At 38.9% G+C, this 250519-nt stretch overlaps 8 protein-coding genes and 1 pseudogene across 8 annotated transcripts; 2 read left to right on the top strand and 7 right to left on the bottom strand.

Moving 5' to 3' along the window:
* Nucleotides 1-1901: 1901 nt before the first annotated feature.
* Nucleotides 1902-5026, top strand: rep15 (RAB15 effector protein). Its single transcript, XM_042495719.1, has 3 exons — nt 1902-2457; nt 2987-3316; nt 3990-5026. Exons 2-3 carry the CDS (start codon nt 3038-3040, stop codon nt 4533-4535), a joined length of 825 nt encoding a protein of 274 aa, XP_042351653.1. The 5' UTR covers nt 1902-2457; nt 2987-3037; the 3' UTR covers nt 4536-5026.
* A 2195-nt stretch (nt 5027-7221) lies between these two features.
* Nucleotides 7222-15932, bottom strand: poglut3 (protein O-glucosyltransferase 3). The gene is made up of 6 exons (XM_042496274.1): nt 15597-15932; nt 14311-14508; nt 12226-12509; nt 11901-12105; nt 8758-8954; nt 7222-8078 (listed from the first exon to the last, which is right to left on the bottom strand). The coding sequence occupies exons 1-6, from the start codon at nt 15832-15834 to the stop codon at nt 7638-7640; spliced, it is 1563 nt and encodes a 520-aa protein (XP_042352208.1). The 5' UTR covers nt 15835-15932; the 3' UTR covers nt 7222-7637.
* A 928-nt stretch (nt 15933-16860) lies between these two features.
* LOC121949702 (NADH-cytochrome b5 reductase 2) lies at nt 16861-24282 on the bottom strand. The gene is made up of 9 exons (XM_042495430.1): nt 24210-24282; nt 23855-23995; nt 23158-23230; nt 22282-22388; nt 21443-21572; nt 21173-21256; nt 20312-20397; nt 20102-20201; nt 16861-17331 (listed from the first exon to the last, which is right to left on the bottom strand). The coding sequence occupies exons 1-9, from the start codon at nt 24222-24224 to the stop codon at nt 17159-17161; spliced, it is 909 nt and encodes a 302-aa protein (XP_042351364.1). The 5' UTR covers nt 24225-24282; the 3' UTR covers nt 16861-17158.
* A 39669-nt stretch (nt 24283-63951) lies between these two features.
* Nucleotides 63952-102800, bottom strand: far1 (fatty acyl CoA reductase 1). The gene is given in 14 exon segments (XM_042495964.1): nt 63952-64600; nt 66837-66964; nt 69606-69735; nt 73121-73292; nt 74823-74890; nt 75017-75144; nt 80805-80849; nt 82599-82776; nt 84866-85015; nt 85017-85043; nt 86052-86227; nt 88452-88568; nt 90465-90580; nt 102524-102800. Coding segments are annotated over 13 exon segments (1551 nt in total). The 5' UTR covers nt 90537-90580; nt 102524-102800; the 3' UTR covers nt 63952-64440.
* A 2539-nt stretch (nt 102801-105339) lies between these two features.
* dkk3b (dickkopf WNT signaling pathway inhibitor 3b) lies at nt 105340-116392 on the bottom strand. Its single transcript, XM_042495420.1, is given in 8 exon segments — nt 105340-105585; nt 105767-105917; nt 106694-106838; nt 108660-108752; nt 112771-112851; nt 114316-114414; nt 115924-115982; nt 115985-116392. Coding segments are annotated over 8 exon segments (984 nt in total). The 5' UTR covers nt 116316-116392; the 3' UTR covers nt 105340-105560.
* A 6185-nt stretch (nt 116393-122577) lies between these two features.
* On the bottom strand, nt 122578-160776 carry LOC121950786 (synaptic vesicle glycoprotein 2B-like). The gene is made up of 16 exons (XM_042496896.1): nt 160635-160776; nt 145256-145326; nt 144671-144930; nt 143304-143530; nt 136875-137055; nt 135391-135542; nt 134584-134717; nt 134384-134473; nt 133541-133654; nt 131943-132031; nt 131630-131705; nt 131381-131469; nt 127999-128132; nt 126021-126221; nt 124750-124909; nt 122578-123549 (listed from the first exon to the last, which is right to left on the bottom strand). The coding sequence occupies exons 3-16, from the start codon at nt 144904-144906 to the stop codon at nt 123366-123368; spliced, it is 2067 nt and encodes a 688-aa protein (XP_042352830.1). The 5' UTR covers nt 144907-144930; nt 145256-145326; nt 160635-160776; the 3' UTR covers nt 122578-123365.
* Nucleotides 160777-173768: 12992 nt separating this feature from the next.
* LOC121950389 lies at nt 173769-190184 on the bottom strand (annotated as a pseudogene).
* Nucleotides 190185-191076: 892 nt separating this feature from the next.
* Nucleotides 191077-206090, bottom strand: LOC121950388 (aminopeptidase N-like). Its single transcript, XM_042496371.1, has 21 exons — nt 205796-206090; nt 204400-204703; nt 202772-202914; nt 202406-202533; nt 200907-201033; nt 199893-200047; nt 198763-198876; nt 198510-198653; nt 197727-197792; nt 197473-197538; nt 197207-197379; nt 196834-196910; nt 196454-196587; nt 196277-196332; nt 194793-194940; nt 194572-194663; nt 194249-194356; nt 193980-194147; nt 193410-193550; nt 192571-192652; nt 191077-191961 (listed from the first exon to the last, which is right to left on the bottom strand). Exons 1-21 carry the CDS (start codon nt 206088-206090, stop codon nt 191803-191805), a joined length of 2880 nt encoding a protein of 959 aa, XP_042352305.1. The 3' UTR covers nt 191077-191802.
* A 7868-nt stretch (nt 206091-213958) lies between these two features.
* dnaaf4 (dynein axonemal assembly factor 4) lies at nt 213959-220219 on the top strand. Its single transcript, XM_042496136.1, has 9 exons — nt 213959-214166; nt 215472-215619; nt 216167-216300; nt 216466-216673; nt 216755-216900; nt 217149-217258; nt 217819-217972; nt 219115-219220; nt 220101-220219. Exons 1-9 carry the CDS (start codon nt 214044-214046, stop codon nt 220217-220219), a joined length of 1248 nt encoding a protein of 415 aa, XP_042352070.1. The 5' UTR covers nt 213959-214043.
* Nucleotides 220220-250519: the final 30300 nt, after the last annotated feature.

Genomic DNA, 250519 nt, shown 5'->3' with positions numbered 1-250519 from the left:
ATTTTTGACATAAGTGACATCATTTCCAATAAAAAAATAAGCTGTTTGTTGAAAGAATTGGACGTCTTTCATAATGGTGCTGCCCTTAAAATCATCACTACACTTTCCATAAATCCAGGTCATAAACCTCATGTTGGCTCAAAAGTCAAAGTCGAATCTGTCACTAAATAAGAGCCTCTGATGGTCGTACTTGTTTACAAAATCCTCATTGTGTTAACTGATCCCAGCTCAGCGGCAAACACTGACTCCCAAGCTCTCTAACCCATTACCGCTCCCATGATGCTTTGCTTCCAGTACCTGCTCAGCCGAGACGAGCTGCGGAAGGAGCTGAGGCGGTCTCAGACGGCGCTAGTTTGAAGGACAGTGACGCTGCCGGCGCACTAATGCTGTCAGTCAACCACAGAGACTTTGTAGCAACCATCTGACACGTGTACTGCGCTCGAGCCCCGGCCTAACACAGCGTGGACGTCTTTATCCGCTGATACCTCATTAACACCTGCAGTGAGTCAGAGGTCACACTGTGGACGCAGGAACACCAGTCGACTTAATGTGTGATTTTTTCTACACTAATGAACTGAACTGTTACTTATTAGCTCTTAGGGGCATTTTTTTTTTACCACTTTCTTTGTTTCTCTATGCAACATACCCTAAATGATCATACTGTGTACTGTATATACTGTACTGGTATGTCTAAGGGGAGAACAAGGTCACATTAACCATTTCTTGTGTCATCAGTCGTAAGATATGCAGAGTATCGTTTGGATTCTGTGATGAAGGAGCGGATAAGACTGTATGTACGGAGGCCGAGACGTGTTGGAACGAAATGCATTTCCAAAACACTCCAAAAACAAGTACATTTACAGACAAATCAGTTGCAAAAGCAACCACAGAAGCGAGTGTCAACAGTCGAGATCACGCTATAAAGCTGCAAAGAAGTCCCGTCTTTATGCCTCCTTTGCATTTTTATACAACAAAGAAGGCATCATGCTGATCCAGCGTGTGATTTTAGGCAGCATGTCAGCATCGCTGAAGCAGAAGAGGTGTGGCAGGTGTGACGTTTGACACAGTAGCTTCAGCCTCTGGTGTGACATAACATACGTGTCTGCTTTCCAAACAATAACGTGGCGTAACATGTTAATAACAATCATATCTTCTCTGTTGTACGACAGCTGATCTCGTCCTCTGCTCGGAGAGTAAGGAGCACCCGAGTCTCATTGTTTTCCCAATTTGTGGACATTTACGTCCGATTTTCTTCTTTGAGTTAGCAGCTAACTTCTATTAGCGGGATTTTAAATCTCCAGCAGTGGGTCGCACATTTAACACGTCATTAAATCATCCCGCCCATGATCCCGTCCTGCCGGCCGTCCCTTTTACATAAACCTTTTACACAGATTTGGCGCTGATAATACCTCCACTGCCAGTCCAATTAAAACCTACTTTTACAAGGTTCATGTATTAAAACAAAAGAATAGTAAGGAAGGGATTAGTATGTTTGGTCAGCAAAATAAAAGCACTTTGACAGGCCGAGGTGTCAGTCCACACATCAATACCAACCTTTATTCAGAAACATTGTCTGAAATTGCCCCAAAAGAACTTGTGCTGGTAAACTATTTAAAATGATGGTAATATTTTGTGTGGCCTCAACAAAAATTGTGGTTAATTGGACCCTGTTCTCTCCTTTTTTAGTGTACATGATCGGTTTCTGCGTAACTGTCCCTTTCCACTTAGGGAAGAATTTAAAATTAAAACCTACTTTTACAAGGTATATGTGTAACAGCAACAGAATAGTACGGAGGGGATTTGTTATGTTTGGTCGTCAAAATAAAAGCACATTGACAGGCCGAGTCCTGTGGTTGGTAAACAGCTGATGTTATGGGATTTGGAAAGTGACCTCAGGCGACAGAAGCACACACATCATGTGTGCTTAACTCTCTGGTATAGTAAAGCCATTAAAAAGTCTTACTGGTTTAAAATTGGGTTTTCAACAAGAACAATAAATGTCGGATGAGACTCTTAAGTCCCGTCTAACCATCTAGCGTATGAATTTAAAGTGAAACTCCCCTCTTTGTCTCTAATGTGACATTACAACAGAGAGCTGAACCAAAGACCCACATGACCTCATCTGCGCTTCCTCCTGAAAAGAGACAGTTAAGCAGTTAAGTTTGTTTATCCATCAAACCCCTCCAGCTTACCCCAGTTAACTGGTGAGGTAAGTCTTTTGTTGACTTACCTAAAATTTCACAAGTTACAAACACCACGCCCGTGCTTACACTGTCGGCAAGAACTCCCCCTCGAAACCCGGGACAGAAAATCCTCTTTATTCTGCTGAAAGTTCGGCACACGTCAGGAGCTTCACATACAGCACTGTGCGCACACTGTGTGTCTCAGCAGGACAGTGGACAGGAGCGGAGGGCAGGTAGTGTACTTGGAACTGCGGCGACTTCCAGACCCATCCTGGTGAGTAATCGTTTATCGAGCTTTTTCGATAAAATAGATATCAGACCACGTTATTCCCACTTAATTAGTGCATTGCATAGGTAGACAAAAAATGGTAGTTTTTGTACGAAATGGACAAAATACTCATGAATTCACTGTTAAATGAAAGACTGGACAAAAAGCAGTTGTCCCATATGGCGGGACAGCATCAGCATGGGTGACAGTTTTCTTTGTGCCTCAAAAACACAATTATCAAAAGATTTTGGTCGTAGTAATTTCTACGTGCTAATTGCAGGTAACTGGACTTGCTTGAGTTTCTTGAAGATGTTTCATCTCTTATTCAAGAGGCGTCTTCAGTTCTGGTCAGTTCAGTTCAGCCAGAACTGAAAAGCCTCTTTGGACGAGAGATGAAACGTCTTCAAGAGACTCAAGCAAGTCCAGTTGCCTCAGTTTAACACCTAGAATAACTAAATAAAACATAACTAGACCCAACTTTTACCAACCACATCGTCATTTCAGATACCCTCATGGTTCAAATTTTATTTTCCAGTGTATCAGAGAGACCACCCTCTGATCTCCCGCCCTCCATCGTCAGTCCACCATGGGCCAGGTCATCAGCAAACCCAACTCTCCCTTCCAGAACTCCAAGTTCTTCTCCTCTTTTAAGCGTGGCTCCCCCAGCAGCACCTCAGACGACCAGAACTTAGCCCCTCGACCGAGCATCTTCGCCACGCTGAAGAGGCCCCCGGCCCCCAAACCCAACGATTTCATACCTCTGTTCAACGACTGCATCGCCGCCGCCTCATCCAGGACTCAAGAATACATGATCTTCAAAGACCCAGAGGACAAGTTCCGCCCGAGCCCGGAGACGCTCACTCAGGTAACCTTATATTTACAAAAAAACTGAAGACAGCAACCCTTAAGTACTGTGATACTCAACGTAAAGCCTGTGGGCCAAATCTGGACCCCCAACCATTTTCTAATGTATAATAAAATTGTTTTTGTGCTTTTAGCAAATGTAAGTGCCTGAAACAGCATCAAAATAGAGCTTGTTTATCAAAACATGCCATTGGAGAAACATCCTAAAATCCTAGAAATGTCTTGAAATCTTAGAAATGTCTTAAAATCCTAGGAATATCCTAAAATTCTAGAAACATCCCTAAAATCCCAGAAATGTCCTAAAATTCGAGAAACATCTTAAAATCCTAGAATCGTCATCCTTAAAGTCCTAGAAATGTCCTAAAATCCTAAAAACTTCAACCTCATACAATCCTTATTTCCTTAAGTTCCAGGAACATCCTAAAATCCTTTAAATGTCCAAAAATCCTAGAAACGTCTTGAAATCTGAGAAATGTCCTTACATTTTATAAACATCCTAAAATTCTAGAAATGTGCTAACATCTGAGAAACATCTTCAAATCCTACAAATACCCTAAAATCCTAGAAACGTGTATGGGGCTGCTCCGATTGGTCCCCCGCCTCGTCATTTTGCAAAAGTGGCCCCCAAACAAAGCATATTGAAGTGGTCTTCATGACATCTTGTCCTCCATCAGGTCTTCCTGATGACCTACATCACTCAGAGCGTCAACCTCAACATGACGGACACCTTCAACTGCACGGCCATGACGCCCGAGCAGCGCATCCTCCTGGGGGCCGACTGGGTCTGGGCCGTGCTGGAGAAACCCACCAAGAACCCTCGGATCCAGATAGCCGTGCAGGTCCTACACCTTCCCGACAAGGAGGACGCCGAGGAGGTCAGCACCCCGACGGAGTCCTGCAGCGAGTCCGTCCAGATGGCCCAGAAAGAAGCCAGCAACAAGAACATGTACGAGAAGATGGTGGACTTCTGCACCTCCATCGGCAAGGACTGCTACGCCCTCTTCCTGTTTTTGGGGAAGAAAAACGACAAGGGGAATATCTACGGAGTCCTCAGCAACAACTTTGATGCGGCCATCGGGAAGTGCGACACCATTGACAGAGCTTTTATCGAGAACTTCTTCAAAGGCTCGAGGTACCTGCACACACCTTCAGGAATGATGCAGGCCATTGTCACTAAGAAAGAGGGAGACCCGCTCACTCTCATGATTAAATTCAGCTGAACCAAAGGGACTCGTAGTGTCCTAACGGCCAATAACACGACGCAGTGATACAGTAATAAACTTTATGTGGTAGAAATGTGGGGTTTAATGATGCGTCTCCTGAGAAATAACCTCAAGACCTACAAAGATGCAGAGTTTAATGAGGAAGACGGCCTTAGAGAGAAAATTCTTTATCGTTATTAGTCTATCCCAGGTGTTAATCATGTTTCTTACATGTCAGTTCACTTGTAAAATTTCCTGCTTTTTTACTTTAAATCTTATTTTCTAAAATCTTTAATCTAGTGACTCATTAAAACTAGGGTTCATACACATTTTTACCAAAACATTTCCACGACTTTGAGATAAATTTTCAAGACCAAATTATTTTCAAGCACTGGGGAGGGGCGCATGTTTTTGTTTTTTTGTTTTTTTTGGCTTAGGGAAGTGGCAAACAGCTTTAAATGACTCTGTTTTGTATTTATCTATTTTGTATTTTTAAGGAAAACATGCCTTCCAAACCCAAAGGCCCACAGCTTTAGGCATCTTTCTTTTTTTTTTTATTTTTTTTTTTTTTTTTTTCTTTTATTTTTTTTTGGCTAATTTTTAAAGAAAGAAATTTGGCCCTTTTTTTCCTTTAAAAATATTTTGTCAGTTTTTGTTATAATTTTGGGGCATTTTTTAAAAAGAAACAAAAATCTTGAAAATTTTGGCTTAATTCAAAATTGTTGGTGATTTTTAAAGAAAACATTTAAGACATTGGCCTTTTTCACCAAAACTGTTGGGTTTCCAAATTTCAGATGGTCCTTGAACACATCGTTTGTTATTATACACGTTTGTGAAACAAAATTCAATTTTTTTCCAAAACTTTCTGACTATATATAGTTTTCATAAATGTTTCCAAGCCTGGAAATTGCTTTTTACAAATTCCATGACTTTTCCAGGTTTTTCATGCACGTATGAACCCGAAAAAACACGTCATTTAAAAACATGACTGAACGTACTGCGTCTTTAAGATACTATAAGGTTCAATTGCACCATTTCACTAATTCTGATTCAAAAATAGCATAACATGGTGCTCAGGTTTTAGAGGAAAGGTAGCCAGGTCTCATTCAGTGTGTGAATGCAGCCTGTTCTCATTACCAGGTCATCAAATATTTGGGCACCCTTAAGCGTGTGTATGAAACACACCGGGCTTTCAGCTAACTCCGACGCAAACTGATCCTCGGCAATACCTGACACTGAGAGCAACTGACATGAAGAGTGAGAAAGTCGGATTAGGGCAGACTGGAGGGGAGCTGGATGGGTCAAACAAAATAGGACTTTCACCCAAAAGAGTAAAGTTCATGTGCCAAACCAAAATCAAAAGTTAATATTGTTAAATGGGACGTTATGCAATTTAAACACAGTCACCGCACATGCATCATGTTGTAATAAATGTACTTAACTCAAAACCTTTTTATTTTATTTTATCCTATTTTATTTTATTTATTTATTTTTTTATTTTATTTTTTGCGTCAACCTAACCTTGACTATTTTACAACATAAACTTGCATGTGCATGTCAGAGAGACGAGTGTGCGACAGCATCAGTATTTGATAACCTGGTGTTGAGGATGAGGATCAGAACGTGTTGAAACTCGATGTCTTTATTTGCCTGTGATACTTTCAGTGTGTATTTGACTGTGCTTGTCTGCAAAACAAAGAAAAATGACACCAAAAGTTGAAAAGTGGTACAATTATCTTTTAAGTAGCAGCCTCAGGATTTGTTTGGCCAAGGATCATCCCTGAAACCAGTTTGTGTAAAGAAGCGTTCTCACGGTTGACGTCTTGACTTGTCAAACACGGGCGTAACCGATAACACGAATGATGGCTGCATCCCATTTACATGTTTAACTAAACACCAAAGCAAGCATTTCCACTAATTACAGAATGAAAAGCACAAATAAAACTTTGAACATTAAATAAAATGACTCTTTTCTATCCCATTTGATGTGATTTACAAACAAACTTCAGACCTGTCTTATTCTAAGACGCCTTTTACACACATTTAAACCTTTGAAATATGAGCAAATTCATTGTTTGTTTGTTTTAAAACATGGGAAGAGGCAATCAGCACCTTGTTATGCCCCATCCCAAAAATTACAACAAACAGTAAAAGGTGACGAGCTTAAATAAAAAACAGGAGAGAATCATTTGAAAACTATCAAATAACTAAAGTAAAATATCAAGAAAATGTATTTGTAATTACTATTATTATATATTTAAGTTAGGTTACAAATATATAATATATATATATATATATATATATACACACACATATATATATATATATATATATATATATATAAAATGTGGGTTTTATTTATTTTTTATATTTATTATTTTATTTTATTCCTGTTTTTATTCTTTTACTTTTCTTTTATGCTAATTGTAATAGGTATTTTTCTTGTATTTGTTTATTTTATTTTTACTAATTTCTTGCTAATTTTTGGCTAATTCCTTGTTAAGTTTATTGCCTTTTTATGTTTTCGATAGAAATCAATCAGGTTTCAAAGGGTTAAAGTGGAAGAGAATAGAGTGCCCCGCGTACGACATTTTTCCGTAGGCGGATTGGGAAGCTGACGTTGTCCTCGTCAAAAAGTCGACGGGATTTTTCCATTGGATTTTGGATCACTGCAGAAAATAAGCTCTGAGGCAAAACTAAACTTTCAAAAATAGGATTTATTTAGGGTGTATTTATTTCATGACAATACTGTAAACAGATATCCAAGGCAAAGGCACGTTTACAAAACAGTAATGTTTCCTCAGATTCCTGCAATACTACCAGAACTTTACAAAAAGTACAAAAACACTGTATACTGTAACACTGTATTCAAAACTGAGACTACCGTTATCATTTTGAGGGCAATGTCCTGCAGCCTCAACTTGAAATGTCTGAGTTTTTATTGCAAATAATTCCAAAATCTTTATTTAATATCCAAAATAAAAGCAACAATTATTACTGTAATACTTGACTGTAAACTTCAAAAATCCACATTTTCTTTCAGCGTCGGGAACATTCGATCATCTCGGGAATGTTTCACAGAAAAATAAGACAATACGTAAAGACTACAGGCCGGCGTCATCATAGTTCATCCTTCATACTGGTTTCTTCTTTGTGGGTTTTACGCTCGCACACGCACACGGCGGTGTGGTCGTCTGGCTGAGGCACCGGCTCCATGTTCGGGTGCAGCGTTGGCCGTCCGCTCTGCCGCTCTGAGTACGTGAGCAGCACGCTGTAGTAGTAACAGTAGAGTCTGCTGGGCTGCAGCAGCTCTCGCGCCGCCGTCTGACCCGCTCGGGCCATCTTTTGTGCTTCGGCGTCGTTTTCTTTGGCCCATTTGATTTTCTCCACGAGGTCCGACAGATTTCTCTTCACGGGGACGTAGTGCGTGCCCGCTTTCAGGTGGCTGTAGAAAAATTCATAATACTGCGAGTCCTGCTTCAGGACCAGACTGTTCCCGAGCATCAAGTAAGGAAACCGGTACGCTGCCACTGTTCCGTCCACGTTCACCTGGTACTTGTACTGAGAGGAAAATCAGAAAAAACAACATTTAACACTTCTGGATCAGTTTTTTGTGCTTTAGGGAACTTTAAATGCTGTATTTTGTATTTATTTAAATTTAAGAAAATTTGCCCTGCAACTCTGAAGACCATTTTTTTCTTCTTTTTTCTTTTTTAAACTTTTTGGTGATTTTTGAATTAAAAAAAAAAAAAGTATTTTTCCTTTACAAATTGCTGGTGATTTGTAAAGATTTTTTGTGGCCATTTTGGTTTTTTTTCTGATTTTTAATGAAAAAAAAAGACTTTTTTTTTCTTTGAGAAATCACCAAAAAATGACACCATTTATCACAGCCAGAAACAATAAAAACATATATTTTTTACATTTCTGAGATCCTTAAACACCTCATGTGTTATTATACAGATTTGTGAAACTGAATTCAATAATTCTTCCAAAACTTTAAGGCATACTTAGTTTTTCAAAACTTTTCCAGGCCTTGAAATTACTATTTGCAAATTACATGACTTTTCCAAGTTTTTCATGACGGTATGAACCCTGGACCATAGAGGAGAAATACCAATAAAAAGAGGAAAGTAATAAAAAAAATAGGAAAAAACACCTGTTTCAGGGAGCAAAGCTGCACATTGCAGCTTTAAGGTACAAGGTAACAGAAAATTTAAATATTAATTCTTTTTTTCCTCACCTTGAAGAAGTCAAAAAATCCAACGAGCGGTGTTTTGCCCACATGTTTCTCTCTGTCTCTGAAGAAGAACCATCCTGTGATGCCGGCGTCCAGCAGCTCGGGGTTCTTCTTGGACAGAGAGACCAGGTGGAGACGCTCCTCTCGACTGTCCCGGCCACGGAAAAACGCCCGCTCGGTTTTGTTAATCCACGGAGGCCCTGGAGAAAGCGATGAAAATGTTCAACTTCAATATCACACACACTACATGCACTTTTAAAAATCAAGCCTAAAAAAAAAATTAGATATTAATATGATTTTCTATTTTCTTTGACTTCATTTTTAACCAACATCAGTCCTAATCATTAATATTAATATTAATTTTCAGAGTTTTAACCATTTAAAAGTCAGGTTTTTGTCATGTTGCCTGAATGTTTTACCTATTATGAATTATTTTCAGTATACTACAAACAAAGCAGTTTTTTTTTATTATCTCAGCCTGGGATATGTCAGTGCTTTGACGGTGATTGTGACAGTGCACCTGGTGGAAACAGCATTTATTTTCTCCACATGCCAAATAAAAAATGAAAATGAAAAATGACATCATCAGGTGAGAGCAGTCAAAATGACAAATTTCAGGGCAAAAGCCCAGAATGACACCCAGAAATAAAACAAGGCATGTTTGTATGCTTTGATGGCTGTGGGATCAAAAATGTCAGTTTGAATGTTGAATTGCACTTAACAGTCAAAATGTAACAATTTATTTTAAAATGATAAAAAAAAAAATGAAAAGTGCGTAAAATGCACCAAACTGTCTCTAAAGGTTAAGCCTTTGTTGTTGTTTTTTGTTATTATTTGTTTACGCTGCACGCATTTTTTTTTTTTTTTTTTTTTTTTGTTACTTTCACTTCCGGTGGTCGCAGAGGGGCGGAGGGGGCGTGGTTTTACGTCATTCACCTGTTCGCTCACCGGCGCGGCGGCAAACATGGCGACTCCGAAATCAACATCACGTTTCATTTTGGTTTTTTTTACTTTATTTACTCCAGTTTCCGTTTTTCTTCAATAAATCGCCATAAAAACGCGTCTCTGCGCTTCAGTCACGAGCCGAAGAAGCTTCTCGGCGGATTTTTATCGATAAAATATCGACACAGCAGCGTGGAGGGACGAATGGACAATGTCTCGGTATGTGGGACTTTTGGACTCTTTGGGACCTGACAGTTTGTCCTCGGCTTGGACCGGAGGCTGCAGCGTGGAGACAGCCGTCAGAGCCGGTAGGCAGCTGCTGTTAACCCTTTCTGTGTTTGTCGGAAAATAGTTTGACAGTTTTTGTTTGTGCCGCGGCGTGTTGTCGGGCGCGTGCTGTGCGCGTGCTGTGCGCGTGCTGGAGTTGGCGGAGGTTTTTGGGAGGTTTTTGGGAGGTTTTTGGCTGCTGTTTGTTCTGTTGCATTTGAAAAACAAAGTTGAGGTTTTGCTCCAGATAAAGTGGTTCAGCAGCTGCAGGCGTTATCTGCTGCTGTGTCTTTGAGATGACTCGTGCGAGCTGAAAAATGACAAAATGAGCGAAAGAAATGGAGTGAATGAAAGAGAGGACACTTTTTTCTTTTTACCAATACACTTCCAGGACTTTTCCATGACTTTGGGGCACATTTTTAAGACCATTCATTCTCTAAAATGACCGCCGAATACTCCAGATCGGTTATTTTTCATCATTACATTGAAGCATTTATTTTTGTTTGTTTTGTTTTTTAGAAAAATAAATATATAGAATTTATTTATTTATGCATCATATATTTATTTGATAGGGACAATGTGAATACACATAGTGTAACTGTCAGGCAGAAGCTGTAGTAACTGATATTTCACATATAGACATTATAACTATCACTCCTGTCCCTAATCAGGCTTTTAATAAAGAAAAAGAAGAGGAAAAAGATATTAGAGTTACATATATTCAATAACAGCTATGGTAAAAATAAGAACAAATAAGAAGTGAATATTTACATTAAGATACAACATAGTTGCAGTAAAAAGATAAAATAAAACAAACAAAAATATATAATTAAAAGACACAAATATCAGTGTTACATACATTTACAACACTCAATGGTTTAAAAAGGACTTAATTTTAAAATAAAATGGGAACTGAATAAGGAAATATGCTTTAGGGACTGTTTGCTATTTATGAGACAGAAGTGAGCGGTGCAAAAAGGTGGAGGCATGTCGAATCATTTTTTAAGCACTGAGGAGGGACTTGTGTTTTTTATTTCAGCTTTGGAAATTATTTTATATGGCTTTATTTTGTATTTATTTTACCAGCAATTTTAAAATCAGTAAAAGTGCTTAAAAGACAGTAAATAAAATGTTGGTCTTCATTTCTTTAATTATTATTATTTATTTATTTTTAGATTTTTGGTGAACTTCCTGGCAACACTTTGGTGGTAAACACATCAGATCAAAACACGTAAACTATTGTGGTGCAAAATATTAAAGGCTTCAAATACATCATTAAAAAGTGTGACACAAAGTCGACCTTAACATGATTCACAGCTTCACGGCTGCAGATACAACTTTGTGAAATTAATTAAAAATGAGAAATATAAGAAGTCACAGTGACTGATGAGTGCTGACGGACTCGATTTAAGGTAGAACAGAGACAAATGGACGGACTTTGTCCAGATAAACTTCGGGTTAGATAAACTAGTTAATTAAACTAGTTAGTTAAACTAACGGTTCTGGCATGAAACTGACTGTAGTTTGGCTTTTCTTCACTAAACAACGGCATTTTGGGAGCCTGAAAACACAGACTTTTGAAACCAGGATCCAGAGTGTAATTTTTGAAAAGAACGATGACGTCACGACCGAACTTCGTGCATGCACATCGGTTTTTCTTCTATGACGTGTCAACAAAGTTACACCGCCAGCTCCTGGCTTGGCATGAGTACTGCAGCGTTTTGGGTTGTTTTTGCGTTCTCATAATGTTCCCATATGAACGCAGATTTTTTTAAATGCAAAGGAAAGACTGTTTTTAGCGCGGTCGTTCTCGTCTAAACGTAAAGAGACGGATATGAAACTCTGTCTGAGCTTAACTCCTCAAACACAACAGGCCTCGCAGAGTTAAAGGAGTGAGTGTGTGTGTGTGTGTGTGTGTGTGTGTGTGTGTGTGTTACCCGTGTTGCCCTGGACGGACAGCAGGTCATTGGTGACGCCTCTCATGGTCTCCAGTGTGGAGTGTGTGACCTCGTAAGTGGGGAGGACGATGTCCCGCGTGTCTGTGGAGCCACACCACGACAAGACTGGAACGGCATCCGTCCTCTTCGTCTCTAACGGCCAGTCGCCAACGTTGATGTAAAACTCCACATCGGGCAACTTCACCTTCAACGAGAAAAAATTAAAGCAACTTCGTGATGTCATATTAAGATACAAGTACTGCAGTAAAAGTGCCGAAAACGTGCAGAAACGCAGTATGATCCTGGAACTCGAACACAACCTCACCTTCCTCATCAGAGACAGCAGCATTTCATCAGAGAACATCTTGAAGTCGGTGTATTTTCCCAGAGTGCGGCGGTACAACTGGTTGTCGATGATGGCGTAGTGAATGAGGCCGCCTCTGTGGGCGAATCTCTGCGGCACTTCCTGTCTCAGGCGCTGCAGGTCGACCGATGGGAAACTTTTGAAGTCGGCCAGAATCTGAGGCTCCTCTGCGGGACAGCGCATGATGCTCCGCCAGGCGGAGGCTTCGGGCTCGGGACAGTCGCAGTATTCGTGATAGACTGGACCTGAACGTTAGAAATACAAAATCAGAGTTAGACAAGGCAGCTGAGGAGGAAAATAAATTAGTTCATTTATTCTGCATCATATTTTACAGCTGGCACCCTCAGAATTAAAGAAACACGTCACCCACAAAGTGACCGTTTTTTTCACGAATTACTCGCCGCATGTTACATTGAATTATTAGAGAAAACTTTTGTTTTTCTTGAATTGCTGAATCCAAAAAAAGGCGGACACCGTTCATAAAACGATCAGCGTCCAACTTTAACAACAGCAACCGTAGGCGGTTTAACATTGACCCTGAAATTGCAAATATAAATACACCTAATGGAAATACGTAAAAAAACGTTTTTACACTCACAAGGTGGTATTTCAGGCGATTTGAAAAATTCATATTTCGCAAAACTGCGATGGAAACACTTTTTTGTCTTTTCTAGGTCACATGATGCTGTGGCTACGAGCTTCAGGAGGAACTGGCTCCCTCATGATGCAGCAAAAGCTGTTACTGCATCACATGACTGTTCAAAAGTTGAGCAATTCATCCGAAAGTTTTGAATCCACAATTCCTCCGTGAAATCGTGGCCCATCAGCTCCCAGAAATCCCTCATACGTGATCGCTCCCACGTATAAGAGGCTCGCCTTTCCATTATCGCTCACACAACGCGCCTACGTCACCTTGGATTGGAATAATGACGGCTAGTGCGGCGGCTGCAATAGAAATAAAGCTGCTAATGTTTTGAACATCCATCGCCGTGCTTCTTGAAATGTTGTCACCAGAGGAAAAGTCGCAGAACGTCACTCAATAGAAACGCAGTCATCTCGCAATTTTGTTCAATCAACATTTGGAAAAATATTGCTTAAGTTTTGCGCAAATCTTTAACGGAAACCTGCCAACTGCATCAAAACATTGTTTATAAACGTTTACATTTAGTAAATATAGACCGAACGTGAACCTGTGAACAGTCACTGCAGGGCGAACAACTTTAATTTATTTATTTAGCCTTAATTTAAACTGATTTTTCTCCACTGAGATTAAAGATTTTCGTTAGAGGGAGACCTGTTTCTGTTTCTACAACAAATTAAATTCACATAAAAAAATCATGAGACTGTTTCTGCTGATGTGTTATCTTTCTTAATATTTTAGCAAAAATGCATGTGTTTGTAAAGTAATGAGCGTATGACTGGACAACAGCAGCTTGTACTGCAGGACTGTGTGACAGTAGTTTTGCTGTTGATAATTGATATACGTATACGTAAATGTTGATTTGGGGGATAAAACATTCCTAAATAATGCATTTTCTAGATATATTCAGTATAAAGGAGCTGGCCTCAAACTCATGTTGATATGAATTACATTAAATGTTGACCATGAAACAGCAGTGATGTCTAACTTTTGAGACAAGATGGACACATGTTGCATAATTTGTCCATTTCTGTGTGTGTGAAGTGAAGCGCAGCTGCAAATTAGCCACATTATTAGGATAATAATTGAATTTGCGGAAACATGCCTGTTAGAGGCTGAATGAGGTTGTGTAAGCAGCAAAGTCATAGTGGAGATCGAGCGTGGGTGGATATTTTTTTGCAACACGAGTCTGCACGCCCTGAAATAGATAACCGTCCTTCCTTCCTTCCCTTTTTTCTGTTAAAGATCTTTTATTTTCTTAATTTCTTATTAATTTCTTACATTTATTTATTTATTTTTAGTGTAAAAGGACAGACACTGGTGTGTGCTGTGCAGATTAAGAAGCCCTTTTTGTGATTGCAGCCAATGCAAATAAAAATAATAATAACGCATGACACAGCACAAACCTTGGATGATGTAGGGTGACTTGGCAACATCAGCATCTCGGTGGAGGACTTGAACCATCAGGCCCTTCAGCACGGAGCCGTAGAGCCGATATCTGACCAAGAAGGAGCCGTCTCCTCTGTCCAGTGGTGGAGGGACGTGGATACGGATGTGCTCCTTCTTGTCCAGCGGACTTATCTTCACTTTAAATGTGTCTTTACCTAAACAAAACACATAAGGGACATTTTAATTTTGTCCTTGATTCTGATATGTGACCGTCTGTTGTTAGCCAGAGACTTTTTTTAAGGACGACTATAACGAGCACTAAAACAGTTTTGGAGGATTCGTAAGACATTTGTCGGGATCAGTGGCGTCGTTGAGTCTGGGCGTCCGAGGCTTCAGCTCAAATGTTTTAAAAACAAAACTACAAATATTTTTCCCTGAGCTTCCCAGACTGACTCGAGAAAAGTGCATGAAGCATTCGTCCCACATGATGTGTTCACAGTCTGTTGGAAATTTGTAAATCCAACAATAATTTCTGTTTTACAGTTTCTGGCTGTGATAAACGGTGTCATTTTGGTGATTTTTGACTTTGGTGGCCCCACAGGTTTGGGAGGGAAGTTTTCTTTAAAAAATCCCCAATAATGTTAATGAAGAAAAGAACAACTTGACAAAATGTTTCAGATAATCATTGTTTTTAAATAACTATAAATTTTGAAAGAAAACAAAAAATGTAAACAAAAACATCGTCCAAAAAAATTTAAAGAAAAAAAGGTCTCCATTAAAAAAAATCACCAAACATTTAAAAGAAAAAAAAAAATTAAAAGACAAAAGCCCCTCTTAAAAAAAAAAAAAAACGAAAAAAAATGTTATGAATACTACTCATAATTAAAGTTTTATTTTATTTTACTTATTTACTTTTTTTTTTTTTTTAACGAATCGACATAAATGAGGTACCAGTGCACAAAAAAACTATCAAAATAGAGCCTGTTCATCCACAATAGTGGCCCCCCACGGAGGTCTAGGCTGGGGGCCCCAGTGTCCTCAAATCTCAGGAACGCCCCTGGCTGTGATTATTTAACCACAGTGTGTAACCTTATGAGGTTTTATTTGTAATAACGCGCTCTAAACATTGTTGAACGAAGTCTTCACGTGTTGATTATATAAACATAATAACGTAATTTTGTTCGGTTTACCGTGAAAAATGATGCGCGAGGGAATGAGCTAGCTTAGCCTTTTGGGAGAAACCGCTCGCGGGTTTCATTGATCACTGACACTGTGGGCACAGACGCTGTTTGTGCCGGTTTACCTGGAGATAACGTCAGGTTTAGTCCGTCCGGGCTGACCGCCTGGATGAAGAAGTAGCGGACAGGTAGGACCGGGTCGGGGCTCAGTCCCGGACCCCAGATGAGACATCTGTCTGAGTTGATTCCTCCACAGTCACAAACCGGGAAGTTTATGCAGATAAATACCATTAAAGCTGCAAACCTGCAGAATAAAACATCGTGAAAAGGCTTAACTAAGTCTGCGCCGCTCCCACACACCATATTCACCCGCCTGCGGACCGCTAGAGGTCCAAATTTATTAAATATTGAGTGCAAAGTTTGGATAAAAACTCCTATGCCGACATGTTGGTGAAAAGAAACACGCCCACCGCCCGCTGATGCCTTCACGGGATGTCGGAAATGCCGATTACTCATTGTGATGCCCATTTACACCCATTTACTTTAGAGTATCTGAAACAGTGATACTCAATGTATGGCCCGCGGGGCAAATCTGGCCACCGATAAAAGTGGGTCACACTGGGAACTGTTTTTTGTAATTTTATAAGGTGTCAGAGAGCATAAAACGGCATCAGATTGGTGTTTTTTTGTATAGGAAAAAAATCACCTGGAAATATCTCAAATCCTAGAAATGTTGTGAAATCGTAGAAATGTTCTTTAATCCGGGAAATATCCTTAAATCTCAGAAACGTCCTAAAAAAGTCCTTAAAACCTAGAAACATGCTAAAATCCAAGAAATGTCCTAAATCCGAGGAAAAGTTCTATAATCCTTGAAATGTCCTAAAATACTAAAAATGTCCTAAAATCTGAGAAAAATCCTAAAATCCTGGGAAAAGTTCTATAATCCTAGAAATGTCCTAAAATACTGAAAATGTCTGAAAATCCAAGAAATGTCCTAAAATCCTGGCAACGTGTAACAATTCTGGCAACATCTTAAAATCCTAGAAACTTTCTAAAATCATAAACAGTCCTTAAATCCTATAAACATGCTAAAATCCTGGGAATGTCCTAAAATCCTAAATGTCTTAAAATCTTATCAACGTTGTAAAGTCCTCGACATGTCCTAAAATCCGAGATAATGTTCTAAAATCTGAGAAAGGTCTAAAGAAATGTCATAAATACTAGAAACGTTGTAAAATCCTTGAAACTTCTTAAAATCCAAAAAATGTCATAAAATCCTCAAAACTTTCTAAAATCTTAGAATGCCTCAAAATCCCAGAAATGTTCTAAAATCCAGAAACATGTATGTAAATCTAGCACATGCTTTGATCTGAAAAATGTAATCCCTCATTGTACTTGTTACATCTTTATTCCATGAATTCACATTTTTGCCTGAAAAAAAAGCTTCATTGTAAAAGCGACTCTTGTACAAAAGGTAATCACAGATATGACGTTAGATTAAATACTGCACAGTGAGGTGCACCTGAGATGAAACGTTCACAGTGAAATTGCATGTTTTAGGGCAGTTTTGCACTCGTGTTACTGACATTAAAAATCACGCAGGCCTCCGTGAGAAGCATGACTGTGGTGTTTGGCTCACTGATCGGATGATTACGGGGAATAAACAAGACGTGTTTCAGTCAGAAAACTAGTATGCAAAAACATTGTCCGTTTCGTGTCCCAGCTTGTCCAGATTTGGCAGACAGGCGTATTGGATCATCGGTGGAGGTCCACACAGGACAACAAGGACGTCGTTAGAGGGAGCAGGGAGGTGGTCCTTGATCATGTCGTGGGTCACAAAGCCTGAACTGTAGCTCCAGTCTGGAAGGCGAGACACAAAAAAAAGATGAAAACATCAATTTTTTTAAAAAATTGGTGTGAAAATTCAAAATGGAAACACAAATTTTTCCTAAAACTTTCACTCTGTGACACAGCGGTTTGTTGTATGCCCTTAATGTGGCTTATTTGCCAGAAAAGCCCGTCTTTTCACTTAAAGTAGCAATCTTAAAATCTCGGTCCTGGTGGATTTAGTGACACCTGTGGTTTCTGGTTGTAACAGCAAATGCAAACAGGTCAAAAGTTTGGCAGCAAAATTAAATACTGTTGTGTTAATATGGAGGCCAGTCGAAAATCCAATCCGATTTTGGGCTGCACACGGCATGATTCAGCATTATTTACTACTATTATCTAAAGCCCACTGTGGCTGCTGCTGACTGTTTCATTTCTCCTTACATCACATAATTCACATAATCCACAAAAGTTACTGAATGCAGGCGTGTCAAATAATTTTTTTAAGCATTGGGGAGGGACTATTTTACTGCAGATGTTAAAGGGGCACTTAAAAAAAATCTTTTAACATTTTTGGTTATTTTTTTTTAAAGCTTTTAAATTTTTGTTTGGACGGCATGTTGTCAAGAATGTATGTCAATTTTTTAAAGAAGAATTTTTTAAAGAAAAAGAAAATGTGCTTTAAAATTCTGTCGGGTGTTTTCTTTAAAAAAAATCATCCTTCTTTTTTATTGTTTTTTTAATTTTTGGTGATTTTTAAAGGAAAAAAATGAGCCAATATACATATTTTTTACAAAGATTACGCCATTTATCACAGCCAGAAACAGGAAAAAAACAAATGATCTTTGGATTTTCAAATTTTCCAACAGTCTTTGAACACGTCATGTTATTATATAGGTTTGTGAAACAAAATTTCACTTCAACTTTTACAAAACTTTTAAGGTATATATTTGAAAATTCCATGACTTTTCCAGGTTTTTCATGATTGTACGAACCCTTTGAAAATGACTGTGGCAGTAGTTTAATGCTTAAATGTGAAGCTGCAGCAGGAAATGTTTGCATCAGCAGCAACTTAATACATCTTTTTTTCTGCAAATGTTGACCCCAACGACCTGTTCATAAAACTGCAGATAAATAATGCAATACTTGAGAGGGCTCAAGTGCCTTTGTGTAGTTTGTGGACAGATGGAGACTTAAAAGACATTTATTTAAATTAAAATATTTGAGGTAATTGCTTTAATATTGAACACCTGCTGTTGCTATCATTTGAAGATCTTTCTTTCCTTTGTGTCACCGCGGAGGGATGCCAAATGGTGAAGGATAAGCAAAACCAAAAAGAGGATCACTTCTTCTCAAATAAAAGAAATGGGCCAATCAAAGAGAAAAAAGAAGTTATTTGTTTTCTCTCCCCGCACAGATAAAGATTTAAGCTGTTGGTCAGTGATGCCACTTTTAACAAGAAACGTGACGAGGTTTGTTCAACTTGTGCTTTCATCCACAAAGCAAGCGCACTTCTTTCAATGAATAATGATCAAGGGCCGCCGCGCTTCTCTTCTGTGTGGAACTAATGAAAGACGAGACCGAACACGAGCAGCATTCAAGGCCTTCGCAGCAGAGATTATGTAACAATATTATGCTCATTAATTTCTTCTCGCTTTAAGGATTATGGAAAGAAGACATGAGCGTTTTGCTAAGCAACTCCAACACCTTGTTGGAAGTATCTCCCTCCTCAGCCGGCAGAGATTTTCCTTCAGCTGAGGCGTCTTTGTTTGGTTTCCCACTCTGAATATTCAGCAGTGAACCGAACGGCTTTAAGACTCATTTATTTAGATTCATGAAGCCTGACGCTGCGACGCTGCACTCATGCTCATACAGTATAACGTATGTTTCGTAATGTTTTGCTCTCTTTAAAGCAAGAATGCTCAACCTGCTTTGCTTGGGGGCCTCTTTAACAAAATGACAGGGGCCAGTTACAGCTGCTTCATATTCGATGATTTATGATAATTTTTAAAAACGTTTCTCAGATTTTAGGACATTTCCACGATTTAAGAATGTTTCGCAGCAACCCCACAAATATTTTGAGGATTTTACGACATTTTAGGACATTTCCAGGATATCTGGACGTTTCATGGACTTTAGGACGTTTCATGGACTTTAGATGACTTGAAGGATTTTAGGACATTTCTCAGATTTTATGGTGTGTAGGATTTCAGGATGTTTTGAAGATTTAAAGACATTTCTAGGACTTTTGGACGTTTCTGGGATTTTACGATGTTTTAAGAATTTTAGGACTTAACAGCACTATATATATATAATTCTAAATAATTCATCCAAAGTCTGGTTAAACCTGAAACTAACACAAAGTAGTTTGTAGAAGTCTAAAGAAGTCACTTTCCACCTCTGCAAATGTGTCTGTTTCAGACACTTTGGTGCTTTGAGGAGAAACTGCGCTCTGTTTGTCTGTCTCACTGCTCTGCTGTCGGACCATCAGCTGTTTGATCCGCAATGATGAAACGCTGTGGCTGTCAAACACTCATCTGTTCTAGAGTCAAAGTGGTTCACTGCATTTGGTTCCCCGCGCTGCTATTCTTATTATCATTGGCTTTTCCTGTTGTCTGTCAAAACATGACTAGAATGCGTTCTATCGACATTCTATCGACATTCTATCGACTACATCTCATATTTCAATCGGAGGAAAAGTTCTATCGCGATTGAAATGGTTATCGTTTTATCGCCCAGCCCTAAGTCGGGGCTCACTGGGGACGCTGTTATAAGATACATAGATACATTGGTGCTGTCTTACCCTGCGGAGGTTTGTCCAGCGTGAACCACAGCTTGACTTTCTCAGGGTGGTTTTTCTTCACCTCCTCCAGCTCGTCTCTGAGGAGGATATCTTTCTCAGTCTGAGAGACAGACAGTGAAAGAGATTTTATTTCTCCAGAGTGTTTTCCATTTATGAACAGCAATACATTTCACAATGAGACAAAAGCGAGGATTTCCCAAAAGAGCTGACCTGGTTGGCAAATATGAGGGAGCACGTGGTGTTGTCACTGGGGTCTGCTGTGATGCTGCGGATTAACTGCAGCATAGGAGTGATACCTGCGGCGTCAAAGACATTAAAATTAGTCTCTGAGGATGAAAAATGTAGAAGACTTTATATTTATAGTTTAACGGTGAAGCTGCAACACTGTAAACAGAAACTTTTTTTTATTGAAAAATTGATTTTTTGTTCTTTTGAGATGATAAGTTGAGAAAATTTTGTAATGATTTAACTTGTCTTAAATTCAGCCAACTTAAAAAAAAAAAATAAGTTGAGCAAACTGGCTTGGTTTCAAAAAAAAAAAAAAAACATAGAAAGAAGCCAACGAGCAACTTAACCGGACATGACCCAAAAAAGTGCAAGAAATTAGCAAAAACATGCACGAAAATTACCAAGAGTATGAAATAAATAATTAAAATTAAAACAAATATAAAGTTTCAATAATTCTTCTTCTCTGGACATCTATTTTTGTTTTTGTTAATTTAAAAAAAACAAAACACTTCTCTCTCCTAAATAAGGCAAATTTTCGGGTCATTTTCTTGTCAACTTTTGCTCATTTCAGTCAATTTGTGGGAAATTAATTGCCAAGTTGCTCATGCCTCTTTATTTTCAGGTTTTTGAAGAAATCAACCAATTCACTCAGGTTTTAAAGATTTCAGTGCTATTAAAAGGTGCCTGAATGCAGCACAAGAAAAATTATGTCTATCCTGGTTGCAAAGGGTTAAAACAAATAGTGTCTTTTTTTAAAGTGAAAGAGGACACCGTCAAATGGTCCCGACAGTCAAACTACATTACAGCTTTGGGTGCAGCTTTTGTGCTATAAAAAAAACAAACCTGTTCCACCGGCGATCATCCCAATGTGCTTGAACTTCCGAACTTTTGGCTCCGACTTCTTGTCTGGTCGGATGGAAAACTGACCTGAGCAGCAGACAGGAAGTGTCAGATTAGATTGTGTTTGTTTGTTTTGCAGCAGTGACATCTGCTGGTGGCTGCAGATCAACACATACTAAAGTGTTATTATTAGGATTACCATTATTACTTTTTATATTTTTCATATTTATAATTTTTTTTGCGTATTTCCACACATGCACACTCACTCCATACCATTCCCCTTGTACACAAGCAGTCCATTGGGTCCTCTGAAGTCAATGGCGTCTCCAATAGCCATGTTGTCCAGATACTGGGACATCTTCCCTCCGTCTGGGAAGGATGGGTGGCAGTTCTTGTAGTACACCTGTTTTTACCAAAAAGGACAAAACTGTTTGGTTTGGTCTCATTATTGCCTCTCCGGGGCATTAAAATTCACTTCTTGGCATTCATTACATCTTTTAAAGTCTTTCTAAAGTGATAATATAAAGTGCTGTGCTTTGATTTGATTCAAACATGTAAAAAAGGAGACACAGACAAAGAAAGGACAGACAAAAAAGTAATATTTACAGACAATAAAAAACATAGATCAAAAGAAATAGTCATAACTTAATTTATATATTAGAAAAAGGAGTGAGAGGAAGTAAAAACATATTTAATCCGACCCCTTCTCCATAAATCATTGACTTTTAATTAACCAGCTTCCTTATTAATTTAAACCTGTACTGTAATTAATTAAATATATATCCACACACTCAAAGTCTAAAATCTACAATTTCACATTATTATTTACAGAAAAAAAGAGGAAGATAAACTAGGAAAAAATAAATAAGTAACCAAATAAATAAACAGTAACCTCTGGTGATCGTCAACCTGCTCCTCATCCACGCGCCTCATGAAAATCATGTTTTTATACATTATTTTAAACTGATTTATGTCTGGACATTGTTTTAGTTCCACATTAAAACTGTTCTAACTCCACAGACTGATAAACAAAAACTGTCTCTGGTGGTACAAACGCTATACATTTTGAAATTTAATTTTCCCCTAAAATTGTGATCCCTCCTCTCGATCACCTTGACCACGAGGTCGACGTATCCCTGGTGCTCGTCACTGGATACCGGAGTGTAGGCTCTGACCACCAGACTGCCGTTCACTCTGGCTGACAGGTACACGTGCTGACCTGGTGCAGGGGACAGAGGACAGAGGACAGAGGACAGAGGGGAGGACGGGTGAGGTGGTGGATCAGACGGGGTAATGTGGGAAAATATTGAAGCATGAGAGAAGCGTGAGGACTGTCTTGGGAATAAAACAACCTGCATTTAAGATTTGTTTTAAGTTCTTCGCTCACCTCTTCAGTGACCTTTTTTTAACTTTCCATACCACATAACTCGCCTCTATATCACCTCGTATCATTCAGTTTATTCACAGAGTCGGTAAAAATAAAGATACAAACATGATTTTGAGTCAGATTAAACGTGTGAAATGGGACGCCCTGATATTCTGTTCCAAGCTTGTAAATATGGGCCCAGACATTAAATGACATGAAGTTTACCAAAATAAATTTCATCCTGCAACGAAACTCTAATCTAAAACATCAAAAACATTCAAAAATTACTCTAAAAGTATAGTAGTACTAATACAATACATGTAGACAAATGACACATGGAGAGTATAAATTACCTACAGCAAGTATTTCATTTCATGTGTTGCAGTTCAATTAGTGAAATCGTTTTACAAACATTAATTTGAGTTATTGACGTATTTCAGAGACTTTCAGGCCAGCGTGCAGCACGTTTAAGGCCTGATGTGCATAAATGATGCTCAGATACGAGTGTGTAAACACTTATACTTCCCACCAAAGAAACTTCTTAAAACACGGCCAAAAAAACTTTCTAGCTGTGAGGAATTTTATCTGAGGAGAGAAAAGACAACGAGAGCTGTTTCAGTACCTACTGGCAGTCCAAGGATGTGATTGGTGGATGGAAGGCCAAACCGAAATTTCTTTGTGTCATGGCTGATTTCCTGCACAAGGACACAGTCAGACAAAAAAAGAACAAAAACAAGGTCATCCTGGATAACTTTGAAAATAAATGTCCTGAGACTTTATTTAAGACTGGGTGATCTTTATACAGTATATTTGGTTTATATATGTGCTTAATGTGCATAATTTTAACAGCCAGGGAGACCTATATATTTAACATAATTATATATTTAAAATTATTTTAAAGAATGATTTTAATTTTTAAGCATTTTTTTTTTTTTTACTTTACGTTTTTTGTGTGGGTGTATGTATGTTTGTGTGCTAATTTTCAGGTAATTTTACTGTACTTTTTCCTGATAGTTTGCTAATTTCTGGCTCAGTTCTTCCTAAGTTGCTTATTACCTTTTTTTCCTGTTTTTGAAAATTTTGAAATCAAACCAATTTTCCCAAGTTTTTAAAGGTTACATGAGATAAATAAAAGTGCTCCCTGTCAGACATGAGGTAATGACACATGCAGAACAGACAAATATAAGTTTCACAGCTCTTTGGTGGTGGATTTCATTTGTATTTCTCACTTTGTGACAGTTTGTATGCGGATAACTGAAATAAGGGTCCAATGATTAACCATGTTTTAGTGGCTTTTTAGTTAATGTTTGTGTGTGTACCTGTTTGTCTATGAGGGGAAGAGCATATTTGAGCGTTGGGTCCTGCAGAGTGACGGGCAGCTTCTTCTTCTTCTCTCCTCCGAGCAGGAAGTACAGCACGGTCACTATCACCACAGAAACAGCCGCTACCACAGGAACTATCTGCAGAAAAAATAAAAAAACATATTTTAAACATGCATTATCAACAAGCTGCACTGAACTACAGTTAAAACAACAGAAATGAATAAAAGAGAAATGCTACACTGGTGAATAAAATCTCAAAATCTGACTGAGGCAGCAGTTTTTCAATGATTATGTTAACTTTCAAGCACTGAAAAAGATAAATAAGTGGAATAATTGAAGGTTTAATTCTCACCAAGTTCTGGTCCATAGTTGAAACATGTGCAAAGTGCCAGAGTTTCCTTCTCCTCACACAACCTGAGAGACCAGAGTCCACACACAGCTGAGGCAGTGATACTGCAGCCTTCACACACTCTCTCTCTCCACACACACACACACACACACACACACACACACACACACACACACACACACACACACACACACAAAGGGGGACGTGGCTTTCCTCTGGGGGAAGGGTGGCACTGGTCTAGAGCACCAATAGGAAGTTGTGTCCCACCATGACACTATATAGCACCGCAGAGCGACGGAGCTCAGGCAGTGAGGAGCAGAGGTCTGAAATCACACCACTGACAGAGGGGAGGAGAGACGCACACACAGGTTACATAACAGACACCGAGAGAAAAGACTTTTTATTTTAACCGAAAAGCTGACAATACTCAGATTTCAAACCTGACAATCATGGTTGAAAAGCATAAAACTTGCACTACATTTCTTTTTCTTTTTTTTTTTTTTTAACAATTTGCATCTTTATTTAATAGACGATAGAGGTCTGTCTTTAAGTTAAAGAGTAACTTAAGCCCCAAATCACTTTAAAAAAAAAGTTAATTCACGTCCAACTTTGGACATCTGATAGCAAAGTATTAAAGTTCTACAATTTATGTTATAATCCTTAATCTCATTTCCCCTTTTAACTTTTTCCACTGATTTATCTTTTTCAGTGCCTGAGAGTTGCTATAAATCTTAAACAACTGCTCAGTCTTAGTCAGATTTTGGGATTTTATTTACCTACGTAGCATCTCTCTTTGGTTCCTTTCTGTCATTTAACTGTAGTTTAGTGCAGCTCATTGATAATATATGTTTAGGTGCAGTACTTCCTGTTAGGAGCCTCTACAGGAGGGAAGAAGAAGAAGAAGAACACAAAACAACATTGTTTTATATTGCTTTATTATAATTTATGATTTTTTAACGATTATTTTATATTTTATTTACAGTGATTGATATTGTACATTTGTCTTCATTATCTGCTCAGGCCTCTTTTGAGAATAATATCTTGATCTCAATGGGATTTCACTGATGAAATAAAGGTTTATATAATCTAGTTAGCAAGTGAGCAGAGAACTGGAAATAACTAAAACTAACAAATAAATGCTTAAAACACTCAGCTTCTGCCACTTAAAGTGGTAGGAGAACAAATTTACCAAATCTGCTGATAAAATAGGAAAGAGACAAAGCTTAAAAAAGGGTGTCATTGTTATTTAATACACCAATAAAACCAGTGTAACTCCACATTTTACACACTTACAAGTCTTTTTTTCCCTTTTTTAAATTCTTTTAGTCGGTCCCCGAGGACTCTCGGCTGTCGTCATCATCATCTGAGTCCATGTCCATATACAGTCTGGGACTCTCTGAGGTCTTTTGGTCCACATCAGAGAGGGCTCTGCTGCTGGACCGCTGCACAGCTGCTCACGAAATAACACAAGTAAGTAGAATTATGAAAGAAATACTGTAAAAAGATTATTAAGTGGAGATATGATGTGCATTATTCCTCTTATGACACATGTATCATAATAAATGAATAACAAACAAGGCGCTTTATCACACAAGTATCAAAAGTCTCTTTCATACTGTCTTACACTGTTAAAAATTGTCATTGTTAAGTGGAATCCAAATTTCTCTGAACCCAGAATCAAAGTCTGTATGGTCATAAAAACCCTGGAAAAGTCATGGAGTTTGCAAATAGCAATTTTCCGGCCTGGAAATGTTATGGAAAACTAAATATACCCTTAAGTTTTGGAAAGGTCATGGAATTTTAATTAATTATAATGTCTGTTTTTTACAGTTTCTGGTTGTGATAAATGGTATCATTTACTAGGATTTTAAAAGAAAACAAGCAGCAGGAGTAGAAGTCATGTTTTCTTTAAAGATCACAAAAAAATTATAAAATAATTTTAAAATAGTCATTTAAAGCTGTATGCCCCTCCTCTAAAGCTATAATAGAAAATATAAATCCCTCCCCATTCCTAAACAAATATTTGACATGCCTCCCCTGTTTTGCACCACCACCTCCCATCTCATAAATAACAAACAATACCTAATATTTAAATATTCAGTTTTAATATGTTTTTTTTTTTTTTTTATTTAAATAATATATATTTTAAACAGTTATTATTTGGCAATAGAAAAAAATGATGGCTGTTTCAGAGAATGGATGGTCTTTTAAATTGCCTCAAAGTTGGAAAAGTCATGGAAATTTATTGCCAAATTCTGCCCCTCTCGCCCCACACTCTTCATCTCTAACACATTTTTATTTACAAAGTCAGTTTTCTTTCTTTTTCTTTTTTCTCTTTCTTTTCTTTTTTGGAACTGTGATTTCCCTTTTTTTAGGCAAAGACAAGACTTAATATTTGTGCTCCAGGAGCATAAGCAGTCAGTTATTAAAGAGCCAATCTCACATCGATGAGATCATATTTTTAACTTTGCTGTGTTCCAGCACTGGTTTTATTTTCTATAAAGTACCACTAGAGGGTACTCTGTTCCTGTAAACATGCACGGCCTCCTACAGTACGTCAGTCCAGCAGCTTCCTTTCATGTGGTTTTCATGAGAAAGATGGAAGTTTGACTCCTGTGGCATATGAAATGGATGTTTATATCACAAACATCCGTTGTTGCTCTGTGTTTGGGATGGCGGTGACGGGGACGGGCGCTCCAGGACACTAATGTGTCCTCAACGGTCCCATCTGACTCCTGACTGAGTGGAAAACACTGATCTCAAAAAATAATAAACAATGCATCAGAAACCAAAAGCATGTGATAAATGACTAATAGTATCAAAGTTAACCCTTTGAAACCTGGATTGACGTCAGTGTTTGTGCTGTGTTGAGATGCCTCTCACAAGTATTTAAAACTTAAAACTGTGAAACGATTTCTTTTTGAAATATGGAAAAAAAGGCAAAGGGCAACTTGGCTAGAAATGTCCTGCAAACTTAAAGAAATAAGAAGATTTAGAATTTTTTTAAAAAAGAAAAAGCTAGGGGAAAATGGCCATTCAACTATATTCATAATTATCGTGATTATGTAAAACTTAAAATTATGTCACAGAATTATTATTATTATTTCTTAGAATGTTTTCCTTTGATTTTTATTATTAATAATAGTAATAATATTATTATTATTATTATTGTTGCTAATTTGCATAATTTTCTTGTTTTTTTAAATTTTGCTATGCTTTGTTTGGACCCCTTTAACCCTTTGAAACCTGGCCAAATTGCCCTGATTTCTTAGCAAACAAACAAAAGTACAAAAAGAGACATTAAAATGAACAAAAACAACAACAAACAAATACAAAAAACAACAACAAGGATCTGACTCGAAGAAAGTGCTTAAAAATCACAATGATTCTCTGAAACAATTTTTAATGTGTAATTATGTTACTTAAAAATATAATTTTCTAGACATTTTTTACCTAGCTTTAAAAAAAACAACTTTTTAAAATATGCAGGACATTTCTTGCCAAGTTGCTTGTTGCATGCTGTTGAAAGATTTTTTTTTTTTGAAAGATTTTTTTTTTTGGGGGGGGGGGGTAATTAGTCATTATGTTATTCTCATTTGCATATCAGAGGTAAAACACTGTGGGCCTTTAGGCATCACAAGCCAAAGAGTTTGGGAACCACAGACACTTGAGAAATGATTAATCATCTGGCAGTGAAAGCAAATACTTTTCTACAGTTGGATATGTTGATACAGAGGAATTTGGGTGAAATAATGGTTTGTTTGGAGGAAACACGCACACTTTGTGGCCATAACACTGGGCATGTTGCTGCGTCATGTGATATTCATCTCTACCTGCTGTTTGTCTGGTGTGTGTTGTGTTCACTGGCACGCTGGTAAATCACAGAAAGATTGTGTTTCTTTGGCCTTTTTTATTAAAGCCCTGTTGTCTTACACAAAGTGAATTTAGGAAAAACCAAACCAAAGCATTGTGTATTGCATTTCTATTATATTATTATTTATTCTGACTGCAGCAGTGTGAACAGTTTGTGTGTTTGAAGCAGGTTGACAGCAGGTATTTCATGCTTTACTGGACCTTTTTTTATATTGTGAGCATTAAACATGTGCGGAGGATTTCGGTGCGTTTGACCCACGCTGCCTGTTGACAATTTTCACTTCTTTTTATGAGCTAACTTTGTGTGTTGTCACTGTAACTGGAATTCCATGTTTGCTAAACTAATGAGGCTAAACAGTTTTATTTTTTGTGAGGATTAATGAAAAATATAAATCCAGTCCACCTGTGTTACATTTGATACATATTATAGTATCAACATTTCTAAAGTGACATAGCATAAAATTTAAACAGCAGTACAGTGTTTGAGTGTTTGAAAACTGGATGTTTTTTAGTACATTATTTCTGTGTTTCAAGCAGCTTTTTAGATACCAAACCTGAGCGGTTTATAAGAATCCTTCGCCGCTTCACTAGTGTTACTATTTTTTAATTTAACATGTTATTGATACACACCTGTATATTTACAGGTCACCATTCTGAGTCATTGCACACCTGGATGGGCGGAGCTTTCCCTCACAGCGTTTATAAAGAAGCGGCACAGTGGGGACAAAGCAACACAGCAGCATCACAGTCCCAAAGGAACCAGGTAAGGAGGGGGTGAACTCTGGAGATATGATGCCAGTGAAAGACACATGCACACACACACACACACACAAGCTGGTTTCCAACAGGAGAGAAACTGGTGGAGAAAACAAGTTATGAAAAAGCAGGAAGGAGCAAGTCTGATGAAGGATGCTGAAGCTCACAGAGTATATAACCCAGATTGTGTCCTAATTCAAAGTGTAACCATCCAAGAATATAAAGAAATTCAGATCAATAATAAACCAAAGTACGGATGTGGAAAGAAGTGCAAAATAAAAGATAAGTAATGAGTGTGTGAGAAAGGAGTTCGGAGAGCAAATGATAGAAAACAAAAGAGAAGCCTCTGTCTTTCTCTAGAGGATACACACACTCACACACACACACACACACACACACACACAGCCATATGTACCCTTGCTGTTTTAAAATCCTAGAAACATCCTAATATTCCAGAAATGTAATATATTCTAGAAATTTCCTAAAATCCCCAAAATGTGCTAAAACCCAGAAAAGTCAAAAAAATCTAAAAACATCCTAAAATCCTTGAAATGTCCTAATATCCGAAAAATGTCCTAAAGTCCTAGAAACATGCATGGGGCTGCTGCGACTGGCTCCTGGCCTCCTGTCATTTTGCAGAAGTGTCCCCCAGGCAAAGCAAGTTAAGTGTCTGCTGTGGTCTTTCTGTCTGTCCACCAGCTGTTTCATGGTCTCAACTAAGCCGTGAGCATCTCTGGCATTTTGAATGGAAACGGGACATTTCACACGGGAGTGACAGTGAGGCATCAGAAGCAAAGTGACACACAGAGTTACAAACAGTATGAGGGTGAGATTATTCAGTGCTATTTTTGTTTTAATTCTAATTACAGTGTTGCTGCTCTTATCTCTTTATCTCAATGCTTTCTGCGAAATAAGTCCCCATCTAAATACTGAAGTGCAAGTCATTCCAAAAATGATACAAAAATAATAAAAAAAACTTCCATCACTGAACAAAGACAATGTATAGGTGTGAGTTTTGGGATTTTTTTAGCTTCCTTTTCAACTTCTTAATAAAATAAGAAAAATAAGAGCTTCAGAATTAAGACGAGCACATTAAAGCAGTTCAGTCTCCCACTGATCGACTTTAAGTATTTAATGCAGGGACACTGAACTTGTTTTGTTCAGAGGGCACTTTTACAAAATGACATACATACAAGTTCCGGGAAATTTAGAAAATTTCTAGGATTTTTAGTTAGGACCTCTGATGGGGCGGGCTGGGGATCCTCCAACGGTGCCTTTTTTTGATGAACAAGCTTTATTTTGATGCTGTTTTATGCACTTTTTATTGTGAATTAGACAATGGTTGGGGGGCCACTTGGCACTTTCTGAGTGGCCAGATTTGGCCCACGGCCCACGGATTTGAGTATCACTACACTGTCTAAAAGCAACCATTTTCATGTTTAATCACTTTTGCCGTTCTGTGCATGTAGGAAGCAGGAGAAAAAGAGGATTATTTTCTTTAATATAAACTGAGGTTACTCTGAGTTAGATGAATCGTTTGCTTGCGTCTTGGAGCTTTCTAACACCATTTATTTCCACTGTTGACCACGACGGTTCCAGTGCAGCAGCTGAGAGTTCAGCGCCTCGCTTAACAGGTTACGCATTCTCTTTCTGTTCTGCATTGTGTTCTCCTGGGGCCGTGAATTTTGTTAAAGCCTTCTTTCTAAATCCACAAATCTTAAGTCAACACATTTAAATGCAAAAGAGGCCAAAGACAAAGCAAAGACACCACTGACCATATGATGTTCTGTGTTGCTGGTTAGCTGCAAAGTCATCTTGGTGATCTTTCGGACTGTCTCTTCGACTCTCGGCTCCTGTGCCCGCCTGATCATGAAGGTCTGCAGAAAACACAGACGGCAGCTTGTTTAGAGGGACTGCATTTCTACACAGTTTTCTATTTTATCTTCGTATAATTTTAATGTTTAGTGTGCAGTGATTTACACTGGGCATTGCTTTACGGCAGTGCATGTAGATGCAGCAGATTTTTTCAACACCTTGATCCCTTCTGCTGAAGCACGACTTTTCTACGATAGAAAAGCACTTATTAACATCGGGAAAAGTTGTATGGGGTTTTGGACTGAATGCAGCAGACTGCGATAGGATCCCCACCGGTGGAAAATCAGACCAGCGGAGAGAAACAGAACTGAAAGCGCCGGACAAAGAGAGGAAGGAGAGCCGGCATCAAGGCGAGGCTGACCCAACTTGGACCGAGAACTGTCACTCTACCAAGCCTTCCTCTGGCTACTGTTTGGGCACAGAAAAGTGACGTGGCTGAGATGCGATTGAGGCTCACTGGGACTGCTCTGCGGACATCTTTACAGAGACATGGTTAACCCTTAACATCCCGGATCAAGCTATTGCTCTGGATGGACTGACCTTGTGGGAGCCATGTGGACACAAGACTCTGATGCAAATTCAAATTCAAATTCATTGAATGATGCCACCAGCAGCAACGTGCTCAAAGAACCAGATGGAATTTTCAAAGTAGCTGCTGATTTTAATAAACTCATCCTTCAACTCCAAAGATGTAGCAGGATCAAGGACAAATGTGATTTTGTTTTTTTAACTTGGTTTAAAAAATAACCAATAACCTTCTACCTCCTACCTTCTTCTACCTCCATGTACTTACACACAGTGGACACACTCACCTGCATGGCTGATGAAAGTCAGTGTAGCGCTGAAACCCCTGTGTGTGATGCTGCTGTCTGACGTGAACTGAAGCACCATGACGCTGTGGTAGGACAGGACAGGAGGGGGAATACTGCCACCACACAGCACCGCTACACAAAACATGACAAAAAAACCTTTAATTGCAGATTTTTTAAATTGAAAACTAGAAACTGACCTGCACTTCATCATTATATCCTGTTATACATTTGTGTGAAATTTAAGGTCACAGTGGTCTTGACCTTAAAACACCAAAATCTAATCAGTCCATTGCTGAGTCCAAGTGGATGTTTATGCTAAATTTGAAAAATTTCCTCAAGGTGTTCTTGAAATATCATGTTCACAAGACTGAAATAGACAGAGTCATGCTGACCTTGACTTTTGACCCATGACCGTTAAGATATGGTTAATATATCCTTGAGTCCAAGTGGATGTTTGTGCTAAACTTAAAGAAAATCCCTCAAGGCTTTTTTGAGATATTGTGTTCACAAAATTGGGCCAGACGGACGGCCAACCCAAAAACAAACCCTGTGCTGTCGCCAACACGGAGGCATAAAGCTGTCATAAAGACAGAGAGAGAAGGCACACAGAGAATAAGATGCAAATGAATCAAGGCAAAAAGAGTAAGAGAAAAGGATGGGTCCTACCAATCTCCTCTGCTCCTTCCAAATCTCCCAGGACAGTGAGGGAATCATACGAGCATGTGTCCGACTCCTCCAGGTCGAAATCTGCAAAGTCCAGCTGAAACACAAGACAAGACAAGTGATCAAATGCTGTATTATAAAGAGATTCAGTCTTTTAAGCCTGTTCTCATTCCAAAGTCATCAAATACAGCTGCTTCTGCAGTGCTTTCAAGTTAAGATCCTGATGTCAAAGCTACCTTTCGCATCAGCGTGATACGCCGCTGGAAAGTGTCAGCTGACAACGTTGCCAGGCAGAAATGTTCGAGTTGTTATTAGTAGGCGGTTTTCCATTACAGATTTGCGCAAAACGTGAGTGATATTTTTGAATTGTGAGATAATGCGACTTCTCTTCTTGCAATAACATTTCAAGAAGCATGGTGATGAATGTTCAAAACATTAGCAGCTTTATTTCTATTGCAGCCACCGCACTAGCCGTCATTATTTCCATTCAAAGGAGACGTAGGCGTGTTATGCGAGCGATAATGGAAAGGTGAGCCCCGCGTATCAGGGATTTCTTGGATGTTTAAAGTCCATGATTTCACAAAGGAACTGTAGATTCAAAATTCCCGGATGATCCTCTCAGCTTTCTCAGAGTTATGTGATGCAGTAACAGCTCTTGTAGCGCCTGCTGCATCATGAGGGAGCCAGTTCCTACCGACAAGTGTGTAGTCACAGCATCATCATGTGACTTTTGTTTCCATTGCAGTTTTGCGGAAAATGGCTGCAGGTAAATAGGATTTTTTTCAAAATTGACGTATTTCCATTAGGCGTATTTCATATTCACAATTTTAATTTGCCAATTTTGAGGGTTAATGGAAACCTGCCTATTGGCTGACATACATCGCCTGGAAGGCACCTCCTGCAGGAGCATGATGTGTGACTGATCGGCGTCAGTTGAGAACACGGCTGTATGGAACCTGTTGCGTCCACGTGATACGCAGCTGGATGGCGTCAGTTTGAACCGCTGCCTGTAACGAGGTAGTTTAAGGAGAAAGGTCCTTACAGGTCGGGCAGGAGGTGCGTGACCTCTGGACTTTCATTCAGGAGTATTGTGTTTGCTTTTCATCCAAATGTGATGTTTATTTTCATGCATGTGCGTTTGTTGACGTCTTGGCATTGGTTGCCATGTGCTTTTGTTGCCTAAACATAACCACATGCAGCGTAATCCCACCGCATGCTTGTGCTGACATCACAGTAGCTGCATCCCAGAACGTCAACAGCAGACACAGAAGGATACCTAGAGCGTGATATGTAGACGCAGAAGTCCACTGCAAAGTGGTGATATGTGACGACTTGGGATGAGAACATTTTGGTCGTTTACTTTGATCAGGAGAGGAGAGTTTGTGCATCACCTTCACAATGTGACCCTGTGGAGCATAGACAACCCAGCGGAGGACACTGTCATTGTTGTAGAATTGTGGGTAATTTGGGCTGTGGACGACAGTCGGATCCTCAACTAGAACTGTCCCGCATCCTGATTGGGCGCGCACACACACACAAAGGGGAAACACAAACACAGGCACACCCAGGAGACAGACCAGTTTAGCACGAATACACACACTCATCCTCCCCACAGCGACTCTACTAATACCACACAGTGTGTTTGTGTGAGTCTTGTGCAGCTCGTTATTGTGTCACGGGACGTCTGCTTTCATGCGAGTCGCTATGAGACCTGCAGTCAGGAGACGTAGCAGCGGGTACAGCAGAGTGTGTGTAGACTGATCTAATTAAAGGACACAGAAACTGTACTGTGCGCTGGTGTTACATGCAGAGATTTATGTGCATGTGTGCTATATCTGTGTGTTTATTGTGTGTAGCGTTTCCCACCGGGATCAGAGTGTCCTTGGACGGCACGGTGCCTAACGGCAAATCCACTTCCTGCCCTGTTAATGTCAGAGGAGAAGAGAAGTGTTGCAAACTGGGAATTATTCAGGAGCACTGGGCCAGGAAGGAGACTTCCACAGAAAATCCCTGCAAAAACAGACGGTCACTAAGGAGATAAAAAGTATATCCCAGGTGACTTTGCTGCCTCTGATGAATGTTCGTGTTTGTGTCTGAAACTCACCGACGGGCCTGTGGGTCGCCGCTGAGACAGTCAGCCGATCGTAGCGACAGTGAGGGTCATTTTCCAGATCAAAATAATCAAACTCTAGTAGAATACTGTGACCTGGAGGAACAGTGATGCTCCACACACACAACCTGAAGACAAGCAAAGACAGACTTTACCCATGGTACATTTGTTTGTTTTTTTATTTGCATTCTTTAAAAGTTAAACAAATACCCATAAACCCATAACACACGAAGAGTGATTAACAAAGTAAATATATATTTGTACATTAGGGGTCGACAGATTATCAGGGCTGATTTTTTGTATTTTGACGATTAACTGTATAGTTGTTTTTTTTAAATGAGAGTGCAAAAAAAAAGCCTAAATATTGCAAAGAACGCGTGAATTTGGGAGGACCTTTTACTTTGTAAAATCCCAGGGAGCTGTTTCTGTTTATGAATTTTTTTTGTCACTTGACTTTATTAAAAAAAAGTTGTGGAGAACTTGATAAAACTTGATTAAACATTTGCAAAGGCGTTTGTTGTATCCTGAATTCTAAATATTGAGAGAAAAATTTTAATTTCCATTGTTTATGGATGTCAGTTCCATATATAAATATAATTTTTAAAGGGTGAGTGATTAGCATGATGCATTAACATTTTAAAATGGCTTCTAATGTCATAAAGGTTGCCTGCTGTAACAGATGTTGGTTTTATGGCGGTCAGCTAAGGGTTAAAAGTTAAAACTATTTGTTTTCAAGTCCTTCTCAGGAGTGTCACTCACTGGTTGTTGTCATAGTGATCACTAGGGAGGGCGGGGTTTCTGATTAACCCCTCACTGTCAGCCACAGGCCCATCCCTCACGCTGCAGAGCTCTGACACACACACACACACGCACACACACACACACACACACAGTACTGCATACATCAAAGAAGCATCATGAAATGTAGATGAATAAGAGTTGCTGTGGTGAGAGAGAAAACGACTCACTTGATGAAGTTGTTTCCTGCTGCTCATCAGCTGAAGCAAACAAACATAAAAAGGAGAAAATGTAAGAAAACATGCTTATTAATGTCATCTAGGATTCTTGGATCGAAAGACGTTTCTAGGATTTCAGATCATTTCTAGGATTTTAGCAGATTTCTAGAATTTTTAGGATGTTTGTAAGATTTTAGGACATTTCTAGGATATGAGGACGTTTCTGGGATTTTAGGATGTCACTTGGATTTTAGCAGATTTGCAGGATTTTAGAATGTTTCTACGATTTCAGCGCATTTTTGGGATTTTATGAACATTTCTAGGATTTAGATCATTTCTTGGATATGAGGATGTTTCTTAGATTTTAGGGTAGTAGACATTTAGGATTTTGGCCAGATTAGCTGTCAATTAGAAACACAACAGTTGTCAACAGAGTGTCAGGTTTCTACATGTTGCTTAATCTAACACAAGACGCAGACATCCAATACTTTTCAAGGGTCATGTAAAAGTCATTGGACACACAATACTCACACTTGATAGTCATTTCAGCGCTGGATTAATAATAAATAATAAAATAATAAATTGGGATCATGTAATCCAGTATCTAGCATTTTATGAACTACACAGACCCAAGATAAATAATAAATAAAATTAAATGTAGTCATCATCTTGTGATGTGCTGGTGAATCTTGATTCTGACCTCTGAGAGATAATAAGCATGACGTCTTTTATGATAACCGTATTTCAACCTACCCTCTCTCAGTTTCAGCTTAATCCAGGGCAGCAGCAGCCTGACATCAGTGAAAACCCCCGGAGATCCTCTTCTGGAAGGGGGGCGGCTGCTGTTGTTTCCCCAGCTCCGACCACATCCCTTCCCCCAGGAAGTTACACCCAGCGCTACCCAGTGACCGCCACCTGAACCTGCCGGACAAGCCAGAGGACCCCCTGAGTCCCCCTGCAGAGAGGATGAAGGGATGAATGATGGGAGGAGTAAAAACACTGCGAAATCTTAAAAGATACTAAATAATGAGATTTCCTCAAACGCAAAGACTGAATCAGAATTCCCAGGTAGTTTTGAAGCATCAGTTGAACTAAATGGAGTGAAGAGTGATGAGAAAAACATGTTGCAGACGCTACATTTCTTTTTTCTACCTGGCAGGCATCTTTCCCTCCTTTCTCTGGCCCGGCACACACAACCGTCATGGCTGGCGGAGGCCTCGCTGGTCTCTGTTTTGGTATTGAACTTTTGACAGTCTGGAGGACATATTTGCATTTGGCTGGATCCACCAAGTCTAACTGGACTTCTCTCAGCACGGCAGGAAGACGACCCTCTGGAAAACAGGAGCAGAGAGTATATGGAAAAACAAGCACAAGTCTGCTTTAACAGTGTTTGGTGGGAGTGAGCGGACTACTTACTTTCCTTTATCCTGCCCCATCCACCCACAATGCAGCTGGTTTCAGGTGGGGTGCTCTCATCAGGCAAAGGCAGACATATTGGCTGGACACGGGCTCCTGTACGAAAATCCAGTTCAGATGTCCGAAGACAATGCTGGCATTTTACTTTGCTGCAAACCACGAATATGTTACATTTGTGCATTTCATATGTATCACACATATCAAGGTTGCTAAAGAGATGTAAAGATGCGGAGTATGAGCAGACGTTATCGGGAGGTAAAGGGGGATAGTGGACAGTTTGACACCTGCCAAACTGCATCCCACTGCAGACCGCTTGGACCAGCAAATAACCAAACCAATTGTGATTTGGTAAGTCATTGACGTGTTTCCAGCGGTTTTTCAGACACCACACATGGGTGTTTAGGAGAACTTCTCGTTTACTTGCAGCTTTTTAGACAAACAAACAACAAATGTGGGTTTTTTGTAGGATTCTGTCAAGGATGTTGACAGACAAGGATATTTGTAGCAACCTTTCACTATTTTGCCAGTTGCTTTTAGGGCACCAAATGTTTTGTAGTGCCCTGTCGCTGTTTTAATAGCAGCTTTTTCAGGCACCAAACATGGGTGTTTTGGAGCAACCCCTCATTGTTTTACCAGCGTCTTTTTAGGGACCACGGGTGGATGTCTTGTAGTAACCTGTCACTGTTTCTCCACAGCTGTGTAGGTACCAAATGTGAACGTTATGTAGCGACCTGTCACTGTTTGTGGGTGTTTACAGTGACCTATCACTGATTTACTAACATCATTTTAGGGACCAAAGGTGTATGTTTTATAGCGACCTGTCACTGTTTTACCAACAGCTTTTTAGGCACCAAACATGAAGGTTTTGTAGCAACCCATCACTGTTGCATGAGCAGCTTTTTAGGCACCAAATATGGATCCAGTAGGGCTAGTGCCACAAATAGCGTTTTTTTTTTGTTTGTTTGTTTTTTTAGCTGCTTTTCCAACAGTGATTGTGCCCTCAAAACACTAATTTAGCCACAACAACAAGTGGTTTTTGACCAAAAAATAAACCACCAAATATAAAGTTTAGATGTATCTGTTACATAATAGCATACAAATGTAATGTATATGTAGTTTGCAGAAACGGACAATACATTTTTTCTGGTGACTGGGTAGAACAAATAGATCACACAGTGTAGTGACTTCACAAAACATTATCAGCGCTGCAATAACTTTACTAATTGTCAAAAATTGAAACCTGCCCAGTAGAATGTGCTGATCCAACTCCACCAGAGCGATGTCATAGCTCATAGGTGAAGCGTGATGGTACTTCTCGTGGACTGAGACAGACTTGATGTGAAGGACTTGCTCCTCTTCATCATCAACTCTCTGGTCAAACTCTCCAACCAAGACTGTAACACCACTGAGAAACTCTCTAGACAGAGGGGAACAGTATTACATGTTGGACAATCTATTGTTTTGTTCATACAGTAACATCAGCATGCAGATCAGGAATAAGCATGTTTGAAATTGTAGCACAAAAGAGGCGACGGGACGCTCAGGTGGGTGATAACAGTACTTTGAGAGTGATGCAAAGCAGTGTGCAGCGGTCATTATCCAGCGATCAGTCAGGATGGCCCCTCCACAGAAATGAGAGCCCCTGTTCTGCAGGGAAACCTGAGCACAGATATCACAAGCATGGCTAAAATTCAGAAATTAAACACACACACACACTGAATAAGGTAAATACTGATATACGGCTGATGCTAAAAGAGTATCTACATGCGGATCTATGTTTTTCTCTCAGTTCAACAATAGTTAAAATAATAATAATAATCTACAGCTGGCAATTTTTATTAAAATGAATAACCCTTCGAAACCTGAGCAAATTGGCTTGATTTCTTGAAAAACATGGGAATAAAGACGATGAGCAACCTAACAAGAAATGGCTAAAAATTGTATTGTATGGTATTGTATTGAATTCTATTGCATTATAGTATAGTTCAGCTTAATTTAGTTTAGTTAAGATAGTATTGTATTATTTGAATCATAATTTTAAATGTATAATAAGATTTAAAAGTAATCTCCCCATAACCTTACTTTGACGGGATTTTTTTTTGCCACCTTCTACTGATTTTTCCTGCATTTTCGGGACAGTTCTTGCCATGTTGGTCATGGCCTTTTTCCCCATAATTTCAAAATACAACAAACAATTTTTCTCTGGTTCCGTAGTTTTAAATGCTTATAAAAGGCGTCTGAATGCAGCACAACAAAACTGATTTCAATGCAAGTTCCAAAGGGTTAAGTAATGAATGCAATATTTTAATGCAACAAAATGCCCTTTTTTAAAGTACTTCATGTGACTGTCAAGAAGTCATTTGATGAAAAAGTGATGATTTTGTTGGGACACACTGTGGCTGCATCCTCTTTACAGGAAATTACAGCGGTTAGTTTGCAACTAACGATCAGAGCTAAACAAAGAAATCAAAACTTCTGCAACAGAGAATTCAGAGGAAAAGATGTTGCTGTTAAAGTATTTTTTTACAAGTGAGCAAAAACACTACAGCCAATGACTGCTCGGCAAAATATCAACCAAAAAATGTTCAGAAAAGACAATCACCGACCAGCCATGGATGTGATCCGTATGTGGCCTCGGCCCCTCCGACCACCCTCAGAGAGTAAACCATCGGGCTCTGCACCTGAGAAATCCCACACTTTGAACCTAACAGACAGGATAACATCTTCTTAGCGTTCCCACATTCGCTCCAGTCAGTGTCTGGACTGCATAAAAGTCTTTTCCTGTTTGGTCCCCCCTTTATCACTCACCTGTTTGAGCAGCATTGGTGCCAGTGTTTACCCAAAACCAGAGAGAGAGCAGAGTGGCAGTGGTCCTCATCACTAACACACACATTAAGAATGGGTCCTACTGTGGAAGCAAACGTTTACAGGCAGTGTGTGTTCAAGTGTGTGTGTTTGTGAGGGGATACTCAGTTGCAAGCCAGTAAAATCTTGCAGTGGGTGGTTGCGTTTAACAACAAAATGAACTGCAGAAATCTACTGAGTGAAACTCAAGGTCACCCGTGTGGCGTGTGGAGTTTTGTTCTTACTGGAACACAAACAGCTGCTGTGAAACACTGAAAAGAGGAGAAACGGCTATAAAACGCAGACAAAGATCGAGAGGAGGCGAGCTGTTGCTGTCGCATGCATGCTGACGTGGATGCAGATAGAAAATAATCCTCTAAAACCTGGAGCGACAAAGATTTTCTAATGCTGCTTTCAGATGCCTTTTACTTTTGAACTTTTAAATTGGTGCAATTTCGTTCAAAAAGATATGGACAAAAGGCAATGAGTAACCTGGTATGAAATATTGCACATTGTCAGAAATTTTAGATGTAGAAAATCATTTTAAAAAGTTAGGGGGAAGTTTCTTGGGGGGAAAAAAGAAAAAAAATCCAGGAAAAAAATTCTTATTTATAGCTAAATAAATCAATTACATATTTAAAAAAAACCCAAAACTTTTCCCTGTCCATTTTCTTCATTATTTATACTAATTTTCATGCAGTGTCCCCATACTCTTTACTAATTTCTTGATTTTTCTTGATTTTTCGGTCATTTCCTCTTTCGTTGCTCAGTGCCTTCTTCCCATGTTTTTGAAATAAATCAAAGTTTGCTTACATTTCAAAGGGTTAAAAGATCAAAATTTCTGATTTAATTGTTTTTGCCTTCTCTGTGCGCTTGGCATATGGGCTTAAAAAAAGGGAAAGTTTTATTTCTAGTCCAGAGAAGAATTGCATTGCTGATGCTTTTGTGTCTCCCTGAGTCAGAGCTCATTGTGAAAGCCTGACCTTTGAGGGAGAGCTTTTCCAGAGCAGTTACAGGAAACAGATCCCGTACCACGCTCACTTTATGTTTCACGTGTGGCGGTGTGTCTTTGTAAAGAAAACAGCAGAGTCAGACGTGCGGCTGAAGCAGTTACAGAGTTTTTTTAGAAAACGTTGGTTTTCAGTGCTTTGTTTTCTGTCACAGTTACAGTTTTTATCACGTGACCGTGTGATGTAGAAGTCATTTGTTGGTACTGGACAGCAGCTCTGTGTGAAGCAGTGGTGTGACAGTCTTGCAAGGAGGATAAAATGTTTCTTTTTTAAGATAATGCCCCAGTCAGCAAACTGCATTGACAAATGACCAAGTGGAGTGAAGATAGATATGAAGTGAGGAGTACAGGGAATGTATTCTGCTTTTTTAACAAAACAAAAAGATGAGGCCCTGATACTGTGTGTATGATCATTTAGGACAAAAAACAGTCCAGGGACAGCACAGTCACCGGAAGAAAATATTGGCATTATTCGTTTCTGCAAAACAACAGATACGTAATGATTGTAGGTTTCATATGAATCATATCAACGTTACTAAATTTATGTAACTCTGTATGTAATAAAGCTGACTTTCTCAGTAACCCTCTAATCTATTTTTTGAGATAACAGCTAAGCACACAATAATGTAACAAGAAATCCAAGATCAAAGAATCAAAGCAAAGTAAAAAAAAAAAAAAAAAGTTACCCACTGTGCCGTCACGCTGCTCTCGTCTGAAGGAGAAATAACTCACAAAACATCAAAACAGCACAGGAGCTATAAATTAGGGCAATAGAGTCCAGTTTTTTGAAGCACTACAACCCTGAACAGGGTGTAGAACGTATGTACATGACGTGTGTGTGTGTGATACTTACGGTCTGTATGTACGAGGAGACATTAGAGGCCAATTTTCAGAAGCCCCATTTCGGGTCAGGGATGTGTCTGGTGACTGCTGCTCGTCTCTGGAGCTCAGAGTCAGTTTTCACGGCCTGCGCATTTGACCTTATTCTGCTTTTTATTGTTGTAGCCTGAATGTCAGTTTTCATGTAAATGGGATTTTACCTTCTCTTTAATTTAGAGAAAGGGTCGGTTATAATGCCTGGCCAAATGTGCTGAAAGGAAAAACTTGTTTTTACTTTGAGCTGACTTGAAGAAACGTTCTTTTGGAGAAGCGTTTCTGATGAGCTGACACATGTACGTCGAATATTCACTCTGCTTTTAGCTGTGTTTTGGTCTCTACCACAGACTGTATAAAGACGGTTGACACGCCCCCACTTACCTCTGCTATGCTTAAGTAAAGCTAAAATATCCCCGATACAGCTGCTGTCATCTTGCGCTGGTGATGTCATTGAGAGCCAGAGTCTGCGCAGTAGCGATAGCTGCGTTGGGGGAGTTCCCGCCAAAACACCCATCCCACCAATTGCGAGCAGCTCCATTTCATGAGAGTGCATGGATTGGCTGTCACAGTGGAAAATCCCCTTTTTTGTAGAATTTAACTTATTAAAACCAAACTTATCATAAAAACAAACACTTGAACAAATATCAGAGTGATAAGCGCTACCTTCAATGATATAAATCATCTTTGGGAAAAGTTTATTTGGCGCGTTCCTTGATTTTAAATTGGTCTATTTCCCATTCACCAACATGGAGGGACGGGCTTTATGAGCTATACTGCAGACAGACACCAGGGGGCGATCCAGATTGAAAAGCTGTCATGTTGTCCATCTTTTTATGCAGTTTATGGTCTTTACCTGCTTCTGAGGAAAATTTGTTGCATTTTAACAAGATGTTTGACTTTCCTCACAAGCTCGCTGCCAACTTTGTCTGCTTGTTTGTGCTGTGTAGGTGCTTACTGCATCATTTTATCTGAAGAAACTGCCTGGTGTGTGTAAAAGGTGTGTGGAAAAAGGTTAATGTGAGCCAAAGTAGTAACACTGCAGGCTGAGGAACAAAAACATTTAGCTCAAAGACAAGAACGTTAAACTGAGAAGAAACAGAGTTTGTCATTATGAGTCAACCTTTTTCATATCACGTTTATTTGATCTGATGTTACTGTGAAAATAGTGAAAGGTGCTGTAAATCATTACTTTGAATGTCTGCTCATACTTACTTTCCACAACTACCATGCATTGTATTTGATTGCATCACTTCCTTCCAGTTAAGACTCACCAGACAGAAAATCTTAAAGCTTTTCTAAACTGGTTTCTGATTGAATTACAATAAAGAAGCAACATGGACAGCTATAAATATCCTAGAGTATTACTTTAAGTACTAAAATGCCCTCTCATTGACAATACAGACGATCAGAGAGAGCCTGTGGGAGTCTGTGTGTGTGTGTGTGTGTGTGTGTGTGTGTGTGTGTGTGTGTGTGTGTGTGTGTGTGTGTGTGTGTGTGTGTGTTTTTGCCTTTGGTCTGCCACTCTAAGCCCTGTAAGCTCCTGGTTCCTGTTTATGCAGCCCAGCGGACCACGCCCCGCTGGGTGTGCGCGGCTGGTTGTGACTCAGCGCTTGGCATGGTTGCTGGGCCACAGTTGCCATGCGGCTGTTGCCAGGTGTTGCAGAGGAGAAAATACAATACCGAGGGCTCCCGTCACTGGAGGGCTGTTTTCAGCGTCTGATGACATGAAACTTGAAAAGAGGCCAGCTGTCAGGAGTGACTGTCCATTGTGTTGATTTTTCAGTGTGTGTGCTATAAAGCTGCACAAGAGGAAATCTCAGTAATGTTCAAACAGTCCCTCCTCACTCACTCTGTGGACTCTGTGATTTTGGTCTCTCTGACTCTGACTGTTGTGAAAGAAATGTGAGGATATCTGTGGTCATGGCTCTAAAATGGCAGTTATGCCACATTTTGTCTTTTTTGGCCGTTTTTTTTAAACTTTCTATGTTATGGCAAGTCTTGGCACGTTATTTAATGCATTTTGAAGGTGTTTTAAAACTGTTTTTGGGACATGTCATTTTTTGAAGTTTTTGCCATACTATAGCCTTGCTGTTTGTGTCATTTTTTCGACAATCAATATTTTGGCTTTTTTGGTCGTTTTTGCAACTGTCTATGCTATGACATGTCTTGGCACGCTATTTAATGCATTTTGAAAGTGTTTTAAACTTTTTTTGGGACGTCATTTTTTGACGTTTTTGCCATACTATAGCCTTGCTTTTTGGGTCGTTTTTTGGACATACCATATTATGGTGTTTTTTGGCCGTTTTTTTTTTTTTTTTGGCCGTTTTTTTTGAAATTTCTATGCTATGACATGTCTTGGCACGCTATTTAATGCATTTTTGAAGGTGTTTTAAACTGTTTTTGGGACAGGTCATTTTTTGACGTTTTTGCCATACTGTAGCCTTGCTGTTTGTGTCATTTTTTGGACATGCCATAATTTGGCTTTTTTGTCTGTGTTTGCATTTTTCTATGCTATGGCATGTCTTCGCACGCTATTTAATGCACTTTGAAGGTGTTTTAAATTGTTTTTGGGACATGTCATTTTTTGACGTTTTTGCCATACTATAGCCTTGCTTTTTGGTTCATTTTTTTGGACATGTCCATATAACGTTTTTTTTGGCCGTTTTTGCAACTTTCTATGCTATGGTGTGTCTCGGCACGCTGTTTAATGCTGTTTTAAACTATTTTTAGCTGTTTTTTGGACATGTCACTTTTTGACATCTTTGACTTACTATAGCCTTGCTTTTTGGGTCGTTTTTTGGACATACCATATTATGGTGTTTTTTGGCCGTTTTTTTCAAATTTCTATGCTATGACATGTCTTGGTACGCTATTTAATGCATTTTGAAGGTGTTTTAAACTGTTTTTGGGACATGTCATTTTTTGACGTTTTTGCCATACTATAGCCTTGCTGTTTGTGTCATTTTTTGGACATGCCATATAACGGTTTTTTTTTTTTGACGTTTTTGCAACTTTCTATGCTATGGCGTGTCTCAGCACGCTATCTAATGCTGTTTTCAACTATTTTTAGCAGTTTTTGGGACATGTCATTTTTTGACGTTTTTGCCATACTATAGCCTTGCTGTTTGTGTCATTTTCTTCGACATGCCATATTTTGGCTTTTTTTTGTCTGTTTTTGCAACTTTCTATGCTATGGCATGTGTCTCAGCACGCTATTTAATGCTGTTTTCAACTATTTGTAGCAGTTTTTGGGACATGTCATTTTTTGACGTTTTTGCCATACTATAGCCTTGCTTTTTGTTTCATTTTTTGGACATACCATATTATGGTGTTTTTTGACCGTTTTTTTGAAATTTCTATGCTATGACATGTCTTGGCACGCTATTTAATGCATTTTGAAGGTGTTTTAAACTGTTTTTGGGACAGGTCATTTTTTGACGTTTTTGCCATACTATACTATAGCCTTGCTGTTTGTGTCATTTTTTGGACATGCCATATTTTGGCTTTTTTGGCCGTTTTTGCAACTTTCTATGCTATGGCGTGTCTCGGCACGCTATCTAATGCTGTTTTCAACTATTTTTAGCAGTTTTTGGGACATGTCATTTTTTGACGTTTTTGCCATACTATAGCCTTGCTTTTTGTTTCATTTTTTGGACATACCATATTATGGTGTTTTTTTTGGCCGTCTTTTGAAATTTCTATGCTATGACATGTCTTGGCACGCTATTTAATGCATTTTGAAGGTGTTTTAAACTGTTTTTGGGACAGGTCATTTTTTGACGTTTTTTGCCATACTATAGCCTTGCTGTTTGTGTCATTTTTTGGACATGCCATATTTTGGCTTTTTTTTGGCCGTTTTTGCAACTTTCTATGCTATGGCGTGTCTCGGCACGCTATCTCTAATGCTGTTTTCAACTATTTTTAGCAGTTTTTGGGACATGTCATTTTTTGACGTTTTTGCCATACTATAGCCTTGCTTTTTGTTTCATTTTTTGGACATACCATATTTATGGTGTTTTTTGGCCGTCTTTTGAAATTTCTATGCTATGACATGTCTTGGCACGCTATTTAATGCATTTTGAAGGGGTTTTAAACCAAACCGTTTTTTTTGGGACAGGTCATTTTTTGACGTTTTTGCCATACTATAGCCTTGCTGTTTGTGTCATTTTCTTCGACATGCCATATTTGGCTTTTTTGTCTGTTTTTGCAACTTTCTATAGTATGGCGTGTCTCGGCACGCTATCTAATGCTGTTTTCAACTATTTTTAGCAGTTTTTGGGACATGTCATTTTTTGACGTTTTTGCCATACTATAGCCTTGCTTTTTGTTTCATTTTTTGGACATACCATATTATGGTTTTTTTGGCCGTCTTTTGAAATTTTCTATGCTATGACATGTCTTGGCACGCTATTTAATGCATTTTGAAGGTGTTTTAAACTGTTTTTGGGACAGGTCATTTTTTGACGTTTTTGCCATACTATAGCCTTGCTGTTTGTGTCATTTTTTGGACATGCCATATTTTGGCTTTTTTTGGCCGTTTTTGCAACTTTCTATGCTATGGCGTGTCTCGGGCACGCTATCTAATGCTGTTTTCAACTATTATTAGATGTTTTTGGGACATGTCATTTTTTGACGTTTTTGCCATACTATAGCCTTGCTGTTTGTGTCATTTTTTTCGACATGCCATTTATTTGGCTTTTTTGTCTGTTTTTTGCAACTTTCTATATATGGCGTGTCTCGGCACGCTATCTAATGCTGTTTTCAACTATTTTTTAGCAGTTTTTGGGACATGTCATTTTTTGACGTTTTTGCCATACTATAGCCTTGCTTTTTGTTTCATTTTTTGGACATACCATATTATGGTGTTTTTTGGCCGTCTTTTGAAATTTCTATGCTATGACATGTCTTGGCACGCTATTTAATGCATTTTGAAGGTGTTTTAAAACTGTTTTTTGGGACAGGTCATTTTTTGACGTTTTTGCCATACTATAGCCTTGCTGTTTGTGTCATTTTTTGGACATGCCATATTTTGGCTTTTTTGGCCGTTTTTGCAACTTTCTATGCTATGGCGTCTCTCGGCACGCTATCTAATGCTGTTTTCAACTATTTTTAGATGTTTTTGGGACATGTCATTTTTTGACGTTTTTGCCATACTATAGCCTTGCTTTTTTTTTGTTTCATTTTTTGGACATACCATATTATGGTGTTTTTTTTTGCCGTTTTTGCAACTTTCTATGCTATGGCATGTCTTGGCACTATTTTTATGCATTTTTCAAGGTGTTTTTAAACTGTTTTTGGGACATGTCATTTTTTGACGTTTTTGCCATACTATAGCCTTGCTGTTTGTGTCATTTTTTGGACATGCCATATTTTGGCTTTTTTGGCCGTTTTTGCAACTTTCTATGCTATGGCGTGTCTCGGCACGCTATCTAATGCTGTTTTCAACTATTTTTAGATGTTTTTGGGACATGTCATTTTTTGACGTTTTTGCCATACTATAGCCTTGCTGTTTGTGTCATTTTTTTCGACATGCCATATTTTGGCTTTTTTGTCTGTTTTTGCAACTTTCTATAGTATGGCGTGTCTCGGCACGCTATCTAATGCTGTTTTCAACTATTTTTAGCAGTTTTTGGGACATGTCATTTTTTGACGTTTTTGCCATACTATAGCCTTGCTTTTTGTTTCATTTTTTGGACATACCATATTATGGTGTTTTTTGGCCGTCTTTTGAAATTTCTATGCTATGACATGTCTTGGCACGCTATTTAATGCATTTTGAAGGTGTTTTAAACTGTTTTTGGGACAGGTCATTTTTTGACGTTTTTGCCATACTATAGCCTTGCTGTTTGTGTCATTTTTTGGACATGCCATATTTTGCTTTTTTTTGGCCGTTTTTGCAACTTTCTATGCTATGGCGTGTCTCGGCACGCTATCTAATGCTGTTTTCAACTATTTTTAGATGTTTTTGGGACATGTCATTTTTTGACGTTTTTGCCATACTATAGCCTTGCTTTTTTGTGTCATTTTTTCGACATGCCATATTTTGGCTTTTTTGTCTGTTTTTGCAACTTTCTATGCTATGGCGTGTCTCGGCACGCTATCTAATGCTGTTTTCAACTATTTTTAGCAGTTTTTGGGACATGTCATTTTTTGACGTTTTTGCCATACTATAGCCTTGCTTTTTGTTTCATTTTTTGGACATACCATATTTTGGTGTTTTTTGGCCGTTTTTGCAACTTTCTATGCTATGACATGTCTTGGCACGCTATTTAATGCATTTTGAAGGTGTTTTAAACTGTTTTTGGGACATGTCATTTTTTGACGTTTTTGCCATACTATAGCCTTGCTTTTTGTTTCATTTTTTGGACATACATATTATGGCTTTTTTTGGCCGTTTTTTGCAATTTCTATGCTATGACATGTCTTGGCACGCTATTTAATGCATTTTGAATGTTTTAAAACTGTTTTTGGGACATGTCATTTTTTGACGTTTTTGCCATACTATAGCCTTGCTTGCTTTTGTGTCATTTTTTTCGACATGCCATATTTTGGCTTTTTTGTCTGTTTTTGCAACTTTCTATGCTATGGCGTGTCTCGGCACGCTATCTAATGCTGTTTTCAACTATTTTTAGCAGTTTTTGGGACATGTCATTTTTTGACGTTTTTGCCATACTATAGCCTTGCTTTTTGTTTCATTTTTTGGACATACCATTTTATGGTGTTTTTTGGCCGTTTTTGCAATTTCTATGCTATGACATGTCTTGGCACGCTATTTAATGCATTTTGAAGGTGTTTTAAACTGTTTTTGGGACAGGTCATTTTTTGACGTTTTTGCCATACTATAGCCTTGCTGTTTGTGTCATTTTTTCGACATGCCATATTTTGGCTTTTTTGTCTGTTTTTGCAACTTTCTATAGTATGGCGTGTCTCGGCACGCTATCTAATGCTGTTTTCAACTATTTTTAGCAGTTTTTGGGACATGTCATTTTTTGACGTTTTTGCCATACTATAGCCTTGCTTTTTGTTTCATTTTTTGGACATACCATATTTGGTTTTTTTTGGCCGTCTTTTGCAACTTTCTATGCTATGGCATGTCTTGGCGCTATTTAATGCATTTTTTTTTGAAGGTGTTTTTAAACTGTTTTTGGGACAGGTCATTTTTTGACGTTTTTGCCATACTATAGCCTTGCTGTTTGTGTCATTTTTTGGACATGCCATATTTTGGCTTTTTTTTGGCCGTTTTTGCAACTTTCTATGCTATGGCGTGTCTCGGCACGCTATCTAATGCTGTTTTCAACTATTTTATTAGATTTTTTGGGACATGTCATTTTTTGACGTTTTTGCCATACTATAGCCTTGCTGTTTGTGTCATTTTTTCGACATGCCATATTTTGGCTTTTTTGTCTGTTTTTGCAACTTTCTATGCTATGGCGTGTCTCGGCACGCTATCTAATGCTGTTTTCAACTATTTTTAGCAGTTTTTGGGACATGTCATTTTTTGACGTTTTTGCCATACTATAGCCTTGCTTTTTGTTTCATTTTTTGGACATACCATATTATGGTGTTTTTTGGCCGTTTTTTGCAACTTTCTATGCTATGACATGTCTTGGCACGCTATTTAATGCATTTTGAAGGTGTTTTAAACTGTTTTTGGGACATGTCATTTTTTGACGTTTTTGCCATACTATAGCCTTGCTTTTTGTTTCATTTTTTGGACATGCCATATTTGGCTTTTTTTGGCCGTTTTTTGCAACTTTCTATGCTATGGCATGTCTCGGCACGCTATTTAATGCTGTTTTTCAGGTATTTTTAACTGTTTTTGGGACATGTCATTTTTTGACGTTTTTGCCATACTATAGCCTTGCTGTTTGTGTCATTTTTTTCGACATGCCATTTTTTGGCTTTTTTGTCTGTTTTTGCAACTTTCTATGCTATGGCGTGTCTCGGCACGCTATCTAATGCTGTTTTCAACTATTTTTAGCAGTTTTTGGGACATGTCATTTTTTGACGTTTTTGCCATACTATAGCCTTGCTTTTTGTTTCATTTTTTGGACATACCATATTTGGTGTTTTTTTTGGCCGTTTTTGCAACTTTCTATGCTATGGCATGTCTTGGCACGCTATTAATGCATTTTGAAGGTGTTTTAAACTGTTTTTGGGACATGTCATTTTTTGACGTTTTTGCCATACTATAGCCTTGCTGTTTGTGTCATTTTTTCGACATGCCATTATTTTGGCTTTTTTGTCTGTTTTTGCAACTTTCTATGCTATGGCGTGTCTCGGCACGCTATCTAATGCTGTTTTCAACTATTTTTAGCAGTTTTTTTGGGACATGTCATTTTTTGACGTTTTTGCCATACTATAGCCTTGCTTTTTGTTTCATTTTTTTTTCGACATACCATATTATGGTGTTTTTTTTGCCGTTTTTTTGCAACTTTCTATGCTATGACATGTCTTGGCACGCTATTTAATGCATTTTTCAAGGTGTTTTTAAACTGTTTTTGGGACAGGTCATTTTTTGACGTTTTTGCCATACTATAGCCTTGCTGTTTGTGTCATTTTTTGGACATGCCATATTTTGGCTTTTTTGGCCGTTTTTGCAACTTTCTATGCTATGGCGTGTCTCGGCACGCTATCTAATGCTGTTTTCAACTATTTTTAGATGTTTTTGGGACATGTCATTTTTTGACGTTTTTGCCATACTATAGCCTTGCTGTTTGTGTCATTTTTTCGACATGCCATATTTTGGCTTTTTTGGCTGTTTTTTGCAACTTTCTATGCTATGGCGTGTCTCGGCACGCTATTTAATGCTGTTTTCAACTATTTTTAGCAGTTTTTGGGACATGTCATTTTTTGACGTTTTTGCCATACTATAGCCTTGCTTTTTGTTTCATTTTTTCGACATGCCATATTTTGGCTTTTTTTTTGGCCGTTTTTTTTTTGCAACTTTCTATGCTATGGCGTGTCTCGGCACGCTATCTAATGCTGTTTTCAACTATTTTTAGATGTTTTTGGGACATGTCATTTTTTGACGTTTTTGCCATACTATAGCCTTGCTTTTTGTTTCATTTTTTGGACATGCCATATTATGGTGTTTTTTGGCCGTTTTTGCAACTTTCTATGCTATGGCATGTCTTGGCACGCTATTTAATGCATTTTCAAGGTGTTTTTAACTGTTTTTTGGGACAGGTCATTTTTTGACGTTTTTGCCATACTATAGCCTTGCTGTTTGTGTCATTTTTTGGACATGCCATATTTTGGCTTTTTTTGGCCGTTTTTGCAACTTTCTATGCTATGGCGTGTCTCGGCACGCTATCTAATGCTGTTTTCAACTATTTTTAGATGTTTTTGGGACATGTCATTTTTTGACGTTTTTGCCATACTATAGCCTTGCTGTTTGTGTCATTTTTTTCGACATGCCATTATTTTGGCTTTTTTTTGTCTGTTTTTGCAACTTTCTATATGTATGGCGTGTCTCGGCACGCTATTAATGCTGTTTTCAACTATTTTTAGCAGTTTTTGGGACATGTCATTTTTTGACGTTTTTGCCATACTATAGCCTTGCTGTTTGTGTCATTTTTTGGACATGCCATATTTTGGCTTTTTTTTTGGCCGTTTTTGCAACTTTCTATGCTATGGCGTGTCTCGGCACGCTATCTAATGCTGTTTTCAACTATTTTTAGCAGTTTTTGGGACATGTCATTTTTTGACGTTTTTGCCATACTATAGCCTTGCTTTTTGTTTCATTTTTTGGACATACCATTTTATGGTGTTTTTTGGCCGTCTTTGCAACTTTCTTGCTATGACATGTCTTGGCACGCTATTTAATGCATTTTGAAGGTGTTTTTAGCTGTTTTTTTGGACAGGTCATTTTTTGACGTTTTTGCCATACTATAGCCTTGCTGTTTGTGTCATTTTTTCGACATGCCATTATTTGGCTTTTTTGTCTGTTTTTGCAACTTTCTATGTATGGCGTGTCTCGGCACGCTATCTAATGCTGTTTTCAACTATTTTTAGCAGTTTTTGGGACATGTCATTTTTTGACGTTTTTGCCATACTATAGCCTTGCTTTTTGTTTCATTTTTTGGACATACCATTTTATGGTGTTTTTTTGGCCATCTTTTGCAACTTTCTATGCTATGACATGTCTTGGCACACTATTTAATGCATTTTTGAAGGTGTTTTTAAAACTGTTTTTGGGACAGGTCATTTTTTGACGTTTTTGCCATACTATAGCCTTGCTGTTTGTGTCATTTTTTGGACATGCCATATTTTGGCTTTTTTTGGCCGTTTTTGCAACTTTCTATGCTATGGCGTGTCTCGGCACGCTATCTAATGCTGTTTTCAACTATTTTTAGATGTTTTTGGGACATGTCATTTTTTGACGTTTTTGCCATACTATAGCCTTGCTGTTTGTGTCATTTTTTTCGACATGCCATATTTTGGCTTTTTTGTCTGTTTTTTGCAACTTTCTATGCTATGGCGTGTCTCGGCACGCTATCTAATGCTGTTTTCAACTATTTTTAGCTGTTTTTGGGACATGTGTCATTTTTTGACGTTTTTGCCATACTATAGCCTTGCTTTTTGTTTCATTTTTTGGACATACCATATTATGGTGTTTTTTGGCCGTCTTTTGAAACTTTCTATGCTATGACATGTCTTGGCACGCTATTTAATGCATTTTGAAAGTGTTTTAAACTGTTTTTGGGACATGTCATTTTTTGACGTTTTTGCCATACTATAGCCTTGCTGTTTGTGTCATTTTTTCGACATGCCATATTTTGGCTTTTTTGTCTGTTTTTGCAACTTTCTATGCTATGGCGTGTCTCGGCACGCTATCTAATGCTGTTTTCAACTATTTTTAGAGTTTTTGGGACATGTCATTTTTTGACGTTTTTGCCATACTATAGCCTTGCTTTTTGTTTCATTTTTTGGACATACCATATTATGGTGTTTTTTGGCCGTCTTTTGAAATTTCTATGCTATGACATGTCTTGGCACGCTATTTAATGCATTTTGAAGGTGTTTTAAACTGTTTTTGGGACAGGTCATTTTTTGACGTTTTTGCCATACTATAGCCTTGCTGTTTGTGTCATTTTTTCGACATGCCATATTTTGGCTTTTTTGTCTGTTTTTGCAACTTTCTATGCTATGGCGTGTCTCGGCACGCTATCTAATGCTGTTTTCAACTATTTTTAGCAGTTTTTTGGGACATGTCATTTTTTGACGTTTTTGCCATACTATAGCCTTGCTTTTTGTTTCATTTTTTGACATGCCATATTTTGGTGTTTTTTGGCCATCTTTTGAAATTTCTATGCTATGACATGTCTTGGCACGCTATTTAATGCTGTTTTGAACTGTTTTTAAACTGTTTTTGGGACATGTCATTTTTTGACGTTTTTGCCATACTATAGCCTTGCTGTTTGTGTCATTTTTTGGACATGCCATATTTTGGCTTTTTTTGGCCGTTTTTGCAACTTTCTATGCTATGGCGTGTCTCGGCACGCTATCTAATGCTGTTTTCAACTATTTTAGATGTTTTTGGGACATGTCATTTTTTGACGTTTTTGCCATACTATAGCCTTGCTGTTTGTGTCATTTTTTTCGACATGCCATTATTTTGGCTTTTTTGTCTGTTTTTGCAACTTTCTATAGCTATGGCGTGTCTCGGCACGCTATCTAATGCTGTTTTCAACTATTTTTAGCAGTTTTTGGGACATGTCATTTTTTGACGTTTTTGCCATACTATACTTGCTTTTTGTTTCATTTTTTGGACATACCATATTATGGTGTTTTTTGGCCGTTTTTGCAACTTTCTATGCTATGACATGTCTTGGCACGCTATTTAATGCATTTTGAAGGTGTTTTAAACTGTTTTTGGGACAGGTCATTTTTTGACGTTTTTGCCATACTATAGCCTTGCTGTTTGTGTCATTTTTTGGACATGCCATATTTTGGCTTTTTTGGACGTTTTTGCAACTTTCCATGCTATGGCATGTCTCGGCACGCTATCTAATGCTGTTTTCAACTATCTTTAGATGTTTTTGGGACATGTCATTTTTTGCCGTTTTTGCCATACTATAGCCTTGCTGTTTGTGTCATTTTTTGGACATGCCATATTTTGGCTTTTTTGTCTGTTTTTGCAACTTTCTATGCTATTGCGTGTCTCGGCACGCTGTTTAATGCTGCTTTCAACTATTTTTAGCAGTTTTTGGGACATGTCATTTTTTCACGTTTTTGCCATACTATAGCCTTGCTGTTTTTGTCATTTTTTGGACATGCCATATTTTGGCTTTTTTGGCCGTTTTTGCAACTTTCTATGCTATGACATGTCTCAGCATGCTATTTCATGCTGTTTTCAACTATTTTTACCAGTTTTTGGGACATGTCATTTTTTGACGTTATTGCCATACTAGCCTTACTGTTTGTGCTATTTTTTCGACATGCCACATTTTGGCTTTTTTGGCCATTTTTGCAACGGTCAATGCTATAGCGTATCTCAACATGCTATTGAATGTTGTTTTCAACTATTTTTAGCTGTTTTTGGGACATGTCATTTTTAGACATTTTTACCATACTATAGCCTTGCTTTTTAGCTCATTTTTTGCAACTTTTTATGCTATGGCATGTCTTGGCACGCTATTGAATGCAGTTTGAAGGTGTTCCAACCTGTTTTTGGGATATGTCATTTTTTGACGTTTTTGCCATACTATAGCCTTGCTTTTTAGCTTATTGTTTCGACATGCCATATTTTGGCTTTTTTGGCCGTTTTTGCAACTGTCTATGCTATGGTCTGTCTCATGCTATTGAATGTTGTTTTCAACTTTTTTTAGCTGTTTTTGGGACATGTCATTTTTTGATGTTTTTGCTGTTTGTGTCATTTTTTCGACATGCCACATTTTGGCTTTTTTGGTCGTTGGTTTGGTCGCAACTTTCTATGCTATGGCATGTCTTGGCACGCTATTTAATGTAGTTTAAAGGTGTTCTAAGCTGTTTTTGGGATATGTCATTTTTTGACGTTTTCTCCACCAGAGAGGTCAGGTGGGGAGGGAGATTCGGTTCGACTGCGGCCCAACTCCCATTGCACCCGACCCTTTTGGCCCCTCCTATGGGTTGTGAGCCCACGGAAAGGAGGTCTCACATTGCCTCTTCAGGCTGTGCCCAGCTGAGCCCCATGGGTAAAGGCCGAACCACCAGGCGCTCGCCATCGAGCCCCACCCCCATGCCTAGCTCCAGTGGGGGCCCAAGTGACCGGTCTCTAGGCGAGGGAAACTTTGGACCATTTATGTGTTTCATCATAAGGGGTCTGGTGAGCTACGCTTTGTCTGGTCCTTCCCCTAGGACCCTTTTGCCATGGGTGACCCTACCAGGGGCATAAAGCCCCCGACAACTGAGCTCCTAGGATCATAACGATAAGGTGGTAGCTCAGGAAGGGGACCAAAAAAAAGCAACAAGAGCAACCAGAGCAATACCAACAACTGCAAGTAGAGCAACAACAACCAGAGCAACATCAGCAGCAGCAGAGTGTGGACAGCATGGTCCAGCTCCTCCTCTGGTATCATCAATCACAACAACAGAAAATGACAAATATTCATGTTACAAACTGTCAGACAGGAAATCTACACTCAGTGGCCACTTTTAGGTACACCTGTACAATCTGATGCAATTCAGTGCAACAACTGAGCCATAAACTCTACCTTCACAAAGTGTATGATGGTGTTTTTTGGCAAAACTGGCAAAAACACAACAAAATATATCATGTTGAAAAACCCAAACACCCAAAACACCAATGCTATAGTATGGTGAAAAACATTCAAATTTCACATGTCCAAAAAACACTTGAAAACCGCTTAAAATAGCATGCTGAGACATGTCATAGCAAAGAGAATTGCAAGAATTGCCAAAAAACCCCCCAAATTTGTCGAAAAAACACTCAAAACACCAATGCTATAGTATGGCGAACATCAAATTTTGACATGTCATACAAAATGCCTGAAAAGGACATATAATAGCTTGAAGAGACAGAAGACCTAAAACAACATAATTTAGCATGTTGGAAAAATGGCACCAATAAGGCAATAGTATAGTGTTTGAAAAATGTGAAATTTTGACACGTCATAAAAGTGCCTGAAAATGACATATAATAGTTTGTATAGACGCGTCATAATAAACAAAGGCGAAATAAAGGCCTAAAAAAGGCCAAAACATCTTAATTTAGCATGTCGAAAAAATGGCACACACACACACACACATAACTGTCAAGGGAGTCTAAGGGATGTATAATCCCCTCCCGTCATCTTTCCAGACTCATGCTAGGCTGCATCGTGCTATGTTCCTGACTTTCCAACCTTAATACTCTCAACTGACTTTCCTACTCCAGTCCCTTACTTTCTACTTTCTGACCCTTTCTTATAACTATTTCACCTTTTACACTCTCGTCCTCTACCTCCATTTTCTACCTTACTCAACTTCCTGTCTCTCAACCCAACTTCCTGTCTCTCGATTTAACCTGTTGTAACTTGACTAACCTTCCTGTCTCTCATCCCAACTTCCTGTTGCTTGACTGTCCTTCCTGTTACACAACCCAACTGCATGTGACTTGACCGACTTTCCTGTCTCTTAACCAAACTTCTTGTCTTCCCCCCAACTTCCTTTCTCTTGACTGTCCTTCCTGTCTCTCAGCCCAACTTCACGTATTCAGCGTTCTCTTTAGCTCTGTGCTTGCTTTGGGTTTAAATCAGTCCTCAAAATTCACCTGCTCCAGATAAGACTTGAACCACCAACCTCAGGAACACTAACCACCTGATTTACCCTCTGAGCTAAACCTCCTGACATGTTGCATGGTTTCAACGTTTCCTTAACTCAGTATTGAAAGTGACATCTGTCGAAAACTGATATGAGTCAGGCCGATAATCAACTAAGTTCTTGGCAGGGAAAATTCTGTATTCGATATATGAAAATTCAGGAGACAAGAAGACAATTTATATCAGCAGAGCAGAGAGATCAGCCGATATTTTGTTTTATTTATGCCACAAAAGTCAAATGTCACCTGTCCCAGATTAGACTTGAACCAACAACCTCAGGCATACTAAGCATCAGCCATACCCACTGAGCTAAACCTCCTGGCATTTTACAAACTTTCGACGTTCCCTTTAACTCAGTATTGGCAGTGATGTTTGTCAAATACTCAACTGATATATGAGTCAGGTTCTTGGCAGCAATCTTGGCATATATACACAAGTCATGTGAAGACACATTTAAGTGAACCAGTTATCCATTACATGTCCCTGTCTCGGGTATACACAGTCACACACATCAAATGATCTTTCATAGCATTTATGTGACACACGCAAGACACAAACTACACCTATCTGCACTCACAAATTAAAGCTTTAAACCTGACACCAGTAACCATCACAGAGTGCTGATAACAGGTTTCTAGAAAATGAAAACTGAGCCATCGGAAACTAGGAAAGGCCAATCCTTTCATTCATGGAGTCAAGTATAATCCTGAATGACACCATTAAATCTTAATGGAGTGGTTCAATAGCTCCCACTTTAGTCAGGCTTCCACATACAGTGTGTGAAGTGGAGGACGTGTCTCTTACACACCACAGTAGTTAGGTCAGCTGGACAGATTGAGACCAATGCAGGGATACTCAGTTTGCTTTGCTTAGGGGCCACTTCTGCAGGCCAGGGGCCAGTGGCAACAGCCATATACTGTACATGTTTTTAGGATATTCAGACATTTCATGATGTTTCTTGTATTTCAGAACATTTCCAGGATTTTAGGCCATTTCAAGGATTTCAGGACATTAGGGGCTTAGTTAGGACCTCTATCAGGGGGTGCAGGGGGTTCTTTTTTTGATACAAGCTTTATTTTGGTGTATAATGCACCCCCGCACCTAAGTATACTACAGTACAAGGCTGTAAGTTGCGCATCAGTTTTTTTTAATCTAAAAAAAAAAAATTATCTTTGCACTTTGTATTTTAGAGAGATCAGAGATTTTGCAAAACTGCAATAGAAACACTTTTTGGCTTTTATAAGTCACATGATGCTATAGCAATAACAAGGTGTTACTGCATCACATAACTCTTCAAAAGTTGAGCGGATCATCTGTAAGTTTTGAATCCACGATTCCTCTGAAATCGTAGACTACCACCTCTGCTTGACTTTTTTTTATCACTCATAACACACCTACGTTGCTTTCTACTGTAAACACTGACGCATAGTGCGGTGGCTGCAACAGAAATAAAGGTAGAAGGTAGATTTATTACATTTGTCCTTGATCCTGCTACATCTTTGGAGCTGAGAGATGAGTTGATTAAAATCAGCAGCTGCTATGAAGATTCCATCTGCTTGTTTGGTATGTTGCTGCTGGTGGCATCATTCAGTTCCTGCAGAGCATTTTTTAAATTTGCATTAGAGTCTTGAGTCCTTATGGCTCCCAACAAGGTCAGTCTATCCAGTACAACAGCTTGATAAAGGATTTTTGAGGTTAGCCATGTCTCTGTGAAGATGTGAGCAGAGCAGTCCCTAATCTCCCGTTGCTGATTGAGCCTCAATCACATCTCATCCAGTTTATTTTCCTGCGACCGGACATTAGCCAGAAGGCTTGGTGGAGGAACAGCTCTTGGTCCAAGTTGGGTCAGCCTCACCCTGACGCTGGCTCTCTTCCCTCTCTTTGTCTGCCGCTTTCCCCTCTGGTCTGACCTGCCACTCAGCATATTATGCTCGTGGGGATCCTCTCACAGCTTGCTGCCTTCAGTCCAAGCCCCAAACAACTTTTCCAAATGTTGATAAGTACTTCTCGATGGTGGAAATGTTGTGCTTCAGCAGTAAGGGCCATAGTGTGGAAAAAAATAGAAAAATGTAGTAAAAAAGAGCAAAAAAGTTGCAAGGATTTGAGGAGCTCCAGGCTGTTGCATCAACATGCGTTGTTGTCGTCATAATATAAAGCTGCTAATGTTCCGAACATCAATCACAATGCTTCTTGAAATGCCAGAGGCAACGTCGCATAACTTCATTCAATGGAAACGCAGTCATCTCGCAATTGTGTTATATCGATATTTCGAAAATACTGCTTAAGTTTTGCGCGCATTTGTAATGAAAAGCCGCCTACTGTCAGTCATGCTGTCATATCGCAGATAGTGATGACTCTTCTACCAAAACTACAGAATCCACAGAAAAAGACATCTTAATCAGGAGGAGGATTAAACAAAGTTTATTCCTTCTTTTGGTTTACAAACAAAAAGGCACCCATTGATTTGTTTTTGGAGTTTCACATTGACAATGACTGTGGCAAGAACTTCCTAGCCTCTTTTCTGAATGTGAACACAGTGATCTGTGCTCGACATGCTGCTCAAAGCCGTTAAACAAGTCGCCTCCAGAACCACATGAACATATTTAGAAATGAATGTTGACACTGTAACCAGTCTGAATGCATCACAACCTCAGAAGAAAAGCTTATCAGCACTCTAGTACAGCCGATATGGACCTATGATATGTTGAAAGGAGCAAATGTATTCTTAAAGCCATGGAAACAAAAAGCTGAAAAAAAATAAAAATCACTCGCACTTTTGAAACATGCAGGAGAAAAAAAAGTGTGGTAACATTTATACCTGAAAACGTTTTAGCAGGAAAAAACAATGTTAATTTTTAAAATCATTAATTAATGAGCATCAATCCTACAAAAGCCCAATGGGAAAATAAATAAATATAGATATAAACCAGTTTAAGCAATAGTACAACTTAAGAGTTCTACAAATGGTGATCCATTAATCAAACTGACTCGTTTCCTAAAGTATTTTCTCAATCAGCTTTTGTACTTTGAGTCTTAAGGTCCCAAATGACCACAATTGTTTTTTGCCGTTAGAACAATTTTAGTTCTTTCATGTAAGATTTCTGTGTCTGTTTTTAGTTTGTGTCCCTACTGACTGGAGATGGGCGGAAGCAAGATAGGAAAGGGCGATGCTACTTGTTATTTCCAGATTTAGCAAAAAAAAATGTGATGACATCATGCCAATGTTGATTAAATCTGAGCCAACCCGACTAACACAGTGCAGCAGGAAGACCTCTCTATAAGCTTTTTTTTCATGTCATACAGGAATATCTAACACCATGTTTTTAGTGGCTTCCAACAATTTAAAAAATGGATCAATGTGACTCTATTCTGGATATGTTCCAAGTGGAGTTAATGCTGATGTGTAAAATGCCCTGTTTGATGAACCCACTGTCGTTTCAGTAGTTTCTGACGTGGAAACGTAAAAAAGGACCCATTAGTTGTTCTCACTTCTTAAACCACGAGCTATACGAAAACCCTGAATTAGACACGCTGCTGTTTTTTTCCCACCACAACACTAAACAAGAGCGTGAAAGTCATACACCATCACAAAACCGACCTACTCACTCACACCGTCACAAGGAAATGGAATTACAACAGTAAAAATGTTTCACACAGCACTCCAATAAACAAACACTTGCTTAATATTGAAATGACAGCCAGTTACAGTGTTGTTATTATCTTGTTTCAGGAGGAAGATTCAGGCTGTGTTATGCTATTACATTCAGAGAGAAAAAAAGAACATCACAAGCAACTTATAACATTTAAACTGAGCTCTGGACATACTGCACATCTGTTTACATATTTAGTTTTTTTTAAGTATTATTTACAGCAGCTGGAGTTGTTTCAGTAAGCTTCTTGTCAGTAAAATAGCCACGCAATGTAATTAGCATAAAAATACATCTGTATTTTCAAGTCTACCTAAATAGAGCTGTACACAAAATAATTAGAAAACATAGATCTGATTGCTCTCTTTCACATTGTTAGAATATTGAAAAAAGTTCAGGCACATTTCACACTTGCACACGTCTTTCCAAAAGAGTGCATCTTTCCACCAAGTCACATGATCCTCTGTAAAATGGCTCATGCTGTGTGAGTGAAAAATCACATTCGTTAATGAGTCCGGGACATTCACAGAACGTACATGGAGGTGTCTGAAGCTGCTAAGACACTTTGAGAAGACACATGCAAGCACAAGCAAAGACAAGCACATGGTCACACCCTGATGTTTGAAACATTGTAGTGTGCTTGAGAAATCAGTTAAAGGCGAGACAAATGTGCACCGGTAAACCTCAGGTGTGTTGATAGAAGACTTAATATGGCAATGAGGGTTAATTCCTATAACAACCCAGAGAAATTCAATTCAACGCAACGCTGTCTCGGCTCACACTGCCAATTCTGTAACAAGCCAACGTTACTTGTCTGAAAATTTCCTATATAACACAACACAACCATGAAGGCAACAGAATGGTCCGAGAGTTAAACAGCAGGTTATAAACAACACGAGTACATGACAAACCCTGCAAACATCTCACAACGCAAGCAACTAACTAAATGAACTATAAACATGAGAAAATGACCCATAAAATGTACTCATAAACTTCAATATTTTTCAGCCTGGACCCTATTTTTCCACGTTATTGTGTTCAAGTGACTAATGTGAACAACAATTTTTGAACTTGGTCCAGTACTGAGAGAGAGCGCTGCAGGCAGCAGCATGAAACAGGCTGCAATATAATCCCTGCAGGTAACTGCTCGCCAATTTTTGGTTTTTGCCATTACCAGTGCTGGATTTTCCCACTAACACGCCCAGATTGCTACTAGAAATGTCTGACAACAGCACTGTAAGGACACTCCGGAGAAATCAAACATTTTTCCTCACCTTGTCACTGGTCTGTATGTTATTGTGACAAAGTCTCATTATGGAAAATGATGCAGCCTTTTCCCCGAATCTTCTGACCAAATTTACCTCTTTATTTATATGCCTGTGCCATTGTTTACTGATATTTTTACACATTTTCATTTATTTACTTATTTATTTCATCATCTGTTTACCTATTTAATTTTTGTAATGTATATTCTTCTTACATACTACAATATTAACAACAACAACAACAACTAATCGTTTTTTTCAAACCGGTAGGAATCTGTTTGTTTTTGGTGATTCCAATATTGCACTTTAAAGCCAATACTGATGATGTGCTGATATTATTGATTTCAGGGGGGAGTTTTCTGCTTTAGCAAGACTTGGTTACACACACAACAAACAGACCATAACAAGCAAAGTTAAAAAAGTATTTTTTCTGCAGGAGCCTTCCATGATCAGTTCCTCTGGGGTTTTTGGGGGCTGTTTTTGTGATTGTTGCAGCTTTAAATACCTGATTTGCAGCAGCTTCTCTAAAAAATTGCGTTGAATGTTGCAATATTTTTAGGCGTTTTATTAAATAATTGATAGGGCAAGTGAAAAAGTAGTTGTCTCAGATTTGTAACTCATTATATTGATCATGTAGTGTTTCTTACAGAGTTATAATCTGTACGATTTTAAGGGGGATAGATGCGACAGGATAGCAGCAGATAATCGTTGGCCATCAGCTGTTGCTTATAGCGCTTAAGTAAGGTCTCTGTGAGCCGCTCTCCACCAACACAGCAGCAGCAGAGATCACTGGACACTGTGCCGTCTAATGGCCCCGTCTGTCTCACACTGAGAGTGACACGCTTCGACAGTGTCATCACACCCCCGGATAAACGCCGGGTAATGTTAGCTGTGATGCTAAGAGTCATTCCTGTCAGTTCGTTACTCTGTCACAGGTGCATCGTTAGTTTCATGATAAACAGAGAGCGAGAGAGAGAGAGAGAGACAGAGAGACAGAGAGAGAGAGAGGCTGAGCGGATCAATACGCTGCTCGTAATTACAAAAAAAAGAGATTTTACTTGTTTTAAATAGTCCAATTTTTGGTGATTGGACAAACTGCGGAATCCTGGAGGGACTGAATCATTTTCTCAGACACTTATAACAATCTGGAGCTGTCAGTGGCAAACACAAACACTTTAAGTAGATATAAATTGACAGTGCTCAATTGCCTGCAAAGATTTCTGTGGCCTATTTTGCCGCTGGTCCAAGTTAAAAAAAGACAAAAAAAACCCAACCTACCCAAGTTAACCTTAAAACACACAAAGGAAAAACAACAAAACTTTTCACAAAGATAATGAGCTACAGTTGGAGCTACCTGAAAAGTAGTGTGCTAACAACGACCAATGAATTAGAGTCATCACCCAGAGTTAATATGGATGACTCAATATATCAACCAGGACCGAAAGAGTTTGAATTCTCGAGCATAATAGCGAAAAAGAAGCCAAAAGTGACCATATTTCTCATCTTAACTCCACCAGTCTCATCCTCTACTGAGCTACGAGTCTGTTAGCTAAGAGGTATTTTTGGCAAAAATAGCTTTAAGACCATCACAAATGACTTTTAGACATGACAAAAAAAAACCTGTAGTAAAAGAAGAAGCTTGATTTGCAAGATCTGCTGATGCAAGAACAATCAGTTTGTAGGCACTGGATAAAGCCGTTATATTACAATCTACATTGTGCTTGGTCATAATTAGGGAACTAGTTACTGCAGTTCAATGTGCAATGCTGCCAAGCAGAAGAGTATACTAAATACAAGTACTAAGACAGCCATTAACAACTCTTGGTGGGGCATGGGTCAGCGAGCCCCCATAAGCCCTTGCTATGTAAACTTTCTCTTCACACCAAGCTGTCAGTGTAACTGTCAAACATGGGTTGAAATGGCTTTGGTCTTGGGGATGGGGAGCACGGGGCAAGACAGAGTTTAAAAAATGATTCCTAGGCTAACCCTTTGAAACCTGAGGAAAATTAGCTAGATTTCTTTCAAAAACATGGGTATAAGGTAACGAGCAACAAAAGAAGAAATGACTCGAAAATTTGGCTAAATAAGTAGTACAAGAAAATGACCTGGAAATTACAGCAAAAGAGCAAAAAAAGAAAACGAAATTACGACAAACAAACAAGGCAAACAAGACTTGGAAAAAGTGCTTTAAAAAATTATAATAATTCTGTAACATAGTTAGAGATTATGATGATAATAAATATAGTGTTCCCTAGCTTTTTTCTCTTTTCTTCTAAATCATTTTCTAAATCCACAGATTTGTTGCAATCTGTTGGACATTTCTTCGTAAATTGCTCATTTTCCTCATGTTTTTGAAAAAACTGCACCAATATTCTCGGAGTTCAAATGTTTAAATATTGTGAAAGGCGCCTAAAAGCATCACAAGGAAGGCGATGTCCCTCCAGGTTTCAAAGGGCCAGCCTGTCCCTGAATGAGTCTTCACTGAGTCAGAACAGAATCATCCTTCAAGCAAATGTGCAAAACCGACTTCGATGCCCCAGAAGCCGAGATTAACTCATGCTTTGCCGAGCAAAAGCTCCTGTCATCTGAAAAACCCCGCTTATCATACATTTTTGTAACTAGCTTTTTAAAACATTCCAATAGGCCTTACTAACAGAAAACTGACAAGAACCACAAACAAACTTCAAGGGAGAACAAAAAAAAAGAAAAATTTGGAGTTTTGTTTTTAGGTGATAGAAGTGAAATATAACTCACGCAGCAGTTGGAGCGGCTCCTCTTCAATGACAGATTACATATACAGAAGAGGAAGCCTGGACTGACCCAAAATCAGCTGAGGATCTTTGCGGCGAGCATCATCCAATGCATAGCTTTATTTTGCAGGCAGCCAGGCGAACAGACAGGTGGTGGAGCAAGTTTGCCCCGGAGCTTAGAGACTGTAGGAGTAAAGCTGGTGCCAGAGGAGACCAGACTGACCGGAAATGAGCAGAATAAGGACGTGGGGTCCTCCTTCTTTAACGAGTCCGAGTGCTGTTAGTCTGAGCATTGTACATTTTGAGATAAATCCACGCCCTCTGTGTTTTATGAAATGCTTGAGATCAGGTAAGAGCCATCCGAGATATGCAACATTTAGACCGCTGTGGACTCCAGGATCCTCCGTTGGCTCTGTCTTTGTTCACGGGTTTTATCGGTTCCATTTAATCCTTGAGTGTCAGGGCAAACACGGGGCAAGAGACAGACAGCTCAGGAACCTCCCATCACCCACAGCCAACGTTTTCTTCAATTCTTCGCCCCCTCTGCCTCGCCACCCGCCACCCTGTGCCCAGGCTCATTATCTCATGGTGGAGGAAGCTCTGAAGTAGGAGAGGAACTTGAAGCAGAGGCTCACCACGAAGTACCAGATGTTTCGGGCCATCTGGGATCGGGCGATGAAGACGCGCCAGATGAGCACCACCAGGATGGTGTTGAAGGTGTAGCGGATGTTCCTCAGCCTGAAACAGACACATAATTTAGGGAAATCTTCAACTTCAAGAGGAGCAGTCCACTTTTAGATCTGCAAAGGTGAAGATGTGAAGAGTGAGACAGTTTATTCTGAACAAGGGCTGTTAATGGTAAATCAATAATTTAATGGTTAATCGCTGACTGACCTATGGCTAAACCCCGCCCCCCCTTGCTCACTCGGACAAACGATCGCTGCCTAAACGAACAATGGCCGCTGACAGATCCAAAGATGCTATCCACAACTTTTGGGGACAGAAGCTCCTTAATTCACACAGAAACCATGAAAGGGTCTTCGCCATGCCATGGAGGTCGAGTTAATGCTGATGTCCAACTGTCGATGATCTTACATCACAACGCTGGAGTTGGCCATTGCGTTAGCAGGTAACAGCTAACTTTGTTGACGTTACACAAGATGTTGACGACATACTGTGTGAGGTTATATATACTTGTGACTTTACAGTAAAGTTTGCTATCGCTATGTTGCCTTACCTCAGGACAAATGTAGACATCCTTGTTTATCTTCTTTACGTTGAGCTAACTGTGCGGTCTGCCACACAGCTTAATCCAAAGGAGGCACTTTGCTCCGTTTATGGGAGGTTTCGGGAGCAGGATGAAATACACTCCATCCATCATCCTGCTCATCCATCTCTAACCTCTCAGGATACCTCGTATCTGTGTTGCATTTACTCCGTGCACATCGATTGACCATTTTTTAAGTTATTAGTGCAGAAATTTAAATAAACCCCAAAGAAAATCAAAATGATGCTTTTCTATGGAGGTCTACGAGCAGCACTCAGCTGGACCTGAACTGGCCAAGGCATTCTATGTATGTCACTTAGTCTCTGCATCGGGTTTTTATCCGGAAGTCAAACAGCTTAAATCCGCAAAAGAAAGCCGAAAAAAAACAACAACAAAGAAGAGAACAAAACAAAACCAAGTAAAGGTACCAAGTAAAGTACAGAGTACGAACGAAATGTACAGCACCGAGAAGTTCTCCATGTTTTCACCTTTCGACATGCAGCCAGCCTAAATTGTTTGGTATGTGATGTAATTGGTCAACTGGAAGACGGTCCAATAGCAACTAGCTGAGAGGGGGCGGCGCCACCTACCGATGCGGAGGTGAACAAACTTCTGTGCTCACCCGTACAGTACGAGTTGGAATTCACAACATTTCTAAAATTGTGCAGCGTGTGCCGGCTTTACTCATCAGGGTAGCTATCATGTTTCTGCAGCAACGCCACCCTGCCACCAGGATGGTTTTACCAGGTTCACCGCGCTGTTAGCCGGCTCCCACCCAACCTGTAGTGCGGTAATGCGCAGCAGCCAAGGCTAACACGAACTCGCCAGTGGAGACTAAAGCGTGGGGAGTGAACACGATGTTTCTGCATGATAAAGCTAGACAGCTGTCTGTTAGCAAATAGAAAATAAAATAAAAGGACATTTACATCACAAACATTCAAATTTCACCAACTCTGAAGAGAAAGCACTTTTAAATTTCCCACTAAAGCTCACTGAGTCAACTGAACACCAGACTAAAACCAAAGGCCGTTTCTATTTCATGTCTTTTTTTTTCTTAAAAAGTGACCCGAGTTCTGAGGATGATGATGAGGATGAATAATTACAAAAGTACAAAATGCCCTTAATTATAATATGCATTTAAGATTTAAGCACAAAGTGTCTGAGGAGCTGCTCTCCGTACTCTTATGCCAGTGTAAGTATACATGTGTATATAAATAACATTTTCAATCAACATATTGTTTCAAAACTAAAAATTAACCTGCGAGTTGCCAGTTCAATGGTGTCGCACAATCAAAAACAGAATTAACCTAAACTGACATCCCTATTCTAAACGCACACATCGAATCCCAGTCCAGTTTTCTTTACGCAGATGTTAGATGTGCCGTATTTTATTCACAGCCTCTCCTTTTAATTCATTCAAAGTTTTCATTCGCTTGAGCTTTGTTAAAGCTGAGAGGATTACTACCACTCTGACTGTATGATGATAATCTGAAGAACAATTTGGCTAAAAACCCTCATATACCTAACAAATGTAGGAATATATGGTTCATGGAAGGATGAACTTAAGTAAAGTAGAGTTATTTAAAGTATGGTGACCCAGATGACTCCTGTACGGAGAATGGCAGCTATGTATCGGGTCTCATCACTCACAGTAAGTCCCGGTGTGTCTAAGTGTTGACAGACTTGCAGATAAGATTTCACGCTTACTTGTTGAGGTGTTTGCGTGCAGCAGGCAGGCCCGACAGCTCTTCATTGAGGACATATTTTTTGGTGCCCATGCAGTAACTTTCCATGTACTCTGCCCAGTGCAGCTGTCGCACGTCAAAATTAAACACCTACAGAAACAAGAACACAAAAAACACTCTTTTTTAACTTTTAAACGCCAACTTTCAATGACTAACAAGATGTGCAGTCTTCAGCAGTGACATTTATTACCTGAGATGTAAACGATGCTTACATTTTCTTGATTTTGATTTTAGTGATTTTTGGGTTTTTTTCTTGTTTTTGTGGTTTCTACCAACATATGTGTAAAAAATAACTCGATATACTGCCACAGGGTTGTATACCTCCGTGCACCAGTCGAGTTACACTAAGTTTACGTTAAAGGTGGCTCTTGAAGGTTCTTATGGCCAAAACCATGCTGTATGAGGTCACCGTGAGTTTGACCTTTTACCTATAACCACCGGATCCAAATCGGTTCAATCTTGAGACCAAGAGGACGTTTGTGCCAAATTTGAGGGACTTCTCTCGAAGCCATCTTCACATATTGAGACAGATGCACATTCACAGTGACCTAGACCTTTGAAAACCAAATTTTAATCAGCTCATTACTGAGTCCAAGTGAATGTTTGTGCCAAATTTGAAGACATTTCCTCACGGACTTCTTGCGATATCGTGTTCACAAGAATGAGACAGACGATGTCACGTGAAGAATGATACGTACGTATGTATGTATGAACGGACAACCCAAAAACATGATAACGCTGGCCGTGGCTATCGCCGGCGCTGGGGCATAAATAATAAAGACAAAAACTAACAACGTGTTAAAAATATCAGCAAACGTATCATACACTGGGGGATGATTTCCAAGAGACATCTGTGCACTGTTGTTGTGTGTCTGCTAACATGTACACTGATGTAACTGTGTTAGACAATACTGGCCTCCCAGTACATCTGCTCTGCAGTTATTTAAAGAATAAAAGCCAAGAGATTGTAACTATGATTGTTATGCAGGCGCCACAGGCCTTTTGCACAGCAGACATTTTGACTTGTCAAAGTAGGAAACGCACAGGTGTTAATAACACCAACAATGTGTCGGCAGCTAAAAGGAATTCAGCCATCACCGATTTTATCATTTACACAGGTGATTTTCCTGCTGCGACATGTCAAATGTTAACTTTTGAGTTGAAAAATTCGGGGTAGGAAATGGGCAAACTGAGAGTGTGAGGTGTGTGTTTCTACCTCATAAGAGAGAATATGTTATCACAGCAGGGAGCGAGTACTGAGCTCCAGCTGGCTTCTGTCTGATTTAACCCCCAGTGGTGCCTTTCAGCATGAGGGGACAATAAGATCAGATCACTGGCTGAGAGACGAGGAAGGCAGAGGGAGACGGTTCGTGGTTGGATCAGTGAACAGTGAGGTGGAGTTTCTGCTGCAGCCCTGGAGGCAGAGACTGCCTTTCAGTCAGCACTCAGGGAATTAAGAAGTCTCCAGGCAGCGTGTAGGTTGTTTTGTTTGGAGAAAGACGCCACAGATTTAAAAACCAGGGTTTACACACATTTTAACCAACAAATTCTCAAAAAGTGTCCATAACTTTTACCCCATTAATGACTTTTAAGTCTTTTAAAACAGCCTGTCTGGACACTGCTCCGACACCAGGCAATATGAAATAAGGCACATTTCAAAATGTGGAAAGATAAGCACATTTTGTTTCCCTGCAACTAAACTTGGACCCTTTTCCGCTCTGCACCAAAAAAAATCTGAAGTATGGTTACGGTCTACCTCTTTTTAGCTATAGATTATATTTGTCATTCAAAGCTATAAATTATTAAACACGCACTTCCTGGACATTTGTGGATAAGAAACTGATAGTGCTAACTACCTTTGCCTGCACGTTATACAGAAAAAAAAAAATTAGCAGAAAATTAGTCAAAACTTAAAAATAAAATTACCTGAAATATAGCAACAAAACAAAAAAAGAAGTAAAAAATGAAAAAGAAAATAACTTGGGGTGGAAAAAAGTGGGGAAAAAATGCAATAAAATATAGATTCTTTTTTTTCCAACATAATTTTTAATATATAATTATAGTAATTAGAAGTATAGTTTCAGTATAGTTTAAAATAAGTTGCACTTTAAGGGACATCATCAAAGTCCTGATTGCCTGTTTGGTCACTTTTCTGAGGTTTAAATGATTGTGAAAGGAGTCTGAATGCGGCACAAGAAAGCTGATGTCGATCCAGGTTTCAAAGGGTTCATTTCTATCCATTTCCAGGCCTGGAAAACAGTTTTTCCTAATTTCACAACCTCTCCAGGAATTTCATGACTGTGGGAATCCTGTAAAACTTATTACAAAAGAAATATTTAAAATGAGAACTTTTAAGCACTTTTCTAGTCTAATAATACACTTCGATTATTTTTCTTTCTGATCTCGACCGAGAGAACGAAGGTCAGCGTGTCACGGTGTGGGAACAATAACTCTAATGTGCGATGAGTCAATAAAAACTGCAGATTCCTCCAGACAGTTATCCTGAAAAACGTCTCTGTTCACTACAAACTGACGTCACCACTGAATGAATGACTCGCTCTGTTGTGGCCGGCCTACTATCAGACATTAACGCACTGAGCGGCTAATCCGTCTGCCTTCTCCTCCGAGTGTGTCGGTCTGTGTTGTTTATGAGGTCAACAGAGGGACAAAGTGTGAGGGATGTGAGGGGGACCACTGTTTTCCATATTACATCATTATTGTGCTCTCTTACCTTCTTATCCTCCGCGCTCATCTGGGCCATCAGCATGGCCACGTTGTCGTTGTTCCACACCCAGGAGTGACTGGTGAAATACTCCAGGACCATCATGGCTTTGTGGAGGCGTGTGATTGTCTTCATCATCCTGTGACGAATAAGCGGCGAAGGCGAGATGGAAGAGGAAGGAAGAGAAACGGACAGAGAGGGAAGGGAGGGCGGGGGAAATGGGAGGAATCGAGCGTGCGAAAGAGTCACGGACGACGACAGAGAGGTGGAGTAATGGACGAAGAGCAGGACAGGGTTCATGGTGTTGGAGGAGGGGACAGCAGACGCAAAGTTAACCTTTTAAACCTGGATCAACGTTATTTTCTTGTGCTGCGTTCAGACACCGATCACAAGCTACCTGACTCTTTGAAATCTGAGCAAATGACTTTGATTTCTTTTGAAAATACGGCAACGAGCAACTTGGAAAGAAATATTCCACAAATTGCAAGAAATTAGTAACGTGACAAAAAATAGATAAATAAATAGTTTTAAAATAGAGGGGGGGACGTTATAAGACTATATTATATTAATAACATTGATAAATTGATTTTATATTGAAATTATATTAAAGAAAAGAATGTTATTACTTATATATATATAATTTATTTGCTCATATTCAGGTAATTGTCTTTGAACTTTTCTTTTACTAAATTTCTGCTCACTTTTGGGCCATGTGTTTTGCTCAGGTTTCAAAGGGTTAATAAAAACTTTCAGTGCAAAGATAAACACCAGTAACTCAGAGGTCCCTTTGTAGAATAAAGCTTTTTTACAATGCACGTTCCTTATAGTGTAATTTAATCTCAAAAGTGATCTTTTGACTCAGGTATCGATGTGCATAAACAGTTTATGTCACTGGTTCCAAAATAATCACTTCATGATTCACATTATATGCTCTGGGCATGACTTCACGGATTTACAAAAGATCCCGTTAAACAGATTTTGGATTGTAATTATTGTGATATAAGCGGGGAATAATTTGAACTGCTCTGTGATTGTTCACCCTTCACCTTGAATGATCTAAACTTGGGCCTAAAACTTAAATCACTTTTACCAATTTTCTTAGTTATCCAAATGCAAGACAGCAGATCCAAAAATGACAGACTATTCTTCAAATTCAAATTAACAAATTTGGAAATAAGCGTTTTTCATTGGACAGCAACAATATGAAATTGTTTAGTGCCATGACATTTTTAAAAAGCAGCTTTAAACAGTAACTTACATATTTTCTAACCTGGACCCTATTTTCCTCACGTTCTTGTGTCCAAACTGATAATGAGAGCAAAACTTTTGGAAATCCAGTTGAGCAAGTGTAACCTTCAATTTTTTCATTTTTTTATTTTTACCACTGAGAGGCTCAGGTTGTTTTTGGAGTCTTACAGCATCACAGAAAGGACCCTGCAGAGAAATGAGATATTTATCTGTACCTTTTGCACGTTCCCAATTCTGCTAATGAAAAAGTCTCGTTTTTAAACTTCACAAAAGATTACTTGTATCAGAAAAAAACAGCAACAATGGTGGGAACATGAAAGCTGGAAAGAGGAGTTTTTTTGTCTTGGGAGTACAGAAAGCAAATCTAACTCTCATCTATTTTTTTTTTTTTTTTACTGTCATGGCTGAATATGTGGCCAGTTTTGTCAATGTAAAAAAGTCTGCAAAACTCAGAAAGACTTTTTTCAGTGAGACTTGGACACTAAACGTACTACAACAAACAAAAGGTAAAGGAAAAAAATGTTTTTTTTCTCTGTAGGGTTCTTTCCGTAATATTTTCAAACATATACATCTCATCATACAAATATCTGAGCCTGTCAGCGACAAAAACACTTTGAGTGAACCCAGTGCTGATGCTGAATTTCCTGCAGGGACTGCACTGAAGCCTGTTTTGCAGCTGCCAGTTGAAGTGGTCTCTCTAAGTACTGGATCTTGCTTGTTTAAAAAGGACTTTGTTCTTATCAGTCACTTAAAAACGTAAAAATAGGGTACAAGTTGAAAAATATTGGTTTCCCTTTAACATTTGGGGTTGTTCATACTTTGGTACATCAGTTTGTATTATTGAATAAAAGGATGATTCACAGAGCTGGTTAAGAAATTTTTAAATCCTACATTAATTCACTTAACAAATTTCCCAAATGATCAAAAGGGTTTTCCAAAAATCATCACAGCACTGTAATTAGTCAGGTGTGTGATTCTTCCCCTGAGGACAACGAGTGATTCAAATCAGCTGAGCACTAACTGGATTTGGCCTGTGTGCAGGAGGACAGACAATACGCTGTCAAATGGACCAATGGACTAAAATGTATCTATATTTAGGTCAATATCTTCCCAAAAATAATTAAAATGTGAGACAAAATTAACATCTGCTTTGTCGCCAAAGTGGCACTGACTTAAGATAAATACATTGATAAATATTTTCTGCGTGTACAATATTGTCCTCCTGTTCACACGAGTGAATCCAGTTAATAAACGTATATTTCTGCATTAGTTCAGATTTAGGGGATTATAATTTAAGTGACAATCATTCAAAACCAGTAACCAGTGTTGTGGTAATTGGGGTGAGAATCGGTGGTGGGAATGTGATTATAGTGAGGATTTAAGGAGGGTCTCTGAGTCTTCAATCTGCACTGTTTTCAGTGAATTTTAAAGCGTCTGAGTAAACATGAAGCAGTACTCGACTTGGTTGCAGCTATTTCAATTTGTTCTGTTTAGAAAGACGTCAATCCAATGATTGGATGGTCCGTTCCATGTGGATAAATTCTGTCACTTGATACGTTTCCACTAATGACGGCAGATTGAGATGACTCAGATTCCTCCTGTGTGAGTGATTCAGAGGATGTGACAAACATGCATATGGTCGATCAGCACACGGAGATAATCATTACTTACATTACAGCTGGAGACACACCCCATCAAATCAAATCACAACCAAAGAATGTGACTTAGCTACGAAGCCAAATTAATTTCAGACAGCCAAACGTCACGTGAAATTCAGCTGAAAAGGATGTTGAGTGGCGCTGCATCATGTCTAATGTCTGAAATACATCTGGCTTGTAGCGAAAACAGAGCACATAAATGTGGATATTAATGGATTAGTGTGCACTTTAAAAAGACCAGGAAGTCCCATGGTGCCTCTGCATTTCCTTGATTGGGTGAGAAGTGGGGGGTGGCAGTAATGGATGTCATGTTCACAGCATGGCTTGTTCACAAAAAGGACTCAAAAATAAAAAAAATCCCACAAAAACGAGCAAAGCTGCTCAGATAGATGCCAGATCTTGTTGTCATGACACTCAGTGCAGCTGGTGCCATGAGGTCAAATAAAGACACGGCAAACATTTTGTTTCTTCTGCCCCCGGGACCGTTCCCTGTGCCCACCGTCCCACAGAACCGTCAGTGAAAAAACAAAACCACACAGGAGGGAGGGTGGGTTTGTGGGAAAGGTGAGGGCTGACTGGCAGGGGTAGAGTGCGAAGGGGGGGCAGTTGCAACCTTACCGGGGCTTGCGGCCCGTCAGCCAGAGATAGCCGTCATAGAGCAGGGCCGGCAGCGTGTGGCTGACCGTGGTCCAGTACTGATTAGTAAAGGGGTTGGAGCGCAGATTGACATTGGGCCTTCTGAAGGCCTGCTCTAAGGGATTGGTCTTGAAGGTCATGTTTATACAGTACTCTGTAGAAGAGAGATACACGACAGGACAAGGAGGACACAGAGAGGACGAGATGAAGAAGAATGTGCGTTTCCTCCTGCTGATACTAGATGCAGGCCCTGTGGGATGGTTTGACCACTGCTAGCCTTTTTTTTTTAAACTAATAGATATTCCTACAGTCTCAGACAGTCCAAAAATATTAGTAAACATTAACAGCTCTCCCAAATCCAAAAAACAGCATGCTAAAACTCAAGTATGAGATGACATCGAGTTAGGGCTGGGCAAAATGGCTTTGTAATAATATTGCAACATTTTAAGGTGATATTACGATACATGATATATATATCTAAATATATTTTTAAATGTCCCTTAAACTAATGTTAACTACTAAAATACAAAGATAATGAGTGAAAATTGATTATAAAGGCAACAGATCCGGTTCACATCACATATAGTTCAGCAGCTAGCAGAGGTTTTTCAAAGGGCCAACACCTGGGTTGGGTTCCCAAACCATCTTCAGACTGAAGTCCACCTTAGTCCATTTATCAGCTGGACTGAGACGACCTCAGTGCCGACTTTTTTGGGAACCCAACTGAGAATACAAACATTGCAAGTAGCAAAATGTAAAGAGTGCAGAACCCATCGGTAATCGCCTCCGAGTGCAGGAGACCAGCTGGGTTATACTCTCTTCAGCTCCCAACAAGACTGCACACAAGCATCATGTGACACATTAGCATCGCAGCTACGACGTTAGGCTACTGAACTGAAAGAAAAGTGACAGGACTAAAGCAGCAGAGGTGTTTGTGCACGTGAGAGGGGTTTTGGCGTTAAAACAGCAGAGGTGCGGCACGTCCGAGTCGGCGATGATGAGGTTACCTGGGCTCTCGTCCAATCAGCCTGAGGTACAGATCATAGAGGAAGGCCGGAGCCTTGTGGCTCACGGCGATCCAGTACTGATTGATTAGGTGATTGGATGTGAGATTAACATTGGGCCGACGGAAGGCCTGCTCAAGGGGGTTCCTCTTGAATGTGGATATTACATGGTACTCTAAGAGACAGAAGGTTGTTCAACACAAGTCATCAATCAGCAGTTCAGTACAGTTATTTATTCCCTGACTAAAAGCCTACTGGCAAAAACTTCATCGGATGAATTTTACCTTGATTTATTGCAGCTAACCCAAATGTTAGTATATTTCTTTGATTGTTCAAGTGTATAAAAAACAATACTATATAATTACCTCACAAGAAATAACCTGTAACTACCTTTTTATGTCTATCTAATGTCCATAATCACCTGCCATGTGAGCAACAACCTGTTACCTTTGTTTAAGGGTGGGATTTACTCTGGGAAAACTCCATACTGATCCTTCTACAAACCAGGATCCACAAGGAACAGGTGACCAAAATCTCTGAGTTTGGGCGTGGCAGGCAGTGGATCAGATTACAGTCAGAGCACGACATTAGACGCCACGTTTAAACATACAAGCTGAAGCTTTGGTTGCAAGGGGCCTTTACAGAGGCTGTGTTTAAGCGAGACAAAAGAGGCATCATACCAACTTCCCCCCAGTGAAACGGGTTGATCCCACCGGTCGTGCAGTTGTAAACCAGGATGCTTTTAGACCTGTAAAAAGAGTGAAAACTTCAAAGTAAATCCACTGAGTTCTACTTTTAAAGTAGCATCAACATTTCAATACAACTAGACTTGAAGATGTGCGTGAGAACACGAGTGTTCAGGTGTTTCTCAGACCTGTTGAGTGCCTGTGATCCAGTGTACCAGGCTGCAGCCAGCGTGGCGTTGATGACCACGTCGACAGGCACCAGGTCAGCCACAGCATCGTTAGACGCTCTCATTGTACGCAGAATCCCTTTTCCAGCCTAAAGGAAGTGAAAGAACGTTACAGAAAGTTCCCGAGCATTCAGATTAAAGAGACGCAACCTGAACGCTGTACTCCCTAAGTGTCCCGTGGGAACAACAATTTAGAGAAGCACTCAAAATTCTTGTTTTTGACACCGACAGGCTCACATTGTCCTTTTGCCAGCGACAGGCTTACAGTTATTTTGCCATCAACGAGGTTTATATAGTTATGCCATCCGCAGGCTTCGATAGTTATTTTGACCCCGACAGGCTCACATCGTTATTTTGACCCCGACAGGCTCACATCGTTATTTTGACCCCGACAGGCTCACATACCTACTTGCTAAGATAGTTGTTTTTCCATTAACAGGCTCAGATTGGTTTTTTTGCCAGACCAAGTCTTTTTTAATGTCCAAGTCTTGCTCACAAAAAGTCACGCTCTGCAATCTCACAAAAGGTGACTAGTTTCAGGAAGAAAACTGAGTTAACTTGAGAGTTGCAGAGAAGAGTGCCAGGAACAGTTTGTTGTGTTGGAGTTCAGAAAGCAAACCTTACTCTCCTAAAAGATGTTCAGTCATTGCTGAATATTTAGCCCATTTTCACAATGTGAAAAGTCTGAGTAATTTCAGAATGAGACTTGTCCTTCAGATGGGGACATGAAACATACAACAACAAATCAAAGGTACGGAAAAAAAACATTTCTTCTCTTTTAGGGTTCGTAAAATAAGAATCTGAGTGGCAAAAACAAGCACTTGACACAAGCTGATGGTGCCTAATAGCCTGTGGGGATTACGTTGCATCCTGTATCGCCATCGCTGGCTGCAGAGCTTGTTGTTGTTGTTCCCAAGAGACACAAATACTGTACATGGGAAAACAGGGTCCAGGTTAAAAAATGACAAAATGAGCAATACTAGTATATTATAGTCAGTAAAGAAAAAGCCGGTCACACAGATCCTAACTTCAAGTGCCAGAGTAATGATACATTTAGAAGAATTTGTTCGAGTTGTTTCTATGTAAAATGAGACACGTTTGCTTCTGGTTGCAAATTGATCTGCCTCCTTTGCTTCGCACAAACTATAAAACTTTTGTTTTATAACTGCACTGTGAAGTTATGTGAGCCGCAGATTTTTTTTTTTTTAAAGGCAGTTTGGCTTCAGTGAGTGTAACGGCAGTGATAGATGTTTATGACAGTGAAGTGTTTGACAAAACTCTGTATAATCTACAGTTTGTGGACTGCCATTATTAGGCCGCGAGCTCTAGAGTTTTTGTTTACAACCATACCCACACCACTTCCTGCTTCACTGCGAGTACATTTCTCTTGGTGGATTTTGAACAGAGGCTTAGAGTACAAGATGAACTATATGAGCCAGCACGCTGTGTAATGCTACATGGAAACATAAAACAGGCTAATAAAAAAACACTCCCACAAACAAGGAGAAGATTCCTCATTAAATCATGGGTGTGTCTGACCCGTCAAATCTGTTAACTACAGAGTTTAATTATTGATCTGCCAATGGAGCAACTGCAAGTCATAAATTTGTCATTTTAAGAAGTTCAAGCTGCAGTAGTCAATGCATCTCAGGACTGCAGCTGCATTTGTACATAACCTTTCCTGATGCAGCTTTGTGTCATACATGGATGACAACAGGGTGCAAAGCAATGTTTCATACAACAAACACAGAGCGACAAAAACAGCAACAGTTTATTGAGGACAATAACCATTCTTGTGCCGGGCCATATATTTCTTCAGTGACATTTAGCAGAGTGGTTGCCAAGCAACACACAGATGCAGTGGAAAGTGCCAGCTGCTTTACAAATCCATGGCAACATGGAGACAAAGAACTTCAACCACATGGGCTCGAGTATACCTGACGTTAAAAGAAAGAAAGAAAAGGTTCTTATGTTGCTTTTACTTTATAATCACATATGTATCAACCATCTGCAACAATTGCTCATTTCTAAAGTGTTATTTTATCTTATTCTCCAAACCTGTGAGTGGCAGCAACAAGGCATCCCGTCCACCGGAAAGCCAACAGAAGAAGAAGTGGGCCACTTCCATTCGTTACAGACTGACAGTGCATCCAGTCAGTGAGAAGGAGTTGTTGACCAGTGGTACCGACCTTTCGCAGTTTAAGTCTCACCAAATGTTTTGTTTTGTAAAATATAGTATTTTGTGAAATGCTGTAGTGTTTTGGAAATTGCACAGTGTTTTGGGAAAGATTGCAGTATCTTGTGAGATGTAGTATTTTGGAAAATGATTTGTGTGGGGAAGTTTGTTTTCTGAAATGTTGTACTGTTTTAGGAAATATGGTGTTCTAAATCTATCCGAATCAAAAAGCATTTCCATCACCAAAGGAAGGCTGAGAAACCCATTAAAAACCTGGGGAGATGCTATGATGCAAGCCTCAGTGATGGTGAACAGATCAAACAGCTGAAGCCTTGAAAACATCGACCAATCCTTGCTCCCTGGCAACCTAAAGCTCTGGTGCCTACAGTTTGGCCTGTTACCACGACTAACGTGGCCACTGACAGTAATAATATTTCTATCACAGCAGCAGAGACGATGGAGAGGAAATAACAGCTCCTATGTGAGGAAGTGGCTGCGAGTCCCAAGATATCTGAGTAACATCAGCCTGTATGGTCGATCACGGCATGCCTGAGCTGCCTCTCTTGAAGAGGAGTTTAAATGCTCCAACGCAAGACTGGAGTTAACCCTCTCAGAGTCCCGAGATCCCTTAACAACAGGATGGAAATGGTCACCAAAGGAAGCTATACAATAGGCAAAATCAGCACTCCAGCATGCTGAGATCGTGGGCTATATCCAACTAGGTAGAGGAGGGCTGGGACTATGTCACGGCAGACCCTTGTGGACCAAGGCAACACCACCAGAGCGCCAAAAGGTGGTGGTCATGGAAGTTCGGAGCCAGGAGGAGGCAGTAAGATGCACCAAGGTGGTCTCACAGGCCCGGGAGGGACATTGGATAAATTGTGAGAGCATCGAAAAAAGGAAGATCAGCTGGAAAGACTTATGGGAAATGGAGTCAAGCAGAATCAGCTTCTTAGTTAAGGCAACGTATGACATCCTGACTTCGCCCAAAAATCTCAACCAGTGGCTGGGTGGTGATCCTTCATGTCCCCCGTGTTCAACTCCAGCCACCCTCAGACACATCCAGGCAGATACATGTGGAGGCAAAACCAAGTGCTGAAATGCCTGGCAGCAGCAGCTGAAACCAAGAGAACAGCAGCCAATGCCCTTCCCTGCAGACCATCAGGCACAGTTCCAAAAATACCATTTGTCCGAGAAGGGGAGCAGCCACAAAAAAAGCCTCATCCAAACACCAGGACTGGACACCTGGAAGGCCTGGGAAATGCCGGTTGATGTTGGCCAGCGGCTTTCAATCCTGCACTCTGCAAACTGTCTACTTTGTAGAGCTGACAGTACCGTGGGAGGATGCTGTTGATGAGGCAAATGAGACGAAGAGGGTGCGGTATGCTGCAAAAAGGGTGGAGAGCAACAGTCCGCCCAGTGGAGGTGGGCTGATGGGGCTTTATTGCAACATCGACCGTCAGGCTGCTTAAAGAGCTGGGAATCCATGGCCTAGTCCTACGCCAGACAGTCAGGGAAACATCAGAGACTGCAGAACGCTGCAGCCAGTGCTTATTGACGAGGAGGAAAGACCCCAGTTGGGCCCCAAGAAGACAGGGACACACATCCAGGTCTGATCAGCCCGTGGTGGGCCTGCCTCAGCAGAGGGTGTGTTGTGTTTAAAGGCCAAAACACCCAATGACGCTGAGGTACACAACTGATGATGTGACCCTAACATCAGTTGGAGGTTGGAAAACATCAATCGAGTGCAGAAGGCCTTCCAAGGCTTAAGGGATAAAAACCATCTCAACCTATGCTTTGAAATGTTTGTAGCTGCATGCAAGGGAAAGACCTTGTGACGGCGAGGAGAGACAGATGACCGGAGGGAATAGACCCCACTTGGGGTTGACATGGGTTAGCTACCCATGTCTGCAGGATCAAATACGAAGCAGTATTTTTAGACTCTCACCTGTAGCTACGAACAGAACCAAAGGCAAAATACCCCCCAAAGTCGGCGAGAGTGGGGGCGGACGACGACTCACTGACCGCACGGCTACTGACCCAGGAATGGATAAGAAGAAGGCAAGCATCGTATGAGAAGCCAATACAGAAAAATAATCTGACAAGGAGCTCCAGGTGTGTTCCTGTGGCTGGAAGAAAATAACATCTGCAAAGGGCCTGAAAATACACCCAGGAAAGAAAAGGTGCTTGATGGTGGTCAAGCGGTGACCTCGGATTGATCAGTACTTTTTAAGAAGTTATTTAAGTCAGTCGAGTGAAGTCCAGCGAATGGTGGACAGTGAACTCAAGCACAGAGGAAGACTCTGAGGGGCTTTCAGAGCCAGTCGAGCCAAGAAAATCAGCAAAGGAGAAAGAGCCTTGCCAAATCAACCCAAAGGGACCTGGCCTGGAGCCTCAGAAAAATCAAAATGGGAGGCCATAAATGCAGACCAGCATCCTCGAAAGGTTGAGGGGCACAGTGAAGAAGGAGCTTCAGACAATGGGGTAAATTATTTACAACTACGGGGCAAATTGTGGAATAACAACAAAAAGGCAGAAAGCACAAACAACAGAGAGCGCCTGGTACAACAGAGGAGGAAGCTGAAAAAGCTGTGGAGCAAAGCCTTAGAGGACACGAAGGCTGCATAAGAAGCCTAACAGACCACAAATAAAAACAGTCAAGCTAGCTAAATTAACATTAACGTCAACTTACCATGGATGGTTGGTTAGCCGAATGATTTGGCGGCAACAACGATAAGAATTTTTCCATCGAAAAAAAATTGCTTGCATCTTTGTGTTTTCTTTTTAAATTCATCCATTGAATGACGTCGTACCGAATTTCTGACTCTTCTCGTCCAAGTGGATGATAAAAAATTTGGGTCGTCTTCTTTACCTCTCCGTCCGATGCAGCTTCACACTGAACTGGACTTTGCTTACAAGACCATCAGCTGTGTTTGGGTCAGTGCCTGAGAGTGTTTGTTTGCCTTTTTTGAAGGATGAATTCGGGATCTTTCAGCAGACATCAGGATAGGCTGACAGGTGTATCATTGATGTAGAGCCTTCTTTTCTTTCTTTCTCTTTTTCAGCTCTTCAGTTTGTCTCAGTCATTTCAGCACATCTCCTTTTTTTTTCATCTCCTCTATCACGTCTTTCTTTTTCTTTTATTTTGGGCGTTTTTGCCTTTAATTGATAGGACAGCAAAAGTGTGAAGGGGGGAGAGAGGTGGGGTGACATGCAGCAAAGGGCCGAGGCTGGAATCGAACCCGCGGCCGCTGCAGTGAGGACACAGCCTCTGTACATGGGGCGCCCGCTCTACCCACTGACCCACCAGGCACCCCGACATCTTTCTTTTTCAACCATTTATCCACAATCAGCCCATCCAGTAAATCAAAATTCATGACAAAAAATGACTTTTTGAATCAACAGTAAATTGGCGCAGTTATACTGTGGTCATGCAGTTACAGATGTGTGATTATTGAGTATTTTACAGCAGCTCTGAACGCAGCTCAGCAGATCATAATCAAGGACCGGAACTTTCCATTTTTTTAATACTGTATATAGACAAACTAAAACGTGTTTTCTCTCGTTACTTACTGCGATGAATATTCCACTGGGCCCGTTGAAGTTATCAATCCAACCCTGAAAGAGCAGAGAGAGGAAAGAAGTACAAATTAGTGCTGGAACGAGCTGACTATTTGACAGAAAATACAGTTGTCCTTTTTCTTGATAAACAACTTTTTAATTATTGACCAGCTGTTCAGAGTTGTTCAAACACTGTGCTGGTTATAGCAGGGGCTCATACAGACGGGAGAAGTCAAATTAAGTCACTCTAAAGTATTTTTTTTTAGCACTATTTACAAGGATGAAATTGTTTTCTCCACATAACCATCTGTTGCAAAAGAATTTTGCAAATTTGCTGGTGGAGCAAATATGCTACCACGGCCTAAAACTGACAAATTATCAATGAGCTGGTTATGAATATTCAGCCATGTGATTGATAAAACTCAACCTCGCGCCAACAGCTGACACTGCTGAGTGTTTCAGAGTCAATTATCCTCTGCAGTTTATAAACCTGCTGACGCTCTGAACTCATACTGCTTTATGCAACATTAGAAAAAAATTGAAAGCACTGCCGTCTTTGACTCTCGTTTAAAACATTTATGCAATACACTTCATAAAATAATTTATCCTTCGTTTCTTCTCTGAATAACACACAAGTACTTTTTCTGAGTGCGAGATTCGAGCACTTCAAGCACCTTGTTACAGTTACTGAAATGCTGCTGGATCTGCTTGCTTCTCTACAGTTCACATGATGACAGATTTAACCCTTTGATACCTGGAGTGACCATCACTTTTCCTGTGCTGCTTTCGGACTCCTTTTACAAGTATTTAATTCTTTAACCCTGAGAAAATTGGTTTGATTTTATTCGAAAACATTTCAAAAAAAGGCAACTTGATAAAAAATGTTACAGCAAATGGCAAAAAATAAATACTTTTTTAAAAATTATTTTTAAAAAGCAAGGGAAGATGTCTTGGAAAAAGTATATGTATAATTATCACAGCATTTTTTGTTCATTGTTTTTTAAGCACCATTTCTAGGTCATGTCCTTGTTTTTTGGGGGTTTTTTTTTTTAGGTAATTTACTTGTACTTTTAACTATTTTCTTGCTGTTTTTTGGGGTCATTTTTTCTTAAGTTGCTTATCACCTTTTTCCCATGTTTTAGAAGGAAATAGATCCAACTGGCTCATCTTTCAAAGGGTTAATATGTTGGTATTTTTTATTAAAAAAATAGCCTTTTCAATATGGTTCAGCATACGATTGTTACCAGTACAAAGGATCTTATAGGTGCAACTTTGCAAGAGCGATTCTGTCTGAAACAGTGAAACGCCCCTTTTAGGAGTCCAGACAGGAGCTGTCTGTGTCCGCCATGGTCTCTCTTAAATTTTCCTAAACCAGACATGCAGCAGCCCCCCTGCTTTCCGAAGTGATCGGCCAGGAGCAAAGGTGTGCAGAGCTTCTTCACTCCACATTCCTCACATTCCTGCATATTCACTGCTGAACTGCTCCCAGCGTCTCTGTGTTGGCGGCAAAAGAAGCCGAGTACTTTCAGAGACTGATTTCAACTGATAGCTCTGTTTTGAACATTTTTGAATCCATAAAAATCCTTCTGCAGCATTCAGCAGGCTCACATATCAAAAAACAGAACAAACCCACGGAGCAGCTGTGATTCTTGGTACGCTTTGCTCTTTTTCTTGGTGCATTTTTAAACAGCATCCAAAATTAATCTGAGTACCGTTAATGTTTTCTATTCAACAGAAATTCTCTCCCTGATCTAAGGAAAAAAATGTGAAAAAAGCAATTCGATACTACTAGTGTGAGTCACTCACTGGGAAGGGCTCCTTCCAGCTGGCTCCAACTATCGAAGGTCTGACGATGGCTACGTTGAGGTCTCCGGCCTCCTGCTGCACCAGATACTCAGCCAGGGCTTTGGTGAAGGTGTAAGTGTTGGGACGCTCCCCGAGCAGCTTGGGAGTCAGAGCAGACACCAGCTCGTCATCCATCCAGCTGGAGCAAAAAAAAGAAAAGAAACAAGGTTAGTCTTAAATACAGACAGAGCTGATATAGAGCAGTGAAATGTGCTCTACAGCCACACTAACATGCTACAGGCTGCAAGATAGAAATAACAGAAATCCAACGAGTGCACTTATAAAACAGTGTTTTCCATGAAGACATCCGTCAGAGATTAATAATAATAATAATAATAATAATAATAATTTATTTACACAGCACTTTCAATCCAAGAAATGCAGCACAAAGTGCTTTAAATAGGAGCATCATTAGCACAGAGTGCTTCACATGAAAACAGGCCAGAAAGGCAATTCAGCATAAAAGGACATTTTTATGAAAAATGAAGTGCTTAAAATCATAAGAGGACACCATAAGTCACACAATCAAGTAAGAGACAACACTGTAAAAGAATTGCAGCAGCGTGAAGCGTAAAAAACGTTTTATAGTCGGAGGTATTTAAAGGCGAGGGTGAACAGACGTGTTTTTAGCTTTCTTTTAAAAAATATTCAGTCTGATGTCTTTATCGGTTTCTTGTGCACAAACAATATTTTAGACCTCTGCAGGGGAAAAAGCACTTTGGTTGCTGATTATGGTCAACATTTTAATCCGCTAGGTTTTGCATTAAATCTCACTGACTCAGTAATTACAGGTCGGCTGTGAGATGTCGCTGCTACCTGCTTGCAGGCGTCAGGTGCGCTTTCGGACGAGCTCCAGAGAGAAGATTGATGCAAACGAGGGGTTACCGATATTGTTTTTTTAGGACCGATACTGATACCGATTATTGGTACTTAAAGAAACCAAAAACTGATATTTGAACAAATATCCATTTACAATAAAAATGAAAATATCTCTGTTGAAATATAGAATTTGGATTAAAACCAACTCCAACAAAAGACTTTGTTTTAAAGCTTTTTGAAACTTTTAACATCACATTAAGCAAGCGCCATCTTTTTTTTTAATTACGTTCAGTGAACAAAAAAGAGAAGAAATTAAAATAGGTCCCTGAAGTTTTACAAAGTCAAAGTTGCACGTATTACAGACTGCCTCCCCTGCTGTTAGTGCAATACGCACACTTTTTAATTAAGTAATTTTATCAGTGATTTTTTGGGTAAAATTGACCTTTAGTTTAAACGTTTTGTTCGACTGTTTTAGTTCTTTCTCTGTTTGGCATGTTCGTGGATGTTTATTTTATTCTTCCCTGAGTTTCTGCCTTTGCTTTTTTCAGAGCACTTTTTTTAAATAACTGTTTTTTGTTGTTTTTTTAAAGACTGTTTTTTGGGCTTCTATTGCCTTTAATGAACAAGACAGTTTTTTAAAGAGGGAGAGAGAGGGGGCAACATGCACAAAAGGGTCTAGGCCGGAATCGAACCCACGGTCGCTGCAGCGATACAACAGCGATAGTCCGCAAAATGTAGAATATCAGCATCAGATAATCGGCCGATAATCTGTCGACCCCGAATGTAAACACACATCAGTGTGGCCAAAAGTGGGAAAAACAGAACTAGTGGAAATCTAATGTTCTGGTCCTGTCTGGTGTTTGGCTTCGTACCAAACTGGTTTGTAAATGTTTACACCGACACAAACTCTCTACACAAAAAACAACATAAAGAAAATCACAAATCAGTCCATGATTTTCTGATTTTACATCTGATCAAGCAACTTTTCTCCCACCGAAAGGTCAATTTGTTCAAAGTCCACAGTCAAACGCAGCACGCCGTCTCTCTGCACGCATCCATCCAAGTTCCCTCAAAAGCTTGACGCTGCAATCCCTGAGAATCACGCCTCTAATCTGGACTCTCTCTGCAGGCTTCTAATGCTTCACTAATCTATCTGAGCAGCTGAGACTGGCAGCCTCTACAACATTAGTGCTGTAAGCAGCTGTTTACTCTGCAGCCACGGCTAAGCTGCCCCGCTCAGAGTATCACTGACATTAATCTTAATTCCTGCGTTTTTTTATGCATCCAGCAAGAAACTAAGAATCCTTTTAAAAACCTCAATCCCACGCTGCTGCGTACTAATGACACAAAAAGGCCGTCGACAAACTAACCGTCACCACGACTGCGCACGTTTTCTGAAAAGAACTTACTCCAGAGAATCGATGAGTCTGCGGTAGTCTATGGCGGGAGGGTACACGATTTCTTCAATGAGCTCTCGGTCACAGTTGGCGTAGGCCGTGGAGACGTGAATGAAGACCTCCAGGTGCTTCATCCTGTGGGCCAGAGCCAGCATCTTCTGGTGCCAGGACATTCAGCTGCATTGCATCTCTGAGAGGAAGAAAAGGAAGACGGTAAAGATTATTCAATGGATGAAATGAAGTGCAGGAGGCGAGAAACGTGCCAACAAACATCCCGAAATAAATCACGTTTCCCGCAGATGAAGTGATTTGTTGGTGTGAAGTATCTCTGTGTACAGTGCGTATTATAAACACCAACAATATATTACACATCCTCCTGCCCAACTATTATTTGACTGTTTTAAACACAACAGACCATAAAGTGACACCAAATCATACACAAGATCAAGAAGGAAGTCATAACCATGGTTAACCCTTTGACACCTGGATCGCCATCAGCTTTCTTGTGCTGCATTCAGGCGCCTTTTTACTAGAATTCAAACCTCTAAAACCGGAGAAAACTGGTTTGATTTCTTGCAAAAACACAGAAAAAAAAACATAGTGAGTGACTTGGAAACTGTAAAAATTCATAAAAGTGACAAGGAAAATTAGCTGGGCAGGAAAGATGATATTTATTATCACAAACAAGACAAAAAAATCTCCCAAAAACTATAGTAATAATTGTCTTCATATTTTTAAAATTATGTAACAGAAAAAGGAAAAATGCATTTCTTGTTTTAACACTTTCTTTGGGTCATTTTCTTTTTTTTAATTTGTCTTTTTCTTTTGTAGATAGATATGACCAAAAGAATGAGGGGAAAATGTACTCTGTTTTTAGGATTCTCTTACTTTTATTTTTAAAATTATTTCACAGGAAAAAATACACATTTTCCTTTTTTAACACTTTCTGGGGGTCATTTTCTTTTTGTTTGCTTTATACTTTTTTCTGGCTTATTTCCTTGTAATTAATTACTTATTTATTGCACTTTTTCTGGCCATTTCTGGTTCAGTTCTTCGTCATCATCTTTCCATGCCATCTTGCTCAGGTCTGTGCATCAGAGAGAGACCGGCAGGAAAATGATGTTCTGTTCATATTCCCAAAAAACTCATCAAAACATTAAGACCAAGAAACTAAATAAAAAACAAAAAGACGGCTCACTTGAGAGGCTCATTGAAGCGGATGGTGGCGGCGCAGTGGAAAACGATGTTAATGTTTTCAGCCAGGACGCTCTGATCCTCTTTACTGAGATCCAGCTCCGGCTGCGTGAGGTCGCTGTTCACCGCGATGATCTTCTCTGCAAAGTCCGGCTGCTCGTCCTGCAATCTTTCAAACAACTGTGTGGAGAAAAGACGAAGTCACAATGATGCACAAAATACAGCGTTTTGTAAACTTGAAGTCAGGGACACTCAAAAGGTTTTACTTAGGGGCCACTTTTGCAAAATGACAGGGGGCCAGGGGCCAGTCGCAGCAGCCCCATATATATTTGTAGGACTTTAGGATGTTTCCAGGATTTTGGACATTTTAGGACATAAGGACATTTCTCAGATTTTTAGAATTTTAGGACATTTCTAGGATGTAGGACATTTCTCCAATTTTAGGAAATTTCTAGGATTTTAGGATGTTTCAAGGATTTTTGGCCGTTTTTAGGAAATAAGGACATTTCTCAGATTTTTTTTTTTTTCAATTTTAGGACATTTTTGGATTTTAATAAATTTCTAGGATTTAGGACATTTCTCCAATTTTAGGGCATTTTTTAGGACTTCAGGATATTTCTAGGATTTAGGACAGTACTCCGATTTTAAGACATTTCTAGGATTTTGGGCAATTTTTTTGCATTTTAGGACATTTCTAGGATTTTAGGACGTTTCAAGGATTTTAAGATGTTTTTAGGACATACGGAAATTTTAAGGATTTTAGGATATTAGGGTCTTAGCTAGGACCTCTGTCAGGGGGTGCAGAGGATCCTCCAGTGGAACCTTATTTATACACTAAGAGTACAAAAATAGTTCCCAGTGTGAATCGGTTTATTTTCACTGTGAATTAGAAAATGGTTGGAGGGCCACTCAGCAGCCTATGGGGGTCCAGATTTGGGCTGCGAGCCGTAAGCTGGCTGTCACTGCTTTAGGCACATTTGTATAATTAAGAATAATTCATTGGACTGTTATTCGGTGCTGTCAGTAGAATATATTTAAGTCGAAGTACAGCATATTTTCCCCAGCTTCCTGTTGGTAGTGTTGGTGGTGCATGGCTGATGGCAGAATGCCCTACTTTACATCGACTCCTGCGACAGATCGCAGCTCCGCTCTGCGTATCCCTCCTCTCTCATCTACAGGAGAGACTGTAGGCAGTGACAGTGTGAGCTTTGCCAGCATGCAGCAGATTCCTGCAGCAGCAGAACCAAAGCAATGTGTGTGTGACACAGAGCAGTAAACACTGTGAGTTTGTGTTATTTTAATGTTTTATATTGTTTAATATATTGTTTTTATATATTTTATGTTGTGTTGGAGTTGTGTTTTGTACTTTTGTTCGATGCTGTCTGTAACAGTTGCTGCCTGTCTTCACCAGGACACTGCTAAAAAAGATTTTTAATCTCGAGAGGGTTTTCTTAAATAAAGGTTAAATAAATGAAATGCTGGAGTGTGTGTGTATGTGTGTGTGTATGTGTGTGTGTGTGTGTGTGTGTGTGTGTGTGTGTGTGTGTGTGTGTGTGTCAAAGAGGAAAAAATAGTTGAGTAAATCAACACTACATGCCGTGTATGCCGGAGTCATCGTAAACGCAGGGTCCCACGAGTTCGGAGGGCGCGTTTTCTTCAGAGAATTTTGGCCTCTCTCTTTTTCTTTTTTTTGGTTTGCTTGCTTGTTTTCTTGTATTTTGGGGTTGTTTTTTTTTGAAAGAAAAAAATCAGTGATTTTTAAAGAAAGAATTTCTGCAATTTTTTGTCTTAAAGTTTATTTGGAAATTGTTTTTTTTTCCAATTAAAAAAAATCTTGGCTTTTTTTTTTTCTTTAAAAAACTAAAGGTACCCCATGAATGAAGGCAGGGTCCTTGCTGCAGCAGCCTCGGGTTCGACTCCCGCTCGGGGCCGTTTGCTGCATGTCGTCCCTCTCTCTCTCTCTCCAAATTTCACGCTTTTGATCTGTCTGATCTAATAAAGGCTAAAATGCCAAAAAATAATCTTAATTATTTAATTAAAAAATAAAATTACATCATTTATCACGGCCAGAAAATGTGAAAACATAATTTGTGAAACTTAATTCCATGACTTTTTTAGTTTTTCCATGACCGTACAAACCCTGTACATGTTTCAGGGTGTAGTCAGTCACATCTGCTCTCCTGGAGAAAATACTGAAAAACATATCTGCTCAGTAGAGGAAAAAATTTAAAGTTGCATCTTAACTCTGTGTTACAACAAACCTGTGTGGTGCAAGCTGTGTTTTTAAATTGTAAATTGGCCGACGTTGGAGTTCACACAGAGCGCTGCGACAGGCCTCTCCCTCCCCCCCTTTACCCTCTCCACGCACCAATCAGATCGTGCCACCTCATCTCCCACTTCTCACCTTGGAGTTGATCATGTCAGCGATGCGGGTCTGTGGGCTCTGACCGGCTTTTGACCTGACCATCACATAGACACCTTTGACCTCTGGGCAGGACCTCAGCAGCTTCTCCAGCAGCACCTTTAACAGCGAGGAAGCGAGAGGTACAAAGTCATCTTTTCCTCTTCGGACCGTTGACTTGATGCACATTAATTATAACTAAACTCTTTTTGTCCGTTGCAGAAGCTGAGAGAAATAAACTAACGTGTTAAACTGAGAGCGTTTCTTCCTCCACAACATCTGAACAGAGACTCAAACGCATGAAAGCAAACGAAGGCTGCAGCGTTTTGGCAGAATTAGGCAGCAAAAGGACGTCCACATAAATGCTTTGCCACATTTATTGTTCAACAGAAACGTATTTATGAATCTGCTGTTTAACTATGAACGTTCTCCGTCTTCACAGCCACAATTCAGCACAACACAAGTGTCACATTGTTGTGACCGGTGGACAATCTTCATTAATCCTGCTTCACTTTGTGGTGTGAAAGGAAGTGAAGCAACAATGGTGTGAAATCTTCCTGCAGTGGACTGAAACTGCTCTGATGAAACTCTTAAAGGTAACTTTGGTATTTTCTGGCATTGAGCCTATTTTACCATTTTGTGTTTAAGTGACCAATGGGAATGGCAACTTTTGAAATTGGTCCAGTATGAAAGGCAATGTAATCCCTGCAGACAATCAAGTACCGTCAATTTATGTCCATTAACCCTTTTAAACCTGAGAAAATTGGCTTGATTTCTTCCAAAAACATGGAAAGAAAGCAAAAAGAAACTTCAGAAATAATAATAAATAATAAGAAGCCACGAAATGCACAAAAAAGTAAAAAAAAAAACAAAGAAAAGCGTAAAAAAAAAAAAAAAGCCACGAAAAATGCAAAAAGAGAAAGAAAATTAGAAACAAAAAAAAGTTTTAAAAAGCAAGGAAATTACTTTAAAAGCAAAAAAAACCCCATCAAAAAAAATGAAAGTAAAAAAAAAAAAAAAAAAAAAAAAAATCACCCTAGAAAATTGCCTGAGCATTAATCACAGTCCTTTTTCCTCCATATTCTTCGGTCATTTAGCAACAATTAATTAATAATAATAATTTTTATTCAATAGGTGCCTTTTAGAACACCAAAGGTCATCTTATATAAAATGTGACCTTTTTATTTTGTAAAAATAACTATTAAATAAATATAAATTATCAATCATTTATTTTATAAAAATAAAAAATCAAGTACAATTTCAAAAGTTTAAGTAATTTTTTTTTTTTGCGTATTTCTGCTGCACAGACGGCCTTGTGTTATAATCTTTCCAGCAGTGAAATACTTCTGTAAAGAGTGAGATCATTTTTGTTTAAACAGAGAGAAACCTGGAAACACCATCGCCAAACAAACCAGACTCCATTTAAATAAACACTCATTGAATATGTATCAAGTCAGCATATTTTCACATCAAACAGGCGAATTTAGGGTTTATTTTAACCAAAACCAGACTTGTTGATTGTCAGAACAGTGGAAATATGAACCGAGACGGTTTTTGTGGTTTTTATTTTGTTTCTGTTGGCTCTGAATGAAGTGGGTTTTAAAACAATAAAATTACTGCTTATTTAAATGGAGTCTGGTGGGTTTGATGGTAGCAATTTGGGGCGTTGCTGGTTAAACAAAAAAGAGATCTTTCTCTTTAACAAAATTGTTTATATCTTCAAGGATCATTTCCATAATGTTGTCAGACGCTTAGAATAACAATCGGAGATTTTGAGTGGAAAAACAAACACTTTTAGTGGACGTAAGTAAAGGGTGCTCAGTTGCCTGCAGCTTGTTGCTGTAATAAAGCAACAAAACGTAGAGTTTGTCACTCATTCGCTCGTCTCTCTCTGTTGTTTCTGGAGTGAAAAGAAACCACCATCCCAACTGGTTTCCTCTCCTCGCGCTCTGTGGCTCATTTTATTAGGTTCGTTCACGTCCTACTGGTTATTTGCCAGTTCAGCTGCTACGTTACCTTTCCCATGAAGCCTGTTGCTCCGGTTATCAGCACACATTTCCCCGCATAGTATTCTGGGATGTTCACCATGATGTCTGTCGTCCCGTTCAATGAGCTCCTCAACACCACTCCACCTGCACAGACAGGACAGAAAACAAAAAAAGACAAAAGGGAGGATTTTAACGGTGAGACCGACGTCATGCCTGAGCTTGTTTCATGAGGAGTTTCTGCTGTGGAGGCTGAAAAAAAACTGAAACAAAGATCCAGTGAGAGAACAGGCCAGGAGACCGAGTCTGTGGAGACTCCAGCAGTTTTTATCAGGTTGATTATGTCGGGGCAAAAAAGCAAAGTCAAGTCACTTTATTAAAAAGGCCATAAAACACATTTTATGTCAGTATTTAACCCCTGATGCACTTTTCATTCTTCATTTTTTGAACTTTTTTGTCTATTCTAAGACTTTCCAGTTCAGCTCCTACAATAAATCTAAAATACACTGTGTAAACTAAACTACATTCAGACTGTTAAATGCAAAAACATTGCACCACTGAAGCCCATTCAAACTGACATTTTTGATCTCACCGCCATTAAAACATAAAAACATGCACTGTATCATTTCTGGGTGTCATTCTGTGCTTTTACGTTGAAAGTTGTAATTTTTTACTGTTTTTTACCTGATGATGTGTAATTTTTTTACCTTATATTGCATATAGAGAAAATACCTGCTATTTTCACCAGGTGCACTGTCACAATAAATGCTGCTGCTAATTATTGACATATCCCAGACTGTGATCATGAAAAAATCTACTTAGCATGTAGTATATTGAAAATAATGTTTGTTTGTGTTTTTTTCATCTAAAACATGGCAAAAACCTGGCATTTAAATGATTAATACTCTGAAAACTAATGACTAATTGATATTTATGAATAGGACTGATGTCGGTTAAAAAATGAACTCAATGAAAATAGAATAAAACATTAATTTATCGTATTTTTTAAAGCTCGATTATGAAAAGCCTATGCAGTGTGATGTGGCCCTCTCTGTGATCACTAAATTCTTCTGTTTTTTGATTTTACTGTATTTTCACCTGATTTCATGAAAAGTGATGCCACAAACTTCCACGCACCGAACAGTTTTTAGAAATATTGAAATGGAAATGGAGCTTCTCCTGATGGAGATCAGCTGAGTTTTAATCCTTTTTTTTTTTATCAAGTCTTGATATTTCAGTCTTTAACATTTAATTTAAAAATTCACGTAACAATGGAAAATGCCCTATGTCATTTTCAAAAGCCGAATGTGATATTTTTACTTATAAAGTGACAAACAAAAGCACAGCAGCATGTCACATGAAGTAAACTCCTCACTGCTAAACTTGCACCTCGTCACCTTCACCAGAGCGTCAAAATAAAGAGGGAAAAGTCCTCCAGCGGGCCGCACTGGACCCTTTGACGGGCCGGTTCTGACTCATGAGCCACATGTTGAACCCCCCAACTCTTTGCACTACTGTTTGTGGCGTTATCAGTCAGATTATGTTTATTTTTAAGTGAATGATTCTGCAGAGCTGATAACAGGCCATTCAGGAGATAACGCGTCGAATCATTAACTACGAGGATTTTCTGTGTGCTTTTTTTACATCAGTCGGCTCTTCAGAGTGACACCGCCAGTGATTTAATACTGATTTAACCCTTTCAAACCTGAGCCAATTTGAAAACATGAGAAGAAGGCAATAAGAAAAAAAAAAAATGAGAGGTACAAGATAACACAAACAAATAACCTAAAAAATATTTCAATATTCACACAAAAAAAAAAAAGAAAGTAAAACAAAAAAACGAACATGTAAATTACCCGAAAAAAGTGCTTAAAAATTATAATAATTCTGTAGCATAATTTTTGATTAAAAAAAAAGATGATGTTATAAATCTAGTTTTTCCCTAACTTTTTTCTTTTTCCCTAGACATTTTTAAAATATTTTTTTAGTAAAAATAAAAAAATGTGAAAAATAGTTTAAAAATAAAAAAAAAAAAAAAAAAAAATGAAATGATCTGGGGAAAATGCTTTAAAAAGTATAATAAATTTCTATCATAATTTTAAATATATAATTATGAAAATTAGCTTCTTCAGAGATATTTTCCCCCAATTTTTTACAATGATTTTCTAAATCTAGTTATTTCTTGCAATTCGTGGAACTTTTTTTACCAAGCTCCTCATTTCTTTGCTTCTCATGTTTCTGAAGGAATTGCACAAATCTGCAGAGTTCAAAGGTTTAAATATTTGCAACATGCGTCTGAAAGCAGCATAATAAAAGGGATGTCTACCCGGGTTTCAAAGGGTTAACTTGTGTAATGATAACCTTTCAACATTGCTATAGTGTTTTTAAAAAACCTGAATGTCAACCAAATAATTTTAGATCTTCACTATAATTGTAGTTTGTTGGAACAAACTGCAGTAATTTAAAATTGTGATAAAAACCTGCCAAAAAACTCAAACTAATCTATCCACAGTCCTTTTATCTCCTCAACGACAACATGCAGAATTACATTTTCCATAGGTTTGAAATATACCGGGAATATCTCCGCTCTGTGAGCAGGTGCAGATAAATCTTGAATGCAGGGCCGTATCTGCTGCTGCGGCTGCAGTCACACTTGGGACTGAAATTATTCTTTGGGAACATAAATCATTTTGTTCTGCGCAACTAACTCTCGACTCATTTCTCTGCAAACAGAAAGTCTGTTCTTGTGAAAACAGATTTCAGAAAGTCCTCTGCACAACCCAAATATTTCAATCAATCTGAAAGCACCAGTTTACAATTAGCCATCTGGGACTATTTAAGTTACACTGGAAATAGGATTTTAAAAAAAGGGCAGAAGAGACGAAAAACCATGTTTGGGACTGATTTTGAAACCATGACAATAATCCATACAGCGTTGCCTGCAGAGCTTACAACATAATATATGTTTTTTTCCATAAGTGCACAAATGGTCCAGCTGGGGGAAATTGTGCCAAACACATAAATGAAACTGGCAGTTATTTTTCTTTCCTTGACATTTTCATAGATTAAGCTAAATTATAGACGGAGCACGGATAATTCCAAGTGCATCTCCAAACGGTTGGAGGAGATTTTCCTGCTTTGTTTGTGCTACTGAATCACCCGCAGAGGTCTTGGAGCATCCAATAATGTAATAATCTTCTGAAAATGTCATAAAATGTGCACTTAACTTGATTAAATATGTTATTAAAACTCTATAATGTAATAAAATGTCCTGGCTGATAAAGACATTTTTACCAAAATACTTTTTTTTACCAAAGTAACCCGGAAAAAAAGCGTTAAAGCAGCAGTTTGCAACTTTTTTGTCACCCCGGGCCGCTGTAAAAACTAGCAGTTTTGGTTTACTACATCTAATAACAACATATCACTTGCCATATTTCGTAAATTTCAAATTCAACTTAAAGACTTGCATTTACGTATTCAAAACATGAAATCAGAGTCGGATATTAGTTTCATGTTTTCCTTCTGAAAAACTACCTGTAAAATAAACTGTATATCTGTACACGTTACAATTATGAGTACAAAATAATACTAAAAAAAAACACTATATTATATTACATCCCAAGTTTTGAAAAAAGTACTTCCTAAAAAACATTTTTTCATGATCAGTAAAACATGTTATTATAATATCAATCAGGACATTTTATGGCATTATTGGTTAAGTTACTGCAGGTGAGCTCAAAGTTTTATTGCATTTTCAGGTAATTAACATTATTGGTTGCTACAGGTGTCCTCTCCAAAAAAACACACCCAGTGATTCAATCCAGGAAAAACACTGAATTATACAGTCTAACTTTATTTTTTTTTTAATCAGTGTCCAGTAAAAAGACACAGATCAAACAAACAAGATCTAAAAAGTAACGCTGACTTGACCTTAAACGGTAAGAAAGCGGCCGGCTGGAAACGCTTCAGTGCGGCTGAGAGGCGGCGCTGATGGAAACCTGCAGGATCCGTTCCACTTGTTTGAGCTTTAACAGCGTCACTGCTCACGCAGTTACAGTTAAACCAGTTGTTCTGCTTTGCATACAGTCAGGCGCAGGAGTGCACCACAGTACTGCATGTGCAGTGTTCACTGGGAGTCTCATTAAAAACTGGAGGTTGAGTTAAGTTCACATTTTAACCTTCGTTCTTGTGATTCTGAGAACAAGCAGCTCGAGAAGAGCGGAGACATTTCTCAGTTCCCATTTCTGAGCAACGTGTCGGCCTGCGTGAGAGCGCAGACAGGATGTTGAAAGCAAACATGGCTCATTACCAGCAGCCTGAATACAAATTCAATACAAATACAACGTTAAAATACTGCCAGTGAATTCTGCCATCGTACAGCAGCACAAACATATTACATAACTCTAAAAACAGGAATTCGGAGTGAAAGAGGACATTAACGGAGTCTGCAGTGACACTGTGAGCCACGCTCCGGCCAACGCTGCAGATGAAGTCTGCTGCAACACATCCTGTGCCAAGTGGCCAGCTCCAGCATGTCGCCCCCGACCACGGCCGAGCGACGAGCGCCTCAAACTTCTTCTCACGTACGAGAAACAAAAAGTCCCAAGACAAATCCAACGTCAACATTTTAAATAGTCTCCAATAAGGACGGTTTTTGACAATATGACTACAGTATGGGACTGCATGCAGGAGTGCAGAAAAACACTATCCCACTGTCCCAAACATGATAATCAACTTATGGCCCGCAGGACAAATCTGGCCCCTGATAAGGTGCCAGGTGGCCCCACAACCAGTTTCTAATGAAATTAGTGATCACTGGGAATTGTTTATGCACTTTTAGTGTTCATAAGGTGCCATAAGTGCATAAACAGCATCAAAAGAGCTTGTTTATCAAAAAAAGTCCCGGGGAGGATCCCCCACAGCCCCCGACAGAGGTCCAAGCTGAGCCCCATATGTCCGAAAATCCTAGAAACTTCCTAAAGTCCTGGAAAAGTTCTGAAATCAGAGAAATGTCCGAAAATAGAAACATCCTTAAGTCCTACAAATGTCCTAAAATCCAAGAAACATGTACGGAGCTGTTGCGACTGGCCCCTGGCCTTTTGTAACCAAATTATTTAAAAAGGTAATAAATCAGGTTTTTGATATTTATTTTGGGTAAAGTAATTGTTCTCAAAATTAAAATCTATTTTCAACAAATTAAATTGAAAGAGAACTACAATTAAGGACAACTATGACTCAAAAAGACTCCACTTTAAGCATTTTAGCAGATTCTCTATTTATTACCAAAGCATTTATCAGTAACACAATAAAGAGGAAAAAATATGAATGTGTTGTGTTGCATGTTGATTTATGTTGAATTGTACTGGTTTTTTTTTTTAAACACACTGTCTACTGGACCCACTATCGACTGCAAACTTACTTTTAAACCAAAAAAAATCTTTTTATCTTTGCACCTCTTGTCTGCACTTTTGCTGTTTTGAGTGACTTTTATTTGAAAAAATTGAATCTTATCTCATCACTCTTATTATAAATCTGTATATTTTTATTGCCTGTTGAACTGAAATGTTCAATACAAATAAAGCTGCTTTGTCTGGCGGAGAAAGCTCGTTCTGCTAATGTCAAACTGCTGGTTTACACCAAACACGGCATAAAGCATAATAATCAGAATCTTAACTTTGGTTTAATCAGAGACGTCCGACGTCTGTAGTTTCTTTCATAGTCTCACATGCTTCCTCACAACACTAGTAGTGTTTCCTCTTTTTTGTTTTTTTTTCTGACCTGGACTACAGACGGGTCCTGAGGACACTGAACCGTCCTGATGACCCTCTGCAGGAAGAGTATGAGCGTCAACCTTCAGGACGCAGATACAGAGTTCCTGCTCAGAGGACATAAAGACACAAAGTGTCTTTTGTTTGCACAGCCTGAAATGCAGAAGCCTGAATTTCCACATGATCTCAGCACCTCAGCACTTCAGCGCTCTGCTGTGTCTTTTCTTCATTTGAACTGATCTTGAATTTGTTCTGTTTGTCCTTGTTTTTTGTCTTAATAGTTTCATTATGTGATTTTTCTCTTTTTTATGATAAATATGTTTGGACGCCTGTCTGCGACCAGATTTCCCCCAGTGGGATAATAAAATCTGACTTGACTTTCCTGCTATTTAAAGGGCACACGGAGCGTCCCAGGGAAGAGATTATTCTGTTGGCTGACACCAAAGTTAACTTCGCACTGGTTCCTTCACCAAAAAACATATGGGATGTTTCCATTGGATTTTGGATTCACTGCAAAAAAAAAAGAGACGAGGTAACCGGAGCCGCTGGAATAGTAACTGATTTCTGGGTTTCAGGACTCATTGCTGGGGTTCCCTTTTATTTCAGACAGTAAGATTCATCTCCTTAAGCAGTTCACAATGCACATGCACTCTCAGGATTTTCTAAAATATGAACATAGCAGAGATCAGAGCAGAGCTGCTGCACGACTCTACATTCAGGCCACGTTTAAACGAGAACGGCCCTACTAAAAACGGAGTCTTTCCTTTGTGTTTTTGAACATATCTGTGTTCATATGATAATACTGTGAAAATGATCCTCGTGTACACGGATCCGCAAACACAACTGAAAACGCTGTGGTGCACGACAGGCCAGTAGTTGGCGGTGTAACTTTGTAATGACGCATCATAGAAGAACAACATGCGCAAAGTGACGTCACCGTTCTCACAGGATTCGCTCATTGACAGTTTACATGGCGAGAGACAGGCTGCATTTTACGATACGATACACTTTATTGTCCCTGCAGGGGAAATTTGTCTCGGACTCAGTTCTGCACAGATAAAGTCTCCACACTTACAACAGAAACCATTTTCACACCATGATATCAAAAACACAACAGCTTGAGCAGAAACAACACCAGATATGCAACTGCACAGTCACACTTTCACCCGGTACACACCGCACACACGACACCTATCGCACTCACACAGCAATAAAATAACATATTGCACCTATTTTCCCAAGATTACACTCTGTAACATGGTTTCAAAAGTTTGCATTTTCAGGCTCACAAAATGCAGTTGTGCAAACTAAAGGCCAAACCAACCAAAGTTTAATGTTTCATGCAAGACTTGCTGCTGCGTAAACTCCCCTCAGAGAGACTCTGTGCACATTTCAACAATTATTTCAGCAGCCAACATTGTAGTTAACTTTCCTCCGCTGAGTTTTTACTTTTGCTGCTATAACGTCCAACAATATTTGCTGCAGTCACATTTACTCCCAGCAGAAAACCGCCGCTCACTTCAACAATGTGCTGAATTCACACTGTAAAAAGCAGTGCAGCAGGTGCAGGGAACAGGAAGTGACATCTGACTGGTTAAATTCACCTCACACCCAAAACACACCTTTGATTAAATAAAGGACTAAATACAACCGCTTTGCTCTTTGCACCCTGTTCTGCACACACATAGTACAGTTCAGCCGAGGACTGCCAGGGTCCACCTTAGTCAGGTGTGAAGTTGCTTGTTTGAGCAGTTCAAAAAAAGCTGCAAACAATGCCACAGGCCAAGAAATCAGCTCATTCCAAACAAGCATACTCTGAAAAGAAACTGCACCAGATTTCTACAACAGAAGCTTCTCAAATGCCAGAAACCAGTCCAGAGCGACAACAAGGCTGCACAAACAAAACCTCAATACAGCCGAGGGCCGACGACAGATTTTACAGGCATCAAGAAATTAGTGCACGCCGCTGAGGTAACACTACATTTACTGACAGAGCTCGCGTTTCCTCCGGCTGCCTCGTCTACAAATCGAGTGTGCTCATGTGTGAGAAAACAAGCAAGATGTGGTCATGAACCAACGAGAGGGAAACTTCTGGATTTTGTCTTGAGGAAGTTCAAAAGAGAGAAATCTGTGTGAACCAAGCTGGTGTCCTGTTTCTGTCACTGCATTCATGTCGGTGTGAACAATGCAGAACTGGGACAAACAGGTAAAAGCTGCTCTCCCTCTGCGGCAGAGAGCCTGGCTCTCTCCCGCACGTGCACGTCTTCGAAAGCTAAAATCTCGTCTTATCTGGTTGCTGACGAACAGAGCGCTCTGTAATCTTCGGCCTGAGCCCGGCAGAGACCTGCTGCGGCCTTTGATCGTGTGTCTGCCGGAGAGCTACTGTAGCTTACAGTCAGACGGACAGGCAGCAAGTTGATCCCTGATGCCACATCTTCACTTTGAATAATTGATCGATGCATTAAAAAGCTTAAACGGGGCACCTGAGGCCGAGGTTAACCGTTTACACACTGATGAAACTTCAAGGTTTAACCCTCAGGGACTGTTCAGTGTGTATTATGAACTTTTCATTCTTTATTTTTTTGATAATTTTGAACTGTGTTCATGCATATGGCATACATTTTCGGCAAGATTGTGCATTTTTGATTAATCTTGTAATTTCCAGCTCAGCTTCTACAATAAGTCTAACATACACAGTTTGAACAAAATTATTACATTCATTTTGTTAAGTGCACAAAATTTGCTGCTGAAACCAAATCAAAGTGCCATTTTTGATCCCACAGCTGTCCAAGCATAAAAACAAGCAGTACATTATTTCTGGGTGTCATTCTGGGATTTTGTCTCAGAAATTGTAATTTTTACTAGTTTTTTTTACAGTATTTAGCAAATGGAGAAAATACATGGTCTTTTCATTAGGTGCACTGTCACAATCAATGTTTCTGTAACATATCCTTAAATAGCATAACGACAACAAAACACAACCAACAGGCTGCAAACGTTCATGAACAGCTGCCTCGGGGGAATACTGAGACAAAGACAGCAATGTGGACCTGTGGACGAGAGCCAACCAGGATCCCTCTGATTTACAAACTGTGAGGAGAAAGTGGAGTCGGATTGAACACATCCTCAGAAAACCGGTCGCAAACATCACCTGAAAAGCCCTGAAAGGGAACCCACAAGGAACAAGGAAAAAAGCTCCCCAAGAACAGCTGGAGAAGAGGGTCCACGAAGACATGACGAGGAGCGGGCTCAAGCGGAGAGACGCAGAAAAAACTGCAAACAGCCGAGCGAAATGGAAGTCATTTGTTAATGACGTACGCTCCTTACAGGGAAAAACGCCTAAAGTCAAATGCACAACCTTAAATAACCTCCATGACTTTAGTAACGTCATTAAGTCCCCCAAAATCTGAGAATTGTACTAAATTAAGAGAAACATCCTAAAATACTATAAAATGTCCTAAAATCCTAAAAATCCTAAAATCCTACAAATGTCCTAAAATACTATCAATGTCCTTAAAACCTAAAAATATTCTAAAATCTGAGGAATGTCCTCAAACCTGAGAAATCCTAAAATCCTAAATATGAGAATGTCTCAAAATCCAAGAAATGTGTGAAGTCCTACAAACGTCCTAAAATCCTAGAAACACATGCAGGGCTGCTGCGATTGGCCCCTGACCTTATTTTGCCAAAGTGGCCCCCAGAGCAGAGCCAGGTGAGCGTCCCTCAGAGAGTTAACGGCGGTTACAAAGACATTCACCGAAAATCTCTCAACAACAAACAAACAGAACTTCGTTTTCATCGTTTCTGCTCTGCAAACAAAATGTGTTGACTCAAAGGCAACAAGGTCAGACCGCGGTGATGGATGTGAGCTCCAGAAACGCCAACATCGAGGTTTACGTCCAAAAAACCCGCTCACTCAGAAACGACAACTTCACAAAACGCCATCTCTGCGAGTGGCTTGTACTGACTCGCATCCGACGACAGGTCCAATCACCCGAAACATATATTTAACATATAATATATATATTTAACTTTTAGCACTTTTTTGGGTCATTTTCTTGTTTGTTTTACTTTTTAAATTTTACTTTTCTATTTCACTTATTTTAAGGTAATTTCCTTATAACCTTTCTGCTCATTTCTTGCTGCTTGTTGCGTTCACATGTTTTTAAAATAAATCACACGTATTTGTCCGAGCTTTAAAGGTTCATACATATTTGCATCTGGATGATTCTTTGTAAGGGACTGTTTGTTATTTATAAGGGGGGGGCTGCAAAATGAGGGAAAGGCACTTTGATTGATTTTGATTTGGCTTATGGATATTCAACTTTAATCCTTGCAGTCCATTTGATACTCAACTTACGGCCCGCAGGCCAAATCTGGCCCTCGACAGGGTGCCAAGTGGCCCGCCAAACTTCTCTACATCAAAACTGATTCACACTGGGCTTTTTTTGTTTTATTAGTATATATTAGGTGCCAAAGTGCATAAAACAGCATCAAGTCCTAAAAACAGCCTGAAACTGTGAAAATGTCCTAAAATCCAAAAGTCATCCTGAAGTCCTAGTAACATGTATGTAACATGCATGTGCATGATCTTATCTCATTTTTTTCATTTGTTTTTTTTAAAAAATTTTTTAATGTCTTTTTGTCTTCTTTGTCTTTTCATGTGAAGCACTCGGTGCACATAATTTCTTTGTTGTAAAGCGCGTTGGGCTGCATTTCTTGCATGAAAGGTGCTATGCAAATAAAATTTATTATTATTATTATTATTATTAGTTCCGCAATGGGGAAATTTGCAATGTTACAGCAGCAAACAGACTTCGAATCAGGTCAGTTCAAGATAAATAAAGCAAAAGCAAAACAAGAATATAAATAGCAAAACAAAAACAAGACTCAAAATTCATCAGTTAAAAAATTATAATATTTAAAAAAATTGCAGATGGAAATAATAACAAGAATGCATATTGTCAGAATGAGATTGCACAGGTTTTGAGTCCACTTTGGTGTGTGGAAGTATTTTCCCGACGTCGGTTTTCCCAAGTTTTTAAAATAAGTCTGATCAATTTACGCTACTCAAAAAAGGCTGTAAAGAGAAATAAAAATAACAAAAAGTACACTACAAGAAAATTACCTGAACATTAGCAACAAAAAGGAAAGTAAATAAACAAGGAAATGGTCTAGAAAAAAAAAAATGCCAAAAAAAGTGTTTTTTGTGCAGTTTGTGGCACATTTCTTGGAAAGTTGCTTATTGTCGGTTTCTAACCAAAAACCAGGGATAGAAGAGACAGGGAATTCACTTTCAAAAGGTGGCCCCAAAAAATGCAAGAAATTAGCAAAACATTAAAAGTTAAAATTATCTAAAAAAAAAAAAAAAAAAAAAAGTTGAGAAAAATTTGCAAGAAAGGAGTTCAAAGTTACGGAACATTAAAATAAGAAACAAAAACAATATATTAACATAGTTTACGCTACATTTTTTTGCTGTTTTGGATAACATGAAATAATCACAGCTATTTTTCTGGTCACTTTTGTTTTTTTTCCACGTTTTCAAAACAAATCCATCAGTGTCCTCAGGTTTTAGGGTGTTACATGCTTGTGAAAGGTGTCTGAGTGCAGTACAAGAAAAAAATGATCCGGGTCTCAAAAGGGTTAAGTCAGAGTGTTAAACCTGATGAGGGCACCATTTCCCCCCACGAACCCCCCAAAACTGCTGCAATGAGCTACACCTTCACAATGCTGGAGCAAAGCAGATGTTCAGAGGAGTCACGCCACACACGGACACCGACTGCAACAGGCAAACGCTGGATCCCGTGATTCACACACACACACACACACACACACACACACACACACACACACACACACACACACACAGCTGTCTGACATCATTACCTCTCACCACTCTGCGTCCATTTGCACAGCAGGCACCGCTTACAGTAAAACCGCACCGACTCTTTGGCTTTGGCAGCGTTTAATGTGATTACTGCAGAGCCCGGGAGTAAATTAAAAAGTGAGGCCGCTCAGCTCGCCGTCGCCTCGGATTTAAAAGTCGGAGCAGTCCCTCGTCTGAGTGCTTTAAACAAACTGGGGGGAAACTGATTTTTGACAGAGGGGGGGCCGCTCTGGTGAAGTTGGCCCCTCTATCTGCGCAGATCTTGGAGCAGCTCTCCGGTGAGTGTGGAGCCGCTTCCCTCCCTCCTCTCTGCATCTCTTCCTGTGTCACACGCTGTCACACCGCGCTGAAAACCCGCCAACCAGCGCCGCGCGCCGCTGAGCACGGGCCACACACACACGCGGCTCGTGGACGTAATTTGAAGGGTGTACGTACCCGAAATGTCGATGTTCCCCCGGTTTGCAGAAGTTGAGAGTGTGCAGTGTGGCGGAGCGGCGGCGACAGAGTGGAGACTCAGCAGGAAGCGGCAGCCTGGGCGGATAAACGTGCCGCCGTGACGTCAGAGGGACGCACAGACAGGAGGGAGAGGAGGTCTCACTCCGCCGGGTTTTTACTGCGTCTGCAAAAAAAAGATTCAAGGTGAAACGCCACAGGTAGCCAGCTGCTTAGCCAGATTCTTTACAGGCATTGTAACCACACAGCAGACGTTTTTTTGCAATCATTTGATACTCAACTTACGGCCCGCAAAAAAAAGCAAAAAAAAGCAATGAAAAAAGTAGTGGTGAACACTTGACTTTTTTTTTTTTTTTTTTTTTTTGAAACACAGGAAAAATCACTGTGAGCAACTTGGCAAAAAATGTCCCAAAAAATACCAAAAAAATGTCAAAGTTGGCAAAAAATGTTAGAAAATAATGTCTTGTGTATTTCCTGTTTGTTTGTTTTTCATCCTGTTTGTTGTATCTGTTGTATTTTTGTGTATTGACTATTATCTGTTTCTATGTAGTATGCTATGGACCTTTTTTGTGTCCTTAATAAAGTCATTATTATTATTATTATTATTATTAATCTCAAACCAATGAAAATGATTGTTTCTTGCAGGCTAAATCACATTTGTAGCAACAAGTCAAGGACATAACCTCAAACCTTTAATACCTAAACAGACGAGTTTTCTTGTGCTCCGTTAAGTTGCCTTTCACAAGCATTTAAACCTCTGAAACCTGAAAATAATACTTTGATTTCTTTTAAAGAACACGGGAAAAATTATCATGAGCAACTTGGCAAGACGTCTGGAAAAAATAGCAAAACATTAGCAGAAGGTGACAAAAAAGACTGAAAAATGTGTTGCAGGGAATTATTAGATATAAAAAAACTAGGGAAAATTTCCAGAAAACTCATCACCTTCTTCACATTTTTACAGTGAAGTATTAGTACTTACTTACTTAACCCTTTAAAAGCTGGGGTGACATCACTTTTCTTCTGCTGCTTTCAAACGCCTTTCAAAATTATATAAATAAAACTCAATAATAATAATAATAATAAAAATATATCATCCAAGACAATATATTGACAATAGTCAATATACAAAAATACAACTCATATGATGAAAAAAAACAGGAAATACACAACATGACATTATTAAAGTTCACATAAGAAACTGACAAAAATCAAGTGACTGCACCCATAAACGAACTGGAGCGTCAGCGGCTCCACAGTCTGGATGAAAACCAGACTGAGCTCATAATTTTAGGAGTGTCACAATCTGCTGTGAAATCAATTTTTATTCTCACACTCTCAGAGACACAGAAGGGACACAGTTCGCTCTGTTATGGTTGTTGCTGTGTTTTACTGTTATTTCTCCTCCATCTCATCAGCAGGACCGGCTCTATACGGCTGAACGGTGCATGAGCAGTATGCCGATCTGTGGCCATACTGTTATATGTGTGAATTCCTGGATGTTCAGTCGAGGACGTCACTGAGGACAGTTTGTGCAGTGTTTCCAGTGAGGTTTTTTGAAGTAACACACAAGGGGAGATAAACTCCTCCTGCCCGTCATATAAGGTGCACGCTGCCAACAAAGCACAATGTACATTTCCATCTGTTCGGTTAACTAAATTCAGAAATATAATGCTCTTTTCAACACTTTGTTTCTCTACATATTTTGTAGTAAACATAATTGCCACAAGATGGCAGTAGATGTATTTGAAGTATGCCAGCAGGGATACTTAACTTGCTTCGCTTAGGGGTCACTTTGGCAAAATGTCAAGAGGCCAGGGGCCAGTCGGTCCGGCCCCACACGTTTCTAGGATTTTTCGACATTTCTTGGATTTTAGGACATTTGGGGCTTAGCACAGACCTCTGGGGGGGGGGGTCTTCCACTGCCAGTTTTTTGATACACAAGCTAAATATTTATGCTGTTTTATGCACTCTGGTACTTTATTTTTAGGACATCTCTAGGATTTTAAGACATTTGCAGGATTTTTGGACATTTCAAAGATTTTAGGAAATCTCTAGGATTTTAGGATATTTCCAGTATTTTAGGACATTTCTAGGATTTTAAGATATTTCTCAGATTTTAGGACATTTCTAAGATTTTAGTATGTTTCTTGTATTTTAGTATGTTTCTAGGATTTTAGGACATTTCTAGATTTTAGAATGTTTGTAGAATTTTGGGACATTTGTAGGACTAGGATATTTCTGAGATTTTAGAAGATTTCTCGGGATTATGGGACATTTTTCAAATTTCAGTAGTTTCTAGGATTTTAGGACATTTCCAGGATTTTAGGAGGTTTCTTGAATTTTATGATGTTTCTAGGATTTTAGGACATTAGAGGCTTGGCTCGGACCTCTGTCGGGGGTGCGGGGGATCCTCCACTGGCACAATTTTTGATAAACAACCTAAATCTTGATGCTGTTTTATGCACTCTGGCACCTTATGTATACTAAAAGCACAAAAACAATTCCCAGCGTGAATCACTTTTTTATTGTGACTTAGAAAATGGTTGGGGGCCCACCCAGCACCCTATCAGGGCCCTCATCTGGCCCACGGGCCGTATGTTGAGTATCACTGTTCTAAGGTAAGGAAAAAACAACTGTTCAGGTGATTATACATGAAAGAAAACATACTTACCGCAATATATCCCCCTAAATCCCACACACTGTACCTCTAAATTAGAGTAAAAAGACATAAAAAAAGAAATTGAGCCCACCGTGTCCATACTGACTCAGTGAATAAATCTTTTCCTGATTCTCAGTAAAAACTAAAAATGAGTCTTTTATTTGCTTGATGATAGTACACACTGGAAGTAAGGCATAAATAAAACAGTGCAAGTCCTGTCCTGAAGCAACATCCTATTCTTTAAAAAGTGTTGCTCAGCAGACGGGCCGTTTTTCGGGGGACTGCTCAGTCAGGGTGTGAGTATAACTCCTGGACAGCGTCATGAATATCGTCCTCGCGTTCCCTCCATCTCCTGGATCACTCTCCGCAAACAGATCCACGTCTGTGTGAGAGGAAAAATAAAGGAATAAAAAATGCAGTATTGCTTACTTTTATTTCATATATAACAGGTCTGCTATTATAAGTTGTAGAATGTATGTTACAAATTTACAAAAATGATATTTCACTTCAGTCTAACAAACATTTTGTGGGATTTTTGGTGTAACTGTGTGGTTTGCGCTCACCCATGAGGCTGGCACTGGAGGTCGTCGGCACAGGGGCAGTGGTCCCGGGGACCCTCCTGGTCCCAGGCCAGCATGTCCATCAGCAGGTTGGGGTGGCTCAGACAGGACTCCCCCTTCTCTGGTCTGGGACTACACACCGGAAACAACAACTCTGGAGGGAGCAGAAGAGTCCAAAACTGTCTCCACTTTGCCTGTTCAGCCACAGTGGCCTCGTCATAAAAAACTGATCATATAAAAACCGCATCAGTTTCACAGGCTCGTCTCAAACAGTAGTTTTGAGACGGATATCTGCATTAAGTTACGTTTCGGTCTTCTTGGATCATATTTGAAGAGTTTAGACTGATTCCTTAAATTGTTGAGAAAGCAGCAACTGAGGAATTTATTCATATAAAACAACACAAATTATCATTTTAGTTAAAATCAGAGCTACTGTATGTATGCTATTTAGTCTGAGTGTCACAAATGGAAACAATAACAATCAATATGAGAGCGTGCACATTCTCACTGCTTCCATGTCAGTCCTTCAGAGAAACGGCCTAATGTCTCGAAATTTCCTAAAATCTGAGAATTTTTTGGTTATTTAAAAATGATTGGGGTGATTTTCATTTTTTTCTTAAGATATTTTTGATGATTTAAAAACATATGTGGGATTTTTTTTTTCTGTAAAACTTATTGGCAAATTTTTTTTCTTTAAACATTTTTGGTGATTTTTATTTAAAATTCGTTCATTTTTGAAGAAGGAAATTTTGTTCTTTAATGAATATTATTATTATTATTATCTTTTACATGTTTTGGTGATTTTTTTTCCAAACCCACAGGCTGACCAAAAAAAAACCCACCAAAATCACACCTCACATCACAGTGAGGAACTGTAAAAATGTAATTTGGCCTGGGACGTCCCGGCCAAATGATGCCGCTGGGTCTCACCTTGTAGAAAGGCGCAGCAGAGGTGCGGCCTGCAGTCGCTCTGACCCTGACAGATGGTCCCCTCTGTTCCTCTGGTGGCGTTGACTGTACACTGGCCCCACACACACATCTGGTCTGAGCAGCACTCCTCATCCTTAGTGCAGGGCTGGAGACACATTCAGAGGAGCAAACTAGTCAAAAAGGCGTCATCTGCAGCTGCATACATTGTGAATCTTATGTGTACCATCATTATTTCTCTCACGGGTCCTCTTTGGTAATTTTTGGTATTTAATTTATTATTGCTGCTTTACTGTGCAGGATACACACCTCAGTTTGCATCGTTTTTATTTTATTTTTTGCATCGTGTTAACAGTGCTTGTATACAGATGCAGCAGTGGATCAGATTATGTGCAAAATCAGCTGCTGTTTTTTTTGTAGAATAAAGCAAATTCCTGTATGTCACTAAACAGAAGGAGGGTGATGTTCATACGGGTGAACAGAGATGAAATCTTATACCGTTATGCTGTTTGTGATTAAATAAAAATGATTTACGAGGAATGTGACACAAAATGTTGAAGCAGCCAACCACCAGGGGGCGACTGAGATGTTTTGGCTTCATTTTTGGGGAGCTGTCATTTCATCCATCCTTATTATATTTGCACTTTTCTTTCATGGATCCTTTTTGGTTATTTTATTTCTTATCACTTCTCTCCTAATATGTAAACAAAGTCATAAAGTGTATGATAATTTCTTTCGCTTTATGTTTTTCATTGTCTGTAAATATTACTTTTTTCTGTCTGATCGTTTCTCTTTTTTAAATCTTTTTTACAGGGATATGAAACAGTTTGCATCTGCAGATGATGTTGCTTTTCCAAGAACTTCACCTCAAGAAAAGAATAAAATTCACATAGATTTGAAAATACAACATGAAGCAAAGTAAAATATCAACATGAATCAACAAAGACATAATATCTGTTAAAAAGTTCAAGTTCATGTTCCATAATTTGAGTCCACAATATTTCAAAGAGAACTGTCCTCTTAATGTCCAATTTTTCTAATTGGATAACAACTAATCTGAGAATTGTAAATAAAAAATTCATTTAAGTTTTCTGGTAAGTCAGTTTTTATACGCAGCACTTTGAAAGTAAAAATACATGCAGCGCATAGTTTGGAGCAAGATGCTATTCTAATAAAAACGTTTTTGGGCAAAAAGATTTTATGAAGATATGTGGGGTGAGTGCTAAACTGTAATATAATGTTTTTAAAAAGCAGGATGGATACAATAACACACTTTTTTTCTAACCTTCTTGCAAACAAAACGGACATTATCTTTCCAAGTGAGTTTCTCGTTGATTAAGATCCACAAAACCTTTTCTTTACCATCAACATATAATTTTATTAATTCCAAGTCATATTTCATATTTCCAGCAAATATCACACAAATTTATTTTTTATTCATTTATATTTAATGTCAATATATTTGTTTAAAACCATTCTGAGGATTCACGAAGGTCACTGTTTACTTCTTTTAAAACTACTCCCAAATATGAGATCATCAAATGAGTATCATCTGTAAAAAATATTAGCATTTTAGTGTTTGACAGTGCTGCAAGATTGTTTATTTAGATGAGAAACACTAGAGGTCCTAAAACGGACCCTTGTGGTACCCCGCACTGTATGACAGCTCACTCAGACTCTGTTGATGTGAACACGCTGCCGTCTATTCTAAACATAATTACTAAGCCACTTCAGGATATGACTGTAAAAAACCGCATCAATGCAAATATGCAAGTAATATTTCATGGCTGACAGCATCAAACGCTTCAGAGAGATTCAGGAAAATACCACATTAAAGCTCTTTCTTTTTCTAAAGCAATATGGATCCTATTTATCATTTGTAAATTATAAATCATAAAGTCTACGGTTACCCAAAACATTGCAGTGCAAAAAAACAACAACACAGAAACAGGAGTGACTGAATGCCCACCATGTCTGTAGGAATGCAGGGGAGGCACTTTGAGTTTTCGATCTCATAGAGGCAGTATTTCATCTCCCCGCAGTCCTCGTCCACCATGCATTCCTGAAGCGAGAGATCACAAGAGATTGTCAGTAACAGAGCGCAGAATTAAAGTGCAAAATGATAAAGTGGGTCAGACTAGACTGCAGAGTGGGAGGAATTAAGTTCAGTGTCACTGCATAAACTTCATCTGTCTAGCTGTTGTATAAATACAAAAATCACCATTGAAAGCTTTTGATTCAATTTATTATAGTTTAAAAGTTCGAGCAAATTGGTTTGATTTCTTTAAAAAAAAAAACATGGGGATACTGCAACAAACAACTTAACAAGACACAGCCAAAATAATTAGTTGTTTTTTTTTTTTTAAGTAACAAAATTACCTAAAAATAAGCTATATAAGTTAAAAAAATGCTTTAATTACCTAAAAATGTGCATATGATTAAAAAAAACACACAGCTATGTATATGTTTTTCTGTAACATAGTTGTCAATGTAAAATTAATATAATCTATCAATGGATATTTTCATTTTTTTGGATCATTTTCTAATAATTCTTCCCCCCTTTTTCAAGGATTTTAGGAACTTTCTAGTATTTTAGGGTGTTTTAAGGATTGCAGCACATTAGGATTTAAGAACATTTCTAGGATTTTAGGACATCAGGGGCTTAGCTAGGACCTCTGCCAGAGGAATCCTCCACTTGCACTTTTTTTGATAAACAAGCTGTGTTTTGATGCTGTTTAATGCACTCTGGCACCTTATGTATACTAAAGGTACAAAAATGTTTGGGGTGCCAGATTTGGCTGCGGGCCGTAAATTGAGTATCCCTGCTGATGCTGTGAAACTCCACTGTAGCTGAGCTGTAAATATGTGATGCTGAATGATGTTTGTTTGGTCTGCAGCAACACCAAACACAGCGTGCAACAAAAAGGGTAACCACATACGGAGTACACTGCATACAGCTCTTCAAAGAATTTAATGTTCGTATTTTGGACTTTTCCAGTAGCAGCAAGCTGATTAGTTCAGTCTGGCTTTCTTTGTCAAATGTTAGAATGCTAATGAGATATCTGAGACATAGTTCAACTCTTTTCCAATGGTCAGAGGAAACAGCGTCTGCCAAAAACAGCACTGGCTCGCTGTGAACTCACCACTTTTTTTCAGTCTTTATCTTTGTGTGTGCTGTCTCTGGAAAATCAGCACAGAAACACGGCCAAGTCCCTGAAAGCGTGCGTTATAGAGGCTGACTGGACTGTGACTGAGTCAGAGAGCCATCTCTCATCATTACTCGTCTTTAGAAGATAAAATAACTGTATCTCTGATGTTAAAACAACTTTACCCTCCTGTTAACACACTGCTGGGAAGCCTCTGAACTGTATAAACATATTTGCAAAAGTATACATGCTCTTTCTGTAGCATTTGCTATAAAATAAGATACTATTAAGAGAGCAGAGACACACTGGAAGCTACATATATGGACCACACTGTGCATCATACCCTGCAATTATCTTGATAAATGCCAGATGACTTTTATTATTCTCATGGGCCATGTTATACCTTACTATGAAAATAGTTTCCATCAGTTACTTTTCAGAAAAAAAGAGAAAGAACAATAACACAGTCAACTCACTGAGCAAAAGACCCAATTAAAGCGTCTAAGCCTGTGTGATTTCCGGTGAAACTGCAGCTGGCCGAGTCCTAAATTAGCTGTAAAATAAACTGTAACTGGTGGCTGTAACTAATCGTTGAAGGTCTAAATGCAGGAAATAGTCAGGACCATTATAAAGAACTCCTGACAGCATCCAGCAAGCTACTAACCATGGGCGGATAATGAGGCCATGGGCACCGGGGCACAGATATGCAGAGGGGCCCCACCACCTCTCCTAAACAGGAGCAAGACATGCAGGATTTTCAGGTGGTTTTGCATCTGTTTGTAGTCATTATGCATGTTTTTGTGATTTTAGCTCTCTTTGTGGTTACTGCGTGTCTTCTTGTGGTTGCTTTGTGACCTTTTGCAGTCATTTGGGTCTCTCAGTGAATTCTGTCTCTTATTGTGGTTGTTTTTTTCCTGTTTCTGTAGTTATTTTGGATCTCTTTTCTGTTCCGTTGCACCTCTTTGAGGTGATTTTACAACTCCCCTACACTGTAAAAAAAAAAAAAAGATTTAACTTTAAGAAGTTAGTGTTGGGGGTGTTTTAAGCTTTTAAGTTGACTGAATTTGAGAAGACAAGTTGAATCATTACAACATTACCTCAATTTGTTTATTAAAATTCAGTCAACAAGACAGCATGTTCACTAAAAGGAACTACTTAAAACAAATAGTTTCTTTTTACAGTGCACTGAAAAAAAAACTTAATTCATCTACTAACCAAATTAATTACAATTAATTACAATTCTCTTTCTGTAGTGAAGGATATGCATGACATATATTGCAGAAAAAATAAATAAGAAATAAGTAAATAAGTAAAAAAAATAAATAAATAAGATAAAACAAAATAAACAAAATGAATGGCGATGACCCACCCCTTTAGATCTCTATTTTAATTAACAGGAGGATATGTGTCTAGAAAAATTTTTAAAAAAAAACAAAAAAAAAAAAACAAGAAAACTATTAACATGTTGTAGGAGTGTCCTGGTTCACATGCTTCCCAGCAAGTGTAACGTGTTTTTGTGCTCGTCCAGCTGATAGCCTGTTGACTCAGGATCTTAGAAATGTGTTTTTGTTTTCAGGCAGAAACATAATCCCAAATGTTTCTGTTTTTTTTTTAGTAGTGACGAGACAAACTTTAACTCATCTCCATGGAAACACAGATGAAGGCTCGAGTCATCATTTTTTATCACCAGTCACGTTATTATATAATTTTAACCAACCTCAGAGCACTTAATTTAGACTTACATTAACATTTCACCTCAGTTTTTAAATGTTCACTACGAGAAGAGACAGAGAGGCTTTCTGAAACTGTGGCTGCTGTCTCGACTCGTTTTATAAAGAATGAGATCATCCAGGAAACAGACCAAACATATACTTTTCACCGTTTCAGCCAACAGCAGGCCAGCTTGGATTGAGGTCATTATTGCTGCTCGCCGCCTGTTGGGCCATTTAACTTTACAACAGGAGTTTTGATCTTTTGCTTTCCTGGCAGCTGTACAGAAAGTGGTTATGTTAATAGAGGCTGCCGCTGGAAAAAATGCCAGGGAGGCAAGTAAGCCTGCGAGCCAGGCGGGCGGGAGAAGGTCTGCTCTTCTTAAATGACTAACTGTACCGAAATTCCACCCGCTAACACACTTAAAGAAGTCACAGTAAATGTGTTTGACTCAGCACTTAATAGAAAATGCACAGTAAACATTTATTTTCCTGAGATTTGAAGATAAAAAGACTCTTTTTGGTCAAATTGTGAGTTGAAACATAAATGTTTTTTTTTTTTTTGCTGTCTGTAAGGAGCTAGTACTTGTTTTAATGGGGTTTTTTTTTACTAGTGTTTAGTAGTGTTTACAGTAGGTAATTATACTTCAACTGATTTTCCTTAAGTTGTTTTAGAGTCTGTGGTAAGTGTGTTAAGTTGTTGTTTAACCCCTTGAAACCTGAAGTTTTATTGACTTTTTTTGTGCTGCATTCAGATGTCTTTCACCAGCTATTTAAACTTGAGTGAACTGGTTTAATTTATTTTGAAAACTGGGCTAAAAGGTCAATAAACAACTAGGCAAGAGATATGGCACCAATTACAAGAAATTAGAAAAAGAAAAAAAAAGGTTTAAAAAAGGGAGGGTGGGGTTATTAACAGACAATTAAAAAGGGGGAAAATGTCCAGAAAACTACATTATTGTTAATAATAATTAAAAATATAATAATAATAATAATAATAATAATTGTTATTATTATTATTATTATTATTATTAATAATAATAATTTGGGAGGTTTTTTGTTTGTTGTTGTTTTTAAATTTATTCTGTTTTTTTTTTTTTCGTCCTTTTTTTCCAGTTAATTTTCTTGTGTCTCAGACCTTTTGCTTAGGTTTCTAATAGTTCAGTCAGAAGCCTGAAACTCTCCATTATTCACAAAGACCAAAGAGGGAAGACAAAAGACTCACGTGATCCAGGCTGTTCCAGTTGCCAGAAATCTCCATACGGTTGTGTGAACTTTGAGTCTCTCCTGTTTTATTTTTATTCTCCTATGAATGGCAAAAGAGGCAACATGTTGAATCAGACCTCAAACAGAACAGCAATCAAACTGGTATTTATGTGTTTTATTCATGTAAAAGTAAAAAGAGGAGAAAAAACTTTGATCCTCTTTTATACTCCATATTCAAGGCGGGAACAGTGCTCTGTTATGCCGCTTCGCCGTTCTGTATATGAGGTACAACTGCAGAATGGGGGGACAGAGTTGTCTCAGCTTTGATCCACCACAGAGGGCAGAAACAGCACCGAAACGGGTCTTTGTAAACGGGACAGTAAGCAGAACAAGATCACGTGTGGCACAGATGCAACGTTTTTTTACATGTTATGTGTGAAATCCTCCACAGGAGATTTAAAAAGCAGCTAGTAGCTACAGCAGTCATAAATGTCCATAAAATCGGAAAACAAGGAGATTCGGGAGCTTCGAGCAGACGACGAGATCAGCAAACATAAAACAAGGACAGTATATGGTTGTTTCCATTGTTATTGTTAAAAAAAAGCACTGCCGACGTGTATGTTATCTGCACAGCCTGAATATAAAGATGGACGACATGACAGCTCCCCGAAAGTGTAGTTTTTCAATCTGGATCGCCCCCTGGTGTCTGTCTGCAGTATAGGTCATAAAGCCCGCCCCTCTATGTTAGTGAATGGGCCAAACTAAAAACTCAAAGTATACGCAAAATACAATTTTCCCAAATCTTGTTTCTGTCACTGAAGTTAGTTCCCATCACCCTGATGTTTGTTCAAGTTTTTATGGTAAGTGCGGTTTTAACGAGTTATTCTCTTCTGCAAAAACGCCATTTTTCTTGGCTCAGACAGCCAATCCATACGCTCACATTTAGTGGGCCTACTCGCGATTGGGTGTAACAGGTGTTTTGACGGGAATTCCCCCACAACGGATACGGCTACTGCTGCGCAGACTCTGGCTCTGAATGACGTCACAAGCGCAAGATGGCAGCGGCCATATTTGGGGTACTATAGGTTCACTTAAGCTTGGCGGGGGTAAGTGTGGATGTGTCGTCCATCTTTATATACAGTCTATAGTTATATGTCACACTAGCGACTGACACTGTTGAGTTGATATCTTGCCTATTTTGTTTCCACGATACTGGCATGCTGTCTAAAATCACACACTGGAGCGACATGATGTCGCTGTTGTTTTGTTCTGTTGTTAAATGCAGAGGAGACGTAAAGAAGGGCCTTCGCAGCGGCCCTTTGCTGCGATCTCCGTGTAAAAAGGGTTTTAATTAACAAATACAGTCTCTGTGTTCTTTTAGCCCATTTCTTATAACCCGCTCGTAAATGTAAGGGTATAACGTTGTAAACAAATCTTTGTTTTTTTCCATCTAAAAGTTACTTTTAAATAATATTATCCACACAAAAAAAAGAAAAATTTCACATCAATACACAAATATAAAAAAGTTACATATTTTACTATGTTGTAAAAAGGGAAATTCTACCTTGTCAGTTTTGTCCTTCATCAGCTCCCTCGTCTCGTTGTGGTAGTTCAGACGCAGATCCAGTGAGGTTAAAGATGATTTAGCGGTCTCAGTGGTTATCTGTCGGGTTGAATGTTAGGATACATGTGAGATCCATTCATAAATCCTGTGTAAAATAAAGCATATGGCATTTCTATCATGTCCGAACATCAGATATCCATATGGAGAGGAGGAGCAGGAGTCCTCACAGTGGCTGTTACTGTGGAGTTTGTGGATATACAGCAGGGTCAGATTGATTTGATTCTTCCCAAAAAGAAACCTGCCGGTAGTTCACGAATGATCAAAACCAGATTCTGACTACTGAAATATCGGCAGATCCAGCTCGAGGGAAATAACAGCCCTCAGTGCTGCCTTCCAGGAGTCTCAGCTGGTAGAAAATAAATTGGCTGGTTAAAGTCTTCAGTCACACAAATATAAGATGTTACTCTGTTGTTCTTTTCTTTTTACTGAATTGATCTGACATCCATTTTTAGCGACTGTTATGACGAGGACTATTAATAGCAATCAGACATGATGTGGTTCAGACATAAGGCAGACATGGAAACTAAGTGGCAACACATACCTCAGCCTGATAGTCACAATAAAGCTGACCACCAAAACAATTAACCCTTCGAAACTTGGAGCGACATCACTTTTCTTGCTGCTTTCAGACGTCTTTCGCAAGTATTTAAACCTTTGATCCCTGAGCAGAGTTGTGTAATTTCTTTCGAAAACATGGGAGAAAAAAAGCAATAAGCAACTTGGTAAGAAATGTTCCACAAATAGCAAGAAATTAGTTCAGTTTTTTTTTAAGCTAGGGGAAAATGTTTATGTAAAAAAAGGTAAACTGCATTTATAACTATCATAACATATTTAAAATAATTTTACAGATTTTTTACACATTTTTTTCCAAGTCTTGCTTGCCTTTTTTTTTGTTTTTCCCCCATTTCTTCTTTGTTTCTTTTTCTTTTTTTCTTTTTATGTATTTATTTATTACAAATTTTCAGGTAATTTTCTTGTACATTTTACAAATTTCTTGCAAATTAAGGGGTTATTTCCTCTTCCATTTCAAAGGAAATCCAGGCATTGTTTATACATTTATATACATTTTATATATATTTAAGCTCTTCTTTTATTTAAAAAAAATACAGGTAATTTTCTTGTACTTTTCTTGCTAATTTTGAGGTCATTTTCTTTCCATGTGTCTGAAGGAAATGAAGGAATTTTTATACAGAACTAATTCGTTTTTTTTGTTTGTTGTTTTTTTTTTTTTTTTTTTATTTTTGACACGTTTAAGCTCTTTTTCCAAGTCCTGTTCCCCTTGTTAGTTTGTTTTTTCCCCTCTCTTACCTTTTACTAATTTCTTGCATTTTTTTTGCGCTCTTCCCATGTTTTGGAGAGAAATCGAAAAAAAAAAAAAAATTGTGGCTCAAAGGGTTAATCATGAGTGACGCGGATTGTTTCTGTTGCTTTAATAAGTTAAATCCAGACTTATGATAAATTAAAGTTATTTGAGCTGTCGGTGACTGTCTCCAGTGAAACAGTCTCTAAAACTCTGCCTCTGTATGAATGAATAAATGTGACGCAGACCTGGTCCACAGCCTCCTCCAGTATGTGCTGGGTGTCCTCCATCAGCTCCTCCACCTCCCGAACATGTCGTTCAGACTGACCGAGCCGCGCTCCAGGATCACGGCCCCGCTCCGCGCCGAGCCGCCGGTCGCCCACAACAAACACAAAGCGAGAGACACCGACAGCAGCATGATCCCGGACATCTTCTCCTTCTTCCCCGTCGGTCTGCCGGTCCTCCGAGCGGCGCAGCGCAGCGCAGCGGTGTGACGCACGGAGGGCGCACAGCCGCACACAGCTGGATCCGTTTTATTTGGAAAGTCTGAGGAGTGGTGTGGTGGTGGTGGGGTTATAAACTGGAACGGATCGGGTTTAATGGCGTGGAAAAGGTTCAAACTGCATTTCGTGAAGTGCATGTCAGAACGAGGCGGCTGGTAATGGGGAGGTTCAGACTTTTGCACTGTAAAACTCGTGTTAAAAAAAGATCAAAAGCTGTTTGACAGATGTGATGTGTAAAAGGAAGTTCACCACACACACACAATTTAGTCATCACACACACCAGTGGAGTTTACAGGAAGAGACGCGCAGTAAGATAACCATCGCAACCCTTTGTGCCAAGAGCAAACTGGTCTAAATTCTTTCAAAAACATGGGAAATAAAAGGCAATGAGCAACTTGGCAAGAAATGTCACCTAAATTATAAGAAAAAAGTAGATTTAGAAAAGTATTTAAAAACGATTGGGGAAACATATCCAGAGAACTACATTTAAAAAAAAAAAAATAAATAATAATAAGAAGAATAAGAAGAAGAAGAAGAAGAAGAAGAAGAAGAATTCTTATTATTATTACTAATAAAATTAAATTACTAGGGGAAAAAGGAAAGTAAATATGAAATAAAAAAAGAAAAACCACCCCAAAAAAGTAATAATTCTGTAATAATAATTATAATATTAATAATTATTATTATTATTATTATTATTATTATTATTTTGTTTGTTTGTTGTTATTGTTTCTTTGGCAATTTTAAGGAAGGTTTCTGTTTCCTACTTAAGGGGTATCATAACATTTAAAAAAATTACAGAAATATTACATTAATGAGACCCAAATATAATACAATGCATGTTTTTATGTCTTGATGGCTGTGGGTTAAAAAATGCAGTTTGAATGGGTTTCAGTGGCGCACTTTTTGCACTTAACAGTATAAATATAATACTTTTGTTTCCACTGTGTATTTTAGACTTATTGTTGGAGCTGAGCTGGAAATTAGATTTGAGATTTAGATTAAACAAAACTGCACAATCTTGCCTAAGTTTGTGCCATGTGCATGAACACAGCCAAAAATATCAAAAAAATGAAGAATGAAAAGCGCGTAAAATGCGCCAGACAGTCCCTATAAAGGACACCTACTGACATATATTCAATATATTCACCTGCATCATTTGTCCATGTTTGCTCCTCCTCGTGCTGCAGACTGATGCTGTGGTTAAAACACGCGCTGCAGCATCAGCCTCGAGTACTTTTTGTCTTTTTGTCTCTGCTCCACCTTTTCATTCACAGCTCCTTTATCCAAATCATTTGTGTTTACATTCAAATCGCAACACTCCACCTGTCTTGATTTCATGCATTTCCCGCTTGACTGCACTTCTTCTTCTTCTTCTAACTTTTATGGCGATTAGCGTCCACAGGTGTTGCATTGCCGCCACCTGCTGGATTGTGTCAGTTTCCCAGTGCAAGCTATTTACAGTGTCCACCCAAAAAAATGATATCAAGGCTAAAATACCAAAGTCAGTTGTAATATTATGTAAAGTGAAAAATCTTTTGAAACAGACTTAATTATACTCACTGTACTGCTCCTTTGCACTCACATATATAACTTACAGTGCGGAAATACATAAGAAACAACCACAAATCCCATCTCCATCCTTCAAAAAAGAGCCATAAGAAAATCCACTGTTTATCACATTTAAAGCGTTTAAATTAAGAGATCTGGTTGATCTTAAAACGAATCAACTCATGTAAAGAGCTAAAAAAAAAACCAAAACTACTATCTAATTAGAATATTTTAAAAAAAAAAGTTGTTTCAAATGAAAGAAAGTTGACATGATTTGAGAGGAATTTGTACATTCAAGAAACAGTTATTTAGGACTAATGCAAAAATATCATTATATTACTGTCAAAGTTGTTAATTTATGGATCAGCTGTACAGTAACAGTTCCCTCTCCCCCTCTGATTTTATTCATTTTTACGTCTTTTATTCATCTTGGACATTTTGCTGACACCAGATGATGATTTCTGTCACAGTGCAGACACTTTGCTTCTTCACCACCTTCCACATGACAGTTTTCCTTCTTGCATTTTTCATATCTTCTCTCTTCTCTGCACACTGCAGCAAAATGTGTTTTTTCCTGACAGCTGAAACATCGTTTATATGGCTTCACTCTGTGACTCTTTTTAAATAACATTGACTTGACTTGATTTTTTTAAATACAGCTAAATACAGCTGTGTGTGTGTGTGTGTGTGTGTGTGTGTGTGTGTGTGTGTGTGTGCGCGTGAGATGTAATATCAGAAACAGATTTAGACAAATGTTGGTGGATTGATGAACTCATTTTATTGTTCTGATTTGTCACAGCCACAAATACACACAGTAACAAACAAACAAACAAACAAACAAACAGAAATCAAAACATTTTGCACTGAAGGATTTTTCCTTCAGCTATGAAAAAAGACAATAATTTGAATTCAAACAAGAACAAATTTTGGCTTTTTATCTCTGTTTACAGCAATGTCAGACACATACAACAGATCCAAATAAATCAAAACATGAATGAATAAAAAGACACACAGTACTCATTTTTACAGTTGTTATCGGAGCCGTGGCAGCCTGCTGAACATGTACAATGAAAATCCTGCAGATGGCACTGTGGCACAGAGTGAGAGGGCTGCAGAAACTCTACAATCTGAGAAACTAACAAACTGATGTTACAGAGCAAAAAGACAGAATCTGTCCTCAGCTGAAACCGCCCAAAAAACTCACAAATGTCTGTGAGTGGCAGCTCATTTTTTTCACGGGAGCGACTTCAGAATTACCAGTTACAAACATCTCTTCATGCACGGTGGCTCCCACCGGACCCAGGGCCCTCACAGGTAGTGCAGTGGTTCCCAACTGGTGGGTCACGGTCTGAAAGTGGGTCGCAGCTCCATTCTGAATGTCAAGTGTGTGAAAAAAACACTTTATTTTGAATTATAGTAAATTTCCAGGAATTGTGGCTTTTCTGCAGTAGAGTGAAAGGTTTGGGTTTTTTTTTTTTTGAGAACAGGAACTATTTTATCTCCCTGTTCAACATGCAGTGCCTCTGTGCTGGTGTTGAGGCAACAATACGCACTTTTTTTGTTGCAGTATCAGTCAGAAACGTGAAAATCTAATGATTAAAAAAAAAGAATTTCTGTTCTAACAGTTTCTTACTATCATAAATAATTATATTATTATTATTATAATTATTAATATATATATTAATATATAATTTTGGCGATCTTTGTTTTGGTGGGCCCATAGTTTGGATGGCATTTTGTCTTTAAAAATTGCCAAAAAAAATTTTTAGAGGAGAGAAAAAATTTCCCCAAAAAATGTTAAATGTCATACAAATTTTTAAGGGGGAAGAAAAAAAATTTTCAAAATTTTTTTAAAATGATAAAAAAATGCGACAGTTTTTAAAATAATTTGTTATAGCCTTATTATAGTAAAGAAAAAAATATTTTTCCTTTTATTTTTATAATTATTTTTCCTACAGAGGTCCGGGCTAAGCTGCCAATGTTCTCAAATCTTAGAAACGCCCCTGATTTTAACAAATTGCTCTTTATTCTTGCAAAATGTGTTATTTCATTGTGTTTTGAACCCACATGTTGTTAACATTTTGTTAAATAAAACTGAATATGTGTTCATTTCTCTTACGTGCAGACCATGAACCAATAACTGAGGAGAAATCTGGACCAGTTGGGAAGCACCGACTTTCGCGTCTCTGTGTGACGCAGAGCTGAAACACACTGTAACACAATTTTAATGCTGTGTAACGTCACGGTTAGGTTTAGGCAACAACACTATTTGGTTAGGATCACAAAAAAGATCTTGTGTATGACCTCAGTTGCTCTCAGCGGCAATTATTGCCACAGATGACTTTGCAACGGAGTCTGATAAAAATGCTAAATTTTGCCTTTGGTGTCAAAATGCGAGCTGCACATCTTTTTTTTCTCTTCACTGCTGAAAGAAATGAAACTGTGAATTAATGTGTATCTCCTAAAAACAAAAAGATAGTGCCGGACAAAGCAGCAGTCAGTGGTTTCTCACCCTACATTGAGACATTTTCAGCTTTAAGTTTACGCCACGGAAAAGCAAAGAACAGCAGGTGAGTGTTAACATCTGCCGTCCTCAGTTCAAACAACAAGAGTCTCTTTGGAAGACATTGAAGACAGAAAAGCAGGAGCTTCTCACTGCTGACACAATATCACGCCGTCAATCCAGCCAGTGAGCATATATATCGGTGTCAAAGTGCCGCTCTTTCTTATTTTAGTGATAAAAAAACACAATCCAGAGCCAGAACATTTTAAAACTCGAAGACACATTGAAGAGAGGTCGAAGAAGTCGAGAGGACACGATAGACAAACATGCAGTCATTTACACAGCCAGCTGCAGCACGGACCCCTCTGCAATTAATATTCAACATGAAAACTGTACAAGAGAAGTCAAACAAGTCCATCGTCCACACACAGACACACACAGACACACACACACACACACACACACACACACACACACACACACACACACACACACACACACTGGTACTGAACCTGCGCTGGTTTTCTGTCGAGTTTTGCAGAGAGAGTGGCGAAAGTAGCAAAAACAGAGAGAGAAATATGAAAAGACGGGCCATAAATGGTTGAAAGTAGAGAACTGATGCTAGGGACCTTCAGCCTGCTCTGCTTGGGGGACAGTTTCTATTATTTTAGGACATCTAGTATTTTCAGACGTCTTGAGTATTTTTTAAGGTTTTAGGTCATTGCTAGGATTTTAGGACGTCTCTAGTATTTTAGGACATTTCTTGGATTTTAGGTTGTTTCAAAGATTTTAGGACATGTCTACAATTTTAGTATAGGACTTTTTGACATTTTCAGGATTTTTGGACACCTCTACGATTTTTGGATGTCTCTAGGACATTTCTAAGACCTTAGGACGTCCCTAGGATTTTCCGTCCTTTCTCAGATTTTAGGATGTCTCTAGGATCTAGGGCATTTCCAGGATCTAAGGACGTCTTACGGATTTTAGGACATCACCAGGATTTTGGGACATTTCTAGGATTATAGGATGCCTCTAGGATTTTCAGTCATTTCTCAGATTTTAGGACGTTTGTAGGACTTATGGACATTTCTATGATTTTAGGACATTTCTAGAACTTAAGTACATTTCCAGGATTTTAGGACACTTCTAGGATTTCAGGACGTTTCTATGATTTAAGGACATTTCTAGAATTTTAAAATGTCTCTAGGATTTTAGGATGTTTGTAGGATTTTAAGATGCTAAGTGCTAAACTAGGACCTCTGTCGGCAGCTGCGGGGGATCCTCCACTGGCACTTTTTTTTGATAAACAAACTTTACTTTGATGTTTCTTTTGGACATTTTTCCAGTCTTGACATGTTCCTCATGTGTCCTTCACCCACATTATAAATGTGTATTTATCACTTCAATTGACAATATACTAAATAACAGTATATTTCCACTATTTGTGCAAACGCAGAGACCAAATAAATTGTGATTTTCAGTTTCTTCCACAAGATGGTGCAATAATTTCAATCAAAGTTTAGACCCAGAAAAATGAGAAGGAAGGCGAAAATAATTTAAGTTGAATAAAATGTAGAAAGAAAGCAGCATTAATACACTCAAAGGACAAAATGTTATCTAACAGGGTCTCATCTGCACCACCACCATCATCATCATCATCATCATCATTCAGGAAATACGACCATCTGAAACTCAGTCTCAGTCAGTTTTCCCTGAATAATGGTTGGATGAATTGAGTCCCTACAGACAACTTACAACTGGCAACATAATGGAAAGGACCTCTCAATACTGGGCCACATTTACAAACCAGTTGTCTCCTTGAGTCACTTAGTCACAAAAACACGAGAAATTCAAACACACCCTAAAACCTCGATCGACGTGGGTTTTCTTTTGCAGTGTTCAGACACCTTTCACAAGCCTTTACACCTTTGATACTCGAGCAAAGTGGTTTGATTTCTGTCAAAAACATGGAAAAAATACAAGTTGGAAAGAAACGCTCTGCAGATAGCAAGAAATTGGTAAAATGAGACGAGAAAAATCACCTAAAAGAAGCGCAAAAAAATTACAAGAAAATTATCAAAAAACTAGGCAAAAATAATGTAGGCCTATACATATATACATATATATACTTATATACATATATATATTATATATATATTTGAATATATATATATATATATATATATATATATATATATATATATATATATTTAAAAATTATGTCACAGGAATATATTTCTATATTATTTTTCAGGTCATTTTCTTGTTTTCTTTTAGCTTTTCTTTTTTGATAACTTTCAGGTAATATTCTTGCAACTTACTAATTACTTGCTAATTTTTTGGGTCATTTCTTGTAAAGTTGCTCATTGCCTTCTTCTAAGCTCTTGAAGGAAATAAAGTCAATTTGCCCAAGTTTCAAAGGGATAAGAAGAGATCGAGATCGAGCCAGAACTAAAAGACGTCGGTAACAGTACGAGACAGTTATTGACGACTGACAAGTTGAATGAAGTCACTGATTGGCCACATCTGTAAATGACAACACTGCAAGAACGATGTTTTCAAGCATAACTGCTGCACAAAGTGGAGAGGAAACTTTAACTTCTCAAACTTCAACAAGCCTCTTTAACAAACAGGTGAAAGGATTATTTGTTAACATCGTTGAAAAGAATAAAAAAAAGTGCCACAGAAAACCTTTGGCCATCAGTCGTGATCGTGCATGAAACCAGGATGCAGAGGACATAACATCCAGTTAGACCATCTGATTTTAGCCTTAAATAACATTATTCTTCACTTACATCATCATTATGAGGTTAGTAAATCCAGTGTGTCTTAAAAGATTCATTGCATCATTAAAGGGTCACACTTTCTCGAACAGAAATGAACATGAGTTTCCGACTGAACACCTGAATCCCTCTACATGCTGCTGAAAGATCACTCAAGCCTCTTAAAACCTGTACAAAATCAAAATATTTCACATGAAAAAAAAGAGCTTGGCATTTTACATTTAAGCTGATTTCCATTCTCGCTTTCTTTCAAACGCAGAGTGAAGTCCAAATCAATTCAAAAAGCTTCCAACATTAAGCACTTATTGAATGTTTTGGCCGCTCCCTCTCTTTGTGGATCTCACGTCACCTCACTGGAGGATTTTCTCTCGCGTGTCGGGCAGTTTGAGGGCCACCAGCCCGCCGCACACTAACGCAGCGAAGGACAGCAGGACGGGGATGGCTTTGGTGATGCCCACAAAGCTGGAGAAGACGGAGCTGCCGAGCACCGCCGCCAGCTTACACAGAGCGTTCAGCACGCCGAAAGCTGTGGCCCTGAGACACACACACACACACACACACACACACACACACACACACATCACCACTGTGTTGAAACTACCATCAGCAGCATTTTGAAGATCTTTAAGTCAAGTTTGTGCGATAAATTTGTACACTGAAACAGAATTATTTGTATTTGTCGAATATGTTGTTTTTAAAGTTGAACTATTTATATAAGAAACATTTAGGTTAGTTTGCTATCTGGACAACAACCTCCAGACAAGATAAACTGTATTTCAATAATTTATTTTTCACAGTAAAATGTATTTTTTTGAAAGAATATTGATAACATATTATTTTGTAACTTAATTTATTTCATGATTTTTTTGTCTGGTATCTGTAAAAGCAGAAGATGATAAATGCTTCGTATTGTGATGGTGTCTTGTAATCCCATGTGAGATGAGACACAGAAATAAAAACTAAATAAGTAACAAAGTAACTAACTACTCACCCGACTGCTGTGTGATTTTATTATTTTAACTATTTCAAAGCCCTGTTTTAGACTTCTTTTTATGTTTTTTTTGTTATATATTAACAAATATTCCTTGCGTGTTTGTAAACACTTTTATGGAAGCACTTATCTTTTATTTTGGTGGGCCTGATGTTCACAACTGTGTGTCAACCAACCAGATGATTTTAAACAGCACCTTTTATTTATTAATTTATGTATTCACTCATTTATCTATTTATGTACCCTTTTATGTTTCTATGTATTTATACTTCAATAACCTTTCAAAAAAAAAGTTTTTTGCATACAGTCATGAAAGGTCAAAGGTCGACCACATTTTATTCAACCATGGAGTGGACCTATTATTGTTAATTTAGATTCCCGTTACCCGCTGGAGCTTATTCTTTTTAATGAAAAAAATGCTAATTTTTTTTTTATAATCTACCTTTTATTCTTCCCACTTTTACACACCATCTCACAATTAATCGTATTTCATCTTTTTAATCCTTTTACTTTTTTAATTCCTTTTTTAGTTTTTTTTTAATAAACATTTATTATTTACCGGGGTTTTTAATGAGCTTTTTAACGATGTAAATCCCTTCTGGAAGGACTTTTTTTACTGAAAGTGGTTCTTTTAGGAACTTTTTAACAGTAAACACACTTCTGTAACCCTGGTAGAAATGCTTTACTTTGTCTTCATCTGACTTGTAAAAATAAAAATAAGTGATGTGGACACAGTGTGGTACCTTTTAGAAGTCGGGTACAGCTCCACAGTCACCACCTCGATGCCGTTCCACGCAGCTACGCTGACGCCACAGAACAAACACTGCAAAGCGATGATCGCTGATTGGCTGAGGCTCAGAAACAGGAAGAAGGTGCAGCCAGCTGAAATAAGCATGGAGCCACCTGAGGAAATCACAGAATCCCTGCATTAAATCATGTACAGTCTCTATGTATCTTATTTCTTACTTATTTACTAGCACTTATTTTCGTTTCATCGTTTTGGACCGATGTAAAAAGGCTGGCTATCTAGAATCTGAAATCCCATTTTCAGGGCATATCTATCATTCATTAGGCAGGTTTCCATTTCCCCTCAAACTCTGCAAATTGAAATGCAAATATAAATATGCCTCATGGAAACACGCCAAATTTGGAAAAAGTCCCATTTATCGCAAAAATGATTTTATGCCCACATGAGTTGGTACTTCCGGATGATTCAAAAAAGGCGTATTTCTCAAAACTGCAATGGAAACACTTTTTTCACTTTTATAGGTCACGTCATGTACAACAAAGAGTCGCTACAAGAGCTGTTATTCCATCGAATAACACTCAAAAGTTGAGCGGCTCATCTGGAAGTTTTGAATCCACAGCTGTGTGACACGATGGATTATCATCTCCCAGAAATCCCTCATATATAGCCACTTCCCGCCTTTCCATTATTGCTCCATAACACACTTTCATAGCCTTCGACTGTTAATAATGACGGCTAGTGTGATGGCTGCAACAGAAATAAACCTGCTAAGGTTTTATACATCCATCGCCATGCTTCTTGGAATGTCATTGCCAGAGGAGAAGTGGCATAATATCACTGAGTGGAACTGCAGTTGTCTTGTAATTGTGTTTTATTGACATTTTAAAAACATTGTTTAAGTTAAATGCAAATCTGTAATGGAAAACCCCTTATAGATTATCTGCACGCAGCTTTCAGGTGTACACAGATCCACAAAAACAACCGTAAATGCTGAAGTATGCACGCCAGGCCGGTAGTTGGCGGTGTAACATTCTCACAGGATCCGCACATGGCCAGTTTAAACGGTGACAAAAGGGGTGCGTTTTCAAAAGATTACACTCTGTTTCAAATATTTGTGCTTCAGGCCCCCAAAATGCTTTTATCGTGTAAACAAAAGGCCACATCACAGTTGAACTTTTCATACAAGAACCGCTGCCATGTAACTGGCCACTAAAATTAAAAACATCAGCAATCATCAGGAAAGGGTAGCAAACTTCCAAATCTCACCTATGATCTTGACCCTGCCGATCTTCTCCATGAAGAGGGCCGAGATAATGTTGCCTGGCAACACAGCCAGACTGCCCAGGAAGCTGACCAGGTAGATGAGAACGTCGTTCTCCTCGACAGTGTCCAGATGGCAGCCGATTTTGTTGTGCTCAAAGGTGACATTTTCCAGCCTACAGTCGATTAACTTCTCCTTCCAGAGATCTACAGAGAGCAGGGAGACCACGAACCATGAAAGGGAACACGGAAGAGGATCAGCTGACGAACCTGAGACCTGATTCACTGAAACTAAAGATCATCAGGAATCTATCTGTCCATCCATCCATCCTTTTATCAGATTTCCATTATAACTGATAGTGAAGTACAGGAACATCAGAGTTTTATACTTGTGTGAAATGAAAACATTTTGTCTTTTTGAAGCATTTACACCAAGTTTTTTAATAACTGAAATAAGTCTGGAGGTTGTCAAAAAAGACTATAACCTGAAGACCGGGTTCCAATGATATAGAAGACTGTATCGTCAGCATAAAAACGGACATTGCAATATTTCAATATAATGCAATATAATCATGAAGAGTTCTTTTCAGGGGTCAAATATTTATCTTCATTTATCCTAAATAAAGTGATAGCAAGTGATAGAAATAATAGCTAAAACTCTAACAGAAATATCAGATTTACACCAAGAAGAATCACCAAAATGTTCAAGTCAATATATTTATTGTGGGCTAGATAAACACTCAGCCGCCCGTCATCTGTAGGAATAACAAGTATTGTGGCTTTGCAATGCAGTGCTATCAATATGACATGTCTAATATTGAAACATCATGTTTCATATTGAGAATGATGTGAGCATTGCAAATACTTGTTTAAACTTTCTTGGTTTTGAGTGGTTGAACATGTCAGGAACGATGTAGCCTGAGAATGACGGCTCACATGGGACCCTCTTGTTTTCCTCCTTGGTCCCATTGGCAACCCACTTACAAACAATGTAAAGACGGAGCCTGTCAACCCAGTTTTTGGTTCAAGTGTGGTCCATGTTACTCACACTGGACAGTGATGGACTGGCTTTTGGTCCTGTGAGAAAATCTTTTGATATAACCCACCAAACGGGGGATGCACGATAATATCGACATGTCATTGGCATTGACAGAACTGGGCTTTAAAATTAAAGCCCAACATGCTGATTTCCGCCGATATCATAAACCGAAGTAAACATGTAAAAACTATCATCCCTAAGTTGAAGTATTTTTCCTATAATGCTCAATCAGTGAGTATTACATACATTTAAAGGCACAGTTTTTCATGTCTCATCACGGTAAAAGAACGATAATATGACGTTAACGCATCACTAAATCATTAGATCACTAAAATCAGGTGGGGATTTATTGATATCAAATCCGATCTCACTCCCAACTTGTCAACTATATACAGTCATGACCCTGTAAGCCACCGTCCACGTCCAACTGAAACGCAGCTGGACGGCGTCAGTTGAGAATGTGCTCGGACAGAACTGGTGGCGTTGTGATTATACACAGGGAGACGGCTGGACAGCACCGGGTGCGTCCACACGCAACGCGCATGTGTGGCAGCACTTGAGAACGGATCCGGTCACATGAGCATGAAACGCTGAAGGAAGCGCCAGGAAATAACGCTGACGGTAACGATAGATAATATACGGTGCATTTATACGGTGGGTGGATGGGTCCCAAAAGGACATAAGGATTGTGCTGTGTCATCCCACCATGTGCATGTGACATCACAGTAATGACATCACAGTAACGACATCACGGTAACGGAGTCCCTGAGCGTAAACAGCTGACACAGAAGGTCACTGACCGTACCATGTTGCAGTATCTGTATCGGTTATTGGCCAAATGAATTGTTTTTATATTTTATATAGGTTTCGTGCACCCTTATACAAAACATAAAATCTCTACCCTGCATCCTGCGTCCTGCGTGCCGCTGCGCCTGCTGAACGTACCTGTGTTATAGAAGACAGTGGAGCGGATGGTGCAGTTCTCAAACACAATGTCTGTGGACGTGATGTCTTCGAAGCGACAGTCTTCAAACAGTGAGTTCTCAAACTTCACTGACTTCATCTCTATACTGATGAACCTACGGGAATGGGATGGGATACACACACAAACAGACAGACAAAAAAAACAAAAACCATGGACTCTCACTTCTATTGCTGTGGCAGCACAGAATCAGAATGGACAAAATGGGCTCAACTGAGGTAAATCCAAGACGGCCACCACTGACGATACTGCCATGGAAATGAGCTTTAATGTGAGTTGGAGTCAAAATGGTGAAACGATCATCTCCATGGCAATATGGTGAATTCAGTGGCAGCCCTGTTAGTTATACTAATCATGCTGAATTAAAAGTTAAAGCCCCATCTGTCTGTTTTAATTCTGAAAAGAGCATAGAAGTTGAATAATATACAGTAGTGTAACATACTGTATATCTGCACTGAAAACGTTTTCTCACAGAGGTGAAGTGTACGCCCCCTCGTTTTGTTACAGAATCCCATTGCAATCCCATTTTCCTCCCAGTTCACCATTATGAGATTTAGCTGTAAATGTCGTCCAATCTCTGTCCAAAAGCTGTACTCAGATTGAGAGTTACTGAAATGTATGCAGTCAATATAAAGTGTAGAAAAGAAACAACACGCATTTGGCGCAGCTGCCATGAACTCAGGTATCCACTGAATAAATTTTCCATTTTCCTGAAAAATAAAGTCAAAGAGTAAAAACTGCAGTTTCTCGACTGGCTACTTGCTCCAAAAGCAATCCCGCTTTTGATTAAGGGCCGAAAATGCAGTTGAAATGTGTTGGTCTTTTAATTAAGTTTTTCTAAATACTGCAAGTGTGTCTACGCTTCTCCATGCTCTAAAAGTGACCACCACAGACCAGCATGTTAAAATGCACAACTAAAAAAAAAAAAAAACGTTTGTGGTCTCTAGTATAAGTAAGTTTTTTTATATAACTCACCACTGTAAATGTTATTTTAGCTTACGGTTATGCATGATTAAGGGGGGGTGAGCATTTGATGGGTGGGTGCTGTGTGATGACAAGGCTACCATGGAAACAACATCGGTTAAGTAATATCCCTGCTAAAAAATAAAAAAACAAAAAAAAACAGCTTGACCAGCAATATAGTTAAGCTGGTTGATAAGCTTATTATGTTTTTACATAATTTTCGATGGTTTAGCTGGTCATACAAGCTTGTGATGGTCATTCTCGCTGGTTTATGCATTAAACTTCTTTTATAATTGAAACAAAATCAAGGTCTTTGAATGTGGAGAAATAACAGTGTCATGAGGGGGAAGTATGAAAAGCAAATTCTTCGATGCTACCAGCATAAACTGTTTTTTTAGCAGATTTTTGTCAGTGCAGATAACCATGACATAACCCAAGATTCACCGAGTGTAGGCGTAGCCGTCACTTTTTCAGTTTGTTTTCAGTTCATGAAAGGTAACTGCAACGTTTTGGTCATTAAAAAAAGTCGTGTAAGTGTTTGGCTGCACTAAAATAACCTCTAAGGGGTCAGATATTCAATTTATTTAGTTTATTTTGCTTGAATGGTTTTAAGCCAATTTCAATGCTATGTAAGTTAGCAGCTAGTGTTCTCGCAGAAATACGGTCACTTCTGGCTCCAAAAAAGAACAGTATGGTAGGTTTATGCTGAAAAGTTTTTAAAAATCCCACTATAAAGCTCTGCAAAGACAGTTTGGTAATTATGTATATGTGTTTAAAATATAAGGAGGCACTGACAACCGAGAAAAAGGTGGTTAAAAACTCAACAATCAAGAAGAGTTTGAATGCATGAAACCTTTTTCTTCTTTTTCGTCCATTATGGATCACTTTCAGGTTACGTCAAGCGGTATCGTCTTAGCTACACATTGAAAAATCATTAAAAAAAACAAGGTTATAGGTGAAACTGCTTTTAAAACATTGAGCCACAAGGAATTATGGGATTTTTGGGGTGCTGTAACAAAATCACGAGGTCTATTTGAACTATCTTCACCTTTATAGATAATAAACTTCTGGTATATGCATGTTAACAAAATAAAAGTATACAGTTTAAAATAAAAGTGTGAAGCATCATAAACCTGTCATGGTTTACCGTCTTCACAATGTACTTTAATGTTGTTTTGACCGGAGCATTAGCATATGCAAAACGATTACCTGTAGACATATTGCTAATGAGTAAGTTATGAGCTGCAGGGTATCACATTCAACAACACGTACAACAAAACACAGCATGCAAAACAGTTTCTGATCACAACATAACTGAGAATGAAATGAAACCCGTAACACTAAACCTCACTGGGACGAGGTGCTGGTGACAGATGTGTTGCTTTGCCTTTTACAGGTAATTTAACCTTTGAACTCTGATCAAACTGGTGCGATTTCTTAAAAAAAACACGGAGGGAAAAAAGGTAACTGTAAGAAATGATCCACAAATTGCAAGAAATTAGGAGATTTAAAAAATATTTTTTTAAAAAGCTAGGGGAAAATCTCCAGGGAAAAAGATAAAAGCTAAAGAAAAATGTTTTCTCATTATCCTAATTACCTATTTAAAATGATGTTACAGAATTATTGTCATTTTTAAGTGATTTTCCCTGCCATTTTATTGTTTGTTTTGCTGTACTTTTTCTTTTCTTTCTTCTTTAAAATGACTTTTCAGGTAATTCTCTTGTATTTTTATTTAATTCCTTTTTTTCCCCCTTCAATGCTACTTAACTCTTCCAATGTTTTTGAAAGAAATCAAACCAATTTACTAAAGTCTCAAAGGGTTAAACGATAAGGCTACAGCCCTCTTCACACTGCTGGCTACTTTCATCCAGCTAATGTGCTGTTGTGCATCACCACTGAAAGTAATGTTAAAAGATAGATAGAGATAGTCCAGCGCCACCAAAAATAATAGGAAACTGTAAGTGCTATGTAGCTTCACCGTATGCATCCAAATGCAATAAATTAAGAAAAATGCCACTGAAGTGGTCATGCAATATCATTCAGGTATGTAACTTACTAATGATGGTTTTCAAAAGGTGTAAATATCATTTTCTAATCCTCATTGACAGTTTGAACCTGAGCCTGATACAGACGCTAAAGGGTTCCCTGTAGGTTGGTAATAAATGCTGAGGGATATGACGAAGCATCAGTATTTGATGACCTGAGAATGAGAATTGGCTGGTAAGGATGTAATATTTATATTATTCAACATATATTTAATTTTCTGCCTCATATTAAAGCACAGTGTACCTCAGCGTGTATACCTCTGCCCTGTAGAAGTAAACAGTAACTGCAGTAAATCTCTCTGTGTCCTTGTGTCCTGAAGGCGATGCAGCGACTTACTTGTCATTGATGTATTCCCCTTCTTTATGGATCTGGTTCTCTAAAGAAAAGTTAAAATGGAAGTTCTCCACTCGTTCCCTGTGGAAGACCTAAACAGAAACAAAACAAAACTAAACCATTTTCTCTGCAGGCATTTTAAAATCCAAATAAAAGCAATTCAAGCAGTTGAGATCAAATTTTCTTGCAGTCTCCAAAGCAGGACAGATTAATCTGTGCTGTTATGAGCTCAATCAATAGTTGTTACCTTACCTTGACCTTGGACTCGTACTCCTCGTGCTGAAGGTGTTTGATCATGTCAGGGAACCAAACAGACAGACCATAGTAACTGCAGATCGAGAGAAGGATGAATCAATAAAAGGTGCATAAAACAACCAGAATGTAACAAACACAGAGACTGCAGCCTCTTTATCACATTAGGGACTCTTGTTCTTCTGCCTTATAAAAAATGTCTCAGAGTTTTTATTTTTAAAACGGTCTCGCTGTTTGTTGTCGCCCACACGAACCAACCTGCTGTTCCTTATAAACCTGGATGATGATGTAATGGATGACATTGTGTACTCACCTAAACGCCATGCAGAACCAGATGATGGCCATGAAGAGTGTGGCAAACCTCAGCTCTGCAGACACGAGCGACGCTACGTTCCTCAGCACCTGGGACAAATACGCACATTAAAAAGGTTAGATTTGTGGTTTCACTGCAATGACTAACAAAGTGGCGCCTTCTTTTCTTTAGCTGTGATTTACTAGAGTTGAGAGTTTAGCACACAGTAGGCGGGTTTCCATGACAGATTTGTGCAAAACTTAAGCGATATTTCCAAAATATCAATAAAACACAAGGGCAAAATGACTGCGTTTCCACTGAGTGATGTTCTGCGACTTCTCTGGTGACAGCATTTCAAGAAGCATGGCGATGGACGTTGAAAACATTAGCTGGTTCATCTTCTAATGCAGCCACCACACTAGCCGTCATTATTTCCAATCAAAGGCCACGTAGATGCGTTATGGAGCCATAATGGAAAGGCAAGCCCTCATATAAGGGATTTCTGGGAGCTGATAGTCCACGATTTCACGGAGGAAATGTGGATTAAAAACTTCCGGATGATCCGCTTAACTTTTGAAGAGTTACGTGTTGCAATAACACCTTTTGTAGCTCCTGCTGCATCATGCCATCATCGCCGAAGCATCTTATGACTTATAAAAGTGAAAAACGTGTTTCCGTCGCAGTTTTCTGAAATATGGCTTTTTTCAATCGCTTGAAATACCACCTCATGTGGACGTAAAAACTTTTTTTTGAAACTGATGTGTTTCCATCAGACATAGTTTATATTCACAATTTTAATTTGCAGAATTTGAGGATTAATCAAAGTCCACCTATTGTCACTTTAATACTCTGACCAACATCCACGAGAAGACTTAGCGGTCCTAGCTCGTGTACACGGTTCTGCAAAACAACTGTAAACGCTGCAGTATAAATGCCAGGCCACTAGTTGGCGATGTAACTTTGTAATGACACGTTCTCACAGGATCTGTGCATCGCCAGTTTACACGGCAACAGAAGGCGTTTTCAGATCCCCAAAATGCTGTTGTCGTGTGAACAAAAGGCCAAACTGCAACAAAAGTTTGAAGATTTCATAAAAAAACACTGCAGTGTAAATGGCCCCTCAGTCAGATCCAGCCCTCCCTCCCACACAGCTCCAACCTCTCATCCTCTGGCTCCAAAAATCCAAGATGGTGATGGCCGAAATACCAAACTCGAGGCTTCAAAATGGGAGTAAACCAGTAAGTGACGTCATGGTGGCGGCACTCATTATTTTTATACAGACTATGGGTGTGACCAGGCCTTTAGACATACTAAAAACCCCTCAAAAGCCAAAATCCCAAACTACGGTCTTACTTGATTAGGAATTTAAATCAAGATGCAAAAAAAACACAAAGTCTATATCTAATTCCAAAATCCCAGCATGCATTGTCAGAGCACAACACCACACAAGCTGTATGGGTCCTGCGGTCTGCTGGTCTGGTCATGTTCTCAGGAGGGGAAAAGACAAACAAGAGAAGAGTACAAAAACAAACCCACATCCACCCTCCTCAGAGGCCACAGCGCTAACCACAGCCTGAACCACCGAAACCAGTCTCTGCACTGGGAGTGTTCCTACATACCAGTTTACAGAGTGTTAGCGAGCGGACAGCCCATCGTTGTACAGCTGTTCCTGTCGCACTCTGAATCTCGATAAACTCATCCTCTGCTGTCTTAGGAGCCTTGATGTGAGTCACCTGAGACGATAAAAGAGAAGAAAATTATATTAAAAGAACATTTGATCTTAGTTGGTGTCGCTTCTCCTGAATATTACTTTAACAGCAGTGTGAGGTTTTGTCTGTTGGTTCACACACTCCAATCCCAGTGGAATATTTTGATTTTCTTTCTTGAGGAAAAAGAACAATCAAGTCAGCTCTTGTCAGCTCTTCAGATTTCTAAAAATAAAATGCAGGCTTTTGACTTACAGATGAGACTTGCACAGTCAGAAGCTAATCACTAACCCAGATTTTTTAGGCAGGGAATAAACCAGAATATTACTGAAACATGCAGGAAGCAAAAACTCATACTAACATTCTCCTCACAGATTTCAGAAACAGCATTTTAAAAGCAGGAGACCTTAGCTTAGCGGAGCATAAGGGAAAGGTTTGCCCCTAAAAACAGGGAAGACGTTAGCATGGCTCTGTCCAAAGCTCAAAATAAATCACAATAAAGTCAAAAATTACAAATCAGTCTTTGCATCAGAGGAGGATCACTTTGATCTGATTTGATTTCACTTTATTATCAGTGACTTTTTAAATAAGCCTTAAACACTAATCAATTATCTTACTGCATCCACACACCTTTGACTCGAATTTAAACCTCAGAAAGATGCGGACATTGGTTGGTTCAACCATAATCAATAATATATTATTGAATAATACATTAGTACTCTTTTACATGCGTATTGGACCGACACATGTACTCACAGTGAAGACTTTTTCTGGTTTTCCTTTGGCCCTCCAGTTGGTGTCGTGGACCTGCTTCAGGATCATCCACGCCTCATCATGCTTGGCATTCTGCTCAGCGCACACACACACACACACACACACACACACACACACACAATAAATATATCCGAAAGTTTCCAAATATTCGAGAACCTATGCGACCTCGTCCGCAGTCTCACCTCCAGGAGAAAGCGAGGACTCTCAGGCATGAAGGTGAGTCCAACCAGGGAGGCGATGGCAGGAAGAGCTGCAACCAGGACAAACACCCGCCAGCTGTGGAACTGAAACTCTGTGCCCATACTGAACCCCCAGCCTGCACGCACGCACGCACGCGCACACACACACACACACATTTTTAAACATAAAACTATTTTCTTTTGACCAAAAATTGTGAAGATCTGAAAACAATCCATTAAACCTAGTAACACAAGGTCCATTTAACCCTTTGAAACCTTGGCTAATTGGCTTGATTTCTTTCCAAAACATGGGAGGAAGGCAACAAAAGAAGAGATGACCCAAATATTAGCGAGAAAGTAGTAAAAAAAAGATTATCTGAAAATTAGTACAAAAAAAAAAAAGATATAATAATTTTAAAAAATGGAAAAAACGAAACAACCCCTAAAAAGGGCTTGAAAATCATAATAATTCTAACATAATTTTAATGTCATCAAGATAATTAGCTATAAATATAGTTTTTCCTTTTTGTGTCTAGACATTTTACTCTAGCTTTTTAGAAATAAGTTTTAAATAATAAAGCTGAAGCTTAAAGGTCTTCATATTCGTGTGTTTCCGTTGTTCTGAGTGATTCGACTTCTCCTAAAGTGTAATGAGAGTCGTCTGTACATGAAGTGACTCCACACAGGGTCCAGCTACAGGAGTGAGGAAACTCTAAATCAGACACCTCAAATATACAACTTTCCTCACAAGCAGCATAAAAGTACCTTTTTATGGGAGTGTGTCCCAGCTGACCTCTTTTAAAGTCTTACCGTATCTGGGTATGATTCCCCAGGCGGTGAATGACGCGTAGATGCCACCAATCATCCAGAACATACACAACCAGGACAGATGCTCTCCTCTCTTGTCCATCTGAAGAAACTCGGAGAAGTACGAGTACACGATTGGCACTGTGCCGCCAATACTGAGTAGAGAGGGATAGAGAGAAATTCATGAAAGAGGAGGAGAAAACTGTAATCAGAACTGGTAATTTAAAAATATAACGTTTTCGTGAGGCCCTGACACACCAAGACATTGGCCGTCGGGCAATGTTATGCCTGTTCTGCTTGTTAAATTGGCACGGTGGAGCCCGTCGGTGATTAAAAACACTCTGATTAGAAGTTGAGCTCAGCGCACAAGAAGAGAGACGGCGGTGAGGAAAGAAGCCTAAACGAAGAGCTAAAAAGGGTTAAAAGAGAGTGAGGTGGAAACAAAATGTTTGTATGAGGTAAGATTGTATTTCATTAGTTAATGAGCTCTTCAGCAGAAACATTTTCTGATGGTTTGTGTTACGGGTCACTGGTGCATGCTTTGTTTTTTAACCCTTTAAAACCAAAGTTTGATTTCCTTCAAAGACGCGCAGACAGCAAAGAGGAAGAAATGACCCAGAAATCAGCAAGAAATTAGTAAATAAAAAAACAAACAAAAAAAACCAACCCAAAACAAATATAGGCCTACAAAGAACAGAGCACGTTCAAAAACAAAAATAAAACAACACAAACATACAACAACCAAAAAAGCAAGGAAATTACCTGAAACAACAATTCTGTGAAATCATTTTAAGTTTCTAATTGTGATGAATTGTGATAATTCTAAATACAATTATCTCAACATTCTAAACTAGCTCATGAAAACCTAATAATTTTCTTAGGTAAAATCAAAAAAAAAGTTCTTGCAAATTCCTAGAATGAAAGCGAAGCGGACACCGGCAGAGCGGACACCGGCAGAGCGGACAGCAGCAGGTCCACCGGCGGGGACACCGGCGGGGAGATCAGTGGAGAATAAAGCGGAGCGGACACCGGCTGAGATACCGGCAAAGACACAGTGGAGAATGAGAGCAGAACGGACATTTGGAGACCCACGTGGAGACATCGGCGGGGACAGCAGTGGAGACACTGGCGGAGAACGCGAGTGGAGCGGAGACTGGCGAAGACACCTGTGGACAATGAGAGCGGAGCGCTCCAGCCATTTTGGTGTCCCGGGCCGGGGGGGATTGGAATGTTTTTGCAGCCAGAATTGAATAACTGAGTAAACGGATGATGTGCGGACCATCACTCACTGGAAACGCAGTCATTTTGCAACTGTGTTTTACGACATTTCGAAAACATTGCTTTAGTTTTACACAAATCTGTAATGGAAACCTGCTTTCCGAGAGAGCAACGGCCGATGGGACAGACTTTTGTATTCACTGGGCTTGCCTGTCTCTGCTTCAGTCCAGCCAAAAACTATAAGAAGAGACAATATTTGTGAGTCTTACCCAACACCAGACAGCAGCCTGAAGAAGAGGAAGAAGCCGTAGCCCTGGGCGAAGGAAGACAGGAAGGTAAAGACGAAGTTTATTGTTAATGCCACGATGAGACAGCGCCGACGGCCAACTTTGTCTGCCAGACCGCCCCACATGAAGGCTCCCACCATCATGCTCAGGAAGACCATCAGACCTGCAGAGACAAAGAGAAACAGAGAATCTTAAAATGCATCTTTCTTTCTCAACACCTCACAAACATTAATTTGAGTTCAGCAGAGATGTATAAAGATATGACTAAATGAGGTCAAGAAATGAAATTTTCTACTTTGCTCCTTTTTCTGGTTTGGCTCAAAGCTACCAACCTCTTGATTAGTTTAGTTTCGGTGTTTCATTATTGGACAAAGCTTATAAAATATCACCAAAAGCTTGTTGATATCTGTTTTTAAGATATTATCTGCATTTTCTTGCACACTTCTTGTTCACATGGAACATCCTCTAAAGTCTGGCATTTATGCGCTGATGCACACATGCACTGTATGACATGCTCAAAAATGATTAGTAACTTGACGGGGCTGCCAATTTTCACACTGACCATGAGACACACACAACTGACACGCTCTCATGCCAAGTGCATTTTCTCACAGTAAAAAATCATTGTGTTGCCCAATTTAGAAGCTCAATCTACAAAACTGCAAAGAGAGACCGGCATGGTCTGATCTCACCAAGAAAGTATTTGTCTAAAACTTAGTCCTGCACAAACACTTAACAACAGCACAGGATAACAACACCTGGATAAACCTTCTATTTTTCAATTCACATGCAGAAAGTTGCTTATGCTATCATTTGTTATCTGTGCTGAGTTTGGGCTGGAAGTCCCAAGCTCCAAATGGAAGACACCTTCAAAGGAGGCCAAAACGACAGGGCCAAAATCCTGCGGGACTTCCAGATTCAGACCGACAAACTGGTGATGGCTACCAACCAGACATTGTCGTGGTCAATAAACAATAGAGGAAGGCGGCAGTGATAGATGTAGCAATCTCGAGCGATCGCAATCAACAGGAGGAAGGAACGCAAGACTCTCGAAATACCACGTGAAGGCAGCGGTGGTACCAGTGGCTGTCAGAGCACTCGGGGCAGTAACCCCCGAAAACTGGGACAGCGGTTCCAGCAGATACCAGCAACAACATCTGAGATCTCAGTCCAGAAGTGTGCAGTCCTGAACAGCTAAGATACTACGCAGAACCCGGACCCGAGCTTAAGATAAAAGGCCCAAAGGGGACAGGGCGAGAAGGGAATTTTTATATATGTGTGTGTGTATATATGTATATCCCAAAAGTGTGCTTAAAATCCAAGCAAATATCTGCGTGCAGTTGCTGCTTGAATGTCTTCAAAATGGCTTTCAAATGGGCAGTATTTCTTTTTTTCTCATCACAATTGAGAACTGCTGCTGATTGGTTGGCTGTAATGTGAATCCTGGACAAACAAGTTAGTCATCGATCGACTCGGTGATATCAGATCGTGCAGAGAGACACTGTCACACACCGTGTATTACAGGACCAAACTGTACCAAACATTCATGTACTTTCCTTTTTTCATCCTGTCGTTTTTCTTCCAGGTCGACTCGTGTGGGAGACAATATATTTCCCCTGTGCAACGTCAGCACTCTGAGATCATTTTGGCCTTCAAATTTTAAGACCCCGATGAGCAGCGTGCTTTTGCCTCCGCCAAGCACAACCCTTACTGGTGCCAGGGACAACATTACACCCCAGTATGCAGATGGCCATGCAACAGCTGACAGCGTGACTGATCATACTGGGTCTCAAATGATAAAATTGCATATACACACACTGCAGCCTACCATACATCATTTTAAACAAATGCACATGAAGACCTTCAGTATGACAAAAATTCAGTTCACCAGCATAGCTGTAACGTCTGTTTTTAAACTGCGTCCCTGAAATACGGGCCAGCGTTGAAATTCTGTACAGCTCTCTCCAAGGTCGGGACAAAGACTATCGATCACTCTGGCTTCGCCTGCTGACTCAAACACAGACACACAGTCTTGTGGAAAACACTGCTCGGGGCCAAAGCGAGGTAAAACGGGACAACGGAGGCGGTGTGAGACGGGAGGTGTCTGCTGCTGAGTGTGGTGATCGCAGAGGGGAGGAGGAGGTTTTTAGGAAAGATTTCTGATGATAAACACAAGGACAGCAAAGTGCCAGATGTCAACAAAGTTTAGTGTCGCAGCTAATTTATGTTCAAGGTGCAGGTTCTTCTGGTCACCAGTAGAGGTCAATAAAGCGACCTTCTTTAAATTATACATACCAGAAAACTTCAAATAGGGTGTGGTGACACAAAATCTGGCAAATAAAGGCCCGTCTCATTTAGAAACCTGATCTGGTTAACAAGCAGTTCATTGTTTTTTAGAAGTTCTTCAGACGTATAAAAATGGATTTTGGCTACCTGCTGGGGTTAACATTATTTAGCTGCTCAGATCACCTATTTAAAATTTTGTCAATTAACACCAAAGAAGTTAAATTACCAGAAAAAAAAACCAACAAAGACGGAGAGACAGAGAGAGATTAGTGCATGTCAAGGCCTATTTTTTAAAAAAGGAAAAATGTCCAGTTAACTTTCATAATTACATAATTATCATCATTTTAGATTTACAATTATTTTACAGAATTATTATAATTTCTATCGTTCTTTTCAGCTCATTTCCTTTTTCCTTTTTTTTCTTTTTCTTTTTAGTTTTCCTGTCAAATTTTCAGGTAATTTTCTTCTGCTTTTCACAGATGTCTTGCTATCTTCTACCTTTCTTATTTTGTTGCTTATTACTTTCTTCCCATGTTTTTTTTTTTAAAAAGGAAATTCTCACAGGTTTCAGAGGGTTAAATAAATAATTTGATTGTATTTTCCATCTTTGCTGAGCAATAGTTTTGTGTGATTAAAAGTCCGCCTCATGACCCAAATGTAAGCCTGTTGAGGTCAATGATTTAAGCAAAGCTATTAATTAATGTTTTACGATATATCACATAAAAATGTTATTTATTGGGAGCGTTAATGCAAACACATGCAGAAATGCACTCTGGGCTTTTCATTCAGCTGCCAGCTGAGCTGAGTGGTGGCACATCGCTGACTCAAGCTTTATAACCATTTCTTAAATGTTATTTATATAAATGCCTGAGTAAGTGGAAGTAATTTAATCCTGTTAAATATATTATCTACTTCTATAAGAAGGCGTGTGTTATTGCACGATACTAATCTTTGTCAAAACTTTTCAGTGTGCAGGTTGTTAGCTCAGAGGTTTTTCGTGTTTCCTGTAGAGAAGAGGGCGAGAGCGTCTGCCTAAAAGGTTTCAAAGGCAGCTTTAGTCTGCATCAGGTGAGTCAGACAACCTCTCCTCTCGCCTCCTCTCCACTTTGCATCACCTCTCCCGTCATCTTTCTTCTTTTATCCCCACCTCCTCTCTGCTTTTTGCCTCCCTTTTCTCCTCTGTCCCCACCCTGTCTTGTTTCTACCTTTTTTCCACATGCTCTTTCTCTTCTCCGCTGCTTCTCCTCTGATTTGACTCTCTTTTCACTTTTGATCTTTTTCCTGTACACGCACCTATCTTTTCCTCCCCTCTCTCCCTTTTCATCTCTGCTAATCTATACACCTTTGCAATGTATACAATATACCATTTAACACATGCTCACACACTGAAAAACAGAACCTTCATACATTCACAGAATATACAGACAAATACGCCAACCCACTTACACTACACCTCCTGTTAGAGCCACTCATCACATGTTTTATACTTGGTAAAAATGTCAGTGTTGGTATATGAAATATTATATAGGTTTTGTTATTGTTCAAGTTTTTCCAACAGTTTCTGTATATTCTGAGTAGTGTATGGTAGTAGACTAAACTACAGTTACCATAAAACTTAAATATTTCGAGTCTATTCTGGTCTTTTTTTTACTTTATTTTTTATTGTGTCTTTATATCTTTCTTGTAAAGGACTTTGTGCTGCATTTCTTGTATGAAAGGTGCTATACAAATAAAGTTTATTATTATTTATATTAATAAATATATGCCTAGTCCTAGTTAAACACCCAGTCCCTTTTCCAAGCTGGGTGTGGCTGCACATTTTGACAAATAAGGGCCTGTCTCACTTAGAGGCGCAGTCTGGTTGCCATGTAGTTCAGTTCAGTAGATATAGCAGACACACTGATTTTTTTTTACTTTCTCATTTTTTCTCTCATTTTTTTTAACCTTTTTTTTTAGGTTGTAATTTTCTTGTACTTTTCAAAGATTTCATGCTAACTTCCAAGTAATTTCTTCTCTTTGTTGCTCATTACTTTCACTCCCATGTTTTTGAAAAACAAATAAATCCAATTTGCCCAGGTCTCACAAGGTTAAATAAAAAATTTGATTGTATTTCCATCTTTGCTGAGCAAATTTTGTGTGAAAAGAAATAAAAGCCTGTCCCTTATAGATGCCTGTCCAAAATATAAATCTGTTCAGTCTGATGGTTTAAGCAAATAATAGCTCAGGCTTTTTTTTTTTAAGTTTTACAGTATGTTTATATTTTTTATTACATCTTATACTATTTCCATTTGAAAGCAGGCTGAGTTTTGTACTACAGCTATAGTGCGCATAATAAAAGAGGAAATGATAACTTCATGCTAGAAGATGATGAGAAGTCTGCATAGGTGTGGATCGATGCAAGTTTTTGATCGTGCAGGAACATATTTTACTGATTTAAGTGAAAATAGGACATCAAGTCGGTATTGGACTAGATAACATGCTGCCCCCTGCTGTATTTTTCTGTAACCAAAAAAAAACCTTGTTGAAGTTTTTCCTACTTTACATGAATACTTGATTTTTACAAAACGGAGCTGTAACACGAAAACTGTCAAAACTGAGACTCCTGCAGACTATGTGGCCCAGGAACTGTGGTTTGTTGAAACGGCCACCTCTCCAACAGGCTGATTCATTTCTGCCTCCTCATGCTGCCCATTAACTAATTAGACTGCAGAAGTAATTTGAGTGCTCGGAGAAGCTTCGGAAAATCACTGACTCTGTCTTGGCTGCCAGTGTGTGTGTGTGTGTGTGTGTGTGTGTGTGTGTGTGTGGGAGAGAGACAGACAGGGGCAGGTTGTGTGTCATCAATCTCATTATAAATGTTATCAAAAACATCCCCGTGACACATTATTGGATCATTTTTCACTGATAGTCATAATGTTTGATTATGATAATGGAATATTATGACTGTAAAGTTATTAATCTTGTAGAAAACATCACTGACTGCATTAATTGGGCTTTCACAGCCTACAACATGTCACGTCATGTCAGTGTAATGTAGAATACATCACTGACACTGTATGAATTGAGCCCTCACTTGGATTTAATAATGATGTGTCGATACTAGAGCTGAATGTTGTTAACCCTTTGAAACCTGGAGCGACATCACTTTTCTTGTGCTACTTTCAGACACCTGTCACAGATATTTTAACCTTTGAACCTGGAGCTAAATAAGCAACTTGAGAGAAAATGTTCCTCAAATTGCAAGAAATTAGTAGATTTAGAAAACTATTTTCAAAAAGCTGGGGGAAAAAAGAAAAAGCTAGGGAAAAACTACATATAACCTTAGAATCATAATTACATATTTAGATATTAGATTATGTTACAGAGAGAAAATTTTATAATTTTCTGCACTTTTTCTAGGTGATTTCCTTTTTATGGTTTTCATTTTTTAACTACTTTTTAGGTAATTTCTTAAACCTTCTACAAAGTTCTTCTTTTGTTGTACATTGTTTTCATCCCGTGTTTTTGTAAGAAATCAATTACTTAAAAAAACATGGGAAGAAGGCATTAAGAAATGACCCAGAAATAAGCAAGAAATTAGTTTTTTTTAAAAAAAAAGTACACGAAAATGACCTGAAAAAAAAAACACAGGTTAAAAAAAATTATAATAATTCTGTAAATATAACTGTGAGTATTTATTTATGATAATTACAAATATAGGTCTCTTGATGTCTTTCCCGAGCTTTTTTTTTTTTTTTTTTAATCTAAAGCTATTTATTTCTTGCAATTCGTGGGACATTTCTTGCCAAGTTGCTATTTGTCTTTTATCCTCACATTTTTGACAGAAATAAAACCAATTTGCTCAGATTTCAAATGTTTAAATAGTTGTGAAAGGCATCTGAATGCAGCACCAAAAGAGATGTCATTCCAAGTCTCAAAGGGTTAATGTTTTTATCCCTATGAATTAAAGGCCTTTAATGGACCTGGATGATTTATGGACTTGCATGTATATTGTAAAATAGATGATACTGTTACATATCACTATCACTGCATCACTAGTGGACAAACACAGATCCTTTTCTGCAGCACAGAAACACGACTCCAGAAACCACACTGTGAGCAACACTAAATCTCTAAAGCCCTTACCCAGCATTCCTTTCTCTGCGTTGGAGAGACACAGGTCCTTTTCTGCGGACGGTAGAACGAATGCAACCACAAAACATTCGACTCCGTCGGCCATCAGAGCGAGGCCCAGCACCATAAAAAGCGTCCACTGGAACTTCCCGTGGCCACAGTCCTCCATGATGTCCTCATATTGTTCGGATAGCTCTTGTAGTTCAGAGACTGCGCTGCCGGCTGATCGACCTTTGGTCCTATAGCATGCAGAACGAGAGGAAGAAGCCATAAAGATGGTAAGAAAAATATGATTTGGTTTGTTCATGAAGCTAAAACTGTGACAGTAAAAAAGGCATTGAAAAGAAATGATAAAGGAAATATTTAAATTGAAACACTTGTAGTGGAAAAAGTTATACTGGCACTGAAAACAATTCATTATTAAAAGCTCATAATTATTCGATATTATTTTTAATACTCCTTGCACTCTGATGTGTTAAAAAACACATTATTGAAACCCTTCCTAAACTGCATTACCAGACCAAGTTTGTCAAAAGCTACAAAAAGCGTGCTGATATCTCTTCACGTTTTAAAGATATTGACCAATGATCTTCAAAAGGGGCGTATCTCTGCACATAAATAGACCTCCACAACCACTGAGCCAGTCATTACGAAACTTGCAGGATATTCCCAAAATGTACCTGAAACATACCCTAAAATTTTCATAGAAATCAGCCTCTAGGTTTGTCCAAACATCAACAAACTTGGTAGATTATTTTGGTTTACCTGATGAAAGTTGTCCCTAATTTTTGCACTTGAAAAGTCCAAGACAAATTTCCCTGCGTGGACAATAAAGTATATCATATCGTATCGTATCGTATCGTATCGTATCGTATCGTATCGTATATCGAAAATAATTCTTTTCTTTTTTCTTTTTTCTTTCTTTTTCCATCTAAAAACATAGTGGCATTATATCAAAAACCTTGCATTTAAAGGGTTAGAAAACTTTTTTTTTGCGATTACTCAAAGCGATTTTGCAATTCATGTCACATTCACACATTCACACACACATTCACACACACTGGTGGCCAAGGCTGCCGTACAATGTGCCACCTGCCACTCAGTAACCGTTCACATGCACTCACACACCAAAGACGCAGCGTGGTGGGGTTCGGTATCTTGCTCAAGGATACTTCGGCATAAAGAGCTGAGGATCGAACCAGCAATTTTCTGATTAGAGGATCCTGATTCATTACGTAAGATTTTTAAATTCTTTTTTTACTTTTTCAGTTGATACACTACGTATTAAAAACCTGCTTACAATCAGTACATATAAGACTACTGTTGCATTTTTGGGGACATTTAGACCAGCAGACCAGAAGAAATCTTCGGTGTCTCACCGTGCGGCTCTCTGTGCCGCCTTCACCTCGTCAGGATGTGGTATCCCTTGATATTCTCCTTCGTACATCTGATCCTCTTCATCGTGTCCCTCGGTCGCGTCGCTCGCTGCGTCCTCTTCCTGGGGAGGGTAGTCTTCCTGGTAACCATATCCATCGTGGCCGACACCTTCTCCATAAGTCCCGTAGCTGTCACCCCCTCCTTGCTGGTATACGTTGTTTTGGTAGGGGTCAGCCATTTTGGCTTACTGCACCTAAATTTACTGCAGGAAGTAGATCTTTGATCAGCTTGTTAGTTATGTCCAGTCTGGTGTTAAATTTTAGATTGAAATAAACTTTGTTCTTTTAAACATGAGTGAAACAGCCTAAAAATGCGAATTATGCTTAATAATTCGTGTCACAGTCATAAGTTAAAGTGACGGTGTTCCTACGCTGACCTTTAAAATGAATAGTGAATTACAGTGTTAACCTCTAACATCACAAATTCCCACACTTTGCTGTGCAGCTTATTCAGCCGTTTTTATCTATAGTTACGAGAAGTTATCTGAACATCAGTTAGCTAAAGATGGAAATTCTTTGTGAAGTTACGTGTCCGTCTTTGGTTTTGGTTGCTGTTGAGACTTCAGAGTGCTGTCAGATTTTGTCTTCAATCTTCACACCTGTGAAACAAAGAAAGTATTTAGTTAAGATAAATGTGTACGGATTAAAACTGTTACATACTTTTGGACACTTGCAATACTGATCATCTCATTCACACTTATGTGATAATTTTACCACTCAGATGGTCTCATTGTGTTTAAGAGGCTTTCAAACCCTAACTGACGTCTATTTTTCTAATTTTTAGCAACATACTTGTATTTTACCTTAAGGGACTGTTTGGCACATTTTTTGTTCCTTTCATTCTCAGTTTTTTGGGGATAATTTTGGCTGTGTTCATGCATATGGCATACATTTTGGCTAAATTGTGTACTTTTGTTTATTCTTGGAATTTCCAGCTCAGCTCGTACAATAAACCTAAAATACACCGTGTACACAAAATTGTTACATTCATACTGTTTCAAATCTGTATTGGAAACCCATATACTGACAAAACCGATGTACTGAACCATTCCACTTCACTCGAGCTCCTGTGATTTATCGTAATAATTTTCCCGGGTGAAAACAATATCAGCCGTCACAACACTGACACAGCTGGTAGCAAGTCTGCTGACGTATTGAGGGACTAAAGGTGAGGCGCTAATATACCAAACTGCCGAAGTCACGGACATAATATCACTGTTGAACCATTTCGCCGGTGCGACACACTGTGACATGAAAACAGAGCCCTCAGTCTTCCTTCCTGTTTGTGATGTCTTAGAGGTGACTGGGGTTATATCCACCATATGGACACTTTCTCAGCCAGGAAGCCAATCACTGTCACTGCCAAATTACACCGAGAGCTCAGCTCTTCCCAGCAAGCCACATATTCTCCTTCAGCGTGAAGAAGAACAAGGAAAGAAAAATGGCCCGGGAGTTTTGAGTCAGCATGCCGGTCAGGTGCCACCTCATCATACACCCATAATCCACCAGGATCCAGGAGACCCACATCACATTGTTGAACTTTGAACTAAAGTTCTGCCCAGTTAGTTGTATTACTGTCAATAAGTCTGCAAAGTGTCTCGGCTTTGACTTTGACTCGATGTCCTGCTCCAATCTCACATCATATACAAGACGTTACTACACGATAAAGCATGATCAAAAATTTATATTGATCCACATCTATGCAGACATCTCACTGTCCTCAAGCACAGCTTCTTCCTCTTTTATCATGTACACTAATCTGCCTTATAGCACCATATCTGTAGTATTTAACTTAGCCTGCACTCTAACAGAAATGATAAAAGAAATAATGAAAATATAAACATAAATTTAATTTAGTCTAATGCTATACACCATTCGAAATATTAAAAAACTGTGGTAAAAACTTGAATATCGAAACCTATACATGTCATGTTATTAAGTAGCTCTTTCAATGCCGCAATAGCATAGACATACATATTAAACCAGCACACCCAACATGTTCTCATCCCAGTTCGTCACATATTGCTGCTTTGCAGTGGATTTCGGTGCTCTAGGCATCTTTCTGCAGCTGCTATTTATGCTGCTACTGTGATGTCAACACAAGCATATGGTGGAATAACACTGCGGGTGGTTATATTTTGGCAAGAAAAGCACATGGCAACCAACGCCGAGACGTCAACAAATAAACATGCTGGTATGGATGATTAGTTTTTGGCAAAAGAGCCACATGGTGAGGAAAAAACATCACACTCAGACAGGAAGTAAACTCCAGACTCCTGTATGAAAGTCCGGGGTTTGTTGGATCCCTCCACCGCCTCTCCTGCTCAATAGAGACCGCCACACTCCCTATATTATGCTGTCGCTGGCAACATTTTAACCATCTTATCGCCAATCATGCAAACATCAGGTTTTGTCCACCAGCCGTCTCCACTGATGCCAACTGTCCACATATTATGCTGCCATGTCAGGTGCCATCCTGCCGTCTGGCGGCATGTAACAACATCGTGAACGGTTGTGTCCAGCAGTGTTCTCAGCCGATGCAATCCAGCAGTGTGTCCTGTGAACGTGAAAGATGTTTTCTGGCATCACAGTCTTACTCCTGAAGTACTGCAAAAGCAGCAGTATTTGAGGAGAAAAAGAACGGGCTGGCATCTCTCTGAGCATGAAGCTCAGCAGCAACGTGTGTGCACCTTCCCTTCGAACCCCCTATATGGCGCTCTGAAGCATTTATCTGTCGGGTTCAGCAGGTTGACAACACTGTGGAAAAGCTCCGTCAACATGACCAAGCATGTGCACGCAGCAGTGAGATAAAAAATCTGATGAAAGCTGATGAATCATGTCGACTTTTGACCCATGTGGTGTTCCCTGATGGTAGCTCTCCCTCCACTTATCGAAGCTACAGGCTCCCCTCTCTATTTCTGTCTGATTAATGCGTACAGCATCAACTGTGCCGTCCAGATGGTCAGTTCCACCTTTGACTGTGGGCAGCAAAAACAGCAAGTCGTGACACTGACACCCAAACTAGATTTGTTTCCACACTGACGCTAATGTTTGGTTACGATATCCTGACTTTAACTCTTACCTTTCTCCAAAATGCTATTTTCATGCAGACACATCATGAGCATTAGTCCTGTGGTCCGGCAAACCAGCCTGCACCTTTCTTCTGATGTGATATTCATTATTTTGTTCAGTCATCTTATGACTTGTCTGTGAGTGTGTACTGAGGTCAGAGTGTGTTGTGTTCAAACACAAACCACACATCAGTAATCCGCACGGATTAAAACTCAGACTACTCTCTCTGACAACATCTGTGTATGTGTACTTGGATTTACTACAGAGTGAGGACCGAAAAATACATTATAGCAACAGAGTGAGAATAATGACAAGAAATGTTTATAACAAAGGAAAGACAAGAAAATATATTAAAAAGCAGTGTGTTTGATAGTTGCTATTTCATGTATTTTTTTAAAAAAATGAAGCAGGGGGTCCATGCCAGAGGCTCATGCAATTTGGGGGTCCTTGGCATGGCAAAGTTTGGGAACCCCTGAGCTACACCATGCACCTATCCCGTGGGATTTTCGATGTGAGCAACAGTCGAGGCTTGACTCCAGAATTACAAGCTGTGAAGTTCAGTATCGGGTTACCGACTGCTGATGTCTGATAGCTGCACATAGTTGTAGGACCACACCGCTGTACCTTTACTCGCTTAATTCAATCACGATCCATTTGAAAGGTAAGACATTACTCTGAAGGATTTTCCACTTGTGTGTTTTTCAGCCATCACGGTCTCTAAAACAGATTACTGTGATACACAGAGAAGTGTCCTGTCTGGGTTTGTGGTTTCTTTTGTCTCTGAGGGTCCAGACGTAGGCAGACCATTACTCCATTAGGCTAACAGCAGTACACCATTAGTGGCTGGGGTGATGGCCACTGGATTTATTACTCCCCTGTTCTGCACAAATCCATTCATGCCGTGTTGCTTTATTCAGCTGTTGCTTTGTCCCCCCCCCCCCCCCCCCCACCACCCCCTGTGCCCTGGTTAACTCGGTCTGATATTACTGCAGGTTACTTTCGCTGGCAAGATGGACTTTTATAGAAAAAGAGACAACTTAGAAGAAGAATTTGGGGCCAGTTTTATGGACAGGGCTTAGATTTCACCAGGAGTAGGCCTTAATGTGTACTGGTTATACTGGAATATTTAAGTAGCTTCAATTCATTCATTAGATATTATGGTATGGATATCAAACTCAAAACCTACCTTTTTAATTTGTCCTTTAACTGAACTTTATTTGTCTGTTAACTATTTATTTACTGTTTTTGCAGTTTTACTACCTTCTGTATCATTTCAATTATTTTGGCAAATATTTGTTTTTAGTAACAGCTCCAAAAATAAATCAGATTTCCATTTGTGCATTTGAAAATAACTATTTTAAAAAGTACAAGTACAGAGATACCTTTTTACCAAATACAAAAGAAAATAGACAAAAATAAAACACACACACACACACACACACACACACACACACACACAAAGAACATTAGCTTAAGGGACATCTAGTGATATTAATATACGTAAATAAAAAATCTCCTCTCATGTAAGTTATGTAATAATGTGAAACATTTTATGTTAAAACATCATAAGTGATGATATTTTATTATGAAAAGTTTCACAGTATGATATTATTATGATATATTATGATATGATAGCACATGTATTTTATGTTGTAACAATAAAAGTTTTTTGTGAAAACATGACAAGTTTGTATGTTCAACATCTCGTTATAACTGATCAATTTTCTTTTTCTGGCATGGCAGCAATATGCTAACATACTGTAGTGTGTTAATTTAGATAATATATAAAAAAAAAAGGTTCTAGCAGCGCACACATCAAAAAGCAATTGGTGCTGGACAGAACAAAAATAGATGTAAAAATACAAATAAAGTCTGCACACTAGATAATGTTCCCACATTTATTACCTCCACGGGTGTGACATTTAAGCATTTAGATATTCCAAAAAGTCGGTGCCTCCTAACAAACGATATTGAGCAGAAGTTAAACCTGCTGTAGTTCTTTTAATGTTGCTGTTGTTATGAAAACCAATAACAGATGTTCTGAGATACAGAGAGGAAAAAGACCGTGTGATATGACTCAGCAGTGGGTAATCGTATTATTGACAGCTGATTGGTGATGAGCAGCGGTGTCGCCACAGGTTGTTTTGTTACTGATATCTGGCCAACAGGAAATTAAAATCTGGACAGACTGAGTCGGTTTTGTCCTGCATCGGTCCATCTCTCTCTCTCACATGAGTGACGCAGCGTTATCAGCCTGTATTGACTGTCTCCCTCCTAATAATGTGCAGAATTAATGTGAAAGCAGAGTCAGCAGCAAGTCTGCAGGTTTCATTTAAAAGCCTTTTCTTCACCCTCTGAACACCAGCATCTGGAGGATGTTAAAGATCATTTACAGAATACATAAAAACATTGTACTCAATCAGCATCGCAACTCAGAGTTATTACAATTGGGCAACTTGGTCAATTAAGTTTACACAAGAAAAGATAATAAATCACTTGATTATTGCACCATATTCTAAACAATATTTTCAAGCCTTTGAAACCTGGATTGATCAGTTTTCTTGTGCTGCATTCAGACGGCTTTAAATTGTATTTAAAACTTTGAACCCACAGCAAATTTATTTCTTTCAAAACTATGGGAAAAAGGCAATGATCAACTTGGCAAGAAATGTCCAGCAAATTGCAAGAAATTAGTACATTTAGAAAAGAATTATCCCTTAAAAAATAAGGAAAAATTTCACTTAAAATTACCATTGATATATTATATATTTTAAAGCATTTTTTCATGTAATTTTCCTGTATTTCTTTTTTAAAAAGTTAAACAAACATACACGGTCTCACCAAAATTTATGCCATATGCACACAGCCAAAATTAAATTAAAATAGAATAAAAAAGAAGAAGAATGAAAAGCACATAAAATTCATGCATTAAAATACATTAAAGAAACCCCAAAACATGCATGAGGGTAAAAGACGGTATAGAGCATACACATACACCAAAATCATGGAGATAAACAATTCATAACACAGACACACACACAAACAGACACATGCACACATGAACAATAATGTTCCTGGTTATAAATGTTGCAGGTGCAGCTTGTCCCATCATGAATATTAGATGAAACTTTGGTTTCCTGCGTGCTGGTAGCTATCTGCTATGTGTATGTATGATTTTATCCATCGGTACTCCTTCCAAACACTACGTTTGTGTCTGCGTCTGATTTACCACCTCCTTCAGTCTGGTGGAGATCTCTTGAGTGTCAGCACTTACTGGCTCTGTAATTCTTTTACTGTTTCTCTCATTTCTACCCAGAAAATTGTCAGAGGCCTCCGGGGCATCTTCAACTGACTGGCTTCGCTGCAAAGAAGCAGCAGGTTCATAATAAGATGCAGATGTAACGTTTGTTAAGTGAGACATGATCCCCCGAGTCTGTGCAAGGCGCTCATACGAGGGAGCTGCCTCGAATGAGGGATTTCTGGGAGCTGATAGTCCACAGCGGAAATGTGAATTCAAAACTTCCAGACTTTTGAAGAGTTATGTGATGCAATAACAGCTCTTTTAGCTCCTGCTGCATCATGAGGGACCCAGTTCCTACCGACAAGCACATAGCCACAGCATCATGTGACCTAAAAAAGCCAAAAAAGTGGTTCCATTGCAGTTTTGCAAAACATGGCCTTTTCAAATGGCCTCAAATACAACCTCATGTGAGCTTAAAAACTTTTTTTGTGATGAATCAGAGCTTTTTCGAAACTGGCATTTTTCCATTAGGCCTATTTTGTATTTGCAATTTTAATTTGCAAAATTTAAAGGGTTAATGGAAACCTCTTAGCAGTCCTAACTCGGATCTGCAAAAACAACCAGAAACGCTGCGGTATGCATATCAGACCAGGAGGCAGGTTAATGGAAACCCTGCCTTGTGACATTAGCTAACAAACACACACACACACACACACACACATACACACACACACACACACACACCACAGCAGAGGGGAGCACATAAGTCCTCAGCTTGGTTCCACAGATGAAGAGCATCATGGAGCTGTATTGTACAGTCCTGCCTTTACTTCTGCTGCTATAACTCATGGAGGTTATAAAATATTTAAGAGTTCATCCATCTACCATGTAACACCACACACACACACACACACACACACACACACACACACTGGTGCAGTGCATAAAAAAAGAACAAGAAAATCATTTCAAATGGATAGAGGGCCGACATACAGCGTCTCCACTGGGACGTTCTGCTTTACATACATCAAACCTCTCGCCCACTGCGAGTCCAGCAGCAGCTGTTCCAACCAGCCTGCCCCCCATCACCCTCTCACCCACTCTCTCCGTCTACAGCCCAGACGGCTGGTCGCTCTTTTTACATTTTTAGTTTTCTATCCTCTCTAGCATTGTTTTATTGTATAACATCATGTATTACTGCCTTTTAAGCACCTTTTATTTCCTCTATCCTAACCCCTCCAAGTCGACTGAAAAGCACTTGTGCTGGTTTATGTTCCTCCAGCTTTCACATAACGATGCATTTTTGCAGAGTATTTCATTTATTTATCATTCTGAAAGGTATTTAGAAAGTACACCTCCCACGATGCTTAGTCCTGACACCGATGCAACTGTTTACAGGGTTTATGTAGAATCGTTTCTGAAATTCTGCATCAGAATATGTATCCAATCACAAAATGTGACCGGTGATCGGCTAAACGGCTGATGACCATTTTATATTCCAAATGTGGTGATGACTGGATGAATTTAATTGTCATAGTCATGTAAAAATATTGAAATTGGACCTGAGACAAATAGACAAATAGACAAAACACAACCAAATCAAGGAAACATCTTCACCAATTTGACAACAATGCTTCAAATACAGAAAAAAAAATGCCCCATGAATAGCTCATTGGGGGGCACGTAGAAGCAGCACACTCAGCTGGGGTCAGCTTGTTGTTGTTGTGGCTTATAAGTTATTAAAGTTGGCTATATGTCTGTGTTTGACTACTTTTTTTGTTGCCTGTTGAAATCCAGGCACTCCAAACAAGAGAAAATTGTGAAAAACTACGAGGAATTACATTAACCAGCCTTTGTTATAGTGGCTAAATCGTTGAAAAAGCCAACATGTTTCGACCCCCGACAGTCTTCATCAGGGTTTTTTAAGGTAGGGTGAAGTCGGGTAATGTGGGACACTTTTTGGCAGATTACTGGGAAACCACTGCTAAAACTCTGAATACTACTTTAACCCTATGATACCTAAACAAATGGGCTTGATTTGGCTTTGATATCATTGTGCATCCCTTGTACTGTGAAAATGTCTTAATTTTAACTCAAACATTTAATTAAATGCAACATCCTACAACCATTTTTGTTCTTATGTCCTCATTATTTTAGATGCAGCACTATTTTTTATCAAAATTACTAAATCAACATGCTATGGCTTATCTTGCATGTTTGGTGACCAGCGCACTTTATAATCTTAGATGAGCCCATTGTAGTTTCTCAGACCAATAAAAATTATTCACGTAAAGCACGTTTGTATTAACATTGCAAGACCATGTTCAGTGCCTGGTTTCTAATATTTAAAGAGCCCAAGATGTCCCAAATTACCTGACTTCACCCTACTACCTCTACGAGCAGTTAACTTTACAATTTTAAAGACATTTACACAGACAGAGCCTCTTCACACACACACACACACACACACACACACACACACACACACAGAAGGTCAAGCTGGTCAAAATTAAGCAAGTGAAAATGTGAATCTAGAAACAACATTTTCTCAAAAGATTCATAGAAAACAATCTGACTGGCATTACATGTCCTTCAAAACGCATTTGGTGTGGCATATTAGTTTTATATAAATCGAATTTCTTTGGGATGGGCTTGATAAAGTAGAGCTGCCTCCATCGGTCAAAATCCACACCGAGGTCAGTCCAAACACGAGAGTCAGCAAACGCAGCAGAGAAACACAACTCGACCCTGAGAGGAAACACTAAAGAGACGGCTGCTCTCTTAATGGGACTGGAGATGCTTATTATACTTTAACCGAGAGGGTACACTTCATATTTGGCAGGAAGTCTGTTTTCATGACAACCTTTTCAACTTATTGATTTTCGGAGAGAAACTGATGCGATAAACTGTGCGAGCAGAGAGAAAAGGTACAGACCTGCTCCGAACCGTGATGGATGTAAGCAGAGGGAACTGCAGAGAAAGCTACAGAGTCAGCCCAGTCATTTAGACAAAATTAATAATGCATCACATTCCCATCGACAGCAGGAAGAGACCTTGTGCACGCACGCACACACACACGCACGCATGCACGTGCAGGCGCGCGCGTACACACACACACACTCTCTCTCTCTCTCTCTCTCTCTTTAGGTACAGTGCAGTCTGCTGTATCAAATCGCTTCAGAAGCTGCACTCTGCAGCAGCAGCATCAGATAACAGCTAGCAGCTGGATTTTAAGGACCATGCTGGTGTTTTTCCATGTTTACCACAAATCCTCCAGTTTACATTTTTTCCGATTGTTTCGCTACGTTATTAATGTCAGTTTGCAGGGACTTTTTGAGGTAATCATTGCTCACACTGAGCCTCAGATTCGCAAGCTTTTGTTTGTGTCCCTTGTGAAAACAAAAGTCGAATTAAACAACTTAGGCCAAGTTTAGACAAGAACGATCCTGTTAAAACTGAGAAAGTCTTCTCCTTTGCGTTTAAAAAAAACAAACTTGTGTTCATATGTACACAGATCCACAAAAACAACCGAAAATGCTGTAGTATGCATGCCAGGCCTGTAGTTGGCATTTCCAAACGATTACACTCTGGTACCCGGATTCAAAACTTTGCTTTTTCAGACCCCAAAACACCGTTGTCATGTTACCGAAAGGCAAAAAACGTTACGTGTGTAAACGGGCCCCTCAGTGTGCTCGTATGTGCAGCATTTTATGCACTAAATAGACAGAACTGTTCTTGTTTGAAGCTACCATGTTGATCCCACTTTAAGGACCTCAAAGCAAAACAAACACAACAAAGTCTGAAGAATGACTTCCCAAATCGAAAACTTCGACCTCCTGACATCACATGAACGCAGCATGTGACCCGCAGACTGACTGCCGCCAGTACAGACGTGATGAACAGGTTCGAGCTCCTGTGTAGGTTCACAGTTTCCAGTGAAGTTCACAGGCTGTACACTGACGAGACGCAAATTTAAGAACTTTGATTGCTGCTCCAAATCAGAGAAAATCTTCTCAGTTGTGCCACATTAATGTGATGAAACCAGATTATACTCAAGAAACTTTTGTTTGCCTTTGACTCCTTGGCTCAGGGAGCAAATGTTAATCCTAAATTCATGGTTGATTCTGTGTCTTCAGGTCCTAAAGTTCCTGTCGTCGCGGGGTGAGTTTGATGAGACAGCGCCTGATGATCGCTGAAGAACGTGTAATCTTGATAGTTTTTTAGCTCGTGCATTTGAGTCACAGAAGACTGGGATTATTGAGGCGATAAAGAAATTTCAAGCCTTGTTTGACACTTATGTTGGTGACACTCCTCCAATAAAACATTTTAATAATTGTGAGTCACAATAATGAAACATTTTGGAGTCGTCATAGACAAGGATGTCACCAAGGTAGATGGAGGAATAGTATTGACCAAGCTGCTTCAGCAACGTTTGTTTGCAAGTTTGACTTATTGAAGAGGTGCTGGAAAGTTTCTATGACACCTTTTGTGTGAATAAACAATAACTTTTTTCTGTCTTTTTAATGCACCTGCAACATTACAACACATAGCAGGTCTTTAAGGACGTGCTGTCTACCTGCGATGTTGCTGTGATAAATGCGACCAGCATGTCCTGCATGTTTGTGTTCTGTTTAGTTAGTTCACTGTGAATTTGGCAAAGTTTAAGGGGATGTTTACATGGCAACGGTTCTTGAAGGAAACGCTGAAAGTTTTGGTTTTGGTTTGGCATTGTTGTTCATGTCAACAGCATTTTGGAGGCCTGAAAAAATGCAAACTTTTGAAACCAGGCTCCAGAGTATAATTTTTTTTTTTAAAAAATCAACTTGTTCTGCACTGCAAAAACTGAAGTTTAAGTAAGATGAAATATCTTAAATCGGGGCAATATATGCTTTTTGGGTGGGGGTGACCACCATTTATGACCATAGAAATCTTGCAGTATTTTTGTGTTTTAAGATACAATTTCCAAACATATAGCCTCGTTCTAAGACAATGGCACTAGCATTTGCTACTTTTTGATTCATACTTAGAAAATAACTTAAATCTTGTAGCTAGACAGATGTGCTTGTTTTTAGTCTGTGGTCTAATAGTTAGTTTAATCTGTGGTTCTTTTAAAGATATTTTTACCTGCTCCAAAAAATCCTAAGAGAAGGTTTCCTGTACTGTTGCAGGCAATTTTGCTTTTTTAAGTAATATTTTAGCCATTTTATTGCTTTTTTTTTCTTGTTTTTAAGAGTTGATTTTGAGTGTGTAAACTGGCAATGCGCAGATCCTGTGAGAACAATGTCACAGCCGTGACAGGTGCACCTGATAAATACCATAGTCAGAGCTGTCAGGAGTTGATGCGCTTTTTGGGGATGTTAGGTTACCACGGTGCTTTTTCAAAAAAACTTCTCAACTGTTTGGGCCCCTGACTGTTTTAGTGCACGGCTGAATTGTGTGGTCCTTGCATTGTCTGAGTGCTTTTGAAAGTGTGCACTCTCCTGTGTGCTGCTCCAGTTTCTGGCTGCGTCGTGCTTCAATGAGTCATTCAAGCTGTAAGTTTGTGCCAGTCATGTGGGGGCAGGTGCAGTTTTGGTACTGGCGAGAGATGGTGTTGATCAACTGGTCTGTAACTTCTCTGAAAAGTTGAAATCGTACTTGCTGAACTATTCCACCACAGAAAAATAATCTTTGTTATTTGGGGTCATTGGCAGTTGTGAACAAAGCACACTGGTATATTACTTGAGTAAAAGTACAGATACTCCTTGTCAAATATTAGATATTATTGGAAGTTGCTGAGTCAGATTATTACTTGAGTTAACCCTTTGAAACCTGGATTGACATATAGTATTTAAACTATGAGAAAATTGGTGTGATTTCTTTCAAAAACATGGGACAAAAAGGCAATGAGCAACTTGGTGATAAATGTTCCAAAAATTGCAAAAAAAAATAAGTAGATTATGATTTTATTTTTTTTTTAATATTTACTTTCGGTTTACTTTTTTGTTTTGTTCTGTTTTTTTTATATAATTTAAAGGTAATTTTCTTGTACTTCTAACTGATTTCTTGCTAACATTTGGATAATATTCTCTTCCTTTGCTCACTGCCTTCTTCACATCTTTTTGACAAAAATCAAGTCAAACTATTCAAAGGGTTAAACTGTTGGAGTACTTGCTTTTAAAAAGGCTTAAGTGTTTAAAGTCCTTTTTTTAATCTAAATGCTTTGCAGCATGTTGTCACAATACATTTACAGAATCTGTTGACTCTAAAACAACCTACTGAATGCACTGACTTGCTTGTAAAACCTGTTTAATGGAAAAATGATAAGATTTTTGCATTTTAAATGGAGCAAACAACTGTAAAGAAGAAATCATTCTTCCTTTTTAAAAATGTAAAAATGGACTTGAGGTATGGCCATAGGTGATCTGTTGGGGAATCTTCATCTCAATCTGCTGCCGTAGCCATTACTAACAACACATATACCAAAACAAATACCAAATACCAAATACATCCACCTGCAGATGACCTCTCGTCTCCACCGATCTGAGTAGCACGTGCACAAGCAATAGACAGAGAGAACAAGCAAAGCACAGTAAGTAAACAAATATTGGCAAAGTGAAGCAGCGGTGTCAATCCCGACCTCAAAGGATTGCAAGACATGATATAACACCAAACAATAAGTTGACACTTTCAGTCGGTAGTTTGCAGGGAATATCTCAGCCCCGAGCTAAAACTCTCACACATTTAACACGGAGGCGGCGCAGCACACAGGAACGCTGGTCTGAAATGTATTTACGTAAAACAAACAAAGCAGCATCCCACAACAACTCACGCAGCAGAGCTCGACCAGTAAACAGCAGAGACACCGCAGCAGTGGGAGAGGGAGGTCAGCGCTTTCCTGAGGTATTTATCTCCCGTCTTTATGTGCCAATTAACTGAATTATGCACGTGAGGCACTGAAGAGGCTCTGCAGTCAGCTTGCATATTTAACTCACTGATTTATATAATATAACTTTGACAAAATAAATGCAGACATGCTGTTCAGTGTGATTGATTTCTGACCTGCAAATAGGTTTTTATGCTTTACAGAAAGTAAGGATACCTAGATTTAAAAAAAAAGTTAAACAGAATAATAAAATAGTATGTTCTTAATAAACAAGAAATAAGCCTAAACTGTCCTCACAAGGAAAATGACAGCATTCGTCATTTATGAAAATGCTTTAAACAACTTATGTAATCTATCTACATATATATATATATATATATATATATATATATATATATATATATATATATATATATACTGTATATTTATATATATATATATATATATACATATATATATACATACACACACACACACACACACACACACACACACACATACTGTATATTTATAGTATATACAGTATATATATACATTTCAGCCTGAAGCAAACTAAGACATCAGTGGTCATGTCATGTCTGAGTATGAAGCACTAAATTACCCCTCCAGTGTCAGTTTTGGACACTCAGGGACAGTATGTGAATTCATGCTCCTACCATGCGTCATCTCTTTGAAAATTAACTTCAGTTTTCACAGGAAATGGACAGTTTCTGCTTGTTAAATGCGTACAGCCTTTTTCAAAGTAGAGCATAAGAAAAAAAACGTTCTTTTGGGATTTTCTTCCTTAAGTTTGGACTACAAAAGGACACGGTTACGTTTAGAAAAAGACATGGTTTGGCTTTAAAACAACCACGTTCTTGTCACTGCAGAGTACGCTAGACTTATTACCACACAATGCTGTTATCTAAAGCACTTGACTGACTTTTGGTTTCACACCAAACACAAACAGCGATCTCCAGAGGGAGAGTCCAGAGTTTGCTCTGTGTGTCTGATCTTTGCGCACTTTCTCAATTATTATTCCGCAAAAGTCCAAAGACCACTGACAAAGTGTCGGTATTTGACAAGTTGGGAGTGAGGCTGACCAAACATTTTGACCTACTGACACAAAAGAGTACACCAGGGGAACGAAAATCACATCATGACTGTTTTGCCGGTGTTTGTGCAGTGTATGTGTCAGCAAAATGGTCCACAATGAGTTTGAAGACGGAAAATTTTGAGGATTTGTTCACAAATTGATGTTTGGAGCCAGCCAATGGACAATCATTTCTTTTAACTGTCATTCTGCAACATTTTCACTCATTTTTAAGAAATAAAACCACAATTTTGGATAATGACTGAGGTCCAAAGCTTTCTCTAAGGGTGCTGGAGCAGATCTACAACACTAGGTGAGTTTCCAACACAGCTTTACGCAAAACTTAAGAGATATTTTAGAAATGTCGATAAAACACAATTGCAAGATGACTGCATTTCCATTATTAAGTGTTATGCAACTTCTCAGGCGATAATATTCCAAGAAGCATGTCGATGGATGTTCAAAACATTAGCAGGTTTATTTCTATTGCAGCCGCCGCACTAGCCGCCATTATTCCAATCCAAGGTGACGTAGGCGTGTTATGTGAGCGATAATGGAAAGGCGAGCTCCTTATACGTGGGAGCGATCACGTTTGAGGGATTTCTGGGAGCTGATAGTCCAGGATTTAACAGAGGATTTGTGGATTCAAAACTTCTGGATGATCTGCTCAACTTTTTAGAGTTATGTGATGCAAAAACAGCTCTTGTAGCTCCTGCTGCATCATGAGGGAGCCAGTTCCTACTGACGAGCACACAGCCATAGCATCATGTGAAGCGAGAAATGTGTTTCCATTGCAGTTTTGCAAAAATACAGTTGTTTTTCCAAATCGCCTGAAATACCAACTCATGCTAGCGTAATCATTTTTTTTCAAAAGTGACAAGTCCATTAGGCATATTTCATATTTGCAACTTAAATTTGCACAATTTTAGGGTTAAAAGAACCCTCCTACTGGCAGACGTGCACTTTTGATAACTTTATACCCAGTACTATACAAAACGCTGTGTCATAGATCTGTTAGGGAAGACGTTACGGACCCAGAGACTGAAGCCCAGATTGTTCTGCAACATGTACACAGGATGTTCGTCAACAGCAACACAACAATCAGGTCACTGTGAAAATGCTCGTTCTATTATACATATTGCAAGAGTCAGAATGTAACATGAGATGCGTGTGTTCATCGATTACATAATGCTGTTGGCAAGCAATCCCTGCTAAATAGGAGCTTTTGTGCTTCCTGCTTGTTATTAATAGATTTGTGTCCCCTTTTATTTTGCACCTTGTGAAGGACTCTAAAAAGACTGTCCTCGGTGTTTGTTCTCTTCACAGTGTGTTGTCTCAGCGTTACGTACGACAGGAACAATCTGTGCACACACAGCTGGTGAGCAAAAAGTTCTGTTGTCTCATCTGTTCCTGCTCGAAAAAGTAGCTCATCTACTTCAGTCTTAAAGGCTTACAAATTTATTTCACATGATAACAGTGTATTTTTGTCTGAGAATTAAACTTATTTAAGCCATAGAACAAAAAAAAGTATGTAATTATTTTAAATAGCTCCATAAATTAAATTCAATAAGATAAATTTAAGATTAAGCAATGTAATTTTACCATCTAAATCAAGTAAAATACAACAAAAAACTGCATTAAAAAGCACATCTCTTACCTGAATAGGTCAAACTGAAATATAAATCCGATCAGTGGACGTCACGACGAATCTTTGAATTCATTCGTAGCCTTTAAATTGTAGTCTGGAGTTTCTGCACTGTGTATATAGCATCAACACAAGAGACAAGAGAGAGGGATTAGGGCAGAAGAGGATAGTGCCAGCCTCTCTCTCTCTCGCTCTCTCTCTCTCTCTCTCTGCAGCACTCCTCCCTGCTGCCACCCACCCATCACATGCACAATGGTACGGTCCACTCTGCTGCAGTACGTGCAAGAACATGCCATTTGGCGGACTGGTGGGGGGAGAAGGGGTCCGAGTGGGGATGGGGGGTGGGCGTGGAATGAAAGAGACATATGGGTTGCCCCTGGGAGGGGGATGGATGGATGGATGGATGGATGGATGGATGGGGCAGAGAGGGAGGGACAGACAGAAGAGGAGGTGGAGTGACAGATGTGTTGACTTGGAGAGTGGAGATGCTTGATGAGATGCTTTCTCCACAATCACAGAAAAAGTCCTGCAGATTTTACACAGATATAATGCTGACCCGAGCTCTGCAGTTTTTTCTTTATCTTCTCCCACGTTCTTTATTTCTCTATTCAGCTGCAATAGAGGAACGTTATGCATTTTATAGCACCATCATTAATTGATAAGGGAGGGAGGAAAGGAAAGACAGACGGGCTGACCCACATCCGGCGGCTGGTTTCTCCTTATTCTCCTCAACAGCATTTTGAGCAGATTTACATATTATAAACTACTCGACCCCCAAACCACCAGGGGGCCCCAGCAGTGGGCATTTGTTTTTAAAGGGAAAGCTCAACTCTAGTCTAGTCATGCCATTAACCCTTTAAAACCTGAGGCAAACTGGCCATTTCAGAAATTCAGGAAGAAGGCAATGAGCAATTTAACAAGAAATGACAAAGAAATTTGCAAGAAATTATTAAGATGTGCAAAAAAACTTGGGGGAGCCCAGTAACTCAGTTTGCAGGCACCCCACGTGCAAAGGCTGTGCCAGCCAGGCACAGGCCCCGGGCCCCGGGCTCCTAAATATCAGAGCCCTCTGACCTTCACTTGCAAAATGTCAGTCAAATTAACTCCCATACCAACAAACCAAGAGACGCAGAGGACCTGCAAAGAGACACAGAATAACTACAAAAAGAGGCAAAACACCTACAAGGGAAAGAATTCCCTCAAAGGACTACAAAAACACCCAAAACAACCACAAGGAGACACAAAATGACTACAAAAAGTCACTATACCACAAAAAGATGCATAACAACTACAAAGAGACGCAAAACCACTACAGAGTCCATGTGTCTGCTCCTATGTAGGACAGGTGGTGGGGCCCTTTTCATATCGGTCCCAAAAAAGTCCCATTGTCGCATAACACTCACAACAGTCACAATGTAATGCAACTAATAATATTAACAAAGTTTTGTAAATGTTTCTTGTTTATTAACTTTATATTATTCCATGATTTATCCCCATTTAATTTATGGTAAAATTGTTTAGGCAAAGACACACCCTCCTTCAGTCTTCATAACCTTTATTTGCAGCAAAAACTATTTGTAAGTTTTGGCAACTTTATCATCCTCTAATGAAGCTTCTGTTCCACTTTTCAGGAAACTGAACACTCTCTGAGTACACACATAAATTCATCAGATATGTGTGTTCGTATATAAATACATGTTTTACCATCTGCTTTACCATAATCCTTTAGCAGTTTCTAAAAATATGAACAGGACAGAATTCATTCACATTGTAAAGGACGCGTCGATCAGCTGATCAGTTGTGTCTAAGCGGGGGTCTTGCCACTCTGGTGTTTCATTTGTGTTTGCCGTAGTGTGACTGAATTACACGCCTAATCGGCTGTTGTGCTGACCTCAGCACATACTCCTGACGGCGTACGGATAAAAATTTACACGTGGAGCTCGAGCTTCTGAACCGCGGTTCTGTATTACAGACGCAGGCACCAAAAGGTACGAAAAACTTGAACACTTCGCGATGCTTTGACATCCAGTGTGAACCTGCCGTTAATTTCAGCTTTATTGTAAATGTCATGCAAAGTCAATATCGTGTGTGTGTGTGTGTGTGTGTGTGTGTGTGTGTGTGTGTGTGTGTGTGTGTGTGTGTGTGTGGCGCCTTAATGGTACAGATTTGCAGGATTTCTGAAAGTCACCACCACACCATTCAGTGTGGATCTGTATTCTGCTTAAATGTGAAGTCTTTCTGTGCTTGTGTGCGTGCACGTGTGTGTGTGTGTGTGTGTGTACAAAGCACTAAAGGGAAGACCATATGGAGCACCTATTGTGTGTGCTCATTAGCAGTTCAAGCTGGGAGGGAAACAGCCGAGTCATGCACACACACACACAGACGTATGTATGTTTCCGGATGTTTCTGGTGTGTACTTTGCCCTCAGGTACAGAGAGAGGAAAATAACTCCTGGAATTTAATTGTACGATGTTTATTATCACGCACATCATTTGTCAGTGTTAGATTAAAACAGTATTAGATTAAAAGCGGAATGTTTTTTTTTATTTCTTTCAAGGTGCAATTCATAATATTTTTCAGGGACTTGCTTCACTTTCTTACCTGGACTTTCACGTCTACGTGTTATCTGCCAGGTGCTGTTTGGCTAAAAGCACATGGGTTAAGTTTGTGCAACAATAGTGCAAATGCATCAACAAAAGCAGGTGGATAGGTTTAGAAAAAAAGATTTATAAATTTTTTAAATTTTTATAGACTTGTATTCTGTAATGTCGTCTATTTTAATTCATCTAGTTTGTCTTTTAACTTATTTTTTTATTTATTCCTTTATTCTGACTTGATCGTGTTTAATTCTATTATTAGTACAATTATTTCCGCTTTTAACCATGATATTCTGTGAATTGTATTTACTCTTAACGGCTGTTATTTATAAATTCATTTACTTGTTATTATTTCTCTCCTTTGTCTAGCGTTCATTCAGCATTATTGTTTGGCTCTTAATATTTATGTTGCCTCTGCAAGAAACCCTCTTGCTTCTGCTTTCACTTGTTTTTCAAAACTCTGTTTTTAAAGGTGATATATTAGAATTAATTAATAATAATAATAATAATAATAGTTATTCTTATTCTTATTATTCTTATTATTTTTATTATTTTTATTCTTCTTTCTTATTTATTTATTATTATTCTTATTTTATTATTATCTCCTTCTGTTTCAGGCATGTTTACTAAACAAGCTATATCTCAAATGTGTTGGGAAAAAACTGTCAGCGATTATGTCAGCAAAGTTATTATGTAGTGAAAAAAATAATGTAATGTATATTTTCTAAAATGAACCAATGGTCCAGAACAGAAAAAAACTATCACTATATCTGCTGACGGACCCCCCCTCAGACATATACGCGTGGTTTGAACCTGCTGGCCTTAATCCCTTCATTCCCATCGCAGTGACACGAGTCGGTAGGTGGGTTTGGTTTGATCTGTGGTCAGTAGATCAGGAGAAAAAGCAATACATGTACACACACACACACACGAGGGGATGGGGGAGGCTCCTTAATCCCAGTGGCATACTGTGACAGTGCAGTATAAAGCTGATGGCAGAGGATTACATCGGACATAATCGTTCAGCCAGTCGACCAGCGGGAAACACTTCACAGTTAAAAATCTGACTTCAGCAGTACGAAGAGTCTGAAGTGATCTACGCAACATTCATATCGCAGGCCAACAAGGACAGCGGCACGTTATCGATTTAGGTTTTAAATCTAAGTTTTTATGCCGGAGCCAAGCGGCAACAGGAAATAGTGTCAAGGATGTGCTGCCAAGCAGATTTTGGGGTTTGCTGTTTGGCTCAGAGGGGCTGCAAACTACAGTGACCGACACAAAAACGCCAAAAACTGTGGAGCCGTTACTTTCTTACTGTAGAAACACGGCGGTGCAACATGTACTCTGTAGACGAGGGCCGCTCCCTACGTAGATATAAACGGCTCATTCTAACAATAAAAAGACAACAATTCCTATTTTCAGGTGATTATACACAAAAAAACCCTAAATTCTATTTCTGCCAATATATCCCTCTAAATCCACACACCCTTGTTCTTTTCTGACTTACATCAAAACTCTGCATTTGCCGCGAGTACACTGATCCAAATCTTATGGTCGTCTCATCAGATCTGAAAAGCCAAAGAAGAAAAACTCTTTTTTCTTAACAAGGCACTGGATGGATGACTCTGCAGATGACTACTTGACATGGATCCAGAGGGCTGGCATTTCAGAGATTGATCTGCCAGGTCTGGCACAACACTGCAAATGAGATTGGATTAGGTTGGACTGGACTGCCAAAATGTAGAGGCGGACTATTCGAGAGTCTGACTAAGGCAAAACACTAAATAATGAAAAGTGTTTTGATGAATATATGACCCCATTCTGCTGGCAGAGTTTCTCTCAGCCTTCCTTTAAAACACACACGTAGATTAGGCTTCAGAAGAAACGCTGATCCAGCGAGCTTCCTCATTTCTTAAACCGATCTCGCTCTCATTTGGTCTTCAGCGGAGTCTTGTTGATGATTTGAGGAAACTGTCTTGGCCGACTTTACTCACTGACTGTTATTCTTTTAAAAACGAAGAGTGCAATGTCTGTCAGCTGTCCAACAACAGCGGATCTGAGATATGGAAGAGCTGCTACGAAAGAGACACTCAGCTCGCTTTGCTTTGGGGACACTTTTGCAAAATGAAAGGAGGCCAGGGGCCAGCTGCAGCAGCCCCACACTCGTTCCGAGGATATTAGGGCGTTTCTGGGATTTTAGGACATTTCCTGGATTTTAGGAAGTTTCTTGGAAATTAGGACGTGTCTAGGGTTTAAGGATGTTTCTAAGATTTTAGGATGCTTCTAAGATTTTATGATATTTCTTGGATTTTAGTACATTTCTAGGATTTTAAGAAGTTTCTTGGTAATTAAGACTTAGGAAATTTCAGGGAGTTTAGGAAATTTCAAGGATTTGAAGATTAGGGATGTTTCTCAGATTTTGGGACATTTATAAGACTTTAGGACTTTTCTAGGATCTATGACATTTCTTGGATTTTTTGGACATTAGGAGCATAGTCAGGTCCTTTGTCAGGGGATGTGGGGGATTCTCTTCTGGCATTTTTTTAATAAACTTCTTAAAATTTGCAAAGTGCAGTTTTGTTACAGCAGCTACTTTAACTTACAAAAACAAAGTAGTGCTCCTCAAATACTATAAATATCCTGACATGTAGTCTCACAAACTGAAGGTGTTTTATCAATAATGATATTTTGATGCTGTTTTTTGGACTCTGGTGCCTCATGTATACTAAAAATACAAAAACAATTCAGTGTGAATCACTTTTTTTTATTTTAAATTAGAAAATGGTCAAGGGGCCACCCGACACCCTATCAGCGGCCAGATTTTGCCTGCGGGCCATAAGTTGAGTATCATTGTGCTACAATCACACATAACAAACGTGTGTGCTCTGAATATCTCTGACTTAACATCTGTGAGTCCCGCCCACCGTCCTCCCAGTGAAACCACTGGTTAATGAGGCTGTCAGTCAGCAGGGCGTGAGGAGACGAGTCAGCCCTCCTCACCGCCTCACTGCTCCTCTGTGGATACGGAAATAGACCAGATTTGTGCTTTGTCAAATAGAGATCCTCCTGTCATGAAGTGTGTGTGTGTGTGTGTGTGTGTGTGTGTGTGTGTGGTTTTAAAGCTCCCTGCCAGCCACATCAAACCTCTCTCACCTGCCCCACCATCCGTCACACTAACACATGCCAAACCTCCATCAGCGACATTTGTGCGTTAAGTCCCCCACTGCCCGACACGACTCCACGCTAAAAACCACAAACCAGACAGAATTCCCAGATTAACAGTCCTATTTTTCTCCCCCCATCATCGCTTCCCTCCCTCCTTCGGTCCTGTCTATAACACTTCCTGCCTGACTTTCCTCTCTGCATTATAAATCAGGCTGAACACAAATAGCTCTTTCTCTCCCTCTCAGCCCTCTAACTCTTCCTCTCTGCTGCAGTATGTCGTCTTGCCAGCTTGTTTAACTTATAATGTATGAATTCACTGGGGGAGCTCTATGACTCAGTGAAAAGTAGTATTGCGCTCTGCATTCATTGTTCAAATGGGTTTTGAGAATTCCTCAAGATAATCTATGACTTTTCAGAGGGCTGACAAAAGCCTCTTGACTCTGGGCATCAAGATGTGTCCGGGACTGCAAACACATACACACACGTACTCTAAAAACAAAAAATGAAATGAAATAGTAATGCAACACATTGCATCAGTCTTTTTTGAGTTATGACAACTTCGAATGAAATCTCGTGCAATGATCACGCTGTACTGAGTTACGCAATTTAGCTTTTCCTCTACAATCAGAGCTATTTTTAGTAGCATTAACTTAATAATTTATAACATAAGCATCATTTTTATGTTGATTTTTGATGTTTTTTATGAAATGTTACTCGGGTTGAAAATGTCCTTTGTCACATTTGTTGCTGTCCTGGCCGACGGGACCCGAACAAACTGTCTACATTTTTCCAGGCATGTTAAGTGGTCTGTGGAGAGGACTTGAAATCCTGAACTCAAGGGGGAGAAAAGTTACATTTTCCAGACAATTTTATTAAGTTACGACAATTTAAATTTTCTTTTATGTCAATTAAGGTAGAAATTTGTATTAAAATTGCACACAATGTTAAGTTGACAGAATTATCAACTTTATTACGTCAACACAACAATCGAAATTAGCTGTTTTGAACTCGGCTTTCTAATTTTTGGGAGCATCTATTTTCACTCAGATTTTTGTAGATACTTAATGAGAAATTCGACTTTGATTTAATAATATCAAATAATAATTCTAATTATTTTATATTTTCCGGAGGTTTTAAGATGGTTTGTGTAATAAAACACAAACTGGGATTCTTCAGCTTTACAAAAAAAATGTATGTTGACCAATCAGGATCATCCACCTCTGACAGGCTTCTCACTGGTTATGGACTAAATCAGACGATTTATTTATTTTTTACATTGTTATTCATCTGTATACAGCAAATTACCAAAACAAAATCCCATTGCAATTTCACTTTTTTCCACAATGTTTTTGTCATTGTTTTAGCTGCAGTTATAATTTCACTTCCACAGGCTTTAGTTGAAAAAGTCATATGCTGCTCCCATCGATCCCCACCATCGGTCCACAGCTTTTAGGGCTTTTAAGAAAATCTTTTTACTGTTAAAAAAGACGAGTGAATGAAAAGACTATGAGACTGTTATCAGTAATGGGACGGTCTAAACAGTCCGCCGTGCAGTGGACGGTTGCACTTGACAAACCTATTCTAGTGTTTTCATGAAGCCTCCATCTGGTAACTACTAATTATCTGCTGCTGGCAAGACAAACACACACACACACACACACACACACACACACACACACACACAAACACAAACACCATTGTCATGGCAAAATTTTAAGTTCATGATTGGCATCTTTGGCACACACATTCAGACAAAAAGAGTGAGTTAGATGATGCAACAATGGTCCAATTAAGTTTAGGGTCTCAAAAATAAGCTATTTTACGTGTGAATATTATGGAGTGCGTGTGTGTGTGTGTGTGTGTGTTGTTGTGTGTGTGTGTTAATTCTTTGAAACCTGGGCAATGCAATTTGCCATGAAAGCAACTTAAGAGGTCACACTTGTGACAATCAGTAAAAGAAAAAATGCATGTTTACTGAAAACTTAGTTAAAAAAAAAAGTAAACTTGAAATTAAACACACAAAAAAGAAATGCTTTAAAATTTGATTATATAATACTTTATAATATTAGATTTTTTTAAAGTTATTATTGTAATTATAAACATAGCTCTCAGGACATGTTCCTAAATAGCTTTTTTAAAAATAATTTTCCAAATCTGCTAATTTCTTGCTATTGGTATGGCACTTCTTGCTGCTTCATGCATTTTTCTCCATGTTTTTTAAAAAAAGAAATCAAATCAAGCTGGTTGAAACTCAGTGAAACATTCCTCTAAGATTAGTACATGTAATGCATCAATCCATAATCGGTCCTCGCCATTGACAACTTTTTCCGCCCAAAAAAAAGAACTTTCCATAAACCAAGAAAGCTTTACTTTAAAACATTTGACATCGCATATTTTCCATAGATCAATAAGGCGTATCAGGAGACTCGTAAACATGCAGCATAATCAAAGGTTTTAAAGCTGCCCGTGGGCTCATGGGTGAACCTGTTTAGTATGCCGCCCCAGTACACAACGAGACAGATTATGTAACAGCTGGGGAGATGTGTGAACACGGCTCAGCTGGAAAACACTCACTTATATACATATATATACATGTGGGCTAAGTGAGCATGAAAACACATACAGGAAATACATATCTGAATGATTATAACAATTATAATAATGGTTAAGGTAAATTATAGGCAGAAATCAAAGAGATTGAGACATTATTTACTTGCCTTATCTTGATGTGGATCAGAGGAAGGCGGGCGGGATTTCCCTCTGCTCTCTCTCTTTCCTTTCCGAATGCTGGAGATCCCAAATGATGCAGAGAGAGAGGGGAGGGGGTGGGGGGGGGGTTTGGTTTTTTATGCAATCTAGACAAGGGCTGAATACTTATCAGCTCTGTGTCTGTATCTGTGCATCCAGGCCTTCTGTTGCTCACAATTCTCAATTTTTTTAATTAGTCACTAAAATAAGCCAAATTAATGATATTTATTTACTATTTATGTAATTTCCAGATTTATTCATATTATTGATTTATTGCTCTCACTGTATGAGCATTCAGTACAAAGTCAGTTCAGTGGATCCACATCATTTAAATCATTAATGCTCAACTTACAGATCAAGGGCCAAATCTGGCCCCAGATAGATTTCCAAGTGGCCCCCCAACTATTTTCTAATTTACAATAAAAATAAAGTGATTCACGCTGGGAATTGTTTTTCTACTTTGAGTATACAGAAGGTGCTAGAGTGCATAAACAGCAACAAAATAGAGCTTATTTATCAAATAAGGTGCCAGTGGAGGATCCCCCGCACCCACAACAGGGCTCCTAGCTAAGCCCCTAATGTTCTAAGATCCTAGAAACATCCCAAAATCCTAGAAATGTCCCAAAATCTTATAAATGTTCCAAAATCCGAGAATTGTCCTTAAATCCTAAAAATGTTCGAAAATCCGAGAAATGTGCTAAAATCTGAGAAATGTCCAAAAATCCTAAAAATGACCAAGTTCCCAAGTAAAATGATTAATAGCACAGAAGTCTGACAGAAGGTGAAGTCAGAGTCCTGCAGTCAGGAGAGGCACAATATGCTTAACTTAACCTGAAATTTGTTTAAGATGGAGCTTTTAATTTTTATATGATTCTGGAAAGTTCAATAAATAATAATCAATCATATGTTTATTACACTCCAACACACCATGGCCAAATGAACTGAGGGGCTGACCCTGGCCTCTGGTCATTTTGCAGGTAAAAGGTGAAAGGGTGCAGGGAAGGTGGTGCGGCTGAACGAGCAGGAGCAGATTGGGACTGAAATTCAGCTCGGGAGTTATTTTAACTGTAGTGTTTGTTGCATGGAGAGAATCTGATGCTGAAGAGCTTCAGGCACTTTAAATCTGCCTCCTCAGTTTGCATCACGGCCCTTACAGTTACACAATATTACATTCATCATACTCCTGAATTTGAATCTGATTTCATTACTCATGTTTAAAAAATGACTAATAAATTTACCCTGTACCTTGAGTATTTCAGCAAAAGGGTCCCAGTGTTTACAGTCTGCTGTGAGTGTGCAGTAATTGGCCTGTGCTGACATTAGATTCCCATTCTGAATTATTATCTAGTCCCAGTCCCGCTGGCCTAAAAAGGCTCAATACAGCACTGAAAAATACACAGGTGCAATTATGCATGCAGCTGCACATATTATGCAGTTGCACCCGTTGCATCAACATCCACAAGACTTTCACCACATGCACTCACACACCCGCACACAGATCTCGAGAGCTGGAGTCTCATCCATTATTGCTCAGCAGTGCAGCTGCAGTCTTTCATATTTCATGCTGATGGGACGCAGCCGCACTGAGACTCAAACAATAAAACACACAGGGACACGTGACATGGTCGGCACAGGCCTAACGCTGCTGTGATGCAGAGGAGGACACAAAGTTTTACTTTTGGTCCCATTCTCACGGGTGAAATGGCTCTCCATGCACACAGACATAATTCTGTTTGTCATGGCTGTTGACAGCAGACTATTTTCTGATTTACAGAGTGATAAAAAGAAAAAAAAATCCAATCCAAACTTTTGATTCTAATATGTCAACAAACTGAAGCAAATATTTTAACCTGACTTTATCTGATGTTCAGATTCATGTGCTGGAATTAATAGCAAATCATGCATATTTTATTAGATCAATTCCACATTTGCATATTTAAACATACAATTTTTAGAAAACATGTATTGCAAAAAGATCATTCTCTTAATGTTAATAATCATCTGGGAAAGTTTCAAGGTGATAACTTAGTCAGAAGTTTCACAGTATCAACCTGCAGTGTCTCCCCTCGAGAAAACAAGGGTAGGATGATACTAGTGTACTCAAACTACATTTTGTAGGAAATATCTGCTGCTAGGTGATCGTTTGTTTGCTTGTTTATCAACTATTTATGAGAACAGTTCTGCCTGAAAAGTTCCTTGTATATCTACAAACTGTATGACAGCCCTGCTATTGTGCAAAATGCAAAGATATTGCTTAATTAATTAGTATTGTGTGGGGGGCCATATACAGAATATTTGGAAAATCGACCTGAGGGCCATTTCAAATTGGTGCAAGGGCCACAACTGGTCCCTGGGCCAGGCTTTGGACATGTTTGGTCTACTCATTCTGCACTGTGGACGAGCATGAAGCTTCATAGAAACACTCAGGATGAAACACTGACCTCTGCTGGTGAGACTGAGCATGTGCATCACGGTGCTCCTTCATCCTGGAGGATCCTGCTGGAATAAAACCCGCCGAGGTTTAACATACGCAGATTCAATATCGCCCTGACAGTATAATTATCTGTTTTATAAACCTAGGTCCATGTTTATCTCTAAACTAAGATTATTTGTCGGTTTTTATGAGTTAACCCCCTGAAACCTGGGCATATTGTATTGATTTCTTTTAAAAACATGGGGAGAAGGCAATCAGCAAGTTAAGAAGAGATGACCCTAAAATTAGCAAATTAAAAAGTACAAGAAAATTACCTGAAAATTAACAAAAAACAAAACACACAAAAAACAATGTGGAAGTAAAACAACAACAAGAAAATGACCTAGAAATGCTTTAAAGTTATAATAAATATGTGAAAATCAAATAAATATTCAATTATAGTATTCTAAAATATACATTTTTTGGACAATTTTCCAATTATTAAAAAAAATAATTCTAAATCTACCAATATCTTGCCATTTGTGGGACATTTCTTGACATGTTGCTCCTAGTCCTTATTTATAAATGTAACACACCACCAAATATTTATATAACCACAGGTAACAAAGCCGACAGGCAGTGTGGGTCAAAGTCTTTGGGTCACTAACAACAATATCAGAAGAATCAGCCAAAAGTTAAAGCATTTGGCTGCAGAGGTGTAGTGAACCAATCAGTAGCCCAGTGCACTGGAGGTATACTATCAGTGGATAACAACGACTACACACAAGATACCCCCTTTACTACCACTAGTGCCACAACAAATTTTAAATGATGTCACCACAACTTAACAGGTGAAATCCCACTGCACCACAATTCAATCACTTTGCAATAAAAAATAAAACAAACTCAATATTTCTATGAAAATCTGATACCTCTGGGTGCATTTGCACTCCTGCATCACCAATCAAATGACTCCTAGTTTGTTTGGCTCACCGGGGAAACATGTGCACGGCAGTGCTCACAGATCAGGAAGGAGCGTCAAACACCTGAGCTCCGTGAGCCAATCAGCAGCTCAGGTGCTGACTGGCCAAGTCATGCCTGGGTCCTAGTGTCCACCCTGTACACAGCTCAAAATGGTCAGGCTTTATTATATCCTACAAACACGATAATGATCCAAAACTCTCCAAAAAAAACAAAAAACCTCCAGTTTTAGCTGCTCTGCAGCAGCTTCCTGTTACATTTAGAACTGATTTTAAGGTCCTCCTCCTCACATACAAAGCCCTTAATGGGCTCCTGAGGTTTCGACCTTTTTTTTTTCCTGTCAAAGGGTTTTTCAGGGGGAGTTTTTCCTTATCCGCTGTGAGAGTGGAAAATAGAGGGAAGTCATATGCTGTAAAGCCCTCTGCCGCAAATTGTGATTTGTTATATCAGGCTTTGGAAATAAAATTGATTTGAACTTGAGTTCTGGTTATCTTTGAGTTTCTAAAAGTATCACCACTGTACGGTCTAATTAAGACTATGATAGGCAGGTAAGTTCAAACTGTACATTTTATTGAAAATTGTAGACACATTTTATTCATTGTTACAGTGGCATTTCAACATAGGAGGGTCAACAGCATTTAAAGGTAAAAGTTGCAGTGAAAACCTTACAAACACTACATGGCAGTATGCAAGCGTTTTGTAAATGTGTTAATAAGAGCTCTTTTACTACCTCATACTAAGCAGGTTAGTCAACATTTAAAGGAGTAGATATAGCTGCCAATATGTACTTTTTATTGTTTTTGTTGTAGTTTTATTATTCCTTCTTGGTGTCTTTAAATCTTGCCTAATTCCTCTAAACTCTGGTGGCTTTTAATCAGGAGTTGAGCTTCTGTTGTGTTTATTGGTGCTTTTGTTCAGGACAGAAACATAAAAACGCTTTCCATATGGGAAATAAGTCACAGCCCGCTTGTGTATTCGACAATTACCAATGGTTTTGCAGTGCTTTTGGAGAAAGATCCTGATGCCACCTTTTGCATCCACATGATATGCTGATGGATGGCATCAGGATAACAACATAATATAAGGACAATCAAGGTCCCTATAGGGTGGGTGCGAGAGGTGGTGGATGGATCCAACAAACCCTGGACTTTCATGCAGGAGTCCAGTGTTTGCTTCCCGTCTGAATGTGATTTTCTTTTATATACCTTATCATGTGCCTCTTTTGTTTAAACCTAACCATGTGTCTTTGTGGACATCCTGGCATTGGTTGCCATGTGCTTTTGTTGCCTAAACGTAACCACATGCAGCGTCATCACACCATGTGCTTGTATTGACATCACGGTTGCGGCATCCCAGAATTTAAACAGCACATGCAGACAGATACCTAGAGCGTAATATGTAGGCACGGAAGTCCACTGCAAAGCGGCAAAATGTGACAACTTGGAGCGAGAACGTGTATCTAATGTCCAGTGTGACTGTTGAACCAGTCCCAGATCTCCTGTCTGTTCTGTTGCAGCCAGTTGATGTTCGCTCTGGTCCTCTCCAGGGCCTGCTTCACAGCCAGTGTGGCAGATCCAAACCCTGCCGCTCCCCCGTGCTTCTCCACAAACTCCTCCAGCTTGCACAGGAAACACGAGACACAGTTCAGACAACAATTCGATGTTCATAAAGCTGACGAGGAATCACTCAATGAGAACGTACCTGTTGTAGTTCATCAGGTGTAGAGAACCTTGCAGTGACTCCACTGATCATAGAGGCAAAGGAGAAAGAGCCCACGCCATATCTGAAAAACAACAAGCCACCGTCATGGTCAAAAAACAACAGGCTCGGCTCAAAGAATGTACTGTATGTCAAGCATGTTCAACCTGCTTTCCTTGGGGGCCACTTTTGCAACATAACAGTAGGCCAGGGGCCAGTCGCAGCAGACCCTTACACGTTTCTAGGATTTTAGGGCATTTCCAGGATTTCAGGACGTTTCTAGTATCTCAGAACATTTTCAGGATTTTGGGTTATTTCTCAGACTGTAGGACATTTCTCGGATTTCTGGACTTTTCTAGGATTAAGGACATTCCAAGGATTTTCAGACATTTCTGGGTTTCAGGATGTTTCAAGGACTTTCGGACCTTTCCAGGATTTCAGAACACTTGTTTGATTTTAGGACATTTCTAGGATTTTACGACATTAGGGGTTTAGCTACGACCTCTGTCGGAGATGCGGAGTTGTTTTGATGAATAAGCTCTACTTGGATGCTGTTGTCACATATAAACACAAACTCACCCATTCATCTTTTGACGTGTAATACTCACTGTGTGAACATGTACTCCCACTGCTCCCGGACAAAATCCCAGGCCAGACTCTGTCCCACTCTGTTGCTGGCGACGGATGTGATGACGGAGGTGGCGTCCTGCTTACGGATCATAGTGGAGTTTAAGGTATAAGACAGATACCTGTAAAAAGAGAAGAGACAGTTGCATTCTTTGCATTATCATCTGCACAGACAACAAATTTAAATTTTTAACATTACATAATATTTCATCTTCACTTCATCACCACTTTACCCTCAGCATCTCTGTAAGGAATGGACGGACACACACCTTTCCAGCAGCTGTGTCTTGTTGGTACAGGCCAGTGCAGACATGAGTTTGCTGGCCTCGCTGGCTACAGCAGCACTCTTGAACTGTGACCATCCAAACTCCCACTCTGCCTCTCCACCTGCAGCCACGGCGCTGCAGTACACCACTGAACGCAGGTTTGGACTGATCCTGATTAAGACAGTTGGAGTTAAGTCGCTTATTTACTTGAAAAAACAATGTGTGTCAAGATCAAATAATATATAAAATAGACCAACAAATTGTGTTGAGGGGTCTCCATCCATTGTTTGAACCACGTGGCCGTCAGGTTCTGACATTCTGTCACTCCTGTCCTGCAGGCCTCACGGATGGCATTCACCTGGTTGTACCTGCAGGGAGACACAGAAATGTTAAAACAGTAAGTTGCTACATTTTGTAGCCATTTTAGCATATTAATAAAGAAGCAAAGTGTTTGACACTCTTGAAAAATCCTTTGGTCAGGATTCCTTCTGCATTATTGGTGTGTGACTGAAATATGAGCCGGTGAGATGATATTTAAGTAAGCTGCTAAAGACCGAGTGTATATAGTTTGTATGTGAGTATACTCACTGGTCAGTGTGTCTGTCAGGAACACGGGTCCAGTCTGATGTCATGTTTTTGAAATACAGGAAGAGGGGAGTCACCAGTTTCTTCATGTAATCCTAAAGAGAATTAGAGGGACGTGAGCGAAGATTAGTGGTCGTCTAATGGCGTCTTGGAGCATAAAGACTAAACATGGTTATGGCAACATGTTCTTGTCCCAGATTGTCATATGTTGCCACTTTGCAGTGGACTTCTGTGTCTACATGTCTACACAATGTTCTACTTCTATGTCTGCTGTTGACATTGCATGATGCCGCTACCATGATGTCAACACAAGCACATGGTGGGATTATGCTGCACATGGTTCTGTTAAGGCAACAAAAGCACGACAACGAACGCCATAACATCAGCAGGTGCACATGGTGGCCAGAGGGTTAGGATTAAGACAAGGAGGCACATGGTGAGGTGTAAATAAAAAAACATCACATTCAGACGGGAAGCAAACACCAGACTCCTGCATGAAAGTCCAGGGTTTGTTTGAACCATCCACCGCGCCTCCTACCTGCCCTGCAGAGACTCTCATGCTCCTTATGTGTCATTACAGACAACCTGCTGTTGTCCAGCGGCGTAACATACAGACGCAACATCCGTTATTATGCAGTGGAGCATAATAACACTGTGGCCTGTTCTGTCCAGCCACATTTTGAGCTGAAAACATCCATCGACATATGCGGATGCAACAGGTGGTTTTTGGCCAAATTACTGCAAAAGTGTTGGTATTACACTGCAACTTTAACTTCTGCACAACTATACAATTCCTTCATTGCACCTTTTGTACATACCTTCTGTGTTCTTTATACTCTATTTTTCTTGTTATATTTTTATATTGCTTCTATAATTTGTTATCTTATATCTTATTCTACTTAAAGTTACTATTTTTATTCTTTCTCTATGTTTAACATTTTGCACCAAAACACCAAGTCAGATTTCAGGTATGTGTAAATGTACTTGGCGATAAAACTCGATTCTGATTTGGCGACTGTTGAATGAGGACGGGCCGGTTTTGGAAACATACATCATATTGTTTTTGAGCTCTTTGAAGGATCCAAGTTGTGTTAGTTTTAAAGTGCTACAATCCTACAAAACAAAACTCTGAAACACCTTCCTAACATGCACAGGTAATATTGTGTACCTGCATAGGCTGATAGACTTCGGTACGGTCCAGCATGAGGTAGTAATAGTCCAAATTATTCAAAGCAGACTGCCAGGGTATGTACTCTGTCTCCAAGGACAGATAGAGGGTCGTCCTCAGAGCGAGAGAAGTGGAGACCATCTGAGCCCTGCAGGGAGAGGAAATACACGTTTTACATTATTTGTCATTAAGCTCAAATATTAGTCGCTGAGATTTTTGCAATCAGCCGATTTCATTGCTCAGCCTACATTTCATCACACTGCTCTTTTTGCAGAGCAGGTACTGATAGGAGGTCTTTTCTGAGAGGGTTTCTTTGTTTGCTAAGTCAAAGACACCGATGAGACCATGCAAGAAAAATATGACAAAAAATGCAGCAAAAACTCTAAAAAGCAGCTAAACTGACGTACCTGGCCAAATTAAAAGCATCATCCACAAGCTGAGCTCTGTTTAACACTGGTATGTCCTGCACAACAAATTTTAGAAAGAATATGTAATACAAAACAAATACTCAAAAAATATTATGGAAGAGAGTGAAAATAATGAAGCCAGAATGATCAGAGCCTGATTGCGTACCTGGTGCCCTAAAAGAAGCTGAGCGATGAGGCGTTCCCAGTTTCCGAGGTCGTAGTTTACCCGGTAATATCCGGTGACATTGATGTTGGCCATTACCCACAAACCACCTGTCCTCATCTCTGAGTTTACCGCTGAGAAAAAGAAAAAAAAACAGGGATGAGTAAAACATCAAATAGGTTAAAAAAAACTTTGAGTGATTAAACTTAGTTTATTTAAAGCAGAAAACAAAATCATATTTGCAATAAGGATATTTAGTAAACTGCTCATGTTACAGACTCTTAGTTTTACAATTTGCATAATTATTCAAGACCGGACATCACGTTTGGTCCTCAGATGGAGAGAAAAAAAAAGTTGCATCGTGAATAATTATACATCATTATAGAAGTAAGTATTATGTTAGAAGTATATAGACCGATTGATTTCTTTATTTTCGTGTCATGCACAACCCTCCTGGGTTTATAAGACACCAAAATTTCCATTGCAGCAGTCAAATGATCAATCATATTTCATTTCATTACAGGGATTAAACGTTTTTTTGTTTTTCACAGCTCAGTCGTAAAAAAAAATATTCTGTCTTCTTTCCCAAGTTTAATCAAGAAAATTTGCAATAAAAGCACAGCTCAGGTTTTTTCATAATCATCCAAACAAAACAAGTCTGGCATAAAGTGATGGCATCTTAGTAAAAAAGTATATTTCTCAATTCATGAAACACAGAACAACAAAACAAAAAGTGAACCTCATTCTCAACATCGTCTGCAGTGGCATCAAACCTGCCGGTCTGAGCGTAGCTCTGCACACAGCCATCTTTGTCCTTTACTTAATTATACTTCACAGAGAGTTCTACATTATAACCATCCGTTAAAAGACAATAAGCTCTTAATTTTGGCTTGTACCATATACTAACAGACCATTTTTCTTTATACATATAAAGCATCTTGTTCCTCGCCTCCTGGATATGACAAAGTAATCTGTTCTGTCAGCATTATTTAAAGCCTACCAGCATATTAACACAAACCTTCTTTTTCCATCAGCCACCAGATTTCTCTCTGCACCTCACCGTCCTTCATCCACCTGACAGGAATCAGCCACTCGTAGCTGCAGGAGGAAACACAGTTTTATTCATCGGCAAAGAAGGAAGCAAAGAGAAAGACAACACTTTATTTCCAATTAGTGTCACATAAATCAAACCAGCTGCTTCACAACATCTGTGTATTCTGCTCTAAAGAATAATTCAAAGACGTGACGTGAAGATGCTGTAGAGTTACATACCTGTAAGGCGATTCGACTGTGACGTTAGACTCTGGATCCAGGAGAAAGTGCTTCTGGGACACCTTTCCTGTGCTGGTATCTATGGTAACCACAGGGAAGCCCATCTGGAGCACCCAGCGGTTCATGATTTCACCAACTTGAGAAGGAAGTGGAACATTATTGTCTTCAACCGCCTGGTGACAAAAGATCAGAGAGAATTTCCTTAAAAAGAAATCTGTTTTAAAAAATCAAACATCATCAACACCTCCGTGTGTTTAGTTTGGGGCACAGATGCTCTACTTGCTTTGCTTGGGGGCCACTTTTGCAAAAAAAAACAGGAGGCCAGGGGCCAGTCCCAGCAGCCCTATACATGTTTCTAGGATTTTAGGATATTTTGGGGATTTCAAGACATTTCCTGGCCTTTAAGACATTTCTAGGAATTTAGGACATTTGTCAGATTTTGGGACATTTCTAGGATTTTGGGACATAAGGGTCTGCTGGGGACCTCTGTAACAATTAACCACAACCTTGCTGAAATGTAAAGTTTCAAAGTATCCATATATCTACATAAGAAGAATCAAATGTAACGTCTCTGTAGTGTTTGATAATAAAGGCTAAATTTGTTATCTTAATAACATTTTTGAAGAAAAAAAAAACTTACCATTTGCAGATGGTGCCACAAGTCGTCCCCCACTGTGTTACTGTAGGCAAAGTGTTTGAGGTACGTCTGAAGACAAAAGATAAACACAGTCAAACTAAACATCCTGCTGATGGGGATATGAAGTTTTAGCAAAATATGACGTCACATTATTATATCAATAAAAACACAAACGCACATGGAGTCCTCGGACAAAGACTCGCTCTGAGAGGAAATCAGACAGCATCCTCAACACGGCTGCACCCTGAGAGGCCACAGACACACAGACAGAGACGAGGAATCAGTCTCTCAATCAGACACTTTTACAGCTGCAACAAGCACATTTTCCATGGTATAGCACAGTATTTATTTTACCAATGAACCCTTTAAAATCTTTCACAACCTATTGATTCTTTGAAACCTGAGCATATTGGTTTTGAAAACATGAAAGAAAAAGGCAATGACCACCTTGGCCAGAGATGTCCCAAAAATTGTAAGAAATTAGTAAAATGTTACAAAAAAACTTTAAGTTAGTGTTAAAAAATAGCGGAGGATTGCTATAAAAAAATTTATATCCAAAAAATTGAAGAAAATGTACAGAAAAACTTTTTTATTATAATAATTTTACATTTAAAATTATGTCATAAAAGAAATGAAATAACAATAAATAAAATAAATTCATACACAATTTTTTATTTTTTAGCACTTCTTTGGTCATTTTCTTGGTTTTTTTTTTTTTCTTATTTTCAGCTTTTTTTTCTTACTTTTTGCAGATTTTTGGGACATGTCTTGTTGATGCTCATGCCTTTTCCTGTGTTCTTGGGGGAAAAAATTAATCCAGTTTTCAAAGTTTACTTTGTGGCCTTAGCTGCACTCAGTGATGAGTGATTGGGACATGATCACGCTGAAACCATGTAAGATAACTGTTCTGACGTGTGGGCACCTTGCTGTATGAGATGGCATCAAACTGCTCAGTGATCTGGCCGGGCAGGATGATGCTGTCTTCTTTAGAGGACAAAGGATGAGAGGACGTCAAGGCGTCGACTGCAAACACCCTGTGGACGTCATCAAGTATTATCAAGTCTTGCTGGAGCAAACAAACAGACAGACAGAAATAAGTTAAGACGTGTAACACTGAAAACAGAAGTGACTGACACAGTAAAAGCACAGATTTCTCACCAGAAATGACTTGAAGTTATTCACTTGTGTAGAAGTCTTAAAATGTCTGATGTTTAATGTACTAAAGTATAAAAAGTTATTTTATGATACAGAATTTACTCAATCCTTTGAAACTGAAACAAATTGGTTTAAATTTCCTTCTACAAATAATCAAAATTACACACAAAAGAGTGAGGGGGAGGGCAGGAAAAGTACTCAAAAGAAGTAGAGAAATTATATATATGTGTGTATATATATATATATATATATATATATATATGTTTATTCTTTTCCTGTAATATAACTTTAAATATATACTCAAAATGTAATTTAATATATTATTATATTTTTCCCCAATTTCAGATTATTTTTGAATGATTAGCCCCCTTTAAAAAAATAAATCAGGTATTTTCCTCGTCTTTTTTAAAAAAAATTTTAATCTTGTAAATTGTGGGATATTTCTTTCCAAGTTGGTCATTGGTCATTTCTTCCCCATTTTTTTGAAAACAAAAAACAAAAAAAACAAGTGAAAATGTGCAGAAAAAAATATATTCAGAATTCTTAAAATGACATGATCATTTTCTTGTTTTTGCTTTTTACTTTGCTTTTTTCTTATTTAAAGGTATTTTACTTGTAGCTGTTTACTAATTTCTTGCGGTTTCAGTTTGGGGCCATTTCTTGTTAAGTTGCTTGTTGGCTTCCTTCCATGTTTTTGAAAGAAATCAAACCGATTTGCTCTGAAAATGAGGCCTTCATTAGCCTTCATCACTTACAGGATTTAAAGAACAAAATCCAAATTTCTTTCCCTCCCGTTTCCTCCTTCATCCCTTTCTACTTCCTTCCATAATTTGTGGTGAGTAACTGAAATGAAAACGTCGTGGAGGAAAAGTAAAGTTTGACAGAAATATAAAAACTTAAGATACTCCAAAAGAAAAAACGTGAGTACTGTAACTGAGTATTATTACTTTGTTTCATCAACGACTGTTAAAAGAGCACAAGGCCAAAAGCCCGAAACATTGCGTCCTCACCAAGTTCCACGCGGGCTCGGCGTAGTCCGCGCCGAGGTACGAAACGTATGAAGCGAAGCCCTCGTTCAGCCAGACCTCGTTCCACCAGCGCAGAGTCACCAGGTTACCAAACCACTGCAGCAGACATCAAACACTCCATTTGTTGACTAATTAATCAGTAAATCAATCAATAGATACAAAAATCAAAATCCGCTGATTCACCATGTGAGCCAGTTCATGAGCGATGATGGTGGCGGTGGTCTCCTTGTTTTCTGTTGGAGGAGGTCACGGGGTCGTACAGAAGGTTCGTTCTCTCTGTATGTCACCAAACCCCAATTCTCCATCGCGCCAAAGTAGAAGTCTGGCAGAGCGATCTGATCTGTGGAGGGAAGGTTCGAAGTCACGGTGACATATATATACTTTAACCCTTTGAAACCTGGATCAGCATCAGTTTCCTCGTGCTGCGTTCAGACGCCTTTTACAAGTTTACCTGTTTGAAATGTGAGCAAACTGGTTTGATTTCTCTCTGAATCATGGGGAGAAAGGCACTGACCAACTTGGATACAAATGTCACAAATTGCAAGAAATTATTAAAACGTGACAAAAAAAACCCTAAATATTATTATTATAGCATTTTTTTTCTTTTTCTAAATAACAATGTAAATATGTTGCACATAGAATATTGTATAGAAATATTTTTTTTTATATAAAATGGAAGCGAAGCATTTTATTTTTCAATAACAGATAGGGAAGGGATGGGATTTAATACGTTTTTACTTCCTCCCTCTTCTTTTTGGATATGTTTGTATGTTTGTGTGTAACTATATTTTACCTTTATTTTCATTTTCATACACATACAAAATAAAGTTCAAATCAAATCAATTATTATTTATGGGTTTGTTGTTTTTTAACAATAAAATAAAACAATAAAAATATAAATAATTTTTTATATATAAAATTATTATTACAGGAAAAATATTTTTAAAAAATTAAATGTTTGCACTTTTTTGGGTCAGTACTTGATTGTTTTCTTCCTTTACCTTTTTTTTAAATTCATTCATAATTTTTATTCTTTCTGCCCTTTTTCAGGGCAATTATCTTGTAACTTTCTTTTTAATTTTCTTTTTAAATTTTGGGGGTAGAGAATTACAATTTGCAGTAGCCATTTCATTTTTAATTGTGATTCATGTTTTTTTAATTTTTTTTCTACTTTACATTTTTTGTGCAGTAAACTATGACTCATGAAGAGAACGTGTAGTATTGGGACAAACTGAAATCTTTGACCTGACGGTGGCGCTAGAGGAAAACTCAGAGGATCACTGATGTGATTATGATTTCATCTAAAGGTGCATGCACGTCTAACTAATTTCCATTTAATAGTTGCTGAAACATTTTACTTTGGCCTTTAAAAGAAGGTGATAGACGCAGACTCACCTGACTTGTTCAGAGGGTAGGAGACGTTGTAGTACAACTGGAAGAAGTCCAGTACGGGTCCAGTCACATTGAGGGCGTAGTCTCCCTGACCCTGCTCAATGGCCGACCTGCGAGCCCAAATACGGATCTGAACACACAACAGCAAACTCTTATTAGTGACGAGTACTGTGCATAAAAATGTAGATAATTTTTTAAAAATAACAAAATATGAAAATGGTAAAAAAGAGCATAATCAGTAAACAAATCCAAATGCTTGATGTTTGTGTTAAATTGTCATTAGTGCTAAAATAGTCAGTCATAGTCAGTCAGTTCAGCAAATATTACAAACATTAGCTGACGATATCTTTGACAATCACTTAATCCTTCACCTCATTTTAAAAACGCTAATATGCTAAATCCTTAACCCTTCAACGCCTGGACCGTCATCAGTTTTTAAAACCTCTGAAACCTGACAGAAATATTGGTTTCTTTAAAAAAAAAGGCAATGAGCAACTTGACATAAGGTGCCCTACAAACTGCAAGAAATTAGAAAAAGATGTTGAGAAAATGACTTGAAAGTCTGTTGTTTTGTTTTTTTTAAGGAAAGATGAAATTGTGAAATTATTGAAAATGTATTCAAAAGAATTATTCCCAAAATAATAATAATATAATAATAAAAGATAATAATAATAATATTAATAATAAAATAATAATAATAATAATAATAATAATAATAATAATAATAATAATATTTACATGTTTAAAATCATGTCACAGAAATCTGTACACGTGTTTATATATTAAGAATGACTTTTTAGAAGTCATACTCTTTCTTTTATTCTTTTTTTTTCTTTTTTGTGATCATTTTCAGGTATTTTTCTGCACATCTTTAAGATGCTGTATTTTCCTTGATTTTATGTATTTTATATACTTTATTTTTATCCTTTTTTTATTAATAATGTCAGTGGGTTATATTTTAGTTATTTTATTTTTCACTTTATGTTATGCATTCTATTGCACTAAATTTTTATCCTTATTTTATCTTACTTTTACTAGTATTATCAAGTGGGTTTTATCTATTTGAGGATGTATTCTGTGTATTCTGTTCTGATTTTATTTTATTTTTACGTGCAGGTTTTATTATGTTTTATTATGTGTTATTAGATAAACTGGTCTGCTGTCAAAGGGGTCGATTATTGTGGTCTCCAGTTTGAGAGTGATGAAAATGAAACGTCAGTGACGTTACAGTTACCAGCGTGTCTCCTTGTGTAGCATTTAGGTGTGTGTAGTCAGAGACGACAATGGCCAGCAGGTAGGAGGACATTTTCTTGGTCGGCTCAAACTTCGTCTGTTTCAAAGTGAATCCGTCGATAGTGACGTTCACAATATCTGAAAAGACACAAACACACAGTTAAATTACACAATAATAAATTTTTTCAAATTTCAAATCTTGAGCGCAGTTTTAACCTCACTTCAGACAGAAATTCCCAAAGACAAAGAAATTTTCCAGTTAATAATCAGCCGACTGCACCACACTGTCACGTGAGTCATCTGTCAGTGATCATGTTTTCCTTCATGTTATGGCGACTGCATGTATTTTTCCTGCTAAAATAATAGTAGGCACGTTTCCATTAAATATTTGCACTGAACTTAAGCAGATTTTGCAAATGCACACAGAGAGCACTGACCTGTTTCCATGCCGTTGGACAGGGCTACGGTTCCAGGCGGGTGGATGAGAGTCATGTAGAAAACAGCTTTCATAGCCGGCTCATCGAAACAGGGGAAGGTCTTTCTGGCATGAGTTGGATGCATCTGAGAGGTGGCGACCACCCTGAGCAAAACAGTGCATATTAACCCTTTGAAACCTGGAGCGACATCAGTTTTCTTGCACTTTCACAAGTAATTTCACCTCTGAATGGCGAGCAAACTGCTGCAATTTCTTTCAATAACACGGGAGAACGCAATGACACAAACTGTTCCACAAATTGCAATAAATTAGTAGATTAAGAAAATTATTTTTAAAAAAGCTAGGGGAGAGAACTACATTCATAATTATCATAATAATCACAAATATGTTATAGAATTATTATAATTGGTTAGTATTTTTTTCCAAGTCTTTTTATTCATATTTCATTTTTTATTTTATTTTAAATATTTCGTTTTTTTTTTTTTATTTTAAGCAGTGTTCTTATACTTTTTTACTGATTGCTTTTCTATTTTCATGGTCACTTCTTTTTCTTTGTTGCTCATTGCCTTTTTCCCATGTTTTTGAAAGAAACCAAGTCAGTTTCCTCAGGATTCAAAGGGCTGAGATAAGATAAGATAACACTTTATTGTCCGTTTGCACGGAAATTTGTCTTGCACTACAAACTCATCAATCCTCACAAACGTCACACATAAAAAACATCATAAAAATGACATAAGTTAGATCAAAAACAGTTAACACAGTTAAGATATTTGAGATTAGCTCAACAAAAAAAAAGATAATACTTGACACAGAATAGAAAACTTACTTTCGAACGCTGTCTTCTTCATATTCACTCCTGTAAAAGCCCTCTAAGTCATCAGCTAGTTCTCCGGTGAACTCAGCGTACAGCTGATACTTCTGTCCTCGAGCTAATTTGCTTTCCAGCTGGATAACCAGATACTGGGTCTCAGGCTGCAGCCAGGTGGACTTAATACTGGGAGCAGACCCTCCACCTGAGGGGGACAAAGAACTGATGGTGGAAAAAGTGAAGAAGTGGAAAATAATGCTAAGACTCATTTATCATATACAAAACTATTAATAAAGAGGAAAAAATATTATTTTGTTTGAGTGAGTCTTGCAAACACGTTCTCATCCAAAGTCGTCACATGTTGCCGCGGCGACATATTACACTCCAGGTATCCTTTTGCATCTGCTCTTTACGTTTCAGGATGGTGCTACTGTGATGTCAACACAAGCACATGGTGGGATTGTGTGCATGTGGTTATTTTAGGCAACAAACGCACATGTTGACATGGATGTTTAGAGGCACAAATACATCACATTCAAACAGGAAGCTCACTCCCGCAGGACAGTCCGTGGTTTGTTTGATCGGTCCACCGCCCCTCGTGCTCACCCTAAAGGGACCTTCATGCTACTTATATCACATTGTTATAGGCAGTGTCTCAGCCTGACACCCTTCAGCGGCGTATCATGCAGACGTGAAAGCTTCTGTTTGGTCATTTTCTCAGCTGAAACTGCACATCAGCATATCATGTTGCAGCAGCAGGTGCCGTCTGGTCGTCCTCTGGCAATAAATAATATCATGAGCGGTTTAATCCGCCTGTATTCTAAGGTGAAGGTGTCTATTGACGTATCACGCAGACGAAAAAGGTGGCTTCTGGAATTGGGATTTTACTTTAAAATTACTGCAAAAGCAGCAGAAGCTGAGGAATTCGGACAGAGAAGAGGCTGGTAATGTGTCTGTACATGCGTGTTCTTCAAAGAGACTGCACTGATTGATGCCTTCGTTTTTCTGGTTTTAGATACCACCACCTTGTGCTAGTTTTTACAAAAATGGCCGTGCGATAGCCTCTTAAAGACAACCATATCAATGAAGCCTTGCATTTTGACATAAAACTACAGATTTGGTTTTAAAAACATCAAATCACCATAAACACCTTGAGCACCTTCAGCATGATGTGGAAAATGGTGGACAGTATTGGGGTAAAACACACAACTGTGTTAATATGGTACTAAAAAAGTTAAAAACAATGTTTGGGTTATTTTTAATGTCATGAACAGTTCTCTCTGGCTGCCTTCTCAGTTCACGTCATCCAGCATCATGCGTGTGCAAAAGGGGGCTTTTGGCGTCTGTATCTTACACCAAAATCAATGCAAAAGTGGCGGTATTTGAAGACTTTGGAAAGAAAATGGGTTGATAAAAAGCATGTTCTCCACTCTCTTTTTTAAACTATTGGAACCATCACCCCGGTCTGTCCCCCCTACAGGCACTGTCCCTAACCTTGTGTGACACTGAAGAGACATGTCCAGCAAGACAGCCCAACAATGTCCAGGACCTTCAGCATCTCAGGGCAAATCTCATCCATACGGAGGAGTTTCTTATTGTCCTTTGAGTCTGTGTGTGTGTGTGTGTGTGTGTGTGTGTGTGTGTGTGTGTGTGTGTGTGTGTGTGTGTGTGTGTGTGTGTGTGTGTGTGTGCCCAGGCTACAGTGTGTACCTGAAGCGATGAGCCTGACGGTGTGTGTGTTGTCCAGCTTGGTGTAGTTGAGCTGGTTGGAGTGAATCAGGATCAGATTTGTTTCTTGCACACACTGAAACTCCACAGTGGATCGGCCTGCAGAAAGCATGGAAACAGACATTTATTGTAAATAATGCATCTTACAAGTTAGAAAACTTAGCAGGTAAAAAAAAAAAAGGTGTTATAACACATAAAATTAATTCATAGATAAAATACAGATATAGAAAACTAGAAATATGTAAAAGTATAAATGTATAAATCCAGAAATTAACAGTAGAATTCCAATATTACAGACTTACAAAATAATTGAAGTACAACTTGGAAACACAAACATTTTTTCAGATTAAATGAAATGTAGGTATTTTGTATAATATATTTATTTATCCATCTATCCAAGTCTCAATGAATTACCTACACTGATGTGTTCATTCATTCAGTTCTGCCTTTAATTTCTTATTTCTGTATTCACGTCACCATTCATGTTCCTGTTTATCACTAAATGTTTATTTCTACATTTCTTTACTTCCTCAATAATAAATAAGTAATTTTGTCATCAAGAGATTATATGATGTCTACACTATGTTGGACATTTTGTATTGTGACCAGTATTTTTACTGGTATTTGTCCAGTAAGATATGAAGTGCTGTAAATACGAAGACTTACCTGTAAATATGAAGAGGCCGGTGTTTGGGTCAGGGCTGAGACAAGGCCACAGGGTGATGTTGTAGTGGTCAGGGACCAAAGCAGTGGGGAGGCGATAGCTGCGGAGAATAAACACTATGATCAATTAACTAAATAAAATCACATCTTTATCAGATATACTTACACTTGTACTTAATCACGTGTTTATTTTGCTCATTTAGGGCTTATTTTACTTTCCTTAAAATAGTACTGAATGAAATGGCACCAGCCCAAATGCCAGAAGTAAATGTTGGAACTGTACATTTCTGCAAGGTGAATTTTGGCGTTGAGATCTTACGCGGAAATAACTGCAAAAGTGGCGCTATATGACAACTTCGAAATGAGAACAGGCTGAATATTATTGACTGTATTGACCTATAAGATGAAGAAGTCAGTCATAAAGGGTCAATCACACCGTGACGCGTCACAAAAGCTACAAAAACACCTTGAAGGAGTGGGGTTTGCGTGCATGTGGCCACAAGTGACGCTGATGAGTGGTGTGACTCTGCACCCTGAGTGGAAAAGTTTAAATATTTACACTTTTATGTGCACCAGAAAACAAATGCAGCGGCACGAGAGGAGGTTGCACCATAAAGAAACGATGGTTTTGCAGGCGACGTTTTGCAGGCGACGTTTTGCTGGCGACGCTTCTCCAGCGAGGCGTTTCGGTGTGATTGGCCTGTAATGAGGTCACGTCACTTATCTGTTCAGTTACTTTTGTTGTCTCACTTGTATTCATGGAGAAATACTGATGCTAATGACAAAAAGCTTTTAGGGGAGCTGAGGTTCAGCCAAATTAGCTTTCATACAACAAACAGCTTCAGTATCTGCACCCACGGGGATAAATAGAAATCAGGAGCTATCAGGGATAGCCCAATATTTACTGATCAAAGTTTAATTTCTTATTCATATTATTTCACCATTCTGTGTGGCACAATTTCTTTTCATTTTCACATATAAAAAACAAAAAATATACAATGCATTATGAAAGAATGTGAAGAAGAATTGCCCAAAATCCTCCAGGGGCTCTCCAGGCAGCCATACAAGATAAAATAACAGTTAAAATAACAAATTAATTTATTAAGACACAAAGACATAACTCAATAATTCTTATTATAAACACCCATCTGTGTCATAAATTCAATCAGTCAGGCGCACATTAACACACATTATATTAATAGTGTTCTTGTGGAAATGATATTTTCACTCATGTTTTTACTTCTTGGGTGTAAAAGTCACAGTGCAAAATCTGATTAGGCTGAAGCAACACTAACAGCCGACCCTCGTGACCATGCTGACCTTTTTTTGTGTGTCTGTTGTGTCGGGTGGATGTGCATTACTGTCTGCAGCGTGCTGTGATTGCAGTTTTTTTGTGGAATTGTTGCCCAAGACAAATTTCCCTTCGGGGACAATAAAGTTTATCTTATCTTATCTTACACAAACACCAATGTTCACAATAGTGTGTCTCATACTCACATACTCTCATGTGATGTAAATGTAATTATATAAGACAAAGAAAGAGAACAATAAGACAAGAAAAAGAAAAAAAATACACAAAAGGAAAACAAGCAACATTCGTAGAAGCCTTTAGTCATGACGGAGAGAGAAGACAGACTGGACCTAATTTATATTGGTAAACCATATGGAAAGTTTTGACTGCACAGAAGTGATTTTAGAGCTTTTTTTTTTTTTAAAAAAAAAAAAAATTGAACACAGTAAATGTGTGTATGTGTCTGCACTTTTACTTTCATGCATTTTCTTTTTTGTTTTTGTATTATCATCCTTCAAGGATGCAGAAGTATCAAACTTTTTGCCAAACCAAGGTCCTACCTGTCCCAAGGAGCTGTGACGTCATCACCATCGTCTCCTCTTGTCAGGGCAATAGTCCACAACGTGACAATAGTCGCTATGGAGACCACGGCCAAGACCACGAACACAATGCACAGCCTGCTGACTCTGCAGCATTTCCCCATTGCCCGCTTCAGTGCACAGAAGTCCTGCAGACAGATCGAAACAACAACCACTGAGAAGAAAACTGTCCAAAAAAACTACGTATCCAAACTTTAAATTTCTATGATGCAAATGGTAAAAAGTCTGAGTAAATGTGAGCGCGCCTGAGTCTCAGATCACAAACAGAATGACACACAGAAGTGAAAGCAGAGTTATAACTGCTGACAACAACCACCCCTTCAGCTTCCTCTCTGCTCTCAGCTTCAGACATCAGTGGATGATTTATGAGCAGAGCAGCCGTGTGGGAATGGTGGAAGTGGAAACTGTTGAGATAAGTGAGAGATAAGAGTGATAAATTATCACTCACTGTTTCAGTGGATGTTCCCGTTACGAGTCATAAAACGCTGCACCGCTGTTGGCCGAGTTCACACGTGTGTGATGTAAAGGTTTTTGTTGTCTTTGTCTCAACAGAGTTCATAGTCAAACATTTACTTCTCTCAGCCGTTTGAAACTTTGGAAAATTGGCCCAGAGATTGGCAAGAAATTTTAGGAGGAACAAGAAAATTACCTGAATATTAGCACGCACACAAACAAACAAACAAACAAACAAACAAACAAACAAACAAACAAACAAACGGAACAGTAAAAAAAACAACAAAAAAAAACAACAGAAAAATAAAATAAAAACTTATTAACAAGAGAATTACTTGTATATTATCACAAAAATAAACAGAAAAGTAAAAACAAAAGTAGAAAAAAAAGCTACAAGTAAACCAATTACAGGGGAATGACCAGAAAAGAATATTACCTGAATATTAGCACACAAACAAACAAATAAATGGGAAAGTAAGACAAAAAACAATAACAGGGGAAAATAAAATAAAGTAATTACTTTAATTTTAGCACACAAGCAAACAAACGGGAAAGTAAGGAAAAACGGGGGGAAAACAATAACAAGGAAATGACCTGAACATTTTTAAAATAAAAACTTTAATTCTTCTTTAAAATAATTTTTAAAAATATCTTTTTATCATAAATAGAAGTATAGCTATCTGGTAATTTGTCCCTTACACTTTTATTTTTTTTCTAAATCTACTTATTTCTTTCAATTTCTACTCTTACCAAGTTGCTCACTGCCTTTTTTTCTCATGTGTTTTTTTTTTGTTTGTTTTTTAAGAAATCAAACCAAATGACTCAGGGTTCAAAGGTTTCCACTGACTGTTACAAACACAACAACTGAACCACAGCCGTGATGATGACAGACAGAGCACAACAGTAAACGTTAAACAAATGTCTTTATTCTTTTTCCCGTAATAGAGTACAATCAAATATTAAAAAATATCCAGCGTCCGCACAGAATGGAAATCGTTGTCTCTAAAATGATCTTTCTTTTAAATTGTGCTTTTAAATTCACAGCAAAATTCTGTGGACACAGGAGATGTAGCATTTCATTTTTAAAGGTGCACATATTTACATATATCCAGTTTATAAAATTGTACATGGTTGATGTGAATTAGCTGTAAAGCGAATGAGATTTTCTGGAGACATTATGTATAACCACAGCTATGTTTGCTACATGGAGCCAAAGAAACAGAAGATCATCTCTGATTCTGTCAAATCAAAGGTTGAAGCTGAATATAAACATTAGCTCAGCTTGACTTGTGATGTTTAAATATTCTGTCACGTCCAGAAAAAAAATCCAGTTTGAACAATAAATAAAAAAAATATAATGTTCAATAACAATTCAGTTTTGACATAAATTACTTTGTGTCAGGAGAGGAAATTTCTTAAATATCTAGAAAACTCTTGAAATAAAAGAGTTCCTGAAGCGATGTACAAAAAAGAATAAAAGAAGTAATATCAGTTTCCATCACGTTATCTGTGCTTTCCCGAATAATGTGAGCGGATTTGGGTACGTCCTTACAGAAGAGGAGCTAGAGTAAATCTGCTTTTCATTGAAGTGTGAAAACTCCTCCTCCAAGCATTTTTGATGGAAAAAAAGAAACCTCTTAAATTGCATGAAGCACAAATAACCAGTATTAGTACTTAGGCTTGTTATCGTCGAACCATTTCAGAACGTTCTCCTGGTTCTCTGCGATCCATTTGATGTTGCTGGTGGTTCTCTCAATGGACTGATCCACCGCCAGAGTCCCCGAGCCGAAACCCACCTCAGAGTTGTCCTCCTTAAACTGCTTCAGCTGCCACAAGAAACAAAACATAAAATAAGTGTCAAGTTTGAGGAGGTGATGCAGCCGTTTGCAACAAAAGGGTCATTAAAAAAACTGCAGCAGTCCTGAAACAAAAACGTAGGACCAACACGTTCTCAAGTCAAAATCTGCGTAAATCAGTGGATAACGTTTTTTGGGCATCGTCCGTAAAATGATTGTTCCGCTATCAGGATTTGATGCATTCAGTCTAAAAACATTTGGAAAATCTAGAAGAGCCTTTTCTAGTGCGCCTGCTCCATGGGAACGATCACGTGGAAGATCCTGGTAAATTTTATCAGGACGTCGACCTTTTTTGACTTTGTGTACCTCTGAGGTACTTTTAAAGGACTGAACGGGGCCTCACCTCCAGCGCTGTACCCAGTACCTTCTATACATCAATGGTTAAAACTGACGTGGACTTTTTAATAAATGACAATAAAAATTAGTGTTTTGTGATTAAAAAATGAACCAAGTGAATGAGACTTAAACATATGAATACTTAGATGTAAAGATAAATATTTAAATGTGGGTTAAATTGGGCCAAAATCATTACAGAGAAACTCAAAAACATTTTCGACAAAAAGGCGTCTAATATCCAACCTGCTGAAGCTCAAATGCAGTGGAGAAGCGTTTGGTGACTCCGTTGATGAGGTTGGAGAAGGAGAAAGATCCACCACCATACCTGCGAGAGAAAACAAGGCCGAGATATAACCGATAATCAGGTCCACTTTTCTGCCAAGTGCTGTTTTGGGGAATTTTTTGTTTCGTTTTGTTTAAAACATGTTTCCCTACATCGAGTTCACTTTATTAAAACTGATCTTTAAGGCCAATCTGTCAAAGATGTTCACTTTATGGTCTGTGTAAAGTTAAAATAGAGTGCATAATACAACTGACAATGCATTTTCTATGACAAATAAAACAGTTTATTGTTTTAATAGTTTTAATAGTTTTTAATAGTTTAAAACAGTTTATTGTTTTAATAGTAAATAAAAAAGCCACAAAATCTCCTACCAGTGAAACATTAAACCACCAGCTTAATTCAGCTGCAGTGAAACTACACTCAGCACCTCGTCTGTCAGAGGAGGCCTGCGTGTTTTATGATTCAGGACCAAAGGTCCTCTGAAGCTGTTTGATTTATAGTGAGCGTGCTTGGTCAATAAAATCTGTCAATGATCATAAAGCTGGCTGTAAAACCGCCTACCTGCTACGTGATTTTGAGGCAGTGGATCTTTTATTATGTGTCGGTGCTTCAGTTCGGCATGTGAAAATCACAGGTCACAGACACGTTACCTAACGTGCCGTATAACCGCATTCAACCTCACATTACATTTTCTTAGGGATTACCGAAACGCAGCTATAGACTACAAATATGGTTCGGTTTCCGGTGTTTCATGTGATGCAGTGATGTTGGCAACTAAAAAGTGTTGTGTGGTACTCACTGAGTGAAAATGTACGACCACCGAGCCCGGACGAAGTCCCACGCCAGAGGCTGACCAACCACGTTGTTGGCAATGTAGACAATGGTGGAGGTGGCATCCTGCTTTCGGATCAAGTCTGGATCCAGAGTATACTCCAGGTACCTGACATGGTACAAGCAGAGCAGCAGGCAGAGTATGTGTGTACTGGTCAGTAACTGTATATGCTGGGGTACACTTTATAACAGTATCTGAAATACTGGTGCAGCATCACTTTTCTTTTGCTGCTTTCAAATGCTTTTCATAAGTATTTAAACCTTTTCATTTTTTTCTTTTAAAAACTTGATAGTAAATGCTCCAAAAATTTACAGAATTATTATAATTTAAGCACATTTTCCAGATCTTTTTTTGTATTTTAAATTATATTACATTAATTAATTCACTTATTTTTATTAATTTCAGGTCATTTTCTTGTACTTTTTGCTGAGTCAGTTCTTCTTTTGTTGCTCATTGCCTTCATCCGAACGTTTTTGAAAGAAATCAAGTCAGTTCTGTTAGGTTTGAAAGGGCTGACAAAGCTGTGTGTGAGCAGACCTGTTGAGCAGCCAGGGCTGCTTCGTGCACGCCAGGGCAGAGCGGAGTTTTTCGGCTTCACTGGCGATGGTGGTGTTTAGGAATTGCGACCAGGCAAACTCCCACTCATCAGCACCGCCTGCTGCGATGGCGTTACAGTACACAGTGGAGCGCAGGTTGGGGTTGATCCTGAAGCAAGATGACATCTTTAAAGTTCAGTACACCGCAGATGATGAAGAGATGTTTGCACTGAAAGCACTAAAATGTGGCTTGCGGTTAAATACACTCACTGGTTTTCGTCCGTGTCCATCCACTGTTTGAACCATGTCTTGGTCAGATTTTGACATTCCTCGACACCTGTCCTGCAAGCCAGGCTGATAGCATTCACCTGATTGTACCTGGAGGACGAACAGATTAGGAATTTGGATAAAAGCGTCTGCTAAATGAAATTGAAATTGTAGGAATATCAACAAGAGACAAAAAACACGTAGAATGTGCATGAGGACGGAGGACCCTCTAGCTTAATCTCTCACTAATTTGCAAGTTAAATGTTGCTTCTCTTAAAAGAAAGATCTCAACAGCAGAAGACACCCACACATGTCTCTTTACTCACTGGTCCATGTGTCCATCAGGTACGTCAGTCCAGTTGTCAGTTATGTTCTTAAAGTGTAGAAACAGAGGTTTGACCTGTTTCCTCAGATAAGCCTGATAACAAGCAAGAAAGAGATACGGAGATATCAAAATTCAACAAAGATTACAATCGTGGAAGTTACTTGTTTGTGTTTTGGCTCTTTAGATTTTAATGCTGAAATGTTTGGCTGAAAGAAAACAAACCTGCATGGGACCATAAACCTCACTGCGGTCAAACATGAGGTAGAAGAAGTCCAGGTTGTTGAGGGCCGACTCCCAGGGCATATAGTCTCTCTCCATGTTCAGGTACGTGGTGGTTTCGAGGGCCAGTTCAGTAGGAACGATCTTTGCTCTTTCAGGGTAAAAGATTGTGAAAATGAATTGGATTTGTAAATTTTAACACACTTTGATCATCATGTTGTCCACAGATGATCAACCAGCTTTGATACTTTTGCAAAATGACAGGAGGCCAGGGGACAGTCACAGCTGCCCCACACACATTTCTAAGAGTTTTAGGAGATTTTTAGGATTTCAAGATTTTTCTACGAAATTAGAACTTTTCTGAGGTTTTAGGCCATTTCGAGGGTTTTAAGACATTTCCCAGATTTTAGGACATTTCTAGAATTTTTAATGTTTCTAGGATTATCAGAACTTCTGGAATTTTAAGATATTTCCAGGATTTTAGGATGTTTCAAGGATTTTAGAGGATTTATAGGATTTTAGGAAATTAGGGGCTTAGTCAGGGCCTCTGTGGGGGTGCAGGGATCCTTCACTGGCACTTTTTTTAATAAACAAGCTCTATTTCACTTCTTTTTCACGTATTCTGGCCCCTTATGTATATTAAAAACACAGAAACAATTCCCAGTGTGAATCACTTAATGTTTATTGTGAATTAGAAAATGGTTGGGGGGCCAGATTCACTGATATAGCTTAACAGTTTTAAAAAGTCTTTAGCGTTTTACTGTTTAATAAACTATGTGGCAGCATCTGTGTCCTGCTACCAATGTCGTGTGATAGTAAAAGTTGGATGGGTCAAACCCACACAGGACTTTCACCCAGGAGAAACACAACAGAGGATTTCAGTGCCGTGTTTAGATGTAGTCCAAAAGAATAGAGATCAAACTCTAAAACTAAGCAGTGCTGATCAAATATAAACCAAGATTTGTTTAGTTGCCTATTTCTCACCTCAAATATTTTCAGTAACTGCAACACAAGATCATTTGTTACCAGCCGGCCGCCATTGTGTCAAACAGACAAGTTTGCATCAGTACGACTACCATTACTACTATTTGTAGGTTTTCCACCTCTTGAGCAAAAGCAAGTAGACAAAGTCCTTTTTCTCTGTTTTGTCTGGCCGCGTAGCGCCAATTTCAAAAGCATTTGATTCTGCATAGATGCTCTAGTTTGAAGTGAGGACCCTCTTTATATCAGTGAAATACTTCCTCTGGATGTTTTTAAAACTGTGACCACTGGAAAAGTAATATATGTCTTTTTTAGGACAGTCATGAATATATAAGAGCATTGCCTTTTTCCTATAAACCCTATTTTGTGTGTAATGATGTTGCTGTCTGGACCATCTATATTAGTTTTTTGGCTTTACTATCTTTTTATCTATATCTTAGTAATCTAGATGATCATTCTCTTCATTATTATCATCAGCTTTATATGATGATGTATTAGAGACCTACCTGGCCATGTTAAAGGCATCATCAATCAGCTGAGCTCTGTTGATCACCGGAATATCCTTGAAAAACAAGAGCAATATCCCGTCACTACTACAACAACAACTCACATAAATAAGAACGTTTATTATCAGCGTAGAAAAGCAGAAATCGCATGATATTATAGGTTGTGCTAAAATATACCTTATGATTGGTCCTCAGAGCATTAAGGAGTTTGTCCCAGTTGGCCTGGTCATAGTTGACTCTGTAGTAACCCACCACGTCCAGATTGGCCAGCACCCAGTCACTTTGTGTTGCCTTCATTTCATTAATTGTGTCTAAAGAAGAAAGGGAGGTCTGAGTTATTAATTCTAAGCATGCACAAGACCAAAGAAATGGAGAATACAGTTTTGTTTTATTTTTTGAATGATGTCAATAGGTGGGTGTCCATTATAGATTTGTGCAAAAATTAAGCAAAATTTTCAAAACGTCAAAAAAACACAACACAAATCATACAGTCCCAAGAGTTGGCTTTTGGAATTGGGATCACCAGTCTGTTGTTGGTGTCTGTATTTATATCCTACCTGATTTAATCTTTAGCCATTTCAGTCCCTGGGGAACTTTAGTCTTCATCCACTGGATTGGAACGACCCATTGATAGCTGTAACATAAGCAACTTTATTATTACATCTATATAAAGTTTAATCAGTTATTTTGTCACAAACTGGAAAAGGCGGGCTGTATTCCTTCTATTATGACATTAAAACTTAGAAAAATTATATATTAGATATTATATTATATTATTATATGAGCAGAAATAAAGTGACAGTGGCACATATTAAGTGATAATACTAAAATTTATAGTAGTAGTCAAGATAGGATTATTATACTACTGTAGTAGTATAAGCAGGCTTAGTAGCAAAAGTAATAAGAGTAAAATGATTTGTGTGTACACACTTAAAGGGAGATTCAGTGGTGACAATCGAGTCTGGATCCAAGAGAAAGTGCTTCTGGGATACGGTCCCAGTTGTGGTATTTATAGTAACCACAGGAAAGCCCATCTGCAGCACCCAGGTGTTCATGATGTTATGGACAGTGTCAGGAAGATCAGACTCATTAGCCACAGCAGCCTGTGAAAGCAGAAAAAGAGTAAAAAAAAAAAGATGAGTCAGATCCATTTCAATTAAAACATTAGCGAAATGTTCAAATCTAAAGAGCCTTGCCATCTGCAGATGATCCCACAGGTCTGTGTAGACGGTGTTCCCAAATGCAAATTTAGCCAGGTAGGTCTGCAGGGTGGACACAGAAAGCAAAGAGAGTTCAGATGGTTATCTTTGTTTGGAGGTGATTCAGCTTCACCTGAATCACCTCAGCTGCTCAAACACCAATTTAAAAGCACAACAGCATCCAAATAAGAAATGCTTCACAGTAGCATGTGTTTTTTTTCAGGTAAGTATTGTCTCCGTTCTGTCCTTACCCTGAGTCCACTTGTGAAGACTTCCTCAGTGAGGAAATTTGACAACATCCTCAGAACAGACGCTCCCTGTGGATGAAAAACAAATTTGAAATGATTTTCAAAATCAGCCGAGGTAACACTGAGACGATGAAGGACCGCTGTTTAAACGTCAAATCAAAATATCCTGTCGTAGTTCAAAATAGTTCTAAAACTGAAGTTGTGTTGATGCTCAACATGTTACCTGGCTGTCCCTTCAAACAACGTCAAAAATACAACCAAATAGTCGACTACCGTTGACTCACACAGACCTCAAACCACAGCTGCCTGAGTGAAAGCTCTAAGTTTATCCATTCATCCACCACGTCTTCCTATTGACGGAGACTTTGTTACCCTTAACCTGCCTTGAGGTTCTCCTCCGAAATATCATATTTACGAGATTTGAGCATATGAAGGGCACTCCAAAGTTGTATTACAAGTGGGAAATTGGGAAATTTCAGTTCAAATTTCAGGAGTTGTCGATTTGTAACATTTGCGTGATGTATCAGGTTAGCAGAAATAGCGGAAAGCATGAAAACAGTGTCAACAATTGATGATAAAATTGAACTAAAAAATGTACTTTTAGTAGTTGCACATTTTAGCATGTGCATCAATTAGTCGTAGCAAGCAAGCAAAATTAGAACAGATATTTAGAACAGACAATTTTAAAGTGAGACAAACTGAAACAAAACTGAAACCTGAGCGGCTCCACTTTTGGATCAGAGATTGGCAAAGGGTTCGACGGCTGGATCCAGAGTATGAGGTTACCTTGCTGTATGAGATGGCATCAAACAGCTCGCTGATCTGTTCTGGTTTCTGTATGTCCTCCTCTTTAGAGGACAGAGGGTGAGAGGAGGCCAGGGCATCGACGGCAAACACCCTGTGGACGTCACTGAGCACGATGAGGTCTTTCTATCATGAGACAAATGAGACAGTACGGTCAAAACTCTACCGATCAGTGTCACCATCATCCTACATTACACTCATTATTGAGGCCATGAGTTAGGAGGGAAATCCTTACCACATTCCAGTCTGGTTCAGCGTGGTCTGCTCCCAGGTACTCCACATATGAAGCAAAACCTTCATTAAGCCACAAGTCGTTCCACCACTTCAGGGTCACCAGATTACCAAACCACTAGAGGAACGGAGAAAAGATAAGAATGCTATGCCAAGAAAAAAGACATTTAAATAAGACATAAGCAGCTTTTATGGCTCCAAGACCCGTATACCTGAGACTTGAACTAGAGTCAAGACCACTTTATTTTTTATAGCCCAGTATCACAAATTTGCCTCAAAGGATTTTACAGTCTGTAAAGCCAGCCTGTTCTAAGTCCGAACTTGTCGAATGCGTCCGCTCTGTCAGTACTTTCATCGTATAAGCGTGATGACGAAAACTACCATCCACGTTTAACTGGGATGCAGCTCGATGGCGTCAGATGAGAACGTGCTCGGAAAGAGCCGGTGGCGTTATTTTATGTCAGCGGACAGCCGGATGGCACTGGTTTCATCCACATGCAACACACACAGGTGGTGTTACTTGAGGTTGTGGCCGTCCACAACCTCAGTGTCTTATTGGCAGGACTATTTGCGACTTGTTGTGCCGAAAGTCAGAACTGAATTGGGAAAAAGGCTTTTAGGTTCTGTGCACCTACAACATGGAACAATCTGGAAAACTGTCTTAGGCCTAAAAAATGGTGACCTTGAATGAGTTTAAAAACATGGTGAAATCTATTTAGTCGACGCTGTTTGTGTGCACGTGCTTCATGTGATCGTTCTGTTTTGATGTGCTTTTACATTATGTCAATGAGACTAACGTGGTTGAATAAAGCCAAAATAAAAACATCTAAAGTTGAGAGTGAGACTGGGTTGGATTTGATGTGACGAGAGTTGTGACTTGAATTGGACTCGCATTCAAAGGCTAGAACTTGAAACGTGTTTTGACACAACTGAGGATTCATCTTGGACTTAGTCTCATGAATTCGAGAATTATGTAAGCTGGCTCGATACTCTTCTTGGACTTTCATACAGGTTACACACAATCATTCCACGTGTATTTTCTTTGATTTTAAATTATTTTGTCAAACCGATAAAGACCGAATCACAGCGCCAAGACACTGTGAGGTGACAGAATCTGCGGTGTTAAGATCTAACCATGTGAGCCAGTTCATGAGCGATGATGGTGGCAATCCTCTGCTTGTTGGAGTTGGAGGAGAACGTCTTGTCGTAGAGCAGCGCTGTCTCTCTGTACGTGATCAGACCCCAGTTCTCCATGGCTCCAGCATTAAAGTCTGGCAGAGCTATCTGATCTGCATCGGGAAAGACATAATTTGTAGTTCAATACCTGTGAAGTTGACCACGTAACTGTACCAAAGTTAAAACATGTGATCTGGAGGAAGCAGGTTATAGAATTAGGAATGACAATGTAAAAAATGTACTTTATGAGCCGCCCAACAAAGACTCTATAAAACACCCTAAACTATCATAAAAGACTATAGCAATCAAGTTCATCAGGTTTTATCTGTTAATAATTGATACAGCATGTGATCGTCTCAGATCCTGCTCCAAAGGGCGATAAGATAAGTCTTAAATCGATGACAAACAAAAAAAAATCAGAATGAAGGATGAGCATTTTATGTGGTGGCCAGAATAACAGCTGTTTTATTGGAGCTGACAGCCGATGTCTCGCTTTACAAAAAGAAAGGAGCTCAGAAAAAAAATATTGAGGTAACGCAGGAAAGAAGAATTGCTTGAAATGATCATTCGTTTCAGCCTCTATCAAGGTGCTGAATTCACCTGATAATAGTGCAATAAGGCAAGGTGCAACAAACAAACAAGCATTTTAGCACTCACACTTTATTGTTAAATCTAGTGCAAAAGAGGAGTGTGCAATATACAACTAGCACTTAGGGCTTTAAATTCTAGATAAAGCTGTTGTTGACAGTGACTGTCATGGGGTTTTTTGTGCCCTGTCTTTTGTTGCTGCCATGGGGCAATTAAAGTGATGTCTATGTGATTTGTTTGTATGTTACGGTGAAGCAAGCAGCACTGTGTCAAGACAAATTTCCCCTCAGAGACAAATAAAGTATAATCATAATCATAAATTTGAACGCAGACCGGATATGAAAACAAAGCGTTGCATCAGATCATCGCGTGTGGTGGACTCACCAGACTTGGGCAGAGGGTATCTGTAATTGTAATACTCCTGGAAGAACTTCAGGATGGGTCCGGTTTTGTTGAGGGCGTACACTCCTTGACCAGCATTAATAGCAGACTTCCGGGCAAAGATACGGATCTAAACACAATAAGACACAAACACAAGTGTTTGATTAAACACATGACTGTTAGCTTGAACATCACTGTCAGAAAACCATTTAATCTCTTTAATTTCTCATTAATTGGCCACTATGTGCAGATCTTATTAGATTAAAAGCATGTAAAAGTTGTTTTAAATGGTGTAAGTCCTGTTTGCGGTTTAGAACAGGTGCATTCGACATGTTTTCTGTAACAGTGTCTTTTTAGATACCACCATGGGACAGCAACAGAGTCACAATTTCAAATCCTACACCCAGTGGATTCATTTACATTTGTATAGAGTGCCCCAGGAATGACATTTTTCTGTAGGCCAACCTGGAAGCTAATGTTGCCCTAGTTCCCTTATCAGAAAGCCTTTGGGATTTTTCCATGGGATTTTAGAAGCTTTGTGTTTGTTAACAAAAGTTTCTGATACCTACTTGTTTTGTTCAGCAAGATACGCTTCAAAAATAAACACCACTTTCAGGAATTATGAAGCCCCAATACAATCACCAGGAGCAAAAAGCTACTGCTAGGCTAAAACAAAGTATACTGCAGTGAAAAATGCCACCGCTACAAGGCTGGTCATTCCTGTTCGATGTCGTTGGGAGCGATGATGTTCTGTAGTCTCATTTAGCAATTTGTTAGCAACCACCTTTTTTTAAAGACACATAGACACAAGTCTTCCCTGCTGTTTGACCAGCTTAAGATGGTTAAGTTGGTTGACCAGGTTGTTTGACCATCGCATATTTTTTGAAGGTTTAGCTGGTCATACCAGCTTGTGATGGTCACTCACATCTTCGACCAGCTAAAACCAACTAAAACCAGCTATCAGCAGCATAAGCTGTTTTTTTCTTCACAATCACCAGAAGTAAAAAACTATTGCTAGGCTAAAACAAACTACACTACAGTTGTATCGCCAACTGCTACGAGGCTGTACAGCCGTGTTTGGCGTGATGACGTTCTGTCGCGTCATTTAGTCACCTTTTTTTAGACGCATAAAAGCTTCAAAGTTCACAATTAGTGTATTTACTAATGTGTTTTATGTCACAGAACAAACGTTGAAAGTCTTAAGCTTGTTTTAACACAGACCCTATTTAAGACGTCTAACCAAAAACACGTTAAAAAAAGGTACTGACCTTGAGACAAGGAAACCAGAGGCTCTAAAATGATCATTCATCTCCACGTTTTAGGATACATTATTGGATGAGTACAAGAATGAATCTTTTGTTTTACTCAAATAAAGAAAGACCATTCCCTCCCAACAGCAGTATCAAAAAAGACACTTCGCAAAAAAAGCACCTCTAAGTTTCTTGGATATAAAAGCTGCATTCATTAAAGACTGACAAAACCTATTCGGTGGGGTCTCTTACCAAGACGTCATCAGTGGTGCTATTGATAGAGGCAAAGTCGCAGACGATGAACGCCAACAGGTAGGTGGACATCTTCTCAGTTGGCTCAAAAACTGTCGTCTGCAGATTACGTTCATCAGTGCTTGTTTCTGTAGAGGATAAACAGAATAACATGTTTATTGTTTTTTAATCCCTTTCACTTTATTTTGTTGAATTTGTGTCACTTAAACACAATGTGTTGTCTGCAGTGTTAACGGCAACCTAAAATTAGGTTACATCTACCTGTAAAAACAAAAAGACTTGCACTGTCCTCCTCCCACATCCCTTTGTTTAATTTTTTTCTGAAACTGTAATCATCATCATCGTTTTCATGGTCGTGAAACTAACCTTTTACCTCGCCATTGGACAGGGCTACAGTTCCTTTGTCGTGCTTCAGCGTGATGTGGAAAACAGCTTTCATAGCTGGCTCGTCAAAACAGGGGAAAGCCTTCCTGGCATCTGTCGGCTGCATCTGAGTCGTAGCAACAACCCTGACAGAAAATATACAAATTAAGATTAATGTTTAAAAAAAGGCTTGAATGGAGTTTTGCAAACAGTCAGACGATCCAACTTATATCAGTTTGATTTTTGTGTTGAGCACTATCTGTTTATCCTACATTAGCACTCGGGGGGAAACTGCAAGCTCTGCCCAATCATGTGTGACACAAACTAAGTTTACAAAGGCTCCAACACTGTCCACTTTCTTTGAAAATCGCACACATCCAGCATGACAATTTATCTGGAACATTTCTTATTGGTCAAGGTTTGGCCTGCAGCAGCCCCTAATGACATGGGGTGGAACAGCGCAGTTTTTAGTCGGCTATCTTACCATAACTCCTGGGCTATCTTGATATTTGTTTTAAACACATGACAAGTGTAAGAAAATGTAAGCTATGACGAAAAACAACCTGTGAATTAAATAATTCCTCCGAGATAATGTGACGACATCATCAGGTCAGGTAAAAGTGCAAGGGTCAAGAGACTGAAAACGCTTAGAAATATTTAAATACAACAGTTTGGGAGCTGATGTTTAGTTTAACAGCCATGGCGAACTGCCGAGCTGTATTCATGCTGCTGACTCCACTGCATTTATGAATACTATTGGTTCTTTTGCTTTAATCCGCCATCATCTTCTTGTTTGCTTACACGCTCTGTAGAGGAACGCCTAAATGTGCAGGTGTGTGGTTTTCTTTTATAGTTTGTCATGACAAAGTGATACCGCCATCTACTGGCCTTGCATGCATACTACAGTGTTTTTGGTTGTTTTTGCGGATCTGTGTACACAGGGATTATTTCCTCAATGTCATCATATAAACATAGATTTTGTTCAAAATACAAAGGAAAGACTCATTTTTTGTTGGCCGTTCTTGTCTTAACATGGCCTTAGATCCATAAAATATGTTTGATGCCAGGAACCTTCACTGCGGGGGCAGATCCGACGGGATGGGTCCATGGGAAGTTTTTTAGCAGCTAATGATGGAGCAAATGTAACATTATGATCTACCCAAGTGGCGTCAGCAAACCAACAACAGGATATCCACTAACATTCAAGAGGAAATATAATTTTGCAGCAGTCCAGAGAAAAAATGTGTCTGAGCCGAGGAACTTTCTCTTTGATTTCTGCAAACCATGGATAACATTTGCACCTTATTCTGTAGCAGATATGTAAAACCTGTACTTTTCAACATTGCTGTGGTTAAAATGTGGTCAGGCTTAGGCACTTGTTCATTGTTAGGAAAGTATCTGATTTTGGCTTCAAAATACCCACTTTTAGTGGCACAATCATGGCTAGAGAGGCCACTGATGAGTCAATTTTTTTGTTTTTTTAAAGTCCATGCAGGAAATGCCGCCAATATCTCACTAACAATAAACCAGTTTCATTATTTGAAAATACATTCCTGCATGCTTTGTTATTGCTGAATGTTTTACAACTTATCAGACTGACTTTTCCCAAATTATATTTCAAATACACATACCTTGTCTTTCCATCCTCCTTGTATTCACTCCTGTAGAAGCCTCCCAGGTCATCAGCCAGCTCTCCAGTAAACTCAGTGTAGAGATGATACCTCTGGTCCTTCATCAGTTTACCATCCAGCTGCACGACCAGATACTGAGTCACAGTCTGGTGCCAGGAAGACTTGATTGTGGGAACTTTGGCCCCGCTAGCTGAGGTGAGCCTCGCAAGGAAGCCATTCTCCAACTTAGTGTAGTTCAACTTATTGGAGTGGATGAGAATCAGGTCCGTCTCCTCAGTGCACACAAACTCCACACTGGACACACCTAAAACCACATGAAACAACTCCAACTTAAACCTCAGCTCCACCAAACCCAAAGATGGTGGCAAATGGAAACCTGAATCCAGCCTTAAATTATTTACATCATACTTTGATAAAGGTTGAGTCACCCTGACAAAGTGGTTCTTAACCTTTTCAGGCTTGTGACCCTTCAAACCGAAGTGATGTCTAATCGAAAACCCTCAGCACAAAAATATTAATGAGCATGAACTCTTCCCAAAACCAAAAGTTTGATGTCATCAAGCATAACTAGAGCAGCTCCATGGAAAACCTACTGGGAAAGATGTTCTAGATGTCACTGAGAGCAATCTTCTGAGTATTTGGGTACATTTTCTGTTTCAGGACTGAGACCACCACAATAGTATGAAAAAAGACAAAAGAAAGCAAACATTTGTCTGTAGATTAGCTCCAGACTTTATACCCCTTGACATCACAAGCTGAAGACTTCTCTGATTTCTGGTAACTCAGACGCCTTTCACAGGTATTTAAACCTTTACACCCCATGCTTTCAAAAGCATGGAGAAAAAAAACTGTGAGCAATTTGGTTGGAAATATTCATATATTCAATATTCAATATTTATTAGACTGAGAAAATTATTTTTCTAAAAATCTAGGGGAAATGTCTCAGGAGCGAAAAAAAGCTAGAGAAAAATGTATGTGTTAATTTAACTTTCTTTTTCTTTTCTTTTTTGTACAAATTTTCAGGTAATTTTCTTGTATTTTTTTTTACTAACTTCTTGCTGATTTCTTGTTTTTGAAAGAAATCAAGCCAATTTGCTCAGGTTAAAAATATTTTGATAATGCTTTAAATATGTGAATATATGAAATATGCTCATGCAAAATCCCTGTAAGCAGGAGATGTTTTATTTTATTTTGTACGTTATGCACTCTTAGAGCTGTGACTCATCAACCTTCTATCAGTCTTGATCTCCATCCTCTTTCCTAACCTCCAAACTCAAATCTTTGATTCTGCAAAAAACTAACACCCTGAAAACCAGCTGAATGTAAATACTTTGTCTGAAAACATCCATCTTGCTAAAGAAGATCAAATTTGAGTATAACATTCATAAAGTCTTACCAGTGAAGATGAAGAGTTTAGTTGTTTCATCTTGAGTCAGTCGCGGGTGCAGGGTGACGTTATAGTGGTCTGGCACCAGGTTCTTGGGCAGCCGATATTTGTCCCAGGGTTCATTGGACGGGGCAGGTGTCGTGACAGGGGGTTTGGTTGTTGTTGTTCCAGGGGTGACCTCATTATTTTTTGCCTTTTCCTGTGCGTAAACAACAGACAGAGCTATGATCGTAGCCAAGGCCCCTGCACCCAGGATGATCGCCACTACTCCGACAGGTTTACTGATGAAGAAACCTTTCCCCATGTTGTCTGCCTGTACTGAAGCCCCACACTGAGACAGTGCTTACAAGGGCAGGAGGTGAACTTGTATATGTAGCCATGGACAGCATCTCCCCTCCTATTCACTCCACCAGGTGATACATTAACAGCGGGATTGTAAATACCAGCCTCACCTGGGGAAGACATAATTGGCTCGGTCAATTATTGTCATACTTATAACTTATAACGTCTAAAACGACTAAACTTTTACTGTAATTTAAACTTTTTGAAAATAGAAGCCCACAGGTGCACAAGTTGGGATACCTAAGGTTTTCAGGAGGGACACGTTTTTATTAAAGTAGAAGCTCATGGATATTTGAGATTACATTAACAGTGTTTGTGTAAATCCACTCCGTTCTTATTCCAAAGTTGTAAAGTCGATAGTCACTTTTACAGTGATTTTGGCACAAGATCCTGACACCAAAAGCCACCTTTTGCATCTGCACGATACGCCGCTGGACAGCATCAGCTGAGAGCGTGGACGGACAGAATTGTTTGCGGTATTATTGTATGCCGTCAGACGTCTGGACAGAACCTCTCGCATCTGCATGATTCGTTGCTGTACAGTATCAGGATAAAACGCAGCTGGTAACAACATAATATAAAGAGCATGAAGGTCGCTATTTGGTGGACTAGAAGGACGGTGGATGGATCCAACTTGGACTTTTTTGCTTACCATTTGAATTCAATGTTTTTTTCTACACCTTACCATGCGCCTCTTTTGCCTGAACCTAACCACACATGCCAGTATGTGCATTTGTTGATGTCCCAGCGTTGGTTACCTAAACATAACCACCATGTGCTTGTGTTGGCATCACGGTAGCAGCATCCTGCAACATCAGCAGCAGACACAGAAGGATATCTAGAGCACAATATGTAGACACAGAAGTTCACTACAAAGTGGCAATATGTAACGACTTGTGATAGGAATGTGTTGGTAAATCACACACAGGAATATCATAATGTCAGCTTTTGAAGGAAGAGGTTGATATTTTTGGAAATATAGTATATGGTCGATACTTCTTTTACGCGTGTACGGCAAATATGAAGCTGGCCACAGCAGCGGTTAGCTTAGCTTAGGATCCAAATAGGTGGAAACGTCACTATCAGCAAAGATGATTCGACTGTGGTCGACAGAGTTGTAGTGTACGCTGAGATGAGCATCTGTCAAAATTTAAAAGTTTAGCGTCACACTAATGCAGCATTTAGTGTTGACTTTACACTAAAAGCTACAAAAAGCTGGTGCATCAGGCTGCTTTAAAAAATAAAATTAAAAAAAAACTGTTGTATTAATTCATGTATATTTTCTTTTTAAGGATGTTGGGTATAAAAAAATTGCCCCCATTATTTGTTATTTTTAATTATACTTAAATGTCTTGAGTTAAGGATAGTAACGATGTTGTTGTTCCTTCTATTTTCTGTAATGTCAAAGTGATGTATTTCATGCTCCACTCAGTAGTTAGACATTAACAGATATTTTCCATAATCCTACCGTTTTATGAATGCCATTTTATGGTCACAAAGCTGTAAAGTCCAGCCATTATGAACAGAAAGGGGAGAGGAGTTATGAAAGAGGAGATCCGGTTTCTGCAGCTCTTAAATGTATCTCTGAATCAATCCTCTGCCGTTCCTATCAGTGAGAATAATTTTACAAAACATTTCAAAGAAGGCAAAATCTGACATGATGCAGGTGACAATATTACATTTTCAGCCAATTTAAAACAACTTAACTTGATACAGCCTAAAATAGCTACATTAACAACAAAATGAGATGCCACTATAACAGTAAAAAGGTTAATCAGTCACTCTAGTCTTTTGTCATCAAAATCAGTATTCACTTATGCAATATCCTTTATGTGTTTGTTGTTCACACTAGCTCAGAAAACCTGAAGAAATAGCTGTAAGTCTAGATGATGGTTTTCACAGGTTTTTAAAGATATCAATATCTGTCTTGTTACACCTATTTTGTTGTGATAAATATTGAAATAAGTCACAGAAATGACTACATTAACTGTAATTTGTTGTTTTTCTTTAAAAACGAATTAAAACACTCCATGTGATGCAAACAGGCTTACTCAAACTAATAAACTCAAACAGTAAAAGCAACACATTCTCATCCGAATTCGTCACATATTGCAGATGTGCAGTAGACTTTTTCATCCTTATATGACACTCTGCGTCTGCTGCTGACGTCGCAGGGTGCTGCTACTGTAATGTCAACATAAGCACATGATGGGATTGCGCTGCATGTGGTTATATTTAGGCAACAAAAGTTGCCTAATGTTGCAAAATAAGTTTTGCACAAATCTGTAATAGAAACTCGTCTACTGTTGTGTTTTCAGCTTGTTCCGCAGCCACCAATTGGCCAAAAAAACAGATGACAGATTTAAAGACACAAGTATGTATTTTACATTTCTGTGAATGGAGCTGAACAAAACCCAATACACAATAAAATTAATTGGCAAAACAGTAATACATTTGTCAAGGTAACAAAATGGCACTTTACATTCATTTGTTTTAGATCAGGCCAAGCACTATACCGAGCACTTTGGTTCACAAGTATCCAAAACATTCAGACTCCTCTAACATAGTACTAAAAAGTTTTATTTTTGTTTTGGCTGTAGCTTACAGGTTACCATGGCTACAATACAAAGGTTCAAGCAAAGCACAGAACCAAAAGACTCGTAATATTAGACAAAATAAGTCTCTATTCTAGTTCGTGGATTTCTTTGTTCAGGTATAAGCATGATAATATAATCTAATGTGTCCCAGTATAGAAAGTAATGTCACTCTTTTCTGCAGCCTCACAAATGTGTTTTCAATGTTACGTCACCTTACTGTGTGTTATTGCTTTTTCAGACCATAGTTTGAACTGCTTTAGTCTGAAATTAATTCTAATAAACCACTTTATTGTGTTTGTTGAGGAGTGTTTCCAAAGAGTCACATGTTGGACTCCCTGTAGATGTTATCATCATCCCTCTTCACATTACACGTTTGTGAAAAAAAAACACATTTTTTCCCTCCTTCACCTTGACAGTATTGTAAAACACAAAGTCATAGATAGTATATGGCTATGGTAGTGACAGTAGGAACACAGCGGGGTCAGCTGCAGTTCATCGTCCTCTTCAGGACCTTGAGGACAATAAAATACAAGCACTAAAATCTGCATCATGTCCTCAGATGTGAAGAAGTTGTGGTTATGCGAACTGCGCCGTAAAGCGAAGAATGCACAGATATAGCCAGTGTTTAAAGGCTTATCTCACATAACTCAAACTGTCCTCTGAGATAGACTAGCTATTGAAAGACACCCAAGAACAATATGTTCAGTGCACCAGTTTTTTTCCAAGTTGTTGATCAGGAAACATGACATGATGTGGGAGTTTACAATGCAGTCCAATAACTGAGCAAGAATAGATAGGTTTTACAACAAAAAGTCTATAAAATATCAACCTGGGTATTGTAATGCTATCTCTGGCCTCATTTTATCTTAATAATAGTGTGATAAAGTTATCGCTGACTTTGATAGTGAGGTCAAAGTCAGAATGCAGAAGTTAATGGATTGTGTTTGCTTAATTTGTTCGCATGAGGTTTGGAGGTGCAGTATTATGTCATACAGATCCTTTGAATTTGTGATAGAGCATCTTCTGATAACAATTTTAATTACCTTTTGAATGCTGTGTAGGTGGTTAGTTTTAAAAGATAAGGTCTTATTCTGGGAATTTTAGTTAGGAATTATTCTGTATAATAAAGGTCCATTCACCACCCACGTCTAGATCTTTTCTCCCTCAAAGGACAGAGTTTGCTTATGAAAAGACCAAAACTATAAATATAAGTCCATCTTACACCTAACATTAAAGTGATAGTTCAGGATTTTTGAAGTGGAGCTGTGATACTTATGTATAGTCAATGTATTAAACACAGTAGCTGGCAGTCAACGCGCTCCAGGTTTGGAGAGACGGACGGAGCTCACAGCCCACAGGGGTTTGATATCAAAACACATTTTAGCCCCTAAAAAGGCCCACTTAAATAAATCCATATCAGTTTAAGTGGACGCTATATTGAGAGCATTTTTGACGTTTTGTTTCAGTCAGATAGCGCAAAAGCCACTAACAGCTGTTTCTGACCCAAACAGCTGAGCAGGGGTCGATGAGAAATGTAGTGCCAAAGGAAAAGGCTGTGTGACGGCGAAGCAAAGTGGTGAAAATACTCTAAATATAGTGTCCACTTAGACTGATATTGAATTTTTAGGTAGTCCCTTTATTAATTTAATTTGATAATTTGATATCAACTCCCGTGGGGTGCGCGCCCCGTCTGTTTCTGCAAATCGAAAACGCAACTGTCAGCTACTGTACGTAATACTCTGACTATACATAAGTACCTCATACAGCCCCTCTTCAACAATCCCAGACTATCACTTGAAATTACAGCTATGGGAATATCCATAGTTTTGCTGGTAATTGGTGAAACCAAATTACTAGACAAATTGATACCCACCTGAAGAAAAGTCAGGTGATCATTTCAGCGTGTACAGCTGATCCTGGGCATGAATATCTGAGCCAAATTTCATGATAATGCATCTAACAGTTGTTGAGACTCAAAACGTTTTGGTTACCAGTGTAACCCTGGTTCTCTGAAAACTGATTGAGAGATGTGTGCAACACACGTTTGCGCAACAGAATGCAGTGTTGTCTCCTTAATACTACACAAGAAAAGAAAACAATGGGCAGTTTTTATATGAATTGTGTGGTTATAGTGTGGGAATGAGGTCAAGTTGGGAAGTCTGACCTGAGGAGAGAAGCTTCTCTGAAGTCTGGTGGTAGAGCAGTATCACCTGACAGCTGGCAGCAGGGCGGGCGAGCACATCCCACAATGTTTCCATTCAGGATGCTCCTCTGGAAAAGTGAAGGTAAAAGATAAGAGGTACTCAGGAGGTAGAGTGGTCATCCACCAAATGGCAGGACGTTGGTCTACATGTCAAAGCTGAACCGTCAAACTGCTGTCATCAAACTAGTGTGAGTGTTTGTAAATGTTTTTTCTGATGAGCCATCGCGTTCTCATTCCTGTCATCAAATACTGCTTTTACAGTGATTTCGGCGCGAGATTTCAAAGCTAAAAGGCACCTTTCACGGCTGTATGACATGCTGCTAGAGGGTGTCCACTGAGCCATTCAGGGTGTTGTTTTATGCCACCGGATGGCCATGCAGCATGATACACAGATGGGGGGCATCAGGTTGAAATGCCGAGGTAATATGAGCATGAAGGTCCCTATAGGACGGGCAGAAGGAGTGGAAGGGTCTGACACAACCCCAAACTTTCACCCAGGAATCCCATGTTCACTTCCCATTTGAATGTTATGTTTTTTCTACACCCAACCAGCCATGCCTTTGTCCCGTAATCCTAAGCATGTGCTCTTGTTGTTGTCACATCACTGGTCGTCATGTGCTTTACTTGCCTAAACTTGTAGCTTTTGGTGACATCACACTGTCTGTCATGTCATCCCCGCACGTCAACAGCAGACACTGATAGACACCTACAGCGAAATATATAGACGTGGAAGTCCACTGACAAAGTGGCAATATGTGATGATTGGGAACATGTTGGAGGAGCAGCTGAAACCTTGTGTAGTAGCCTTGTGTGAATGTATAAATGTGTGTGTGAATAGGGTTCCTGTAGTGTAAAGGACTTTGAAGGGTCACTAAGAATATACAAATGCATCAATAAGTCGCAAACAACAACATAAAGAATGAGGCTCAGAACAAGATACAAGACAAGGTAAAAACATATAGTGAAATCTCGAGCCTGTCAGAAAAATAGGTTACCATAGGTTTCGATTCCTATACAGTGTTTGCAGATCTATATTTAGAAATGTGACTTCACTGCCAGGAAAAGCACAAGAGCTGTCTGCAGTATAATTATCTCCTCAGACTCTGATGATAAGGTTGGTTTCTTCTGGTAATTCAACCAAACCTACAGAATTACAACACAATAGAGATCAAAATCCATGTGCACCTCCCTCATATACCCCACTGCCTTTTGATCTAATCTGTCAATAAAGATAAAGCTGGACGGAGGGTCTGTGTATGAAGTGCAACTTATTATCTGTGAGTAACATGAGCATAGCTCTGTTGCTGCGTGCCAATTTCCTTTCTTCAAGGCGGCCGTGCAGACATTGATAGCGTGCAGTTGCATAACTGTTTCCACTATGTGTAACAGTGCAACTCTTCACATGGTGCCACTCTGTCAGTGACTTTCTGTGTCCACTTATGATGTTTTAGGTATCCTTCTGCATCAGCTGATTACACTTTTACCAAGATGTCAACAAATTCACTTGGTGGGATGATGCTGCAAGGTCTTTGTGTTTACACAACAGTGAATGGCAACATTGTGACTGTCACCATAAATAAATAATAAGAATTAGTTGAGTTATCATCATAGATCATCAGACCGATTTTTCATGATTAACAGCTCTCACATAAAAACAAACAGCGCATGGACATGTCCAACAGCCTGCTACAGACTGTGGACATGCCCAAAAGTCCACTCCTAGCGCGAGGACATGTCGGACAGTCGGGGTCTGGACCAAAACTTTGTCCTATCCGCACCTTTGGCCAAAATGTAATAAAACCTAAGAATGAGAACAATATTTTTTAATTAACAGTGCTGGGCAGTTCATCGCCAAAAAATCTAAACCCACATTCAGAATGTCTAACCCACATAATCGTTCCCATGTTGGGTATTTCGTTATCTAAAAACTCAGTTAACCCTTTCCCCATAGGGGCTGACATGCATCTGCGGTGGGTTTCATGCTTTTGGGCTCTGTCTCACGCTCTCATGACACCGAGGAAATCTGACGCCAAAACACAGCGAGGGCAGAAGTGTTAAAAATCGTGTAAAAAAGTGAAGGACTTTGACTCTGGAACAGCTGAGTGTTTGACAGCCACAGCATTTCATCATCGAACAGCTGATGGTCCGACAGCAGCGCAGTGAGACAAACGGTTTCTCCTCAAAGCACCAAAGTGTCTGAAACAGACACATTTGCAGAGGTGGAAAGTGACTTCTTTAGTCCTCTACAGACTACTTTGTGTTACTTCCTCATCAATGTTGAAGCATTCATGTTAGCTAGCTAAGCTAGCATTGTTACAATGTTAGTATACTCGCTTGACATGCTCGATAATTTAAAGTTTGCTTGCTTGCTTGCTACAGCTAACAGATACATATACTAAAATATGCAACTACTAAAAGCGAAAGATCGCAACTAGGAACAAAATAACGAAATATATACAATTTTACCTTCCGTTGTTGACACTGCTCCCGTGCTTTCCGCCATTTCTGCTGCCCTGAAACGTCACGCAAACGTCACGACTCGGCAACTCGGGCACTTTCGGGTATCATCGAAATTTCCCGATTTCCCAACTGAAATTACTGTGGAGGGCCGTTTATGTACTCTCAATTCGTGAATACGGTAAATACGATGTTTTATTAGGAACACTAGAAGGCAGCAAAAATCCTTGAAAATGCTTGTTAAAAAAAAGAAGTTTATTTAATTTTTTTTTTAAATATGCCTAAAGAGGAATACTAACTTGACAGAGGTCGTCATGAATTGTGTGTTAAAAGAGTTTAAATTCCCCTTAAACCCTTCACGTCAGGATTTATTGTGTTATATTGTATTAGTGTTGGATACACTCATGTGTATTACAATTTGTGGATTTTTCCGATAAACCTGAAGGCAGCATGTCTCTCTGGTCACCATAGCAACAAGACGCCGTGCGGAAGTAAACGCACAGTTTTCCCCACGTCTCTCTGAAAGTTATTTTTTAGCTCGATTACAGATAATTTAACGCTATAAGTGAACCACATTTTGAGAGACGTTACTTGTGGACAGCTGCTGTCTCAACTACAAACAGGAGGAGGACACGAAGAGACAGCTGTGAAGAAGAAAATGCCGCTGCTGGTGACAGACTACAGCTGGACACAGACAGAGGGGACAGTCTGCATCAGTGTGCCTTTAAAAGGAGCCAAAGCGGGGAAAGTGGACATCCTGTCCACAGATGAATACATCAAGGTGAAGTCAGCTAAAAATAGATTTTACGAGGTTATCAGCAACATCTAACGTTAGCTAGAAATGCACAAATAGCTAAACAACATAAGAATAATAAAAAACAACAATAACAACAAGGCTAGCGTTCAGCTACTCGTTAGCACACATGTTTACATTTTCAGTTTCATTTAATAGCCTGTAATGTAACTAAGTATTCGAGTACTGTACTAGAACACATTTAAGGTACTTGTACTATACTTGGGTATTGTTGTACTTTGTTCTTTTACTCCACTACCCCCAGAGGGAAATATTTAAATTTTTAGCTAACTGCATTTATCTGACAGCTTTAGTTACTAGTTATTTTACAAATTAAGATTTTTTTTAGCATAAAAATATATTAAAATAGTTATTAAAATATGATGTAATGTTATAAATTAACTCTATGAAACCTGAAGTGACAACACTTTCACAATTTTTAAACCTTTGCACCCTGAGCCAGTTGGTTTTATTTTATTCATTTATTTCAAAATTATGCAAAAAAAGGCAATGAGCAACTTGGTAAGAAATTTCCCTTAAATGGCATGAAATAAGTAGATTTAGAAAATTAATTTGAATTTTAATCATCATATTTATATATTTGAAGTTATTTTATAGAAAAAAATATAATTTAACATGCCATTTACCTGTTATTAGTTTTATTTCTTTATCCATTCATTTATTTATTACCCACTTATTTGTTTGTTTGTTTTACTTAGTATTCTTCTAAGTTGCTTATTGCCTCCTTCCCCTTTTTTGGAAAGAAATCAAACCTATATGCCAAGGTTTCAAAGGGTTAATCCACCCAACAGTTTATACAAGTACAGCTGGAACGATCAGTCAGTTAATCAATTGTCCAACTGACACAAAATCATTTGGCAACTACATTGATAACCATAAAATAGGTTTTTAGCTTGTTTGTTTGTTTGTTGTTGTTTTTTTTTAAATAACTTTGGCGGGTGGTTTTGTTTCTTTTTAATTATTTTGAGTTTTGTTGGCTGTTTTTGTTTGTTTGTTAATAATGTTGAGTTTGTGTTTTTGTTTGTTTTTAGATTTTTCTGCATTGGGTACTTTTACTTGATTTACTTATTTTCAAGTAACATTTTCAATGCAAGACTTTTACTTGTACAGAGTCTTTTCACAGATTGGTATTAGTGCTTTTACTTGAGTGAAGTTACTAAATGCTTCCTCCACCACTGCAAATATATACCTTTGTTTAAAGAGATGTTTTTAAAGGGGATTTGGCGTTTCAGTGCACACAGTGTAAAATGTTTCCACTTAAATGCTTCACAGCTGCATTTCCCACCGTATCTGTTTGAAGCCTTCCTGTTTGAACCTGTTGATGATGAGAGGAGCACAGCAAAGGTTGGAAACGGAGTTGCAGTCATCAGTTTGCCAAAAAGGACCAATAAAATGTGGCAGCATCTGATGATAAATACAGGTTAGAGCATCCTTTAATTATTCCACTGAAACATGCATCTCCTGTCTTCTATAGCCAACACGGGCGGCTGTAGTCAGTGGAGCTGTGAGCTTATGCTGCATCATAGAAATAGACTGAGAGTAGAATGGATAGCAGGCGGGTTTCAGTTAACCCCAAAATGAACAAATTGAAATTGTGAATGTAAAACATGTCCAATGGAAAAACTTTTTTTTTTTTTTTTTTTAAAAAAAAAAGCAAAACTTTTTTTAAATGGGAGTTGTTGGGGTTTTGGTACAATAGGAACAACATTTTAAGCAGGATAAATATAATTTCAATTTTAAAGTAACGCACAGACCATATAAATTATGATATTGGACAGCACATAGACAGCAGGCTGTAGATTGGACACCACAAGGTTAGGCTCCGAAATAGTTCACAGCAAGCTCTCAGTTCAAATGGGAACACTGGTGCTAAGGTGGAATCATCCTGAATGTCTGCTTGACTTGATTTAAGGCATCTTGTACCTTCATACAGAATAACTCCATCATTACATGTCAATATGTTTCAGATGATAAAGAGAAAAAGAAGGAGATCAGAGAAAGAGCTCTGCTGAAATACCAACAAAAACTTTCCTCAGAGTCCAAAACCAAAGCAGAGCGAAAGCATGCAGAGAAGAAATATGCACTGGAGACAATGATGAAGGTAACACTCTCAATGTCACTGCTGTCCTCTCATAAATTAATTGATTTTGTGATGTCTTTATTTCAACATGTAAAATGCATGTACATAAATCACATCACCAAGTGTCCAAAATGACCACTAGAAATCTAGAGAGACTCGTATATGGTCTGTTTTATTTGATCTCAGCTTGAAAAAGAGGAAAGAGACAGTATCCAGGGAATGAAGGACAGAGAGCGAGAGAAAACCACCACAGAGTTGGCTGAATGGCAGCTGAGACAGAAAGAAAAAGCAGATGAAGAGCTAAAACTCCAAAGTCAGAGAGTCAAAAACAAACCGAAGGCTCTGACAGAGAAGCAGAACCTCGGATGTTCAGATGGAGAAAAGGTCAAAATTAGTAAGTCATGTCCTGTGTGGTCAAATTTTCCCTGACGCCGGCAAGTTTTGGTTGTGTTAATGAAAGTATTACTGTGTTTAGATCAAAGAGGCGACAGCAAAGCAAAGAGCAAGAGAAAACAAGCGGACCTGCCCGCTCCGAGACTGAGCGGAAACATTCAAGTCACATTTACCCCTCGAGTTTTCCCAACAGCCCTCAGGGAGTCAAGAGTGCCAGAGGAGGAAGAGGTGAGAGCTGCTGATTTTTATTTCATTTTATTTCATTTTGTTTCATTTTTTATTTTATTTTATTTTATTTTATTTTATTTTATTTTATTTTATTTTATTTTATTTTATTTTATTTTATTCTATTTGTTTCAACAGCATACTGCATAACATTTCTCTTATTAATAATTTGTAATATTTTATGAGTCCATCATATGCTTTGTGAGTGAATTAGCACTGAGACTGCACTTTTTTAAATTTCAACCAACCAGTGGCTGAAGAAACAAGCTGAAGCCAGGCGTGCAGTGAGTGCAGACATTGAAGAGCTGAAGGACCTGAAAGAGGAGGAGAGGAACCCCGACTGGTTAAAGGACAAAGGAGAGTAAGTGAAGTCTGCTCCTCAAACTGCCGTAAAACTTCTAATATAAGCCCAGTCCCAATTAAAGGCCTAGTTAACGCGGTGACAAATAAAGACCTGCCTCAAATAGAAGCAGGGTTACCGTGAAGGTCTTTTTTATAGAGGTTCTTAAATCACATACACATAGAAATGTTTACTTTTTTTGTCAAAATGGACTCACTTCACACGTGGTTAACTTGGGATTAGAGAATGTTACGCTATAGTGTAAAAGTGTAACAGCGATTCTCTTTGATTCAATCATTCAGTTCATTTTGCTGAAACTATGAGCACCAAAGAAGATAATATCAGCAAAATAAACTAGAGAGATGAAAAAAATAGGTTTGAACAAACAATGACTGTATTTCCCATCTTTGCTGAGCAACGTTTTTGTGTGAAAGGAAATAAAAGCCCGTCCCGTATATAAGCCCGTTGAGTTCAGTGGTTTAAGTCAGTAACAGCGTGGGATATATACTAAAGTTTTACAGCATCCAGAAGTACTTATTTTTTCTGAACCGTGGAATCACTAAAGTGACTTTTTCTTTCAGCAAATGTTTTGCGACCGGGGACTTCCTGGGTGCAGTGAACGCCTACAGCCTGGCGATCAGGCTCAACAGAAAGATCCCTGCGCTGTATTCAAACAGGGCCGCTTGTCATCTGAAGTTAAAAAACCTTCACAAGGCCGTCGAGGATTCCTCTCAGGTCTGTGCGGTCCCCGTGTTTGTTCGTCCTCCGCTGTGTTCATCTGTCCTCCGCTGCATGTCTCAGACACATTGAATCAAAGCTTTACTGCATATGTAGGTGACTTCGTAAGTTGCAAAAAGGTGATTTGGTTTATAAAAAATAACCAGGTTTAACCCTTTGAAGCTTGGATCAACATCACTTTTTTTTTCTAAAACATAAGGAAGGAAAGCAATGACCAACTTGGCAAGAAATGTCCCACAAATTGCAAGACATTGGTTTAACGTGACAAGAAAATTGCCTTAAAATTTGTTTAAAAAAGGGAGAGAGGATTACTAGAAAAAAATGTCCAGAAAACTGTTTATAATAGTAAAAATATTTTTAGAAAACATATAACAAAATATATAAAATAAATAAATATGGACATTTGCTTGTTTGTTTGTTTTTTTGTATCTTTTTTTCCAAATTTTTTGCTCATTTTGGGGGCATGTCTTTTTAAGTTGCTCTTTGCCCTCTCCCCATGTTGTTAAAAGAAATCACAGCAATTTGCTCAAGTTTCAAAGGTCTAATATCACTTGAATAGTTCCATTAGTTTCACCTTTATTAGCATTTGACACGAGTTTTATTAGTCCAGTCGCCCCAAGAAAATATAGGCATTGTTATTAAATCGTAAACCATGAAAGTCATTACATTTGCACGTCTTGTATTTTTCATTTTGTATCGATATCTTTGAAGTGACGCAGTATATAGGCTGACAACAATACTGGCTGTCTTTTAGCGAGTCCTCACTGTTTCCTGTGGCTTTCAGCTTTTTTTTTTTGTTTTTGTTTTTTACTTAGTCATCGTTGCATTTCCAACAGGTTTTGAACCCCGGTAACCAGGATTTTTAAGCCCAAACATGACCAAGTTTTTTTGTGCCTAAAACTAGACACATTTTAACCTCAGCATTGTTGAAATGTAAAGTTTCAATGTATCTGCTCCAGAAAAACGTGCAAATATCAGTGGTATCTGTGCAGTGGTCGGATGAAACATGCAATAACATCATCATCATATTCTGCCAATTACGTTTGTTGCGTACTCTTCGTCAATCGCTCTGACCGTAAAGCTGCATTAAGCTTGTATGTACAGTGAGAATAAACATCTGCCCACATGTTTCCCTGCAGGCACTTGATCTGTTGACTCCACCAGTTGCTGCTAATGCAGCTGCCAGAGCCAGAGCCCACGTCCGCCGAGGGTCTGCTCTCTGCCAGCTACAGCTCTACGCAGAAGGTCTGAACAGCCACAGTGACTGTTTGAGGTTTTTTACTGTAACTACACACCTTTGAGTTTATTTACTGACTTTTATTATACACTTACAATGATTAAAAACACCTCTGTCATGTGCTTAACCCTTTAAAACCGGGACCAACATCACTTTTGTTTGCGCTGCTCTCCTTTCACAAGTATTTAAACCTTTGAACCAAAGCCAATTGGTGTGGGTTTTTTTTCTAAAACATGGGGAAAAGAAAATGCTCAGATTTAGACAAGAAATTGGTAGATTTAGAAAAACTTTTTTTAAAGCCTAGGGGGGCATTTCTAGAATAAAAAAATGTAAAGAAACATATTTATAATGATCATAATTACTAATTTGAAATTATGTTACTGAATTATTTTCAGTATTGCTTAAAATTTTTCATTTTAAGCATTTTTCTAGGTCATTTCCTTGTGTGTTTCTTTTTCTTTTTTCCCCTTTTTTTGTTGCTATTTTTATTCTCAAAAGGCAATGAGCAACATGGTAGAGCATGATCCGCAAAATGGAAGAAAATTAAAAGCTAATAAACTACATTTATAATTATCATGATTGCATGCTTAAAATTAGGTTGTAGGATTATTTTAATTTAAGCACTTTTTCCAGATCATTTTCTTTATATTTTCTCCTCATAATAATAATAATAATGATAATAATAATAATCCGATAAATTTCTTGTACTTTTTACAAGTGTTGTTGCTCATTGCCTTCTTTCCTGTTTTTGACAATATCAAGCCAGTTGGCTCAGGTTTCAAATGGTTAAAGATATAATAGAGTATCTTGCAGCATGTTTTTTATAGTGATAACTGAATGGCTGACTGGGTGCACGTGTCAGCTGATCTATCTGTGACGTGTTCTCAGGGCTGCAGGACTTCCAGGCTGCTCTGAAGATCGACCCTCATAATGAAGCTCTGCAGGCAGACACACAGAGCATCAGAGACATTATTCAAGGCTCTGCAGCTGACCCCACGACACACTGAAACACCCACAATTTACTCTACATAGTATGCATGGCTGTTTATTGTGTTATTTGTCTTTTACCTAATAGTCAATAAATGACCACAGTCAGTCTGATTCCATCTTTAATTTCTGCTGCAGCCTTTGAGATATAAGGAGGCTTCCAGCTGTGGCCTGCTGACTTACTGAAAGATGGGGAATGTGTGTCAGCTACAGGCCCAAAAAACTAAAACATAATGTGTCTGGTGTGTTTTACTGGCTATAAGGATGCAGAGTGCATGGGAGACAAGCTATCAGTGTGTGTAGAACACCCTCGTGTGGTCAAATGTTGCACCTCCTAAAACAAAACGCAAAAAATTGAAGTTTATATCATTTTGAACTCTGCAATAGAAATGGTCTAAAACTGCCTACATTGGTGTTTTTATTCATTTTGACGTCAATTCTTAGAGTATCAAATGCTTCATATCTATTAAATCTGTACAACTTAAGCTGAAAAGCAATAAAAGTCAATTAACCACAGTGAGTGATAAAGGTATTGAAACTGTGTCTTTAAAAAAAATATCTGTTTTTCATCAGATGTTTTTTTTAAACAGGAAAACACATTGAGCCAAAAATATTTTCAAATGCATAAACAAAATATTTCTTAACACTCAATACGTTATTTGAACTATTAACATTATGAGGTGTTTTTTTTATTATTATTAATGAGTGGAGTGAAGAGGTGTTTGAGTCATCATTCATTACTGTTATTATTATTATTTTTTTTGTTTGTTTTTTCCTGTTACTCTATTATGGCTCAAGCATATTATATTTCAGTCTCTGTGATGTTTGGATATGATTTTGTATTTCCATTTTGAATTCTTGTATTAAATTTACATTTATAAATGTAATATTTCCCATACAAAATAAATGAATTCAAAATATTTTTTTTCTGACTATCAAATCCATTTTTATCACACAAAAATATTCTATACCCCTTTTCAAGTAGAACCATTGAACCACTCGGTATTTTAAAGAAATTATCTATTTCCGTCCAAAATAAATTAACGCGAAGGCACCGCGCGTTTTGCGTAATGACGTCATTACTGCGTACAACGCGGTAAAAACCATTTGAAATGGAAGGTGGAAATACCAGCTTTCGACAGAAAAAATAGTGCTGTAGTTTTTATGACTTTTTAGGTCCTTATATACACGATTATGCAAAAATAGCTAATAATCTCCCGCCGCCGTCCGCGAGGAAGTTGCGGATAAATGCCGCCGTAATTACGGTGAAATATCACGTTTACGGCGCAAAGGAGGTGAGTAACATAAAGTCATGCTATGTTGAAAAGCAGGCCAGAATCCTCTGCTTTCTGATGCAAAAATATCAAAGTCATCTAGCAATGATTTAATGATCCAAATGAGTAGTTATTTATGTGTTTTTGGTAAGGAGTACTGCTGATTGTGTAGTTGTAGTAATGATATTGTTTGAGTATAAAGATGTAAATATGATATGGTCGGAGTACTGCAGATGATAAAGATGCAATTAGGATGTTTTTTGATTTATTAAGATGTAAACATGACATGGTTGTTATTACAACATGGTGTGTGAGTGTGAAGATTATGAAGGTGTAACTGATAATGTTTGATTTATGAAACTGTAAATATGAGATGGTTGAAGAAGGGGAAGGACAAGATAAGCATTTTGATTCCTCCTGCTCCTTTTTGAACACAGTCTTTGTTTTGTTTCCATGGTGGAGACTCTTTTTAAATTTTTTTTTTTTTACTGTTATCTTTATCAGTATCTTTATTTTTCAAACCTCAAACTCAACTTTTGGTTCTAAAAACGTTCTGAAAATGGTAAAATGCAACCTATTTAATGTTTTAGTAACATTTTTAGCAGAAAGTTTATTTCATTTCATTCATATTTGGTTTATTTGCTCATTTCAGTGAGTCATTTCCAAAACAACAACAACAACAACAAAAAGATACACCTTTGCTCACAATACTAATACACATTCCACTCACAAAAAGGAGCAGGAAGAAGAATACTTAATACTTAATAATAATAATACCTGCCCTGTCCTTACTAATAACAGAAGCTACTATAGAAACAGATACAAAAGGGCAACCTTTCTGTATTTACCTTTCTTTTTTCACAAATCATATTCAATTTAACAATAAAAACAGAAACATTTACAGTCATCTTAATATTACTGTTACTCAGATTTTTCATAATGTCCCATTATTTTAGATTATCGGCCCCGGCCGATTATTGGAGCCAGTATTTGGCATTTTGCTGATTACCTGTGTTCCTTAATGTTCGCAGATACAATTAATTAATTAAAAAAGTGCAAAGAAAGTGTCAGCATGGGAGGAACTTTTACCTTGTAAAAACTCATGGAGTTATTTTCATTCAGTCATTTTTTATTTAAATTGTCACTTGACTTTATGAGTAAACATGCTGGGAACTGGCTGTATATGATGGTGAAAGTCTTTATCAAACATTTGCTAAAGGCTTTTTTTGTGTTGGAGTTTGTTATATTCCAAATTCTAAATTTTAACAAAAAGATTTTCTTATTCATTGTAAATGCATATTGCATATTAATGGTCTTATTAACTACTAATGATCGATAGCAGTATTGGGCCCCGAAAAAAACATCATATTTACAAAATGTATAAATAATAACGTCTGTGTAATGCAGGTGTAGCACAATTTACAGAATAGCTGCATTTCATTTTTTTCTCATTGTTTTTGTTAAAGGAAAAGAAAATATATAATACACACATCCACTTATGCTGTTAACACACACACACATATATATATATATACACAAAGCACAAAGAGCGAGCACAACCTGCAGTTAAAATGCAAAATAGAACAATCAGAAACAAAAAATGTGCACACAGGAGGTCCATTAACAAAGCTCAGTGAACGTCAGTCTGAGCTCTCTCTGCCCGTCCTCACTTCACCAAACTCACTATACAGTATTTCATGATGCTGATTTCAAGATTAAAAGGATTTGGAAATTGCTGCTTTTCCCTGTAAACAGACTTTCTGTGAAGGCCTTTTTTTGCTTTGAATCTGAAGTGCAAATTGAGGTCAACTGATGGGACCACACGGCGGGTCGGGACCCGGCGCCGCCGGGTCATGGGAAGGCCGGTGTGAGTCGTCGGATGATTCTGGAAATAGTGGATGTTTGGTGCCGACAGTCTTTTTGAATTCCTTTCGCGTGATAAAATTCAGACTCATAACTTAGGTTTACAAAACAGCTTTAAAATGTGAGTCCACAGAAAAGATTTTTTTGTCAGTCCACTCATCCGAGCAGATCAGAGCTCCAATCCTGCCAAACATGCGAGTGCGGCTGTGAAGTAGCACTTGAAGACCTCGACCACACACCCTGCCCTCTGTCAGTGGACACCATTGAAATCTGTAAACACCCCGCAAAGCCGCTTTTCTTATTTTTGTCTTTCTACCAATTTTCAGTTTTTTTTCTAATCTCCTGATCAAATGTGCCAAAAGCTTCCCAAAGAATTACGAACGGTTGAAATTGAGCGTCAGAAGAATGGCGTCATTAAGAGGCTTTGATTTGTAGTGGAGCGGCATTGAGGCAGAGCAGTTTGAGTGAACGACTTCGCAAAGCGTTTGAAAAGATAAACACAATTCCAGCGTAGACGAGCGATGGAGGTGAAGTGTTATTACAAAAGATTAATGCAAGTCTTTGGAATCGAGCAAATGGAGATGCATGCTGGGAATTCACCGGACGAATTAGCTGTGCTACGTAACATTTCGGTTTTTTTATTATTATTATTTATTCTTATTCTGATACCTCAGAGGCACAAAACATTTTGTGTTTACTTTTTTTTTAATATCATATTTAGAAAGTTGAAAAAAAACCTCTAGTTTCAGTGTAGTAAGAGTATTTCACGTCAGTATACAAGGCTTTGTTGATAAGTCTGTCTTTAACCCTTTGAAACTCAAGCAAATTTGTTCATTTTTTTTTTAAATCAAGAGGCAATGAGAATTCAACAAGACATGGCCCAATAATTAGTGAGAAATTAGTTTAAAAATCAAATAAAACAGGAAATTCACCTGAAAATATGCACAAAAAAAAGAAAAAAAGAAAAAACAATGAAACTTAAAAAACATATATATATTGTTTTAATAAACATTTTTTGTGGCATTATTTTTTTAAAAATATGTATAACTCTAAATATAGTTTTCTGGACATTTTCCCCTTTTTGGATAGTTTTCTTATAAACCTCTCTCCTTTTGAAAGACTGATTTTCAGGTAATTTTCTTGTCAGCTTTTACTAATTTCTCACAGTTTGCTGGACGTTTCTTGCTGTGTTGGTCATTGCCTTTTTTTCTCCTCGTTTGAGAGAAATCAAATCATATTGCTCGGGTTTCAAAGGGTTAAATAGCTTATACAAGGCGTTTTTAGGCAGCAAGAAAACTGATGTTGATCCAGGTTTCAGAGGGTTAAGAAGCTGTGGCACGCTCATTTTTTAAACTAGCATCCCAAAATATCAACAGCAGATGCAGAAGAATAGTGTGATATGTAGTCCACTGCAAAGCAACATGTGACAAAGTGTTGGTAATACTCTGAAAAGTGAGGGAGATCTTTTAGATAGCAGTTTAAAAAAAAAGCTTTTTGGGTTTTTTTTTTTTGCTCTCTTGCCTTGAATCTGCATGCTGGTGTGACATTATTATGTGACATCATCATGAGTGATGTCAGTGTTTATATTTCCAAATATATTCCACAATGAATTTATCAAATCTTGGATATATACTGTCTTTTTACTGTCGTCTTTTACAATTACAAATAATCCCTTCATCATAGTGACTCCAGTGTTCATGGTATGTTTGTGTGTGTGTGTGTGTGTGTGTGTGTGTAGGCTCAGGCTGACTCCCACCTATTGTTGTGAGAGCTCTGTTTGATTGGCAGGTGGTCGGCCCTGCTGGCTGGGTGCTGGACCTGACTGACCAGTATCATATGGAGGTCTTTATCCCTGCACGCTGAGCAGGACACACACTGCTGCTTCTGGACACTACTCTTTAACCCATTTAACACACTTCAACAAAGGCAGAGGACCCCCATGTATACATGTTCGTCCACCATAGAACAGCTTGGAATTTAACCAGCTCCTGGGGTCCAGAGTGAGGGCCAGTTGGCCTCTATGTGACACTGTGGTTGTGTCAGTTTTTTTTTTTTTTTTAAACTATCGCCTATTTATAAAAAAGGAAAAATATGATTTAATTTGAACAAGCTGCTACTCATCAATGTAACACTGCGCTTTTCAAAATCAAGCTCTCAAGATTATTATACATTATATGTTATTTTCTGCACAAAAAAAAACACAAAAATGAGTTATTTTCAGTATGCTACATGCTAAGTAGAATTTCTTTTGATTATCACAGCCTGGGATATGTCAGTGATTTACAGCAACATTGATTGTGACAGTGGAAATAGCATGTATTTTCTCCATATGCTACATATGGTTAAAAAATGACATTATCAGGTGGAAAATAGTTAAAATTACAAATTCCCAGGCAGAAGTTCAGAATGACACCCAGAAATAAAGCTGGAAATCCAAGATCAAACAAAATTACACAATCATGCCATGTGCATTCAAACTGCCAAAATAATCAAAAAATGAAGAATGACAAGCACATGTAGGGATACAGGATAATAGATTTTTTTTGCTGATATCCGATATGCCTTTGGACAGCTCATTTAGCCAATAGCCAAAAATTAATTTATCCACTTTTCCCCCCACCTAATTTTATCGATCATCAGGTCTCCTCTGTAGTGGAATTTACATATCATGCATACTCTTATTGTGATGGCCCACCTGCAGATGGAGACATGAAAACCATGCTTTTCAATGTTTGTAATATTCATTTATTGTGCAAAATAAGAAAAAATACTTAAACTTAAGGTTGATGTTTTGTACATGTTAACTTGAAAAAGATTTCAGCAGAAATCAGAGTGTTGGCTGATTCAATTCTGTCAATTGCATCCCGAATGACAGCGATATGAAAAAGAATAAAACCTCTAATTTATATATATTGCTGATCCACAGTAAGAATGTCAACTGCAATAAGTCCTAAGTCCTTTCTTCATGACCTTAAACTTACCACAGAAAGAAGGCATGTTAGCCCAAGTTCATATCGCAATTTAAACTTCTGTTTCATATAGTGTAACACAGAAATATGTTTTCTTATCAGTGCTAAAAAACAAAAATGCACAAGTTCCCCTCACATGTGGACCATCCTCCCTCCTCCTCCCTCTTCCCTCCCTTTCTGCTCAGCTGAATAACCACTAAAGGTAAATTAGATCATAATGACCCTGCACCGTCCACACAAAACCTGATTAGACATGCAACCCTCTGCCTAATGAGCTGAAAAACTGCTGTGTGTGTGTGCGTGTCTGTGTGTATGTGTGTGTATGAAATGTCTGTATTTTGCTCCTTTCGTCACAGCTCTGTGTGGTATCGTCTAACACACACAGACACTGGTAACCATGTAAACACACACACACATCAGAAACCATATGTTGTTGCATGTAGCTGATGTGTCAGTAACATGCAAGCCACTAGGGGGCATGTATCACATTTACACTTCGAGCAAACACAAAGCAACATCGACAATCACTGTGAATCATGTTTTTGTCCACCAAATGAATGTAAGTTCAATATTTAGGGACTTCATCATTCCCCGCCTGGCACTTTTTGGATAACCACCCAGCTAGCAACTTTTGGTGCGAAAAACGTTCAACGTTCATGGTACAATGTAACCACTGAATGTTTTCAGCAGCATGTTTATTAAATGTTCCCAGAACATTTTTTCTCAAAGGTTTGAGCAATATTCTCTATAAACATTAAAAAAATTTTTTAAAAATGTATAAACATGCTGCTTTAAAAGTGTCTTTTGTTCTCATGTAACATTGTGGGAACGTTTTATAAAAGATCACTCTGTGATCTATCACCAACACCAGCAAAACATCCCCAGAATGTTGCTGCAAAAACATTACATCTTAATCAGCTTTAAATCATACAGGAACATTATTTGAAATGATAAACATCCTTAAAACGTTATTTGAACATTAGATTAAAATGTTTCTTTAAAACATTATTGCAACTTGTAGGTAACATTAGCCAATGCTGTGGGATCGCTCCCTGTAAGCTGGGCAAGATCTTCTATATATTATGAGAGAAACAGAGCGGAGCTTATCCTTAAAATGTCGAGATAGACAAACAGCCAAATATTCAGCGGTGGAAAGTGACCTCTTTAAAATTGTAGTCTGCTTTGTCTTAGTTTCAGGTTTAATCAGACTTTGGGTGGAATTTTTGAGAAACACCAGGACGCATCGCTCTGTGTCTTAGTAGCACACAGCAGAAGTTCAAGTCAGAGTCCTGCAGTCAGGAGAGGTTTGCCTTTTATCAGCACATATACCCACATTTACCTGCAGTTTGTTTAAGAGAGTTTAACTCTTTTACAGTGCTGGATAGTTTAATAAATAACAATGCGTCATATGTTTAATACAATGCAACATACCATGGTCAAATGTAAATGTAAATGTATTTCTCTATATCCCAGCTTTAATAGTTGAGCATATTTACAGAAAACAAATAATCGTTCATTTATCGTCATGGAGGTAAAATGTTTAATTAAAAAGTTTAATTAAACAAAATTTAATTAAAAGGTTTAATTAAATTAATTTGAGGTCGTATCATCCAGTCCTATTTGAAATGATTATTTTTGCGTGTACCATGAACGATATCCTATTTGTCTTCTTTGTATTTCTTCTTTTACACGAGTCCTGAGGGATCTGTGACCTTTGCCCTCTGCATTGTTTGCCGCTACATTCTTAATGTAGAAACTGAAGCTTATTTTGCCGTCTTAACTCAGGATGAAAATCTTTTATCGTCGTCTCTTTTTCCTTCTCCTCCCTCTTCTTCCTCTCCTTTCAGCTCTCCTCCTATCTTCCCTCTCTCCGCCTCCCGCCTCCCCTCGGCCTTTCCTCGGCGATAATGAACTGCCTGTGTTGCCCCTGTGAATCTGTTCAGAGACTTTGTGAATGATAGACTAACCCCTTTCTGAATTATAGACTCCTAGGGGTCACCCTGTATCCCCAGGGGCCCTTTGTGATCGCCCCACTCACAGCCTCTCTCAGCTGCACTTGACAGCCCATTGGTATGGTGTGTGTGTGTGTGTGTGTGTGTGTGTGTGTGTGTGTGTGTGTGTGTGTGTGTGTGTGTGTGTGTGTCCTGTGTTTCCTCTCAGGTAGAAGAAGCCAGCAGATCACTCCCTGCCCTCCAGCATGCCTCACTGCCTCTTTTATAGAGTCTCTCTCTTTGACTGAAAGGAGCCTGGATACTTAAATCCAACTGCTGCCCACTCCCACTAACTTCTCTTCTCACCACATTTTCCAGGGAAGTGAGCAGCACAGTCAGAGCAGGAGAGAGAAAAACACAGTGAGAGTGCAATAACAAACTAAGACTCAAAGAACATTCAATGAAATCAGGTGAATATTATAGCTGAATACAAAAAGGTAAAGTAGGGATGGACGATATATCGCATATCCCAGCTAGCAGGCAACATTCCCACAACACTGGCTACAACATTTGAAATGTCGATAAAAAAGAAAGCCCCTTATATTTGGGAGCGGCCACGTATGAAGGATTTCTGGGAGCTGATAGTCCACGATTTCACAGAGGAATTGTGGATTCAAAATTTCGGATGATCTGCTCAGCTTTCTCAGAGTTATGTGATGCAATAACAGCTCTCGTAGCTCCTGCTGCATTATGAGGGAGCCAGTTCCTGCTGACAAGCTCATAGACACAGCATCATGTGACCAAGAAAAGACAAAAAAAGGGTTTCCATTGCAGTTTTATGACATATGGCTTTTTCGAATCGCCTGAAATACCACCTTGTTTTTTCAGCATTGATGTGTTTCCATTAGGGGTATTTTATACTCACAATTTCAATTTACGCAATTTGAGGGTTAATAGAAACCCGCCTACAGTATTTCCACCAAGTATGGTGCCATGAAAAGCTTGAATTTTTATTATTATTACTATTATTTTTAATGAGACATTGCAGTGTTCTTTCAGTGGGTATTGTGCACCGTGACTCTGGTATTTTTTGCCAAAACATGATCTTTTTCAAACCATTACCAATGCTTTTTGTGCCTAAACCTGACCATGTTAATCACAGCATTGTTAAAAACGTACGGTCTCTAATTACGTGCAGTTGTTACGTGCCTGTGTTTTGCAGAAACGTGCAATGCAAGATTTTTTCTAGCAATTGGGTTGTGATACACATAAAGGAAAGTGCATATTCGCAGGATTAACAGAGACGGGAAATAGAGATTTAGACGAGAAAAGCCGAGACGAAAATACTTCAGATGTTTTTACTTTAAATGAGTCTAATTTTTAAAGGGTTGATTTGCTTAGACTTTTGTTTTTTTTCAGAGACCTCTCAGCTCTTCAATTCTGCGACCATCTCTCCTCCACAAGCCTCCCATGGCCTTTAAATAGGAGTTAATTAGTCTTTTCATTATCCATGAATGAGTTAATTGATTAACGAGAAATGTTAATGGCTTTATCTGTAAACAGCCTCTCATTTTGCTTTCAGTATCGTCCTCTTCAATCCCTCTTCAGCTCGTCTTTCTCCCATTATGACTCAGATGAGTTTTCCAACACATTAAGCTCTGAACTCGGAGAAAGAAAGAGGAGGCTTGTTTAGAATTTCTCAGGGTGTTTTAATTAAAACCCAAGAAAGGAGCCGGGATACTTATCGCTGGCACTCTCTTTCTACCTCTCACATCTCTCTCTGCTAACACTGGCCGTACTCCTTCTCTTGATCCACTTCTCCCGTCATCTTTTCTTCAGGACGGCAGAAGGAATGGCCCTATCCCTCCTTCAGGGATCCCTTGTGGCCTGACAGGCTCTCACAATAAGAGCCATTAAATACAATGAGAGAGAAAGACGGCGCTCTAATTTAAATCCCCTCCTCCTCTGCCTCTTTACATCATTACGGCATTAGTCGTGAGCGAGACAGAGACACTGATAGAGAAGGCCGAGGAGAGAAAGAGATGGATGAATGTGGGACTTCAAAGTCCTGCTGCAGCGGCGGCACTTGAGCAGAATAATCGGGCTTGTATGTATAGAGCTGTGTGTAGAGCTCAGGCTTCTCGGGCCTCATATATAAAAAAAAACCTTCATCAAACTACAGTCAAGAGGCAAACAGAGAGGGAACGTGAAATAAGGTGATGTGGGTTTCATTGCAGGTTTCACAGTGTGAAGTAAAATCCACTGTCACAATGGAATGATTTCGGCTTTTACATAAAAAAGAAATAATACACAATGAGAGGTATTTTATACTTTAGAGAGGGATACTCAGCGTGCTCGGACAGGAGGCCAGGGGCCGGTCACACGCAGCCTCACACATGTTTCTAGGATTCTAGGACATTTCTTGGATTTAAAGACATTTCTAGATTTTTTTTAACATTTCTCAGATATTAGGACATTTCTGAGATTTGAGGACTTTTCTAAGCTTTGAGGACATTTCCAGAGTTTTAATGCATTTCTTGGATTTTAGGACATTTCTAGAATTTGGGTCGTTTGTAGTATTTTAAGACATTTTTCAGATTTTAGGATATTTCTAAGATTTCAAGAGGATTGGGGGTTTAGAGGATATCTTTTAGATTATAGGATGTTTTAGGATTTTAGGGCATTTCTCAGATTTTTGGACGTTTTGGGGATATCAAGACATTTCTAGATTTTTTAAAACATTTCTTGGATATTAGGCCATTTCTGAGATTTTAGGATGTTTCTAAGCTTTAAGGACATTTCCAGATTTTTAATGCATTTCTCAGATTTTAGGACATTTCTAGAATTTTTGGATGTTTCAAGGATTTTAGGATATTTTTGGATTTTAGGACATTTCTAGGATTTTGGACATTTGTAGTATTTTAAGACATCTTTCAGATTTATTGACATTTCTAGGATTTCAAGAGGATTGTAGGGTTTTAGAGGACATCTCTCAGATTCTGGGATGTTTTAGGATTTTAGGGCACTTCTCAGATTTTAGGATGTTTTGTTTTGGGATTTCAAGACATTTCGAGGATTTTAGGACATTAAGGGCTTAGCTAGGACCTCTGCTGGGAGTGCTGTGGATCCTCCATTGGAATTTTTTAAATAAATAATCTCTATTTTGATGCTGTTTTATGCAAAGTTACATAAAATATGGTGAGGATGTGCAAAGTTTACACAGCTCCAAACACCTGTCTTTTGGGGAGCATTTCATGTTTCGTGATCTGTCAACTTTTGCTAATTTTTTTTCTGTGAATACAGTGCACATCATTGCAAAGTCTCCTGGATAATGTTACAATACTAAAGGTTTGGGTTAAACACCAAATTTAATAATTTGTAATAATATTTAATTAAGCCGGCCCTAGTTTTGGTTAACTTCAGCAGATACAGAGTGGTTGCTAAGAAATGCTTCCCTCACTGAAAACGGTTTAGTTAAGTGGCTAAGTCTGAAACTGAACGTTGCAGAACTGCACTCTGGATTAGACGCTTAACAAAACTCACTTTTTATGTGCTCCTCCGTCTCTGGGGAAATGCAGACGAGGGAATTATTTCAAAACGCAATTGGTCACGTAGGATTGCCCCTCATTCCTTTTCTCTTTTCAACGAGAAAAGCAACAATTATCTCAACACAAAAAGATGTGGATGGATGTATGGATGGGATGAAGGGAGGCACAGAAGGACACGGGGTTCTTAGGTAAATGATGGGAATGATAATGTGAGGCGAATGTAGTGCTACCAGACATATGGCCAAGTGGAGCAGGCTGGCCGGGCTGCAGGGATTTTCATGATCTTCACTCTATTACAGGGATTAGAGATGTAGGGGGGGCGGGCCACACACACAATAAACACGCCACTTTCTCTCACTCACTCTTTCACACACGCAAGCACACACACATTAAACCTGTAGTGGTCTCTACCTCATGCTGACATAAACATACACGCGGACATGTTAAACAGCTAAAATACTCTCCTCAATAAGTGTAAGTAGTAAGTAGTTTTAAGGGGAACCTTTCAGAAGTTTGTACGACGATAGCACTAAAGCAGCACGGTTGTAGGTGAGTGCTTTGATTTGTGTTGTAAAGTTGAATGTACAGAAATGCAGTTTTCCAAAACCATCTATGATGGTCACCCGCAAAGATAATGATCACTTTTCTGATATGTGAATAGATAAAACAGATCAGCAGCAGTTTTGAAAGAGAAAAAGACATTTCTTAACTGCAGTGCAAATCTGTAACTTACATGAAAAACACATATATTAAAACGAGAATGCGGGCTATGGGGGCGTTAAGTGGCGTTGCCAATGGCCCCTCCCCAACTTCCTACCTGCCCTTGCTTGGACTGCACCCATCTTCTAACTCGGGCTTCAACACATGTAAAGTTTTGTGATTGAATCTTGCACAACTGTGATCAGCACATTCTCATTTCAAGTCAGTCGTCACATATCGCTGCTTTGCAGTGGATTTCTGTGTCTATATATCACACTCTCGGTATCCATCTGTGTCTGCTGTTGATGTTCTGGGATGCTGCTACTGTGATGTCAATACAAGCACATGTTTGGATTATGTTGCATGTGATTATGTTTAGACAACAGAAGCACATGGCAACCAACGCTGGGACGTCAACAAACGCACACGCTGGCACGGATGGTTACGTTTAGGCAGAAGAGGCGCATGGTGAGGTGTAACAAAAAACATCTAATTGAGACAGGAAGCAAACACCAGACTCCTGAATGAAAGTCCAGGGTTTGTTTGATCTATCTGCCTTAAAAGGACCCTCACGCAGCGAAACATGCGGACATGACAGGTTCTGTAAGGCCATGTTGAGAACGGGCTGCACGGAGCGCGTAACAGAACGACCTCATGTTATCAGGATGGTCCTCAAAAGATGGCCCACCCGTCACCTCAAACTTTATCTATGATCGCTCATTTGAAGTGCTGATACGGCCGATCACGCAGGTTGTGAACAAACGTCTGCAGTGCTGATTCTGACCTGCAGTCCCTCCATTTTCTCTTCATGGTGACTTTTTTTTTTCTAACTTTTTACTGGGTGTGGGCTAAAAATGTCCATGAGTTCTAATGTTTTGTACAACAACACACAACACTTTTAGAAATCAGGAATAAATACAAACAGATAAAAGTATAGTTGATACTTGCATTGACATGTTGCACTTGACTTTGACAAGCACTGGAGCATAGAAGCACCTGGAGCCATGAGGCAGCGATTTACACAAGAGCTTTCCTCTCCTTTCTCAAGACAGACCCCCATGAAATCACCCTTTAACCAAGGGATCACTCCCCGTGTGTGTGTGTGTGTGTGTGTGTGTGTGTGTGTGTGTGTTCATGCCGGTAATGCCCATGGTAAATTGATACCATTACTGTCTGGTTGTGAAAAAGGCAGAACTAAAGACCATTCCTGTGTCCCACCACTCGCTGTTGACTTTCAAACAGCTGTGTGTATGTCTGGGTGGGTGTGTGTGTGGCAGCAGTGTGCGTGTGTGTGCGTGTGTGTGTGTGTGTGTGTGTGTGTGTGTGTGTGTGTGCGAGTGAGTGCGAGAGAGAGTGTGAGTGGCACGTGAACATATCTAAACACCATATTGATTTGCTTGAATTGATGCATCTTTCTTTCTTTCTTTCTTTCTTTCTTTCGTTATTTCTGTGTCCCTCTGACCCCCCCCCCCTTCCTGGGTCTCGGACCTAGCCATGTATGACAGATATGGTTGATTGTGAGTAGATCAGAGCAGATCATTGAGGTGAATGGCTTCAGTGAAACCTCTCATTCAGCTCAGTCGAAGCTTTCAAAGGAGCCCTGATATGGAAGAAATGGGGATATCCTCCTGGCTGTTCCTTTATTCTAGTGTGTGTGTGTGTGTGTGTGTGTGTGTGTGTGTGTGTGTGTGTGTGTGTGTGTGTGTGTGTGTGTGTGTGTGTGTGTGTGTGTGTGTGTGTGTGTGTGTTTCGTGTGGGCTGCTGACTTTAGTCCATGTGAAATTATCAAACAAAGCTGACATAGGAAGTCGAATGAATGGCACTCACGCTGGGCGCCATGACCGTAATCTGGTGTGTGTGTGTGTGTGCACGCGTGCGCATCACCGTGCGCATTCGCTGTATGAGAAAGAATGGCTTGACACCATTTTCAAACAGGAAATGAAAATGTTTTTATCCCTCTCTTTATGCCAGTTTTTGAATTCAAGCCTTTTGAATTTTGCTTCAATGATAATGGACACGATGCTCTGCTTGTACGATCAATGGCGATCTTCTGTGAGACTGTCAGTCTGCTTGTAACATGAAAAGTGTTTGTTTTTCTCAGAATGGATATTTAAATGAGTCATTTGAGCCATTTGAATATCTTGACTGTGAAAATGCACTTTAAGTTCAGCCCACAACAAGAGCCGGCGGTCTCTTTATCCCATGAAAGCTTCTCCTGCTGCGATAGAAATGCAGAGTTAAAAGAATACATTTATGAGCATTAACTGCACACTTAGTATCACAGCCTTCATCTATTATAAAAAAATATTAAAAACATCTTAGCAAAGTATTAAATCCATCATTATTTATCAACAGGATGACTCACTGACTATTGCTGCATTCATGTGATGTCAGAAGGTCGTAATTTTCCAGTTGGGATGGAAGCTACAAAGAAGATACGTTTTTTATGTAATTATGTATTATATAGTTTTATATTTAATCTAGGTCACTCTGCATGCACAGCAGTTAACATTAATGTCATACACACTTAAAATGATCAAAAATTGATATTTGATATGAGAATTAATAAAAAATGTTCTTACTATTTACCAAACATTGACTTTTGCCCGCCGTGTTTATGCATTTCTGACTTCAAATCGGTAACTCATATAAAATAATGTTGATATTACTGTTAGTGTACTCGTTTGCTTGCTTGCTACAGCTGATAGATGCATATACTGAAATGTGCAACTATTAAAAGTAAATAATGGCTACTAGGAACAAAATAACAAAATATAAAATGTTTAACTCTCAATTTGTTGACACTGTTTTTATGCTTTTTGCCATTTCTGCTGCTCTGAAATGTCACGCAAACATCACAACTCAGCAGCTCAGGTGTCATTCCACGAGTATATTCGATATATCGCTCACCCCTATAGAAAATAATTCTGTTTTTGTTTTTTTAGCCACCAAACATGGATGTTTTTTTAGCAATCAATCAGTGGCAGCGCCACCAAAAGTGGATGTTTTTATCAGGACATTCTTGTCTTTCCTTTAGTGATTTTGCTATAAAATGAGTTTGGGTTTTTTTTTTTTTTTTTTTTTTTTTTTTATTTAAAAAACATCTCTATGTTTTTGCTGAATTTTGGATAATTTCTGTTAAGCTGTTCTTTGCCTTCTTTTCCATGGTTTTGAAAGAAATGCTGTGGTTTCAAAGGTTAAACGGATGAAATTATACAATTTTCAACATATATTTGTGACAAGACATCAAAGCTATAGAATATAGCATTGTATTTTTATATTAAAATGCCAAATTCTTGTTGGAGATACAACGTTAAGGATTAAATTGAATCTGCTCGCGGCCTCACTTGACCCTTAGACATAATAATAATAAAAGGAGGCCTAACATTCAGTTTCACATCCTTCACATGAATGCTTTTTGTCTTTTAAACTTAAGAGATATGACATCTATCTTAGCCTCATCAGAAGCAGACCCCTCTGGCGCTGTGATGGATGGATTTTTTATTTATTTTTATTTCCATGGCAGAGCTCCTGCTAGTCAGAGTTATATGGGCAGCAGGTCCCTGACTGGGTTGGATCTGACTGGATTAGCCGTTTCCTGCCCCGACACAATAGGGTCCACCGGGAAACCAGATCAAACCACACACAAGCATATACATTCGTAGAGCGTGCATATCACATGTGCGTGTGTGTAGCTGTGTGTGTGTGTGTGTGTGCGGGCAGGAGCAAAGAGCCAGGCTAAAGGGCCGAAAGCCAACAAAGAACAAGAAGAGAGAAGCAGCAGGAAGCTGACTAGTCACTTTATCCCTCTCTCCCTCTGGCTCTCTGAGCAGACAGTGGGATCAAGAGAGAAAGTTGAAGTTAAAATCAAAGTTTGAACCAGGGATTACTCCTGCGTGGAGGGCTGAGGGGGGGAGGCAGAGGACGGTTCAGGTTTAAAGAGACGCAGAGAAGCAGAGGGGACGATTTTCAATGATCAGATTAGATTGTCGTATGTTTCTATAACGACAAGACAAGAGGAACAAGTGACCATCACCATGAGCATCATAATGATTTTATTCAAAATAAAGATTACGATAACATTTAAAAAAAAAAAAAAAAAAACAAAAAAAAAAAACAGTTTAAATCAGATACTTGACTTGCTTGGGGCCACTTTTGCAAAATGACAGGGGGCCAGGGGCCAGTCGCAGCAGCCTCTTATATATGTTTCTATGATTGTAGGATATTTTGGATTTTAGGATTTTTTAAATTATTATTTTAGGTTGTCTCTATATTTTGGAACATTTCTAGGCTTTAAGGATGTTTCTAGTATTTTAGGACATCTGTAGGATTTTAGGACTTCTGGGGATTTTTAGGATTTTTCTAGGATTGTAGGACATTTCTCAAATTTCAAGATATTTATAGGATTTTAGGACGTTTGCTGCACCAGTTAAAGATTGATTAAATTACTTTTTATACTGTTGTGTTATTGTATTAAATTCACGTTGTCATGATTTGGAGCAGGTGGACCCAAATGTAGGAGAAGGCAGAGAACTGGTAATTAAACAGATAACTCTTTCCCCCAACAAACAGAAAAATCTCACAACCAAATCAAACATCCAGCAAAGACTGAAGTGAAAACCAGGACTTAAATACAAACTCGACTGATGAGGAGATGAAGTGCAGGTGGAGAAAAAGAGCAGAGGCTCAGGTGAGGAGAATAAGGTGATGAGGCAGAGAAACAGGCAGAGAGCTGATAGAGAGAAACTGAGGAGCAGAGAAGGACTAACGAGCTGATGCAGGACAGCTGTGTCGATGGTAAACGAGGGAGAGGCAGCACAGGAACACAGGAGGAGAAAAACACAGAAAACTGAGACCCAAAAACCAAGAAAACCTGATAATCTTAATGATAAACCAACCAAGTGAAAACAAAGACAGACTAACTGATGAAGGCAACTTAAATTAGTCTTAAACAGACACTTAGTCCAGTGTGATTTCAGGACACTTGATTGGATCTAAAATGTATATGAATTTCTACAATATTATTTATGTGTGCTACTTAATCTGTACACTTCATTTTGTGAGTTTATTTTTCTAAATCAAATCATTAGTCATCAAATTTGGGTAAAGCAAAAATAATAATTGTAAAAATTTTAATTTAATGAAAAATTCAATCATAAAAAAAGAATCACCAAGTATATATATGCTGAAGGAGCTGAAACTACATAACATTACTGCTCATGTTAGAGCTCGTGTCATCATACTGGTCATACTGGGCAGTTTTCTACGCTCTACGAACCCTCTCAGCTCTTTCAGTCAAATGAATGCACAAATAAAAAGTCTGCTAACCATTTAAAATCTGAGCAAGTTGGTTTGATTTCTTGCAAAAATAAGGGGAGAAGACAACGAGCAACTTAACAGGACATGCTCAAAACATTAGAAAGAAATAAGTGAAAAGAAATTACAAGACATTAACTTGAAAATAAACATGCAAAAAAAGAAAAGAAAAGGAAAAAAGTTTAAATGTATAGTTCTAGTAATTATGAATATAGTTTTCTTGATAGTTTTTCCCTTTTTTCCCCTTTTTTCCATTTTTAAAAAAAATTACATTTCTTTCTTTCACCTTTTACTAATTTCTCTTAATGCATCGAACATTTCTTGCCAAGTTCTCATCGCCTTTTTCTCTTAAGTTTTCGAGACAGTTTATTCAGGTTCAAAGTGTTAAACAGCTTGTGAAAGGTGTCTGAATGCAGCTTAAGAAAACTGATGTCGACCCAGGTTTCAAAGGGTTAAATGCCACAATCATACGAACACAATCAGAATATCTGTCGCTAACATACCTTTCGGTCGTTTTAGCATGGGGGAGGAGTTATTTTAAGAATGGCTCCAGTGCATCATGGGGCAGACTTTTAGACCCGCCCAAAAAATCCTGATGAAAAAGAATAAAAGTCTAAATCCACGATTTAGTGCCACATTGTTCCTAATCTTTTCACACGTTTTTAAAGTATTTTTCAACATTTATAATGTTAAATAAAAAATTCCCTGATTTGCTTTATCCATTCTTTACCTACTTTTGAATTGGTGAAATCTTAATTGCAGAGATACAACACATTCATGAACAGTCGTGTCAGTTTTGTGGCATTTTTTGTAAATTTAATAAAGGGTTTTGTCAGACGGATGTCCCATACAGGGAAGGCTACTGTCTGTCTCTGTATCCTGGTCATGTTGTTTCTGAACATTATACCACAAAGATTACTTATTAGATATTAGAAACTACAGTGCTTTTGTTCTTTTATTCTCATACAGTATACTTTACATTGTGTATTTGGTCATTATTTTAACACAGTAATTCAGGCTCCAAGATGATGTCTTATGACATACACAATTTTTTTTGTGGTATACTTTTACTATAATGTTTGATTTTGATGTTGTTTTCTGTGTATCTTAGAATTAATATAACTACAGAAATCAGTCACATTGAATTTGCCAAATTTCGTCGTCTTTGTTCCAAAACCACATTTTAAATGAATGCATGTCCAATGCATTCATAAACTAACAATTTACAATTTTAACTGAAAATCTGGTGCTAAATTAGTTTAATTTTAAATATTATTCATATTATTAATTACAAGACGTGTTTCTGTGGGACTATATATATATATATATATATATATGGACTATATATATATATATATATATATATATATATATATATACTTTGTAAGACTCAGAGAGCGAACTGGCTAAGAGGGCAGCAGAAAAATACAACTATCACACATTACAAAGTGCAAGAACAACCTCAAATGCATCACAAAACAGTCAAATACATTCATATGTGCAATTTTCAATATCAGTTAGAATAGAGGACCAGTCGCATTGAGTGAGCGATATTTTCTCGATCTTTTAAAAGTGACTTAAATTCCCTCATAGTAATCAGCTCAGACAATATCAGCTTCTTCTTTAAGTTATTGTCTATAGTTGAGTGTTTGTTCGGTGTGGGGCTCCGATAAAGAGGAGATGTAATTGTGTCACGCTGTGTAGAAATGCCATCACATAAATGATTTGAATGTGTAGATAAACAGCGGTACGCATGAGTGTACTGCAACAGAATCTCTCTGTCTGCTGATCCGTGTGAGAACGCTTGTCCCTCAGCATATGCATATATAAGCCTACAATACACTTTCAATTACAACACTGTTCCTGTTCTCTCTCTTTCTCTCCCACACACACACACACACACACACACACACACACACACACACACACACACACACACACACACACACAGGGACACTGAAAAGGCAGAGTCCCTTTTTCCCAGTTATGCAAATAACATCAGCCCTTAAAACGGTTTGAGTGAGAATTAAACGTGAATTAAATGAGGCTTGGCTCTTTTCTCTCCATTCTATCTGAATAAGGCAAAGTCCCGTCACCATGGGAGATCCCCACGCCGTTGCCATGCCTGTTATGGGATTGACAAGACGAGAAGTGACATAAATACCGTGGCCGGCGTTCAATCCAATTATGTGGCGTGGCCCGCCTCAATACCTGCTAGCCATGCAGTGCCGCGCTGGCGTCCTTGTATTCAGCCCGCCTCAGAAATAAGACTGGCCGTATTCATCTTTAAGCCCAGCGCTAACCTTGGTCTCTTCACCTCCGCTAGCTCCGAGTCTCTGCCCTCAACCCTACGCTCAACCCATCAGCTCGGTTTAATACAGGCCTTTGGACAAGGTGCTTCCCCAGGCTCTCTAAACACCCCCGGGCTAAAACAAAATCGCCTCCGAACGACCCACAGGCCCCGAGCTCGCAGTGGAAATGAATAGCTATTGATGTAAAAATATACACACAGCACTAAGACAGGAAGTCTGTGTGTGAGGCAATTCTGGCCGATGTTTCTGTGAAGTTTCTGCTGAGTCAGAACATAAGGACGACGCCCATTAAATCACGTTTAGGCCGTGAGGGGGATGGTTTACGTTTGGATGCTTCTGGTTGTTATGATACAGAATATGCATGGAGGTAAACATGTCGGCACAGGGTAGAGTACCTGCTCTTAATGAAGGGAAGGCTGAAGCATGCAGGGAGAAAAAGGACAATCTGTGTGAGTTCAGAAAAGGAAACATATCCACAAAAGGATCGCGCTGCTTTTGCATCTGCTAAACCTGCACAAATGACAAAAAGATGGCGTGCAAAAAGTGAAATGCACGCAAACTGCGCTGCCAAGCAGACATTGTTCTGGGTGAGTCTGTCCCACTTCTTTTGTGTAAATTAGAGAATATTCAAAAGTTCAGCCCTAAATTTTCCCTGTCGCTATGCAAATAAACCTGGTTGCAAATACCTTCTAATTCACAAAGATCAGCGCTAATTTGCACAGGCAGTTAAAGCAGTGCCATTTAACGTCTTTTAGACCTGTGTATTAAACAGGCGCAATTTCACTCTCTTCAAAGCTCATGACCTTTGAATGATGTTGAATTGATATTGAGAAATATTATGGGTGAAATTTAAAGTCAGAGGGGGGAAATTAAGTGGGATGTGAACTTGTATAAGATTTTGAAATGAAACAGTTTTGATGGAGCTCAGCATTCGTCCATCTGCCTTATTACAAACAGTTTCACCGTATAAACCTGGGATCTGTGTGACAGCCGACCTGTGTGGACGTGAAGCAGAATACAGAACATTAATTACCATCAAATCCTGGCGGATCCTCTTAATGAAGCAAACGCGCCACTGTGGGTAACAGCGCACAGCCTATGTCTAATTTTGGAGACACATTTATAGTGTCAGATGCTGTGAGATGCTGGAGCCAGCTGCAAAACTGACGCTTTCTGCAAAATTTTGTGCTCTCCGTAGTTTTCATTATGAATCTATTCTGAAATATGGAGAAAAGCCTGAAATACTGGGCTAAGACTGCTTACCTAAATTGCACTCAATTGCCAAACTTAGTGGGAGTGTTAGCGCCGGCAAATAATTAGTGCAAATTCTTTTGTGGATAGGGTGCTAAAACGGTGCAGATTGCTGGTGCTAATTCTGCACAAATCATGGTGCTGTTAGGTGCAACCCTATCATTACAGATCTGGCCCTTAGTTTATATACATACAGCATATAAACAAACTTCCGCGCCTACATTTTACGCTCTAGGTATTATTCTGTGTCTGCTGTTTCGTCAACACAAGTACATGGTGGATTACAAAGCACATGGTTAGGTTAGGCAACAAAAGCACATGGCAACCAGCGCCAGAACTTCAACACAAGCACATGCTGGTGTCGAAAAACATCACATTCAGATGGGAAATGAACACCAGACTCCTGCATGAGAGTCCAGGGTTTGTTGGATCCACCCCCCCCCCCCCCATCCTGCCCGCCCTATAGGGATGTTCGTGCTCCTTATATTACACTGTTACTGGCAGCATATCAGCCTGACGCCATCCAGCGGCGTATCATGCAGACATGACAGGTTCCAGCCACATTCTTAACTAATGTCGGCCGTCCATATATCGTGCAGCTGCAGCCGGTGCTGTCCATCATTCTGCAATGTATAATAACGCCATGAAAAGTTCAGTCCGGCCGCGTTCTCAGCTGATGACATCCAACGGCGTATCATGCAGACACATAAGGGGGCTCTAGGTGTCAGGATCTTATGCCAAAAACACTGCAAAAGTGGCAATCATCACTACAAGCAGCCTGATTGTAACTGCTGTAAAGCTTAAAAAATGTGGTCTTGTCTGCTGTTGAAGCATATTTAGTAATTTAGCAAAGAATATATTATATAAACTTGAATTTATTTATGGTCTATAATATAAACCATGGTTTCCTCTGGTTCTTAGACAACGGTTAGCCCATTGCACCATCTGAATAGCACAAGAAAAAAACAGAAGTACATAAACTGAAGCAACAGGTTGGTGTGAGCACCGGGTCACTTTCTCTTTCCCCACTCCACTGACAAAACCAAAATGTAAACCGGACTTGACAACCAAATCGGTCCCCCTCCCCTCTTCCCCGGCAGTGCTTGGCTTGTGTTTGGGCCCCAGAGCCCATTTTAACCACAGGCATTTACAAGCTCCCCTCTAAACAACCTGCCAGGTGCTTTAAGCCTCCCGCTGAAGGGCCGCAGAACGTTATGAGACTCCAATAAGATTAGAGCAGAATGGGCTGTGAAAAGAAGAATGGAAGCTCTTATAATGGGAAAGATTGTTAGCACAGCGATGTGTTGCTCTGAGCTCCCATGACCAATCTACAACTAATGAGCATTCAGTGAGCGTGCTCTATGTCACAAGTGTCCCAAGGCTATGATGGGGACACTGAGGCGAGCAATTTCTCATATTTGTCAGCAACACGGGCTTATCGCTTCGGTCAAGTTTTACTTTTATTGTGCGTATTCAATATGCCGAGGACGTTCTCACACTCTCACACTGCTTGATGAAAATTCATGGGGCAGGTCACTGGCAAGTGAATATTTTATAGTGAGATGTTCATTTAAGCATCCACAGATTCAGATGTGGAATCCTGGTACTGGATTTACATGGGAATGAAATTAAGAAAAAGAAAATCTGAAACTAATTTAAGGAATTGCTGTTGTAATATGGTTTCATTAGTAAAATTATAATGTTCAGAAACTTTTGCGTAGAACTCAGTTGCAATTTTAATTCCCCATGCAGGTATTGTTGGTCTTTCGGGGCAAAATGAGCGATGCATCCTCATAGATTGCATGGTTGTACATCTGCCTGTTCTCATTACAAAATTGTCAAATACCTCCACTTTTGCAGGGCTTTCGGTGTAAGACCCCAACGCCAAAAGCCACCTTTTTTGCGTCCACATGAGACGCCGCTGGACTGCATCAGCTGAGACCGTTACAGAACTATAACTGTCTGCAGTGTTGATATACGCTGCCGGACAGCACTTGCCACAACAGCATGATATGCGAACAGTTGGCCTGTGCTGATACTTGGCCAGTCGGAGCCTGTTGCATCTGCATGACACACCTCTGGACGGCGCCACGTTGAATCGCTGACGGTAACGACATAATAAAAGGCGCACTAAGGTTCCTACAGGGCGGGCAGGAGGGGCGGTGAACTGATCCAACAAACCCCGGACTTTTATGCTGGAGTCCAGTGTTTACTTCCTGTCTGAATGTGATTTTTTTCCCCTACACCTTACCAAGTGCCTAACCATCCGTGCCAGCATGTGTTTGTTGGCGTCATGGTGTTGGTTGCAATGTTCTTTTGTTGTCTAAACATAACCACGTGCACTGTAATCCTGTCATGTGCATTTGTTGACATCCAGGTAGCAGCATCCTGGAACGTCAACAGCAGACACAGAAGGATGTCCAGAGCGTAATATGTAGATGTGGAAGTCCACTGCAGAGCGGCAACGTGGAGACATGGGATGAGAAAGTGTTGGACAGAATAACATTGCCACCTGAGATTCAATGTGGCAAAGAAACTTCTACTTTCCTCTCCACCAACTCCTGAGAAAAATATCAGGCTCTTGGCGGAAAGAGTGCAGAGGGTCTATCAGAGCTCGTTGGCAAACAAAAAAGCTGCCATCTGCTGCTGGAAATGAGGCTAATGAGACGAAAAACCAAAACTTCATGTGACATACTCGTTAACTTCAGAGAAGTTTAGTGGCAAATATACTTGTTTTAACTTCAACTTTTTCATTTTCTGTGAACACAGAATTTTATTATGAAAGGACACTGCAGCATGTAACATGCTGAAAATGGCACGTTGTCCCCGAGTGTCCATAACAGACACTCGAGCTACTGACCAGGCTGCCATAGTTGATAAGTCAAGTTTGTCCATTGTGTTAATGCAATTCAAGTAAATATCCAAAACCCCATGGGTAATCTAATGTACATGTTATATCTGAAATCATGGTGTTAACTATGAATATTATAAGTTAATTGTGGGAAAATCAAGATATTCTTTTCGTAATTTTTGTGCCATTAAACGTACGGAACATCCATAATATTTAGACAGATAATGAGTAGAAATCGTTGAAAAATAAAATAGCTATTCTCATTAAAGTTGTATTGCCAATGCGTCAGTTTGATGATGAAAACTACAGTGAGCCTAAATGTAAATCTTTCCAAGGTGTCACTCAATAAGTATTGTTCTGCATTGTCTTTTCCAGCGCAAAAAAAGTACATTGAGGGAACAGGTGCATTGAGGGTGACACACACACACACACGCACACACACTCTCTCTCTCTAAGGAGCTTTATCCCAGCGCTTGTGTCTTTCTCTCCCTCGACAGAGCGAGGTGATGTTTAATGGAAAGTTAATATGGCTTTAATGCTTGTCGCCGCACTTCGACACCGAAGGCCCCACTAATCCACTCTGTTCCACACTGCCTGGAAACAGATGCTCCGGCCGAGGGACACAGAGAGACACAGAGAGAGACAGAGGGAGACAGAGGGAGACAGAGAGACAGAGGGAGACACAGAGAGACACAGAGGGAGAGAAGTAGAGAGGGAGCGGGCTCAAAGAGGAGTGATATTATGATTTTCTGAGCTAAGTTTTGAAACAGAATACAACATTTTCACATGGACATATCACCTCTTCACTAAGCCTGTATCAGTTTGACGCTCGCTTCCTCCCAAAGTGATCTAATGGAAATAAATACAGTAACTGACCTCTTGACATTGCAGTACACTGCGGCGGCACAGTTGGGTTTAGGCACCAAAAATACCTGGTGGGGTAAAAGAAAAAGGTTGTGTGTTTGGTTGAAATAACTATGTTAGTCCAGCACGTTGTCGTTCTGAACTCGTCAAATTGCGCCGCTCTTTCAGTGCTTTTGCAGTACGATTGTGACGCTAAAAACCACCTCCTGCATCCAACCAGAATGCGTTTGGACGGCGTCAGATGAGAACGCGCTCAGACAGAATTGGTGGCAGCGTTATGATTCGCTGGCAGATGGTTGGTGCATTTAGACGCCTTAAACAGTATTTAAATCTTTGAACCCTGAGCTTGATTTCGTTCAAAAACAAACGGACAATGAGCAAACTGACAAGAAATGCCCAGCAAATTGTAAAAAAAAAAAAAAAAAAAAAAAAATGCAGATTTTGAAAATTACTTTTTTTTTTTAAAAGCTAGGGGAAACAATTAAATATTTTAAATTATTTTACAAAATTGTTAGAAGCAGTTTTTTTTCCAGGCAATTTCCTTGTTGTTGTTGTGTAGTTGTTTTTTTTTTTTTGGTCATTTGGTCATTTCTTATGTTGCTTATTACCATCTTCCCCTGTGTTTGGAAAAATAAAAAAATAAAGCCCATTTGTGCAAATTTCAAAGGCTCAGCTTTCCCTCGTCATAGTGTTGGTATCAATGTTAAGTCTATCCTTACACCTGAAGATTTCCGATATAATTACTTCAATTTTATAGTGATAAATATATGTAGTGTGTAATCTTGATGGGAAATACTGGCGGTGTGTCTGTTTCCTTTTTGGAGGACAGGAAAGCTCCTAATTTAGAGACATTTATCATCATCACTTTGAATATTCATCAGTCTCACGCCACCATCTGAAAGTGTTTGAACTTCATACGTGTCGTCATTTCGTCGGCTTTGTTTGGTACATTCGTTTCGACTGGGAGGCTTAGAGCTTAACTGGTTACCACTCACACAGCCTTAGTTGTTTTCCCCTCTTTGCATGTGTAATCAATTCAGCCGGTAAGGTGGGGAGGGTTCACGTTGTAAGACTTCAAGAGGCTAATAGCTTTAAAAATGAGTCTTAACTGGTGTTTAATTCACCAACAGCTGTTGTGCTGGTTAAGAATCGAGCAGCAGGCCGGTCTGTCTGTCGGACCAGGAGCAGAAATTAGTTCTGCTGATGCCCATATTCCCTCCCAGGGAACCATCTGCTCCACTTCTATACAATAGAGGGATTTTCTGAAGGAATAAAATGCTTTGAACGCAACTATTTCTCTCCCTCTCTCTTTTCCTCGCTCTCTCTCTGGTGTTGGTTAAGGTGTCGTATTTCCCAGCAGGCCTGCCACTCAGAAATCTGCTGCACATTTAATGATTGGCTCCTTTTGTTGAAGAGTGGATCATTTCATCATGACGCCTTCAAAATGAGTCGATTACAAGAGAATACCTAAATGAAGTGTATTTAAATGCATATAAATTCAGGCAAGAGAACAAAAAAGACTCCTGCTAGATGCAGATATCTGAAATTTTGTGAAAAATTTGACTGTTCAAGGATTTAGGCCTTGTAGTTAACGGGTGGATCCTGTGGCCATCAAGGAAAGCCAAAATGGACAAATTATATACGTGGAGTCTGTCTTTAATTTCCATCATAATTATAGGTCTAGCAAGTACATTTGGTGCTGTTTTTCTTTTGGGGGGTATTATATTTTCATATCAGTTTTCTTGTGCTGCATTCAGATGCCTTTCACAAGCATTTAAACCTTTAAATCTGAGAAAATTGGTTTCAGTTATTTAAAAAATACAGGAAAAAACACAATGAGCAACTTGGCAAGAAATGTCCCACGAAAGTCCTGCAAAAATTCGTAAAAGGTGACAAGGAAATGATATTATAAATAGTAGGAACATTTTTTTATTATTATTATTATTTTTAAAAATTAAGGGAAAATGTCCAGAAAACTATAGTCGAGTGAAGTCAATTTTATTTATAAAGCCCATTATCACAAACCACAGTTTGCCTCAGAGGGTTTTACAGCAGTTTTACTGTCCTTAGACCCTCACATCGTCTAAGCAAAAAATACCCCCCAAAAAAACCTGAAACGGGGGAAAAAATGGAAGAAACCTCAGGAAGAGCGGCTGAGGATGAGGAGGGATCCCTCTTCCAAGACGGACAGACGTGCAATAGATGTCGTTAATAACATTCAAATGATAAAATTATAATAATGACAAAAAGGAAAGAGAAAGAGGGGGGGAAATCTTATTTTCTTAATTATGTATTTAAATTATGTCACAGAAAAAGAATTTAAAACTCTCTTGAGGTCAATTATTTTCTTTTTTTTTTTTAACCTTTTCTTGTTTTGCTTAATTTCAATTTTTTGTAACTTTTTTAGTAATTTCTTGTTAATTTGTGGACCATTTTCTTAAGTTTCTGTCACCCTCTTCCCTTGTTTTTGAAAGAAATCAAGCCAGTTCGCTCAGATTTCAAAGGTCTCGTCTTTTATCGTGTGGCACAGAGAGAAAGGGGAGATGCACCATCATGACAGTTTTTAGATATGGAGCTCCCTGCAGGAGGAACGCAGGCTGCAGTGATGGTTCAGGCTGGTGTGAGGCAGGTCAGCACCAAGCATGCATAAACAAGTGAAACCCTAAAGCTGTTTTCTGTGCATATTTTTTAAGCTTTCATATTTAAATATGTGTGACATTTAGTGATTTCGTGAGTTTCAGGCCTGCTCCCCTGCTGGGCTGAAAGCGGCTGGTTGTTGGTAAGAAAGTAGATCACAACCGGGTGTTTTAAAGTTTAGTCTTGTATCTTTTTAGTATTTTAGCTGTGTGCATTTTTATTATTTGGTAATAAAGTGGTTTTAAGATTATTCATTTGTTTCTCTGCAGAGCATCAGTGGTCTACTGCTCTTCCTGTGGGACTATTTTCATTGTTTGTTTCTGTCTTGTTTTTTTTCTTTTTCTTTTCTAGTCCCCTAAAGTGAGCTAGTAGCAGGCAAAAAGATATGGGTGTTGCCCTTGGGATGGACTTTTTAAAAAATTATTTATTTAATGATATTTTTCTTAGTTTGTTGTGTTTTATCGGCCTGCTTCCCCCATTAAACACCAACTCACACATGTTGAATCCTGGTCAGAGTTGGTCATAAAATATTTGAGGTGTGAGCGTCCAGCGTCAATAAATGTCTGAAAATGCTGCTGACGGAGAGCGTGGACCTCAGTGGACTCTCCCATGTTACATCGAGATAAAAACCCAGGCTCCGTTTGTCTAGAGATGCATGTAATGTCTGTGAGTCAGTGACACCGAGAATGATAGAGCGTGATAAATGATGCTTGTTTCACAGAAATATAGGCTGGTCGATGAACATAGAGGGGGAAAGCAGCACGTGCTCAAATGCCATTAGTCACAGGTCTTATCGCGCCTTCAGCTCACGCCCCACAAGTCCCAGACTGAATCTTCTCTAAGAGCTTCTTTGTTCCTCTTTCACCTCTATCTTTCTGAAGTCCATCCACCACCGTTTATAACCGTCTGTTGTCAGAATACCACCCTAGTAGGTGGGTTTCCATTAACCCTCAAGTTTTGCAAACTGAAATTGTGAATAGCCAAATGGAAACATGTTAATTTTGGGGGGAAAAAACTATTTATTGCAAAAATTGCATGAGTTGGTATTTCAGGAGTTTTGAAAACACATTTTGCAAAACTGCAGTGGAAACACTTTATTGGCTTTCTAGGTCACATGATGCTATGGCTATGAGCTTCAGTAGGAACTGGCTCCTTCATGATGCAGCAGGAGCTACAAGAGCTGTTTTTGCATCACGTAACTCTGAGAAAGTTGAGCGGATCATCCGGAAGATTTGAATCCACAATTCCTCTGTGAAATCGAGGACTATCACCTCCAAGAAATCCCTCATATGTGGCTGCTCCCACATATGAGGGACTATAACGTAACGCTCGCATAACACGCCTACGTGGCCTTGGATTAGAAATAATGACGGCTAATGTGGTGGCTGCAGTGTGTTTTATTGACGTTATGAAAATATTGCTTAAGTTTTCCATAAATCTGTAATGGAAACCTGCCAAGTGACAACCTTTTTTTTTTCCAAAAGTACAATTGTTTGTTATAACAGAAAGTTTTAAGGATAATAATAATTCATACCAAATATCTGAACACAATGCTACAGCATGGGATCTGACTTCAGGACACCAAATGCTTGGTGTCATCAGGTCACCGAAATCAGGAGCATTGCATTTAATTTCATGGAGTGTTGTGTCTGACTTTTCTCCAATATAATGGACATTGATTGCACTCAGTTTGTGGTACTCAAAGCGCCACAAAAATAAATTAAAAAACAGCAGCGTCTCATGACGCAGAAGGAAGCGTGCATCTACTGCAAGCTCACCTAGCACCACTGAGCTACCTAACATTACAGCTCAGCCTAGTAGGACACCAGTAATGTTTACATCTCATGCTGACAAAAGCACAAGCCTCTCATCCGTAGATGTATAAAAAGACCCGGATACAGTATTGGAGGCGGCTGCATAGTTGCATATGCAGCCAAAATGCTGTATCTCTGCAGGATAAAATGACCCGGATGATTAGTGCTGCTTCCACATCATTGTACCCATCGAGCACTAGAGACTTTCGCCGGCTAAGCAGCTCTTCTAAACTTTCCAAATGTTATCAAACCAAATGGATCAAATCCAACATGTTCTCATCCTGAGTCATCACATGGTGCCGCTTTGCAGTGAACTCCCACGTCTACATACAACACTCTATGTATCCTTCTGCGTCTGCTGTTGACGTTATGGATACCACTACTGCGATGTCAACACAAGCACATGGTGGGATTACACCACATGTATTTATGTTTAGGCAACAAAAGTAAACGGCAACCAACACCTGGACGTCAACAAATGCACATGCTAGCACAGATAGTTAGAATTAGGCCAAAGAAAGCACATGGTAAGGTTTGAAAAAAACATTTCATTCAGACTGGAAGCAAACACTGGACTCCTGCATGAAAGTTGGGGGTTTGTTGGACCCGTCCACAGCCCCTCCCTCCCTTTACTGATCGTCATGCTCCTTATATTATGTTGTTATCAGCAGTGTTTCAACCTGACACTGTCCAGCGGCGTATCATGCTGCCGCAGCAGGCGCTGTCCAGCTGCATTTTCAGCTAACGACATCCAGCAGCACAATATACAAAAGGTGGCTTTCGTGGTCAGTATGTAACACCGAAATCACTGCAAAAATGGTAATATTTGATGCCTTAAGAATGAGAACAGGCTGTAAAATCCTGTGTCATATCACAGGGGCTGTGATGCACAAAAAAATGTACCCACTGATTTACAGACGTCTCTTTTGCCATGTCAGTCAATAAAAAAAATATTTTGGGGCCAAACGGTATCATACGATGGACCTGGAAG

Source organism: Plectropomus leopardus, chromosome 11, assembly GCF_008729295.1.
Source record: "Plectropomus leopardus isolate mb chromosome 11, YSFRI_Pleo_2.0, whole genome shotgun sequence".
Lineage (NCBI taxonomy): Eukaryota > Metazoa > Chordata > Actinopteri > Perciformes > Serranidae > Plectropomus > Plectropomus leopardus.
The sequence above is the reverse complement of the archived record's forward strand: the minus strand, read 5'-3'. Positions and strand labels throughout refer to the sequence as shown.

Excerpts from the sequence above, each read along its gene's own strand:
- LOC121950388 (XM_042496371.1), bottom strand. The coding sequence starts at position 206,090 with ATGGGGAAAGGTTTCTTCATCAGTAAACCTGTCGGAGTAGTGGCGATC. Across the intron at positions 197,793-198,509 it reads ATGCCATCTCATACAGCAAG|GGAGCGTCTGTTCTGAGGAT; the intron begins GTAACCTCATAC and ends TTTCATCCACAG. Across the intron at positions 196,588-196,833 it reads ATGGCTAAAGATTAAATCAG|ACACAATTAATGAAATGAAG; the intron begins GTAGGATATAAA and ends TTTCTTCTTTAG.
- dnaaf4 (XM_042496136.1), top strand. The coding sequence starts at position 214,044 with ATGCCGCTGCTGGTGACAGACTACAGCTGGACACAGACAGAGGGGACA. Across the intron at positions 214,167-215,471 it reads CCACAGATGAATACATCAAG|CTGCATTTCCCACCGTATCT; the intron begins GTGAAGTCAGCT and ends AATGCTTCACAG. Across the intron at positions 217,259-217,818 it reads TGGTTAAAGGACAAAGGAGA|CAAATGTTTTGCGACCGGGG; the intron begins GTAAGTGAAGTC and ends TTTTTCTTTCAG.
- rep15 (XM_042495719.1), top strand. The coding sequence starts at position 3,038 with ATGGGCCAGGTCATCAGCAAACCCAACTCTCCCTTCCAGAACTCCAAG. Across the intron at positions 3,317-3,989 it reads GCCCGGAGACGCTCACTCAG|GTCTTCCTGATGACCTACAT; the intron begins GTAACCTTATAT and ends GTCCTCCATCAG.
- LOC121949702 (XM_042495430.1), bottom strand. Across the intron at positions 21,573-22,281 it reads ACGTCGACCTCGTGGTCAAG|GTGTACTACAAGAACTGCCA; the intron begins GTGATCGAGAGG and ends TGGTAAAAACAG. Across the intron at positions 21,257-21,442 it reads GCTTGTGTACAAGGGGAATG|GTCAGTTTTCCATCCGACCA; the intron begins GTATGGAGTGAG and ends TCTGCTGCTCAG.
- poglut3 (XM_042496274.1), bottom strand. The coding sequence starts at position 15,834 with ATGGTGTGTGGGAGCGGCGCAGACTTAGTTAAGCCTTTTCACGATGTT. Across the intron at positions 12,510-14,310 it reads GTCACCCTACATCATCCAAG|GTCCAGTCTATCACGAATAC; the intron begins GTTTGTGCTGTG and ends TCTAACGTTCAG. Across the intron at positions 8,955-11,900 it reads GTCCGTCCAGGGCAACACGG|GGCCTCCGTGGATTAACAAA; the intron begins GTAACACACACA and ends CGCTTTCTCCAG.
- LOC121950786 (XM_042496896.1), bottom strand. The coding sequence starts at position 144,906 with ATGGCTGACCCCTACCAAAACAACGTATACCAGCAAGGAGGGGGTGAC. Across the intron at positions 124,910-126,020 it reads CGGCAGGGTCAAGATCATAG|GTGGCTCCATGCTTATTTCA; the intron begins GTGAGATTTGGA and ends TGATTTCCTCAG. Across the intron at positions 123,550-124,749 it reads CTGTACCCGACTTCTAAAAG|GGCCACAGCTTTCGGCGTGC; the intron begins GTACCACACTGT and ends TGTGTGTCTCAG.